The sequence below is a fragment of the Archocentrus centrarchus genome, unplaced genomic scaffold (assembly GCF_007364275.1).
Source record: "Archocentrus centrarchus isolate MPI-CPG fArcCen1 unplaced genomic scaffold, fArcCen1 scaffold_50_ctg1, whole genome shotgun sequence".
Classification (NCBI taxonomy): domain Eukaryota; kingdom Metazoa; phylum Chordata; class Actinopteri; order Cichliformes; family Cichlidae; genus Archocentrus; species Archocentrus centrarchus.
In genome coordinates this window covers 1,995,386-2,241,961 of record NW_022060273.1, presented here as the reverse complement: position 1 = coordinate 2,241,961, position 246,576 = coordinate 1,995,386, and the positions used below count along the sequence as shown (strand labels likewise).

Here is a 246,576-nt window from a genome sequence, read left to right as displayed (position 1 = left end):
TGTAGTGGAAGCAGAGTCTGGGGATGAGGGGGATGACTTGACCATCACTGGGGGTGAGGTCACTGAGGTAGTTAAACAACTCCTTGGTGGCAGAGCCCCTGGGGTGGACGAGCTTCGCCCTGAGTTCCTGAAGGCTCTGGATGTTGTAGGGCTGTCTTGGTTGACACGCATCTGCAACATCGCGTGGAGATCTGGGGCAGTGCCATTGGATTGGCAGACCGGGGTGGTGGTCCCCATCTTTAAGAAGGGAGACCGGAGGGTGTGCTCCAACTTTCGGGGGATCACACTCCTCAGCCTCCCCGGTAAGGTCTATGCCAGGGTGCTGGAAAGGAGGGTGCGTCCGTTAGTCGAACCTCGGATTCAGGAGGAACAATGCGGTTTTCGTCCTGGTCGTGGAACGCTGGACCAGCTCTTTATACTCTCAAGGATATTCGAGTGTGCGTGGGAGTTTGCCCAACCAGTCTACATGTGCTTTGTGGACTTGGAGAAGGCATTCGACCGTGTTCCTCGGGGTGTTCTTTGGGAGGTTCTGCGGGAGTATGGGGTGTCTGGCCCATTGTTGCGGGCCATTCAGTCCTTGTACAACCACAGTGAGAGCTTGGTCCATATAGCCGGTAATAAGTCGGATTTGTTTCCTGTGGGGGTTGGACTCCGTCAGGGCTGCCCTTTGTCACCGATTCTGTTCATAATTTTTATGGACAGAATTTCTAGGCGTAGCCAGGTGGCGGAAGGCTTCTTCCTTGGTGGCCTCAGAGTCACATCTCTGCTTTTTGCAGATGATGCGGTTCTGTTGGCTTCATCACGGGGGGGCCTCCAGCTCGCAGTGGAACGGTTCGCAGCCGAGTGTGAAGCGGCTGGCATGAGAATCAGCACCTCTAAGTCTGAGGCCATGGTCCTCAGCCGGAAAAGGGTGGAGTGCCATCTCCGGCTCAGGAACGAGTTCTTGCCTCAAGTGGAGGAGTTCAAGTATCTTGGGGTCTTGTTCACGAGTGATGGGAGAAGGGAACGGGAGATCGACAGGCGGATCGGGGCTGCTTCTGCAGTGATGCGGACGCTGCACCGGTCCGTCGTGGTGAAGAGGGAGCTTAGCGTAAAAGCGAGGCTCTCGATTTACCGGTCGATCTACGTTCCTACCCTCATCTATGGTCACGAGCTTGGGTAGTGACCGAACGAATAGATCGCGAATACAAGCGGCAGAATGAGTTTCCTTCGAAGGGTGGCTGGCCTCTCCCTTAGAGATAAGGTGAGGAGTGCGGCCATCCGGGAGGGGCTCGGAGTAGAGCCGCTGCTCCTCCACATCGAAAGGAGCCAGTTGAGGTGGCTCGGGCATCTGATTAGGATGCCTCCTGGCCGCCTCCGGGGTGAGGTGTTCCGGGCATGTCCCACCGGGAGGAGGCCCCGTGGTAGACCCAGGACACGCTGGAGAGATTGTGTATCTCGGCTGGCCTGGGAACGCCTTGGGGTCCCTCCGGATGGGCTGGAGGAGGTGGCTGGGGAGAGGGAAGCTTGGGCTTCTCTGCTTAGGCTTCTGCCCCCCGCGACCCGGCCCCGGATAAGCGGAAGAAAAATGGATGGATGGATGGATTGGATTGATGGATGGATGCGATACATATGTGTATGAAGTTGCATAAATGTACGTGAAACACAGCGGTGGGGCTTTAGGGGGCGCTACTGAGGCATTTTGGCGGTCCCTTGCCCGAGCCCATTAAAATACTTAAATTTTCACCAGGTGTGACGCATGTGCAATATTTGATGAGTTTTTGAATATGATAAAGCCCCCAAAAAGCCAATTCATTTGCCTGAATAAAAAAAAATAAAAAAATAAACAGAGCAAAAACAATAGGGCCTTCGCACAGTTCGTGCTCGGGCCCTAATAAAAGAACTGAGATTAAAGTGGTTTCAACAGGTAGAACAGGGGAAACATAAAATACAACAAAATTTGTGGCAGTTTCTTGCAAACATTTAATAATTCTATTAAACACTGTACATGGAGCAATGACTGTTGAAAAAATATATATATGTGTGTGTGTGTGTGAAGTACATACGCAATTTAAGTCCATTTTGCATTGGCAGAGAAAATGTATTTACGAAAGGCATATCAATTGCACTACAACATTAAACTAAATTCCTCAGGGTTTACAACTTAAGAAGACATCCATGTAGATGTCATGATAGAAATGATCAAGTCTGTCTCATTGAGAGGATATGCTCCGCATCCCCCTCATGTCCATGCAGCTTGTATATCCCTGCTTGTGGACGTGTGTCTTTCAGCTTCTCTCTGCTGGCAATGATGTGAGGATCTGGCAGAGGACCTGCAAAGTGAGATATGTCAATTTTAACATTATGTCATGAGACCTTGCAAACTAGGACAGTCACACTAATCACCTCTCTGTACATGTTTGTAACTCTTTTAATAGTTTAAGCTGCGGCAAATTTTAACAGTAAAATTTTATTATAAATTGGCAAAGATAATATACAGGGCATATATGAAAAGTTATGCATACTATTCACTCTTATGTTTGTATTATAAATGTATTACCATCTTTAAATAGCTGGGGCTATATACAGGGGTTGGACAATGAAACTGAAACACCTGGTTTTAGACCACAATAATTTATTAGTATGGTGTAATGTCTCCTTTTGCGGCCAATACAGCGCCAATTCATCTTTGGAATGACATATAAAAGTCCTGCACAGTGGGATTTTAAGCCATTCTTCTTGCAGGATAGTGGCCAGGTCATGATGTGATGCTGGTGGAGGAAAACGTTTCCTGAGTCGCTCCTCCAAAACACCCCAAAGTGGCTCAATAATATTTAGATCTGGTGACTGTGCAGGCCATGGGAGATGTTCAACTTCGCTTTCATGTTCATCAAACCAATCTTTCACCAGTCTTGCTGTGTGTATTGGTGCATTGTCATCCTGATACACGGCACCGCCTTCAGGATACAATGTTTGAACCATTGGATGCACATGGTCCTCCAGAATGGTTCGGTAGTCCTTGGCAGTGACGCGCCCATCTAGCACAAGTATTGGGCCAAGGGAATGCCATGATATGGCAGCCCAAAACATCACTGATCCACCCCCATGCTTCACTCTGGGCATGCAACAGTCTGGGTGGTACGCTTCTTTGGGGGTTCTCCACACCGTAACTCTCTCGGATGTGGGGAAAACAGTAAAGGGGGACTCAGAGAACAATACATGTTTCACATTGTCCACAGCCCAAGATTTGCGCTCCTTGCACCACTGAAACCGACGTTTGGCATTGGCACGAGTGACCAAAGGTTTGGCTATAGCAGCTCGGCCATGTATATTGACCCTGTGGAGCTCCCGACGGACAGTTTTGGTGGAAACAGAAGAGTTGAGGTGCACATTTAATTCTGCCGTGATTTGGGCAGCCGTGGTTTAATGTTTTTTGGATACAATCCGGGTTAGCACCCGAACATCCCTTTCAGACAGCTTCCTCTTGCATCCACAGTTAATCCTGTTGGATGTGGTTCATCCTTCTTGGTGGTATGCTGACATTAACCTGGATACCGTGGCTCTTGATTAAATCACAAACACTTGCTGTCTTGGTCACAGATGCACCAGCAAGACGTGCACCAACAATTTGTCCTCTTTTGAACCCATAATGTTGTGTGCATTGCAATATTTTGAGCAAAACTGTGCTCTTACCCTGCTAATTGGACCTTCACACTCTGCTCTTACTGGTGCAATGTGCAATTAATGAAGATTGGCCACCAGGCTGGTCCAATTTAGCTATGAAACCTCCCACACTAAAATGACAGGTGTTCCAGTTTCATCGTCCAACCCCTGTATATATCTATCTATCATAGATAGATAGATCTAATATATATATATATATAGATAGATAGATAGATCTAATATATAGATAGATAGATAGATAGATAGATAGATAGATAGATAGATAGATAGATAGATAGATAGATAGATAGATAGATAGATAGATAGATAGATAGATAGATAGATAGATAGATAGATAGATAGAGATAGATAGATAGAGATAGATAGATAGAGATAGATAGATAGATATAGATAGATAGATATAGATAGATAGATATAGATAGATAGATAGATATAGATAGATAGATAGATATAGATAGATAGATAGATAGATAGATATAGATAGTTTTTTAGAATATTCATTTATTTACTGTTAATGTATTAGCATAACTGGTGTCTGGAGGCAACTGAAACTGCAGGATGCTCAGGCAGTACCAGGAAACCACATTTAACTGCCAAATAACTAACGATTGCTTATTTATGGTGACAGGTTGCAACCCTGGATATAATATAAGGATGTGATCAAGATTAGAGCCTAAAGACATTCTATTTGCAAAGCAGAAAGGTCATGTAATGTTAGCTAGCTAACAAATTGACTAATGGTATCCTATTAATTAACAGCTAGAAAGACAAAAACACGTACCTCCATAATGTTCAATGAAGAATTTGTAGCCTTTGTCCAGTTTTGAAGGTGTTGTCAGTGAAAACTTGTCTGCATGTCATAGTATATCCTAAAACCGCATTTGTGGCAAATGTATTAGACTGCGTAAAGTCCATCCACCGGAAGTAAAGATCCCCAGCATCCAGGCCGAACGGAAGTTGTGTGACGTCATGTGAAAAGGGTCTATACCAAATGAACAACGCAGATGAAACGCAGTAAAGATAAGATTGTTTTTTGTTGTGTGGATGAACTTAAACAGATTGGCTCTCAGTCCTTAAACAATTTATTTTCTGAAAAAACTTACAATGTCTTGTATCTTGAAGAAATGTTTTTGACCTCAATACTATGTATATTTGTGTTAAGATACTAACTTGATTTTTTATTGTTGATTTTACAGACTCAGTTATGTTAGATTACTTCACCCAAGAATCATTTTTATCAGTGTAGAAGGTCTGGGTTCAATTCCGGCTTGGCCCAGGCCTCTCGCTGTTTGGAATAGTAGACATTTGGTGTTTTTGTTCACAACGCTCTCTCGTATAGTTTTTTACTGTTCCATGGACAAATGTTATTTGTAAATGTTAATGTACTGGCATTCAGCAGGGCTGAGTTTTATCATGTTTATTTACCAAATTTAAAAAGACACAGTTCAACACTGTAAAAAATATTTGTGTTACTGGGCAGCATGGTGGTGTGGTGGTTAGCACTGCTGCCTCACAGGTAGAATAGCTATCTGATAGTCTGGGTTCAATTCCACCTTAGCCCAGGACTCTTGTTGGGTGGAGTTTGTATGTTCTCCCCTGTGTCTGTATGGGTTTCTTCCCACAATCTGAAGACATTCAGTTACTGGGGTTAGGTTAATTGGTCTCTCTAAATTGCCCACAGGTGTGAATGGTTGTCTGTGTCAGCCCTGCAACAGGCTGGTGACATGTATGGGGTGTACCCTGCATCTTACTGCCTTGTCAGCTGGGATAGGCTCCAGCCCCCACACAACCATGAAAAGGATAGGGGAATTGATTGATCAAAAGACATTTTATTTTTTCATGAACTATAAAATACAAGTTTGGTCAATTAGAACATGCAATTTAGTTCCATTGGAAATGGAACTAAATTGCAGGCTGAGTTAAATAAACTGTTTCATTACTTAAAAAATTTAAGGCAACAAGTTACCTTGGTTTTTTTTTTTAAGTAGATTCAACTTATCCAGGTTTACAGTGCACCACAATCCCCTTAGCCTTAAGAAAGGATATTACTTGCTGTTCCACAGATTCATAATCTTGTTCATTTGGTTCTTCTCCAGCCATCATTGTTACTGCCCGGGCATATGTACGTGGTTTTGTCTTTAGACCTGTGACTATGATGATGTTCATCTGAGCGTATTGTTACAGCTCCGCAACCAGATTCTACAGTGACAAAATCCTCCTATCCTTATGTGTTTAGAAGGCTCAGGGCTTTAACTTCTTCCACCAAGCTCAATATTGTTTTCTGCTGTTCTCTGACAGCAGAAACCTCCACTATCAACATGTCGAGGGATCTTTTAATATCCTCAATCTCTTCTGGAGCTGGAGTAATCTTTTTCGGTGGCACTTTGATTCCTGTATGCACCGGCCAGAGACGTATCAATGCAGCTCCACTGCATCAGGTGCGGGCGCAGAGGCAGGTTCAGGCCGAGGACCAGCGGCTCCAGACACGGGCAGAGAGGCAGGTTCAGGCTGAAGTCCAGCATCTCCAGACGCTGGCGCAGAGATAAGTTCAGGCCGAGGTCTGGCGTCACGAGACGGGCAAAATGCAGCTCTCCAAATGCACGTGTTAGGACAAATTATATTATTTCCCAAAGCTTCAATCTGCAGAGGGGTACCAGGCAGGGCTGCCCATTCTCTCCCTCACTTTTTATCATTTTCATTGAGCCACTAGCAGCAGCAATCCGTCAACATGCAAATATTAAAGGGATTCAAACTGAAAATACAGATCATAAAATAAGCCTTTATGCTGATGATGTATCACTTTTCCTTGGGAGTTCACAATCCTCTCTTCTGAAGACAATCTCACTAATAGATAAGTTTTCATCTATATCAGATTACTCTATCAATTGGGCTAAATCAACAGTTTTGCCTTTGAATTGTAATTTTCAGAATACCTCCAGGACTCCACTAAAATCAGGTAATATTAGATATTTAGGCATCAATTTTTCCGCCAGGCTCTCAGACTTGGTACGATTAAATCATATCCCGATGTTAAAAACAATAGAGGATGACTTATCACATTGGAATAGTTTACCTATATCCCTCATGGGGAGAGTTGCTGCCATTAAAACGATGGTTTTACCAAAAATTAATTATCTATTCTCACTGATCCCTAATAAACCTTCTGTTGCTTGGTTTAAATCACTAGACTCAAACATCTCAAAATTCTTATGGAAAAACAAACCATTGCGAATTAGTTTGAAAACTTTACAAAAGCCAAAACACAGTGGCGATCTAGAACTACCAAAGTTTAATTTCTATTTCTTAGGCAGTAGATTGCAATACATTTCAAAGTGGATCAAATCGAATTGATTAGACAACCCATGGTTGGATTTAGAACAGGCACTTTGCGGAAAAGTAAAAATCTGAGATCTACCTTTCATTAGCCCCAGTATTAAGCATCATAACTGCTTTAAAAGTCTAAGTCTTAACTTATCCCCTGTAAATTAACGCCCATTTGGAACAATCCAGATATTTGCCAGAAAAAGAAAATGCTGAATTTTCCATTATGGCGTGATAAGGGTGTAAATAATTTAGAACATATTATCCAAGATGGAAACCTTATGACATTCCATAAACTTATATTAAAATATGGAATTGGCAACAGTAGATTTCTCTAACAACAACAACTGAAATCTATCCTGCAGGGAAGATTTAATCTCAATCAACTGAATTTAGAAATACCTACATGGGTATCTGAACTTCTAAACCTCTGTACCCCAAAATTGTTACCAAAATTATATACATTATTATTAAAAACTGATGATTCAGTCTCCCTCCCGATTACAAAATGGGAGTATGATCTTTCTATCAGCCCGGACCAAAACCTCTGGACAGAGATATGCTTAAATATCTTCAAAATGACTAAAAATCCCCAATTACAACTTATACAATATAAAATTCTCCATAGAACGCACTATACTGGACAAAGGATGTTCCAAATAGGCCTTACACACTCAAACATATGCATCCACTGCACAAGCAATTCAGAGGAGAACTATATGCATGCTCTGTGGTGTTGTATTCCTGTTCAGATGTTCTGGCAGAGGATATGTGAAGATCTATCCACATGGTTTAGCTGTCGTGTTCCAACTTCCCCCAGACTGTGCATTTTAGGTGACGTCAGTGAATTAGTGATGGAGTCATATATATCACACATAGCGATGCACAAGGCGGTAAGAACTAAGAAAACTATCCTCATGAATTGGAAATCAAAAAATAAACTGTGTATTACTCAATACAGAAATCTATTATTAGATCATGTTAGCTTAGAGAGAATGTCTGCTTCTTCTAAAACCCAATTGAATGAATTTGACTCTCTCTGGTTCTCATTGATCAGCTCCATTACTTAGCAGGGGTGGTTGGCTGAGGGCTCTGCTCCTGTGTGCTTTGTGGGCGGTCTTGGGCGGACTCCTGTGGAGTGGCTGGGGTGGACGGGGCACCGTTTTCCCAATTCAGGCCAGTTTGTCTGGTCTCTTGTTTGTGTCTCTCGTTGAGTGAATGAGTAGGTGGAGTGGAGCATGCTGCACTCTGTGGTGGGGGCTGTGGTGCCAATCTCGGGCGCTGCGGTGCTCCATGGTGCTGTCACCGGGGCCCCGGGTCTACCTGCGCCTGCCCTGTGCTGGGGTGTGGGGAATCGGGGTGCCTACTGCTAAAAGTACAATCTGGGAAAAAGAACAGTCCCAGTGGACCACTGCAGTGATAGGCAAGTTTTCACTGTGGTTGTACATGAACCAAATGGCCTTGGGCTAGACACAACATACTCACAAATCAAACCCTAAGGGTGCAGTCAAATGCCTTCTCCAAGTCCACAAAACACAGAGGCTATGTTTCCAGTGTCTGTGAAAAATCCAGAAGAGATAAATCCTTGATAAACTCCCACATACCCAGACAAACTCCCATGCACCATTGAATATCCATGAGAGGACAAAGAGTATTCCATAACGATGACAAAAATCTTATTGTTCTTCCTCAATCTGAGGATAAATGAATGGGCAGGCTCTCCTTTAAAATACCCTAGCATGGACCTTCTTGGGGAAGCTGAGGAGTGTGATCCCTTGAAAGCTGGAGCACTTCCCCTTTTTAAAAAGGGTAACCACCTTTTTACATTTGCCAGTCCAGTAGCTCTTTCACCAAGTTCCATGTGATGTTGCAGAAGCATGTCAACTGAAACAGCCCTACAGAGAGAATCTCATTCACCCCAGGGGCCCTGCAACCAAGGGGTTGTTTATATTGCTCATTGATCTTGCCCCCAGTCATGGGCAAGTTTTTCCCGTCATCTACTTCCTCTAAGGAAGCATGTCAGTGGGATTGAAGAGATCTTTTCACCATCTATGTCCTCAGTTGAAGTCAGAAGCACTCCATCCCAACAGTATGCAGTGTGAGCAGTAATCTTCTTCTCCCTCCCAAGTTGCCTGATGGTTTGCCAGAATCCCTTTCAGGCTGGTGTACCCAAACATATGACCCTGCTACACCCACTAAAGAATAGCTCAAGGAATGCAGCACAGATCTGTGGAAAGCATCACAATTATTTCCTTCCTCAGAGGCTCTCCCAGAGGCTCACTGACTTAAGATCTCTTGTCAACAACCCAGTTTCAGACACCACAGGACACACTCTAAGGTCCTGTAGTAATGCTCCAATAAGTCAGGGCTGAAATCACACAAGGCGGGACTTATGCAATATTAGGCAGGTAGTTTTGATCATATTGCTTATTTGTGTATTTGACCATATTAAATCTCATTTGGTTAAAGCAGATAGTCTACCAATCAAAAAGTCAATGTTCAATTCCCAGCTCCGCCAGTCCATGTGTCAAAGTATCCCTGAGTAAGATACTGAACCCCACTTGGAATCAGTGTGACTGTGCATATGTATTTTCGATAAAGTGTATAGACATTGATAAAAGCACTGTATGAATGAGTGTGCAATTGGGTGAATGAGACGTGTAACATAAAGTGAGTAGAATGGTTCTGTATCAGTTCTAGTCTATTTATATTTTTAAAAAACTGTGTGAGAAAATTGTGTTTGTTTTTCTGTTTAGGTACAACTGTATTGAAGGCAGTGTTGCCAAGGCCACCGAAGCGACTTTGGGCTTCTTTTTTTCTAAAGTCGCTTGCAAATCTCGTGAGTCGCGGGTTGCGGTTTTTTGGGCTTGTTTTTGAACATGGAGTTGCTTATTTGGGTTTGACTTTCTTTCCAAGTGAAAGTCCTTGAATATCTCTCGGCACCCCATAATAAAGCAAAAGACGAGTGGTAGGTAGTTTGTCCCTTCCAAGCCCCCGTTTCCGGTTTATCGCTCCTGCCCAAGTTGACCGGGCGCACACTGAAACAAACACTAATAACAGCCCAGAGTGAGGAGGCAGCGCAAGAATGAGCTCCAGTAAGTGGGGAAAATATAGAAAAAATATAAAGAGTGGGAGAAAGAGAGCGCACTTACAGAATGGATCCGAGCTCAGATGGGAGACAGTGGCACTAAAAGTGGGTGTGCACTATATGCATAGGGGTGCCGCACAAGAGGGGGGCGCCAAAACGATGCGACCAAATTATTTCTCTAGTCGCACTTTCTGTATTTAACAGCTGTGCATGTGATATGATCAGTAACAGAGGAACAGCGCTGATTAGGTACCCCTGTGCTCCTTCACCTCCCCCCCCCCCAAAAAACAAAAAAATGTGTCCCCATACACCTCTGAAAGTAGCTGCGGTCCTAATGGGAGACGTACCAAAGGCATTCCCCAGATTTTGCAAGTGTGAAATATGTACTCACCATGCTGATTTAGTTCAATGTGCTAATACAGAGAAGCACACACACACACGAAGAGAACAATGCGCCTTTCTCTTCTATGAGGCTAAGAAATATGGGTTTTACTGCTCCAAAACACAATGAGACAAAACAAAGAAGTGAGCTATACTATTACAGAGCTATACTGTTTAAAAGCGGCCTCAGTTTTACACAATGTTGTGGGTTGCCAGTTGGGCTTCTTTTGGGCTTGTTTTCATAGAGCTGGTTGCTTGTTTCTTTACAGTCAGCCACTGCCTTTGTTCTTTATAGATTGAAGTTAAATGGTATATCTGACTTACTGCTGGGCCAACTGGTCCTGTGGGTCCTGGTGGCCCTGGAGGACCATAGATCTAAAAAAAGAACAAAGTTTTCAACAACAGTTTTCAATTTAGAAAGTATTGTTTATAAGGCATGGAAGTACAGAAAATTTTAAAATCTAATAAACCCTTACCAATTCTGATGTTCCTAAATCCCCAGGTTCGCCTTTAGGGCCCTGTAACAATATGTGGCAAAAACACAGGGATAAAGTGTTGATTAGATATCACAAAACTATTGTTTGATATCTCGATTCTATTTGGAGTAAATATAGCAGCATCAAACTACGTCCAACCCACCTACCCACCCCCACTGTCTTTGCAATCTGTCAGGTCAAAAACTCCACTATCCAGAAAGATGCATTCTGGGAGGCAATGTTGCAAACCATCGTGTGTCATGTTAATTTTTAAGATTCTGCCCTTCTGTGTTAAGGTGACCTAGCTGAATGGAAGGATCCATTGTGTCATGTTGTGTCTTCATATAACCTTTTAATATGAGATATACTCAACTGTACTTTAGGCAAGGAAAACAAAAAAAAAAAAAGGCCACATAGTCCAAACAAAAGCACGAAACCAAATGCGGCAGCACTAGGCCGGAGAAACAGTCTAAACACAAAAACAGGCCACAAGGCAACACTGTTCAGCGGGGTCTACTGGGAAATCCATCATGGAACATAGACAGTTCAGGAGGCCAACCCTGCTCCCAGCGGCGGCAGCGATACTAGGGGCCGACTGCACTCCCAGCGGCAGCGACGACGAGGCGAGACTAGGGGCCAGCCGCGCTCCGAGCGGCGGGAGCTGAAGGGACTGGGACTGAGGGAGCAGGCGCTGAAGGGACTGGGACTGGAACTGAAACGGAGGGGACTGACACTGGAGGCTGAGCGGGAGCTGACACTGGCTGACTGTGACCAAGGGGGAACCACAGGAGCTGGCTGACACTGGAGCGCCTGAGGATGAGCTGAAGCTACAGCCGACGGAGACTGAGGCTTGGAGGTCGCTGCAGCAGCCGACGGAGACTGAGGCTTGGAGGTCGCTGCAGCAGCCGACGGAGACTGAGGCTTGGAGGTCGCTGCTGCAGCCGACGGAGACTGAGGCTTGGAGGTCGCTGCTGCAGCCGACGGAGACTGAGGCTTGGAGGTCGCTGCTGCAGCCGACGGAGACTGAGGCTTGGAGGTCGCTGCTGCAGCCGACGGAGACTGAGGCTTGGAGGTCGCTGCTGCAGCCGACGGAGACTGAGGCTTGGAGGTCGCTGCTGCAGCCGACGGAGACTGAGGCTTGGAGGTCGCTGCTGCAGCCGACGGAGACTGAGGCTTGGAGGTCACTGCTGCAGCCGGCTGGGGTAGCTGGCATGAAGACAGAGGTGGTGGCTTGAAATCCAAACACTCAGCGTCCGGAGGAACAGCTGTCTCAGAAGGGGGAGATGAGTGTGGATGCTGGGTGCGCCGCTTCCTCTGTGAGGTGGATGCCTTAGGTATGGCAGCAGCTGGTTCTTCCTCTTCCATCCACATCAGGGCCAAAAACGTGGCTGGGCCGTTCTGCTGCGGCGAGCATGTAAATGTGGCTGGACAGGTGAGTAGAAGAGATGATGGCGGGTCTTGAGAGCGAGGGGGTTACTGTGATGATGAGCTGCAGCTGAGTGGAGGAGTTGAAAGAGGAGAGATGACTGGCTGCAGGAGAGGTGAATTGGCAATGGCTTGTAGAAAAAAAGTTGAATCCCTCCCTGGACTGGGCGACCAATATTATACAGTTCATATTGCAAGTTTTTACGGAGCATGATGACGGAGTGAGCCAGAGGAGTTGTATCAGGTCAGGTGAGGAGCCATGAAGAGGAGGAAATCAATCCGCAACAAAATGCTAGTTGCATCATCCTGTAGTGGGGATCCGTGGCATGGATTATCTGCAGAGCAAAGTCCCTTAACTCTGAGATTTTCTCCTCTTGCTCCTTGTTGGGAAATTCAGAGTCGACGGGGTCCATGGTGTGGTCGCGTCGTTCTGTCATGTCTGCGGTGTGAGAGGTGGAGATGGACCAAAATGCAGGACTCCGGATAGAGTAGTAACTTAAAAGGCGCTTAATGAGAAGGGAACGAAACAAAGAAATACAAAATCCTTCAGGGAAGTCAGATAAAGAGTAGAAAACCAAAAAAATGAAATAAAAGAGACAAAACCACACAGGCACGGCAACATCAACAACGCGACAACAAGCAGAGAAAACACAGGACTTAAATACGTCATGGGATAACGAGGGAAAGTGGAAACAGCAGGTAACAGCTGAACACAATGACACTGACGAGACAAGGGGAAGCAAAACCAAATACACTACACAAGAAACAAGACATACCAAAATAAAACAGGAAGTGGGACAAGGGCACAGAGACGAAGACTTGACACCAAACATAACTAGAAATGAACCACAGACCAAAACAAAAGAACAAGAAAACACTGGGCCACCGTCCCAGGACCATGACAAGCCCCCCTTGTCTCCTATAGTCCACCACAGCCAAAATAAATGTGCAGACCCTCCAGCTGCTCAAATGCCTAGGTTGATGTAGCGGGTGTTAATGGACAGCTCTTCTAGTTTTTCAATCTTGGTCACAGATTGAGGAAGCCATTGCCACTACTAAAGGGACTCGGGCAAGAGATTTGCTTGAGAGTTGGTTCTTTTCTACAGAGAATTTAGTCCTACCATGGCAGAGCTGCAGTGCCTACTAGTACTAAAGCTAGGAACAGAAGACTGGGCAAAAATTTCTGGCAAATATCCTATACAAGCCATCCACAGACAACATCATGATTGGGGTGATGATACCAATCAGGTGCATAAGGACACAGTAACAACTCTATGCAAAGGGGTATGGACACTGCACATATCTATTGCATGCAAAGAAAATTATGATGAGCCTGTTCGGGAATATAATGCTTGTCTGAGTGAAGTGTTCACAGTGGTACTGACTCCCCTGCAGACCTGGGAAGGGGCAGTAGAAGCAGGAGTTAAATGAACCTGTGTTTTTCTGCAAAAGAGGCCAAATGAGAGGAGGTCAGGCATAATCTAATTTATTTTGATAATAAGCTCAAAGTCCAGCAGAAGAAGACAAAGGGCAAATTGCCGCCATAACCATCCTACTGGAGGAAGAGACGGTATGATATATGAATTGATTTACAAAGAGACAACCTCGTTGTAAATCAGTTCATATCAGATTTCCATGACATGTGCCAGGTAATCCAATAGGACCAAGGGACCTTGTAGCCCCCTTTTCACCAGTAGAGCCATCTAAACTCTACACACAGGGAAAGAGAGAGACATCATGATACTGCCAAATGGTTAAGATTCGGGGACTTGTGCTGATAAATAAAAGAATAAAAGTTTTATTTTCATCCACTCTGCATCTTCATACTTTACATCAATCACCATCAGTGGCAAGAGCATACAATAGTTTCATTAGTTTTTTTTTTTTTTTTTTTGGGGGGGGGGGGGGGTTAAAGTTACATGTAGATAGCATGCCCCCATTTTTAGCTGCACTGCGTAGTTTGTAAAATTAAAATGTGTTTTTCAAGGTCTTAAAAGATTATTTAGATACACTTAGTGTGCCTCCTTTGTTTTAGTTTTATTGTTAGACATCTGCTGCTTGCTTTTATGGTGATGATTTGGCTATTAATAAACATAGCCCACCTTATACAGGATTGGTGAGAATTTGACCAATTTTAAATGTAACCCTGGGGTAAACCCCCAGTGTTAAAAAGTTTTATGAAAATGAGGAAATTCTGGTTGGGATAATAACCCTTTAAGATTTGCATGTTTTCATTGTGTGTGTCAATATTTGAAAATATGCTGTAATATGCTTACAGTATCCAGTCATTTACTGTGTAATGGATTATGTGAAAGTTTGTAAAGTGTTTTTGTGTATTGCCTGAGATTGGTCCACATTGAGAGACTTTATGCTTTTTGGACTCTGATTGGTTGGTCTGCAGTGACTACCCAGAGAGGTGGAGAAGATTGGGAGTGAAGCGAGGGGCAGCTATTGCTCTCCAGCAGACAGTGAGTCTCATGCCGAACATATAGATTAGCTGCCACTTTTCGAGAGACTGTGTATCCAGTTGAGGACAGATCCCGCAGTAGCCTCTCCTTTCAGTAAGAGGCTAGTGCTCTTTTTCATTACCCTCTTTTCAATACAGAGCTGAACTGTATTTTTATTGCAAACACAGAGGAAGAGTCCCTCCCTTTTACTGATATAGAGTGGATTTTTGTTTTGTTCGGGGTTGGATTGAGTTTCTACCAGCACTGAATTGGACTGGATTTTGTGGAATTGTGTTTTTTCGCTACCACAATGCAACCACATGGTCTGTAGGACAGCTAGCACCAATAAGGGAGTATTTACTGCCGAGGGTGAATAACCCTGCTACACTGCTGTACACTAGCAAAGAGTGTGTTCTCATTAACTCTCATCTCATATGCTCAGGCCTGCAATGGGTTAGATTAGATCTTTTTCACTTCATGGTTAAGGAATATTTTCTGATATACTGAGTTATCACCATCAGGATGATTCAGCAGGTAGGTTTGTGTGTGTGTGTGTGTGTGTGTGTGTGTGTGTGTGTGTGTGTGTGTGTGTGTGTGTGTGTGTGTGTGTGTGTGTGTGTACACTGCTGATGTCCATCCATCATCCATCCGCTTATCCTTTTCAGGGTCGCGGGGGGGCTGGAGCCTATCCCGGCTGACATAGGGCGAGAGGCAGGGTACACCCTGTACAGGTGAACGCCCTGGGCCTGAACAGAGAATTTCATTTTATAGTTCACTCAGATAAAAAAAAAAAAAAAAAAAAAGTCTGAGAAATCAAGGTCTTAAAAGAAAGCTTTGTAAATGGACTAGTTCTTATACAGTGCTTTTCTACTCTGTCTGAGCACTCAGTGTTTATACAACATGTTTACCCCATTCACACCCATTCATACAAGCACTTCCATGATTATCTAAGCTAAGTGCTGTTTATTATTTAACATTCACACTACAACGGTTGCATCGGAGAGTAATTTAGGATTAAGTATCTTGCCCAAGGATACACTGGCATGCAGCTTGGAGTAGCCAGGAATCAAACCGCTGACCTTCCGATCAGTAGGTGACCTGCTCTACCTCCTGAGCTACAGCCACCCTAAACTTCGTCTAAAACTTTGTCTGGGTCTTTGATTAATTAGCTGGAATGAAAGATTGCTGCTATTCCTCCTCCTCGACCTTTGAGCATTCTGACAATTAAGTGTGATCTGGGGGTGTTGATTCATTTAAACTGACATTCATCTTCCTGTAACCAGGTTTCTGTAAGGCAGAATAAATCAATATGATGATCAATTATTAAATAGTTTCCTTCAGGGACTTGGAAGAGAGAGTTTTAATATTTAATAATCCACATATATCTGTTTTACTGTGGTGCAGTTTACGACACTATATTGTTTTTTCTTTTTGAATTTTAGGTTTGCTTTTTGGTGGTCTGGGAGCAGTTATCGTCTATGAGGATGGAGTTTGGGGGATGGCAGAAGGAGAGAAGCTGCAGAGAGGCATGTAAGACTGCAACTCTACTTCCTGGTCTCAACCCTGATAGTCCAATTTTAGGAGGGTTAGTATATTTGGACAGATTTCTAGAACTGAGAGCTGCTCAATCCAAAGTGGGATGGATGCTGTCTCCTCTAACAAGACCAGGTTTTCCCCAGAAACTTTCCCAGTTATCTATGAAGCCCACATTGTTTTTTTGGACACCACTCAGACAGCCAGCAATTCAAGGAGAATATGCAGCTAAACATGTTGTATTAGCGCTTTGAGTGCTCAGACAGAGTAGAAAAGCGTTATATAACTAGTCCATTTGCCATTTACGTTGCTCCTGGTCCGACTGTGAAGGGGCCCAGAGGAAACTACAGAGTCTCTGGCCACTGGAAGACATTCGACTATGGTTGCTGGTATCACTAGCTCCATGTTTCTCAATATCTCAATATTCTGAGTAGAGTTTGTTCCTCGGCGGGTGTGTTGCAGAGTGGGGGGAAATGGTTAGACATGAACGGGTTCTTGGTGTACAGGGGCTTCTGTTTAGGACTACACTGCAATAAACTGGGAAAAAAAATGGGTGGCTTTGGCTCAGGAGGTAGAGCAGGTCAACTACCAATCAGAAGGTTGGTGGTTCAATTCCTGGCTGCTCCACTATGCTTGGGATAGATAATGAACCCAGAGTCAGTCCTGATGTATTCATGAGAGTGTGAATGTGTGTGAACTATAGATAGAAGGCACTTAGATGTAGAAAAAAGTGCTTGTATGAATGTGTGTGTGAATGCAAACATATTCTATAAGCAATTTGAGTAAAGATGTTAAGAGAAGATGTGGTGATATGTTAATTCCTTGTGTTTTTTTAATTTTTTTATTTTATATACACAGTAAGGTGGATCAGTTGTTCTATGGGTCTTGTTTAATACGAATAGTTGTTTACCTGAAGACTCAATATTTAAGGTTTGTGTGGGGCTTCGGCTTCTCTTGGTAAGTTTGTTTTTAATGTCACTTCATAGTGGCTTGGGAGGTTGGGTGGGTGCAGTCTCTCATTTGGGGAGGGACCAGCAAAGGGCTGCGTTAACAGTGGGTAACTTTAAAGTTGACTTGGTTTTTTGTATTGCTGATAGTGTAGCTTTTGTATTTCTGTTTTTGTCTTATTCCCCCCCTTTCTTCTTCCTAGGGTTAGAGATGAGATTTTATATCAGTGCAAATCTACCTGGTCTGGATTCATCTCGTTGGTATCAGGCATAGGTTCCGCGGATGGGATGAATAAACCAATAACCAAATTTGCAAGCTGGAATGTGAGGGGACTTAACCATCCTGTAAAGCGAAGTAAGGTGTTCTCCCATCTGAATAAACTGAAAGCAGAGGTAATATTCTTACAGGAAACACACCTTCGAACCAAAGACATTCCCAAATTACAGAGATGTCGGGTATCACAAGTCTACCACTCTGAATTCAATTCTAAAAGTCGTGTTGTAGCCATCTTGATTGGTAAAAATGTACAATTCTCAAAAACTAGAGTCATACGCGATAAGGGTGGACGATTTGTAATTGTTCAGGGCCGACTTCATAATTGGCCAGTGGTCCTGGTTAGTATTTATGCACCCAACTGGGACAACCCAAACTTCTTTAAAGAATTATTTGGTTCTGTGCCAGAGCTGGGTACACACCACCTGATTCTTGGTGGAGATTTTAATACTGTTCTTGAGCCCTCTCTAGATCGATCCAAAGCATCTATAGCCACCCCCTCCAAATCTGCAACTGTTATAAATAACTTGTCAATCCAGTGGTTTATTGGACCCATGGAGATGTAAAAACCCCACTTCAAAGGAATTTTCCTTTTTCTCTGCTGTCCATCGGACATACTCAAGATTAGGATTTTTTTTGTTTGATCAAAAAATGCTTCAATTAGTTGAGTCTTGTAGTTATGACAGTATTGTTATTTCTGACCATTCCCCAGTCATAATGGAGCTCCGCCTCAAAGCCAAAAGGCCGACTCAGCATAATTGGCGGTTTAACACCTCCTTGTTGTCAGATGAATCATTTGTAAGCTTTATCTCAACACAGATTGATTTTTTTTCTCGAAACTAACCAGCTGCCAGATACTAATATTCTAACATTATGGGAAACTCTTAAAGTTTATATTAGGGGTCAAATAATAGAGTATACTGCCCGTCTCATCAGAAACAAATCCAAGCTTGTTAACGAATTGATCAAATTAATTAACGATGTCGATCAGCAACTTTGCACTGCCCCTTCAGCTAACCTCCACAAGAATCGAATAGCATTACAAACTGAAATTGATCTGCTTTTGTCTAAAGAAGCAGGAGAAAAATTTTTGAAATCTAGATTAAATTACTATGAGCATGGAGATCGGGCGGGTACGTTGCTGTCTCACCAGCTGCATCAGCACTCTGCTTCTAATTTTATTACAGAAATCCAAATGCAGGATGATGAAGTGAAGTCAGACCCAAAGGATATTAATGACCAATTTAGATTATTTTACATGTCATTATATTCTTCAGATTATTCTGGTAGTCATGATTTTCTTGAAAAAGTAACATTCCCAACTATAACTGATGAGGATAAGGCCAGCCTTGAGCAGCCGATCTCAGGAGCCGAAATTGGACGTGCAATCAAGTTAATTAGAAACGGAAAAGCACCTGGCCCAGACGGGTATCCAATTGAGTTTTATAAAGCCTTTGCCAATAAATTGACTCCGCTGTTGAGCTTAGTATATACACTGAATCGCTTAAGCGTGAAAAACTCCCTACATCTATGACACAGGCTACGATTTCAGTGCTCCCTAAAAAGGGGAAAGACCCTACTAAATGTGAGTCTTACCGTCCGATTAGCTTACTTACATGTGATTATAAAATACCCACCAAGATCCTATCATTAAGATTAGAATCCGTAGTCCCAACGATTGTACATCCTGATCAGACAGGCTTTGTAAAGGGCAGGCAGACGTTTAGTAACCTTCGACGCCTTTATAACGTATTATACTCCCAACATTCAACTCATTCACCAGAGATTGTGATCTCGTTAGATGCACATAAAGCTTTTGATCGAATTGAGTATGGACACCTTTTTAAAACTTTAAATAAATTTGGCTTTGGACCTGTCTTCGTCTCTTGGATCCGCACAATATATTCAGCTCCCCAAACTAGAGTGAGGACCAATAATTATAATTCTTCATATTTCACCCTTAAAAGAGGGACGCGACAAGGGTGTCCCCTTTCCCCCCTTCTCTTTGATTTGGCTATTGAGCCACTTGCCATAGTATTGCGATCCAACAATGATGTACAGGGAATTACAAGGGGTGGCCTAGTACATAAAGTGTCATTATATGCTGATGACTTACTGTTATATCTTTCGGATCCAGAGGATTCTGTTCCGAAATGTCTAGACATAATTTCGCAGTTTGGTAAATCTGCAGGTTACAAGATAAATCTCACCAAAAGTGTATTGTTTCCGGTAAATGTTGTAGCTCAAAACTGCTCCTTTGAGTCGTTCCCATTCAGGACTATGGCGGGCTCTATGACATATCTTAGAGTTAAAGTCACACGTAGTTACAGTGATCTATTTCAACAGAACTTTAAATCAACATTGGTAAAACTCAAGGAGGATCTTAATCGCTGGTCGACCCTGCCCCTGTCCTTGGCTGGGCGTATTAATTCGGTAAAAATGGTTATTTTACCTAAATTCTTATATCTTTTTCAAACAATCCCTATCTTCATTCCCAAATCATTCTTTAGGGAACTTGACAGGCACATCAGTACATTTATTTGGAACAAAACCATACCTTGAGTGCGGAAAACGGTTCTGGAGAAGGTTAAGAGAGATGGTGGGCTAGCCCTACCAAACTTTTTATATTACTATTGGGCTGCCAATGTTTTTAAATTAACAATATGGTACAGTACATCTGTGAGTGGGAATGGCCCGAATTGGTCTTTAATGGAGCAATATTCATGCCCCTCTACCTCTTTATCAATATTGTGTGCTCCACTCCCGGTAGCAGTGGGCACACATACCAGTAATCCTATCGTGAGGAGCAGTTTGCGTATATGGACCCAGCTTCGTAAACACTTTGGGCTTGTACAAGCTTTGGTGTCCATGCCCCTAACCTCAAACTTCCTCTTCAAACCGTCTCTTATAGATACAGCCTTTCTTATCTGGTCTAAAGTAGGCATAAAATATGTGGGGGACCTCTTTGTAGATGGGACATTCGCTCCTTTTGATCATTTGGCAATGAAATTTGGCTTATCAAACTCTAATTTTTTCAGGTACCTACAGGTCCGGGATTTTGTCCGTATTCAGTTTCCTACATTTCCTTTAAGGCCAGTGGCCTGCCCTCTCAATGAATGTTTGATACTCAAACCCGGGCGGTCGGGTGGTGTGTCCCAGTTATATACAGTCATTCAAGCCATAAAATGTCCATCCTTTTTGCCCTTAAAGGGAGGAGGACCTCAACATAGAACTGACAGATGAAATCTGGCAAAGAGCTATACATAAAATATACACATCATCTATCTGTGTTAGACACAGATTAATACAATTTAAGGTCTTTAATCGCCTGCACCTCTCTAGGACCAAACTAGCCAGAATGTATCCTACTGTTGATCCAATTTGTATTCGCTGTCACCAAGCGCCTGCCTCTTTGGCTCACATGTTTTGGTCATGTCAAAAATTAGGCACATTCTGGACAGAGATCTTCAATACGTTTAGATATATTTGTAAAGAGAAGATCGATCCAGACCCTATCATTGCCATATTTGGGGTAGTGCATACTAATAATAGGATCTCAAAAAGCCAATCCCAACTGATAGCGTTTTCTACATTAGTAGCACGTCGACTAATTCTTATTAAATGGAGAGCCCCCACACCCCTAAAACATTCACGTTGGGTGCGTGACATTATGTCATTTCTCCAGCTTGAAGCAATAAGAAGTACAGTCCAAAATCCAGCAGAAAAGTTTAATAAGATATGGCAACCGTTCTTGGTATACTACGACAAAATATTTGACGCAAACTCCTTGGAGTAGAATTTGCCCTCATCTCTGCCCTGTTTTTTTTTTGTTTGTTTTGTTTTTCTGTTTTTCTTTTCTGTTATCTGTCTGTCCTTTTAGTAATTCTTTAGGCACCACCTTGTGGTGGAAATGGGGAAGGTAAGACTTGGTTAGAAGAGGTTCAGTTAGAAGATAATGAAGCCCCTATATACGCTGTACTGCTGTTTTGTTGTTCTCCACAATTAAAACAATAAAAACATTTTGAAATAAAATATAAGCAATTTGAGTGTTTAACTAGAGTAGAAAAGTGCTTTATAAGAACTAGTCTGTTTATATTGTCCAATATGAAATCTGCATCTAGTAAGTAAGTAACATTTTATTTATATAGCACCTCTCAAGACATAAATCACAAAGTGATAAGATAGTGTTTATTTGTCACATGCACAGTTATACACAGTACAATGCACAGTGAAATGTATTTTGTACCTGCAACCTTATATACACACACATATAAATAAGAAGAATAAAAATAAAAAAAAAGTAATTCACACTATACACTATACTCTATATACTATACACTATACACACTTTTTAAATTATGATATTTACACTGTGCAATAATGGTCCAGTTAGGGCTCAGAGTTGAGCAGACGGATGGCTTGTGGGTAAAAACTCTTCTTCAACCTTTCAGTCTTAGCCCTCAGGCAGCGGTAACGCCGGCCTGATGGGAGCAGGGAGAAGAGAGAGTGTCCGGGGTGGCTGGGCTGTTTTAGGATCTTCATGGCCCTCAGCCTGCACTGCTTGGTGTAAATGTCCTGCAGGTTGGGGAGGGTGGTTCTGATGGTCCGTTCAGCTGAACGAACCACCCTTTTTAGGGCCATGAAGTCCTGCTTGGTGCAGTTTCCCATCCAGGTGGTGATGCTCCCACGCATGATGCTCTCAATGGTGCAGGTGTAAAAGTTCCTGAGCACCTTGAGTGGGAGCTTGAAGTCTCTCAGCCGCCTGAGGAGGTAGAGACGCTGTCTGGCCTTCTTCACAGTGATGTTTTTGTGATGAGTCCAGGACAGGTCCTGTGAGATGGTCACTCCCAGGTATTTGAAGGTGTCCACTCTTTCCACCTCAGCACCACTGATGACAAGTGGATGGTAGTCCCTCTGCTGCTTCCTGCTGAAGTCCACGATCAGTTCCTTTGTTTTGCTGACATTGAGCAGGAGGTGGTTCTCCTGGCACCAGTTCTCCAGGCGGGAGACCTCTCTCCTGTAGGCTGTCTCCTCATTGTGAGAGATTAGTCCCACAACAGCAGTGTCGTCAGCAAACTTGATGATGACGGACTCTGACGTGGCCTCGCAGTCATGGGTGTACAGTGAGTACAGCAGAGGGCTGAGCACACAGCCTTGGGGGGATCCAGTGTTGAGGGTGAGGGAGGATGAGGTGAGGTGACCCACTCGTACCACCTGTGGTCTGCTGGTCAGGAAGCTGTGAACCCACCTGCACAGGGATGGGCCCAGGCCCAGGTCCAGCAGCTTAGAGACCAGCCTGGAGGGAACTATGGTGTTGAATGCTGAGCTGTAATCTACAAACAGCACTCTCACATAGTTCCCCTTACCAGTGTCTATGTGTGAAAGGGTCTTGTGGAGGAGGAAGGATATGGCGTCATCTGTGGATCTGTCTGGCCGGTATGCAAACTGTAGTGGGTCGAGGGTGGTGGGCAGTGAGGAGGTGATGAATGTCTTGATGAGTCTCTCAAAACACTTCATCACCACAGAGGTGAGTGCTATGGGCCTGAAGTCATTGGGGCTGCTGGGGTGTGGTTTCTTTGGGACAGGGACTATGATGGACTTTTTAAAGCAGGTGGGAATCACACACAGTTTCAGTGAGAGGTTGAATATCACTGTAAACACAGGTGCCAGCTGGTCAGCGCAGGTCTTAAGGACACGTCCGCTAATACCGTCTGGTCCAGCCGCTTTCCTGGTGTTTACACGTCTAAACTCCCTCCTCACGTCGCGCTCCGTCACAGTGAGTGTCTCCGCCCCTCCGGCCGGGAGCGCAGCGGGCTGTCGGCTTCCCGACTCAAAGCGCGCAAAGAAGATGTTGAGTTCATCAGCCAGAGAAGCGTCGGCACTCACCGGGTGTGTGTGTGGTGCTTTGTAGTCCGTGATGGTGCGTAGTCCCTGCCACAGTCCCCTGGGGTCAGACTGTTGTAGTTGCTGTTCCAGTCTGCGGCCGTAGCGATGTTTTGCCTCTTTCACCGCTCTGCGGACGTTGTATGATGCAACCTTGTAGTCCTCCATGTTCCCAGAGGCGAGGCCGGAGTTGTAGGCAACGGTGCGGGACCTCAGGGCGTCGCGGACAGATTTATCCACCCACGGCTTCTGGTTGGGAAAAGTCCTGATGGTCCTCCTAAGTGAAGTGTCTTCAACAACTTTCCCAATAAATCCCACAACAGTTTCCGTAAACTCCTCGATGTCTCCGCCCGCGCTGCTGCGAAACATGTCCCAGTCGGTTGAATCCAACGCACCCTGCAGAGCAGCCTCTGTTTGATCAGACCACCGTGTCACTTCTCTCACAGCAGGGGGTTCCTGCCTGAGTCGTTGTTTGTATTTCGGCATGAGAAGTACAGAGGTGTGGTCAGACTTCCCAAAAGGCGGAAGAGGCTTTGCTTTGTAGCCATCTTTGAATGGAGAATAGCAGTGGTCTAGGGTCCTCTCTCCTCTGGTGGGGCAGTCGATGTGTTGAATCAACTCCGGTATCAGCTTTTTCAAGTTTGCACTGTTAAAGTCCCCGGCTACGATGAGAGCCGCATCACGCTGGTTAGCCTGATAGGTGGAAATAGCCTCATGTAGCTCGGATAGTGCAGTGTTTGTGTCCGCCTGAGGTGGAATATAGACGGCGCTGAAGATGACCGAAGTAAACTCGCGGGGCAGGTAGTGGGGACGGCATTTCAGGGTTAGGAGCTCCAGGTTAGGTGAACATGATTGTTTCAGAAGGACAACATTCCTACTGTCACACCAGTTGTTATTAATCATTAGGCACACACCTCCTCCTCTTGATTTTCCAGACTCACTCGTTCTGTCCGTGTGATGAACACTGAAGAACTCCGACGGCTGTACGGCGTGGTCCGGTATGAGGGGAGTCAGCCATGTCTCCGTGAGACAGATGATGTTGCAGTCCCTTATGTCCCTCTGAAACTGTATCCTGGCCCTGAGTTCGTCCAGCTTGTTATCCAGTGACTGGACATTAGCCAACAGGATGCTCGGCAGTGGCGTTTGGTGCGCTCTGCGCCTCAGCCTCTCTCTTACGCCGGCTCTTTTCCCTCGGGGCCTTGTCCGTGACCTGGTCCGTCCTTTGTTTGAGCTGGCCCACTGGAAACGCAGTATCCCCCGAGGCCAAGTCGGGTCGGGAGAAAAAGGTGTCAGAATACAGCCAGAGTGCTGTATTCTGATATTAAAAAGAGTCTGTCTGTCATACGTGATATGACACAGAGCAGGCGGAATTATAAAGTCAAAATTAGAGCTAAACCTAATATATACAAACAAAGCGTAGGAGCAGGTACGACGGCTGCTGACCTCACCGGCGCCATCTTGAAGAAATCAAGTGCTTCACAACAGTAAAACAAAGTACAACTGGAGTAAGAAAAATCAAATGCAAGCCTAAAAAGATGAGTTTTTAGCTGTTTTTTAAAAGACACTACAGAATCCGCAGTTCTTCTACAAAAGGGGGTAGAGTTCCAGAGTCGGGAAGCTACTGTAGCAAAAGCTCTATCTCCTTTAGTTTTCAGCCTTGTGTGATGTAAGGCCAGTAGGCCTTCATCACATGACCTCAGGGACCTGGGGGGAATGTACAGATGCAAGAGTTCACTGATATACAGTAAGTTGGTGCTTGACCATGAAGACTTCTATAAATCAGGACCAGAATCTTAAACTGGACTCTGAAATTAATGGGGAGCCAGTGTAGCTGGATCAGTAACGGTGTTGCGTGAGAATACCGTATTTTTCGGACCATAAGGCGCACTTAAAATCCTTAAATCTTCTCAAAAATCAGCAGTGCGCCTTATAATCCGGTGCGACTTATGTATGAATTCTTGTTACGCTTACTGACCTTGAAACAATTTTATGTGGTACACTGCGCTCAAAATGTATTAGTGTGACTTTGGTAAGGGACGCTTCACAAATAGATATTTTTCAGAGCGTACAAAGCGTACGACAGGGGGGACGGGGGTAACACCCAGCATACGTTTTTCAAATAGAAAATGTCGGTCAGTCTGTGTAATTTGAGCGCTGCTGTCTGACCGCCGATGGCCCGTCTGACCGCCGATGGCTGAGGCATCCACTCCACCGCACCATTGCGTGGTCTGCAGCGATAAGGCCTCTGGTTAGGCGATCAGATCAAAAGCCTCATTGAATTCTCTAAAATAGGCCATCATCGATTCACAAAATGACTCTACTGACGATATTACTGTAGGAACAAGATGTGAGTGCGGTGCAGCAGGTGTGGAAAGCAGCCAAAACCGCCGGAGATAAATTCAACAAGAAGTGGAAGCATTGTTCCAAAAATAGAAACCGTACACAGTAAACTGCAGAAAACGATGCAGGATTTTATTCAACGTGTTCCTCACCTATGTTCATCTATGCTGGCCCGGATATTCGTGTGTAATCTGGCGATCGGCGGCCGGCACTGGTGCCAACTTTTGTGCAATAAAACTCACTGTAGGCTGTCTCAAAAAATTGTTAAAAGTTGCTAAAGGACGATTCGAGGTCCGGGGATGTGTGTGCTGTCTCCCTCGGTGCCAAAGAGAGGTCCAGGTGACACCACAGCGTACGAGCAGTACGAGCGCTGTATGTGAGAAAAACACGGTGACAGCGGAGTTTTCAGGTTTCAGTCAAAAAGGGATTTCCTTTTTTAAATGTTTTTTCTTTGCTTATATCAGTAAATATACTGGTGCACAGGATTTATGAAGGGCTTGTATATAAAATGAAGAAATGACTTGTTCTTACCCTCATTAATAGAGAATATATTGTAGGGTCTGTTAAGATGTTGAAGATGGCGAGAGATTGCCAGCAAAAGTTGCCCCCTTATTAACAATTAAATGGTTGTTGTGTGCCGCAACCAAAAAAAAAAAAAAAAAAAAAAAGTAACAACGAGACTGACTCGGATAATGACGAGAGGGAACCCAGCATGCTTGATGCCGAAATCGCCCAACTGTTCAACTCAGACACTGAAGATGACGAATTTGATGGATTTGTGGAAGATGAATGATTTAAAATGTGAGGGTATTTTTCCGTATTTGTTACAACTGAACAATATTCTAAGTTATTGTGAATGAGTTGAATAAAGTTCGACTTACCTTTTGTTTCACTCTACATATGTTTCATCATGTACCTTATAACCCGGTGCCTTATGTATGAAAATAGACCAGTTAGTTTATATTGCGCCTTATAATGCAGTGCGCCTTATGGTCCGCAAAATATATCAATATAACTTATATAATATAACTTGGAGACATGTTCAGGCTTAAAGGAAATTACAGCTGAATGTCATTGGCATACCAGTCATAAGAAATCTAAATCTGAATCTGCCACTACCTCCTCATCCATTTTAGTCAATTTACTCTTCTCTAAAAAACCATCTTTGGAAGTCTGACTGACAAAAGCATCTGAGTTATAAAGCTTGTGATAAAATTCTTCACAGCATTAATTTACTGCATGGGGTCAGTGACCAAATTACTATTAGTGTTCCTGATCACCAGTATATATTGTAAGGCTTGTAACTTTCTTAATAATCTTGCCGGTAGTTTGTATTGTTTATCACCAAATTCAAATATGTTCTGTTTGCAGTTGATCAACTGAGAATACACTTGCCTCATAAGCAACAAATTATAAGTGGAATAACTATGTCTTTTAGGGATTCCATTTATATTTTGTGCTTTGCTGATGTGTAGGATATTATTTGGCCTCTCACCACTGCCTTCGAACTTAGACTCAATGGAGGATAGAATATGTTCTTCAGTCTGCTTATAAAAAGCCCTTTCTTTGAGTAACAAATTGCCAATTTTGTTGTCCTGTGTTATCTAAGACAGAAGGTTGCAAGTCTAGTGAGGCTGGGCTATGATCTGAGACCAGAATGGGGTGATGGTCTTTGTTACAGTAGAGATTAGTTTAGAATAAAGAAAGAATTAGTCAGTGTGTGAGTAATATCTGTGCACCGGAGAAAAGAATTATTTTTCAAAATATTTTTAAAAAGCTGCCTCAATTTAAACTGCTGCAAAGAGCTTTAGTGGGTCTTGTTTAGGCAGCTGTCCAGAACAGTTCATATCACCCCCTAACCACAGCATTTGTCTGATTCAAATTTGGGATTACATTAAAGAGTTTTGGAAATTATTCCAGGTGAACAAAATTAGGGTTTTTTGAATAAAATGAATACTTTTCCTGAATAATACTGCTACTCCTCTGGCCTCAGCTCTAGAGATGGTGTGATATATTTGACCAAGCCAGTTAGCATAAAGCATTGACTGAACAGTTTGTTTGCCACGTGTCTCCTGCAGAAAAAATACTTCAGGCTGTCACGACTTTGGGTGTGCAATACCCATTGCCCTTTTACATTACAGCTACCCAGTCTTAATGCACCATTGTTTCTGGCCTTAGATAATATGAATTAAACCATTTAAGATGTCACTGGTGACCAGGATTACAAAACCTGTAACATTATGTTAACTGCCAATGCAAATAATAATAATAATAATAACAAACACTGTCATCTCCCAAGATAAATGAGGAGCATATTCTTGAGACTGTAACCTCCCTAGAGCCACTACAACAAGAATAACATAATACAAAATACTCTCACAATTTAGAAAGAAAAGACTCTTTCTAAATTGTGAGAAGACTCAGATGTTTGCTGTGTCCCTATGTTGGGGACACAGCAAACGAACAAGGTACTTTGGTCAGATGAGACCAAAACTGAACGGAGAATTAACACTGCACATCACTCTGAACACACCATCCCTACTGTCAAATATGGTGGTGGCAGCATCACGCTCTGGGGCTACTTCTCTTCAGCAGGGACAGGGAAGTTGGTCAGAGTTGAAGGGAAGATGGATGGAGCCAAATGCAGTTCATCCAGAGTGATCACGGGCCTCTTGGCTGCATCTCTGATCAGTCTTCTCCTTGTTTGAGATGAAAGTTTAAAGGGACAGCCGGGTCTTGGTAGTGGTCTGATGCTCCTTCCATTTCAATATGATTGCTTGCACAGTGCTCCTTGAGATGTTTAAAGCTTGGGAAATCTTTTTGTATCCAAATCCGGCTTTTAACTTCTCCACAACAGTATCTCAGACCTGCCTGGTGTGTTCCTTGGTCTTCATGATGCTCTCTGCGCTTTGAACAGAATCCTGAGACTATCACAGAGCAGGTGCATTTATACAGAGACTTGATTACACACAGGTGGATTCTATTTATCATCATCAGTCATTTGGGACAACATTGGATCATTCAGAGATCCTCACTGAACTTCTGGAGTGAGTTTGCTGCACTGAAAGTAAAGGGGCCCAATAATATTGCACGCCCCACTTTTCAGTTTTTTATTTGTTAAAAAAGTTTGACACATCCAATAAATTTCATTCCACTTCACGACTGTGTCCCACTTGTTGTTGATTCTTCACAAAAAATTAAAATTTTATATCTTTATGTTTGAAGACTGAAATGTGGCAAAAGGTTGCCTTGCGAATACTTTCGCAAGGCACTGTATATATTACAATTTATAGGGTGCAATAAACTGATTTGAATTTTAATGTGAACGTGTACTGCACTGCATGTACGCAAAATGTACACGCCGCCACACTGTACACATTGGCAAAAATAAATAAATAAATAAATCAGTTGTTTTTCCTCAGGTAGCAGACAAAAAGTTTGTTTTTTTGACCAGTGTTATCATTACTCAGTGACGTGATGTGGTGTGGCGTGGTTTGAGGTTACAGTAACATAGTCACTTACAGGTGATCCAGATGGACCCATGTCTCCCTTGGCTCCTTTGGGTCCTGGGAAGCCGATGACACCATCCTCTCCCCTGGGACCTTCAGGACCAGCTGGGCCCTGAGGACCAGGTTCTCCAGGCTTCCCTCGAGGTCCCTGAAAACACAAGTTCAGTGTTGTTCCAGTTTACTGAATGCAAACAACAGAAATCTGTATTAAATACACATTTTTATATCAATAGCTAATTATCACCCTCACTCTAGGATTTCAGGAACCACATACATTTGTGTGTTATGCAGTTTCCTGACAAATTATCTGGATTTCTGATACCATAACATTACCTTCTCTCCGTCCAGTCCTGGTGGACCTGTTAGACCAACTTCACCCTAAGGACACACCAAGGTTGCATTACCAACTAGGCAAACCAGGCAACTGTTTTGGTTTACACTAATTTCATAATTTCATAATTGCACATTTTATAATTTCACACCCAGACCAATGTCAGTTTTGATTGAAAGAATAGTCCCTTTTAATACAACCTATTTTTATGCAGAACTGCTGCACCTTTATTACGAATCAACATTTCTATGCAATGCCACACAACACATCCTTACCCAGGGGTGGCATTATGCTGGCTTTGTCTGATGGGTAAAAGAGGCCGAAAGGCACACTGTGATATTTCACCCAAAGTTCACACTTTGCACCTTGATCTAATAAACTTGGGTAGAACATCATATTTTAGGTTGTGAGTTATGGCATGCAGTTTTGTTTTATCTGTATACGTTTGTTTTGTTTTGATTTATTTCATCCTACACTCCCACTGGTTGTTTAGAAGACTTAAGTCGTTAAATTTCTGATTCTGTCAAAAAAAAAAAAAAAAATTCAGGCTGCCTTTGACTGCAAGACCGTTTCAATTACAGGACTACTGTTTAGAAGCCATGACCAAATATATCACGAAGTTAGCAATCCTTCATTATTTCTATCATCAGCTTAATGCAAGGGGTTGCTGCTCCAGATACCAGTGAGTAGTGCTGGAAGTAAGGCATTGCAGTAATGCACTACTTGGAATGTTACTGTTGTCATACAGCAATACAGTAATGTCACACATTATCACACTGACACATCATCATTGGTGAATAGAAAAAAAATATGCCAAGTATACCGCACAAGTTTGTTTTTTTTTAATTATCTGCATGATGGGCAGGCAGAGAAAAATAATAAAATATGTCTTCATGGATCCTGACACAATTATCACCTAACCTCGGTTCATGTAGAATACAGAACAAAAAAACAGCAGTGTGCAAAGCATAGAGGGCTGTAAATACACACATTACTACATATTAATTGTGTAAGGATGCATGTGTAGTAATACAGTGAGAACATCATGCAGCATTGTATCATTCTAAAACATCTCCTACCTTGGCTCCAGGGACTCCGGGGGGCCCTGGAGGTCCAGGTAATCCAGGGGGACCCTATGACCAGAAGAGGTTCATTAAATAACATTAATAAATGTTAAATGTTTGCACTTTTTGTTATAAACCCTAGAAAATACCTACCATCAGGGGCACGTTGCGGATATCCTGTGAGGAAATATTAAATGTAATTAATACTTTATTTTATTCTTTATTTTCTTTGCACTCAAGAAAGTACAACTAATTAGACATGACTTACATTTTCACTCTGGATTTCAGCCTTTCCTGGCTCCCCAGTTGGACCAGGTGGACCCTAGAAGGTGCAAAGGATCATTTGTAAATTTCATGGACACATCTTACACACTTTTATTTACTCCATATTTCATGCAAGACTTACTCTTGGGCCAGCTGGGCCTTCAAGGCCTGATTCCCCCTGGTAGTTAATTTAATACATTTAAAATTACATTTGCATATTTTTCTTATTTATGAATAAATGTTTTGTTTCAAACTTAGTTCATAATGCTGTATTTTCTTACCTTTTCTCCCTGGTCACCTTTGTCACCCTGCAATAAGAATATTACAATATTATGCAGTTACTTCATAGAGTTAGTGTTACTTAACAATTCATGAGGCATTCCTGTCTCATAAACAAGCTATTTCCCTTACCTTGGGTCCCCTTAACCCTGGCAGTCCTGGTGAACCAGGCTCTCCTTTAATTCCCTGGGCTTCAGTGCTTGGCTCCCCTTTCTCCCCCTAGCAAACATACAGAAAAAGTCTTAACTAATGTCATACATATTAATCCTGTAACCCAGAAAATTAATAACTAATAAATCAAAGCATATTAGATGTTTGATAGCCAATATTAAAATACATTTTTCTTTTCTTAATTTGACTTGTGTTTTTAGCACAGGACCTCTCACAGAGTCTTTCCAAAACACAGTGTCTTCACTTCTGACTATTGTTGATTGATCCATGTGTAATTATTATTTAATAATATTATATTATTATTATAAGGCCATTTATCAAGGTCATTTAATGTGTAATTAAACCAGTAGCCCTTTATTCATTTTAATAGTGATCATTTTGGTGGATCACACTGATCAAAGCAAAATTGATGGAAGATTGTTCCTTTATGTGCAGTAACAAAAATCAACTTGATCTCTCTCTGACCATCTACTATTTCCTGCTAAATGATCATGACCTCTTCCTAGTGGAAGATGGATGCGCTATAGTGGTCATAAATTGATGACACTATCTTTTTTCTGTGTTCTTGGTGTCTCGCTAATGTAGTATTTTCCCACAGCTGTCACATGCAATATTAGTCCTCATCAAACAGTCCATGTTTGAGTTGCAATTGATATACAGTACAAATGATTTGCAGTATAGCTGATAAGAACTTCTGCTCTGTGAATACGGGTCTTTACTAATTTAATTGTATCTCTATGACAACTAAGAATACTTAATCTACTGAAGAATAATCTTAGCAGCTCCAAAGCAAAAAAAAAAAAAAATAGTAAACTAGTTTAATGTGAACCATTTCATTCTTAATGAATCAAATACTGTAAATAATATAGACGTCTGATATGGTTGACAGAATTTATTGGCACGTGATATGGGTTTGTAGTAGAGTTAGCCTGCCCAGTTCAAAGACAATCATTAAGGCTAATTATAATAAAAACCAAGACATTCTACCAAAGAAGAACCAAAGCACAACAGTATAGAAAGGAAAAAACAAATCATGCTACTAATTAATCAATTAATTTTGATAGTCGCAAATGCAAAGCCCTAATCTGCTGAATACAGAATCAGGTTTTACAGACATCCAGTTACTACAACAATAAAAATTACCAAGGCACAACCATTCCAGGCCTACCCTATAGCCCCGCTTGCCAGGAATGCCAGGGGTACCAGGGATGCCAGCCTGGCCCTTTGCAGTGAAAGAAAGACACATGTAACTGATTAATAACTGCCATGCACACTGCACAAAAAATGACTAAGTTTAACCCAACCTCAAATATAAAGGCAAAAGAAATTAAAACTAGAAAAAGAAAACACTTGCTGTGCATTTCTTTCTTCAGAATCCAGAAGCTAAAAACTGTGCAGTCATCTCAGAAAGCATATATTTGCTGACACACACTGAAATGGATGAGTAACTAAACAGCCGATACACAACATGACAAGAATAGAAAATGCAATCAAATGATGACAGAAAGATGTAAAACCACCACAAATAGACCAATGAGCACTAAAGGATGGAAAATTAATACTATATGCACAAGACCACAAAGGAACCAGAAGAGTAAAAAGTCATGGAAAACAGCTATTAACAGGAAGAAAACATAAAATTACCATAAAATTACAGAGAGCATTATCTTATCTTTACATACATTAGATTACCGTATTTTCCGGAGTATAAGTCGCACTTTTTTTCATAGTTTGGCTGGGGGTGCGACCTATACTCCGGAGCGACGTATATGTGACATTTATAACACATGAACCAAAATACTCCAGCCACTTGACATCTCCGTGAACTGCAGCTTTAAGGCAGTCTTGCGTAACCTGTGGGCGCAGTGGATGGAGAGCACAGCTTAACGGCAACTGGGAGAATGCGCCACCCAACTTTCCTGGAAGTCATTGGATGGATCAAGAAAACATGGGCTTCAGTGACAAACCATCCTGTTGGGATTCAGAAAGGCTGGAATAACTGGAACTGCAGCTGACGACGAGTCTGACTAACGCGACACAGAAGAGGAAGCGGCGCTTCGTCTACGGAGTGTACGGAATTGTTCAGAAGTGACACCGAGGATGAAGAATTCAATGGATTGATGGTTTGGTTAACTTGTTAGTATGTTCTTTATGCTATGGTTATCTGAATAACTTAATGTTACGTTAACATACTGTAGCGATTCTCTTAGTTAGAGAGCGTGTTGATGTTGTGGGATTTCGGACTGTTCGGGAGGTTCGTGAAGGCAGCATGGAGAGAGAGAAAAAGACCGAGAGCTTGCCTGTGTGTGTGTTGCTGTTCCGCTGTTGTAGTTGTGGTTGGCGTGGCTGTGGCCTACAGCAGCCGTTTTTTCTGTTAATAAAGACGACCTTTGTTGTGAATATCGCCGACTTTGGAAGTGTGTTTACAACGTAACAATACCGAACACGTGTTCGTTGTGCGTCATGTAGCTGAATGTGCTACGTTAGCATAACGTAGGTGTAACCGTGTTCGTCCTGTTCTTTAATCCATTATTATTTTAAATTGCCGTTCAAGATGGAATTTCTGCTCTGGGTCTTGGATTCTATCAACCCCACCCCCCCAAAAAAGTGCAACTTATAGTCCAGTGCGACCTATATATGTTTTTTCTTCTTTATTATGCATTTTTTGGCTGGTGCGACTTATACTCCGGAGCGACGTATAGTCCGAAAAATACGGTATCTTATTATCTTATCTTATGCATTTGAGAACAGTATTTTACAGGGAAAAACATCTTCCTGCTAAAGATTAACCATTTAAACGACTGGTTGTTAAATACAGCCAAAAAAACAAAATAAACCAAAAAAAAAAATTTGCATCTCTAGTCAAGAGCAGTATCATCAGGGATCCAAAAGGTAAGTTCTAAATTTAATCTTAAAAATAGAGAGGGTGTCTGTCTCCCAAATCCAAACTGTGTGCTAATTCCATAGAAGAGGGGCCTAAAAGCAAAAGGCTCTGCCTCCCAAATGCAAAGAAGCAGTCCTTCATATTTGTTTAATACGTACATTGAAGGACATATCCTGGATTTCTCACAGTGTTACTGGAGGCCAAGGTAATGCCATCCAGAGTGTCTGGTTAGACACTGTGTTTCTAAGATTTGTAAGACAAGGAGAATAACCTCAGTTTTATCTGAATTTAGAAGCAGGAAATTAGAAGTCATCCAGGTCTTTATGGCTTTGAGGCAGGGGTGTCCAAACTACGGTCCACGGGTTAAACATGGCCTGAGCTCAGACAAGGCCCACAAATCTTGTCCATACATGTGTTATTTTTTTGCCCACTGGTAAAAGCAATGGATTCAACTCAGCATGATATTCCTGTAGGAATTGTAGGATGCAGTGTAATGGCTTCAAAACTTCAAAAAGAAGAAGACTGAATGAATGAATGACAGCCCATGCTGTGTGATGCCCTGCACCTTGGATGGGTGTCATATGTGACACACAGTGTTGCCAACTTAGCGACTTTTCAGAACAATCAGTAATTTTTTTTCCCAAAAAGCGACTACAATGAAAATGTATGTAATATTTTCTAATAATACTGCCTAAGGGAAGCATGTGTAGTGTAAATAGAATTGGTCCTATCAAAGAACCCTGTGGAACTACATAATTAACCCGTGTGTGAAGAAGACTCCCATTTACATGAACAAATTGGAGTCTATTGGATCAATTTGATTCAAACCACTGTACCTTTAATATCTATGGCATGCTCTAAATCTCTGTAATAAAATATTATGGTCAACAGTATCAAATGCTGCACTCAGGAATACTGTATTTCAGCACAATGAGAGATGGTGGTCCTGAGGTGGTAGTTGTGTCTGTTCCCTTTATGGGTAGGCCTGTAACATGCAGATATTAAAGGTTATTGTGCATATCACAAAAAAGCTATTTCTTACTGACACAAGGAAGGAAACAACAACTCTCTGATGCCGCGTTTCGACTGACGAGGTGCCGGTGCCAGTGCCAGTGCCGGTGAACCACTTAAGAATGGGTGTGCATTTCCACTGCGCTTTACAAACTAATCCTTTAGGTATGAGTGTGGGTGGCTCCTTGTCTGGAAACGGAAGCTGAAGGGCACAAAAGTGGGAGAATATCCTCCCCTTTTGCAAACTCTATTTCTTGTACTGCAAACACATTTTACGGTCCAAACAAAACTACTGCAAAATCTGTGTGCAGCAAAAAGGAATACACAGACAGTGATTACGAGCAAGATGACAAGTACGCACTTTGTGTCCTTTATCTGTTATGATCTGAGTTCATTAGGGCCAAACCTAATTCACAGCCATGAAAATCATATCACTTTTCTCATGTAATACATACCTTGCAGTGAAATGGCAGTAGAAAACTTTATGTTGAGATGGCAGAGTCATGCCCTTCTGCTGCTTACGTCACGTGTTCCTGGTTCTAGACCAGCTAGCTTGCAGTGCTGGAGCTGAACCTGTTTTTTGTCCAAGCACCGAGTGAGTTTGCGGTGGAAAAAATTGCTGAATGGTTCAAACACTGGCACCAACACCCGGTCAATGGAGAAAGGGTCTGAGATTATATATACAGAACCATTTCCCCTAAGTTCATGGATGCCTTGTTATGCAACAGTTTCTTAACACTGAAGGATCGGCCTGAAAAATCACTCTCTTTTTAAAGAATAAAAAGCTTTTCAGATTGATGCTTCCTGTGGATATCATTGGCTACAAATGGCTGCATTTTCTGCTTTGACCTTCCTCTAGGTTTAGGGTGTGAAGCTGAGGGACTGTACATCTGAGACTGTGATCAGCAGTACTGGTGCACCACAGAGGACTCTCCTCTCTCCTTTCTTGTTCTTTCTTGTTCACACTGTACACATCTGTAAACCAACAGCTGAACACAGCCAAGACTAAGGAGACGGAAGTGGTCTGGACTTAGGTCTGGACCACCCCCACAGCCAGTCTCTATTGGGGGAATTGATGTGGAGATGGTGAAGACCTACAACTACCTTGGTCTGCAGCTGGATGACAAAATGGACTGGTCAGTGTGTACAGACACCCTGTACAGGAAGGGGAAGAGCTGGCTTTATTTCCTAAGGAGATTGGGGTTCTTCAACATCAGCAGAAATCTATTGCAGATGTTCTACCAGTCTATAGTTGCCAGCATCCTCTTCTGTGTGGTGGTGTGCTGGGGAGACAGCATCAGAAAGATATATGCACTGAGGCTGGATAACTTGGTCAGGCAGGCTGGGTCAATGGTTGGAGTGGACTCTCTGACTATAGTGATAGAGAGAAGGACATTGGGCAAACTGCTCTCTATCATAGACAAAGACAGTCACTCATCACACACCAGTATAATGAAACAGAGGAGTGTGTTCAGTGGACGGCTGCTCTCACAGAACTGCTCAACTGACAGATTCACAAAAATCATTTGTTCCAAGGGCCATCAGACTTTTAAAAGCTTCACTTGGGGGATGATAACATGCAGTCATCACTACATATGTTAATATTTGGCACTCTGTAAATCAGACACTTTATCGCTTTACTACTGTATATTACTGCATTTTACTGCACTGCATGTTAGCACATCTCCCTCTGCACATTTGTATACGTACATTGCACTACTGGACTCATTCATATCCCTGTGTTTTGTTTTGTTTCCTTGATTCAAAGCACTAAGCCCCTTAGTATAGTTTGTATAGTTAGTATAGTTTGTTAGTCTGTAGTGTTGTTTGTAAAATTTTTTTTACCCCCATTGGTTGGATTCTATTTACTGTGCGTATTAAGCTGCTGGATGCCCTAATTTCTTTCGGGATCAATAAAGTATCTAGCTAGCTAGCTATCTTTTATCCACTTGTCTGAGACACTTGATGGAGAAAATATACATAGCTGCAACTACTACTGCCATGTTGCTGTGGCCAGTGGAGAGTTATATTATGAGTCCAGGTCATCTGGAACTCCTGACAGAGGAAACAGAGATATTAGAAAAAATAAGCTCACAACTTAATGAAGAAAATGTTCTTGAGTTATTGTTGCTCAGTTATTGTCAGATTTTCTTAAAAAAAAATCTACCATGTAAAAAGACAAAGTGGAAGATGTTAGGGATTATTTTTTACTCAGCGAATAAATGACAAATTTTTAAAGGTAAACTCCAGTAAATTAATTTAATAAACAGTGGATCAACCAAATAATAAACATTAAATAATACATTAGACAGAGAGCTACAGATCAGAAAGTTCTAGACTAACTTCTCTTTTTCAGTGCATCTTATCTTGAGGACTGGCCACAGAATGTACAATTAGAACATCACCAATGTCACCATGTTCTGTCATTAATCTGGACAAGATTTCTCTGTATTGATTATTGACTATTGTGTTTTCAGTTTAAGAACACAATTAAGTTCGCATTAAAAAGCAAACATAAATGACTTTCCACAAGAAAACTGGAGTTTAAGTCTCATGTACAAGTTCTTTTAATGGTGTCATTATCATTAGGTCAAGCATCAAATTATCCGGAAAGGGTTTTGGTGTCATGGTCAGGGGTCCATTGGACCCTGTGTGTTAGGGTGGCCTTCGGTCACCCCAGTTCCCTCTGCCTCAGTTCCCTTTGCCTCAGTCCCCTCGGCCACCTCAGGCCACCCCTGCCAGGACTTGCCTTTACGCTACCCACACAGCAGCCCCAGTCATTGAAGCCGCCACTGGGAGCGAGGTCGGCCTCCTGCTCGCCTTCATCCTCGTCGCCGCCGCTGGGAGCGCGGTCAGCCTCCTGCTCGCCTTCGTCTTCGTCGCCGCCGCTGGGAGCGCGGTCGGCCTCCTGCTTGCCTTCGTCCTCTTCGCCTCCTTCTTTTGGCCTCCTGTGCTGCCTTTCTCGTCCTTTGTTTTCTTTTTTTTTCCTGAACTATTTTGTGCTATGGACTGTGTTGCCCTTTTTTGTTTTTGTCTCGTCGTCTTCTTGTTTTGTTCTTGTCTTCTAGTTCCTTGGGTTTCCCTGTGTTCAGTGTCAGGTCTGCGTCTGTTCCCTTGAGTCACTTCCTGTTTTATTTTGACAGTCTCGTGTTCCCTGTGCTTTGTGTTTAGTTTTGCTTCCCCTTTGTTATTAGGTTCATTTGTTTCACCTGTTGTTCCCTGTTGTGTCCACTCGCACTGATTTCCTTGTGTGTATTTAAGCCCTTAATTTTTCTCTGTTCTTTGTTGCATCGTCTTCATTGTTTCCCCCAGTGTTTCCCCTATCACTGTGTGTTTTTCTAGTTTAGAGTTTTGGTTTTTTGACTTTTCTCCCAGGCATCCAGTTTATTTTTGCCTTGGTTGAGATTTCGGGTTTTTGTGTTTTTGTATTATTCGAGTCTCTGAAATAAAGCTATTTTAGTCTGCGTAGTGTCCTGCATTTGGGTCCACCCCTCCCAGCTAGTGATGATATAATGAGGCCCCGTGAATGTGTCGAATCTTTTGGGCCAAATGATTCGCCAAAAGGCTGATCACACGAAGCCCCGTTTAGCAGCTCATTTAGGAGTGCTGACATCTGCTGGTCATTTGATGTACAGCAGTCTTGCTGTGCTGTTGTTAGGTGGATCTTTTAGCATAAGTATGCAATTCTGTCAAGATCCCCATTGGAGGTTTTGTAAAGCCAGATTAAATAAATCTATGCTGATCGTGGCATATTAATAAAATATAAAGCTTTAATGAACCCATGCCTTGGACATTTGCATATTAGAGCAGCTACACAGAAGAATGAAATGAATTAAATTGAATTAAAATATAAACACACACACACATATATATATATATATATATACACACACACACACATCAAAACTATACAGTATAGTATAGAGATGGTATGTGGTGTGTTTGTGGATAAACGGTTACAGGAAGTGCTTGGGTGGGGGTGCTTTATTAATTTTTATTCAGGAATAAAACAACTGACGATGTTGGTTTCAGGCAGTTCTTTTTGTCATAACTTCCACAGCCCTAGAAAAACACTCGCACAGAAGACTGAAGAAGCAGGGGCTGAAACTGAAATTCTAATTTGTACAGGGGCTTCTGATTCTGCTCTAACAGTGGATCAGACTCAGATCACCCAGAACGCTTCTTCTGTTTCCTACGTCTTTTTCAGCAACTCCAATCACACAATGAAGCAATCACGTGATTTCAGAAAACGGGACCTCGGTTAGCTTTTGTCACGTGATCTTCTCAAAAACGAAACGGGCTTCGACACAGGCTTCGTTTGGACACGCCCCTTTTGCTCGGGACAGGCCTCGGAGCTTCGGTACATGACGTAGCATCACTACTCCCAGCACACAGCCCCCACCGTGACATTTGGAAACACTAGTGCACAGTCTACACAGACTCATTAACACAACCACTAGAAGTTGTTTAATTTTAAAGCAAAGCTGTAACACATATCACTATCTCTTAATCACTACCAGTATATCAGAATTATTTAGCATCTCTGCTTTTCACTGATTGTGTATTGATAGTGTTTATTCTTTCTAAATTATTCCACAAATTTTAACGTTTGTTGGCACTTTTTATCACTGAGGAAAATAGCATTTGGAAATGTTACAAAAAAACAGTATTTCTATTTAATAATCTATAATGAAACATTTCTCTCCATAAGTTATGAACTGGCTTTATCTGAGTGCAAGTGGAGGGTATAGTCCAAGAAGCATAACATCAATCAATTAAGGGGCTCATTAGCATTGAGAATGATAAATAGGTAAGGACCATTTCTTATTTTTATATTTTGTTCAAAATAAATATAATATATTCAATATAAATATTGAATTGTTCCTTCCTAAAGCCTCTGAAAAATAATGTAATACTGATTATGTCGCAGAGGTTTTTGTAACCTTATACTGTGTATGTGTGAATGTATACAAAGTATGAGATGATTTTTTTCCTCACTCATCCCTATATGTTGTCACTATTGTTTCTGTCTTTTTGATGGCAGCGCCTCCAGAAGGGGGGCAGCATGGCCACAGTTCACCTATCTCCCCATGTTGTTTCTGTTTGTCTTCTGGATGGGTGTTCTGTTAACTGTAATTTTCCCATTGTGGGATCAATAAAGTATCATCATCATCATATTGGCAAAAAGAGTGTAATTTTATATGTTCATGCTGGACATAAATCAGTAAATTAACACCATTCAAAGATAGACAGCAGATACTCACAAAAGGCTTTATAAGCCTGTTTCAACTAAGTCATAAATTTAAAGCAAGTTTCAATCATCCAGACTCCAGAGGAGACATCTGTGATCTTGCCATGAATAAATAGTCCTTGACACACGCACAACTCCCTGCTTGAGTTTTAGTCTCTCTGTCCTGGGAACCCCCTCCTTCATCTCCCAACACAGTGGATGGAAACATCAGCTCAAAGAAGCAGCAGGAGAATAAAAGTAGACAGTCCCCTTCAACCATAGGAAATCAAACCAAACAACAAGCAAAAGCTCCAGTACCAGACAGGAATAGAGCTATCTCCTCCTCCTACTCAGTTGTGTTGGAGAAGAACAGCCGGTAGAAGGTAAGTAGAGGTCTCATTTAGACCATCTAAACTTTATTTTAATCATATTTTCAGTTAAAGAATTAATATATAAGTACATTGTCTATTAGGATAAATATTTAAAACAAAACAAAACAATAACAGGATAACTCCAAGAAACTGCAGCGGCAGTTAGTAGGCAAAACTGTATTATATCCATCCATAAAAATAAGACTATAATTGGATCTAAAAGTTCTAGGAAAGCCAATTTAAGTATCTAAGATCTATGATTCTAAGAAATTAGGATGACTCAAAAGAAAACTGAGAATTGATGAGAAGAGCTTTCTAGGATCCCAGGATAGACAATAAAGAATAGTCTTAGCTATGTTTGTGACATTAGCTTTGGTTTACTGATCTTTAGTTTGCACTTTAGAAAAATCAAAAATGAAAAAGTAACTCCCTGTGAAGCAGAGAACAATGCTGTAAACAGTAAACAACAGTAATTATGGTAGTCCACTAGATGGAGCACAAGATCTTTAGTATGTGTTCAGATTTTCAGCAAGTAATGTGTCAAAAAAATTGTGATCACAATCAATCACGATCTCTCTTTATAGTGACCTTCAACTCAGTAGTTTTATTGCTTATGGCAGAAAACTGTAGCTGGGAACAACAGTTTCACTGTTGCCCATATTTAAGTTTTAGTTCCGGTCTGGGTAAAAGCACATCTTATAGGCTTATAGTACTGTATGAGTTTGCTGTTGTAACCGCAACATTATTTATTATAATAAGAATCACCAGTGGTAATTCTGGAAAATTTCAGGGATGGAAGGGAGTTATCATCAACAATATACCGTAGATCTCTTTTAGCTTTGAAAGAAACAGAAAACACTATTAGAGAGTGGAATACCTTTGGACCTTCATGACCTGGCGGGCCAACATCACCTCGATCACCCTGTGGAGAGACAACAGAATGCTACTACTGATGATGATAATAATAATAATAATAATAATAATAATAATAATAATAATAATAATAATGATAAACAGTGAAAGCACAATAATAAGTAACAGTACAGTGTGTACTGGAATATGTATTTCAAAGGCAATATAACTACAGCCTTTATACTGCTAATAATAGTGCTTTTTTAAATGTGAAAAATACAAGGGCGCTCACCCTTTTGTCCTGGCACACCTGGTTCACCCTGGAGAAATAAAATAAGAAGTGGATATATGAAGTATGAGTGCAGCCAGTGAAAGAATTACTATAGCACAGGGGTGTCCAAACTATGGCCTGCGGGCCAAATATGGCCCCAAGCTTGGATTTTATATGGCCCACGAGTCTTCTCCATACATGTGTTTTTTTTAGCCCACCAGCATAAGCAATGGATAAAATTCAGCATACAATTCTTCTAGCGACTAATGAGAAATTTATCAACATTTTCAGTGACTTCAGCAAATTTTTGAGACTTTTTGATATAGCCCGAAAGGCTGAAATCTTCCACCGACGTACTGTTTTGTGTACATATAGTGCTCCAGTGTTCGGACTTCACTTCGGCAATGAGGCGATACCCCCCCACCTTCCGGACCTCACTGTAAACACAGCTGCAATTTTTTTCACAAATGGAGCCCTGCACCACTTGCTTCCCAGCTCTGCGGGAGGTCATGGTTGCCAGTACAAGTGTAAACAAAGTGGTATGCAGCAGTTAGCACATCTCTCGCTGGTGAGTTAACGACCATTTTGGGGATTTTGCTGTTATCGAAAACAGCATGTTGCCATTGACCCTGATGACGCTTCACCTCACCTGCAGCTACATCTGCAGCTGCAGCTAACTGAGCTTCAGTGTGGCAGCCAGCACCAGCATCTCTCTCTCTCTCTCGCCTTTTTACCAGTGTTATGCCCAAAAATGATTAGCTGCATTTAAACTGGTGTAAATGACTTTTTGGCCTATAATCTGCAAACATATCTCTCATGAATAATATCAATTCAGTTTGAAGTGAGAAAGAAACACTCCTGTCACAGCTGACAGGAGTGATAAAAGCTGCAATCACATTTTGGCAAAGTGACTTTTATATATTCTTTACTTATCAGGTAAAAACTAATTTTTCAGAGAGATCTGCCCAAGGGGGGAGCAGAAGTTGCAACACAATATAACATCACAGCTTTATAAAAGGTAGTTGATGTGGCCAAAAAGGATTGAATTGATTATAATGTAGATACAAAAACACAGTCATAGAGCTACTTGCAAAACATGTTTTTTCTTTATTTTATTTATAAGGCCTGTTGACTACAGTCTACTTGCCAACACAAGCCAAGACATTATTAATCAAAAACGCATAAAAATATCAGAAATCAGGTTTTCTTTTTTTTTTCTAAATTACTTTTTGACACAACACTGGTTAAGTTTCCAGAAATGCGAACATTTGCAGAGAAAATGTTCAGCTTGTTTGGCTCCACATGTTCATGTGCACAGTTTTTCTGTTCTGAATTTAAACAACAACTGCTTGAGATCAAGGCTAAGTGACTCCTACCTAGGTGACATTTTACGCACATCTACCACTGCTCTGGAGCCAGACCTACACTGTACGCCTGTGTGCCCTTCACATTAGTGTCAGTAGCTTACCTGTTGCCCTGTTATCAGAATACAAAGTAGTATTTTATGCTCTACACTTGGTTACTTCATGTTTGTTTGCTGCATGAAAATAAAAGTATTAAATAACAATATTTATGTGCATCTTTTATTCTTTTAAATAATGCCATCAGGGACTGTTGGCCTTGCACACTTTCACATTGTCCAGTCTGGCCCTCCGTGAAAAAAGTTTGGACACCCCCGCTGTAGCAGTTCACATTGACCAAATTAACAGATGGTTGCAACTTGATATAACAGCTCCAAAGTCACTTTCCCCCCCCTGTTGATACTCTGATGGTGCTGCAGACCAGCTAATCATGCTAAGGATTATTATAGCCAAAAAAAAACCCTCCTCTTGCAAGGTTCAATTTTTATTTTTTCCAAAGCACGAAGCATTTTATAAGATTCTGTACATCACTCTGACCTTACAATTAACATTCCTGCTTTTAAATAATCCATGTAAATTAATGCGTAGCTTTAATGTGTAGCTTTTCTATTATGTAGGTGCAGTAGGTCTGAACTTCAGAACAGCTGTGCATTAGGAAGAGTGAAACCATTGTGACTTGATTCCTTTTTCATGACTTGTTTGACTGTAACAACTCTAAAGCCATTATGATAGGCCATGGTGATGCAAATCAAGTTTTGTTGTTGTTTTTTGTTTGTTTAGTTTAGTTTTTGTTTTGCTCTTTGTACAATAAAATTAATTAGTTTTTACCTTCAGTCCTGGTAAAAGCTGCAGAAACAAGGTAGAAGGAAGAAGAAGGTTCATGTTACATGAATAAACTTTCACTAATGTGAAGGTTCTTGAAACAGTAAATATGGAAGAGTCAAAACAGTACCCTTGGGTCTTTTCCTGGTTTGCCTGGCTCCCCAGGCTTACCCTGTCCAGAATAAGCAAAAATATGTTCTATAAAGAATGTACAAGCCTATTTACAATACCACTTGCATGATTTTTTGAACAAGCAGATTTGATAAATGACATCACAGTAAATTCTAAATAATTTCCCTTAACAACGTGAACCTTTCCTCAGCTCAGGCTTTTATCTATACAGTTCTCAAAAATTATTTTTTATTTCTTAAAGAACTTCTACATTTTCACGAGATTTGTTTACTTAATTCTCCAGACTTTGACTCGAGCTTTAACTGTGTAGCACCCTCAGTGAAATAAATATGGTTAAACTGTATATATGTAAATATATACAGTTTGGCAGTGGTACTGGTGAGTCTCATTCTGTCTCTCTGGAACAGCCACTGTGAACATCTGACACCATGGCACCTGATACCACAGGATGTGTTAAGATGTATGTTTATGTATCCTGTAGTATCCTGTGGATTGAGACTTACCGGTGGGCCATTGGCTCCGTCCACTCCTGGTCTTCCTGGTAGTCCAGGTGGCCCTGGAGGTCCTGGGGGTCCCCGTGCTCCAGGCTCGCCCTGCTAAGAGAGTTTAAGTTAAAAGCTGTCATTCTAAAGTTAGCCTTGTCACACATGCCATGCATTCATAACCTCACACTCCACTGCAAGAAATCCAGCAGGGTGGTGGTTGATTAGTTGTGGTGGTATTGCAATGAGGAAGGTAAGCTAGGGAGCAGGACAAGCAGTTATGATGCTGGAGCACAATGACTTATTTTTGACTTAGCAATAAAATATTATTTATTCTCCAGGTTGCTTTATTAGCTTCTCGGTTCCTACATATTTAACTCCGTGACTGGGAACGGACCTTGCTCAGGTGACAGGAAATGCAAGCATATGGTCAATAAATAGTCCAAAAGTGACCAAAGAATCATCTAGCAATAAGAAGATCACAACACAAAGTTTAATTTTCCTGACTTCTGACTGGAAAATCTGACGCTTTTCTACTTATACTTGGCTAAATTACTTGCCAACACCATTCCACAGTTACCAGCATAGATCAATAAGGGGAATCAGTCTTCAAGAAGACAGTGACTGTGAATGGTGTCAGTGAACTTGATCTTAATACCTCCCTGTGAATGCATAGAAAAACACTCACAGGATCTGAAAACCCGTCACAAATTCAAGGCCAGTGTAATTATGAAAAATTTCAAAAACACCATTTACATCTGACTCAAGAGATCACCATCTCTGAACAGAGACAGGGTTCATGAATTAAACATTAGGCTATACCTGAGCAAGTCCAAAGAAATCTTAGAGACTTCCTTTTCTTGAAGAGCAAGAAAAGGTAGTTGGTGGTATTTAATTTTTGGTATTAAATTTTTGACAAGCTATATAATACAATATTTATAATTTCAACACAATATTTCACACATTTCCAATATTTTTTCCAGCTTTAGGCAAACCTAATGAAAGCAGTGAGGAAGGGAGCAAGGGGTGGAGGGAATACACAATTGTACCTTGAGGCGTTTTAATATTAGAGGGCTTATTGAGGGCATGTTGCGCACGGTGATGGGCAACATCTGTTGGGAGGGGAGGGGGGGAGTCACAAAGCACAGGTGGCCAGTGGTGCAAAAAGGTCACAGGGCAAAGGTCACCCGGATGTCAAAGAAAGGAAACGGGTAGAACAGAACAGAAGAAAGAGGGACAAAGGGGGGAGGGATATAGAGGAAAAAGAGAAATAGAACATGAGAATGAAAAGCAAGGAAATGGGAAGTCAAATTAGAAAAAAGGAAATAAAGCTGAAGAAATAAAAGACAAAAAAGACGCACCAGTATAGCAAACTATTGGCCTGAAATGGCAAAGGGGATGGTTGATGTACAATTATGCTATTATTTCAAACCTATTGTCAAATTGTTCATTATTCTTTTTTCATTTTTCTTAGATGCCAACAAAGACTGTTTATTACCAACTATCTAGGACATCCTATTCAGGATTTTTTGTGCATCAGCATCCCCATTAACAGTTACCCAGGCCCCTAGATTGCAATAGAGCAGAGGTAGAAGCCAGTCTTGCCACAAAGAGAGTACAGCGGTATAGTTACAGTGATTTTTCAGACTTACTGTGGCCAACTGTCCAACACAGGTCTGTACAATACGTCGCTTCTGTTGAGATGACCAGCACCATCAGATAAAAGTTTAGGAGAGGACAGTACAAGTAAACTTGCGCTAATAGATATGTTTTCCCACTTGACACCAAGTAGAACCAATTGCATGAACTGTGCCTACCTTTTACATAGTGTACATATTTCCACAAACTTTATGATGCAGCTAAATCTAAAGCAGAGATTACCTCTACCCAATACAATTAACTCAAATTAAGTCTTGACAGTCTTGTCTATCTTAGATCTAATATTTCATCAATTATGTAATGTTCTTATTTTATTGTGTAACTTAATTACACTGCTTTTTCAGAAGATCACTTGAAAGACAAAAAGAAAAGTTCTATGGAAATATATACAGCATGTTATAAGTAAATGTAAGTAGGGGAAATAAAAGTAGGCAAGTCTGCTGATTTGTCACTAACCATTTCCAATGATCCACCAAAACTGAAAGCAGGTTTAAATGTATACAACTCATGAACTGCCAATATTAAGAATAAATCATAATAATTAAATCAGAAAAAATTGTGCACTGTTTGTATTTATGTTGACAGGCATAGCAAATTAAAAATATTAGAAATGCAGCTGTCTTTTTAAAACTTGATTTCTTTTTTTGCCTGAAAATAAAGGACAAAAAAACAAAATTTTTAGCTACATATTTTTTACTTATTTAGTTACAAAGCTCTTAAAGGCATAGAATAAACCCCAAATTAATGTGTGAATGACTATGACTGAGATCCGTTAGAGTAAATACCCAGTAATGATAGGCTTCATCAAATCAGTAAACAGAAACAAAAGGTTGAGGAGTGCCTTTGTTTGGAGGCACTGGCTCTCTTTGCGGCATGACTTGGAGATAGCCCTGATGAGGGTTATCTAACAGGGTGTTTGGAGGCACCCGCAAACCTTTATGAATTGACTGCAATACAGCCAGGTTTTTCAGAGGGAGATCCTGCACAAAGTGGCCCTACACACCATGGGAGTGGTAATTTTAGTCAGTGCTGATATGAATGGCAACAAACCATTATCCATTCAAGCAAGCAAGCAAGAAGATTGTAATTCACAAATATAACTAAATTTCATACTGAACTGAGGTTAGGCCTGGTTTGCATGAAGACATGAAACAGAGGGAAACAGCTAGCCTGGCCAACATACTATAAAAAATGCTAATCCTCTATCTCATGATGCCGCGCATGTTAAGAGGACTAAGTGTGAAGAGTGGTCATAACTTGTTTTTATAATAGTGCACAGGGAAACATGATAGAAGGTCTAATGCCGATGAGTATGATGATGATCAACATGATGGTCACCCTGTGCAGAGCATGCCGCAAGAAAAACACTAAGAAAAAAGGCAACAACTTTGTAGTTCACTTCTTCCTAACAAATGCAATGCCAGTTAACTTTTAGCACAAAGTCCTCAAAATATTTAATGGTTTTTCTGCCTAACCTGCTAATACTTTTTAGAAAACTAAAAATATCCAGTTGCACCTACTCTAGTAAAAGGTTTTGTGCATTGTTCTGTTGCTGTTTGCAAAGATAACACTGAACTGTTCATTAAAATTCAAATCGTATAATAATTCTTCACTGTATTTATGTGAATTGTTGAGCCTCCTGGAGCTACCACAGTGTTTCCTTAGCACTATATTATGCAAATTTTGCATAAGATCATTGTTTAAAAACAGCATAGAGTTAGGCACATATGTACTTGGGCAAATACACAACTTTTTAAATTCTATATGCGCCATTTCAGTTCAATTCAATTTTATTTATATAATGCAAAAACACAACAAACAGCCACCTCAAAGAACTTTATATTGTAAGGTAAGGACCCTACAATAATTACAGAGAAAACCCAGCAGTCAAAACGACCCCCTATGAGCAAGCACTTGGTGACAGTGGGAAGGAAAACTCCTTTTAAAAAAGAAGAAACCTTGTCGGTTGGGGCTAAGAGGAGAGAGAGACAGGATAAAAGACAAACTGTGGAAGAGAGACAGAGATTTATAATTACCAGTGATTAAATGCAGAGTGGAGTATAAACAGAGTAAAAGGAGGTGAATGAAAAATAGGGGGGGGCCTAAAAGCTGAAGGCTCTGCCTCCCATTCTACTCTTAAGTATCCTAGGAACTACAAGTAAGACAGCTGTCTGAGAGCAAAGTGCTCTATTGGGGTGATATGGTACTATGAGGTCTTTAGATAAGATGGGCCTGATTATTCAAGACCTTGTATGTAAGAAGAAGAATTTTAAAGTATTTTGTGGAATTAAGAGGGAGCCAATGAAGAGAAGTGAATATACGAAAAAAAAAAAAAAAAAAAAAAAAAGCTCTCTCTTTCTAGTCCCTGTCAGTACTCTAGCTGCAGCATTTTGGATCAGCTAAAGGCTTTTCAGGGAGATTGAAGGACAGTCTGATAATAATGAATTACAATAATCCAGCCTAGAAGTAATAAATGCATTAATTAGTTTTTCAGCATCACTGATACATCATGTTTCTAAGATTTGGGGCCAAGCACAAGAACATCAGTTTTATCTGAATTTAGAAGCAGGAAATTAGAGGTAATCCAGGCTTTTGTTTTTAAGACATTCCTGCAGTCTAACTAATTGATGTGTGTCATCTGGCTTCATGGATACATAAAGTTGGGTACCATCTGCATAATAATGAAAATGTACGGAATGCTTTCTAATAATACTGCCTAAGGGAAGCATGTATAGTGTAAATAGAATTGGTCCTAGCACAGAATCCTTTGGAACTCCATAATGAACCTTAGGGTGTGAAAAAGACACCCTATTTCCACAAACAAATTGAAGTCTAATAGATAATAATGATTCAAACCACTGCAGTGCAGTACCTTTAATACCTATAGTATGCTCTAATCTCTGTAATAAAATGTTATGGTCAACAGTATCAAAAGCTGCACTGAGGTCCAACAGGACAAGAACAGAGATGAGTCCACTGTCAGAGGCTGTAAGAAGCTCATTTGTAACCTTCACTAATGATGTTTCTGTACTGTGATGAATTCTGAAACCTGACTGAAACTCTTCAAATAAACGTTCCTCTGCAGATGATCAGTTAGCTGTTTTACAACTACTCTTTCAAGAGTCTTTGAGAGAAAAGGAAGGTTGGAGATTGGCCTATAATTAGCTAAGACAGCTGGGTCAGTGATGGCTTTTTAAGTAGAGGTTTAATTACAGCCACCTTGAAGGTCTGTGGTACATAGCCAACTAATAAAGACTGATTGATCATTTTTAAGATTGAAGCATCAATAATTGGAAAGACTTCTTTGAACAGTCTAGTAAAAATGGGATCTAACAAACATGTTGATGGTTTGGAGGAAGTAACTGTTGAAGTTAACCCAGAAAGATCAACTGGAGCGAAAGAGTCTAAACAAATACCAGCAGTGCTGAAAGCAGCTGAACATGAGATAAGTCTTTGAGATGGTTTTGAATATTTTTTCTCTAATGTCTAAAATTTTATTTGTAAAGAAATTCATGAAGTCATCATTGTTAAAGGAATACTCAGCTCTACAGAGCTCTGACTGTCAGCCTGGCTACAGTGCTGAAAAGAAACCTGGGGTTTGATCTTATTTTCTTCAATTAATGATGAGTAGTAAGATGTCCTAGCTTTACGGAGGGCTTTTTTATAGAGCAACAAACTCTTTTTCCAGGCTAAATGATCATCTTCTAAGTGAGATGCCATCCCTCTCCAGCTTATGCATTATCTGCTTTAAGCTGCATGTTTGTGAATTATACCACGGAGTCAGGCACTTCTGATTTGAGGTTTTCCTTTTCAGAGGAGCCACGGTATCCAAAGTCATACGCAGTGAGGATGTAAAACTATTGATGAGATAATCTACTTCACGGGGAGCAGAGTTTAGTAGCTACTCTGCACTGTGTTTGCACATGGCACTGAAGAGCATAATAATGGGAGATTTATGTCTTTTAAACTTAAAGCACTTTGAGAAAGACTTCTATGTATATTGAAACTTCCCAATTAGCTATAAAGCCCACATTGTTTTTTTTTGGATGCACTCAGCACTCAAGGAGAACGTGTGGCTAAACATGACACTCCAGTCTGATTGAAGAGAGGTCCAGAGAAAACTACAGAGTCCAACATTGTTTTTTTGCAAAGTTACATACTTTTTCAAGACTTTATTTGCCATTGTACTCACACGCAAGGTTTGGTTCAAATTCTTGTGCAGAGCTTTCGAGTAGGAGTGAAAAATAATAAAATAAAATAAAATAAGTAAATATATACATAAATAACTGTTTTTATATTTTTGTATATATATATATATATATATATATATATATAGATATATATATATATATATATATATAGATATATATATATATATATATATATTAAATAAACACAAAAAATATAAAAACTGTACTTCAGTTAGAGATTTCTTATCGGTCGTCCAAATAAATACATTGGCTTGCAAAAGTATTCATACCCCTTGAACTTTTACATATTTTGTCACGTTACAACCACAAACATAAATATATGTCACTGGAATTTAGTGTAAAAGACCAACACAAAGTGGTATACAATTGTGAAGTGGAAAGAAAATTATACATGATCAAAACATTTTTACAAATAAAAAACTGAAAAGTGCGGTGTGCAAAAGTATTCAGCCCCCTTTTGTCTGAGTGCACCAACTGCATTCAGAAGTTGCCTGATGACTGCTAATGACTAAAAAGAGTCCGCCTGTGTGTAATCTAATCTCAGTACAAATACAGCTGCTCCGTGATGCCTCAGAGGTTGGTTAAGAGAATATTGGGGAGAGGTAAACAGCATCATGAAGTCCAAAGAACACAGCAGACAGGTCAGGAATAAGGTTGTGGAGAAGTTTAAAGCAGCCTTAGGATATAAAAAGATTTCCCAAGCTTTCAACATCTCACGGAGCACTGTTCAATCCATTATCTGGAAATGGAAGAGTATAGCACAACTGTAAACCTACCAAGACAAGGCCATCCACCTAAATTTACAGGCCGAACAAGGGAGAGCACTGATCAGAGATGCAGCCAAGAGGCCCCATGGTGACGCTGGACAAAATGCAGAGATCCACAGCTCAGGTGGGGGAATCGTCCACAGGACGACTATTAGTCGTGCACTGCACAAATGTGTCTTTATGGAGAGTGGCAAGAAGAAAGCCATTGTTAAAAGAAAACCATAAAAAGTCCCGTTTGCAGTTTGCCAGATTCCATGTTGGGGACCCAGCAAACATGTGGAATAAGATGCTTTGGTCAGATGAAACCAAAACTGAACGTTTTGGCCAAAATGCAAATGCTATGTGTGGAGGAGAATTAACACTGCACATCACTCTGAACACACCATCCCCACTGTCAAATATGGTGGTGGCAGCATCATGCTCTGGGGCTGCTTCTCTTCAGCAGGGACAGGGAAGTTGGTCAGAGTTGATGGGAAGATGGATGGAGCCAAATACAGGAAGAAAACCTGTTGGAGTCTGCAAAAGACTTGAGACAGGGGCAGAGGTTCACCTTCCAGCAGGACAATGACCCTAAACATAAAGCCAGGGCTACAATGGAATGGTTTCAAACCAAACATATTCATGGTTAGATTGGCCCAGTCAAAGTCCAGACCTAAACCCAATCGAGAATTTGTGGCAAGATCTGAAAACTGTTGTACACAAACGCTCTCCTTCTAATATGACTGAGCTTGAGCTGTTTTGCAAAGAAGAATGGGCAAAAAATTTCAGTCACTAGATGTGTAAAGATGGTGGAGCCATACCCTAAAAGACTTGCAGCTGTAACTGCAGCAAAAGGTGGTTCCACAAAGTATTGACTAGGGGGGGGGGGGGGGGGGGGGGGGGGGTTATGAAGGGGTATGAATACCTTTGCAAGCCACTGCATATATTACAGAGTGCCAGGTTAATGGAGGCTGAACAGCAGTTATTGCACACTTAGTGTTACAAACAAACCACGGTGAATATTGCACAGATAATGAAGTGTAAATTGCACGTGTAGATCGTGTGTGAGAAATATGCACAGTGTTTTTTTTTTTTTTCTGAACATTCTTTTACTCTGAGTTCTGGGATGCCATCAGTCTGATTGTGGCAGGGAAGAAGCTTTTACAGAATCTAGTCGTGTGGCGTGCTGTCCACTCTACTTTTTCCTCAGGCTGTATGTTGTGTGTTTGGGCCTGAGGAGAAAGTGGGCAGGTGTGCAGTTTTTACGACTCTCTGGAGAGCCTTCCTTCTCTTATCCTGAGTGAAGTTGCCATACCACACGGAGATGCCATTGGTGAGGATGCTCTGCACCAGCCTTTGTAGGCTTGTGTGAGGGGGCGGCCAGTCAGCCCAGCCTTCCTGAGCAGTGTGATGAAGTGCAGCCACTTCTGAGCCTTTTTCACAGTGGCTGCAGTGTTGCCAACCAGCTCAGGTCAGATAATACATGAAGGCAAGGAAATTGTGGCTGTCCACTCTCTGCACTTCAGTGCCCCTGATGGTGAGGGGGTGCAGTTAAGGAGCTTTTCTTCCTGAAGTCAGTGATGATTTCTGTTGTATTTTCTACATTGAGGATGAGGCTATTTTCCTCTCCATAAGAAAGTGTGCTGTCGACCACCGCCCTGTACCCAGTCTCGTCCCCACCCTTGATGAGGCCCAGGATGGTGGTGTCAAAAGTGTATTTGATGATGACTGTGGTGTCAATGTTGGATACGCAGTTGTGGGTGTTATAGGGTGAAGAGTTTGGGGCAGAGGCAGCAAACCCTGTGGTGAGCTGGTGCTGGATTGTGAGCTCAGTGGAGATCCTTCCTCCCATCCGTACAACCTGCGGTCTGTCTGTGAGGAAATCCAGAACCAAGATGCAGGTGGCGGTCGGGACCCCCAGGTTGGACAGTTTTCCAATCAGCTTTCCTGGTCGGATGGTATTGAAGGCAGAGATTTAGTTGAGGAAGAGTATCCTGACATATGTTCTGCTGTGGTCCAGGTGTTGGAGGGTTGTGGTGGAGGGCTATGGCTACCGCATCATCCACTGATCTGTTTGGATGATAGGCAAATTGAAGAGGGTCGATAGTTTTTGGCATCATGGAGTTGAGATATTTGACTCTGGGAGAGAGACCATCTGGACCTGCTGCTTTCCGGGGGTTCACCTGTTTCAAAGCCCTAAAATGAGCCTCAAAACCACTTTAATCATACCCTGGATCTTGTCCTGATATGTGGCATAGAAACTGAAGACTTAATAGTATTCCCGATAGCCCCCTCCTGTCTGATCATTTCTTAGTAACATTTACATTTACTTTAATGGATACACAGCAGTGGGGAATAAGTTTTATCAGAATAGAAGTTCTTTCTGAAAGTGCTGTAACTAAGTTTAAGGACATAATTCCTTCATTATTTGCTCTTTAGTGCCATGTGCCAACACAGTGCAGAGCAGCTACCTAAATTCTGCTCCCAGTGAGGTCGATTATCTCGTCAATAGTTTTACATCTGCACTGCGTACGACTTTGGATACTGTGGCTCCTCTGAAAAGGAAAGCTTCAAATCAGAAGTGCCTGACTCTGTGGTATAATTCACAACGCGCAGCTTAAAGCAGATAACCCGTAAGCTGGAGAAGGAATGGCGTCTCACTAAATTAGAAGATGATCATTTAGCCTGGAAAAGAGTTTGTTGCTCTATTAAAAAAAGCCCTCCGTAAAGCTAGGACATCTACTACTCATCATTAATTGAATAAAATAAGAACAACCCCAGGTTTGTTTTCAGCACTGTAGCCAGGCTGACAAAGAGTCAGAGCTCTGTAGAGCCGAGTATTCCTTTCACTTTAACTAGTAGTGACTTCATGGATTTCTTTACAAATAACATTTTAGACATTAGAGAAAAAATTATTCATAACCATCTCAAAGACTTATCTTCATGTTCAGCACTGCTGGTATTGTTTAGACTCTTTCGCTCCAGTTGATCTTTTGGAGTTAACTTCAATAGTTACTTCCTCCAACCAACAACATGTTTGTTAGATCCCATTCCTACTAGACTGTTCAAAGGAGTCTTTCCAAGCTTCAATCTTAAAAATGATCAATTTCTCTTTATTAGTTGGCTATGTACCACAGGCCTTCAAGGTTGCTGTAATGAAAGCATCACTGACCCAGCTGGTCTTAGCTAATTATAGGTCAATCTCCAACCTTCATTTCCTCTCTAAGATTCTTTGAAAGAGTAGTTGTAAAACAGCTAACTGATCATCTGCAGAGGAACAGTTTATTTGAAGAGTTTCAGTCAGGTTTCAGAATTCATCACAGTACAGAAACAGCATTAGTGAAGGTTACAAATGATCTTCGTACAGCCTCTGACAGTGGACTAATCTCTGTTCTTGTCCTGTGGGACCTCAGTGCAGCTTTTGATACTGTTGACCATAACATTTTATTACAGAGATTAGAGCATGCAGAGTATTACAGGTACTGCACTGCAGTGGTTTGAATCATATTTATGTAATAGACTCCATTTTGTTCATGTAAATGTCTTCTTCACACACTAAGGCTAATTATGGAGTTCTACAGGGTTCTGTGCTATGACCAATTCTATTTACATTATAAATGCTTCCCTTAGGCAGTATTATCAAGATGGCGCCGGTGAGGTCAGCAGCCGTCGTACCTGCTCCTACGCTTTGTTTGTATATATTAGGTTTAGCTCTAATTTTGGACTTTATAATTCCGCCTGCTCTGTGTCATATCACGTATGACAGACAGACTCTTTTTAATATCAGAATACAGCACTCTGGCTGTATTCTGACACCTTTTTCTCCCGACCCGACTTGGCCTCGGGAGATACTGCGTTTCCAGTGGGCCAGCTCAAACAAAGGACGGACAGGTCACGGACAAGGCCCCGAGGGGAAAAGAGCCGGCGTAAGAGAGAGGCTGAGGCGCAGAGCGCACCAAACGCCACTGCCGAGCATCCTGTTGGCTAATGTCCAGTCACTGGATAACAAGCTGGACGAACTCAGGGCCAGGATACAGTTTCAGAGGGACATAAGGGACTGCAACATCATCTGTCTCACGGAGACATGGCTGACTCCCCTCATACCGGACCCCGCCGTACAGCCGTCGGAGGTCGTCAGTGTTCATCGCACGGACAGAACGAGTGAGTCTGGAAAATCAAGAGGAGGAGGTGTGTGCCTAATGATCAATAACAACTGGTGTGACAGTAGGAATGTTGTCCTTCTGAAACAATCATGTTCACCTAACCTGGAGCTCCTAACCCTGAAATGCCGTCCCCACTACCTCCCCCGCGAGTTTACTTCGGTCATCTTCAGCGCCGTCTATATTCCACCTCAGGCGGACACAAACACTGCACTATCCGAGCTACATGAGGCGATTTCCACTATCAGGCTAACCAGCGTGATGCGGCTCTCATCGTAGCCGGGGACTTTAACAGTGCAAACTTGAAAAAGCTGATACGGAGTTGATTCAACCACATCGACTGCCCCACCAGGAGGAGAGAGGACCTAGACCACTGCTATTCTCCATTCAAAGATGGCTACAAAGCAAAGCCTCTTCCCACCTTTTGGGAAAGTCTGACCACACCTCTGTACTTCTCATGCCGAAATACAAACAACGGCTCAGGCAGGAACCCCTGCTGTGAGAGAAGTGACACGGTGGTCTGATCAAACAGAGGCCGCTCTGCAGGGTGCGTTGGATCAACCGACTGGGACATGTTTCGCAGCAGCGCGGGCGGAGACATCGAGGAGTTTGCGGAAACTGTTGTGGGATTTATTGGGAAAGTTGTTGAAGACACTTCACTTAGGAGGACCATCAGGACTTTTCCCAACCAGAAGCCGTGGGTGGATAAATCTGTCCGCGACGCCCTGAGGTCCCGCACCGTTGCCTACAACTCCGGCCTCGCCTCTGGGAACATGGAGGGACTACAAGGTTGCATCATACAACGTCCGCAGAGCGGTGAAAGAGGCAAAACATCGCTACGGCCCGCAGACTGGAACAGCAACTACAACAGTCTGACCCCAGGGGACTGTGGCAGGGACTACGCACCATCACGGACTACAAAGCACCACACACACACCCGGTGAGTTGCCGACGCTTCTCTGGCTGATGAACTCAACATCTTCTTTGCGCGCTTTGAGTCGGGAAGCCGACAGCCCGCTGCGCTCCCGGCCGGAGGGGCGGAGACACTCACTGTGACGGAGCGCGACATGAGGAGGGCGTTTAGACGTGTAACACCAGGAAAGCGGCTGGACCAGACGGTATTAGTGGACGTGTCCTTAAGACCTGCGCTGACCAGCTGGCACCTGTGTTTACACTGATATTCAACCTCTCACTGAAACTGTGTGTGATTCCCACCTGCTTTAAAAAAGTCCATTATAGTCCCTGTCCCAAAGAAACCACACCCCCAGCAGCCCCAATGACTTCAGGCCCATAGCACTCACCTCTGTGGTGATGAAGTGTTTTGAGAGACTCATCAAGACATTCATCACCTCCTCACTGCCCACCACCCTCGACCCACTACAGTTTGCATACCGGCCAGACAGATCCACAGATGATGCCATATCCTTCCTCCTCCACAAGACCCTTTCACACATAGACACTGGTAAGGGGAAACTATGTGAGAGTGCTGTTTGTAGATTACAGCTCAGCATTCAACACCATAGTTCCCTCCAGGCTGGTCTCTAAGCTGCTGGACCTGGGCCTGGGCCCATCCCTGTGCAGGTGGGTTCACAGCTTCCTGACCAGCAGACCACAGGTGGTACGAGTGGGTCACCTCACCTCATCCTCCCTCACCCTCAACACTGGATCCCCCCAAGGCTGTGTGCTCAGCCCTCTGCTGTACTCACTGTACACCCATGACTGCGAGGCCACGTCAGAGTCCAACGTCATCATCAAGTTTGCTGACGACACTGCTTTGTGTGGGACTAATCTCTCACAATGAGGGAGACAGCCTACAGGAGAGAGGTCTCCCGCCTGGAGAACTGGTGCCAGGAGAACCACCTCCTGCTCAACGTCAGCAAAACAAAGGAACTGATCGTGGACTTCAGCAGGAAGCAGCAGAGGGACTACCATCCACTTGTCATCAGTGGTGCTGAGGTGGAAAGAGTGGACACCTTCAAATACCTGGGAGTGACCATCTCACAGGACCTGTCCTGGACTCATCACATAAACATCACTGTGAAGAAGGCCAGACAGCGTCTCTACCTCCTCAGGCGGCTGAGAGACTTCAAGCTCCCACTCAAGGTGCTCAGGAACTTTTACACCTGCACCATCGAGAGCATTATGCGTGGGAGCATCACCACCTGGATGGGAAACTGCACCAAGCAGGACTTCATGGCCCTAAAAAGGGTGGTTCGTTCAGCTGAACGGACCATCAGAACCACCCTCCCCAACCTGCAGGACATTTACACCAAGCAGTGCAGGCTGAGGGCCATGAAGATCCTAAAACAGCCCAGCCACCCCGGACACTCTCTCTTCTCCCTGCTCCCATCAGGCCGGCGTTACCGCTGCCTGAGGGCTAAGACTGAAAGGTTTGAAGAAGAGTTTTTACCCACAAGCCATCCGTCTGCCTCAACTCTGAGCCCTAACTGGACCATTATTGCACAGTGTAAATATTATAATTTAAAAAGTGTGTATAGTGTATAGTATATAGAGTATAGTGTATAGTGTGAATTACTTTTTTTATTTTTATTCTTCTTATTTATATGTGTGTGTATATAAGGTTGCAGGTACAAAATACATTTCACTGTGCATTGTACTGTGTATAACTGTGCATGTGACAAATAAACACTATCTTATCTTATCTTATCTATTATTAGAACGCATTTCATCAATTCTCATTGTTATGCAGATGATACCCAGCTTTATGTATCAATGAAGCTAGATGACACACATAAATTAGTTAAACTGCAGGAATGTCTTAAAGACATAAATGCCTGGATGACCTCTAATTTCCTGCTTCTAAATTCAGATAAAATTAAAATTCTTGTACTTGGCCCCACAAATCTCAGATACATGGTGTCAAATCAGATATTTATACTGGATGGTATTACTTTGGCCTCCAGTAACACTGTGAGAAATCTTGGAGTCATTTTTGACCAGGATATGTCCTTCAATGCACATATTAAACAAATATGTAGGACCACTTTTTTGCATTTGCGCAATATTTCTAAAATTAGAAACATCCTTTCTCAGAGTGATGCTGAAAAGCTAATTCATGCATTTATTACTTCTAGGCTGGACTATTGTAATTCATTATTATCAGGCTATCCTAAAAGCTCCCTGAAAAGCCTTCAGCTGATCCGAAATGCTGCAGCTAGAGTACTGACAGGGACTAGAAAGAGAGCATATTTCTCCCATATTGGCTTCTCTTCATTGGCTCCCTGTTAAATCTAGAATAGAAGTTAAAATCCTTCTCCCATACAAGGTCTTATAATCAGGCCCCATCTTATCTTAAAGACCTCAGAGTACCATCTCACCCCAATAGAGCAGTTCACTCTATTGAGGTCGATGACTGCCCCTCCCTGAGCCTGGTTCTGCCTGAGGTTTCTTCCTGTTAAAAGGGAGTTTTTCCTTCCCACTGTCACCAAGTGCTGCTCATAGGGGGTCATTTTGATTGTTGGGTTTTCTCTGTATTATTGTAGGGTCTTTACCCAAAATACAACGTGCCTTGAGGCAACTGTTTGTTGTGATTTGGCGTTGTATAAATAAAATTGTATTGAATTGAAATTGAATTCTCTTGACTTGTACACCTCATGTCTATTCCTGATTTTACTACGGACATCTGTATTAAACCATGGTTTTTGATCTGGAGGAGACACAGATGGATGTGCACTAGCTCATGTAATCACTGTCTCTGTACAGTATACTCATGCATACTGGCAGTGGCTTCTTTGAATAATGTCATATCTGTTAGCTCTAGACAGCTCTCCAGATTTGCCAGTGCACTCTCAGACCATGTGCTGGTGGTTGTGATTATGACCGGTTCAGCTTTCAGCCGTTTGATATACAGTCCCTGACAGAAGTTATGTCGCTTATCCATGTTGTGGAAACAAAAGCTCATAACCTGACTTTAAATTCATCAATTGGTTTTAGAAATGACTCATATGAAAGCTGAAACCCTCCCAAATGAGGTTTAATTTACGAAAATAAATTTGCTTCTCTGCAGAAATATTGATCATTTAATGAACACAGAAAGGTCAGATTTTGGCAAGACAAAAGCTTTGTTGCCCACAGAAAGTAATGTGAAAATCAAACAAATAATTTACTGCAAATACAAAGATATGTTTCATAACATTGGTGAATGAAGTTGTGGTGCTATTAGAGCCATATTTAATATTTTGTGTGACTTCTATGAGCTTGAAGGACTGCATCCATGCGGTTCGACAATGATTCATACAATTTATTGATGAAGTCATCATCAATAGCAAAGAATGCAGTCTTACTTCCCTTCCAGAGTTCATCAAGATTCTTTGGTTTTGTCTTCCAAGTTTCCTCTTTCATCCTACCCCAAACATGCTCAATGATGTTCATGTCTGGAATTAATTGCCTTTAGTTTAGTGCTAGCTTCTGGGCACTAATTTGACCATGGAGGCCATTTTGAGACAGAATCCTACAAACTGTTCTAGTTGACACAGGTACTTGAGATGACCAAGCCTGGTGGAGCTATGCTGCAGTGGAAAAGGTGCTGGCTTTGGATTTTCTAACCAACAAATGTTCCTCCTGAGTAGTTGTCTTGCGGGGTCTGTCAGACCTGGGCTTGTCAAAAACATCTCCAGTCTCTTCAAATTTTTTTTTAAATTCTTTGTACTTGACGCTGAGACACATTAAAGGTGCCAGACACCTCTGCAGTGGATCTGGTCTTCAGCGTCTTGATAATCAAGGCTTTGGTCACAGGGTGGATTTTTGGCATGTTGTCAGAAGTCAAGTTGCAGTTCAAGTGAAGGTCTGGGGTGCTGGGGTTCTTTTTTTACACACCCACTAATTAACGGATCAATTAGTGAGCACAGCCTCACCTGTGCTCACTAATTGATCAGATTGGGTGCATTATATGACAAGGCGACAAAACTTTTGTCTTGCCAAAATCTGACCTTTCTGTGTTCATTAAATGATCAATATTTCTGCAGTGAAGCAAATTTATTTTCATGAATTAAACCTCATTTGGGAAGGTTTCAGCTTTCATATGAGTCATTTCTAAAACCAATGGATGAATTTAAAGTCAGGTTATAAGCTTTTGTTTCCACAACATGGATAAGTGACAGAACTTCTGTCAGGGACTGTATGTGGGTTTCAGAAGGATTGCCAGATAATTGGATTTGCCAAAGTGGGGTTTGGGCTCAGTTTTGTAAGCATTTCTGATGTTACAGTAGCAGTGGTCTAGTGTGTTTTTTGCCCTGGTCGGAAAATTCACAAACTGGTGCAGTTTTGGCATATATTTCCTGAGATTGCAGTGATTAAAGTCCCCAAGGATGATAAATGTACTGTTGGGATGAGTTTTTTCATGTCCATTTATCATGTTGTGCAGTTCAGTCAGTGCAGCCTCCTCTCTAACAGAGGGGGGGGGACATACACCACACACCCAATGATACAATGCAGTTCTCTGGGTAAATAAAATGGTCTGTACTTCAAAGTCAGATATTCCACATCTTCTGAACATAACTGTGAAATACCACTCTTGATCGCATCCTGGTCAGCCCTGAACATGGTGTAGCCTGCTGGTGTTATGGACTCTCATGTATCCTTCCCAGGCCGCGTTTCACAGAAGCCCAGGATGTAGCATTGTTCAGATAGGCGTGCGTGCAGATCGTCCAATTTATTATCCAGAGACTGAATGTTAGCAAACAATATGACCGGGAGAGTTAGCCTGCCTTTGCTGACTAGGTAGCAGAGCTTCCGGTCAACTCCTCCCCTTCTACCGCGTCGCCTCCTTGACCTGTTGTCCTCAGGTGAGACCCCTGCTGTGGCTTTACCTGGCATTGTGAGCAGTTCAGGGAAGGCGTCCAATACGCTAGTATCAAAAATTAGGCTCTGACTACTCACTTCCACCTGGAACATGGTCGTTTGGTCATATTTAATGTTTGCTCATGTTGTGCCCTTAACGAAGCATGAAAATAAGTGAAAATAATAAACAAAATATAGGAAAAGTTTACCTTCAAGAGCTCCCCGGTGTCGCACACCGGGGAGACCCTAAGAGGGTCATCTTAGGAGACCCTAAGATGACCCTAAGCGCCATCTTAGGGTCTTTCTTTATATCGCTTGCAATGTTTCTGTCATCAACTGCTGTTGTTTTCCTTGGTCTACCTGATTGATATTTGTTACATCATCAGAGATGACTTTCTTCTTTAGGACATTTCAAATGATTGTACTTGCTATCACCATTGTTTGTGAAATGGCTCTGATTAATTTTCCATCTTCTCCCAGCTTCACGATTGCTTTTTTTTCATGCATAGAGAGCTCTCTAGTTTTCATGTTGGTTACTCCTCTAACTATAAACACAAAGTCTCCACAGGCAAAACCCAAATGTTAAACTGAGAACAGATATTCAGTGCTATTTACTATTTGAATAAACAATGTAATAGGACACACCTGCACAATAAAACACACCTGTCAGTCACATGTTCCTATACTTTTGCTCAACAGAAAAATTGGTGGGTTCAGACAAAAGGTACTATCTTCTGAACTGTATATTAGATCAAGATGTAAATACTTGGAAATAAAAGGTGAAATCTTTTGTCTCATATTCATCTTTTAATATCAAAACCAAATATTTTCAGTTTATAGCCAAATTAAAGGGATTGGCGTCACTGTTCCAATACTTTTTGAGGGGAGTATAGGTCACATTGCATAAGAAGAGGCTTGTTTCGCCTGCTGCCTATCCATTTCTCCTGAGGAAAAGATAAGGACCTATCTAACCTTTCGCCATTTAAGGTCCAGATTTCCTGGCCTAAGCCGGGCGGTCAGCGTATGTTGTGGCAGGATGTTGTTTAATGGTTCAGTTGTAGAATGGAGAGATGGGGCAGGTTGGCTAAGGGTGGGTCCAGCCTGAGAGAGCGGCACATGGTGTGCAGCTACTAATCATGTTCTTTCCTTTATAGTGGGGGTCCTTGAGACCAGTGAAATGCAACAGAAAGTTGTCTGAAAAGGCAGTGGCGCTCCAGCCTGGCAAAGTAGCAGAGTTATCATCATCTGTAAATATTGTAAATAAAGTACTGTGTGGCAAGAAATTGTAGCCTGGATAAAAACATCAGTCCACAAAATGGGCTCCCGTTCCTCTAAATTTCCCCATTCTTAAACTGATGCTTTACATGTGCTTTTTAAAAATAGCAACTCAAATTTCTTTACCTTACAATATAAAGCACCTTGAGGCAACTGTTGTTGTGATTTGGCACTAATTCATTTGAATTGAATAAAACCATGTCCACACTAACTCACTGTTATTAACAGGGGCTTTAAAATGCAGCCAATGTTTTTTTGTTTAAAAAAAAAAAAAAAAAAAAAAAACAAGTTCAGAAGGAAAAGCTAAAATACTTAAAACCTAACCACATTTCCATTACATAGGAGACTCTTTCTTGGTACAGGCTCTTATCACGTATGACTGAATGGTCCAGCATGGTGCTGGTAACTGCCCTGTTTTCCCTCAACTAAACGAACTCCAGAGAGTGGGCCAAAGAACTGCAGAGCTCTGCATGTGGTATCTATCATTCATCTGTCCGGCCTCTGTAGTAGTTTCTCCTCTGCCATTCAGCTCTAACAACACTACAAGGTAGTCTTAAACATGATGCAAAACAATATAATACCATGTCAGCTAAAAAGCACAAGATGGTTTAAAAAAGATTCTTCATTTTAGTCTAAACTTTGACAATGCATTGATAGCTTCTTCTGAAACAGATACAAGTAATAATTAGTTCCACAAAAACATTCCTTACCCGGTGCGTGTAATCTCCACATATACCCTGGAGATAACAAAAAAAAATTAATAGTTTTTCACAGACTTTCGCACCAATTTCTTCTAATCACTTGCACATTAAAGGATTTTACACATACAATACACTACTTCTCATGGTGAGTGCAGTTCAGTCTATGAAAACAGTATTGTGTTCTGTAGCTCAAGAGGAGTTTTTCCAAATTTGGTAGAATACCCTAATGGCATCATAATGTTGCCATTAAGGTGTTCTCCCCAAGTCTCTGTCTTGTTGGGCTTGCAGCCTACACATCACATAAACTGTCTTACAAACTCGGGGCACTGAGTTTGAGAAACTTGAGTGTTTAAAACTAGAAAGGAAGGGTATACTGCAATAAATATGAAATGTAGGATGTAGCATATGGCATACTGTGCACTAGTCATAACTTTTCCTTGATCATGCATTAAATTCTGAGGCTGCAGTTCCTCTAACTGCCGCCAAAAGGAAGTCAATCCCCAAAGACTCTAATCTACTAGACTGTGCTAACTTGCCCAACCTTAGAGCATAAAATATGTTTACAGCCTGTGACAACACAGATCTGTGGCTGATAGTTTCTGGTGGACCTCACGTCCTCTAATTTGAATCACTTAAATGGAAAAGGCTCCAACAGAGAGGCTGTTGTAGCTTTTCGAAGAAAAAAAAATTATACTAACTACCATAACCTGCATAGTAAAGACCATCCAAGAAGTTTGTATTTCTGTATTTCAGTTTTAGGAAGTGAGATTCTTGCACTGTTAGCATTTATTAGCAGGTACATTTTATATATACTGTATATATATATATATATATATATATTTATTTATTTAAAGTGGGGTGGGACTTTAACGCGTGAATTTTGATTAATTAATTACAGGGAAATTAATGAATTAAAAATGTTAACGCGTTTTAATCGCACTTTGCACCGGAACGTTTCTCAGTGCACAAGTTCCAGGCATACAGATTATATCGATGCACAATGTCAAAAATTCAGCGGCCGCATCGTTCGAAGGACCCGGCCCACGTCCTTCGCAGCCCACAAAGACCGCAAAGGCCGGAAGTGAGCAGCTAGCCTTCATATCAGCTGCCCTCACCTCTGCGTAGCTCATGTCGCCTAGCAACCATGAGTGCGAAGCACAGCTGTGTAAAAGCAGCTGGTTAAACAGAGAAAGAATTTTTTCTCCTTTTTGTGGTTTAATTTTAAGTCTTTTATTCAAAATAAGCTGTTAAAACAAGCATAACACATTTCAACATCAAGGAATACAGCTGAGAGAATGATTAATTTCCAACTATATTAAGTGAGACATTAATGTTGAATAAAACTATCCAGTTATGATGCTTAACTTTAATTTCAGGTGTTTGCTTATTACAGGAGCACTTCCACCCTTCATTGGTCTGTGTAGTAGACTGGTGGGAAAATAAACAAAATTTTGAAGTTTAAGCTTAGGTATATTGATTCATTCATCAACCAAACTTAAGTTAATATTCATCATGTTAAATATTTAAATGTGATTAAAATGTGATTAATTTCGATTAATTAATTACAAAGCTCCTAATTAATTAGATACATTTTTTTAATCGAGCCCTACCCCTAATATATATATATATATATATATATATATATATATATATATATATATATATATATATATATATATAGGACTGCTTCCATACATCACATGCATATGAAATTGATTGATATGCCACACTAGGAGAGAGATGTGGGGTATGTGGCTAAGGGTGGTTGCAGACAGGGAGATCAGGTCACCTGGCCTGCAGCTATTAATCATGTTTTCTCCTTTACAGTAGGTGTGGTGCCAGAGGAGACTATGCTTAAGACCAGTGAAACAAAGCGGACCTGTCTGAAAAGTCAGCAGAGCTCTAGTCAGGCAAATTATTGTAGCTATCTTTGTTTGTGGCAAGAAATGGTTGACTGTCTATCTTGACTAAGGTGAACTTGCTGCACTGGTGTCTAATGTGCCTTGGTGATGCAGAAAATGACAGATTCACAGCCAGTGAAGCTAATGGCTGGTCATAGGTCATGCTGCATGAGATGGCAGAAGCAGATGACCCACAGTCATTCTTGGACTTATTCAGTAGTGACAAGATGTAAGTGGCTGGCAAGGGAATGGGTGTGTTTGCTTCCCATACTGACTGGGGAGGTCCACATGGCAGCACTCAGCCTGTCTGCAGCAGCTGAGGGAAGCATAATGGCCATCCAGAAAGCAGTCCTCAAGTGGATGGGCTGCTCCCCAGAAAACCATTGCTACTGTTTCCAGAATACCAAGCTGGAGCCTGCTTACCACCCATTGACTTTTCCTGAAGAAAAGGCTACCAGTCTCCACTCTAGTTCATCCCAAAGGTTTTCTGTCTGGTTGAGGTTAGTACTCTATGCAGGTCAGTCAAGTTCTACACCGGACCCATCCTTCAAATCCGGGGAAAACAAGGATGCATTTGTCGGATGCAATTGGAGGAGCCTTTGAATTAGGACAACCTTTGTTGCCTCACTGTAACATAATGGGCCTACAAATGTGTCCTTCGAAGGATGCAGCCCCTGAATCTGGACACAGCTCTAGTGCATGCTTGTTAACCAAGCTTGCTAGTGAAAGCTAATAAGCTCACTAACATCTTGCCCATAGATGGTCACATCTGACTCCAAAAAAAAAAAACATGGTGGAAGCCAAAAATATATTAATCTTTATATACAGTCTATGCTTCTTGTGCTTAAATAATGTGAATACTTTTGTCATCAACACTGGGCGGTACTCTCACTAGCCAGAAAATAAAGAATATGAAAATGAAAATCCTATCTCACCTTCTCCCCTTTAGGTCCAGGCTCCCCCTAGAAAAGTAGAAGAACACAAGTTAAAAGAAAAAAAATGGTTACATAGCCAATAAGACTAGCAGTATAGTATCAGAGAACTGACATCAGACTTCAATAACTTACTGGGTGTCCTTTAGGACCACGGTGCCCCTGAAAGACACCAGCAAAACAATTTTTCTTAAATGTAACTTAGGTACTGATTGACTGCATAGTGTAGAAGACTTAACGAGTGAAAACACAAGTGAAATGAGCAAACAATTAGAAGTACCAATCAAGCTGATAAATAGACTTTTACAAGAGTCTATTATAATTTCTTGTTAGAAACCAAGGCACTCTGTTTGACTTCCCATTAGGCCCTGTGTATGATCCGTGTAAGTAGCTGTCAGATCTTACAAACTGGTTTATTAATGTCAGTGTCAATGTCAGTTTTATTTCTATAGCACATTAAAAACGACAAAGTTGACCAAAGTGCTTTACAAGATTAACTACAAAATAAGTGAGATAGATCCATAGGTCAATAAAACAGAATAAAAAAATGAAAACAAACAAATACAATGAATACAATGGAATAAATATGACTAACAGCAGACTAAAACAAGAGACACCACAACATAAAATCTGATGGGACTCAAACTGAACTTGAATTAAAAGCCAAGGTAAAAAGGTGAGTTTTTAGAGAGGACTTACATGACTGTATAGACTCAGCAGTAAGAATATAAAGTGGCAAATTATTCCAAAATCTAGGGGCTGTGACTGCAAAAGCTAGATCCCCTCTATGCTTAAGACTTTGGCTGCACTAAGAGCATCTGGCTAGTTGATCTCAGTGCTCTTTTGGGGTTATATAGCTTGAGCAGCTTTGCTAGATATCTGGGTGCCATTCCATTTAAAACTTTAAAAGTAAGTAAAAGAATCTTAAAATCAATATGAAATTGAAAAGGGAGCCAATTTACACTGGCTCCTGCTAAAACTGGAGTGATGTGATCATATTAATGAAGGGAGCAGGACAAATCCTCTGTGGTGGTGACCGCACCGGCTCAGCAGCTTTAAAGCCACTTCATGAAAGGAAAGGGATAGCCAAATATTTACCATACAGCTGCTTAAAGCACTTTTAATTGCGCCATAAAATTCATCAGGAAGGAAACTAAGGAACATGATCTCATTACAGGCCCATTAATTAATATTAATACGACTGCTTGTTGCATTTTAGGGCTATATGAATAAAATTGAATTCAATTAAAGCAGAACACAGCAGAAACAACTTTCATAGCAATTAAAAAAATAAACCATTGCATGACGACTTCTCCTTGTTTGAGGAAGAGTAGTGGTCTTCTGAGATACTACTGAAAGTAGCAGTGAGTGAATAAAAAGCCAAAGCATCAACATCAGCTTGAGCAGCACTAAAATGACCTGCACCACAATATATATATATATATATATATATATATACAGTAAAGAAGAACAATGAGATATGCTGTCACATACAAATCCCATACCACAAAGATTTCCATCCATCCACCTGGTGGAGTCGTGGAGCCTATCCAAGCTTTATATATATATATATATATATATATATATATATATATATATATATATATATTAGGGGTGGGACTTTAACGCGTTAATTTCGATTAATTACGGGGAAAATAACGAATTAAAAATTTTAAGGCGTTTTAATCGCACTTTGCACTGTGGAACGTTTCTCAGTGCATGAGTTCCAGGCATACAGATTATATCGACGCACATTGTCCAAATTCAGGGGCCGCATCCTTCAAAGGACCCGGCCCACGTCCTTCACAGCCCACGAAGACCGCAAAGGCCGGAAGTGAGCAGCTAGCCTTCATATCAGCGTCACCTGCCCTCACCTCTGTGTAACTCATGTCGCCCAGCAACCGTAAGTGCGAAGCACAGCTGTGTAAAAGCAGCTGATTAAACGGAGAAAGAACTTTTTCTCCTTTTTGTGGTTTAATTTTAAATCTTTTATTCAAAATAAGCTGTTAAAACAAGTATGACACATTTCAGCATCAAGGAATACAGCTGAGCAAATGATTAATTTCCAACTATATTAAGTGGAGACATTAATGTTGAATAAAACTATCCAGTTATGATGCTTAACTTTAATTTCAGGAGTTTGCTTATCACAGGAGCACTTCCACCCTTCATTGGTCTGTGTAGTAGACTGGTGGGAAAACAAACAAAATTTTGAAGTTTAAGCTTATGTAAATTACCAACCAATAACCCAACCAAACTTAAATTAATATTTATCATGTTAAATATTTAAATGTGATTAAAATGCGATTAATTTCAATTAATTAATTACAAAGCTTGTAATTCATTCAATTAATTTTTTAATCGAGTCCCACCCCTAATATATATATATATATATATATATATATATATATATATATATATATATATATATATATATATAAAAATCCCAGCTCGCCCTGCAGGCAGTCCTCCAAGCTTGGGTCCTCGGGCCTCGGGAACTTGAAGGGTCCTGTGCAGTATCTTAGCTGTTCCCAGGACCCTCAAGCTCCCGAGGACACAGATCTGGGTGACTGCCTCGAGTGTTCCAGTTATCACTGGGACCAATGTTACCTTCACCTTCCACATCCTTTCTAGTTCTTTTCCGAATACTTGGTATTTATCGAGTGTCTCGTGTTCTTTGTTCTTGATGCTGCCATCACTTGGTATTGCAACATCTATCACTACAGCTTTCTTTCTCTGTTTGTCCACCACTACTATATCTGGTTGGTCTGATCACTGAGATCAGAGGTAAACCGTTTGTCTCTTTTCCTTGTGGGAAAAAAGAGTGGATTGGTGGGATAGATACAGAAGAAGATGCAGAGGGAGACTTGCACAAGTGAGCTGAAAGTGTATAACTGCATCAGACACCAGGAAACGCTGAGCAGCAGTCCTGAAGACAGACTTCATCATAAGCACCGAAACAAAGAGTGAACTTTATAAGTGGCAAAGGTTTAAATAACTGGCACTTCTGAATTTGATGACGTACCTTATCACACGGGTGATGAGCTACCTGAAATGTGAAATCTGAAATGTGTCAGTTCACACATTTCAGATTTCACAAGGAAAGGACTGAGGTGGGCTCCGGGATGAAAGGTGGCTGTGTGAGTCGGTCTCTCTGTGACATAATGAAGCACCTTAATGTGTTAAAACTGCAGCTTCAGGGACGGGAATGTGTGATTACACACATGAATGATGTAGTGAAAGCTTCTCAAGTCAAGTTGTACCTGCGAGATGCAAAAGGGAATTTATGCCACTTATTTCCATGTTACGAAAAAAAAAAAATCAGACTAGATCTCCACTGCTGTGTTTGCAGCTGTACTTTTTGCCGATAACTGGACATGCTGCACTATTTACACAGCGTTTTTCTGACTTTGACATGCAGTGATGGATCACATCACAGTTTTTAACTGAAAAATTTGCAGTTTTCCAGCTTGAAATATTTTAATTTTCCTGATGTTATTTTTTAGGAAAAATATAATTTTATATTTTAATTACTGTGTCGAGAAAAACATTGCTTTATTCTGGCCATTCAAATTCATATTTTGCTGATTAAAATAGTTTTAGTTTAAGATGTTCAATAAATGTTAGTCCTGTTCAGCCCTTGACAACATTTTTTCCATTTTGGCCCATCCGGTGATTGAGTTTGACACCCCTGCTCTAAGGCCTCTAAGGTACTACTTAGGCACCCCTTTCTTTATGAAACTTGCAACTCTGATAGCTTTATCTTAGCCTCTAGTCATCTCTTCCATGGAGGATACTGCTCCTTGTGGCTGTTGTTCATCTTATAGCTAAGCATCTCAAGGATCACTGTTGCTGTGGTATAGATCAACTGATTGGTTTCAGTGATGGTCAAAGTAGTTAGTTGTCAATAGTTGCATCTACTAGTAGTCATGTAGTCTTGTAGTTAGCCTTGGGGGGTGTCAGCCACATTCAAGTTATCAGTTGTTATTGGGGCTTGGTACACAATCTCAGAGTGTGGGGATGATGATCTGCCCCCCCACCTGACGTCCTGGCTCCTCCTTGCCGTAGCATTTGTGTTGTACCATGTTAATCTCTAGTTGCGCAAAATGGGATACACACTCAAGGGTGGTTGAGAACAACAGAGCTAAGAGCTAAGATCCTGTGGGACTTCCAGATACAGACAGACAAACTTTTGGTGGCTAACCAACCGGACATCATAGTGGCAGACAAACAAAGGAAGGAGGTCATGGTGATAGACGTTGCAATACCAAGAGAGAGCAACATCAAGAAGAAGGAACACAAGAAGCTCAACCAATACCATGGGCTCAGAGAGGAGCTGGAAAGGATGTGGAAAAAGAAGGCAACAGTGGTCCACGTGGTAATTGGAACACTCGGAGCAGTGACCCCCAAACTGCAAGAGTGGCTACAGCAGATTCCTGGAACATCTGAGATCTCTGTCCAGAAGACCGCAATCCTGTGAAAAGATAAGATACTGCGCAGGACCCTCAAGCTCCCAAGCCTCTGGCAGAGGACTCAAGTTGGAGGGCAAAAAGACCGCCCAAAGGGGCGAGCTGGGATTTTTTTTTTAATAGTATCAGTCAAAGCTTTGGACACACTTTTGACTGGTACTGTAGCTGTTGCCGTTTTTTTTTTTTTTTTTTTTGGACCAATGCATTTATTATTCTTACCATGTCTCCCTTCAGTCCATTCTGTCCCTGTGTGAACATTAAAACAATGAAAACAGCGAAGAAGTAGTAAATCAAGCTAAACACCATTAATAATAATAATAATAATAATGGATGGCACCGTTTTCATTACATTAATGACCAGTTAATTACAGTGCTGTGATATGGGCAGTGAAGGAATATGGTGATTCCAGTTTTTTAACAGGAACTTAAAGAAACTCACAGGTTTGCCATCCAACCCAATTGGACCCTAGGAGAGAAGGGGAGAAAATATTTATGTATCTGTGCTGATCAGTAATTACATCTCTAAGGTTTTTCAAGAACAGCTGTACCCAAAAATGATTCAAGGTTAAAATGAAAAGGTGACAGTGTTGGTGATAAATTAAAATTTAGATATTAAATTTTAAATTCATGATCCATTTCAGCATCATGAATTTCTATTGAATTCCTAACTTTTAAAAACTACAGTGGTGAATAAATGGTCTCTTTCAGTCTCAAAATTTAAATATAGCTCAGCCATTGAGTCTGAGTTTAGTGTCTGAGCAGCATTCAAGTCAATGAGCAAAAACCAAAGCATATGCCATCTCTCATTTTGCATGGTTTGCACTAACTGAATAAAAAAAGTTCTGTGTCAAGATGAATTGTGTTTTTTTTTTAACTGTACAAACTGTACTTTAATACTCCATATAAGAATCTGCATCACTTAACATAAAGTGAGAGTAAAGAATAAAGTAACATAAAGCAATGTGTCAATGTAATCATGAGATTTTGGATTTTTAATAAGTCAGTATGATGTGCCATTTTACTTAAAGGAAGGCAGATAGTGTTTTTCCATATTTTATATTAGCAAAACTCACAATTACCAGCTAGTTCATGAAGTATTACAGCATGAATGAGAAGCCTGGCAAACAGATAAGTATGATTATTGCTTACTGGAAATCCTGGAAATCCTCTTGTACCAGGTTGTCCCTATAGAGATACAAAAAAAGAGAAAATCATATTTACTATGCATCTGACAGTCTGACATAAAAATGCTGGAAGGTACAGGTGAAAGCAGAACAATTCCACTGTATTTGGTAAATGGTGAAATATTGATGCAGGGAGTTATACTGAAGACTCAGAAGAATATATTCAGTATACGAGTGCATAAGTGTTTTCCGTGCACACAAGGAAATAAGACACTGAAAATAAACACTGAAAAGAAAAGCTCTGCTCTTAAAGAAATGGATCTCTACAGAGAGGATGTGAATCATTTAGCAAAAAAACAGATGTGTGCATTGCATAAGCTAGTTAATCTTTTTTTAAAAACCTGTATTGCACTTCTATGAGACCACACTGCCTAATGTAAATTATAAAGCGGAAGAAACAGAAACAGTCAACTCATGTTGCCACCCAAGAATTTGGGTCAAAACAAGCAAAACCGTTATCATTTAGCAACTGGATGACTAGCGTTGATCACAGTTGGACTACAATGGACCTTCTAGCATTGCTTCCTGATAAAACAAGCATGAGCAATGATCTAATTTATGGCCAAATCTCAGTTCCAGTCCTTTTGAACAGTACAGTTGCTCTACATTGGATTTAATCTATTATTAGATTCAATTGGCTTCTGTGAAAACGAAAAGCAGCCCACTCACCACTTTAATCATACCCTGGATCTTGTCCTGACATATGGCATAGAAACTGAAGACTTAACAGTATTCCCTGAAAGCCCCCTCCTGCCTGATCATTTCTTAGTAACATTTACATTTGCTTTACTGGAATACACAGCAGTGAGGAATAAGTTTTATTACAGTAGAAGTCATTCTGAAAGTGCTGTAACTAAGTTTAAGTATATAATTCCTTCATTATTTTGCTCTTTAGTGCCATGTACCAACACAGTGCAGAGCAGCTACCTAAACTCTGCTCCCAGTGAGGTCGATTATCTCATCAATACTTTTACAATCTCACTGCGTATAACTTTGGATACTGTGGCTCCTCTGAAAAGGAAAGCTTCAAATCAGAAGTGCCTGACTCTGTGGTATAATTCACAAACGCGCAGCTTAAAGCAGATAACCCGTAAGCTGGAGAGGGAATGGCGTCTCACTAAATTAGAAGATGCTCATTTAGCCTGGAAAAAGAGTTTGTTGCTCTATGAAAAAAAGCCCTCCGTAAAGCTAGGACATCTTACTATTCATCATTAATTGAAGAAAATAAGAACAACCCCAGGTTTGTTTTCAGCACTGTAGCCAGGCTGACAAAGAGTCAGAGCTCTGTAGAGCCGAGTATTCCTTTCACTTTAACTAGTAGTGACTTCATGGATTTCTTTACAAATAACATTTTAGACATTAGAGAAAAAATTATTCATAACCATCTCAAAGACTTATCTTCATGTTCAGCACTGCTGGTATTTGTTTAGACTCTTTCGCTCCAGTTGATCTTTTGGAGTTAACTTCAATAGTTACTTCCTCCAACCAACAACATGTTTATTAGATCCCATTCCTACTAGACTGTTCAAAGGAGTCTTTCCAAGCTTCAATCTTAAAAATGATCAATTTCTCTTTATTAGTTGGCTATGTACCACAGGCCTTCAAGGTTGCTGTAATGAAAGCATCACTGACCCAGCTGTCTTAGTTAATTATAGGCCAATCTCCAACCTTCCTTTTCTCTCAAAGATTCTTGAAAGAGTAGTTGTAAAACAGCTAACTGATCATCTGCAGAGGAACGGTTTATTTGAAGAGTTTCAGTCAGGTTTCAGAATTCATCACAGTACAGAAACAGCATTAGTGAAGGTTACCAATGATCTTCTTATAGCCTCTGACAGTGGACTCATCTCTGTTCTTGTTCTATTGGACCTCAGTGCAGCTTTTGATACTGTTGACCATAACATTTTATTACAGAGATTAGATCATGCTATAGGTATTAAAGGTACTGCACTGCAGTGGTTTGAATCATATTTATCTAAGGTGCCGTTTACACGAGACCGTTTTCATTTTGAAACGGCGTTGTTTTGATGCGTTTCGGCCTTCTGTTTACATGACAACAGAGTGAAAACGATGCGTTTCGGAAACGGGGTCCAGAGTGGAGCGTTTCAGAAACGCACCGGCTTGCGTTCTCGTGTAAACACTTGAAACCGGGGTGCTTTGAAAACGCTCGACTCGCACATGCACACTATGATTGCGACGGGCACAGTTTTTCACGCACATGCAAATTGATAAACAGTACTCGTGGATTCACGAGTGCTTCTTATGCTTTTCTTGTGTTTTTACCGTTTTGTAATTCAGCGTTGTGTGCAGCAGCGATACAACCTCATCGTCAGTCCACACAAAACCTCTCACATTGGCCGTTTTGTAAGTAATGAACAATTTGCCCCACTACCTACTGTGTCACTCCACGCATGCGCGTCTTGCATAAACAAACTGCAAAGAGAAAACCAACGCCAACTTGTGGCCTGGGTACTACATTGTTTTCATCGTTTTCATCGTTTCCATCGTTTCACATGTCATCGTGTAAACGCGGATCGTTTCTGAAACGCCATCGTGTAAACAAAAGGCTGAAACGCATCAAAACGACACCGTTTCCAGTGAAAACGGCTTCGTGTAAACGGCACCTAATAGACTCCAATTTGTTCATGTAAATGGGGAGTCTTCTTCACACACTAAGGTTAATTACGGAGTTCCACAGGGTTCTGTGCTAGGACCAGTTTTATTTACATTATACATGCTTCCCTTGGACAGTATCATTAGAAATCATTGCATAAATTTTCATTGTTATGCAAATTATACTCAGCTTTATCTTCTCTTCCTGCTCTTGTCGGAGACGGTCGCACTATCTCTCTCTCCCTGCCCTCCCCATCTCTCCGCTTGCTGCTTGCTGTGAGAGCGTCTTTTTACACACTGTCCGAATAAGAACAAGATTGAACCATGGATCTGGCAAACTGGGCATTCTCCATCATTGATCGAATTTTTTCCACTATGAGATCCGGGACAGGGGAGCCTGGGTGTCCCAGTGGAACAGACCCGGTTGGATACGTCATCGACTCTTGGAGCTCGTGGAGACCTGTGTGCTTCTCGGCCCTTGGAGTGGAAGACGTGGAAGACGCCTACATATTCGGCTTTTTGGTAGCAGTATCTTCTCTGTTTGGGCTCGGTGGATACCTGCTTTACTGGCAAATTAAGAAAATCTGGACGGCGGTTCGACATCTGCAGAGGCTGCCGATCCAGGTGGAAGGGCTGAGCAGAGCCGCACAAACTCAGACTCAAAGCCTGGTGGACCTGAGCCGCAAGATTAGCGAGCTCGCAGGCGAGAGGGGTTAGATCAGGAGATATAGTTCGGTTCTGCACAGTGAGGACGGCAATCAACTAATTTGGAATATTGGATTTTTGAATGGTTTCCCAGTAAGACTGAAGGCTGTTGGAAAAACAAGCAGCCTGTTCCAAAACAACTTCTGTTATCAGGAATTCGGCTCCCCTGCCGGCCTTGGGTTGGCAACCATATCTCTCTCCAGGGCACTGTGTGCGGCTGCTCTCCCCCCCACTCCGCGTTGTGATTTGTGAAGCTGGGTCTGGTGTATCACGGCCGCTGATGAAATTCCACCACTATCAGCAAACTGTTTTGGCTGGAACCTGGCATCTGGCTCCACAATGCCCCCACCTCTCGTCTCCTTCTGCATCCCCTCCTGCCCTGACCTCACCTACCGCCGCTGTCCTTGCTTTACATGTGCAATTGCTTTGCTAAGGTGGTTTTTTTGGACCCTGGTATAGTGCTCTTTTTGAGCACTGTACCAGATGACTTTTTTTTTAACCTAACTTCCCCATGATGTGTTGTTTTCTCCTCCTGCCAAAGGTAGCGCTGCAAGTCGGCTGCATGACCCGAGGACACATATCCCCCTATGTGTGTTGTGTTTGTGTATTTGGATGGTGTTCTGTAACTGCAATTTCCAATGTGTGAACTTGTTCACCCACATGGCAATAAAACTTCATTCATTCATTCATTCATTCAATGAAGCCAGATGACACACATCAATTAGTTAAACTGCAGGAATGTCTTCAAGACATATCAGCCTGGATGACCTCTAATTTCCTGCTATAAAACTGTCCACAAAGCTGGTGTGTTAAGCAGAGTTCAAAGACAGTAGTAGATAATAAAGAAGTTTGCTGCACAGGCAAGAAGATGTGATTCAGGATAAAAGATTTTGTAGCTCTAGAGAAAGGTGAAGACACTCACGGGTGGTCCTCTTGGTCCAATTATAGACAGTCCAGGGTCACCTGGTGCTCCCTATGGACAGACACAAAGAGAGGAATTGGAAATCCTTGCTTTCACATCCACGTCTAGAAATATTATCAGAGTAATTTAACACAAAGGTCATTCAATATGGCAAGGACAAATCTATTCCACACATACAATGTCTAAATTTAAAAAAATGTAAAGCGGATGTGACACTGAGGCTTGGTGACATAATTAAAAATCAGGGTTAATGGGTGAACACCTGTGGAGGTGTTGTTTTGGAGGTTATATAACTGATTAAACTTAATGGAAGTACAGTATTAAAATCTGCAGTACAGTAATCCCTCACTTATCGCGGGTGTTACGTTCCAGGACCACCTGCGATAAGTGAAAATCCACGAAGTAGGGACTATATTTATTCTAATACTTATACATTATTTTAGTAGTTATACAATATTTTAAGTTTTTATAAACCCTCCCCACACACTTATACACTAAATATATACATTACTGTACAACACGTGCTACGCATGTGAAGAACGAGTACCGCAAAAACCCGTGAAAGAGCAAAAATACCGCAATAAATATTTTATACTAATATTGATTGAAAACCCGCGAAACAGCGAGTCCGTGAAAAGCGAACCGCGAAGTAGCGAGGGATTACTGTACTATATGGAGACTGGCAATACTGTGCAAAAGTCTCAAGGCACCCCTTGTTTCTTCATAATTTGCTAGAAATATGTGAACTCATTTATTTAACTAATCTCTTTTTGGCAAGTTTTGTTGTAATTTCTTTAAGTAGTCTTCAAGTATAGTTCTTCAGGTATAGTTCTTGAGGTGTCTTGGGGGACATTCCTAAACTTTTGGTTGAATGCCACTTTTTGCTCCTTTCTCCGTGATGATGATTACCACACTACTTCAATAATGTTGAAGTCTAGGTTCTGGGGAAGTCAGTCCATGACTGATAGTGTTCCATTGTGTTTTTTTTTTTCTTTTTTCTATCCACAGGCCACAGCTGGCCCGCCAGAGTTTTCTATCTGAGAGCATCTGGCCCTCACCCTGTCTGCAGAGAAAAATTCTGGACCTTGGACAAATGTAGTTGATGACCCCTGCTCTAGACTCACTGTTGTACCACTCTCCTGATCTCTTCCATGCATATTGTTGACATTGTAGAAAGTCACCTTACACTTGTCACTTGTTTTACACTTGTCAAATGATGTTATCTTCATCTTTTTTTTTTTTTTTTTTGGGCACCCCTGATAATTTTCATGATTTTCCTTTATAAATCATTGGTTGATCGGCTCAGCAATTTCAGTTAAAAATTCGTATACCAGATGAACACAGTGATATTTGAGAAGTGAAATGAAGTTTATAGGATTTACAGAAAGTGTGTGATAATTATTTAAAATTAGGAAGGTGCATAAGTTTGGGCACTCTTGTCATTTTATTGATTTTGAATACCTTTAGCACTAATTATTGGAACAGAAAACTTGTTTCGTAAGCTCATTTACCTACATACACAGGTGAATCCAATTATGAGAAAAAGCTAAGGTGGACAGTTGGAAGTGTTTCTCCTCTTTGCATCTTCTCTGAAGAGTGGCAACATGGGAGCCTCAAAACAACTCTGAAATGGCCTGAAAACAAAGATTGTTCAACATCACGGTTTAGAAGGATACAAAAAGCTGTCTCAGAGATTTTAGCTGTCAGTTTTCACTGTGAGGAACATAGTGAGGAAACGGAAGACCACAGGCACAGTTCTAGTTAAGGCCCAAAGTGGCAGGCCAAGAAAACTCTCAGATAGGCAGAGGTGAAGGATGGTGAGAACAGTTATAGTCAACCCACAGAGCAACTCCAAAGACCTACAACATCATCTTGCTGCAGATGGTGTCACTGTGCATCATTCAACTATTCAGTGCACTTTGTACAAGGAGAGGTTGTATGGGAGAGTAATGCAGAAGAAGCCTTTTCTGCGCAAACACCACAAACAGAGTTGCTTGAGGTATCCTAAAGCATATTTGGACAAGCCAGCTTCATTTTAAAATAAGGTGCTGTGGACTGATGAAACTAAAATTGAGCTATTTGGACATAACGAGGGGCGGTATGCATGGTGGAAAAAGAACACAGCAATCCAAGACAAACCCTTGCTACCTACAGTAAAATTTGGTGGTGGTTCCATCATGCTGTGGGGCTGTGTGGCCAGTGCAGGTATGGGGATTCTTGTTAAAGTTGAGGGTCGCATGGATTCCGGCCAATATCAGCAGATTCTTGAGAACAATGTTTAGGAATCAGTGACAAAGGTGAAGTTGTGCCAGGGCTGGATACTTCAGCAAGATAATGACACTAAACACTGCTCCAAATCTACTAAGGCATTCATGCAGAGGTACAAGTACAATGTTCTGGAATGGCCATCTCAGTCCCCAGACCTGAATATTATTGAAAACCCGTGGTGTGATTTAAAGCGGGCTGTCCATGCTTGGAAACCATCAAACCTGACTGAACTGGAGATGTTTTGTAAAAAGGAATGGTCCAAGATACCTTCAACCAGAATCCAGACTCTCATTGGAAGCTATAGGAAGTGTTTAGAGGTTGTTATTTCTGCAAAAGGAGGATCTACTAAATGTTTTTCTGTTGGGGTGCCCAAACTTATGCACCTGCCTAATTTTGTTTAAGGAATTATTGCACACTTTCTGTAAATCCTATAAACTTCATTTCACTTCTGAAATATCGCTGTGTTTGTCTGCTGTATGATATATTTAACTGAAATTGCTGATAGAAACAACCATTGATTTATAAAGGAAAATCATGGAAATTATCAGGGGTGCCCAAACGTTTCAGCATTTTTCTCTAATTAATTTCTCTTATTCCTTAATCCTAGCTTAATGACATATCTGGTAGACCCGGACATTTATCAAACCCAAAGGTGTTTCTTAACATTGTTGAATAAATGTCTATTTTAGGAGCCAATTTGGAAATAGAGGGTTCATATCTTCTGAGGCTGGTTCCTGTTACTTCCTTGGTTTTCTACAGCTTTAGTAACTCAGACAAGTTAAGTTTTACAGATACATTCATGCATAAAATGGATTACTTGGGAGGTTAGGATCTCACCTAAAACCAGGACCCACTTATCAATTAGTACCTACTCAGCGCAGGGCGATTCGACTCGGCACGACTCGCCACAGTCTTGTTTTGTTTCCATTGCAATTGAGTATCACCTCAATGTGGGTGGAGTCAATATAGCAACGCGAGCAGTAGTCTCTTGATGTAATTTGTATATGACTCAAAATACAACACAACAATGAATGAGATCGAGGCAAGCTAACATAACTAATGCCAGTTTACTATATGCATAAGTCCCCGTACAATGTTTTAATGGATGAAGGTTATGATTGTTAAGTATTAATCCTATACCGCCAAACATGTAATCAACTCAGTGCTTCAAAAGTGCCATCGTTTGCGTATTTCTGGCAACAATTACTGTAATAACCCTATGTTGGTTGTGAAATGCAGTTTCTCAGCTGTCAGAAACCATTCAGAAAGATTCATTCAGATAGGTCAAACGGTCGGGTAATTACGGTAATTCAAAGTTCTTTGATCAGCCGCCTCAGTGCCTCATCACTGCTGAAGCACCTGTTACCTTCCCCTACTAGCCATGAACAGCTGGTTAACCCTTTGACCCCGAATGTGTCCACTGTGACACGACATACTTCAAAAGTGCCGCCGTTCGCAGACTTCCGGCGACAAATACCGTATTACCCCTATATGGCTGTGATGTGCAATTTCTGGGCTTTCAGGAACCGTTTGCATTTTTCCGATAGGACAAACGATTGCGGAGTTACGGTAATACGCCAGCTGATCAACATTCCTTTGATCAGCCGACTCCGAGCCGATACGCCACATCTCAATCAACTGTTCGCCGCTATTGAGGGCAAGTAACGGGTGCTTCAGCAGCGATCGCCCGGCGTTAAAGGGTTAACACTGTTCATGGCTAGTAGGGGTGCTTCAGCAGTGACTGCTCGGCAGTATGGGGTTAAAATATGTATGTTGTGTGTGCGTTTCAGATGGCTGTCTTGTTGCAAAACTACCGCTGCAAACTGTCAGTCTGGGCATTCAACCGATGCTTTGCATGCCTCCATTTTCTTGCTGTTGGGTTTTAAAAATGGCATGGTTGATTCTGGTGAAGGAGTTGCTCTCATGCCTCAGATAGCTTGGAACCCCAGCTGAGTGGGTACTAAAAAAGTACCTGGTACCAGGTAGTAATTGAAATACCTACAAACTGTGCTGAGTAGGTACTAATGGAAATGCGACATTAGAGAAAACATAAAACCAATTGCTGTGGACTCACAAGCAGACAAAAGTATGTAATGTAATGAAAATTTCTCAAGTCCACAAAGACCGCTATTCATCTGCTGTGCTTTTTTAAGCATCCTTTTTTGGGGATTTTTTTAACAACCCAACCCATCATATGTCTGTTTTTCCCCTCAGCCTGGTTTAGTTTACTGGTTGCTTGCCCCCAAAACCCAATCAGAAAAATCACATAAGCCATTGTTTGATTAGTGCAGTGCTCTAGAAAAGCTTGTCTTTCCATTTTCTCTTTGTGCTGGCCTCACTCTTCATTTCCTGGGGACGATGCTTCCTTTTAAGAGTTATATGCAGTCACGTCTGTTTCTATAGACGCTTTTACTGTTTGTAAACAATGATGACGTACATAACGATGCACACGCACTTTGGAAACAGAAATATGGTGGAGTGCAAAAGTGTTTCAAACTGCAAGAAGGGATTGTCAATGAAAGATAGCGAAAACTACCTGCAAAAATTAACTTAGACCACTGGTAACTGACTTCCCGATCCCTGTGGTAGGTTAGCAAGTGGCCCAATATCCAGTGGCCAGATATATACGTGTGTGTGTGGTGGAGAAACCCAGTGTATACACCAGAGAGAAGTTACGCACATACAAGTCACTGAATGCTTACAATTATTTTATCTGTGGCCATGTACCGAACGTCAAATATCGTGACATAGTGCGATTAAATATTAATTTAAAAATCAGGACCCTCTGAGTCCAGCGATGCCTCACCTGTAAATAGCCAGTCACACTACAGTTTAAAAGCCAAAAAGCCTACCAGCTAATGTTGTTTACTTTAGATATTAGTATTTATCTAAACCTATCACAAATTTGATTTGTCCATGTCACCATGGACTTGTCTATTTTGCTGGTATTCACACACTTTTGGATCATTGTGTATGTACACAAGAACACACAAAATGTGCAACTCCCATGAGCAATCCAAAACTCCACAGCATTATGTTAAACTTATGTTAAACTTAATGCACACTTAAACCAGTGTTTGCTTATTTCACTGAAAAATGTAAATCTGTGTTCTGCAGCAGGATACACATATTTTTACATTAAGATTCCCCAAAGTAAGTGGAGAGACCTTTATACAGGTAACAGCAGATTATATGAAAAAATTCTGGGGTACTGGCTTAGCTTACTGGGTAGAGCAGGTGAATCGTGCCATAAGGATTAATACAGAGGCCCAGGTTTGAGTCTGCCCTACTGAGTACAAAATTTAAGTTTTATCAGCATCAGTTTAAATTACCTATATCGTACCAGCAATTGTACCAACGAACAAATGAACAAAAAAAAAACAAAAAACAAAAAAAAAAAGAAAGAAAGAAAGGGAAAGGGAGGCTATACAGAGCTCCTCTTGGCAAAGCATATGTGTTTGGCACAACAGAGCATGCAGACCTTAATTTTCCTTGCTTAGGTTGACAGGTTAAAAAAATAGACCTTTCAGATGCCTGTGTGATAAATGATTATTTTGTTTCACAGTGTAAGAGTTCAAGTAATCCAACCAGGGTGGGAAAGCATTTACAGAACATGATCCTCTTGCTGTTTAAAAAATATAGACCCAAGTGCTTAATATAAATCACATGCTACCTGTACACACAATATAGTGCACAGTTCTGCCCCTCTAACCACAACTACCACCACTCACTGAGTCACATCTCAACCATGTTTCAAATGATAGTCTGTTTATGTTTCACTGCAAACAGGCTGGGTCGATCACAGATGACCAAAGTCACAGAATTCAACAGTAAAGCCAGAAAAAAAATTCAGGATAAAGTTGCAATTTGTCTTTCACCGGTGCTAAATTTTAGCTAGTAGTACATGCTACTAAACTTACCTTCTCCCCTGTGTGTCCTTTTAAGCCCTGGGATCAGTCACAGCAGACACAGTCACATGCAAGTAGGTGTGAAGGGAGGAGAGAGAGACACAGGAGAGAGAGAGAGACAGAGAGAGAGGAACCAGTGTTAGAAACATGGAGAGGGCTCAGGGCATGCAGCATCCTCAGGAATAGTAATGGAGGTGGTGATGGTGAAAGAGCTAAAGGGAGCTACTGTATATATAAGTTGAGTAGAACAGAATGGTAAAGGCCTCAGTATGGAGCACACCACCTGCTTATCAGATTGTCTAACCATCTCAAACCGCATACTTACATACACTTGTTATTTTAAGTGCCTTTTTCCTGGCTCAAAATGGTCCATTGTGGGGTGACGATGCATATGACATGGTTAGTTAAACAAGGTAACAGCCTTTACTTAAAGTATAACAAAGTAGCTGGCCATTTGATTTAAAACAAAATTAAAAGTATTTCATGCTTGAGTAAATTAAACATCAGTTATTTAAAAAAAATGCCAATCTTGGTGATTCTCTCTCTACATATATACAGGTTGGGGCTTTTTAAATGATTTCTTTCAACTCTTCTTTTTCCAGGGTGGAATGACTTTATAGCATGTCTTTAATGACTTAAAAAAAAAAAAAAAACAAGAATTGGTACACAAGCTTAACAAGTTTATTTTGGAGTTTCTCTAATTCATCTAGGGTCAAAAATACATATGCAAACTCAAATATATGAATACATTAACATTTTTATAAGTGGGTATTGAGGGTGGTACAACATCTTTTAAGTTGACAAGGCCAAGGCCTATTAACTTTTCATTAGTGATCATGATTGACTCCAGCTAGTAGTTTCTCCTTGCCAGCATAAAAAGGATTTGTTTGACAGGATTCATTGTATTGACCAATACTCAGAAGAATGGGAAAGACCAAGGAACTCAGTGAAGATCGAAGGAGAATTGTAGATTTACACAAGTTGAGATAGTCCCTTACAACCATTTCTAAACAACTGCAGATTCCAAGATCATCAGCTCCAGGGCTGTTTTGCTGCCAGTGGTACTAGTACATCATACAAAGTGGATGGAATAATGAAGAAGGACTCCCTCCAAATTTAACTTCACCTCAAATCAACTTCACCTCAAATCAGCTGGATGGTTGAAACTTGGACACAATTGGATATTCCAACAAGACAATTATCCTAAACACATATCAAAACTGGATTTAGAATGGTCTTCCCAAAGCCCTGACCTCAACCCTATTGAAAATTCCAAGGAACCAATGAATTTGATTAAACTCTACCAAATCACAAATATTCAGCCAGAAATATGCCAAAAGCTTGTTGATAGCTAATAAAAGAATCTGGCTGAGATGCCAAGATGCATACATAGAAATTTGGGGTAATGGTGCTGGTAATGGAGACAGGCAGCTGTAGTTGAGCACGTGTGTGTCCTGTATTTTAGATGTATTTTAGGTATATTTCTTTCTCAATTAGGGTGAATGGTAGGAAAGCAACAATCATGATGATGACTTACGGTTGCTTAGTGCACTTTTTGGGTGGACTCTGCATGAACCGAGAGCAGTTGCAGTATAGCCAGGACTTCCTCCTCTTCCTGCGGGATTCAGGTGTGGGTCTCATGGAACCCTCTGCACTTTTTCCCGCGGAGATTCTTCGGATTGGCATTTCTACGGAAAATCAATGTTGGGACTACAAGTCGCCAGGGGTCACAAAGCAGGTGGTAGTGTGCACCAGAGGCTAAAGCAGCAGGGCCACTGTAGGATGACGCTCCCCACTATTATGCTGGCAAATGTCCAGTCATTCCGTGGGAAAACTGAGGAGCTTCAGGCAAATGTCAGGTATCTGGCAGAATACAAAAGTGCTTGTGTCTTGGCACTGACAGAAACATGGTTGAAGGACCATGACTTGCAGTCAGAGGTCGAGGGGTTCAGGGAACCCATTCGGTGGGACAGAGACTCCAGGGTGACAGGTAAATCTTTCGGTAGAAGCTTGTACCTTTATGTGAATAAAAAAATGGTGCAACACAACTGTCATCAGGAAGAGGCTTTGTACTCCAGACACTGAACTTCTTGCCATGTCATTCCACCCTTTTTAACATGCTCAGGGAATTTCCGCATTTATTGACGAAAGTGTCAATTAATTTCGTTATCGTTTTTATCATTTTAGGTAGTTTTTATTTAGTTACTGTCTCGTTATCGTCATGAAAAAAAGGGTCGTCGACGAAAACTATGACGAAAATATTTTGTCAACGAAATTAACACAGCAGTGCAGCGTCCGCATCACTGCAGACGCAGCCAAAATCTGTTGATCTCCCATTCCACTCTCCCATCATACGGGATACTTAAACTCTTAAACTCCTCCAACTGGGGCAGTAACTCAGCCCTGATTAAACAGCAATAGTGTTATGTTTGGAAGTGAGTAATATGAAGCAGTAACAGGAATAGGCAAGGACTCCTTTTAACAGCTTTACTCTTAACTTGCTCAGTAATACAGCAACTTGTACGGCAGCATCAGCTGTACATTTTCCTCCATTTTTCTTCTTCTTCTTCTCACCTCTATGCACAGCATTAACCTTACATGCCACCTAGTGGTGAACACAACAATCCCCCCTCACTTGAAAGGATTGCATGTACCCCATTTAATCATGACAGAACATCAACCTTCGTTAATTAGGGCCCGAGCACGAACTGTGCGAAGGCCCTATTGTATTTGCTCCGTTTATTATTTATTTATTTTTTTTTATTCAGGCAAAAGACATGCCTTTTTGGGGGCTTTATCATATTCAAAAACTCATGAAACTTTGCACATGCATCACACCTGGTGAAAATTCAAGTATTTTAATGGCCTCGGGCAAGGGCCAGCCAAAATGCCTCAGTGCATCACACCTGGTGAAAATTTAAGTATTTTAATGGCCTCGGGCAAGGGCCCGCCAAAATGCCTCAGTAGCGCCCCCTAAAGTCCAGCCCCACTGCTGTGTTTCACGTACATTTATGAAATTTGCTACACATATGTATCACATCCATACGCACAAAAAATCCTCTTGGAGCCATGCTCTAAACCCAACAGGAAGTCGGCCATTTTGACTCAAATATGCAAATTTGGCGATTTGCACCCTTCAGACTTTCTCTAATAACTCAAAGAGTTTAGAAGTTATCAACTTCAGTTTTGGTGTGTTTCATCTACACACCAAGGGGAATCGACATTTAAAAAATGGTGAGTTTTTGGCCAGGGGGCGTGGCCCTTATGCCCCCCTGAATTTTGACCATTCGCCATGAAATTTTGATTGGCTCTCATTCATACCTACATACTCCAATCTGGATCAAACTTTCTAGGTAGGATGGTTATCCCCCCCTGAACACATACATGTGGCAATATTTTACGACAATCGCAGCGCCACCTAGTGGTAACAGGAAATGTCATGTTTTACACTTTGAGGTCCAGCTCCACAGTGGTAGAGCAGAATCATCTCAAATTTGCCCTGGAAAGCCTTAAGGAGTTGGGCTTACACTGTTTTCAAAACCGTGAGCTTTTGCCAAAGGGCGTGACCCTGGCGGGAGGGCAAAATTTGATGTTTCACCATCAAGACATAAAGGGCTGTAACTCAAAGACACATTGCCCAATCTGCCTCAAACATCAGTGGTTTGATAATCCTCCTGCCCTGAACACATTGATATGCATAAAGTCCATAAACGTTACAGCGCCACCTAGTGGCAGGTTGAAATATCATAAAATAGCAGGTTTTTTAGCTAGCCCTGGAGCTACATTTTATCTACAGCTCTGAAATTTTGCAGACTCATGTAACATCCTAAGACGTACAAAAAAGTCTCTAGGACCCATACCCGAAACCCTACAGGAAGTCGGCCATCTTCAATTGAAGGTGTCAATTTTTGCCATTTCCATGCCTGGTATTTGAACGAACTCCTCCTAGGGCATTTTACACAGTGAGACCAAATTTGCTCCACATCATCTAGACAAGGAGCCCATCAAATATTGTGGAATTCTTGAAATTAAATTAAACTGTGTTTTCACACCAGGCCATAAAATTTGGCCTTCGTTTTTCTCCCTCACCACCAAAATTGTTTGTGCACTTGTTCGCACATGCTTTGTCTGATCAGCCCGAAAATTTAATCACTCCTTTACACACCCAGCCTAAATCCATAACTACAGATTCAAGACTGTAGGTGGATTAGCGCCACCTACAGAAGCAATTGAAAATTTGTATGACCGTCCACAGAATTAGGTTTGCTCTGAAATACATGAAAATATCTTTCACCATTCCTTACAAAATCCTGATCAGTTTAATAAGCCTCCTGCCCTGAACACATTGATATGCATAAAGTCCATAAACGTTACAGCGCCACCTAGTGGGAGCTTGAAATATCATAAAATAGCATGTTTTTTAGCTAGCCCCAGAGCTACATTTTATCTACAGCTCTGAAATTGTGCACACTCATGTAACATCCTAAGACGTACAAAAAAGTCTCTTGGACCCATACTCCCAACCCTACAGGAAGTCCGCCATCTTCAATTGAAGGTGTCAATTTTTGCCATTTTCAGGCCTGCTATTTGAATGAACTCCTCCTAGGGCATTTTACACAGTGAGACCACATTTGCTAGGCAGTTCGATGGGTTGGAGAGGAGCAGTTCGAGCAGATTTGTCATTCATTTGGCAGGTGGCACATGAAGAAATCACAGACTGAACCATTTTGTCCATCTGCGGCCACCAGTAAAGTTCACGACGGTAGCACGCAAAGCAACAGGAACAACATAGCGATGAGATACAGAAAGTTCATTTCTGATGGAGAAGTATGGTGTTAAGAGAGGGTCCACTTCCTTCTTGTACTTTGGCCAGCCATTCTCAATCTGTGCACGGAGGAGTGTGAGTTCATTGCACTGGGAGGAGGCAGAAGTGAACTCAGCCACAGACAGAGCTGACATGACGGATGCAACCACATCAGGTTTATCCACAGAAGTAGAATCCACCGGGAGTGGCAATCGTGACAAACAGTCTGCTGTCTGATTTTGTGAACCCGGTCTGTATTACAACTCATAGGTGAAGCTCAGTAAACGTGCAGACCAGCGTGCGACTCTCATGCCAGCACGGCCAATGCCTTTGGTGGCAAGCAGTGTGGTCAGTGCCTGATGATCAGTTCTCGGTGTGAAGCGTCGCCCCCAGACATAAGACCTCCATTTTTCAACAGCCCACACACAAGCAAGCGCCTCCTTTTCCACTGTAGAGTATTTTCTTTCTGTAGGGGTCAGAGTTCGAGATGCAAATGCCACAGTTTGTTCAGTATCATCTGGATGCATTTGAGTCAACACACCACCCAGTCCATATTCTGAAGCATCTGTGGTGACAATGGTTGGGAGAGAAGGGTCAAAAAGAGCAAGCACTGGGCTGTTCAGTAGAAGCTCTTTTAGTTCTTTAAAGCTTCGATTAGCCCCTTCAGTCCATATAAAAGCAGAGTCAGCATTTGCTCTCAGTACAGCCTGCATTGGTTCCACTACTGTAGCAAAATTGGGAAGGAATTTACTGTACCAAGAGATTAAACCCAGGAAGGAGTGTAGAGATGGCAGGTCATGTGGTGGTGGATCATCACGGTTAGCTGCACTGTGGTCAGGGTCAGGAAGGATGCCATCCTTGGAGATGACGTGGCCTAGGAATCTGAGGCTGGACTGTCTGAATGTACATTTTTGCATGTTGAGTGTCAGACCTGCATCTGTAAGACGCTGGAGAACAGCGCGCAGGCATCCATCATGTTCCTGTAGAGAGGATCCTGCAACAATAACATCATCCAAATAATTGTGTACACCAGGTAGACCTTTAAGCACAGATTCCATCATTTTTTGGAATGCAGATGGAGCAGAGGTCAAACCGTAAGGGACACGGCGGTAGCGGAAGAGTCGTTTGTGTGTAATGAAAGCTGTGAGATCTCGACTGTCCTCATATAGTGGGAGTTGGTGGTATGCAGATGCCAGATCTATAGTAGAAAACACCGACGCACCCCTGAGCTCACTTACAAGATCCTCCATGTGGGGCAAGGGGTGACTGTCGGCAACAATAGCTTTATTAGGTTCTCTCAAGTCAACACATAGTCTTGGTCTGCCTTCTTTTCTTGTCGTGACCACAATAGGAAAGATCCAGGGAGAAGCATCAATCTGTTCGATAATGCCCTCCCTCAGAAGCAGCTCCAGTTCCTCTGACACTGCTTCCCGAATTGCAAAAGGAAGACGTCAGAGTTTTTGCTGGACTGGGATTGCATCTTCACGTACCTTAACTTTGTGCACGAACCCAGCAACACAGCCAATAGGAGCAGAGTCTGTTGTATATGTATATATATACGTATATGTATATATATATATATATATATATATATATATATATATATATATATATATATATATATATATATATATATATATTTATATATATATATATATATATATATATATATATATATATATATATATATATGTATATATGTATGTATGTATGTATGTAAATATTTACTTATTTTATTCTATTTTTTAAATTTTATTTTACACTCCTACTCGAAAGCTCTGCAGAAGTATTCCTATGTACCCAAACCTTGCATGTGGGTACAAATGGTAAATAAAGTCTTGAATCCTTGAAACTCCCACGCACACTCAAACACCCTCGAGAGGATAAGGAGCTGGTCCAGCGTTCCACAACCAGGACAAAAACCACATTGTTTCTCTTAAATCTGGGGTTTGACCAACAGACAGACCCTCAGATCCCAGTGGGACCTAGTTTTAGACTGCATGTTTTTCAATTGTTAACAGGTCCTATGTTTTTATTTAATTATTTGTATGTGTACTTTGTGCCAACTGTGGTTGTTTTAAAGTGCTTTTCATAAATAAAGATGATATGGCGTGGTATATAACGTTACTCACCATATCAATTCAAAAGGAAATGGCTAAGTAACAACTAGCAATAAGAAATGCTAAAATCATAACAAATAGAAACTACTGAAAAAATTGTCACTTTCTGTAACTGGCATTACTGTGATAAGAACTAACTCATTTAATAAATGCATCAATTAAAAAAAAAAAAAAAAAAAAAAAAAAAAAAACTTAGGTGACATCTTTCTCGAGTTATTGCATTCACACGATTTTCAGAAAACCTGACCTCTGATCTTGACCAGTCAAGGTCTCTGAGATTTCAATATTAGTAGATGCATCTATGGCATGCATTTGAACATCCAAGGTGACATTGTTTTCACGTTATTACATTCACACAATTTTCAGTGTGAGATTTTCTATGATATCAATTTGTACATCCTAGGTGTCATCACTTTTGAGTTATCGCATTCATAAAGTTATTGCCTTCACTTTTACTGCAGAATGAGAACATTAGGCTGCAAATGCTTACAATCTTTTATGTTTTTTAATGATTTTGGTGAAGCATTTTAACACTCCTAATTAGATAATGGATTTGAATGCTTCTTTCATCTCGAGTGGCTCAAAATTTAACAGTCTAGCAAGCCAACTTTGGGAAAGCTATATTACTGTACTGATGAAGTACTGAGGTATGTGTTGGCAGAGCCCTGACTGAAACTGCATGTAGTTAGACATTATTTAAAACAGTCATATATATTTCTACATACTGTTCAAAATAACTGAAATCATAATCCTGTAATATTAGTCCTTTTTATATTTCTGTTCTAAGAGTTCTTGAACATAACTATAACTAAAATGCTACTGATGCATAAATCCACTTCACTCACCATTCTCCCAGGAATTCCCATAGTTCCTTTGTCACCCTAATGTCCAATGCAAATTAAGAAGGAACAGGGGTCAAGAAGATAGTTGAAGTCCTACAGTGATACCATGGCATTCAGACTTATTGTCTCCATTGCTCTCTCTTACCCAGGTAAATTGGGTTTAATTTGAAATTAATTTCACTGATGTATTATAAAAACAGTTAGTGCACATTAGTTACACTATTGTTAGCACTTTTATATCTTAATGTAAGAAAAACTAGGGAAATGGAATACAAAGTTTAGAAGAGTACATATAAATAGAGTTTAAAAGCTTTCTATCTGTTGCCATGTATATCAACATAGCATTTAAATATCCTAATGCCATGATATTCCTTTAAGGAAGAAAATCATTTTGTTATTCAGCTTAGTCAGATCAACATGACGTGCCCAAATGGTGAGACCAGAAAGAAGCTTTGCTTAATAAACAAAATAAAAAACAACATAAAACAGAACAAAGAATTACTTTGATGCAGTCATGCCCAATACACTGCAAGATTTAAGATATTTCATACATAGTTGCAATTATTTCATATGCCATTAGAAGCAAGTTGTTAGTGGCCCCTGTTACCCTGTTATTTTATGAACGGTAACACTTCATAATACGATCTGTCATAAGTAACTTGCAAGTAAATTTAAGTTCTGCATCATTTCCAGGATTAGGCCATAAATACCCTGTAAGTAAGAAAATGTAGAACACATATTTTACAGGGAACTTACAGCCTTAGTCCCAGAAATTACGCAGAACTAAAATTTACTTACAGGGTACATTGCTGTAAAATACTTGGAAGTTAGGTTACTACACAATATGACCTGTGTCCCAAAAAGTAGAGCGCACTAACAATGTAAGATCAAAGAAATGTTGTTTTTCCTGTTCAATTACCTGGAAATTATGCAGAACTTAAATTAACTTACAGGGTACATCCCTATAAAATATGTGTACTTACATGTAATGAAAGGGTACTTACTGGCTTTGTCATGGGCTGTACTATTAAGTGTTACCTAAAGTTGGATTGTTCCAATATGAGAATAGAACAGATAAAAGTGTGGTGAATTCACATTTACTGATTGTTCATCCTATGACACACAGATGCACTGTTTGTTGCCTTTTGCAGGTCTGTCTGCCTCTGTTGCTTTTTTGAGGTTTCTTCATCAAACTCTGTGTTTAAAGATAGCTGGTGCTGTATGGTCAGATTACACAGATTGTAAAGCCCTCATGTTTATTTTATTTTTTAAACACCTGCAGTAATAGACACGAATCTGAAATATAAGTGACTGTTTGACATTTGAAGTTGGGCTGAAAAGTTTATAGGCTGACTAACAAGGAGTTATCATACAGTAATTAAATTTGACGTGCATTAAATTCAACCTTTACTGATGCTAACTGCATACTTTTGTTCCAGATAAACCCACATTGAATACAGAATTGAGCACTTGGAAAGGTGGTACTAGAGACATTTTGTGAAAACGGATAAAATTTGGTACCATGGTGTTACCAATATCTGCAGAAAAAGCGGTTAGCCCTCAAGGACATTAATGCTGACATAGTTGCTACATTCAGGGATGATGCTGCAGCTATATCAACTGTGCAAAAGTGGGCAGCTGAATTCAAGAGGGGTAGGGAGAGCCTGAAGAAAAGAAGAAAGAAGAAAACATCAACTGTGGATGACAGACGTTTAACTGTTAATCAGATAGCTAATGCTGTAGGCATCTCCCGTGAATGAGATGAGAACATTCTGCATAACAATCTTGGCATGTCAAAGGTTTCCACTTGGTGGGCACCACAACTTTTGACAACTAATCAAAAGCACACCAGGCTGGTCATGTTGCAGGCAAACTTGGCACTTTTTGAAGGAAAGCCAGATGGTTTTCTTGAACCTTTCCTCACCCAAGATGAATGTTGCGTTCACCACTTTTAGCCAGAGAACAAATGGTAGTCCATGCAATGGAAATGCGTGCCTTGTCCCCCACCAAAGAAGACCAAGGCGGTGTCATCAGCAGGGAAGGTGATGGTCTCCGTCCTCTGGGATGCAAAGGGCGTTGTGTTCAGTGACTACCTTCAAAAAGGCCATATTATCAATGGAGAATACTATACCAACTTGCTGAGGTAGCTGTAAAAGGCAATCAAGTCAAAAGGGCCTGGAAAACTGACAAAGTGGGTCCTGTTCCACCAGAACAATGCTCCTGCACACGTCTCTGTTTGCAAAGCTGCTGTGTGCAACTGTGGCTTTGAGCTGGTTGATCACCCTCCATATTCTCCTGATTTGGCACCTTCTGACTGTTTTCTGTTCCCCAACATGAAAAAACACTTGACCTCAATAGCATATCTGCGATTGAGGACTTTTTAAGGGACAGGATGAGAGCTTCTATATCACGGGAATCCAAGCACTGTAATCCCAATGGAAGAAATGTGTGGATCACAGGGGAAACTGTCAAAAAAAAAAAAAAAATCTCAACACACATTTGGTCAAGTCTGACCATTGCATCGTGGTCAGCCCACGTTTCAGCCCGCCCTTGTATGAACCATAACTGCCATCTGTCATCATTCAAGCAGTGCTACAAAACTGCTCAGCTGGTCAGTGCATATCTTTTTTTTTTTTTTTGGTGGTGGTGGTGGGGGGGATGTTAAACTTTTGCACTGTTATTAGTGTTTACAATCTCAGTTTAATTAATTTGCCTCAAAAGGGAACAAATAATCAGAGGTGGCAAAAGTACAGACATTCTGTACTTAAGTAGAAGAAAACAGGCACTTGTGTTAAAAAAGTACTCTGGAAAATTTAAAGTACTGGTTCAACTCTTTTACTCAAGAAAAAGTAAAAAAAAAAAAAAGGCTCTGAAATGTACTCAAAGTAAGAAAGTAAAAGTAGGTCTTTGGAAGACATATCTATTTTTCTGTAAATCTAACTGTACCTCATTATATGGGTGGCTGTAGCTCAGGAGGTAGAGCAGGTCACCTACTGATGGGAAGGTCAGCGGTTCGATTCTTGGCTGCTCTGGGCTGCATGCCAAAGTATCCTTGGGCAAGATACTGAACACCAACTTGCTCTCCAACGCAAGCTTCTGAGTATGAATGTGTGCGAATGTTAGACAGTAAGCACTTAGCTTAGTTACTCATGGAATTGCTTGTTGTAAGAATGGCTAAATGTAAATGTGTTGTATAAGTGTTTTGAGTGCTCAGACGGAGTAGAAAAGCGCTGTATAAGAACTAGTCCATTTCTATATTATTGCAATAATATAAGATAATACATGAGAATACAAATTTTATTCACACAGCAGCTGTTCGTTTAGCTAGCAGACACACTGTGTGACAAACTGCAGAAACTTTTTTGTGTGTTTGCTGATATTTGATGAGCACTTAGAAATGTTGCATTTAAAACTGCCTGCAACACGTTACTCCCTTTATTTTTGCTCCTCTTAGCGGTAGCTAAGATGCTGGAAGTACTGGAATCACAATTTACGGACACTAGGACTCGGTCCAGCCCACTGTAACCTCTGATTATAGCACTATAAATGATATGTAATTACATGTTTTTGCCTCTTCAATCCCGGTGGTGGAAGATACGCCAGTAGGATTGTCTGTTACACGTTCTTGTTCCTCCATTTAGGCTCATATCAATTGATGCTCGAGGGCGCAGTGACCAGAAATGCAGACTTCTCTCAGATGTGTTAAACCTAAAGTAATGAGCCTGTTTTGAAAATGTAAAGAGTAGATGCGTAAAAATGTAGAGTGTAAAAGTAAAAAGTAGTCGAAAAAAAAATACTCAAGTACAGATACCAGAAAAATCTACTTAAGTACAGTAAAAAAAAAATATTAGTACTTCATTACTTCCCACCTCTGTAAATAATAAACAAAGTGATCGACTAATTTGACTGATAGCATTATTGCTATTGCTATTATTGCTATTTTTTAATACATACTGCACTTGTATTGGTTACTGGGAATTTTGTTGACCATAACAACCAAGAAATTAAAACATGATACCTTAGCTATAACTTTGTTAATAGTCTCTATGCTGCATTCTATCATTTGCTAAACCCGCCTTCGGATTCATGACATTAAATGTGACACATGAGGAAAAATAAATGAAAGGCAACCTCATTAACTGGCAGTGGGAAAAGAGTCGAGCTGCTTTTGAAAGCAACTTCACCTGTTTAAACCTTTAAAAAAATAAAAAAATAAATTATATATATATATATATATAAAATTTCTGTCTCATTTGTGAGCTGACAGCAGCTATTCCGTACATCTATTTACTTCTGCTTATCCAATTTAGGGCTGCAGTGAGGCTGGCGCTATCTCAGCTGTCTTAGAGTGAGAGCCAGGATCCACTCCAGATAGTCTGGGTGGAGTCTGTAAGCGTAATGACAGTGGAAGAAAACTGCACAGCCTTGGTGTCACTGCCTGAAAAGTATGATCCCTACGAGTTTTGAACCGAGTGCATGCGACCAACGGCAACCTTTGACCTGAGTCAGGGGTCTCAAACTTGCGGTCCGCATCCGGCCCCGCCCCCTACTTCCGGTCTGCGATTTGATGTCAAAAATAGCATACAATTTGGCCCTTTAAGTTACTTTTTTGACATTTCGTTAACTCCTCTTAATTGGAGGGGAAAGGGAAATGTCAAAAAAATTAACTTAAAGGCCAGATGCGGCCCGTGGACCGCAAGTTTGAGACCGCTGATCTAATTTCTCAGGATGAGAAATAAGGTTTCAGCAGGTCAGAGATATACTGGCAAGCTTGACCATATAAGCCCCTAAAAGTTCAAACTAATATTTTAAAATGAAATCTAAAATTTACTGGCAACCATTGAAGAGAAGTCAAAATTGAAGTGATCTTCTATTGGTGCCAGTTAAAAGTCTTGCTGCAGCATTCTCCATAATCTGAAGGCGATCCAAAGCTGATATGTTGAAACAAGTAAAAAGACCATTAGAATAATCCAAACGAGAAGGGATGAAATCATTAATAATTGAAATATTCCTTAAATGATAAAAAATATTTCTGAACCAGCTCTTTGGAGTGATGCTCATGGCACATCAAACTGTCAAAAATTACACGTAAATTTCTGATGCTTGATTGCACAGAAGAGTCTAAAAAGCTGATATGTCGCCTAATTTCTGAAATCATAAGGTCAGGAGCAATAAAAGCAATAATAATGGAGGAAATTGTCGTTTAACCATTGCTTGATTTCTGTCAAGCAATTACTTGATTTCTCTTCAGCTAATTACTTAAATTAGACAATTTATCACAGGCTCTGAAAGAACAATATAACTGAATGTCATCAGCATAGAGATGATAAGAAATATTACTGTAATGTCTTATAATTTGGCCAAGAGGGTCCTTGACAGATCCCTGAGGTACCCCACAAGGCAAGATTGTTGTTTCAGACTTGATTCATATAAATGGTAAAAGATCTCACAGATAGATATGACATGGACCACTTTAAAACAGGACCAGTAATCCCATACAACTCTTTAAGCCAGTTTTTCATGATACTGTGATCAACAGTATCAAAAGCAGAGGTGAAAACATTAATAATAAAACCAGAAATGTATACTGTCCAGAGTCTGCTGCCATCAAAATGTCACTAAATACTTTAAGTAAAGCAGTATCAGCGGAATGCAATTTGCCAAAACCAGACTGACAAATGTCCATTACATTGTTTTCCTCCAAGAAATAGCAGTTGTTCTGCTACTGTTTTTTCCAAGATCTTTGCCAAAAAAAAAGGCAATTTGTAACTGTTTGGAAGAGGCGGGTCTAAATGAGGTTTCTATAAAATTGGCTCAACAACAACTTGTTTAGAGAAGCTGGGAACTGAGCAAGTACGAAGGGAACTATTACCGTATTTTTCGGACCATAAGGTGCACCGCATTATAAGGCGCACTAACAATGAATGGGTCTATTTTCACACATAAGGCGCACAGGGTTATAAAGCACATGATAAAACATATGTAGCGTGAAACAAAAGTGTCAGGTAAGTCGAACTTTATTCAACTCATTCACAATAACTCAGAATATTGTTCAGTTGTAACAAATACAGAAAAATACACTCTCATCTTTCACAAATCCATCAAACTCCTCATCTTCAGTGTCTGAGTTGAACAGTTGGGCGATTTCAGCATCAAGCATGCCGGGTTCCCTCTCGTCATTATCCGAGTCAGTCTCGTTATTGTTTTGTTTTGGTTCCGTCACACGGCAACCATTTAATTGTTAATAAAAGGGCAACTTTTGCTGGCAATCTCTCGCCATCTTATTCAACGTCTGAACAGATGCTGCAATATATTCTTTATTAATGAGGGTAAGAACAAGTCATTTTTTCATTTTATATACTGTATAAGCCCTTCATAAATCCTGTGCACCTGTCTATTTACCAATATAAGCAAAGAAAAATATTTAAAAAAAAAAAAAAAAGGAAATCCCTTTTTGACTCAACACTGTAAACCTGAAAACTCCACTGTCACCGTGTTTTGTGTACATACAGCGCTCGTACTGCGTCCCGTCATACGCTGTGGTATCACCCGGACCTCTCTTTGGCACTGAGGAGAACAACACACACACCCCCGGACCTCGTACTTTAGCAACTTTTGATACAGCCAACAGCGAGTTTTGTTACACAAAAGTTGGCAACAGCGCCGGCCGCTGATCGCCAGATTACGCACAAATATACAGGCCACCATAGGTGGAAATAGGCCAGGAACATCTAGAATAAAATCCATCATCGTTATCTGCGGTTTACTGCGTACGGTTTCCATTCTTGGAACAATGCTTCCACTTCTTGTTGAATTCATCTCTGGTGGCTTTGGCTGCTTTCCACACCTGCTGCGTTGCACTCGCAGCTTGTTCCTGTCTAATATCGTCAGTAGAGTCATTTTGTGAATCTATGATGGACTATTTTAGAGAATTCAATGAGGCCTTTGAACTGATCTGCCAGACTGGAAGAAATATCGCTGCAGACCACAGAATGGTGCAGTGGTGTGGATTCTTCAGCCATCGGCGGTCAGACGGCAGCGCTCAACTATTTGAAAACCGTAGGCTGGGTGTTACCCCCCTCCACCGTTGTACGCTTATGCTCTGGAAAATGTCGATATTTATTAAACATCCCTTACCAAAGTCGCACTAAAACATTTCGACAGATTTTTGAGCACAGTGTACCACATAAAAGTGTTTAAAGGTCAGTAAGCACAACAAGAATTCACACATAAGGCGCACCGGATTATAAGGCGCACTGCCGATTTTTGAGGAAATTTAAGGATTTTAAGTGTGCCTTATAGCCCGAAAAATACGGTAATCATTTTAGGGGCCAGTGGAGTCAAACACACTAATAAACAAAGTAGTAGGAAGTCCATCAATGGGGTTTTAAGTTGGTTTCATATGACCAAGCAAAGCGATATTCTATAAGGTAACAGAAGCAAAGGAGGACCAGGTTTCAGAAGCAAGCGAATTGCAAGCATGATGTTGAGAAGATCATGGAGACATACTTGACCTGGTGGCAGTGACCTTAATTACCAAATAGTTCAAAAAACTCATTGCACTCAGACTTTGTATAGACTGGTGCATAAGGAATATCAGGAGAGACAATATTCTGAAAATAAAATACTTATTAAACTTGTTCTCCACTACATCTCTGATCATTTTCTGTCATGATGTTCAGGAAAAGGAAGGACCCAACTGCAGAGGCAGACGTAAAATGTTTCCAGTTTTTATTTTCACAAATCCAACAAAGTTTTGAGTGAGGAGGTCCGGGATTAAACAGGCTTGTCTCCAACACTCCGTCGGTCTGGCAGCACGTTTACTGACCCACAGAATTCTTGACTCACACCCCAACAGACCCCGGCTCAGCTCTGCACACAAACAGCAATTAATCCAGAAGGCAAAAAGAACGTTGGAACGACACCAAAATAAAGTGCTTAGTTTGGCTACCTGATAGAGGCAACGATCCGGCAAGGACTGAAGACTTCCTTTGGCTTAAATACCCAGCGAGTGAGCCTCAGGGAAAACAGGTGAGTAAACAGTGATTGAGATCAGGTGTGCCACACACGGCTGGAGGAGGCCGGCCAGAGGGTGGAGCAACTGTCGAGCCTGCCCAAAGAACAAAACACACCCATATAACACACTGCCGGCCCGGAGAGGGCGGGGACCATGACAGTACCCCCCCCTCAACGGGAGCCTCCCGGCAACCGCCCAGGCCTGTCTGGGCGCCCCCGACGGAACTCCCGGACCATGGAAGGGTCCAGGATCGCAGAACGAGGCACCCAAGTACGCTCTTCCGGACCATACCCCTCCCAATCCACCAGGTACTGAAGGCCACGACCCCGCCGGCGGACATCCAACAACCGACGGACGGTGTAAACAGGCTGGCCACCAACGACCCGGGTGGGCGGAGGGGGTTCGGCCGGAGGGCACAGGCGGCTAGATCTGACTGGCTTGATCTGCGAGACATGGAAAGAATTACAAATCCTCATGTGGCGAGGTAGGTTCAACCGGACGGAGACAGGATTAATGACAGAGCTGATCACAAAAGGGCCAATAAATGAAGGAGATAGTTTTTTTGATTCCGATCGGAGATTGATATGCTTAGTAGACAGCCAAACCTTCTGCCCGGGGGCATACGTGGGTGCAGGACGGCGGCGCTGGTCAGCCAGTCGTTTATTCCGGGCAGAAGTGCGAAGAAGGGCAGCTCGGGTAGATTTCCACGTCCGTCGACAACGACAAAGATGGTGCTGGACTGAGGGTACATTCAAGTCGATCTCCTGATTCGGGAACAAAGGGGGTTGATAACCCAAACTGGCTTCAAAGGGAGACAATCCGGTAGCCGAGGACGTCATGGTGTTATGGGCATATTCCACCCATGCCAGCTGAGTACTCCAAGTGGTCTGATTAGAGGAGGTCACACAACGGAGAGCCGCCTCCAGTTCCTGGTTCATACGTTCAGTCTGGCCGTTGGTTTGAGGATGGAAACCTGAAGATAGACTAACCCGAGCGCCAATGGCAGTACAGAACTCCCTCCAAACGTGAGACGTGAACTGGGGGCCGCGATCTGAAACGACATCCTAGTTTTGAACCTAACTATCCCAATGTATCTCTTTCTGTCTCTCTGCTAAAGGTAGCGCCGTTGAGAAACGGTTGCATGACCTCAGACATCTGTCCCCCCTTGTCTGTGTTATGTTTTTGTTTTGGATGGATGTTCTGTTAACTGCAATTTCCCCATTTGTGGGACTAATAAAGGCATTCTTGATTCTTGATTCTTGATTCTTGATCCTGAGGAATCCCATGAAGACGGAAAACATGGTCCGTGAGCAGGCGGGCTGTTTCCAGGGCTGTCGGAAGCTTAGGCAGAGCAACAAGGTGAGCTGCTTTTGAGAAACGATCAATTATAGTCATGATAACAGTGTTACCTGAGGATGGGGGCAAGCCTGTGACAAAATCGAGGGAGATGTGGCTCCAAGGACGTCCAGGTACGGGCAAAGGTCTTAATAAGCCAGTGGAGGGAGACGAGGAGACCTTATTCCGGGCACAGACGGTGCAGGCGCCAATGTAGTCGCGGACATCTCGGGTTAATGAGGGCCACCAGAATGAGCGCTGAAGAAACGTGATTGTTCGGAACACACCAGGATGGCAGGTAAAGCGGGCAGTGTGAGCCCAATGCAGCACCTTGGACCGGACTGAGGTGGGTACGTACATTCGGTTGGCAGGACCGGTCCCGGGATCCGGTTCGTCCCTTTGCGCAGCTCGGATCAAAGACTCCAGTTCCCAGGTCAAAGCCCCAATCACCCGGGACACTGGAAGGATAGGTTCTTCTGGCCGAGGGAGCTCAGGATCAGAAAACAGACGAGAAAGGGCGTCAGGTTTGCCGTTACGGGAGCCAGGGCGGTAAGAGATGGTGAAGTTAAACCTGGTGAAGAACAGTGACCACCTAGCTTGGCGTGCATTTAATCTCTTGGCCTTTTGAATGTATGAGAGATTTTTATGGTCCGTCCAGACAATAAAGGGTTGTTCAGCTCCCTCAAGCCAATGACGCCATTCCTCCAGTGCTAGCTTCACAGCCAGGAGCTCCCGGTCACCAATATCATAGTTCCGCTCTGCAGGAGAAAGACGGCGAGAGAAGAAAGCACATGGATGCAATTTATCATTCTTTCGCTGGGATATTACAGCTCCTACCCCAGCATCTGAGGCATCCACCTCCACAATGAACGGTTGTGACAAATCCGGTTGTATCAGAATAGGGGCGGTAGCAAAGAGATCCTTGAGGTGGTCAAACGTCTCCTGAGCATGAGTCGTCCAGAGAAAGGGCTGCTTAGGGGAAGTGAGAGCGGTTAATGGGGACACAATACGACTATAGTCTCTGATGAATCGACGATAGAAATTGGCAAACCCTAAAAAACTCTGCAACTGTTTCCGGGTGGAAGGCGTGGGCCAGTCCACCACAGTTTTTACCTTAGTTGGGTCTGGTTGAATGCTGTCAGGCGCAATGACAACTCCCAGGAAAGACACCGTTTGGACATGGAACTCACATTTCTCCCCTTTAATGAATAACCGATTTTCCAGCAGTCTCTGCAGGACTTGGCGAACGTGTTCCTGGTGCTCTTGCGGGGTTCTTGAAAAAATTAAAATGTCATCCAGATATACAAATACAAAACGGTTCAGAAAATCTCGAAGAACATCATTTACCAATGCCTGAAAGACAGCTGGGGCATTGGTCAGACCAAACGGCATCACCAAATATTCAAAATGGCCGAGATGGGTGTTAAACGCCGTTTTCCACTCATCCCCCTCACGGATGCGGACTAGGTGGTAGGCATTTCGGAGATCTAGTTTTGTAAATACAGAGGCCCCCTGCAACAGTTCAAAGGCTGAGGAGAGTAGCGGTAAAGGATATTTGTTCCGCACCGTGATCTGGTTAAGCCCCCGAAAATCAATGCAAGGCCTAAGAGTCTTGTCCTTTTTCTCCACAAAAAAAAAAACCCGCAGCTAATGGAGAGGAGGAAGGACGGATTATCCCAGCTTTTAGAGAGTCATGAATATATGTCTCCATCGCTTCTCTTTCAGGTTTAGACAAACTGTATAGTCGACTCGCTGGGAGTGGAGCTCCAGGAAACAACTCTATCGCACAGTCGTAAGGGCGATGGGGAGGCAAGGATAATGCTAAGTCTTTGCGGAAAACATCTGCCAGATCATGGTAACAAACAGGTATATTAGAGAGATTGGGAACCTCAGAACCAGGGGTTTCAGACGGGGCAGAGGATGGAGACTGGGCTGACAGAAGACACTGTTTGTGACAATCCTGGCTCCAGGTGGAAATTTTGTTGTGTGACCAATCGATCACGGGGTTGTGTTTTTGTAACCAGGGATGTCCCAGGACCAGAGGGCTCTGAGGAGAGTGGATGATGAAAAAGGAGAGGTACTCACGGTGATTGCCAGAAATGAGTAGTGAAATGGGTTCAGTTTGACACGTAACTTCCGCCAGCCAGTGACCATCAAGAGCTTTGACCTGCAGAGGATGTGGGAGGTGAATAAGAGGTAGTTTTAATTGTTGAGCAAGAGCTGAATCCAGAAAGTTTTGTTCAGCACCGGAGTCCACCAATGCCTGCAGGGTGAAATCATCATCATTAACAGACAGATTAACTGGCACCATTAGACGTGGTAGGGAGGAGGACTCACCCGCCAGCACCCCTACTTGGACTGACGGGCCCTGCCTTTTGGCCGCCGTGGGCAGGAGAAAAGAAAATGACCCATCTCACCACAGTAAAGGTACTCACCAGCTGCCAACCTGTGACTACGTTCTTCTGGGGTGAGGTGTGTGCGGCCCAGTTGCATGGCTCCCACTTCATTCCCAAAAGACGGGCCTGCGCCCATCAATTCATCAGAAGGAACAGGCTGAGCGTGAGGATTCTTGGGTCTGGGGCGAAATTGTTTGCGTCGCTCATGGACACGGTCATCTAATTTGGTGCACATTGCTACTAACTGATTCAGAGAAGATGGGAGCTCTTTAGTTGCCAGTTCATCATGGATGTAGTTCGCGAGACCGTTGAGGAAGGCCCCCCGTAAGGCTTTCACCCCCCATCCTGTCTCCTCAGCAAGAATCCAGAAGTCAATGGCATAATCCGACACACGCCGTTCGCCCTGTCGTAGGTTAAACATGCGCTGGGCTGCTTGGTCACAGCTATCCCTTTTTACAAACACGCACTTAAACTTGTTCAAAAACTCAGCATAAGAAAGATCATCATTAGCATTAATAACCGTCTGTGCCCAATGTAATGCCCTTCCTCTCATTAGTGTAGACATGTATGCAATCTTTGCACTGTCCGCAGCATATGTCCTCTGGAGCTGTTTAAACACAAGTGAACACTGCATCAGGAAGCCTGGAGCCTCTTCTAACTCACCGGAGAAGAGAGCAGGAGAGGGAAGAGCTCGTTCCGGGGGCTCCGGGGAACTTGAGGAAGCGGCAGCGCCCTCCGGGGAATGCACAGTGCCAGACTGCGAAGTGCTCTCTTCCAGAGGAGAAGCTGTAGGAGAGGCACGACTGGGTGAGCATAGCATTTGCAACACATTTCCAATTTCGTCCATCTTACGAGTCACCGCTGCTTGATCTGCTATCAGATGCCGGAGTACTTGATCGTGTTTCTGCAGCTGCTCTCCGAGAGATGAGAGCACTCCCTGCAGTGACGCTGCTTCTGCTGGGTCCACCTGGCCGGATCGTTCTGTCATGATGTTCAGGAAAAGGAAGGACCCAACTGCAGAGGCAGACGTAAAATGTTTCCAGTTTTTATTTTCACAAATCCAACAAAGTTTTGAGTGAGGAGGTCCGGGATTAAACAGGCTTGTCTCCAACACTCCGTCGGTCTGGCAGCACGTTTACTGACCCACAGAATTCTTGACTCACACCCCAACAGACCCCGGCTCAGCTCTGCACACAAACAGCAATTAATCCAGAAGGCAAAAAGAACATTGGAACGACACCAAAATAAAGTGCTTAGTTTGGCTACCTGATAGAGGCAACGATCCGGCAAGGACTGAAGACTTCCTTTGGCTTAAATACCCAGCGAGTGAGCCTCAGGGAAAACAGGTGAGTAAACAGTGATTGAGATCAGGTGTGCCACACACGGCTGGAGGAGGCCGGCCAGAGGGTGGAGCAACTGTCGAGCCTGCCCAAAGAACAAAACACACCCATACAACACACTGCCGGCCCGGAGAGGGCGGGGACCATGACATTTTCAATTTATATGGCTGTAGAAATTTGAAATGATGACATCCTGAAATCACAAGAATTTCCGATACACTGCTGTTCAAGCAGATATTCAAAAATACAGTGGGGAAAATACGTTTTTTATACACTGACGATTTTGTAAGTTTTCCAATCAACAAAGAATGGACAGGTCTATAATTTTTTTGATCATAGTTAGCTGGTTAAACGGAGAATGAACTTTCGCTCCTTTTTGTGGTTTAATTTTAATTATTTTATTCAAAATAAGCTTTTAAAACAAGCATAACACATTTCAACTTCAAGGAATACAGCTGAGCGAATGATTAATTTCCAACTATATTAAGTGAGACAATGTTGAATAAATCTATCCAGTTATGATGCTTAACTTTAATTTCAGGCGTTTGCTTATCACAGGAGCACTTCCACCCTTCGTTGGTCTGTGTAGTAGACTGGTGTGAAAATAAACAAAATTTTGAAATTTAAGATTATGTATATTGATTCATTCATCAACCAAACTTAAATTAATATTTCTCATGTTAAACATTTAAATTTGATTAAAATGCAATTAATTTTGATTAATTAATTACAAAGCTTCTAATTAATTTGATTAATTTTTTAAATCAAGTCCCACCCCTATTAATAAGTATTTGGTGGAGTTTGCAGAAAACAGCTTGATTTCCATTTATTATGAATTTTTGAATATCTGCTCATCAAGCAGTGATTGTGGTTGTATTTGTAATTCTAGGATCCAACAATTTCAAGTTTCTACAGCCATGTCACTTGAGAATAACTAGAGATGTACTTGAGGATAGGGTAAACAACAATATTAGGTTAACTGTTGATAACAGTTTAATTGGATCTGTTTTACGCAGTCATAACTATGTATAAACATGTTTATTTTAGGGGTGGGACTCGATTAAAAAAATTAATCGAATTAATTACAAGCTTTGTAATTAATTAATCAAAATTAATCGCATTTTAATCACATTTTATTATTTAACATGAGAAATATTAATTTAAGTTTGGTTGATGAATGAAACAATATACATAAGCTTAAACTTCAAAATTTTATTTTCCCACCAGTCTACTACACAGACCAACAAAGGGTGGAAGTGCTCCTGTGATGAGCAAACTCCTGAAATTAAAGTTAAGCATCATAACTGGATAGTTTTAGTCAACATTAATGTCTCACTTAATATAGTTGGAAATTAATCATTCACTCATCTGTATTCCTTGATGTTGTTATGCTTGTTTTAACAGCTTATTTTGAATAAAGATTTAAAATTAAACCACAAAAAGGAGCAAAAGTTCTTTCTCCGTTTAACCAGCTGCTTTTACACAGCTGTGCTTCGCACTCACAGTTGGTAGGCGACATGAGCTATGCAGAGGTGAGGGCAGGCGACGCTGATATGAAGGCTAGCCACTCACTTCCAATCTTTGCGGTCTTCCTGGGCTGGGAAGGACGTGGGCCGGGTCCTTCGAAGGAAGTGGCCCCTGGATTTGGACATTGTGCATTGATATAATCTGTATGCCTGGAACTCGTGCACTGAGAAACGTTCCACGGTGCAAAGTGCGATTAAAACGCGTTAAAATTTTTAATTCGCTAATTTCCCCATAATTAATTAATCAAAATTAACGCGTTAAAGTCCCACTCCTAGTTTATTTATATAAAAAGTGAATTAAAACTGGTAATACTGTAGGAGGTGGTTAGTTTGTGATATTGGTCATTACTTCGACAAAAAATTTGGATTTTCTGGTGGGCCACAGTGGTCTTGACTTTGGAAAGTTTTTTTTTTTTTTTTTTTTTTTTCCATTTTTGGCCACAGCGGCTTTTTGTGACAGTGGAGAGAGACAGGAAATGGGGGAAAGATACAGGGGAAGACACGCGGGCAAATCGGCGCCGGGCCGGGACGCGAACCCGGGCCGCCCGCACCACAACGCAGCGTGTGTATGTGGTCGCTGGCTTCACCACTAAGCCACCCAGGCGCCCTTGACTTTGGAAAGTTAACTCTTTTCCTGCCCACAAGACAGGTACATACAGTACATACAGTACAGACTCACAAACATGTCTCCTAATAAACATACACACATGCACCTCCAGCTTTCCCTTGTGTTCCTTTTAACCTAGAAAAAACTATTAATTCTAAAAATTACAAGAGAATTAACGTGACTTTAAGAGTGAAGGCTTTTTAGTGTTGATATGAAACTTTGGTTCCTTCATGCAAATAAACACAACAGACAAAAGGATTTGTGAAGGTTGTCAGCAGTGTAATATTTCCAGCCTTAATGAGCCTGAGATGGATCCTAGACCAGGACCAAACACACACAAACAAAAATCCACAGATGGCAGTCACACCACCCTCTACTCACCGCCACCAGTATGGGTGCTACTTGTATAAAAAACAGTCATTGGACCATATTTGCTGTAATATAGTTTCACAGTGGACCAGATGAATGCAGATTTCTCAGGTTAGCTGTTAGTAATTAAAGTGATTTTTTTGAAGTCTTGAGTTGCTTGTTGATAAGGTTAGTGGGAACTGTAGCAATCCTGCAAACTTTAACAGTGTGTTTATGATCCATGTATCATATCATTGGTTCTAGCTCCTTTTGTTTAAAAGACCTATAATGTCACATTGTGAAATAACCACATTCTATTGAAGAGCACCCCTGATTTTATTTCCAGCTGCTTGATGGATGCAATCAATCACAAGCTCTGGAAGGATTGTGTTTCTTTTTCTTTGACAATTTGAATGAGATTGAGGCAAAGAAGTAAAACACAGAGCTGCTGTCTACATGTGACTGTTTTATACACCTGTCTCAAGTGAACTGGTCAGACCCATAGGGGGTTTGTTGTTTTTAGGGTGTACTGTTAAGATACTACAGTACATGACCACCTGCCGTCATGGTAGAAACCATATGGGTGTGACACACTGAAACTGATGGATCAGTAAAAATAGGAACAGAGAGCCAGGAGAGAAAAGAGGGGTAGGGATAAATTAGGAGCAGCACTGCATTTAAGTTTAGCATTCAAGCTGTAGCAGAAATGGGGAATTGATGTTTTAGTCAAAAAGATTGAACAGCCATGGCACAATCCAGCTCATAGCGCATGGTGTTACAAATCGATACTGTTAGGGCATGATATAAGCAACTGTTCAACTGCTGTACTGACATCTCTGATACTTCTGATGATAGAAATGATAAGAGAAGCAAACTCATTCCAATAACATGTTGAAACATCGTCATATCTGTCTGGATGATAAAGTGCACAGACACAGTACAGTGCAACAGGACAACTGATTTGGATTAGTGATTTGTATTATAAGTCAGTGCACTAGTTGGTAGTCTAAACCTGGTGCAAACCCTTAACTCTCGGAAAACAGCTAAAAAAAATAATGGTGCATTAATATCTCATTTTTGCTGATGTAAAGGCCGTTTTCATTAAAGTCACTGTGAAGAGATCAACTTCAAATGTGGCAGCTGCTAAAACTTTCAGAACTAATAATTTCAGTTATTAGCTCAATTTACAAGGTGACTGAGGGCAAAAAATTTGCTTCATTAAGCCCTGTTCCTTCTGGCACTAGTTATACTTTGTGCTAGTTTTGATTTGATGTGATTATATTTAACATTCTGGCACAGTACCTTCTTTCAAGACCCACTTGAAGTAGGTCCACTTCAGGCCCTTTTCATATCTGCTATTGTACTGATTTTGTACTGATTGTCACTAGTTATTCTACTGACAACTTCCGACCATATAACTCATTCCAATTCCATGTTGAGACATGGACACATCTAAGTGCACAGACACTTTTTAAATGCTGCATATCACCATATAAATACCAAAAACCAGTTAGCTCACAATAGGCCCAAAGCTTTCACGGCCTGAGGCAAGTCACTTGGTTTGGAATCCAGCTCTAGAGATAATAAATCTATAGTTTTCATTGGACAGAAGCACTGTACTCTACAAAATGCTGGATACCCATCCTTTTGGGATCAGCAGTATATTTGCATGTCTCATTCTGAAAAAAATTGCAGCAGAGATGTTAATACTACAGTTATCACATGTAAATTCTGTTTATGGAGACACACAAGGACAAGTTAAAAACAAGAGTTACCGGAAAGCCTGCTCGTCCAGGAGGACCCTGAAAAAGGGGTGAGAGAAAATTGGTACAACAAGGAGACTAAATTTTACAGATACAGTTAACAAAATGGAAGACACCTACACTTAACCAGACCAAAATAGAGTCAGTAGAAATGACTGGAGATACTAGTTACTACTAGTTAATAATTTGTTTAGGCTTTTTCAGGTCACTGACAACACAAAGAAAGTACCCCACTATTTTGTAACATGCCTCTTCAAAACCAGACATCATTCAGTGAATCATTTCAACACAAGTTTAATTGTATGAATGTTGAATGTAAAAGAATGGTTTTCACCATACAGACTCATGCAAGGGTTGATTTTGAAAGAATACATGCTTACAGTACTTGTGTTTCTGCATCACAAAGCCCTCTGAGATTTCCTTAACTGTGCTTGCTCAGCTTTTGGCCAACATGCTGGCTTCCATCAAAAACTGATCACAAGGGGCTAGAATACAATGGCTTTTACTTATGGATAGGTACTAAAAACAAGAGGGAACACACTGTAAAAAAAAAAAGTCGAACGTGTTTTCCTTTCACAAAGGAAATGGAATTCAAAGACTTTTTGGGTGAATAGTTCTTTTGAGAAAATAATACAAAGCAAAATCAAAACAGGAAAATTTTTTAAAAAGCTGCTAAGGGACTCACACTTCACCAGCAAGAATGATAACTGTTTCCTCCTCGGGGACTCTAGTAAGAGTACCCCCCCCCCCCAAAAAAAGAGTGTGTGTGTGTGTGTGTGTGTGTGTGTGTGTGTGTGTGTGTGTGTGTGTCCCCACGAAGTATCTCTGGATGGAAGGACGACAAGCATTCATCTGAACTTACTCAATTTGATGACTGACATTTTTTGTCACCGCGTACAAAAATGTGTACCTCACTACAGTTATATATTGTACTGTAAAATTAATTTAACATTTTCTACCTAAAAGGATCATCTAGGTAGAAGATTTTTTTTTACCAAAATTCTTATATTGTGACTGAAGGGATTAAGCATCAGCTATTTTATTTTGCATTAGGAATTGTGAATGTCTTATTTATAGACAGTGAAAAATATCATCTATAATAAACAAATACCCCTCTATAGATCTTGCCTGGGTCCAGACCTTGATATTTCAACATGAAACATGTTTCTTTCTTAAAAAAACAATTAGTCCAGGAGTGTGTTGGGAGTAGTGTTAATTTTGACAGCAAATTTTGATTTAGTTTTAGTCATAGTCTTTTGACGAAAATGTAATTTAATTTTAGTCATCTGAATAGTTTTAGTTTTAGTCTAGTTTTAGTCGAATAAATTATCCTAAGAATACAGTGGCTTGCAAAAGTATTCATACCCCTTGAACTTTTACATATTTTGTCACGTTACAACCACAAACATAAATATATTTCACTGGAATTTAATGTGAAAGACCAACACAAAGTGGTATACAGTTGTGAAGTGGAAAGAAAATTATACATGATTCAAAACATTTTTTACAAATAAAAAGCTGAAAAGTGCGGTGTGCAATAGTATTCAGCCCCCTTTTCTCTGAGTGCAACCAATTGCATTCAGAAGTTGCCTGATGACTGCTAATGATTAAAAAGAGTCCACCTGTGTGTAATCTAATCTCAGTACAAATACAGCTGCTCCGTGACGGCCTCAGAGGTTGGTTAAGAGAATACTGGGGTGTAAACAGCATCATTAGGTCCAAAGAACACACCAGACAGGTCAGGAATAAGGTTGTGGAGAAGTTTAAAGCAGCCTTAGGATATAAAAAGATTCCCCAAGCTTTGAACATCTCACAGAGCACTGTTCAATCCATTATCCAGAAATGGAAAGAGTATGGCACAACTGTAAACCTACCAAGACAAGGCCGTCCACCTAAACTCACAGGCTGAACAAGGAGAGCACTGATCAGAGATGCAGCCAAGAGGCCCACGGTGACTCTGGACGAAATGCAGAGATCCACAGCTCAGGTGGAGGAATCTGTCCATAGGACAACTATTAGTCATGCACTGCACAAGTGTGGTCTTTATGGAAGAGTGGCAAGAAGAAAGCCATTGTTAAAAGAAAACCATAAAAAGTCCTGTTTGCAGTTTGCCAGAAGCCATGTTGCGGATACAGCAAACATGTGGAACAAGGTGCTTTGGTCAGATGAGACCAAAATTGAACTTTTTGGCCAAAATGCAAAACGCGACAGTATGTGTGGAGGAGAATTAACACTGCACTTCACTCTGAACACACCATCCCCACTGTCAAATATGGTGGTGGCAGCATCATGCTCTGGGGCTGCTTCTCTTCAGCAGGGACAGGGAAGTTGGTCAGAGTTGATAGGAAGATGGATGGAGCCAAATACAGGAAGAAAACCTGTTGGAGTCTGCAAAAGATTTGAGACTGGGGCGGAGGTTCACCTTCCAGCAGGACAACGACCCTAAACATAAAGCCAGGGCTACAATGGAACGGTTTAAAACCAAACATATTCATGTGTTAGATTGGCCCAGTCAAAGTCCAGACCTAAACCCAATCGAGAATTTGTGGCAAGATCTGAAAACTGTTGTTCACAAACGCTCTCCATCTAATCTGACTGAGCTTGAGCTCTTTTGCAAAGAAGAATGGGCAAAAATTTCAGTCACTAGATGTGCAAAGCTGGTGGAGACATACCCTAAAAGACTTGCAGCTGTAATTGCAGCAAAAGGTGGTTCCACAAGTATTGACTCAGGGGGGGGCTGAATACTTATGCACACCGCACTTTTCAGTTTTTTATATGTAAAAAATGTTTTGGATCATGTATAATTTTCGTTCTACTTCACAATTGTATACCACTTTGTGTTGGTCTTTCACATTAAATTCCAGCGAAATATATTTATGTTTGTGGTTTGTAATGTGACAAAATATGTTCAAGGGGTATGAATACTTTTGCAAGCCACTGTATAGTCTAAATCTACAGTCGATTTATCCATCCATCCATCCATCCATTTTCTTCCGCTTATCCGGGGCCGGGTCGCGGGGGCAGAAGCCTAAGCAGAGAAGCCCAAGCTTCCCTCTCCCCAGCCACCTCCTCCAGCTCATCCGGAGGGACCCCAAGGCGTTCCCAGGCCAGCCGAGATACATAATCTCTCCAGCGTGTCCTGGGTCTACCACGGGGCCTCTTCCCAGTCGATTTAGTCGACTAAAATATAAAGGATGTAAAATGTAAATGCTTTTTATTCACTTCCCTTGAATTAGTCATTTTACACACTTACACAAAATTAAACATTTATTAAAAGTTATGCAATATTATTAATAATATCAACATTAGCATTTTACCTGCTTCCCACACACCTGATAATTAACACCACCTTACTGAGATAATGAGCGTTTTACAACAGGACACGCTCTGAAAGGTACAGGGCAGTGTCCAGGACTAAGATTAGGAAAGGCTAATCCACCGTGGTGTGCAGATTTTCTCTAAACACAAATGCTAAACTGGGAAAAACACTTTACCCTGCATGACATTAAAATGCTTACCTTTGCATGGAGATCTGGGTGACTGGTTTACAGATGTCGTTTAAGATTAGTCGTGTTTTTACCCGAGATAGTCGCCCACATGGTTTACACCTCGTTTTGTTTGTCACAACGTCAAAGGATAAATGTGTCCATACATCGGCTCTTCTCTTTCTCTCTGCTGATAATGTTTACATAACTTAGTTCTATTGGAAGTAAAGACAAATCACAGGCTAGTATATATGTCTATGACTTTGTCCTTCCCGGGTTTAGAGCAAATTTGTGCAACTGTGCATTTGATTTGATGTTTTCCTAACTTATCCTGCCCTGTCACAAAATTAAACCAGTTCTGATTGGATGTTTTCCTAACTTTTCCCACCCTGTCACAAAATTAAATCAGTTCTGATTGGATGTTTTCCCAATATGTCCCGCCCTTTCATAAAATTAATTACGTTATGATTGGATTTCGTCCTCGCCAAGCATTTTCATCTCGTTTTCATTCGTTTACAAAAGTGTCAATTAATTTTGTTATCGTTTTTATCATTTTAGGTAGTTTTTATTTAGTTATTGTCTCGTTATCATCATGAAAAAAAGGGTTGTTGACGAAAACGATGCCGAAAATATTTTGTCAATGAAATTAACACTGCAACATCGCGGAGAGACCGAAGGGTGTGCTCCAACTTTCGGGGGATCACACTCCTCAGCCTCCACGGAAAGGTCTATGCCAGGGTGCTGGAAAGGAGGGTCCATCTGTTAGTCGAACCTCGGATTCAGGAGGAACAATGCGGTTTTCGTCCTGGTCGCGGAACGCTAGACCAGCTCTTTATCCTCTCAAGGATATTCAAGTGTGCGGGGGAGTTTGCCCAACCAGTCTACATGTGCTTTGTGGACTTGAAGAAGGCATTCGACCGTGTCCCTCGGGGTATCCTTTGGGAGGTCCTGCGGGAGTATGGGGTGTCTGGCCCGTTGTTGTGGGCCATTCAATCTCTGTACAACCGCAGTGAGAGCATGGTCCTTATAGCCGGTAATAAGTCGGATTCGTTTCCTGTGGGTGTTGGACTCCGTCAGGACTGCCCTTTGTCACCAATTCTGTTCATAATTTTTATGGATAGAATTTCTAGGCGTAGCCAGGTGGCGGAAGGCTTCTTCCTTGGTGGCCTCAGAGTCTCATCTCTGCTCTTTGCAGATCATGCGGTCCTGTTGGCTTCATCAGAGGGTGGCCTCTAGCTCGCAGTGGAACGGTTCGCAGCCAAGTGTGAAGCGGCCGGCATGAGAATCAGCACCTCTAAATCTGAGGCCATGGTCCTCAGCCGGAAAAGGGTGGAGTGCCCTCTCCGTCTCAGGAACGAGTTCTTGCCCCAAGTGGAGGAGTTCAAGTATCTCGGGGTCTTGTTCACAAGTGATGGGAGAAGGGAGTGGGAAATCGACAGATGGATTGGGGCTGCTTCTGCAGTGATGCAGACGCTGCACCGGTCTCGGTCTGTCGTGGTGAAGAGGGAGCTTAGTGTAAAAGCGAAGCTCTCGATTTACCAGTTGATGTACGTTCCTACCCTCACCTATGGTCACGAGCTTTGGGTAGTGACCGAAAGAATAAGATTGCGAATACAAGCAGCAGAAATGAGTTTCCTTTGAAGGGTGGCTGGCCTCTTCCTTAGAGATAAGGTGAGGAGTGCGGCCATCTGGGAGGGGCTCAGAGTAGAGCCGCTGCTCCTCCACATTGAAAGGAGCCAGTTAAGGTGGCTCGGGCATCTGATTAGGATGCCTTCTGGCCGCCTCTTGGGTGAGGTGTTCCGGGCATGTCCCACCGGGAGGAGGCCCCGTGGTAGACCCAGGACACGCTGGAGAGATTATATCTCTCGGCTGGCCTGGGAACGCCTTGGGGTCCCTCCGGATGAGCTGGAGGAGGTGGCTGGGTAGAGGGAAGCCTGGGCTTCTCTGCTTAGGCTCCTGCCCCCGTGACCTGGCCCTGGATAAGCCAAAGAGAACGGATGGATGGATGGATGGAAATTAACACTGCTTGGGAGAATTATTAGCCCATCACTACCATGAGTGTATTTAATGGTGTTGTCTAACTGTGTGCCGGAACTAAAATGCAGTATTAACATCTGTAGATTGTCCACAATTGATACTGTAGGAATGAATGTAGCTAAAAGGGAAAATTATGATTAACACTTGCTTCAGTACAAAAATACAAAAAACAATTTTTAGTATATGACCAAATTGAAATGATACAATACTAAGGCCCTTTCAATTTTCTTACAAGGACACTGATGCTGATGATTTTTCCATGAAATGCTACCATAATGTTAATGCATGACTGGTTGTTTAAGAATGTACAAAAGAATAGAGTACCTCTATGTCACTTGTTTTCAACAAATAACAGTTATTAGAAGCATAGTTAAATCAAAACAGAAAATTATATGTGAGTATAAGAAACAGCTGGTTGTAGTGGTAGATGATTGACTGCCAAATCCTGTAAATGGCATGTGGTGCTCTGACATTTGATACTTATTAAAAAAAAGTATTTTAATCCAGTAAAAAACATCTAAATTCTGCAAGTTCTTAAAAACCTACAATTGTAACTATATTATCTCATGTAAGACATGTTCTCTAGGGATTGAGAGAGAGAATTGAATCCCATCTGCCATGGAAAGTGGTTTGATTGGAGGCACCAATTGACAGTTCTGTCTGTTGTCATGCAACCATATATTTCTTGTGAGTGTAAAAACTGCTTAAGTGGTGGTAGTTTACTTTTGTGTTAGACAACAGCTGTAGTCAGATTATTAAGGGATGATTCACAATTTTCAACATTTTCCAAAGCATACTCTTTTTCAGACCCCCACCCCAAAAGTGTACCAAGAAAATGCTGATCTTTTTTCATGACATTTTACCTGGTTCTTTGGTATTGTAATGTAATAGGAAGTATTAAAAACCACAGAACCCCACAAGGGACATGGGAGGAAAAACAAAAAGAGATGTACTTTTGCGAAATCTTTTTAATTTTAGACCATGCACTTCAACGTTAGTCCTGATACGGCAGAATCCATCAGGATGTTAAAAGGATCGGCGAAAGATTTCCAGCAAAAGTCACCTTTAATTTATAATTCAGCCGTTCCTTTTTGGCCATAACCATGCCAAAACTGTACAGGGATGAAGGAATGAACCTGACTGCCACTCTCACGCCATCACTCCTGCACTTGATCGCCACAAACATACACAGCGATGCCCCGCCCCCCTTTCTCCTCTCAGCCATTCAGCTCATAAACAACCACAGTGATGGAGGATACATACCTATTCATTTATATCATATACATTCATAAAATAAAATCTTTAACTGAGTGTGTGTGTATGTGAGATCTTGCAAAAGTACATCTCTCGCTTTTTTTCTCATTTTTTTTCTTCCATCCCAAACATCCTGGTGTTGAAAAATTCTGTAGATATTAGTATCAAATATACTCTTTCCTATCTATTAAATCATTGTATTGTTGAACTAATAAAAATCCATCCATCCATTCATTCTTTTCGCTTATCTTTTTCAGGGTCGCAGAAGGCTGGAGCCTATCTCAGCTGTTATAGGCCAAGATGTAGAATACACCCTGTAATTAACAGATATACCTATATATTAGAATTTATTGGGTGCAATAAACTGATTTTAATTTTAATGTGAATGTGTACTGCACTGCATGCATGTATGCAAAATGTACATGCCGGCACACTGTACACAGTGGCAGTGGAGCGATTTGTCATCTGAATAGCCGGTCTTGTTCCAAAATGTGATTTCCAGTATTTGCCCAAAAAATTATTGCTGGTATTTGTAAACAATATAAATACCAGCAATATTTTTTTTTGTAAATAAGTTGTGGACCTATAATCTGTCAAGCATATCTCAAACATCATCTCTTATATATGATATCAATTCATTTTGAGTCATAAAGAACATTCCTGTCACATGGTAGAAGCAGCAATCACTTCCTGGCAAATTGACTTTCATATTATAGCGATTCGGTTAAAGTTAAATGGTTCTGTGCAGATGTTCTGTAATTTCCCACTCTTTTGTTGGTACAGTGGGTATGGAAAATATTCAGACCCCTTTAAATTTTTCACTCTTTGTTTCATTGCAGCCATTTGCTAAAATCAAAAAAGTTCATTTTATTTCTCATTAATGTACACTCAGCATCCCATCTTGACAGAAAAAAACAGAAATGTAGAGATTTTTGCAAATTTATTAAAAAATAAATACTGAAATATCACATGGTCATAAGTATTCAGACCCTTTGCTGTGACGCTCATATTTAACTCACATGCTGTCCATTTCTTCTGATCGAGATGGGAGAAAGTTCCACAAAGTCAACTATAACTCCAGCCCTCCACCAGTCGGGGCTTTATGGCAGAGTGGCCCGATGGAAGCCTCTCCTCAGTGCAAGACCTGTGAAAGCCCACTTAGAGTTTGCCAAAAAACACATGAAGGACTCCCAAACTACGAGTAATAAGATTCTCTGGTCTGATGAGACGAAGATTGAACTTTTTGGCGTTAATTCTAAGCGGTATGTGTGGAGAACGCCAGGCACTGCGCATAACCTGCCCAATACAATCCCAACAGTGAAATATGGTGGTGGCAGCATCATGCTATGGGGGTGCCTTTCAGCTGCAGGGACAGGACGACTGGTTGCAATTGAAGGAAAAATGAACACGGCCAAGTACAAAGATATCCTACAAGAAAACCTCTTCCAGAATGCTCAGGACCTCAGACTGGGCCAAAGGTTCACTTTCCCACAAGACAATGACCCTAAACACACAGCTAAAATTACAAAGGAGTGGCTTCGGAACAACTCTGTGACCATTCCTGACTGGCCCAGCCAGAGCCCTGACCTAAACCCAAGTGAATATCTCCGGAGAGACCTGAAAAAGGCAGTCCACCAACGTTCACGCTCCAACCTGTTGGAACTGGAGAAGATCCGCAAGGAAGAATGGCAGAGGATCCCCAAATCCAGGTGTATAAAACTTGTTGCATCATTCCCAAGAAGACTCATGGCTGTATTAGCTCAAAAGGGTGCTTCTACTCAATACTGACCAAAGGGTCTGAATACTTATGACCATGTGCACCACATATCACACATGTTTGAACAATAGTCCTCTTATTCTACCAAATACCTATTTTCTTGATAAATTAAGAATAATGTCCATTTTTGCTGCAGCCAGTATAGCAAGAGTCCTGTCTGACACTCTACTGTGTCTACTGTCCACCTTTTAAATCCACAGTTGTCTAGCCTGCCATATAAAGGGGACTACAAACGGCCTGTCACCAGGCCCTGGCCAGTTAAGGGGTTACAGGAAAACTTAAAATATAAGGAAAAAATACAGTAATAGGATGTGCAACTGGGTAGTAAAAGTTTTTTGGAAAAGAGCAAATTTATAGAATAAAATAATGTGAAAAAATGTACAGTCTGATGTAGTGACAACTGATAATTGCACAAGTTGAACCCGAGCTCACATTCCAACTAATAAAGCCGCCTGTTACAGCACAAAGTAACACAATTTTGTCATTAACTTAGCTCTGACTTTGGGTAACCAGAAGTATAAAACCCTACAGGAGAAGTAGCAGTCTGTCATGGCAGCCTACATACGCTCTTACAGAAACCTGTGGATAGATGCATAGCCAGGTGCTGAGTGTGAAAATACTCAATTCTTGCTGGGTTTTTTTAGCCAGAATCTGACTGGTAAGTGAACCTGGACCCACATATGCTCAAAAAACAAAAATGGCAAATAATTGTCAGTGTAAAAGGCTAGCTTATTTTCTTTAGTTAGATTGAATGCTAGTTTTAAATGGACTTGAAAAATTGAGCTTCTGTATATTAAGCTTTTGACTGACAGTTTGTGAGGGACCTGTGCTGGTTTCATCAAAGTCAGAGTAAGCTTCCTGTAATCTTTGATTATTTTTATAATGTGCTACATGCATAAGAACCAGGCAAGGGGTAATAAAGTCCTTGATTTATTATATTTTGCAAAGGATGACAACAACCCAATAGAAAAGTAAGCAGAAATGTTCTTTCAACATATAGTTGTTGTGATTTGGCGCTGTATAGATTGAATTGGATTGAGTTTTACAAATTAACACAACAGTCATCTCAAGGCGCTTTATATTGTAAGGTCTTTACCTTTACCCACAAAAGGTAATACAGAGAAAACCCCAACAATCAAACTCTGGTTATTGGCGACTCTGTTTTGAGAAATGTGAAGCTAGAGACACCAGCGACCATAGTCAAATGTCTTCCAGGGGCCAGAGCAGGCGACATTCATGGAAATTTGAAACTGCTGGCTAAGGCTAATTGTAGATTTGGTAAGATCGTTATTCACGTCGGCAGTAATAACACCTGGTTACGCCAATCGGAGGTCACTAAAATTAATATCGACTCGGTGTGTAACTTTGCAAAAACAATGTCGGACTCTGTAGTTTTCTCTGGGCCCCTCCCCAATCAGACCAGGAGCGACATGTTTAGCCGCATGTTCTCCTTGAATCGCTGGCTGTCTGAGTGGTGTCCAAAAAACGACGTGGGCTTCATAGATAACTGGCAAAGTTTCTGGGGAAAACCTGGTCTTGTTAGGAGAGACAGCATCCATCCCACTTTGGATGGAGCAGCTCTCATTTCTAGAAATATGGCCAAATTTATTAATCCTCCTAAAACCTGACTGCCCAGGGTTGAGACCAGGAAGCAGAGTTGCAGTCTTACACGCCACTCTGCAGCTTCTCTCCTCCTGCCATCCCCCCAAAGCCCCATCCCCATCGAATGGGTGCCTGCTCCCAGACCACCAAAAAACAAAGCTAAAATCAGCAAAAAACTATTTAAGCATAAAAATTCAAAAATGATAAATAATACAGCTTCATCAACTGCACCAAAAAATAAAACAATTAAATGTGGATTATTAAACATTAGGTCTCTCTCTTCCAAGTCCCTATTAGTAAATGATTTAATAATTGATCAACATATTGATTTATTCTGCCTTGCAGAAACCTGGTTACAGCAGCATATATATGTTAGTTTAATGAATCAACACCCCCTAGTCACAGTAACTGTCAGAATGCTCAAAGCACAGGTCGAGGAGGAGGATGGAATCTTCAATTCTAGCTTATTTATTAATCAAAGACCCAGACAAAGTACTCATCATTAATTGAAGAAAATAAGAACAACCCCAGGTTTGTTTTCAGCACTGTAGCCAGGCTGACAAAGAGTCAGAGCTCTGTAGAGCCGAGTATTCCTTTCACTTTAACTAGTAGTGACTTCATGGATTTCTTTACAAATAAAATTTTAGACATTAGAGAAAAAATTATTCATAAGCATCTCAAAGATTATTCTTCATGTTCGGCTGCTTTCAGCACTGCTGGTATTTGTTTAGACTCTTTTGCTCCAGTTGATCCTTCAGAGTTAACTTCAATAGTTACTTCCTCAAAACCAGCAACATGTTTATTAGATCCCATTCCTACTAGACTGTTCAAAGGAGTCTTTCCAATTATTGATGCTTCTATCTTAAAAATGATCAATCTGTCTTTATTAGTTGGCTATGTACCACAGACCTTCAAGGTGGCTGTAATTAAACCTCTACTTAAAAAGCCATCACTGACCCAGCTGTCTTAGCTAATTATAGGCCAATCTCCAACCTTCCTTTTCTCTCAAAGATTCTTGAAAGAGTAGTTATAAAACAGCTAACTGATCATCTGCAGAGGAACGGTTTATTTGAAGAGCTGCAGTCAGGTTTCAGAATTCATCACAGTACAGAAACAGCATTAGTGAAGGTTACAAATGATCTTCTTAGAGCCTCTGACAGTGGACTCATCTCTGTTCTTGTTCTGTTGGACCTCAGTGCAGCTTTTGATACAGTTGACCATAACATTTTATTATAGAGATTAGAGCATACCATAGGTATTAAAGGTACTGCACTGCAGTGGTTTGAATCATATTTATCTCATAGACTCCAATTTGTTCATGTAAATGGGGAGTCTTCTTCATACACTAAGGTTAATTATGGAGTTCCACAGGGTTCTGTGCTAGGACCAATTTTATTTGCATTATACATGCTTCCCTTAGGCAGCATTACTAGAAAGCACTGCATCAATTTTCATTGTTATGTAGATGATACTCAGCTTTACCTATCAATGAAGCCAGATGATACACATCAATTAGTTAAACTGCAGGAACGTCTTAAAGACATTAAGGCCTGGATGACCTCTAATTTCCTGCTTCTAAATTCAGATAAAACTGAAATTCTTGTACTCGGCCCCATAAATCTTAGAAACATGGTGTCTAACCAGATACTTAATCTGGATGGCATTACTTTGGCCTCCATTAACACTGTGAGAAATCTTGGAGTCATTTTTGACCAGGATATGCACATATTAAACAAACAGTATTATCCTAAGATGGCGCCGGTGAGGTCAGCAGCCGTCGTACCTGCTCCTACGCTTTGTTTGTATATATTAGGTTTAGCTCTAATTTTGGACTTTATAATTCCGCCTGCTCTGTGTCATATCACGTATGACAGACAGACTCTTTTTAATATCAGAATACAGCACTCTGGCTGTATTCTGACACCTTTTTCTCCCGACCCGACTTGGCCTCAGGAGATACTGCGTTTCCAGTGGGCCAGCTCAAACAAAGGACGGACCAGGTCACGGACAAGGCCCCGAGGGAAAAAAGCCGGCGTAAGAGAGAGGCTGAGGTGCAGAGTGCACCAAACGCCACTGCCGAGCATCCTGTTGGCTAATGTCCAGTCACTGGATAACAAGCTGGACGAACTCAGGGCCAGGATACAGTTTCAGAGGGACATAAGGGACTGCAACATCATCTGTCTCACGGAGACATGGCTGACTCCCCTCATACCGGACCACGCCTTACAGCCGTCGGAGTTCTTCAGTGTTCATCGCACGGACAGAACGAGTGAGTCTGGAAAATCAAGAGGAGGAGGTGTGTGCCTAATGATCAATAACAACTGGTGTGACAGTAGGAAAGTTGTCCTTCTGAAACAATCATGTTCACCTAACCTGGAGCTCCTAACCCTGAAATGCCGTCCCCACTACCTGCCCTGTGAGTTCACTTCGGTCATCTTCAGCGCCGTCTATATTCCACCTCAGGCGGACACAAACACTGCACTATCCGAGCTACATGAGGCGATTTCCACCTATCAGGCTAACCAGCGTGATGCGGCTCTCATCGTAGCCGGGGACTTTAACAGTGCAAACTTGAAAAAGCTGATACCGGAATTGATTCAACACATCGACTGCCCCACCAGAGGAGAGAGGACCCTAGACCACTGCTACTCTCCATTCAAAGATGGCTACAAAGCAAAGCCTCTTCCGCCTTTTGGGAAGTCTGACCACACCGCTGTCCTTCTCATGCCGAAATACAAACAACGGCTCAGGCAGGAACCCCCTGCTGTGAGAGAAGTGACACGGTGGTCTGATCAAACAGAAGCCGCTCTGCAGGGTGCGTTGGATTCAACCGACTGGGACATGTTTCGCAGCAGCGCGGGCGGAGACATCGAGGAGTTTACCGAAACTGTTGTGGGATTTATTGGGAAAGTTGTTGAAGACACTTCACTTAGGAGGACCATCAGGACTTTTCCCAACCAGAAGCCGTGGGTGGATAAATCTGTCCGCGATGCCCTGAGGTCCCGCACCGTTGCCTACAACTCCGGCCTCGCCTCTGGGAACATGGAGGACTACAAGGTTGCATCATACAACGTCCGCAGAGCGGTGAAAGAGGCTAAACATCGCTACGGCCGCAGACTGGAACAGCAACTACAACAGTCTGACTCCAGGGGACTGTGGCAGGGACTACGCACCATCACGGACTACAAAGCACCACACACACACCCGGTGAGTGCCGACGCTTCTCTGGCTGATGAACTCAACATCTTCTTTGCGCGCTTTGAGTCGGGAAGCTGACAGCCCGCTGCGCTCCCGGCCGGAGGGGCGGAGACACTCACTGTGACGGAGCGCGACGTGAGGAGGGCGTTTAGACGTGTAAACACCAGGAAAGCGGCTGGACCAGACGGTATTAGTGGACGTGTCCTTAAGACCTGCGCTGACCAGCTGGCACCTGTGTTTACACTGATATTCAACCTCTCACTGAAACTGTGTGTGATTCCCACCTGCTTTAAAAAGTCCATCATAGTCCCTGTCCCAAAGAAACCACACCCCAGCAGCCCCAATGACTTCAGGCCCATAGCACTCACCTCTGTGGTGATGAAGTGTTTTGAGAGACTCATCAAGACATTCATCACCTCCTCACTGCCCACCACCCTCGACCCACTACAGTTTGCATACCGGCCAGACAGATCCACAGATGACGCCATATCCTTCCTCCTCCACAAGACCCTTTCACACATAGACACTGGTAAGGGGAACTATGTGAGAGTGCTGTTTGTAGATTACAGCTCAGCATTCAACACCATAGTTCCCTCCAGGCTGGTCTCTAAGCTGCTGGACCTGGGCCTGGGCCCATCCCTGTGCAGGTGGGTTCACAGCTTCCTGACCAGCAGACCACAGGTGGTACGGGTGGGTCACCTCACCTCATCCTCCCTCACCCTCAACACTGGATCCCCCAAGGCTGTGTGCTCAGCCCTCTGCTGTACTCACTGTACACCCATGACTGCGAGGCCACGTCAGAGTCCAACGTCATCATCAAGTTTGCTGACGACACTGCTGTTGTGGGACTAATCTCTCACAATGAGGAGACAGCCTACAGGAGAGAGGTCTCCTGCCTGGAGAACTGGTGCCAGGAGAACCACCTCCTGCTCAACGTCAGCAAAACGAAGGAACTGATCGTGGACTTCAGCAGGAATCAGCAGAGGGACTACCATCCACTTGTCATCAGTGGTGCTGAGGTGGAAAGAGTGGACACTTTCAAATACCTGGGAGTGACCATCTCACAGGACCTGTCCTGGACTCATCACATAAACATCACTGTGAAGAAGGCCAGACAGCGTCTCTACCTCCTCAGGCGGCTGAGAGACTTCAAGCTCCCACTCAAGGTGCTCAGGAACTTTTACACCTGCACCATCGAGAGCATCATGCGTGGGAGCATCACCACCTGGATGGGAAACTGCACCAAGCAGGACTTCATGGCCCTAAAAAGGGTGGTTCGTTCAGCTGAACGGACCATCAGAACCACCCTCCCCAACCTGCAGGACATTTACACCAAGCAGTGCAGGCTGAGGGCCATGAAGATCCTAAAACAGCCCAGCCACCCCGGACACTCTCTCTTCTCCCTGCTCCCATCAGGCCGGCGTTCCCGCTGCCTGAGGGCTAAGACTGAAAGGTTGAAGAAGAGTTTTTACCCACAAGCCATCCGTCTGCTCAACTCTGAGCCCTAACTGGACCATTATTGCACAATGTAAATATTATAATTTATAAAAGTGTGTATAGTGTATAGTATATAGAGTATAGTGTATAGTGTGAATTACTTTTTTTTATTTTTATTCTTCTTATTTATATGTGTGTGTATATATGGTTGCAGGTACAAAATACATTTCACTGTGCATTGTACTGTGTATAACTGTGCATATGACAAATAAACACTATCTTATCTTATCTTATCTTAACATGTAGGACCACTTTTTTGCATTTGCGCAATATTTCTAAAATTAGAAACATCCTTTCTCAGAGTGATGTTGAAAAGCTAATTCATGCATTTATTACTTCTAGGGTGGAATATTGTAATTCATTATTATCAGGCTGTCCTAAAAGCTCCCTGAAAAACCTTCAGCTGATCCAAAATGCTGCAGCTAGAGTACTGACAGGGACTAGAAAGAGAGAGCAGATTTCTCCCATATTGGCTTCTCTTCATTGGCTCCCTGTTAAATCTAGAATATAATTTAAAATTCTTCTCCTCACCTACAAGGTCTTGAATAATCAGGCCCCATCTTATCTCAAAGACCTCATAGTCCCATATCACCCCAATAGAGCACTTCACTCTCAGACTGCTGGCTTACGTGTGGTTCCTAGGATACTTAAGAGTAGAATGGGAGGCAGAGCCTTCAGCTTTCAGGCCCCTCTTCTGTGGAACCAGCTTCCAGCTTGGATTCGACACCCGCTCTATTTTTAAGATTAGGCTTAAAACTTTCCTTTTTGATCAAGCCTATAGTTAGGGCTGGATAAGGTGACCCTGAACCAGCCCTTAGTTATGCTGCTATAGGCCTAGGCTGCTGCATTGTTTTGTATGTGGCTTCCCAGTGGAATTAAGATGATTTTTTTTTTTTTTTTTTTTTTAACAATCTTACCTGAGGATAAACTATAAAAGACCCTGTTTCCTCAAGGGGAGAAATTATTTCTCGCTTTAGTATTGCAAAGTTTCATTTGTATAACAATTCACCTTACTATGAATAAGATGTCTTTTGTTATAATTTGGTGCTTTACAGATAAAAACTGAATGGACCATGTGTCAGAGTTTTAAAATGCTCAGCTCCTGTTGTGAAGGACCTGTGGAAGTGAATAGAAAGTGGAAAAACCACCTTGCTGTCTCACCTCACGTACCTTGAAAATTCTTCCATAGCCCGAAAATTTTCCCAGGGAGGGATATTTGGCAGAGATGATCTAAAAATTGACATGATTTATGAAAGTCAAACTCATGACAGACAAATGTTCAGAGCAGCATTCTTAAACTATTTCCCATTGAGTCTCTGAAGTCAGCAGGTTTTCCTTTTAATCAAAACCTTAATTCCAACTATTTGACTGATTCATTTTTTCCTGCACAGACTTGCAGGGCTTTTACGTTTACCAGCCCTCAGTGGGCAAGAGTTGGAGTGTAGTTTAGACACCTACTGACAATTTAAATTCAATAATTTAGTGTAGGAGGAAAGCCACACAAATGAGACGAACATGCAAATTCCAGATTCAAATGCTGGACCTTAGTCCTTGAGGACTGCAAGGCAAAGCACTGCTACCATTAATACTGTTAGACCAGGGCTAGCCAACCCGCGGCTCCCGAGCCACATGCGGCTCTTTGCCCGGTTCCATGTGGCTCTTACGTTCATATCAAAGTTTCGCTTCACTTGAGTTCAATACGGTATTTTCGTTAAACGTGCATGTGCGTTGAATGAAGATTTCCCAGTAGGAGCAAGATCATTTGAGTAAATGTTTTCTGTCAAGTTCACTCTCAAAATGGCAGGGAAAAAATGCACAGCAAACTGAAAATATGAAGATGAATACAGGACGTTTTAACAGAGTGGGAGAGTTTATATTTTTTTGTTGAACGTAATGGCAAGCCATTCTGCCCTTATATGTCAGACATCATTAGTGCATTTCAAAGCTTCAAATCTTCAGCGCCACTTCAGTTCACTCCATCAACCAGGAATTTCCAAAAGCGACTGAACTTCACAAGCACAAGTTGATTACTTTGAAAAGTCAGGCAGAAAAGCAGGCAAAGTTTTTCCAAAAATTTACAAAGCACTCAGAGACTGTAATTCTTGCATTGTATCAACTGGCTTGGAACATTGCACGGGCCAAAAAGCCATAGAATGAAGGGGAGTTCATTAAAAAACTCATCGGTGACGTTGTTGAAATCTTGTCTTCTGAAAATGACAAACTAAAACGAATGGTATAAGACGTCCAACTGTCCCGCCGCACTGTTGAAGACAGAATATCGGACATTAACACGGCTATTCAATCACAGTTGTACTCTGATCTTCAAGCTTGTGAGTATTTTAGTGTCGCACTGGATGAGAGTTGTGACATACAAGACAAGGCTCAATTGGCAATATTTGTATGGTCTGTGTCAAATGATTGTTTGATCAAAGAAGAACTCCTTGATATTGTGCCATTAAAAGACAGAAACCGTGGCATAAATGTGAAAGATTCAATGATAGCTGCATTTGTGAAAGCAAATCTGCCCATAGCAAAACTAACTCGAATAGCCACAGATGGAGTGCCAGCCATGATCGGATCTGTGAATGGGCTTGTGGGGCTGCGCAAAGCTGACCAAACATTTCCAGTGTTTTGGAATTTCCACTGCATCATCCACAGGGAGCAACTCATGTCTAAATCATTAAATTAGAAAATGTCATGAAGCGTGTCAACTACATCTGCACACATGTGCTTCACCACCGGTGATTCAAGAATCTCATTGCTGAGCTGGACCAAGGGCTTCCAGGTGACCTGCCGCTGCACTTTACTGTGAGGTGGCTATCAAAACGCCAGGTACCCTCTCGCTTCTTCCAGCTTTTGGATGCCATGAAACTGTTCATGGAAGAGAAGAACAAGGACTATCGCGAGCTCTCAGACCTCGAGTGGATTATGGTTCTGGCCTTTTTGGTCGACATGCTGTGTCACTTGGACAGATTGAACCTGACGTTGCAGGGTAAGTTAAAAGTGCTGCCTGACCTGAACTGAAGCTGTTCAAGGCGCATATTCAAAAGGGAGATTTAACACATTTTCCCAATCTGCTAAAAGCCAGCGGACAAGTCACCAGCGCCACCCTGAAGAAGCAAAGAGCCAGATATGCAACACTGGTTGAAAACCTGCACGAAAGCTTTGTGGCCCGGTTCCGTGATCTACAACTGAAAAGGCCACAGATTATATTCCTTGTCGACCCATTTAATCCTGAGATGGACTGTTTGAAAGCCCTGCTAGTCACAGATGAGGCTGCGGCTGAGTTGGAGTTGATTGATCTTTGTGAGGAGGACCAACTGAAACCTGCTTTAAAAGGAAGGGACCATTGAGTTCTGGAAAAGTGTGTCAATGGAAAAATACCCCAATATCAAACGAGCTGCGCTTAGGATACTGTCAATGTTTAGGTCAACATACGTCTGCGACTCTGTGTTTTCTACCCTGAAATACGTGAAATCGAAGCATCGATCTGTTATGACCAACACCCATGTAAAAGAATTGCTTCGAGTGACAACAACGGAATACAAGCCAGATTTGAAGAGGATTTTTCAAGGCAAGGAATGCCATAAGTCCCACTTAGTAACATGCATAGTAAAAGGAAAAAGTTATTGTAAATTATTATATTTTTGTTTGTGGACTTTGTTAAACTGAGAGTTTGTCTGTGTGAGACAGTGCACGAAATGTTCATTGTTGAAAATGACTGCCTGTGGTCTTTGTAGTGTAGGAGTCAATTTCTGTCATTATCATGTCGGTGTGTGACATTTACAATAAATCTGGCTGAGCAAAGGTATGTGTGTGTGAGGAAGGGATGGGGTGATGTTCATGTGTGTCCGTGTGTATGATGTGGCTCTTTGCCGTAACACGGTAAAAAATGTGGCTCTGCCTGGTTGGCCACCCCTGTGTTAGACTGTGTGGACAATGTAGAGCAAAGAACCATAAATTGCATGTAAAACATTTGATTCACAAGCAAAAACAGAAGTTATAGAATGAGGTCAACTACAGATTACCACTGCATCCAGTCAAGGCAGTATACTTTCATCAGATGCATTCCAGGGGACTTTTCATTTCATCTACTCCTCACCAAAATGCAAAACTAATCAGTTTCAGTCACTTCACCACATGCAGGTCACACATGGCATCTGGTGTACTTACTGGAGGTCCTGCAAGACAGAAGGAGAAAAGAGAGTTTTATTTTATTTTATTTTTGGTTTGTTTTGTTTTTAATCCAACAATGATAACTTTTCAATTTAATCCAGCCAGGTGTGGACCTAAATATGTTTATTAAATATTCTATGCAGCCCAATATGTTTTTAAGAGGAAAGCAAAACTGTACATTAAGAAAGTTACTCTTTCACATTTAAATGATTTAATTATTTCCTCTAGAACTAATTCCTCTGGCATAGGTCACTCTCAAAGACATACAAGCGTGAACCACAGTATTAGTTTGTGGTCTCCTTGGACTATTATGGTGTTCCCAAAAATTTTGCAACATGTCTCTACCCTGGCAGTACTAGAAACAATTTGCCTATTAATCCATCTCAGAAATAAAGAAACAGCCATGAAGATGCTAGATGAGCATCTCCACAGCTGAGTTGGGTATAAACAGCAGAGAAGACATGCTCTTTTTCCAACCACACACTGCATAAATTAATATGTTTTTAATGAAACTGAGAGCTATTTAACAGTATTATGTTATTTTAAAACAACTTTTTTATAAATACAGATGCAAAATGAAGTGTATACATTTATCAGGTAAGCAAATACTAACTGTGCCATTACTTCTTATAACACCACAAGAAGACAATTAATGATTTTTTTTTCCTAGTTACAGCAGAGGCACTGTAACACTGTAGTCATTAGCCATGTTTACATGTACACAAGTAACTGCATTAAAACCCTAATAGGAATAAAAATGCTTTGTGTAAACATGTCAAACTTTGATGATCCCACAACACTACAGCAGCTCAAATATAGTGAGGGAGGAAAGAAAAGAAAAGAGAAAACACACACAGAGACAGAGAGAGAGAGAGAGAGAGACAGAGAGACAAGAGACACAGACAACACACAAGAGAGAGAGACACAACAGAGAGAGAGACACAGACACACACAGGACAGAGACACACAGAGAGAGAGCACAGACACACAGAGAGGACACACACAGAGAGATACACACACACAGGAGAGAGACACACACACAGAGAGAGACACACACACAGACAGAGACACAACACAGACAGAGACACAACACAGACAGACAACCACCACACAGACACAGAGAGACACACAACACAGACACAGAGAGAGAGACACAGACACAGACACAGAACAGAGAGACACACAGAGAGAGAGAGGAGAGACACACAACAGAGAGAGAGAGAGACACACACACAGAGACACAACACACACACAGACACACACACGAGACACAACACACACACACACACACACACACACACCACACACATACATACACACACAACACACACACACCACATAACACACACACACACACAGATACACACACACACACACACACATATACACACACACACACACACAATAAACACACACACACACACCACACATATACACACACACACACACATATACACACACACACACACACACACACACATACACACACACACACATATATACACACACATATATATATATATATCAAAACACTATATACAGATATCAAAAACACTATATACATTTGTAGCCAGTAATTTGCAATTTGTACACAGCATACACAGTATGCATTATGGGTGGGAGTGTAATAAATAAATGTATATGTACTATATGTAAAGGTACACTGTGTGCATAAGTGATGTCAGTGTCAAGTGACTCATGATGTGTTGTACACTTTAACTGCTGTTGGGATGTACAGTGGGTATGGAAAGTATTCGAACCCCTTAATTTTTCACTCTTTGTTTCATTGCAGCCATTGCTAAAATCTAAAAAGTTCATTTTATTTCTCATTAATGTACACTAAGCACCCCATCTTGACAGAAAAAAAACAGAAGTGTAAAAATTTTTGCAAACTTATTAAAAAAGAAAAACTGAAATATCACATGGTCATAAGTATTCAGACCGTTTGCTGTGACACTCATATTTAATTCACATGCTGTCCATTTCTTCTGATCCTCCTTGAGATGGTTCTACTCCTTCATTGGAGTCCAGCTGTGTTTAATCAAACTGATTGGACTTGATTAGGAAAGGCACACACCTGTAAGACCTCACAGCTCACAGTACATGTCAGAGCAAATGAGAATCATGAGGTCGAAGGAACTGCCCAAGGAGCTCAGAGGCAGAATTGTGACAAGGCACAGATCTGACCAAGGTTACAAAAGAATTTCTGCAGCACTCAAGGTTCTTAAGAGCACAGTGGCCTCCATAATCCTTCAATGGAAGAAGTTTGGCTGGACGACCAGAACGCTTGTCGTCCAGCCAAAGTGAGCAATCGTGGGAGAACAGCCTTGGTGTGAGAGGTAAACAACAACCCAAAGATCACTGTGGCTGAGCTCCAGAGTAGCGAGATGGGAGAAAGTTCCACAAAGTCAACTATCACTCCAGCCCTCCACCAGTTGGGGCTTTATGGCAGAGTGGCCCAATGGAAGCCTCTCCTCAGCGCAGACATATGAAAGCCCACTTAGAGTTTGCCAAAAAACACATAAGGACTCCCAGACTATGAGAAATAAGATTCTCTGGTCTGATGAGACAGAGATTGAACTTTTTGGCATTAATTCTAAGCGGTATGTGTGGAGAAATCCCAGCACTGTTCATCACCTGCCCAATACAATCCCAACAGTGAAACATGGTGGTGGCAGCATCATGCTATGGGGGTGTTTTTTCATCTGCAGGGACAGGACGACTGGTTGCAATTGAAGGAAAGATAAACGCGGCCAAGTATAAAGATATCCTGCAAGAAAACCTCTTCCAGAGTGCTCAGGACCTCAGACTGGGCCAAAGGTTCACCTTCCCACAAGACAATGACCCTAAACACACAGCTAAAATTACAAAGGAGTGTCAAGTCAAAGAACATGACCCTCACAGTGTTCCCTGCCTGCTCTAGGTGAGAGAGGGATCTGTGCAGCAGGTAGATGACAGCGTCGTCCACCCCAATGGCGGGCTGGTAAGTGAACTGCAGGGTGTCCAACACTAGGCTCACCAGCGGGTGAAGGTGGTGCAGGATGAGTGTCAAAACCACAGGTCTGTAGTGGTTGGGCTCCCTGGGATGTGCGATCGTTGGCACTGAAACTGCACAGGAAATCTTCAACAGTTCAGGAACCCTCTCCAGATACAAGCTCAGGTTGAAGATATGCAGGACCACCTGACAGAGCTGGTCTGCACAGTCCCTAAGCAGTCTGGAGCTGATTCCATCTGGACCTGCTGCCCTCCTGATCTTTGTCTTCCTGAGCTGACTTCTCACCTGATCAGCTTTGAGGTGGATGTGAGGCTGGGTTGGGGTGGAAGATGGGGCTGGCTCTGTTGTGGGTGGGGGTCATTGCCAGCATTGTTCTTAATACTCTTGCATGTCAATTGTTTAATGTTTTCATAGTTCTATCAGTAGAAATGCCAGTTCCAATGTCCATCAAAGTTGTATAGTACAATTGGGAAGCTGCTGTAATCATCACCTTTAATGTGGAGTTGATGTAAGTTCTTTACATCAATAGTGTAGTTTTGTTATTGAGTAACTATATTAGGTTTCTCCAAAATTGATACCAATGTATATAATATAAATTCTTCTATAGAATAATCAAATATTAAGTCAATTTATTGAGCTATTATTGTCCACAGAGAAGAAAATCTTATCAAAACTCTACAGTGTTTCAGATTTTGCCTGGCTAAAAACCTTAAAAACATCAGAAACATATGAGAGAAAAAAAAATAAACATATGAGGTAAGTCATACAGGGACCGGTCAGCTTATGACTCACACACAAAACTGCCTTTTCACCCAAACTGATATGCTTCTATTTGACCTTTTCATGAGCACACAGAGACAGCCAGGGCTCTTCCGACAAACTCAGCTACCACAAAACCAGACAAGAGTCACTGAAGAAGTCACAACAGGCACAGCAAGGTAGGGAATATCACTAATGACAAACTTCTTCTGTGAAATGTCAAATCAAATCACCAATATTATGTTCTGTGCAGGCTTTGTTCTGTGTGCTCCTCAGACTGGTCCACACCCAGGTGCCTGCTGTCAGTTAAATTTGTATTCATACAAATGAAATGCAGTAGAAATGGGAGCATGGAAAATAGTTCAGGTGGACAACTCAAACAGGTAACAGTGACAAAGAAGTTCAGAGTTGCTGATACAATGGGAAAAACAGTTTGAAGAAGGAAGAATCCTATGACTACTCTTTCAGCCCCAAGGACTGATTTGATTTGACCAGAACAACTAAGATTAACCCTCAAAAAACTCAGTGACAAATTTCCCCACTCTGGATGCAGGCATTATACTGACATTTCATGTTATTTTTGAAGGTGCAGTTCTTGTAGTAATTAAAAGTACTCACTGTGTACACAGATATGCAGGAAACACAACAAAATAAAAGTGCAATTTAGATGTATATTTACAGTGCACTGGTCAGCTTTTGCTCGAGATTTTAACTTGGTCAATTTGACTATAAATGGGTAGAATCCAAAATATCACTGTTTGATAGCAATGACCCCCCAACCCAGTTGCATGTGTCTATCCTCACTTTAAAAGGTAATACCTATACTTACTTAAATTACGTTTGTGTGCTTTACTTAAGTCTCAGTATACTGTTGATTTAACTCAAGCAATGTGAGTAATGTACATGTTTAGCCTGAGAGAGGTACAAGACTAAGTTCTAGTGTGTAAACTGATCTTCTCTAAAGAAGATCAGCTTCATTATTCAATGTATTGTTACAGGCTAGTTTTGCATGATGATGGATAAACGTATTTGCAGACTAATGCTAATGTTAATGTTAGCATGGGCTTATGGGGCCAATATGAGCTAAAACTGCCATGTATTTTACTAGAGAGACTTGAGAGCCTTTAATGTTTTGTCCATGATAAGAGCTCTTAACATTAATTACCTGTATTTCAAATGCAGCACGTTAGCATGTTTGTAAGCGTAAACCAGGCCTGGTAACATTCATGTAGCCTTAATTTCACTCGGTCATGCGGAGGGGAATGTGACGTTCAGGAACAAGCCTTGCGTGGAAAAACTGCTGAACGGTTCAAATACTGGCACCAGAACCCCGTCGGTGGAAAAGCAGCCAGTGGGAGCCGTTCTTTGTTTTTTTACGACTTTGCTTGCTTATAATGCTCTGGACATGTAGCATGGAAGAAAAAAATGCAATGCATTCCACTAAATAAGTGCTCTCAACGAGCTGAACGATTATTTTGTATCACTTATTGTGAAAAATGTGATTCATTTTCTTCAGAAGATGCTTTTGCTTACTTTTATTGTTTTTCCCTTCTTGTAGACCAGTGATGATGTTGCCATGAGGACTGCTGTCCTGCGATGTCTCTCGGGGATGATGAAAGACTTCTACATTGTGCCTTTTGTACGTATTGCAGTTTGGTTTATTAGAGGTTCTGCACTTGGAAATCAAGATTTTCACCCCATTCTTTTTTCTCAATAGCCACAGGATTCAGATGCCATGGCAGACTTCACCCAGGTTCCTGTGGGATTATTGCCTGTTATTCCTGAAGTCAGTCAGCAACCAGGTCCGAATGCTCTTCACCTTGAACCACCCAGCACGTTATCATTCTGGAAGGTACAATTGTCATGGTTGACACTGATCAAGCTGTTTGCCTCATATTTGGGCTGATCTATGCCCTTCATCCTGACTATCCAATATGCCTAAAAAACACCTTTGACTTAATTCAGAGGCTGATGCTCAGTCTAGTTTCTTTTTTCATGCCATTACTTGTATTTCTATGTTTTTTCATATTGTGTATTTATTTAATATGATTTTTTTAACTTACTGTCATATTTTAATTTAATTTTACTTTTTGCACTGTCGCACTGTATTATCAAATAAGTTGGTAAAATTCTTATTCTTTATTTGTTGGATGCAATGTTTGGCACATGGATTACTTCGTCAAGCTATTTATTTATTTCTATGTTTATTGCCAAGTGTGTCAGAATCTGTCTTCCATATATAACTACTTTAATCACTTTTCAGATAAATGTTACAGTGCTAGAGTGCCTATTTGTTACAGTTCAAAATAAACTGTTTCAGTTGCTGCTCATTCAGCCTGTAAGCTGACTTAAGCATCTTTCTGGTATTACTGTTATTGAGCCCTGTGGAAGGGTAAAAACCTGATTAGTTCTGTATGTGTTCATGTGTGGCCACATTGGCCTTTTGTTAAGAAGCTGAGGATAGTATTTTGTTAAAAATAAAACACTGAACCTTGTGAACTCATCATGTTTTGTTGTAGTTACTTCATTTAAGGCAATCGGTTTCCTAGATTCTGCTAAGTAAACTGTACTGTTCATGTAAGTTGGACTAACTTGATGTAGCTAAGTTAACAGGTTAATTTACTTGCTATTTCTGAGTTGAAACAACTTCACTAAACTAAGTTAGTTTAACTTAAGACCTTGTTGTGTCAATTTAATCATGTTAAGTACACTGAACAAGTATATGTTAAGTAAACAAACAAGACTTAATAGTTATACTCACATTTTTCAGGGCAATCGGTTTAGATTTTTTTAAGTAAGATCAACTTGTCAAATTTTAGAGTGCAGTTTTCTTGGATTCAATTATTTTTTTTATATCAACACAATGATATAAGATTAGTGGTTTGATCCCTCGCTCCTCAAGTTGACAGATTAAAGTGTTCTTATATGTAAAGCAAAATGTGTGTATGATAGGTAAAAAAGCATTGAACACCACAGCAAAAGTATAGAATACATCAGTTTGTGAATGGAAGAATTTGGCTTGTAACCAAAAACTGTTTGATTGCTCAGAGTAAGTGAAAAGGTTGTTAGTTTATAGTGTGACAACCACTAAAGAGGAAGGTGGGTTATTACTGCAAGAGGAAGCCAATCCCAGCATCATCAGGCGAAGGCGGGGTACACCATGGACAAGTCACCAGTCCATCGCATGGCCAACACACACTCACGCACACATTCACACCTACAGGCAATTTAGAGTGACTAATCAACCTAATCTAACCTAACACCTTTGGACTGTGAGAAGAAACCGGAGTACCCGAAAGCATGGGGATAACGTGCAAACTCCACAGAGAACAGCCTGGACAGAGAATCAAACCCGAATCGTCTTGCTGTGAATGAAGATGAAGATGTGAGGAAAATAGTCCTACTTATTGCTAGCAATATGGACCAAGCTATCACTGTTGTTGTACAGGGACTGAATGGCCCGCAACAACAGGCCAGACACCCTATACTCTTGCAGCATCCCTGACAGGATACCCCGAGGACACAGACAAATGCCTTCTCCAGGTCCATAAAACATTTGTAGACTGTATGGGCAGACTCCCATGCACACGCAAATATCCTTGAGAGTATGAAGAGCTGGGCCAGCATTCCGCGACCAGGTCTGCCAATGGCACCGCCGCAGATCTCCACGCGATGTTGCAGAGGTGTGTCATCCAAGACAGCCCAACAATATCCAGAGCCTTCAGGAACTCAGGGCAAATCTCTTCCATCCCAGGGGCCCTGCCACCAAGGAGTTGTTCAACCACCTCAGTTATCTCACCCCCAGTTATGGACGAGTTATCCCCCTCATCTCCAGACTCTGCTTCCAGTACAGAAGGCATGTCAGTGGGATTAAGGAGGTCCTGGAAGTATTCCTTCCACCGCCTCAGTTGAAGTCAGAAGAAGAAGAAGAAGAAGAAGAAAACAGCCTTTATTGTCCCACAGAGGGGAAATTTGGGTGCAGCGCCCCAGCAGCGCCCCAGCAGCGCCCCAGCAGCGCCCCACCCGCACTATAGACCTTGTGAGTCAAGCACTGCTTTCCCCTCCTGAGTCCCCTGATGGTTTACCTGGTGGTTTGCCAGAATCACTTTGAGGCTGCCCGATATAAACCAAAAGAGAAAGTCAAAAGTGAAATAAAAATCTTAAAGCAGGTCTAAAACTCTTTGTCATGACTTGCTGTGTGGCAGGCAGGATTGGACCCCAGGATGCAGACTCACAGACAGCTCTCACGGGCCAAATGGCTGATGATGGAGTCGCGTCATAGCTTTCTGGCTCCAGTCCTCTCCTCCTTTTCCCTCCTGCTCACTGACAGGGACGGTCGCATTCTATCTCTCTCCTGCCTTCCTGCCCTCCCCCAGACCCGGTCGGATACATCTTCAATTCTCAGAGCTCATGGAGACCTGTGTGCCTCTCAGCTCTGGCAGTTGAGGACGTAGAAGACATCTACATATTCAGCTATTTGGTAACGGGATCTCTTCTGTTTGGGCTTGGAGAATAGCTGATTTACTGGGAAATTAAGAAAATCTGGGCAGTAGTTTGACATTTGCCGAGACTGCACAACCAGATGGATGGACTGTGCAGAGCCGTACAGACTCAAAGCCTGTTGGACCTGAGCCACAAGCTGGATGCCTAGTCCAGCTGAGATCATGCTCGCAGGTGAAAGGGATTAGATCTGGAGATAAAGTTCAGTTCCTGCACAGCGACGATGATAACTAAATGAATTTGGATCATTGGATTACTGAATGGGTTCCCCAGTGAAACTGAAGGCTGATGGAAAATAACAAGCAGCCTGTTCCAAAACAACATCTGCATTATCAGGAATTTGGCTCCTTAGCCAGCCTTGGGGCTGGAAATCATATCTCTCTGGGACAATGTGTGACAGATGCTCTTCCCCACAGCCCTCTCTGTGATTTGTGAGCTGGATCTGGTGTACCACGGCCACTGCCGAACATCCATCACTATCAGCAAACTGTTTTGGCTAGGAGCTGGCATCTGGCTCCACAATGCCCTGACCCTCTCGTCTCCGTCTGCACACACCCATCTCCCCTGTGTTAGTCTTGTCTGTTCTCCTCTGGATGGTGGTTCTGAACGTAATTTCATTGTATGTCTTGACGTATAATGACAATAAATTCTTCTTGATTGCGGTGTGGAGCTGGCGTGTGAAGCAGCAGGAAGATGAGCTTTCGGAGACAGGGTGAAGCCACCCAGCCTTATGCCTAAAGGCTTGGGTGGAGGCAGGGCAGCAGTCACACAGCGCAGCAGCCATGGTGAGGCTGGCGAGCAAGGTTGAGGCTGCAGAGGTGGACAGAGTGGAGAGCGATGACTCCGAGGTGACTCTCTCCAGCCGGGACTTCTCGCCCCTGGAGGTCCCGGCTGGGGATGGCACCTGTATCACAAGAAGGTGTCTTGGAAACTGGGGCGAGCCACAGATTCCACCCCCACTTCTCTCTCGCGAAATGATGAGCTGCTCGCCGCTGCTTTTGCAGATTCGAGTCTGCGGGGTCCATGTAATGGTGTGTGTGGTGGTCATGGTCATGACTTGCTGTGTGGCAGGCAGGATTGGACCCTAGGATGCAGACTTGCAGACAGAACTAAACTTAAAGGTGGTTTATTTGGGAAGTTACAAGAAATAATCAACACAGCTATGTTGGAGCTGGTCGAGTGCCAGAACTAAATACAAACAAGGAGCAGGGAGACACAGCATGGATAAACACTGATGATAACATGACAAAGAACTGACACAGACTAAGGGCTTAAATACAGACACAGGATAACAAGAGGATTTGAAAGAGGTGGAGACACAGCTGGGAATAATTAAACAGGACAAGACCGGGAAGTAACCTAAATACAAGGCAGACGAGACTAAGACTGACAAAGTAAAAGAGGAAAAAGTAGGCACGGGACAGGACAGACTTGTCACAACACTAGGAATAAAATTAAATACAAAACCACACAAGGCAAGGGACATGACACAGAGGGAAAAAACAGACCCTAGAACACAGCAAAGCAGGGAAGACAAGAACGAATCCAATATAATAACCATAACTAATAAGAAAATAGAGAACACAAAATAAATAGGAATCTAAACAATAAGAAACTTAGAAATAGGGGTATGCGATATATATCATCTACGATAATATCTTAATTGTCGTGTCAACAATGCGCAAGCTGACATTGAGTATGCTACTGACTGAGGAAAAAAAAAAATGCTCCACGATTCCTACAATCTGATAAGATATCATTTGATTATTTGACTGTTTTCTTTAGTTTTCATTCAAATATTATTCAATTATTAAATATGCTTTAAAGAGGCTTTTCAGACCGGGTTCTGTTCAGCTGTGCTGTAAACAGATGTCAGAAGATGAGAATACTATATTTGTGGTCATTACATATGTTATCTCAGAACTACACATCTTTAAATGCATTTTTCATCACTGCCAACTTTAGGGACAAAAAGTGCTACCTGTTGCACACTGTAAGCACCCAGACTCTTTCCAGACTCAATTGTGTTCCACATTCTAAAGGGTAAGCTTAAAATGCTCTGTATGTAAGAGTGTGGAAAGCAAACATGAGGGCGAGATTCCTGTTGCATTCTGAGCCTGCCATCATATCCTGTCAGCTGAACCCACTCACCCAGGGGACATAGTGTAGAGCATCTTGATCCAAAGGCACTTTGGAAGGCCTGAGTGAAGCAAGTTCAAATATAGCACATGAAGTAGTGCCTGTCAAGGGGCCTCTAAAGCAACAGCTTTATGTGCAACAAGCAATGGGCACAACATGAAACAAAGTTTATAGTATTACACACGCACACACACACACGCACGCACGCACAGAATTTACTTGGCTGCATTGATATCCTGTTCCTAGCCTTGCTGTCTAACTATTGCTAACACCTGTTGTTTATGCTTATGTAAGGGCACTGGTTAGCTATGGCCGGAAATGAAGCTCTAACATTGCATATCAGCATCCAAATTCAAGGGTGTTCTCTTTCTCTGGTCTTATTAGACTCAGTCATTTATTGAAAATTCATTCTCTCAAGCAATTATGCAACCATAATATTAAATTATTGCTACAACAGAAATTAAACACATTAAAAAGATTGGGTACTAGCATGACAAAAAAAAAAAAATGACTTTTACATCTGCATAATTCAAAAGTTTAAAAATCAACCCTAGTAATGGCCCTTTTTTCTCAGCTTATTATTGTTCCATAAAACAGCCATCAAAGCTACTTTCAGCACCTCTTTCAGATGTCAAAGTTCAGATGCATATGTTGGGTCAGAGGGAGACCCTCAGTCACCCTAAAAATCTCCAAAGGTATCATCTCATAGGGATTATGACCTGATGCATCAAATAGTAGGCAGTAAAGGCCCCAAAACGTTGCAGGTGGGCTAGATCAAACAACATCTAACAACAAAAGAGCTGTCGGTGTCCATAACTGAATGTGGGGCTAAAATCCTTTTGTCAGAACCTCCATCTAACAACATCCAACTACTTCCCCTGTCTCTCAAAGAAGTGCACTTTTGCAGTTTAAAGCTGTTGAACAGCCTGCTGAAATACTACATTTAAATGTGGTTACATAAAACAAAATGATCTGTGATTTATTTTGCTCTTAAAACCATTCAATGAAATTCAGTTTTTAATCAGCTCTAAGATTAACTTAAGATATGAACAGCGCTAGTCAGTAATACCATTTTAAATTAATATTTGTAAAATTTCTCATTACAAATTAAACACCTTGGACCAACTAGGGCCTGATTAATTGTACACATTTTATGAGATGTTACTGAAATCTTGTTCTATGTTACTAAAACTAAAAAAACCCCAGAAAGTGAAAAGCCTGTGTGCATTATCAGCATAGCATGTTCAATCACCTTCAAAGCCAAGCATTAATCACTCAGTTCTGCAGTCAAATCCATTCAAATTTGCAGAATACAACTTTTTAAAGAATATCACTCTGTTAATTCACTTTCACACTTAAATTATTTTCTGCAGCAGTTGTCAAAACAGTGAAGGGCATTTACCAAGAGGTGTGCGTCTATCACAGGATAAAACTGAATTCACCTTTGAATTTCTCTTTGTCAGAGCAATGGAAAACCACTCAGCTTCTTATTGCAGCCTGGAAATATATCTTTTTACCATTTGTTACAAACCCCCACCTGCTCCCTTTCAGATTTGAGCCTCTAGTTTAAAACAAACTGTCATGGCTTGTGTGTGGCAGGAACAGGGAGACCCCAAAACGCTGGACTCGGAAGGGATGAACTTTTTATCATCGTTCCAATAAATCATACTAAAAACTAAACAGGGCTGGACTGAAGCCAGAACTAATCTACAGAATACAGGAGCCAGAGAACACACCCAAACGGAGGCAGCAACGATGACAAGACAAAGAACAGAAGAAAACTGGGACTTAAATACACATTAGGTAATCAGGGCAATAGGAAACACTAGGGCACAGCAGGTGAAGCAAATGAAACTAATAACGGAGGAAGCAAAACTAAACACAAAGCACGGGGAACACAAGACTATCAAAATAAAACAGGAAGTGACTAGACCAAGTACATGTAGACTTGACACAGGGAAACAAGGGACTAGAAATAAACAGGAATACAGAAGAGAACAAAACATAATCTGAGAATAAAACTGAAATAGCACCAAAAGAACATAAAACACTGGGCCACCAGCCCAGGACATGACACAAACAAACAACAACAAAAACAAAATGGGTGACAGCAGGGTTAATACAGGAATCCTAGAGTTCAATTTACTACCTATTTTACTACCTCTACAATATTTTTACTACAGTACAAAATCGAGCAGCAGCCTTTTTTGGGGTGGCGGTGGATTCACAGCACTAATCCAATGCAAGATGATCACCCATCTCTCACCAAAGACAAAACTTCATCCCACTTACTTGAAGGTGTAACTGTGACTTTGTCTTGACAAAGACCTCATATACATTAATATTTCAAACGTATTTCAAGAAAACTTGATTTTTTTTAGAACAGAATAGAATAGAATGCCTTTATTGTCATTATACAGGATGTACAATGAGATTGGAGGGCCACTCCTGTTCAGTGCCATGTAACAGAAATCAAACTCTCTAAAATGAAAATAGAAATATTATAAAAATATTATAATCTAGTATAATCAATGTGATCAAGAGATATACAGAAGATAAACAATGTGTAAAATCTACAAAAAATAGAATGTATAAAATATATACATACATACCTACATTTTTTAAGAATATAAACAAAATGCAATGAAATTCAAGTTTCACAAACCGATGATTTCTTTTCCAATAGAATATTGATAACATGGGAAATCCTAAAACTAAATAATCAGCAGGAACAACATCAAGCAACTAAAGTAAGTTATATAACATCACCAACTGCAACACAAACAGATGGCAGTGTGAACATGCCTCAAAATGAAAAATTCCATTGCAATTTTAGGACTAGTGGTAAAACTTTTATCTTTACAATTACATAATTCATCAGCTGATACAACTTAATATTACACTCAGATTGAGAAAGAGTGTGCTGTTGGGAGTGAGATGGCAGAGGAAAGGAGACAGCTAGAGAGACACAGACGAGAGAAAATATGGACAGAGAAACATACTCACTTGCACACAGACAGACACACACACACAGAGTGTGACAGAGATAGGAGACAGGCAAGAGACGAATCGTCAGGGAGGAGGAGACAGGTGGGGTGAAAGAGTGAGCTCTGGGAGAAGAAGATGGCAGAGTAAAGAAGAAAAATCAAGACATTAAGATAGAAAAAGGGGTAAGAGGGACACAGTTACAACAGTCTCAGTTGTGAGGCCTTCTCCTCAACCTTTTCCTTGAATTGGCAGAGCCCTTATTTTTTTCTTTTAGTCTTCTACGAAGTGTGTTGGACTTTGTGATGAGTTCAGCCATTTTGGCCTTTCCCTCAACCTGCTCATCCAACTGGTCGGTATCATTTTTAAGTGACTTACAGACACTGCTTAGTACCTGACTCTGGGTTCTAACAGCTCCTCCTCTGAGCATCTCTTCTCTTCAGAGCATGTGCTGCATTTTCCTTCTTTTTTCTTTCATTCTCCAGGTGTATTCTGTACTGAGATCTTGCAGATGCAGCAGAGGCAAGGAGCTCCTTTGTCAGAGGCACTTTTAAAACACCCCCAGAGAACCTCAGCTCTACTGTAAGTGCTGACGTTGGTGCCAGGAGGGTCTGCTGCCTGTCTGCGGCACTCGTCACATTACAGGTAATACTGGTTTGCTGCTGACGTGTGACGGCAATACTTGTGCTTGTAGCTGACCTTGAGGTTGCAGTGCTTTGTGTAGCACCAAAATGCTCGGTGTGATTTGATCACCATCACACCGTTCCAGGTCAAGTGTATATTTTTTCTGCACACTTTAGAAAATGCCTCTTGATCATTCCCCATGATCGGCTTAAGCCAGACTTTGAATGCCAGGTCATCGAGCCAAAGTTGTGAAAATTTACATTTTCCCATGACAAGGCGCAAAATGACTCGCTAATCTTAACATATTAGGCGATTGCAACACCACGCATGCGCACAGCAGCTCAGACAGTGGAACCAATCGAGTCTATCAACGTCAGCGCAGGTCCTGCTGAGTAGTTATATTTTTATACAGATTTTATAGTTAAACGAACCTAAAACAAAAAATCTGCATCAATGGAAAACTCAAAATATATTGAAGGGGTGATGAAAAATTTACTACCAAGTCAAATTCTCTGTTACTTTTACTATCTTTTAATAGCCTTAATTTGAGCTCATTTAATTTACTACCTTTTACTACCCCATGGAAACCCTGGACAGACAACCGTATGATGGAGATGAGTGAGGTTAGCCAATTGTTAAAAAAAAACAGAGAAACTGTTAATTGTTCCTTTGCTGTCGCTGCATACACAAGGGAACTAATAGCATCACTATTCGGTCTAAAGCACAAGAAAAACAACAAAAAAATCACTGAAATAAACTAAGAATATAAGTTAATCAAGCATATGGATTCATTTCCAGCTTGCCCACTTAATAGAGAGATATAAAAATTAAAGTCCTCAGCAGAGTTATAATAGTTTTGGATTTTACATTATAGTTTAGTTTTAGTTCGTTTTTACTTTTTTTTTTCTTTAATTCAGTTAGTTTTAATTAGTTTTCAGAGTGGTTTTTCTCATTTTTATTAGTTTTTATTTTTGGTTTCATGCTTAGCTTTAGTTAGTTTCAGTATTTGTTTAAGTATTTTCATACCTAATCAGGTGCAAGATTCAAGGCGCAAAAGTGACTATTGTGTAATGAAAACTTGACAAAAGATACCATTTAAAGAAATATATTCAATAACCAACTGTTCACAAGGCATGCTAAATTTGTGTAATATTAAGGACACATCAACAGGGAGAAACAAAGAAAAACATGAATTCCCAAACTCAATAAATTCTACAATAAACTCCACAATAAAGTTCAGCATCAGTGCAGTAGATTAACAACACCTACATGTGGTGTTTGACAAAAACAAACTCTTTGAAGGAGTCAACGCTCAAATCCAGCTGCATCCTGATGTTCTCACCACCTGATGCTGCTTCTGTTTTTGAGCTAGCTTGGTTAGATGCTCGCTAATTAAACTTGCAGGGTCTTTGCGGCCTCTGTACATAACCTACAGAAGTTGCCAACCTCATGTCCACATTTATGCTTGTGTAGCTGGATTGTGTGTGTTAATTACCTTGTGGTCGTGTGCAGGTGTTTTATATGCGGTACAGGCTGGGACTTCTTTTTTGGTCCTCGCTCTTTGTGCTCAGTTTTTTGGCTGCAAACATATTTGTCCCTGTTTTTTTTTTTTGTTTTTTATTTCACTTTCTTCATTCCTTCACGTCCATCCTGATAGTTTCAGCAGTCTCCTACCAGGAATTTGCTGACAGTTGTGAGTCCTTATATTGATGCTTTGATTATTATTCCTGATTGTTATTCTCTCACTGATAAAGTAGCCGGAAACGCACAAGGACAAAACAGTTTAGTCACAACGTTCTGGGCTGCATGGACCCGACAAGTAGTCACGTTTCTCCAGAGGCGCAGGCCAGGTTACCTGGTAGGATCAGAGCGGTTTCTGTAGCCGTTGTGCGCTTCTCAGGTGGACTTTGATGTTGCTGGTTTTTCCTGACTGAGAAGTGTTCCGCACGTCTCAAAATATGAGACCTGTAAACTCTCCCACAGACTGTGTTCCGTCTCGCCTTTTTAAAGAGGCTTTTGATTCAGTGGGACCAACTATCCTCGCTCTGATTAACAGTGCGCTTGCATCTGGTTGTGTTCCAGCTGCCTTTAAACATGCAGTTGTACAGCCTCTAATCAAGAAGAAGAACCTTGACCCTGATGTTCTTTCAAATTACAGACCAATTTCTAAATTACCATTTTTATCCAAGGTTCTTGAAAAAGTTGTTTTTAAGCAACTTCAGGCATTTTTAAGTGAACATGGAATGTGGGAAAAGTTTCAGTCAGGTTTTAGAATGCGTCACAGCACAGAGACGGCTCTTTTAAGAGTTTTTAACGATCTGCTTTTAACTGTGGACTCTGGTAGTCCTGCAGTTTTAGTACTTCTAGATCTGTCAGCTGCCTTTGACACTGTGGACCACGAGATCCTTCTATCCCGCCTAGAACATGAAATTGGCATTAAAGGCACGGTTCTGACTTGGTTCAGATCTTATCTTACTGATAGAAGTTTCTCTGTCCATCTAGGAAACTGTTTTTCTACCACAGCAAAGCTTTCTTGTGGAGTGCCTCAGGGGTCCATTCTGGGCCCAATTCTTTTCTCATTGTATATGTTGCCTCTAGGGTCGATTTTTAGGAAACATAATATTTGTTTCCACTGTTTTGCTGACGACATCCAGGTGTATATGCCCATCAAACTGAACAGCAGAGATCCATGGGAACCCCTGCTGAACTGTCTAAGTGACATCAAGTCCTGGATGAGAAACAATTTCCTAAATCTTAATGAAAGCAAAACCGAGGTCATATGCTTTGGTAAATTTGACCCCTCAAGCTACTCCTCTGGCACTCCGAGTCATTTGGCTCCTCACTGTCGTGATGCTGTGAAAAATCTGGGTGTCATTTTAGATAGTAGTTTTAAAATGGAGAAGCAAGTAAGTGCTGTTACCAAAATCAGTTTTTACCAACTCAGAGTTATTGCCAAGGTAAAACCTTATCTCCCACAGCAGGACCTGGAAAAAGTTATTCATGCTTTTATTACTTCCCGCCTGGACTACTGTAATTCTCTGTATTTTGGCATAGATCAATCATCTGTGCGCCGCCTGCAGGTAGTCCAGAATGCGGCAGCTCGTCTTTTAACCGGTTTAAAAAAGCATGAACACATTACCCCAGTCCTGTCATCCCTTCACTGGCTCCCTGTCCGTTTTAGAATCGATTTTAAGATTTTATTGCTTACTTTTAAAGCCTTAAACGGACTGGCACCTTTGTATCTGTCTGAGCTGCTTCACTGTCACACCCCTGTAAGAGCTCTGAGGTCATCGAACCAGCTGCTCTTACAGAGGCCTAAAACTAGACTAAAACAGAGAGGTGATCGAGCTTTTGCAGCAGCAGCACCAAAGCTATGGAACGATCTACCTCTCCATATCCGCACAGCTCAGACGATACACACACTTAAATCTCTATTAAAAACACATTTCTTTTCCTTGGCATTTGGCTGCAGTGCTACCTCCTTTTAGATGATTGTTTTATGGTATTTTTATGGTACTTGTTTTAAACGTTTTAATTTTTAATTTTCTTATGTTATTTATTGTTCTTAATGTTTTTATTTATTTATTTTTATTTTATTATTTTATTTATTTATTTATATATTTTTATTTTTATTTAGTATAGTCCTTGGGGTTACAGATCTTGTACAGCACTTTGGTCAACGTCGTTGTTTTAAATGTGCTTTATAAATAAACTTGACTTGACTTGACATTTTTCATCATCCACAACAAGACTTTCGATTCTATCTGTGCTCTTGTACTCAAAGAACCTCCATACGGGACTCTGCCGCTTTCTCGGCAGACCACAGCCATTACTTTGCGGACCAGCGTGGTGAGCGCACGCACATGCGCACGCACTCACACAGTTGTCCTATGGCGCTCCCAGCTTAAACTCGGAGAGCGGAAAAAATGATTTCATATCAATCCACAAGGTTTAAAAAAAAAAAAAAAACAAGTACATGAAAGTCAGTTTATCGATAATTTCAGTTAGTTTTAGTTAGTTTTGTAAACTCACAATTCAGTTTTAATTAGTTATCATTTTTTTCCTTTTAATTATAGTTTTTATTTATTTCAGTTAATGACAATGTTTTTTCAATTTCAGTTTTCGTTATTTCGTTCGTTTTCATTAACTATAATAACCCTGGTCCTCAGTGGCAGATGCTTCAAAAGAGAGAGTTAGGACAAAGGCTCCCATTCTTCATTTCCATTCCTTTCATATTAACTATATACAAGACAGCTCTGCAACTACCATGGTGCGCTTATAGATTTGTTGCCTTGTCAAACATGAAGTTGTAGTTTTAATGCTGCCTGTGATTTCTTTGGCTATATGCTGACCTGATACCGCGCCATAAGAAAATGTAAAATGTTCCCTTTATGACCAAACATTGTGTCACACAACCCTCTGCATGCCCACCTTCACTACATCCATGAATCTTTTCCTCTTTTCCTCCTACCTGGCATTTCCATATTCAATGTCCTTTGTCTAATTTATCCTCTAGTTGTCCTATGCATTTCCGAACCTTCTAAGCCAGAGGTATCAAACTGAATCACGGAAAGGGCCAAACTTGAAAACACAGTCTAAGTCATGGGCCAAACAGGATTAATATTTATTGAACAGTCTTAAACTTAAAAATATTTTTAATATGAATTTGAATAGCAAGAATGTAGCTACTATTTCCTCAACATATTAAATGAAATATAAAAATAGCGGTGAGAGGCGACGAGCTGGGGTGGGTATTCTTGCATCCTCTCGGCTTGTTGGTGTATGTTGGAGTTTTCACCAGTAGACAAGAGGGTTGCTTCCCTGCGCCTTTGGGCTGGGGAACAGGTCCAGACTGTCATTTGCGCTTATGCACCGAATAACAGTTCAGAGTACCCACCCTTCTTGGAGTCAGTGGGCAGGGTGCTCGAGGGTGCTCATCCAATGACTCCATCATCCTGCTGGGAGACTACAGCGCTCACGTGGGCAGTGACCATGAGACCTGGAGCAGCGTGATTGGGAGGAACAGCATTCCCTATCTGAAGCCAAATTGTGTGTGTGTGTGTGTATGTGTGTGTGTGTGTGTGTGTGTGTGTGTGTGCGTGCAGTTTTTTTTGTTGTTGTTTGTTTTACTGGACTTCTGTGTGAACCACAGTTTGTCCATAATGAACACCATGTTTGAACATGAGGATGTTCACAATTGCACGTGGAACCAGGACACCCTAGGTCGCGGGTTGATGATCGATTTTGTAATTGTATCATTAGATCTGCGGCTGTATGTTCTGGACACTTATCACCACCAGGTGGTGGATCAGGTGGCGGGGGAGGATGCTGGACAGACCTGGCGCACCTAATCGTATTATGAGGGTACACTGGGCACACCTGGCAGAGGCCCCAGTCTGTGAGATCTTCAACTTCCTCCAGCAGAACTCGAACAGCATTCTGAGGGAGGTTGTGGACACTGAGTTCGAATGGACCAAGTTCCACACCTCTATTGTTGAGGCTGCTGCTCAGAGCTGTGGCTGCAAGGTGGTTGGTGCCTGTTGTGGTGGTAATCCCCAAACCAGATGGCGGTCACCAGAGGTGAAGGGAGCCATCAAGCTGAAGAAAAAGTCATATTGGGCTTGTTACCCTGTGGGACTCGGGAGGCAGCTGACGGGTACCAACAGGCCAAGCAGAACGTGGTTCAGGCGGTGGCCCATGCAAAAAGCTCGGGTGTGGGAGGAGTTGGGTGAGATCATGGAAAAAGACTTTTGGACCGTTTCAAAGTGATTCTGGCAAACAGTCAGGCGACTCAGGAGGGGAATTAGAAGATCAGATGTTTACTTTATTGTCCCCATGGGGAAATTTGTCTTGGACATCGTACACTAAACAATCAGTTTCCACAATTAAATACACTACAACCAATAAAAACCATGTAGACATCACATATTGTTCAATAAGAAAACAAATACTGCACATACCCACATATATTCCAGCGAGTGAACAGACCATCAAATTGGACCAGAACATCAGAAACATTGACAAACCACTATATGCCTGCTTTATTTAACAATCTGATTCATGTAGAAACGAATGAATTTTTAAACCTGTTGAGTCTGCAAGCAGGGATTCTAAACCGTTTGCCAGATGGTAACAGCTCGTATTGTGAGTTGAGGATGTGACCAGGGACCGACAGCACCCTCCGAGCAAGTCTAAGAATGGACTCTTCATAGATGGACTGCAAGGAGGAGTAATCAGTCCTTCCTATCACCTTCATTGCAGTTTGTACCATGCGACTAAGTTTAGATTTTAATTGCACGGAGAGATTACCATACCACGCTGACATCCCAAACCTGATGATACTTGCCAATATGGCCTGATAGAATAGAAACATAAGCTTCTGGTTGACCCCAAAGACTCTTAGTCTACGTAAAAAAATACAATCTTTGCTGCAGGCTAGAGCATATTAACACGAGTTTCCCACTTGAACAGATTGTCTAGGTGAGCACCCAGATATCTGTAAGAACAGACCTGTTCTATTTTCTGGTCGTGGATAAAAAGTGGGAGATTATTACTTAAAGACTCTCCATCAGCATCTCTTTTGTTTTCCTCGCATTAATAATAAGGTGGTGGTCCTCACACCATTGAACAAGAGACTGAACCACATCAAAATATGATGAGGGGTCCTTATCCTTATCCAGCAAGCTGAGAATAGCAGTATCGTCTGAGAATTTGAAAACATAATTCCCAGTGCAGCTGCTGGTGTAGTCATTTGTATAGATGGTAAAGAGGACAGGAGAGGTAACACAGCCTTGGGGAACCCCAGTACTGATGGACCTTGGCTCTGACAGAGTACTATTAACTCTAACAGGCTGTGATCTGTTTGTTAAAAAAGAATAAAACCATTTAGTAAGAAGAGGATTAAGATTCATCTGCTGAAGTTTCTTAATAAGCAGATGGGGCTGTAGAGTGTTAAAAGCAGAGCTAAAATCTATAAACAAAAGACGGGCACAGGCCTTTGGATTTTCACGATGTTTAAGCATGTGATGCCACTGATGGCATCAACTATACCCCGTCTTTGTCTGTAGGTGGACTGGAAAGGATCAAGACCAGGATTTATCTCCAATTTCAAGAGGGACACAATGTATATCTCTAGACGCTTCATTACTATTGCTGTTAGTGCCACTGGCCTGTAGTCGTTGCTATTAGATGGGCTAGATTTCTTGGGAACTGGTATGATAATTGACTTTTTCCAAAGAGAAGGAACAGTATGTTGATCAAGTGATTGCTGAAAGATAGGGCACCAAATCGGAGTGAGCTCTTGAGCACAGGTTTTTAAAAGAAAATCAAAAATACCATCTGGGCCAGTGGATTTATTTTCTCGTCCTCGGCTTTTTCCACAGTTCATATTACAGTCCGCCCTGACAACCGAGAACCCATCCAGCTCGATAACAGAGTTCGGTATGTCAGGATTAAGCCAAGTCTCTGTGATCACCAGCATGCTGGACTCTCGGTACTCAAAACATACCTTGGCATTGATACGGAGCTCATCCATCTTACACCTCAAAGACCGTGCGTTACAGAGCAAGACGCTGGGCAGGAAGTTTTAAGGTAATGAGCACCAAAAGCAGTCTTTGTGCGAATAATGCCAAAATAGTCCACATACACGCATACACGATCACTCCAGAAAAAAAAAAAAAGGGGGTGCTAAAAGCAATACAAGACAATAAAACAACAGCAGCAGCAGAAGCATACAAGTCCGAGTCGCCAGCAGAGCAGTGGAATGCAATGCTCTACTCACATGGTCTATAGTGCAGGTGGAGTGCTGCTGACTTCAACTGAGGCTATAGTCAGGTGGTGAAAGGAATACTTCAAGGACCTCCTTAATCCCACTGACACGTCGTCTGTAGTGGAAGTAGGGGATGAGGAGGATGATTTGCCCATCACTGAGAGTGAGGTCAGTGAGAGCTGTCTTGATTGACAGGCCTCTGCAACATTGCTTGGAGATCTGGGGTGGTACCACTGGATTGGCAAACCAGGGTGGTGGTCCCCATCTTTACGAAGGGAAACCAGAGGGTGTGCTCCAACTTTCGGGGATCACACTCCTCAGCCACCCGCTAAGGTCTAAGCCAGGGTGCTGGAAAGTCGAACCTCGGATTCAAGAGGAATTATGTGTTTCTCGATCTGGTTCCGGAGCGATGGACCAGTTCTTCATCCTCTCAAGGATATTTGAGTGTGTGTGGGAGTTATACTGGATACTCTACATGTGTTTTGTGGACTTGGAGAAGGCATTTGACTGTGTATCTTGGGGTATCATGTGAAGGTGCTGCAGGAGTGTGGGTTGTCTGGCAAGAAGAACTTGGTCCGCATTGCCGGCAATAAGTCAGACTCATTTCCTGTGTGTGTTGGACTTTGCCAGGGAATGCCCTTTGTCACAGATTCTGTCCATAATTTTTATGGACAGAATTTCTAGGCATAGCCAAGTGGCAGATGACTTACACCTTGGTGGCCTCAGAATCTCATTTCTGCTCTTTGCGGATGATGCAGTCCTTCATCAGGCGGTAGCCTCCAGCTCACAGTGGAACAGTTCGCAGCCGAATGTGAAGCAGCTGGCATGAGAATTAGCACCTCCAAGTCTGAAGCCATGGAATAGGGTGGAGTGCCCACTCCAGCTCAGGGATGAGTTACGCCCCAAGGTGGAGGAATTTAAGTACCTCAGGGTCTTGTTCATGAGTGACGGGAAAAGGGAATGGGAAATTGACAGATAGATTGGGGCTCCATTTGCAGTGATGCAGATGCTGCACTGGTCTGTCAAGGTAAAGAGGGAAATGAGTGTGGAAGCAAAGCTGTCAATTTATCAGTCAGTCTATGTCCCTACCCTCACCTATGGTCACGAGCTTTGGGTAGTGACTGAAAGAATGAGATCACGAATACAAGCAGCAGAAATGAGCTTCCTCTGAAGGATGGCTGGCCTCTCCCTTAGAGATAGGGTGAGGAGTGCAGCCTCAAAGTAAAGCGGCTGAAGCCAGTTGAAGTGGTTCTGGCATCTGAGTAGGATGCCTCCTGGGCCCCTCTTGGGTGAGGTATCCTGGGCATGTCCTACCGGAAGGAGGCCCTGGGGCAGGCCCAAGATAAGCTGGAGAGATTATATTGCTCAGCTGGCCTGGGAACGCCTTTGGGTCCCCCCACAGATGAGCTGGTGGAGATGGCTGGGGAGAGGGAGGTCTGGGCTTCTCTCCTTAGGCTGCTGCCTAAGTAGTTAGCAGCAATCCAGTTCTTTACAGCCTCAATGCAATTCTGAAGAATAGATAGTTTTTTAACGTTCTGTGGAGAAAAGGAAATATACAGCTGAATATCATCAGCGTAACAATGAGACCTCTTTAAAAGTGCCCAAAATGTCTCTGAGAGGTAGTAGATACAAAGTGAACAAGATAGGTCCCAACACAGAGCCTTGGGGCACACCACAGGACAAAGCAGCAGATGTAAAACTATCAGCAGCCACTGAGAAGCTTCTGTCTGAGAGGTAAAAGTGAAACCAATCTAAAGCTGACCCAGAGATGCCCACCCATGTCCTTAACCTGTCAATTAAAATGTTATGATCTACTGTGTCAAATGCTGCCGATAAGTCTAGGAGAACAAGGACAGATTAATCACCTGCATCTCTTTTCATTAAAATATCATTAGAGACTCTCAGGAGAGCAGTTTCAGTAGAGTGCAGGTTATGAAATCCAGACTGAAACTTATCGAGTATGTTATATTTAGCTAACATAACATTTAGCTGTTTGGCCAGAACTTTTTCTAAGACTTTTGATATAAAAGAAAGCTTTGAAATTGGTCTACAATTTTGAGGAAGTGAAGGATCAGCATCAGGCTTTTTCAATAGGGGATGAATAACAGCCTGTTTAAAATATCAGGGGACAGAGCCAGTAACCAGTGACCTGTTAATTATTGTTAATACACATGGCCCAATGGTGCAAACAACTTTCTTAAATAGAAATGTGGGTAAAACATCAATCGAGCTAGAGGAGGGTTTTATGCTATCAACCACACTTAGGAGATCTTTAAATGATATTGGTGAAAAGTTCTCCAGGATTGAAGGCCGAGCTGGAAGTACGGCAGAAGAAGATACAGAGGGATTTATGTTAGCTCTGATATTGTTAACTTTCCCAATAAAAAAGGATAAAAAGTTTTCACAGTCTTCATTAGACTGAATGGCTGAAGTAGGAGAAGCAGGTGTAACAATCTTTTTGATTGTGTCAAATAGCATTTTTGGATTTCGTCTACTGTTAGAAATCAGCCGAGGGAAATAAGCAGCTCTTGCATCCTTCACCATGTTATTAAAAGAAAATATAAGTTACTTTAAGTGAATTAGGTGGACTTGGAGCTTTGTTGATTTCCATAGACGCTTTACTTTCCGACAGCTACATTTCAAAAAGCGAATACTGTCATTCATCCAAGGGGAGGATTTGCTAAAAGTAGCCTTTCTCATTTTAAAAAGGAGCTATTCTATCTAAAATAAAAAGACACTGATGGTTAAAAGAGTCTACTCAAATATTTACATCATTTGAAGTAGAAGCCTCCATGATTAAAAGCAGCAGTAAATTTATCTGCAGAAAGGTGATTAAAAAATCGTGAACAAAACACGAGGCACAAATAGACAATCAAAATTAAGAGACAAATTGAAAAGAACACAAACATGATCAGAAATAAAAATATCCTCAGAATAAAGAGAATCAATATTTAAACCAAGAGTAAAAACAATATCTAAAACATCCTTTGTTATGTGTAGGGCAAGACACATGTTGGGTCAGATTAAAAGATTCCATCAGATTGATAAATTTTTCAGCATGTTTATCTGAAGTATCATCAACGTGAAAGTTAAAATCTCCAGTAATAAGGAGTCTTGATAGTTTCAATCTAGAGGACAAAAAGTCACTAAATTCCTTCAAGAAGGGTGTGCATGGGCCAGGTGGACGGTAGATTAAAACACAATAAAATGAATTATCTCTTCCAACCTTTAAGATCTGCGACTCAAAAGATGAAAAAGTTTCTCAGCTCACCCAACGGCACATAAAGCTGCTCTTGAAAATTGCAGCCAGTCCTCCACCGCATTCTGAAAAGCGAGGGGAGCTGAAGAATCTGTATTTAGTAGGACACAGTTCTATAAGCGGAGTATGAGCCATCTCCCTCTGCCAGGTTTCAGTCAGAAACAGGAAATCCAAAACCTTGGACAGAATATAGTCATTCAAAATGAAAGACTTATTTGAAACAGAGCACACATTCACGAGCGCCATCCTGAGAGGAGTTAAAGCTGTGGACCCTACTGAAGACAGCCGGGGCAAGGAGCGCAGGACTCGTGAAGTTGATCCACTGTGCCTATAAAGTTTGCTCACCACCGGAGAGGCTACGACAGCCGCAGGAGAGTCAGGAAAAACTTAGCAAAGACAACACTTTCAAGTTCAGAGGTGGAAAAGAATCATAACTCCAGGCACCAGGATAAACGTCAGGCTAAACATAGAGAAGGGTCTATATTTTCCAGCAATTCCCCGCTTCCAGAACAACCGAACAAGTCTCACCTGGACTCCGGCTCTACATCTCCTCTTCCTCCGCCTACGTCTACCGAGGCTCCGGCAGTGCTGACCGGCACCAGCTGCTTTGGTTAGCGGGGTAAATAGAGGCGAATAACAGGCTGCACCACCAAGACACAAAAAAGGAGCATCATAGTTCCCCATATAAGTGCGGATGTTCAGCAGAGCCTGTCGATCATACACCCAACGGGCTGCAAGACCACAGGAGGGCCACAGGAGGGCCCAGCCACCAGGCGCTCTCCCTCAAGCTTCCTCCCCAGGTGTGGCCCAGGGTGGGCCTCCAGTAACCCTATCCCAGGCAGGGTGAAATGTCTATGTTGTTGACATACCAACTCAAGTTAAAACAAGGCTGGGCTGTATTTTTGTGTAATACCAACTTGTATCACAAAAATGGCCTAGAGAATCTATGCAGCACACAGTTTGATGTAAGTCCAACATGCATTGAAGAAGAAATATAAAGAAGCAGAGGAAGCACTGTCATTAATGTGTCACTTGTTTTAAAGATTAAAAAACAAGATCAAAACAGGAGTAATAGGTAACTTTGCATCACTGAAGACTAAGATATTATTGGAGAGTAAATGAATAAATGATGATGCTATAAAATAATGGACTATATTGTTGAATGATGAAATACATATTGTCATAGTCCTGGGCTGTTGGCCTAGCATTTCATGTTTTGTTTTTTTTTCTTTAGTATTCTGTTTAATGGATTACATTGTGTTTTTTTTTTATTAGGCTCTGGGTTTTGAATCATTGTTTATATTTTGGTTGTGCGTTATTGTGTGTTTACTGTTGACCCTCTATTCTTGTGTTAAGTTCTTGTGTGTTTGTCTTGGTCTGTGCTCCACTTCCTGTCTTATTTTGTTAGTGTCCTGTTTCTTGTGCAGTGTCTTCAGTTTTTAGGCTACATCATAGCATTTTAGATATTTAGGTTGAAGGTGTGTTGAAAGGCTGCACAGTAGTTTGAATTTGTAGCCTCTATGCTGTTGTTAAACATGTTTTAAAAAGCACTCAAACAGGTTAAATAACAGATTTTAAAACTGCTAAATGATAAATAAAAGCTTTGTAATTTAAGCATTAGTAAACTAAGTGTAAAAAAGTATTATTAGCAAAAGGTATGCCCACATTAAATAAGAGTAAGACCATGTCAAATGCTTTAAGACAGGGGTGTCCAAACTGTCCTTACCCTCCAATTAAGAGGGTTAAGCGAAATGTCAAAAAAGTAACTTAAAGGGCCAAATTGTATGTTATTTTTGACATCCATTCATGGACCGGAAGTGGGCGGGGCCAGAAGCGACCCGCGGGCCGCAAGTTTGGACACCCCTGCTTTAAGACATACAGTGGCTTGCAAAAGTATTCATACCCCTTGAACTTTTCCATATTTTGTCAAATTACAACCACAAACAAATATATTTCACTGGAATTTAATGTGAAAGACCAATACAAATTGTGAAGTGGAAAGAAAATTATACATGATTCAAAACATTTTTTACAAATAAAAAACTGAAAAGTGCAGTGTGCAAAAGTATTCAGCCCCCTTTTCTCTGAACACAACCAACTGCATTCAGAAGTTGCCTGATGAATGCTAATGACTACAAAGAGTCCACCTGTGTGTAATCTAATCTCAGTACAAATACAGCTGCTCCGTGACAGCCTCAGAGGTCGGTTAAGAGAATATTGGGGAGTATATGACTGTATATTGTCCTTGGTTATGCTCAACCTATGATCATGTGTTTTATTTTTCATATTTGAACTTCCCCACCATGGTTTGATTGCTCTTACTCTTTTTGGGGGGCCCTATCCCTCTACTCTGATTACTTTAAATCTAAAAGTCAGCATATAGCTGGTAGTGGCTTAAAATCTTCCTTCTTATTCTCATAGTTGCTCTTGCTCTATTTTCAGACACTCCTCCATTAGTCTCAAACCTTATTGCATGCTCTCTCTACCCATCTTCAGGCCCCAATAGTCATACCCTTATCAGAGGCTGTCTGCTTACTAGTAGCTTCTAACAGCCTGGGAGTCTCAATACATACTCTCTCTATTCACCTTCCTATTCTGTGTTATCTCTTTGCTTTTGCTCAGTTTCTCTGCTCTTACCTGGCTTCATGTGCATTTGTTTATTGCAGGCACTCACTTCTCTCCTGATCTGTCTTCTCTGCCTTTCACAGGCTCTCTACACTCTCCTAGCCTCCAACAACCTTGAGCTTTCTCAGGGGCCCTCTCGTCTCCTGACTTCACCTACTCTCATCCTATTGCAGGCCCTAGGCACTTTCTCCTGGCCTCTGTCAGGCCACCACGTGCCAACAAGGCTGCGATGTCAGCAAAGAGGTGGCGAAGTCATGTTTTGGCCCAGAATCATGGGGAGGGAGCTGGGAAGCGCCTTTAGGGTCCCTTGTCATTTCCCAACATTTACCAACTTCAGCCATGTGCAACTTCAGCCAATGCAAGCTCTATATACTCTCCTGGCCCTTGTTGGCCCTCAGAATTATTATAGGTTTTTCTCTTCTCGGTTATCTTGGCCAAACTCGTTGCAGGCTCTGAACACTCTCACAGACTCTGTTAGCCTTCAAGTTTATTATTGGTTTTCCCTCTTCTCTCTCTTGTCCTTTGCCGACCCCAGCTTTTGCAGGCTCTGCACACTCTCCTGGCCAAGTCATTCTTGAGCTTTAATGCAGGTTCTCTATTCTCCTTCCTGTGTCAACACTCTGCCCATCATAGACTTTTGCTCTCACTCCTGGTCTCCAACAGGCCAGTAGGGATAGCCCTCATCAACTCTCAGCCTTTTGAAGGTTCCTCTTTCAGTCCTATCTTTGCTCTCTCATTAGCAGGATCTCTCTCCCATCCTTTGTCAACTCTGTCTTATCATTGGCCCTCTGCTCTGTCTCCTGGCCTGCATCAGCCTTGAGCCTTATTGCAGGCTCAGTCTTTGCTCTGCTTTGCTCTTCCTCTTTGCTATCTGGACCCTTCCCTCATTTTCTCATTCACCTCAATGCATTTCTATTCATGTTATGCCTTATCCTGTGCCATTCATGTGTTTTATATTTATAGAACTAAAATTCCTGCCTTGGTAAGATTGCTTTTCTTTCTCTTTTCTTTTGGGCATCCTGCCCAAATTTCTATCATCGCTGGGTAAAACTGAATTCTGTATATCAATAAATAATCACAGAGGTATTCTTTGCAGCATGAAATGGTGTATTGTCATGCATGAAGATGATTTTGCTACGGAAGGCACGGTTCTTCTTTTTCTATCACGGAAGAAAGTGATCAGTCAGAAAGTCAATATACTTTGCCAAGGTCATTTTCACACCTTCTGGGACCCTAAAGGCGCTTCCCAGCTCCCTCCCCATGATTCTGGGCCAAAACATGACTTCGCCACCTCTTTGCTGACATCGCAGCCTTGTTGGCACGTGGTGGCCATCCACCACCCATCCACTACTCCATCCATCTGGACCATCCAGGGTTGCACGGCATTCATCAGTGAACAAGACTGTTTGGAAATTAGTCTTCATGCATATCTGGGCCCAATGCAACTGTTTCTGCTTGTGAGCACTGGTTAGGGGTGACCGAATAGTAGATTTATGCACTATTGCAAGCCTCTGGAGGATCCTACACCTTGAGGTTTGTGGGACTCCAGAGGCACCAGCAGCTTCAAATAACTGTTTGCTGCTTTGTAATGGCATTTTAGCAGTTGCTCTCTTAATCTAATAAATCTATCTTCATTATGCCTTTATCTGCATAAACCCATCTGTGCCCTGAATCAGCCACAAATCTCTGTGCGATGATCATGCTTCAGTGAAATATCTAATGTTTTCATACCTTGTCCAAGGCACTGCACTATTTGACGCTTTTCAGCAGCAGAGACATCCTTTCTCTTTCCCATATTGCTTGAAACCTGTAGCCTGCTTAATAATGTGGAACATCATTCTTAATTAGTTTTACTTTAATTGGGCTCACCTGACAAACAAATTATAACAGGTGTCCGAGATTAATTTCAGTGACCAAAAGAGCCCTGAGACACAATACCATCCATGAGGTTTATAGAAAAACAAAAAACTAATTCTTTATGACACTTAAATCCAATCTGCATAATAATTTGGAACACGGTGTAGAGTGGAGGACAGAGATTTCCAAAGAGTGGGAGCCATGATTATAAAGGCTCTTTCACCTTTAGTTTTTAGTCTAGATTTGGGGATGGACAGCAAACCCTGATCAGAAGACTTGAGAGTTCTTCTGGTGACATATGGCTGCAAAAGTTTGCTAATGTAGAACAACTAAAAACACTGGCTTGGTCCCCTATGTGTAATCTGTTCTGTCATTTTTCTGTTTTGAGTGTGCCAAATGCTTTGAGCACTGCTGTCACAGGACTACTGTCGAATATCACAACATTCAAAGGGTCTAGAACCTCAGCCCTTTAGTCAGCCCATGGCTGGATCTAGAACAAACACTGTGGAAAAGTGAAAATCTCTGACTTGCCTTTCATTAGCTGCAATATAAAGCATCATAACTGCTTTAAAAGCCTTAACATAAAAACCTCTCTGACAGCCTGGTGGGAATTTTTAAAGATAGCTAAGTCACTTATCCTATATAAACTAACACCCATTTGGAACAATCCAGATGTATGTCAGAAAAATAAAGTACTACATTTTTCAGCATGGCAAGAGAAAGGAATAAAGAATCTAGAACATGTTGTTCAAGATGGAACATTTATTTAATTTGAAGAACTTATTTCAAAATATGGAATTATGGGGAATGAGCGCTGTTACTCAGTGTTCATGTTAAATGTGTCCCTCCAATTTTAATAGCACTGTAGCTTTTACACAGTCATACACATTCTTCCCACCATGTACATCCACATACACCCAACACATTACCCCAAACATGTTGAGTGGGAGGAGGGGGTGGGCGGGTCTTCCCACACCCTGGTTTCATGCACCCTGCCTGGGGTAGGGACTGGCTAGTGGTTCGGGGGTGGGTTGGCTGCTTCCCCGGGGCGCTGCTGGCTCTGTACTGGTGCCCGCTCACCCACACTGTCATGGTCCTGGGGCCGGTGGCCCAGTGTTTTTTGTTATCTTGGTATTTGTCCTCAGTTTATTATTTCTAGTTCCTTGTGTTTCCATGTGTCAGGTCTGCATCCTTGTTTCCCCATTTGACTTCCTGTTTTATTTTGTTAGTCATTTGGTCTCTGTCTGTCATGTTCTGTTTTGCTTCCCTTGGTTTTGTCACTGTGATTAGTATTTCCTGCGTTGCCCAGCTGTTCCTACTCCCCTCGTTATCTTTGTATATTTAAGTCCTGTGTTTTCTCTGCCTGTTGTCGCGTCGTCGTCGTCTGCTCCCCTGCTGTGTCCCTTCCGTATTCTTCTTTAGTTCTTAGAGTTCACGTCTGGCTGTTGTTCAGTTTTGTTGCTTTCGTTTCTGTCTCTACCCTGCATTACGCCAAATAAAGACTGTTTTTCCACTTACCACGTCTGCCTTGGGGTCCCCTTCCTGCCTGCCACACAGCTGATACATGACACACACTTAGTTTTCATGTAAAGTCCATGTGTGTGTGCATGAATGTGTGACTGCCATATATGTATGTTTGTGTCTGTTTGTGTGTGTGTGTGTGTGTGTGTGTGTGTGTGTGTGTGTGTGTGGGTGAGTGTGTATGGGCAACTGGCCCTGGGTCTCTGGCTTGCTGAGCCTTGGCCCCTGTGGGACATGGCTGCAGAGGACAGGATTCACCCCTCTCTACCGCTCCCCACTGCTCCCCACTGGTTGTCGCTGCCACCCCTGGGGTGTGGGTGCCTGTGGGTTCCGGGGTGCATGGCTGGATGTCTTGGCATGGCTTTTGGCCCGCTCCTCTGGTGGTTGTGGCCTGGGGGTGGCTCAGGCCTCTTTGGCGGGGGGCTGTCTCAGCTCGTGCTGGGGGGCTGGCCTATGGTGGGGTGGGCTGCTCATTGCCACTGGCTCTCTAGGTTCTTGCACTTTGACTGTGGATGCTCCGTCTGAGGTCTCCCACCTTCCTCCTCTGGGGTGTGCACGCAGTTGCCATTGGGATGTGTAGCCTCGGGTCTTCTGGGCTCAAGGTGGGCCGTGGGTTGCCATGGTCCCCTGGGTCCTTCCCTGTTTGCCTAGGGATCCTGAGGGCCTTGGTTGCGGCTTCTTCCCCTCATTACTGAATACGTTCCATGACAGAGGCGCACACACACACATTACTACAAACCAAAGCTAGATTGTGTGTATGTGTATATGCATGTGTATAGACATGTGAATATGTGTATGTTTGTGTATTTACGTTTCTGTATCTATTTTTCTGTTTTCTCCCCCTTTTTTTATTTTTATTCCTTCTCTCTTTTTCTTTATTACTCTTCTTACCCCTTCCTTCCTTCCTTTCAGGCCTGGCATGAATAAATAAAATTAAAATTAAACAAGAGTACCCTATAGAATACTTATAGAGCTGCTCTTGTAAAAGCAAAAATGTTTGGTACAACAGTGTATTCAGATGATCATTCAAAAACTGCCAGCCATGACAGGCTTAAAAAAAAAAGAACCTCATAAGTTGGTCTTTTGCTAAGTTCAACAATGAGCTGGTGTGAGAATTTAAAGATGCAATTCATTCTTAAATTGAGTTACCAGGCAGGAGAAATGGTAGCTGACACACTGTACTATTCAAGCTATTAAAACAGAAGCTGTGTGTGTGTGAGAGAGAGAGAGAGAGAGAGAGAGAGAGAGAGAGAGAGAGAGAAATCAATGGCTTTACCATATGTGCTCTGGAAGTTGGCATTTGTCCAGCCTCACACTCTGCACTACTCCTAGAGTTAAAAAGAATGCCTGTGCTCTAATAGCCTTTGCCTGTTAGGCTCATAACAAAAGCAGAACCACCAATATAAACATCAAAAGTGTTATCTATTCAAAGAGACGAAAGGTTTCTGGTTCCAATCAGGCAGTATTAAAACAGAACCAAACTGCACATAAGGAAGTGGAAAAAACACAGGAGAAATTATTGCAAAACCCCCAAATACTTGACCAGATATTTTTAGATTTTTGTCATGATATGTGAATGGAAAAGAATTAAGCCTGATCTCATAAAATAATGTCAAATTCAAGGCCCAGCACAACTCAGTCTTCTCCATGCAGTTTATAAACGTTTGGCCACCACTACCCACCCAAGTCCTTTCAGTGTTTCTCTGAGATCAGAGCAAAGGTTGGATTTCATTAGATAATATTGGTCTGGGGAGCCAGTGCAGCCGGGTAAACAATGGTGTGATATAAGGGTACTTGGAAGACTTAGTCAGAAGCCTCGAAGAAGAGATGTTTCTGTAGAATAAGTTCTATGAAAGCCAGATTGATATTTGCTGTATTTGTTCACGATTGCAGTAAGCTGTGTAGCTACATTTTTTTTCTAAAATCTTAGCAATAAATGGCAATTTTAACATGGATCTGTAGCTGCTGAGAAGGGTCAAGCTTGTCCTTTTTCAAAAGTGGGTGAAAGACAGCATTCTTAAACTAAGCAGGGAATTCACCAGAGATCAGTGAGGTGATAATTATAGTGAGAGCACACAAGGACTGATATACTGAGACAATTTTGAACAGAGTTGCAGGTAAAATGTCAAGAGAACAAAAAGATGCTTTCATTGAATCAACTAATTTTGGTTGAAAGATCAGCACTATTAAATGGTAAATGGACTGGTTCTTATATAGCGCTTTTCTAATCTACTTGTTTGCACTTAAAGCCCTATTAAAAGAGGAATAAAAATAAATTACACCCATCAGATCATTTTTCAGATCTAGAAGAATTTAAACGTGATGGGTAAACCCAAAAGAATCCATGATACTGATACAACCTCTGGCAAAGAGATCAGTCATCATCAATTTGAACCTTAAAATCCCCAAATATAACCAGTCTGGACATCTTCATAGTGGAGGATAAGAAGTCACTGAACGCCTTTTAAAAACAAGCTATTTAGGCTAGGTAGATGTTACACTAGAGCACATGTTCAAATGAAGAAAAATGTCCAACCTTTTCTCAACGAAATGAGAACCAGCCCCAAAACACCACAGCAAGACCTCTTCCTCGATCAGATGTCAAAGAGATTTTAGTAGGAAATAAAAAATTTAATATTTGGAGAGCATAAAATTGTTCAACAAGAGCAATTTATTAGTAAGTGATTGGGTGTTCTATGTAATAATGCCAAGCTCAGCAGGTTAGAAGCCCATTTATTAGCAGAAGCTTGAGTTAGGAGTCATAAACACTCACGGTTTGAACCGTGATCCTCGTAAATTGTGCTCACCAAGGGAATAGAAGGCCAAAAAACTGGAGAGTCTGATTAAGCCTTCCTGAAGAAGTACAGTCTCACAGAGCCAGGGCCCATGTATTCAAGCAGGGATATGGAAGAAAAATTCCCCTCCATGGAAACTGTCTGAGCACAGGTAACCAGAAATGCTCGATGTCACTTATCAGCTAGACCCTGCTTCCAGAATAGTCTGAGCTTGACCTGAACATCTGCTCTTCTCCCTCTCTTTTTCCATTGTCTGCATGTACCCAAGAGGGCACCAGCTGAGGACGCCAGACAAAGACCCAGTCACTGGCAGCAGAGGATTGGCATTGCCGATACAAAAGGATGAAGTGTCTTACCCATTATTGAGGATAAGATAGACGACAGCATCGGGTGATCATAAACCAAGGAGACAATATACATCACTAATACAGAGTGAAAACAGCAGAGCAGAGAAAAACAGCACTACAGGAGAGTGGGACAAGCTGCAGCTGGCAATGGCAAAGCCAAACACAGCTGCAATCATTTTGAGTGCTTAACTGAATAGAAAGGTGCTTTACTTTTGTTTTTTTGAGGCAGGGGTACACTCTGAACAGGTTGTCAGTCCATCACTGTCCTGCAGATTCAAGAGTAGAAAAAACTGTCTTAAGCTGTAATCTTAAAACAGCAAACAGTTAAAATTTTGGCTAACACAAACACCATTGTAACAGTATATATGACAGGCAATAAGGAAAAGCATTATAGGTCACTTTAATAAGAATACAAATAAAAACGTCTAAAAAGTTTCACCAAACTGAAATGCACAATATTCATTAAAGTTTATGGTTATTACTGCCCAGAAAAGAGCAAGAACTTCCTTCTTGTTATGGAGCTCCCAAACATGCCTGAGATACAGCTTTTGTAAACTCAACCTATTTTCTGGCTTTGGCTGACATAATTAACTTCTAAATTAAATAAAAGCTAGAAAAGATAGATCAATCAATAATGCAAGAGTTGTGACCCTAAATAGCAGTACTCCGTGCTGACAGAGCTGTACTTGGTTAAATGTGCACTGTGATTCCTGTGGTAAACCTTCAGATCAGCACCCAGTGTTGTTTGTGCTCAATATTTCACAAACTCCTTCCCAACCTCCTTCCTATCAAGATAAACAGTAATGGCTGATGAGGGACAACATGACAACTGCAAATGGACTAGTTTTTAATATAGCACTTTTCTACTCCAGCTGAGCACTCAAAGCACATATGCATTTACCCAAGGACTTCCTATATAACATTTACACACATTCATTCATACTCCAACAGTTGCATCGAAGAGCGACTTGGGGTTCAGTATCTTGCCCAAGGATACTTTGGCACCAAAACTGGAGCAGCCAGGAATCAAACCACCAACCTTCCAATTAGTAGATGACCTGCTCTACCTCCTGAGCCACAGCCACCCGAAGAAAAACAAAATGAAAAGCTCAATAACACGATGGCTTTGGGTTTCATACAAAGCTGCCATAAATGAGTAAAACAGGCCTGGCCACAAAAAGTTTACCTCTAGCTCGGGAGAGTCATTACTGACAAGACCTTCTCACATTCCTTCATCTCATACTCAATGACTCCTTCTGAACTTCCTTGGTTCCTACCCTTCTGCAGTCCAGAAATGAACAAGCAAAATTGAGGTCAAGACTAAATATTTTTATGACAACTTCACATGTGAAGCCTGTGAAACTGAGTACTGCTATTTAGCCCACCATGTTCTGCAGTTTGGGACACCACAAACATTTGACAAACTCATATCATCAGTACATGAGCTATTAATTCTGGACACATGGAGAGTATGATTATAGAAACATTGTTATTTGTTGATCAACTGTGATCAGGGGAAATTATCAGAAATTTGGGGACCATTATTTCACAAAGCAGGGATGTGGAAGAAAAATTTCCCTTCATGGTAATTTGACAATGTGGCCCATGGCTACTAAGTGTTGTTGGTCTGGAACAAAAATTTTAGCAAGGCATTGTATCACAAAATGCACCTGATGGCAGGTGAACATAAAGGCTTTGCTGCCACTGATGTGACTGTATGAACAGTTGAATGAAAAACACATTCTAAAGCACTTTACTTTGATATTTAATTTTATTTATTTAATTTTTATTTAACCTGCTGGTGGTGCAGCAGCAAAAGTCACCAAAATTCATTGATATTTATCCTATGGAAACCCTCAATTTCTGTAAAAGGTTCCATCTTTCTAGTGACCCAGAAGCCTGTGCCAACCTATTTTCACTGTCATTCTTAAAGAGTTAGGTTTTCAAGGAAATATCACCTAAAAGCAAACTTTTAAAAAGACTGCACAAAGCACAACCTGTCACTTGCAGCCATCTTGTAGCTTTAGCATTGGCCTTCATAAAACAGTGTCTTCGACAGTACACAGAAACATTATTAAACTGTTTTCTGTGCTGTTCTTTAATCAAAACTTCACCTGTTCATAACTTAGGTCTAGCGTACACATGTTCTTGCTCTGTTCTGTTCTCCTTTAGTTTGCCTAAAAAACAAAAATGCACTACAATATCATTTTCATATGCAACTAAACAAGAAACAAGTGTTAGGTCCACCTGATCCCATTTCAGATAATGTAGACTTAAACAGTCTGTGCCAGAAATGAGCACCACTCCCCCAGAGCTGCAGCACTTTCTCTATAGCATGGGCATGTACAGTGCTATGAAAAAGTATTTGCCCCCTTCCTGATTTCTTAGGGTTTTTGGGTTTTTTGACATAGCCAAAGCCCTGCACTGCATCCCTAGAACCCTGAAGAATAAGATCTGTAACAATATACGTCCTCCCAAACCGTAGGACTGGGGTATCTTTATCCAGTAGGATGCCCATGTCCTGAAACAGCTCAGCCTGGTAGGCTGAGAGCAAGGTGACCACATCAAGACTGAGGTGCCGACTTTTCAACCTTTTGGTACATGGAGGCTGTGAAATGCTCCATTTTAACTGGGAGGGTCGATCCCACTGACTTGACTGTGGAATGTCGGTTTGGGTGGAGAGGAAATGCCACCGAGTGCTCCACCACCGGAGGCTCAGTGTGCCCCAAAGCCTCACTGTCAGCAATCTCCAGACCAGAAAAACCCTTGACGGATACTCTGTGTCCAAAGGGTTTATCCCAGTAACAGCTCATCACTTTCATACAGAGGAGGCATGAGCTGCTTGGTAGGGTGCCTGATAAGCAGGCAATATTTTCCCATCATACAGATCCCTCTCCTTCCCCTCGTCATCCTGCAAGCCAGCTAATGGACAGCCTGGCTGCCACACACCTACATATCTCATGTAGATCGACTTCATGGGTAGATAGAAAGGGATGAGTTTGTGGCATATTTTTTTTTCTATGTTTTCATACTCATTTTACACTCATTTTTGTGTGTTTTTTATACTGATATTTTGTGTATTTATATACTATTTTTGATGGTTTTTACATTATTTTGATGACTCACAAGCATGATGGTTTTTTACTAATAATGATTATAAGCATTCACTGGATTATTATGAAACATACTACTGATTTGAAATGACTACTGTTTTCAAATGATTATTGTGTACTGATTTGAATGACTATTGATTGTTTGTTTTGACTCTGATGCCTGACTTATTCTCATTGTACTGACTGGAAACTGTTGACTTACACTATGTGACTGACACATTTATAATAGTTTTGGATTTTCCATTATTGTTTAGTTTGGTTTTGCTCATTTTTATTAGTTTTTATTTTTGGTTTAATGCTTAGTTTTTGTTAGTTTTAGTATTAGTTTTAGTATTTTCATACTTTGTCAGGTGCAAGATTCAAGGCGGAAGAGTGACTATTGTGTAATAAAAACTTGACAAAAGATACCATTTAAAGAAATATGTTCAACAACCAACTGTTCACAAGACAGCAGCACTACGTGCTAAATGTGTGTAATATTAAGGACACACATGAACATCAACAGGGAGAAACAAAGAAAAATATGAACTCCAAAACTCAATAAATCCTACAATAAACTCCCAATAAAGTTCAGCATCAGTGCAGAAGATTAACAACACCTACATGTGATGTGTGACAAAAACAAACTCTTTGAAGGAGTCAAAGCTCAAATCCAGCTGTTCCTGATGTTGATGTTGAAGCTGCTTCTGTTTTGGAGTTCTGTTTTGGTTAGATGCTCACTAATTAGTCTTGCAGGGTCTTTGGCCTCTGTACACAACCTACAGTAGTGGCTGACCTCATGTCCGCATTTATGCTTGTGTAGCTGGACTATGTGTGTTAATTACCTTGCGGTGGCATGCTGGTGTTTTGTATGCGGTGCCGGCTGGAACTTCTTTTGGTCCTCGTTCTTTTTGCTCAGTTTTTTTGGCTGCAAACGTACAGGGGTTGGACAATGAAACTGAAACACCTGTCATTTTAGTGTGGGAGGTTTCATGGCTAAATTGGACCAGCCTGGTGGCCAATCTTCATTAATTGCACATTGCACCAGTAAGAGCAGAGTGTGAAGGTTCAATTAGCACGGTAAGAGCACAGTTTTGCTCAGAATATTGCAATGCACACAACATTATGGGTGACATACCAGAGTTCAAAAGAGGACAAATTGTTGGTGCACGTCTTGCTGGCGCATCTGTGACCAAGACAGCAAGTCTTTGTGATGTATGAAGAGCCACGGTATCCAGGGTATTGTCAGCATACCACCAAGAAGGACAAACCACATCCAGCAGGATTAACTGTGGATGCAAGAGGAAGCTGTCTGAAAGGGATGTTTGGGTGCTAACCCGGATTGTATCCAAAAAAAATAAAACCACAACTGCCCAAATCACGGCAGAATTAAATGTGCACCTCAACTCTCCTGTTTCCACCAAAACTGTCTGTCGGGAGCTCCACAGGGTCAATATACAGGGCCGAGCTACTATAGCCAAACCTTTGGTCACTCGTGCCAATGCCAAACGTCGGTTTCAATGGTGCAAGGAGCGCAAATCTTGGGCTGTGGACAATGTGAAACATGTATTATTCTCTGATGAGTCCACCTTTACTGTTTTCCCCACATCCGGGACAGTTACGCTGTGGAGAAGCCCCAAAGCAGCGTACCACCCAGACTGTTGCATGGCCAGAATGAAGCATGGGGGTGGATCAGTGATGGGTTGGGCTGCCATATCATGGCATTCCCTTGGCCCAATACTTGTGCTAGTCACTGCCAAGGACTACCGAACCATTCTGGAGGACCATGTGCATCCAATGGTTCAAACATTATATCCTGAAGGCGGTGCCGTGCATCAGGATGACAATGCACCAATACACACAGCAAGACTGGTGAAAGATTGGTTTGATGAACGTGAAAGTGAAGTTGAACATCTCCCATGGCCTGCACAGTCACCAGATCTAAATATTATTGAGCCACTTTGGGGTGTTTTGGAGGAGTGAGTCAGGAAACGTTTTCCTCCACCAGCATCACATCGTGACCTGGCCACTATCCTGCAAGAAGAATGGCTTAAAATCCCTCTGACCACTGTGCAGGACTTGTATATGTCATTCCCAAGACAAATTGACGCTGTATTGGCCGCAAAAGGAGGCCCTACACCATACTAATAAATTATTGTGGTCTAAAACCAGGTGTTTCAGTTTCATTGTCCAACCCCTGTATTTGTCCCTGTTTTTTCACTTTCTTCATTACCTCACATCCATTCTGATAGTTTCAGCAGTCCTTCTCCAGGAATTTGCTGACATGTGTGAGTCCTTTTATTGATGCTTTGATAATTATTCCTGATTGTTATTCTCTGACTGATAAAGTAGCTGGAAACACACAAGAACTGAACAGGTTAATCACAGTGTTGTAGGCTGAGTGGACCCGACGAGTAGTCACATTTCTCCAAGAGGTTCACGTCAGGTTACGTCCTAGGATCAGAGCGGTTTCCGTAGCCACCTTGTGCACACTTCTCAGGTGGACTTTGATGTTGGTGGTTTTTTTCCTGACTGAGAAGTGTTCTGCACATGTTTTCATCATCAACAACAAGACACTCGCTTCTATCTGTGCCATCGTCCTCAAAGAAACTCCATATGGGAGTCTGCCGGTTTCTCGGCAGACCGCTGCCATTACTTTTCAGACCAGCATGTGCGCACTCACACAGTTGCCGGATGGCGCTCCCAGCTTAAACTCAGCGACATGTTTGTGTAACTATTGACAATTAGCAATAGCTACACAAACACAAAACACATGCTATTTTACATACTAGTTTTATAACACATGAGTTTTCAACCACGTGACAACTGCTACTGTACATACAGTCACTCAAAATTGCCAGGTGTTCCATGACAGGGCCATGGTGGGTCCATGGTTGATCCTTTGCTGTTCGTCAGCTGACCCTGAACCATAATGAGAGGCCCCGCTTGTGACATGGGCAATGTGACCACGAGTGGTAAAGCCCCTAAACAGCATTTAGGAAAACAGGTTTTGTGTATCCACGAGAGGGAGCAGTGATAATGGAAGCACATTCATTTACAGCTTGCTACACTGTAGAATAGAATAGATAGAATGCCTTTATTGTCATTATACAGGATGTACAATGAGATTGGAGGGCCACTCCTGTTCAGTGCCATGTAACAGAAAATCAAACTCTCTAAAATGAAAATAAAAATATTATAAAAATATTATAATCTAGTATAATCAATATGATCAAGAGATATACAGAAAATAAACAATGTGTAAAATATACAAAAAATAGAATGTATAAAAATATATACATACATACCTACATTGGTGCATCTGTACATTGTAAGAAAGTAAATGCGTGTATACATATAATAATGAAGATGATGAATATTGCACTTGGTGAATGAATATTGCACTAGTGAATGAATACTGGATATTACACAATATAGGAATGTTAGATATTGTTCAGTATGAATAATATAATATTGCACAGAGATGTGGGTGTTGCACAGTTACAGTGGGTGAGTGTGTGAGTTCAGGGTGGTGATTGCTCTGGCGAAGAAACTGTTCCTGAGTCTGTTTGTTCTGGCATTGATGCACCTGTAGCGCCTGCCAGAGGGCAGCAGGTCAAACAGGTCAAAGCCAGGGTGTGAGCTGTCCTTGATAATGTTCCTGGCTCTGCTGATGCAGCGGGAGGTGTAGATGTCCATCAGGGAGGGGAGAGGGCAGCCAACGATTCTTTGTGCTGTCTTGACTACCCTCTGAAGCCTGACCCTGTCTGCCTCAGTGCAGCTGCTGTACCATACTGTGATACAGTACGTCAGCAGGCTCTCAATAGATGAGCGGTAGAAGGTCAGCAGTAGGTTTGAGTCCAAGTTGTTCTTCCTGAGGACCCTCAGGAAGTGAAGTCGCTGCTGAGCCTTCTTGATAACAGCTGTGATGTTATCTGACCAAGAGAGATCAGCAGAGATGAGGACACCGAGAAACCTGAAGGTGTGGACCCTCTCCACACGATCACCGTTGATGTAGAGGGGAGCTGGGTCAGTCCTGTGCTTCCTGAAGTCAATGATGATCTCTTTGGTTTTCATGGTGTTCAGTACCAGGTTGTTCTCTGAACACCAGGCTGTCAACTTCAGGACCTCCTCTCTGTAAGCTGCCTCATCTCCCTTTGAGATGAGTCCGACCACTGTGGTGTCGTCAGCAAATTTGACGATGAGGTTGTTATTGTGGGCCGGACTGCAGTCATGGGTGTAGAGGCAGTACAGGAGGGGGCTCAGCACACAGCCCTGTGGGGAGCCAGTGCTCAGTGTGCGGGTGGAGGAGAGATGGGGGCCAAGTCTCACAGTCTGGGGCCGGTTGGTTAAGAAGTCCTTGATCCAGGAACATGTGAGAGGGGGGAGGCCCAGGGTGTGCAGTTTGGTGGTGAGAATGTCCGGGATGATTGTGTTGAACGCTGAGCTGTAATCCACAAAGAGCATGCGAGCGTAGCTCTGCTGCTGCTCCAAGTGGCTCAACACAGAGTGGAGAGCTACAGCGATGGCGTCCTCTGTGGATCTGTTTGGACGATATGCAAACTGATGGGTGTCGAAAGTGGGGGGCAGATGGTCTTTGATGTGCTGGAGAACCAGCCTCTCAAAGCACTTCATGATTACCGGTGTGAGGGCCACAGGGCGGTAATCATTTAGGCTGGTGACAGATGACCTTTTGGGCATGGGGATGATTGTGGCTGTTTTTAGGCAGGGGGGGATGACTGCTTGGGCCAGGGAGAGGTTGAAAATCCTGGTGAGAATCAGGGTGAGCTGGTGGGCACATGCTCTGATCACCTTGCCAGGTACTCCGTCTGGTCCGGCAGCCTTCCTGGGGTTCACTGCCAGGAGCACGCATCGTACCTCATGCTCCTGGACAGTGAGTGGGGTGCAGCCTGGTGGGGGGGGCAGGACTGGAGCAGATGGGTGGTCCTGAGGCATCTCAAAGCGAGCAAAGAAACAGTTAAGTTCCTCTGCTAGTGACACACTCAGGTCTCCTGCAGTCACATCACAGCCTCTGAAGTTTGTGATGTTCTGAATGCCCTGCCACACCTCCCGTGTGTTATTGCTGGACAGATGGGACTCTATTTTCCTCCTGTAGTCCGTTTTGGCTTTTTTTAATTCCTCTTTTCAGGTCAGCTCGAGCAGCACTGTACAGAGCTCTGTCGCCTGACCTGAAGGCAGCATCATGGGTTTTGAGGAGTGAACGGACCTGGCTGTTCATCCAGGGTTTCTGGTTAGGGAAAACCCGAATGTTTTTGCTAACAGTCACATTTCCGATACAGAACTTAATGTAGTCCAGTACCATCCCTGTGAATGTTTCTAGGTCCTCGTGTTCGAATAAGTCCCAGTCTGTGTATGCAAAGCAGTCCTGTAGGTCGGAGAGTGCGTTTTCAGGCCAGGCTGTGATGGTTTTTACAGTAGGCCTGGCTCTCCGTCTGAGGGGGGTGTATGCTGGGGTGAGCAGCAGGGAAAGATGGTCGGACTGGCCGAGGTGGGGGAGGGGTTTGGCTCTGTAAGCGTGCTTAATGTTGGAGTAAACATGGTCAAGAGTGTTCTCCCCTCTTGTGGAACATTTGACATGTTGGTGGAATTTCGGGAGTACAGTCTTTAAGTTGGCCTTGTTAAAGTCTCCCGCGATAATAAGAACACCGTCGGGGTGGAGCCGCTGCTGTTCGTTATTGGCGTTCAGCAGGAGAGAGAGCGCCATGCTAATGTTAGCATCGGGAGCTATATACACCGCTGTGACGATCACTACTGTTAGCTCTCTGGGTAGAAAAAAAGGCCAACATTTTACAGACATGTACTCGAGGTCTGGGGAACAATGTTTGTCTATGATTGTTCCGTTGTTACACCAGTCCTCATGCACGTAAATACAGAGTCCCCCTCCCCTGCTCTTACCGGAGTCCTTGGTCCGATCTCCGCGTAGCAGAGTGCGGCCTGCTAGCTGCACGCTAGCATCGGGAATGTGGGGGTTTAGCCAGGTCTCGGTGATAATAATTACACAGCAGTCACGACCATAGCGATTTACAGCCAGCTCTAACTCTAGGTTGTCCGTTTTATTTACCATGGACCTGGCGTTGGAGAGATACAGGCTCGGCAGAGGAGGCCTGTGTGGTTGGCATTTCAGCTTCAGCATAAAGCCGGACCTGCAGCCCCGCTTCTGCTTCCTCTCCCTCCGCCGTCAGCGGCGCCTTCCAGACCCGATAACAATCCACGGAGCACCCGGCGGTCTCGCTATAGCGTCTGGGATGTTATGAGTGTAGTGAAAATCACTTGATACTGATATCTTGTGCCGGTAGCCAATGTCCACAAGATCCTGGCGTGTGTAGCAGTTGTTTGCAGAGACAAATGCACCAAAACTAACAAATATGAAATACAAAAAGTACAAAAAAGAGCACCGAAAGGAAGAGGCGTGAGCCGCTGCGTCTGTGCGCGCCGCCATCTTGAATATTCATATATTTAAAATTTGCTGAGGGTTCTATGATTACAACAGAATCATAATGGTGAACTGCTCTGTAAAACATCGATATACATATTTGCTTGCAGCAAATAAAGCGGTGGTTGTGCCCACTGAAGAAGCAAAACAGAATACACAAAAAGCATGGCTTGCACTCAGTGGTTACTGCTGACTAATGTATCTGAAGATGAAAGCATGAAATAAAATTTAATAGCACTGCTAATGTTTTTAAACAAAAGGTAAAATCAAAATTTAAACGTGAATTGATTATTCCTGGTTCTGTCAGTGAAACGTACATTTTAGATGTGATACAAAAGGGCCAGTCTGACAGAGAGCACTGAAATTGACAATAACTTTATGTGCATGTGTATTCTGCTCTAAAAAAATATACCAGGCATATGAGGTGCTCTGTTCTAAACATTTAGGATGACAACTCAGTGAAAAGTACAGGAGGGACCCAAAGATTTAGCCTGGTGCTTACAACTACGCAGAATAATCTTGTGCCACTGACACGCTGGCTTCCCAGATAAATTTCAGCAATAGCCATGCCACCAACTATTATAGTCATGCATGTTTAATTTCGGCATTATTCCATGCTGTCATGGTCCTGGGCGAGTGGCCCGGTGTTGAGTTTCTTTTGTGTAGCTTACTTTTGTTATAGTTTTCAGGTTGTGTTTCTTATAGTTTAGTTTCTCAGTTTGTTGTTTGAGTGTGCTGTTTTCCTTGTTTTGTGTTATGTTCCATTTGTCAAGTTTTCTGTGTTTAGTCTGCGTGTGTTATGTTGGTCACTTCCTGTTTTATTTTGTTGTCTTGTGCTCCTTGTGTTTTGTGTTCAGTTTACTTCCCCAGTGTTATTAGGTTCATTTGTTTCACCTGTTGTTCCCTGTTGTTTCCACTCTCCCAGATTTCCTCGTGTATTTAAGCCCTTAGTTTGCCTCTGTACTTTGTTCGGGTCCTCGTCTTGTCTATGTGGCAACGGCTGTGTGTTTTGTTTCATGTTTTCGAGTTTCAAGTTTCGAGTTTTTTTGTTTCTTTATGTTGGGGGCTCCCCATCCGCCTATTTTGTGTTTGAACCTTTTTCTAAATAAATGTGCACGCCAAATCAGCTCTCACTTGCCTCCTGTTTTGAGGTCCTTCCTGCCTCACCTGCACCAGCCGTGACACATGCATTAGGTTGTCTGTCACTAATCTTACTACAGGGTATCACCTTTGTGTGATTCATTTTAATACTCTACTCCAAAAATGTCATGCTGTGAAAGGGACACTCCAAATGTAACAACAGACCTATATTCCATCAGTGTCCAACTTAATACAGCAGTATTTATTTATTTATAGCGGCAAACAGCATATGCTGACAAGTAGTTGAGAATTAACACAGCATTAGCATTTAAACCCTGTTGTGTATTCCAAAATGCAGCATTCATGTGTACTGCATGGTAGTGCTGATCTTTCATTTTATCTTATCTGACAGTACGCATATGCTTTATAGGACAATCCTCTCATGCAAATCAGGTTTGATACCAGGCAGCAGAAGCAGGAGCCAGTGGGAGCTGATAGAACTTTTACAGTAGATTGGAATCTGTCCCCATTACATGCAGTCAGTAGGGTCCATATTAATGCTAATGACACATTTTAAGCTGTCATTAGTAGGAAGCTTTTAAATGAATTTTATAATTAATCAAAATCTGCAGCCCGAAGCTCCATTCATGGAACTTCAAAAAAGAGAATGAAACAGGAGACAGAAAGTGCTTGGATTGGCTACTCTTTCGTTTTCCTTTTTTTAAAAGACCTATTTATTAGATGCTCTTATTTTTTCCTTTTTTTTTTTTTTTTTTTTTTTAGTTACTATATATAAATCACTGGCTAGCTTTACCTATAATATTACAGCATCATATATTAAATTTGCATTTTAAAAACTGCAAATAATAAGTAACTAAAATTTGAAAATAAATTGAAAAAAAAATTGCAAGTATAAAAAACAATATTTGCATTCAAATTATAGCTGAGTAGACACACTACATTGTATGGTACTGGTGGTGGTAGAACTTGATAGACACAAGCTATCCCTGTATCAAATTATTTTCCTGAAACTGTTTAGTTATTATCTAACATCAGGATGTCACAGATTGTTGTATATCATCCTTTTAAATGGTGACATTTTGTCTTTTATTTAAAGAGAGTTTGATGGCAGGACTCTGAGAAGACTTCAGTCCGCTGACCGTTCAACTCTCTGATATGTTGCACAACACAAAATTATTCTTAGATGGGACTCTTTTATGGTGACTGCAGATGATGTGAAGTGTGTGATGAACTCAGGAAAAGGTCATAATCAATTCTGGAGTAAAGCTTAACCCAACTGTTGCCCTAGTTTCCTGTGAGGTTAATTATCTTCATATAGTTCATTTATATCACAAGAAATAAATGATTAAAAAAAAATCAACACAAAAAAATGTTACAGTCTTCCCTCATTCCACTGGTCCCATCTGCACTAGTCAGATTTCAACTAGTGCAGAGGAGAGCCTCTGGAAAAGCCATAGAACTCCTGCTACATTCTTCAACTCACATCAGAGACCTAACATGCTAATGTCTTTGCAAGACAATAAGAAGCAAAGAAGTAGCTTATATGTGGGTGTACACCACATTTTTGGAAAACAGAAGGGAATCTTAGGCACTCTGAGTCCATGTCCAGATTCAAACAACAAAGATTCCTTTGAAGGAAGAAGATTAGTTTGTTTCTATGCATTGGATAACATCGAAGATTTGGGAATGAATGAGTGTTCCACAGTTGAATTCATATAGAGACAGAAGTTAAGCTTATACCAATGCACTGATAGGAATCATAAACTCACAGAATAAGAGGTGTAATTTGAAAGGATTTTAACACTACAGTCTTCTGACTGGCATATTTTAATGCGACATTACACACCAAATAACTGAGTGTGAAGGCTGAGCACAGCAAGCAGAGACTGTTACAAATCAAATAAAATATGTAATTTTTGGTAATTATTAAAATTAAAATATGTAATTGTGGATTTATGTTGAGTGTTAACAGGACTTCCATTGTATTGGCTGTCTAGAAGCATCAAGAAAAATTGGATTAATCTGTGCAAGAAAATATATATACATTATACAGTTATGCAATTCCACTGAAAATCAAAGGATCATCGTAAAGTCACTAAGGTCCATGCATGTTTACTTTTCTGCCATGTTGTATAAAATGCTTTGAGTGCACAAATAGAAAGAACCAGTCCATTTATGATTTACCATTTAACATATAATCTGATTTGTCATTCTACCACAGCATCAGAGGCCAAATATTTCCTTATAAGTGAAATTTTATATGAAATGGTCTTATCAATACTTTGTATTATAATTTTATTAAAAAAAATGTTAATAATGTAGTTCATATCCAATTAGTACACATGAATTTGATTTTATTACATTAAATAAGGGGTACATGTACAAGATTTCTCACTGGTGGTAATGTCTTGTGTATTCACCAGGAGGAGCAGTTATAGTGGAAGCACATTCATTTTCAGCTTAATACACTGTATATTCAAGCATTTTACATTTGCTCAAGGGTTCTGTGATTCTAACAGAATCATAATGGTGAACCGTTCTTTAAAACACTGATATAGATATTTGCATGCAGCAAATAAAGAAGAGGTTGTGCAGACAAAACAAGCAAAACAGAAGACGGCAATACTTGCACTTCTATTTGGGACTGTTCTGCGCTCATAATTCCATTAATTTTGACAAGATCCCCAATACCACTGACTGAAATGCAGCCCCAAACCATGACAGAATCTCCATTATGTTTTACGGACACTGTTGTACCTCTCTCCTGACCTCCTTAATACATATTGATGACAATTTGAGCAAATATTTTCTATTTGTTTTCATCACTCCGTAAAACCCATTATGAGGTGCTGTATCATAGTTAATTGTTAAGTGGCTTTACAAAATATTCTTCTAGCAATAAAATGCCTATAGAACAAGACCTGATTATTTACAATCAGTGCTAATGCAGGAGTGGGCCTTTTGCAAGGTTTAAAGTTAGATAAGGGTCCAAAGGTTTCTACACACATTTATTCTAAAAGATAAGTCCACAGGAGAGAATGAAAGTCAAAACCACATAAAAACATATTGTTTATAATCTAAATAACAAAAACCAAAACAGGAGTAACAGCTCTACTCTGAGCCCCTCTTAAATGACTGTGCTCCTCACCCCATCTCTTTTTTTTTTTTTTTTTTTTTTTTTTTTTTTTAGCCTGTCATGTCTGGCATCTTTCACAATCGGAATGATGATCCGAATGCACTGATGTACCAAACATATTTGCTTTGACAAGAACAGCTCTATATGTTTCCTATAGGCTCTTCTTGTTAATGTTTGCAATTTTATTTTTATTTACACCCCATCTCTAAAGGAGAGGCCGACCGGCTATTCCATTGTTCTTTTTATCCAGCGTGCGGGCTTTGGATAACAAAATGGACCTGCTTTGACTCAGACTAGGTCAGAGGGCAATGCAGAACTGTAGTGTTTTTGTCCTGATGGAGACATGGCTTAACACCAATATGCCGGACTGTAGCTCCGAACTTGCTTTTCCGCTTGGCCAGAGACCAGCAGCTCACTGATAAAACCAGAGGAGGAGTCCTCTGCATATACATCAACAAAGGTTGGTGCATGAACTATTCAGTAGTGCGGAGACAGTGCTCTGACATGGTAGAACATTTAATAGTAAAATTCTGCCCTCACTACTGCAGGAACCCCCCCCACACACACACACACACACACACACGCTAACATGAATGTAGCCCTTAGGGAGATTCATGATAGCATCGGCTCACTTCAGAACAAACATCCAGAAGCGCTGTATGTGGTGGCAGGGGACTTTAACCATGCAAACCTGCAGGATACTCTCCCCATGTTCTACCAGCATGTGAACTTTGCCAAACAGGGTGAAAACACCTTAGACAAAGTGTTCACAAACATATGAGGAGCGTACAAAATGGCATCCTGCCCCCATCTTGGTGTCTCCGACCATATCTCCATCCTGCTAGCCCCTGCATACTGTCTAGTTTCAAGGAGCAGAAACACTGTAACAAAAACCATCTATGTGTTACCTGAGGGTGCAGTGTCTATGCTCCAGGACTGTTTTGAGACCAAAAACTGGCAGATATTCAGGTAGGCATCAACATCAGGGAGCAGTATGGACCTAGATGAGTACACAGCATCTGTCCTGGGCTACATCAGGATGTGCACGGAGGAGGTGACTACCTCTAAGACGATCACCATCAGGTGTAAACAGAAGCCCTGGCTTAATGCAGAGGTGCACTCCCTGCTGAGAACCCGTGACGCCGTGTTCAAGAACGACAATACAGCAACACTCAGAGCACCCAGGGAAAACCTGTCGGCAGGCATAAAGAGACCAAAGTCCACATATACTCTCAAGATCCAGGGCCATTTCAACATAAATGACCCATGCAGCATGTGGTAGGGCATCAGATGCATTACAGACTGGCCAAACCAACTTTATTTATATAGCACTTTAAAAACAGCAAGTGCTGAGCAAAGTGCTTAACATTAAAACACAATAAAATATGAAAGCATTAAAACATTAAACATAATTAGAATTGATAAATTAAAAAAAATGAGTAAAAGTCAATAAAAGTCAACTCTCAACAGTTGCCAATGAAAAAAGGTGGGTTTTAAGAAGTGACTTAAAAATGGACAGTGAAGAAGCCTGTCTAATATGCAGTGAGAGTGAATTCCACAGCCTAGGTGCTGCCACAGCAAAAGCTCTGTCCCCTCTGAGCTTTCGTTGTGTCCTCGGCACATCCAGGAGCAGCTGATCAGCGGACCTGAGCGACGGGAAGGGTGAGTGCACATGTCGGAGCTCAAAGAGGTAAGGGGGGTAAAGACCATTTAATGACTTAAAAGCAAATAAAATAATTTTAAAATGCACTCTAAAATGAACAGGGAGCCAGTGCCAGTGAGGCCAAAACAGGAGAAATATTGTTTTGGCCTCACTGCACTCTTTAAAAGATGAGCAGCTGCATTTTGCACCAGCTGAAGATGGGACAGGGATGACTGGGAAATCCCATAATAAAGAGAATTACAGTAATCCAGTTGTGATGTAATGAGCGCATGGATTACGATTTCAAAGTCCTGTTTTGAAAGGATCTGGTTGACTAATTGTCTGAGTTTAAAAAAGCTGGACTTCACCACTGCACTGATCTGCTTATCTAGGTTAAAAACACTGTCCATTCTGACACTCAGGTTAGAAACAGTAGGCTCTGTCTTCTTGTCATTAAAATGATGAAACTTTAGTGCCATCCAGGTTTTAACTTCATCAAGGCACTTAATCAAAGATTTTACAGAATAAGAGTCTTCTTGTTTTAAGGGGACTGTCATCAGCATAAAAATGGAAAGCACATTTGTGCTTTCTAAAAATGGACCCCCAGGGAAGAAGATAGAATAAAAATAGCAGTGGCCCAAGGATGGAACCCTGGGGTATCCCACACAGCAGAGGAGAACATGAAGACTTAAAACTATCAAGACTAACACAGAATGTTCTCTCAGCCAGGTAGGACCTCAACCAACTCAGGGCAGCACCATGAATGCCTGCACAATGCTCTAAACGAGAAAGTAAAATACTGTGATCCACTGTATCAAAGGCCACTGTTAAATCCAGTAAAACTAGGATAACATAATCCCCAGAGTCTGTAGCTAAAAGAATGTCATTAAAAACCTTTAATAGTACAAGAACAGGGACACACAATCTTCACTGTAACTGTGCAATACCCACATCTCTGTGCAATATTATATTATTCATACTGAACAATATCTATCACTCCTATATTGTGTAATATCCAGTATTCATTCACTAGTGCAATATTCATTCACCAAATGCAATATTCACCATCTTAATTATTATATGTATATGCTTATTTTTTTACAACATGTATATTTTTATACATGTATATCTCTTATTTTCTATATTTTTAATACATTTTATTTTCTGTATATATTTTAATACATTTTATTTTCTGTATATTTTATACATACTGTATTGTTTTCTGTATATTTTTAGATTATATTAGATTATTATATTTTTATTTATATATTTTTTTTATTTGCAAGTTTTTTTATTTGCAAGTTTTCCCACCTACAAAGAATGGAGAGGTCTTTAATTTTTATCATTGGTACACTTCAACTGTAAGAGACAGAATCTAAAATAAAAATCCAGAAAATCACATGGTATGATTTTTAAATAATTCATTTGCATTTTACTGCATGAAATAAGTATTTGATACAGTAGAGGAACAGAACTTAATATTTTGTACAGAAATCTTTGTTCAAATTACAATAGTTCTTGACCAAGTTTGTACACACTGCAGCAGGGATTTTGGCCCATTCCTCCATAAAGATCTTCTCCAGATCTTTCAGGTTTTGTGGCTGTCGCTGGGCAACATTGAGTTTCAGCTCCCTCCAAAGATTTTCTACTGGGTTCATGGCTGGAGACTCGCTAGGCCACTCTAGGACCTTGAAATGCTCCTTACGGAGCCATTCTTTGGTTGCCCTGGCTGTGTTTCGGGTCATTGTCGTGCTGGGAGACCCAGCCATAACACATCTTCAATGCTCTTACTGAGGGAAAAATCTTGTGATACATGACCCCATGCATCCTCCCTTCAATACAGTGCAGTCATCCTGTCCCCTTTGCAAAAAAAAGCACCCCCAAAGTTCTTCATCTTCCAAACACAGTGAGTGGAGTTGATACCAAAAAGTTCTATTTTGGTTTCATCTGACCACGTGACCTTCTCCCATGCCTCCTCGGGATCATCCAGATGGTCACTGGCAAATTTCAAATGAGCTTGGACATTTGCTGGCGTGAGCAGGGGTACCTTGCATTCCCTGCAGGATTTTAATCCATGAAGGAATAGTGTGTTACTAACGGTCATCTTTGTGGTCCCAGCTCTCTTCAGGTCATTGACCTAATTAGAGTGGTAGCTGGCTGCAGGGAGGGACTGCACCACCACAGCTGTAATAAAGAAAGCCCACCAACGCTTGTCCTTCCTGAGGAAGTTAACCCTTTAATGTCAAGTGATCATCGCTGAAGCGCTGGTTACCTGCCCTTACTAACCGCGAACAGCTGGTTAAGACGTAGTATATCGCCACCCAGTCGGCTGAACAAAGGAACTTTGATCAGCTGGCTTTTTAACCGTAACTCCATGACCGTTTGTCCTATCGGAAAAATGCAAATGTTTCCTGAAAGCTCAGAACTGGCACTTCACAACCATGTAGGGGTATTACAGAATTTGTTGCCAGAGGTCCGCAAACGGCGGCACTTTTGAACTACTGGAGTGGTGGCCTAGGGGAGAAGAAGAGGGTTCGACACTGAGAGGACCCTGGTTCAAATCCTCGGGCTGGCATCACTATGGGTCCCTGAGCAAGCCCACCCCCCCAGGTTGCTCCCCGGGCGCCCTTTGGCTGCCCCCTGCTCCATGCTGTGCTGTGTGTACTACATACTCCATGTGTGTGATGGGTTAAATGCAGAGAATGAATTTCACTGCATGTAAATGTATGTGACAAATAAAGCTCTTTCTTCTTTTCTTCTTCTTCTACATTGTGTGACAGCCGACACCTTCGCTATTATAGGGTTACATTGGGCAGACCTAAAGACAGACAGTGTAATCACTACCTGCCTTACTGTGTGGTATGCTGGATGAACGGTGGTGGGGAAGGAGAAGGAGGCACTGCAGAGAGTGGTTAAGTCTGCACAGAGAATCATCGGGTGCAGCTTACCACTGATCAAAGACACCTACACCACCAGATGCAGAGAATGAGCTACCTGCATTCTCCGTGACCACACCCACCCCGCACATGGACTTTTCACCCCTCTCCCATCTGGAAGCGCTTCATCCGGGTAAAAACATCTAGGCTGAAAAATAGCTTCTACCAAGATGTAGTCAGACTGCTGAACCATTCCACTCCCATAGACTGACTAGGCACCCCACACACTACACATATCAAACATCTCTGAAGATGATCCGAATGCACTGTTATACCAAACATATTTGCTTTTACAAGAACAGCTGTATAGGTTTTCTACAGGCTATTTTTGTTAATGTTTGTAGTTTTTATTTTATTTATTCACACCAGGTCTGACAGGCAGGAAAGAAAGGGTATAAGAAGAGAGATAGGGAGAGAAAGGAAAAAAAAGGGGGGGGAAAAGTGTAGAAAACAGAATAATAGGAGAGAGGTAGATAAACATACATACACAAATTCACATATACATGTACAGTGTATCACAAAAATGAGTACACGCCTCACATTTCTGCAGATAATTAAGGATATCTTTTCATGGGACAACACTGACAAAATGACACTTTGACACAATGAAAAGTAGTCTGTGTGCAGCTTATATAACAGTGTAAATTTATTCTTCCCTCAAAATAACTCAATATACAGATATTAATGTCTAAACCAGCGGCAACAAAAGTGAGTATACCCCTACAACTGTAAATGTCCAAATTGAGCACTGCTTGTCATTTCCCCTCCAAAATGTCATGTGACTCGTTAATGTTACTAGGTCTCAGGTGTGCACAGGGAGCAGGTGTGTTCAATTTTGTAGTACCTAAGATGTAAATAAAATTGAGGAGCAGGAAGCAGTGACTAGATAAGCAGGGCCACCTCAGCAGCTCCACCCACTAACCACTGTGTGACACACCTGTGATGTGAGCCATATGATGTAATTAAAAAGAAGGGGTGGGACATCATGCAGCAGAGCGAGCAGAGCCAAGGGAGGTGGCCATACTCACTGTGGCACAAGCCCCCCCACCCCCCCCAAAAAAAGACCCTACGTCTGTGTTGTTTGATTTAATGGGAGGAGGGGAAGGGGAAGGACATATATGACCAGGAGGTAGAAGACTACAGCTGGAGGGAGAGAGCCAGCTATTCTGAACATCTCTGCCAGGCATTCCCAGCATAGCTCACTATACATTTAAATGTGCCAGGTCTGTCCAGAATCCTCCCTCGCCACCTGATTCAACTCACCACCAGGTGGTGATCAGTTGACAGCTCAGCTCCTCTCTTCACCCAAATGTCCAGAACATACGGCTGCAGATCTAATGATATGATTACAAAATCAATCATCAACCTGTGACCTAGGGTGTCCTGGTGCCATGTGCACTTATGGACATCCTTATGTTCAAACATGGTGTTCGTTATGGAAAAACTGTGATTTGCACAGAAGTCCAATAACAGAACACCACTCGAGTTAAGATCAGACAGGCCATTCCTTCTAATCACACTCTTCCAGGTATCACTGTTGTTGCCCACGTGAGTGCTGAAGTCTCCCAGTGGGATGACAGTCACCAGATGGAGTATCCTCAAGCACCCCACCCAGCAACTCCAAGAAGGCTGGGTACTCTGTCATTCAGTGCATAAGCAAAAATAACAGTCAGAACCCATTCCCTGGCCTGAAGAAACAGGGAAGCAAATGACTCACCCACCGGTGAAAACTCCAATGTACAGGCAACTTCGGACATGAACAGAGTCCAGCCCCTCTCCAGGAGACTGGTTCCAGAGCCCAGGCAATGGGTATATCTAGCCAGTATGTCTCAACCTCACACACTAGCTCAGGCTTCTTCCCCACCAGAGAGGTGATGTTCCATGTTCTAACAGCCGGAAATCGGTCCACCAGGGTTGCCACCCTTGGCCAACGCCCAACACACGTTGCACCCTAACGCCAACATGAAAGTGCCAAATACTACTGTTCCTCTAATGGCCACTTGAGTCTTCCTCCAACATGCCCAAACACTTCCATATTAAAATACCCAAATTTTAGAGGACTCAAAAGCATGTTTATAACCTGACACAAAAAGAAATTTTTAGTGTAATCATCTGACAAATAATATAGCCTGTGACACAGAATGTGCACTTACAATCTATACAGTTTATGGATGCAGCTTATCAGTTTGCTAGTGTTATCTGGTTACTTATACACACACACACACACACACACACACACACACACACACACACACACACACACACCCCGAGGTGGCTTCCTAACAAAAACAAAAAAACAAAAAAAAGAGAATGCAGTGATTGAGCAGGATGGTGGCATAGTGGTTAGCACTGTTGCCTCACAATGAGAATGGCTGGGTTACAATCCACCTTGGCACTGCTGTAGCCAGCTGAAGTTCGAAAAAAGCTCTGGTTCTCAACTCCATTCCTAAAAATGATCAGAAGCATGATGCTGTTGGCAGGCTGCCCACATTTGTTAATATAAGAGCATGCTCCCTCTGGGTTTGCTAAATCACTCTGATACCTGCAGCATGCCTGGAATAAAGCAACCTTGGCTTCACAGACTGTATTATGCCAAGATGGGAGTGTGTGTCTGTGTATTTGTGTGATAGCTCACTCTCTTGACAACTTATATACAGCAATATATCAGTTTTGGCTTGGTGTTTCCTGTAAACAGCCATTATTAAAGAAATGTATCTTAATGACCTGCATTAGCTTTCCAGAGCTGATGTGGTGACACAGTAACACAGTGATTTCCTACATGGTGATAGGGTGTATAAAGAACTAGGTGTTGGTCCCAGCACAGTACGAGGTTCTATCTGATTCCACCAAGGAAATAACCCATTACCCTTTAAGCATGTAATTACTAGCACTGGACAAAAAAGGGGGGTTTCAGCTACAGGCTTACTTTGATTATTTAAAATGAGCTTAATAAAAAAAATTCTCAGTCCATATAATATTATATTGTGATATTCATCTGCTTGTATATTTTGAGTCAACAAATTACCTTAATATCAACTAGGAAATGTTCATTAGGGCTCATTTCTGATTGCTAATTTCTGCATAAAAATATCCAGAAGCTTTGAGACAATCGACTGTCTTACATTTAACATTAGTGTAGGCCAGGGATCCTCAACTCCAGGCCTCAAGGGCCAGTGTCCTGCAGCTTTTAGATGTGTACCTGATCCAACACACCTGAATCAAGTGGCTAAATTACCTTCTCAGTATGCAGTCATTCTCCAGAGCGCTGCTAATGACTTCTATATTTGACTCAGGTGTGTTGAAGCAGAGACACATCTAAAAGTTGCAGGACACTGGACCTCGAGGCCTGGAGTTGAGGATCCCTGGTGTAGGCCCTTGCCTGCTGCCATTTTTCTGTTTGCTTTGCTGTTACACTGTAAAATGCTGTGAAAGAATGACAAACTGATGTATATATTTCAACTAAGGAAAATAAGAACAAATATAAGCACTATTTAAAACAACATACATTTTTTAATTTTTAAGACAAATTGTGGAAAATTGGTACTTTTCTAGAAATTTCTAGTCTTACTGGCAGTTGTGGTTTCCCTGTTACTCACACATCAGTGGGCGGGATAATTTGGAATTCAGTGTCTTGCCCAAGAACACTCTAATGTGCAGACTTGAGAAGCTGGGGATTGAGCCACTAGTTTTTCCAAATGGTGGACAAATTGCTCTTCCTCCTAAGTCACAGCTAACCCAGAGTAGATAATACACTAGGTATGCTTTTTTAAGTAGTGGTTAAAAGGTTTAGTTGGTCTTATAGGTCGTGATGCAGCCCCTAATGTAAGCGGTTCTTGTTTTTAGATCAGTAAAGTTTCTGTGCTAATCTCAAACCAGTTTTCCTGGCCAGAGCTAGTTCTTTGGCTGTTGAAATAAGTAGAAATAGTTCAAAATTAGGAAATAACTGATGCTTGAACTGTCTTGATGGAAAGACTCAAGAACAGATTGTATTTAGAGGCTCAGGTCTTTTCCAAATATCTTGGTGCCAGATACCAGAGTGCATCTTCAGAGGTGCTTTAGGGTCCATGCCTTGGCAGACAATGAGTTAATGATAATGTATCATAAATAGAAATGAACTGGCATTTTTTTTGTTTAAAGTACTGTAAAATATCTTCCAAAAAGTTTCTTCAGAGATTCAGATGAAACAGATCATATTGTGGAGAATTTCTCAGACTAGATATGAAACCCCTGCTCATCAAGAGTGTTTGAAGCTCATCTGACTTTTTGAAGCAAAACATTAATTGCTATCATTACTCATGTTTCATTTATTATCTATTGTTATTACTTTTAATTTACTGTTAAACAAGGGCTTGTGCAAGCTGCTGCTGTTATGGTAGTAATTGTGTGAAATCACAAATGTCATACAGGAATTAACACAAAGCCACTTTATTCATGTTCACAAAAATGTGTGAACATGAATGAAGTGTGAAGTCACCAAGTGCAATTTGTTTGAAGCTGTGAACTTTCCACTCCTAGGTTTCAGATCTGTGCTAATTGCCAGTAAAAAAACACACACAAAAAACCCCCACATAATGTGAATGAGCATGCTGGATAAACACCAGAACAACCTACATTAATGTTAGTACTGAAATCTGTAAGCTCTAAGCGGTTTTGCTGTGGATTTCAGGACCATCTGGAAAACAACTTGGCTATTCATTGGAATAACATCTGACTATGAAAATGAAGCTGAGGTGCTTGTGTGTTTGGTGGTCTTCATTCAGTATAAACAAATGTTGTTTTGCACACATACTTGAGTATTTTATGGTCAGTTCCTTAGCTGCATGTTTATGAGGAAGTCTTTGGCTAAACCTTCCATTAATGTGCCAAAAATTTTGTTGACAGTAGAAAAAGATCTAACTGCTCCACAAATTGAGAATCAATCACCTCCATATTTCATGTGGCCTTCAGATTAGTTCAGGTACAGTGCATAGAGAGCTTCATGGAATGGGTTTCCATCATCGAGCAGCTGTATCCAACCCTTACGTCACAAAGCACAATGCAAAGTATCATATGCAGTAGTGTAAAGCACCACGCCACTGGAATGGTGAATCACAGTTCTCCATCTGGAAATCAGATGGGCTTATATGGGTTTGACGGTTGCCAGGAGAACGGTACTTGTCTGACTGCATTATGGCAAGTGTAAAGTTTGGTGGATTGAGGATTATGGTGTAGGGTTGTTTTTCAGGAGTTGGGCTCAGCCCCTTAGTTCCAGGAACTCTTAAGGTTTCAGCATACCAAGACATTTTACACAATTTTGTGCTCCCAACTTTGTGGGAACATTTTAGGAATAGGCCCTTCCTATTCCAACATGACTGTGCACCATTGCACAAAGCAAGGTCCGTGACGACATGGACAAGCCAGTTTTGTGTGGAAGAACTTGACGTGAATAAAATATGTGTTAAAGTGAAGTGCAAATCATTTACATTTTACACAGTGTCCCAACTTTTTTTGGAATTGGGTTTGTACATTGTTATAACACTCATAACATTGATACCTGTGACAACCTAACAACCTTTGATAAGTTTACCTTTGAGGTATTACAGCTACCATCTGCCTGGTGTTGGAACTAGAAGGCAGTACACATTCAAAGCACTAAAGACTGAATGGGTGAGTCCTGTTTAAGTACTTTGTTATGTGACATTTTACTAATTTCAATTCCTGATGCCACAGTGCCATATCTGGCTGTTAAATCACAAACCTTCAAGTTGATTTTCTGACCCAGAGATTTGCATTGCGGGTCCAACAGCATTTTTATAGAAGAGGGATGTATAAAATGCACTTATCAACAGAAGTAAGCTCATGGTACAGCAAGTATCTGTAAGTGTAGTTTAAGATTAACTAAATATTAACCTGCCAGCTGCGTGCCCAACCCCCAAAAAAGGAGGAGGGAGGTCCCAGCTGGGGTTTCCACAGCCAAAGGGCAAGAGCCCCAGAGAACCAGCAATGATGGGCAGCTGACCCTGCCAGAGGTCATTCATCCCTGCCCGACGCCAAGCAGACCACCTCCCTGGTGAGCAGCAACAACCAGTAGTGAGCAAACATGTCCCACAGGGGGTGAGGCACAGCAAGCCCCAGACCCAGGACCGGCCATACCTGCACACGCATGCACACACACACACACACACACACACACACACACACACACACACGCACACACACACACACACACACACACTGGGCTGGGTGCAGGAAACAGGGGTGTGGGAAGACCCGCCTGCTCCCCTGCCCACTCATCTGGATGGTGAAATGTTGGGTGCATGTGTTGGAATATGTGAGTGTATGAGGTGCAAAAAATGAGTATGTCTGTTTGAAAATTAGACAACTATTAAAATTGAGGGGACAGATGCATGATGAGCACCCGACTGCCGATCAGCAGTGCTCAGCCACACCTTCCCCCCCAAAACCCTCAATGTCTAAGGTGCAGATAAAATTGAGAGGCAGACAGCAGTGAAGTAGAGTGGGGCCACTTCAGTAGTCCCACTGCCCACCCTCTGGGGAACATGTCTGCCCCCCCGTTGCCCTACGTGTATAGTGACGTGTCATTAGCCGTTAGTTAAATTTTAACTATAAAGACTTGACATAAATGAAATATTAAGACTATATCATATTAATTTAACAAATAAAATTTGACCAACTGTAATATAGATAACTGAGGTTGACTATACATAACTGTTTGAAACCTGGACATAGACCTTTTAATGTTTATCCAACAGATTTTCTTAATGTTTGTCCAACAGATTTTTTTTTTTTCGTGCATATAACTGTCGACATCCTGTCTTAACCTCTGGTTGCCTCATTCCTGCAAGTATGGCTACACACTGGCAGCTGTGCTGTAAACTTATTAAAAGTGAAGGAAGGGGATCTGCCTTGCTCGCTTCCTGTCAGCACAGAGGTGACATTGGACTACTCCTTAAATAACAGTCTTGTGACCCCGAGAACCACCCCATCAGCTGCAGAGATCAGAAAATTGTTTTCAACGGCAACACAGTTTGTTTTTTTGTTTTTTTTAATCTGCAAATATAGCTACAGCAAAATCAAATTCATATAGGATTAAATTAAACAGCAAGATCCAGGGATTACCTGGATGACTGATATCATTTTACTTTATTCATGTAAAGTTAAACAGATCTTAAGCCTCTTACTACAAATCATAGGCTAGTGTCAGTTTATTCTAAACAAGATTCAAGACCAGTTAGAGTAGATATTGTTCCATTAAAGTTTCAGAATCCACCATTTCACAAAGCTCCAGTAGTTTCTATTTTGGAGAAAGAACTGCAAAGGTATTAACCAATTTATGACTAAAGGGCAGGCAGTTAAATAAAAAAAATAAAAAAAACAAGTTGGAGGGTTAGTTATACCACAAGGTTAGCAGTGGGCTTAATTTTGCATGATTAATCCCAAGAAGAACTGTTAGAATGTTTCCCTATTATTCCCATTGTTTTAACGTTGTGATAATTTTCATTCCATTGTGTCTATCTGGACATGGATACATTTTTGGTGGGGACAATGCATGATTGTCAGGACAGTGTTTATTTCTCTATAGCTCTTTTTCCACTGCATAAGCTTGGTGGAGGAGTCAGATGGTGAAACGTTTTTACAGGCAAACTAATCTGCTCTTTCAGACTTTTTGTTTCTATCCTCATGTAAGACCCACTTAAATCACAACATAAATCACAAGGTATGATACATTTCAATGAATGGACTAGTTCTTATATAGCACTTTTCTGCTCAGTCTGAGCACTCAAAGCACTTATACAGCATGTTATGAAGAGAAAGTAAGTTTTGTACTATTATTACCTCCACCAAGGAGGTTATGTTTTTGGTAGCATTTGCATACGTGTGTCATTCTGTCTGTAAACACAATAGTTCAAAAAGTTTTGAATTAATTCTGATTCAACTTTGTATGGTTGTAAGGTGGGGGGGTCATGCTCACAATCCATTAGAATATGCTTTACATCCACCTAGGGCTTCAAGGTCAGCTTAATGATTTATCAGTTGAAAACAAAAAAAAAACTTAAAACTTAAATGTAGTAACCATTATTATTACAAGTGTGCTATATATTGTCTAGGAATGGCACGATACCACTTTTTTATGTCCGATACCGATACCGATATTTTACATTTGGATATCGCCGATACCGATACAAATCTGATCTTTTTTGTATTATTATTTTAAAAAATTGTTTTTAAATGCCTGGATCAATTTTACACAAGTCAACAATCTCTCACACAACAAAATTGAAATCTTTTAGTTGTTTATCATACAAGACTAAGGACCAGGGGGCAGAGCTTTTCAGGCAGTGGCGCCAAAACTCTGGAACTGTTGACCACTCATCTCCATTTAGCTGACTCTGTGGCATCTTTTAAAAAACAGCTGAAACTTTTCTGTTTAACCAGACTTTATTTTTGTTATTTTTCTTTTAATATGGTAATGTTATATTTTAACATGGTGTTTTATCTTTTTTTTTTTTTTGATATTGTGTTTTCATTATTGTACAGCACTTTGTGACTTTTTGTCAGTGTAAAGCACTATATAAATAAACTTTACTTAACTTAAATACTTAAATAAACTTTATTTGGAGACATGCCTTATACACAGGTGCAATGAGCTACCCGAGGAATTCTGTCAACTACATGAAAAGTAAAGTAAAAGCTTCAGGGACGGGACTGCGTGATTACGCATGTGATTGCCAAAAAAAAAAAAAAAAAAAAATCAGACCAGGTCTCCACCACTGTGTTTCCAGCTGTGCTTTTAGCTGAGAAACTGGACACACTGCGCAGCATTTTTCTGTGAAGCGCAGACATTCCGTTTCTTTACCTGAAAAATTTGCAAATTTTCATCAGCTTCAAATATATTCATTTTTCCCGATGTTATTTTTGAAGAAAAATATAATTTTATATTTTATTTAATGTGTTGAGGAAAAACTTACTGTATTTTGGCCATTCAAATTCATATTGCTGATTAAAATTATTATTTTTAATCCAGTTCGGCCCACGACTCAGACTGTGTCTTCAGTTTTGGCCCGTCCTATGACTGAGTTTGACACCCCTGGATTAAAGTAATGGAGGTGACCAAATATAGATGGGATGCAGCAGCAGTACTGATAGGTTTTAGCTTTTGACTGACAGATTACAAGCACAATAGGCAGACGTCATGCATTTTGGATGACTGCTGGAACATCCATTAATCTTATCGTCTAGTTTCGTCTCATCAATGAAAACTCACTGACGCCTCGTCATCTTTTAGTCATCAAAGAGCAATGTTTATCTCGTCATTGTCTCGTTATCGTCATGAAAAAAAGGGTAGTCAACGAAATAATTTCGTCATCGTCATTGCTGTAGTACCATATTATATAATAAGCTCAAGTTATTCATGTCCAATTATTTACAAATCAATCCATTATCTGCTCCTATATAATGTGTGTGTAATCTTCTTGAAGTATGTTTAAAAAGAACAAAAAAACAAAATTAATATATACAAAATCCAGTACAATTCCCATAAATTCCCCTGAATTAGCTTCCATGGAAGAGGTTTGTGCTCTGTCTCAAACTGTCCTTGATACCACGCCCAAGGTTCTCCCAGTGCATTCACTGGAGTGTGAGAGTGTTTGTGTTATATATATATATATATATATATATATATATATATATATATATATATATATATATATTATATATATAAAATATATATATATATATTATACCCCAGTACTGAGTGCTCAGAGCAAAAAAAGTGCTATATAAATACCAATTCATTTACTTACTTACTTTATACACACACACACACACACACACACACACACACACACACACACACACACACACACACACACACACACACACACACACACACACACACAGAGCTTTCTTTGATCCCTGGCTGTGGACATCAGAGGTCTGTCAGCAGTCACACTGCTGGGAATATTCTGAGTGTTCTGAGATCCAATTGCCCTTGAGTTGCACCACCATTCTGGCAGCAGTTTTGGCACCAGAGGCCCTCAATCTGGAGTTTGTATCTTTGAGCAACAAAAAAGTCACATTGTTCCTTCATAGACTTGTCTTCATAGGTTGCCTTCCTGTCCTATCCAGTATGATATTTACATCTCGAGATCCCCCTAGAATTATCAGTAAATGTGTAAGAACTGAGACAATTTTGCTGGAAAAAGTTACATAGATATGCTTTAGTATGCAGTTTTTTTTTTTTTTGTTATTCCTCCACGAGTCCATATGTTACAAGTCAAGTTTCAGAAACTAGACTTTAATGTCATTTCAGTGAATATGGAAAAATTTTTATTTTTCAAACTGGCTACAGAGAGAAACAGAAAATGTGGGGAAAGAGAGTAAGGGAATGACTTGCAGCAAATGGCATGGCAAGTCCAAATCAGAGCTCAAGGTATTTGGGTCTACATGATATGTGACACACATGTAGCTTTTTGAAATGGGAAACTTGTTGCCTGCTGGGTGGATTTCTGTTGCACTTCATATAGCAATGCAGCAAAAATATCTTTGATGTAACAACTAACAACCAAAGCACTTCTACTACTCACTCAACTGAAGTGGGAAACATTTACTATCTAAACATAATAGTGGGTTTGAAGTTTTGGCATATACAGTTTACACTATAAATGTCCTGATATAATCAGTGTGTGTACACCGATTATGACCACTGACTGGTGGAATAGACAACACTGATTATCTCTTTAACATGGTTAGTGGGTGGGATATATTAGGGAGCAAGTGGACATTTTGTCCTGAGTGTTGATGTGTTAGAAGCAGGAAAAATGGGAAAACATAAGGCTTTGAGCAAATACACTGGTTCTTATATAGCTCTTTTCTGCTCTATGTTGAGCACTCAAAGCACTTACACAACATGCCTTAATCACACACATTCATACAAGCACTTCTTTCTAAGCTTAAGTGCTTAGAAGACTAATTTGATTTTAGTAGAAGGCAGAGGGGGCATGTGCAGAGACTTGAGCAATTTAAACAAGGGTCCAGTTTGGATTGTCAGCTGTCTCCAAAAACTGCAACATTTGTTAGGTGATCAGCAGTGGAGCAGAACTTTTTATTAAACCAGGAGGGAACACATTTGTGATTAAGAGTGTAATGAGCCAGCATAGACAGGCCTTTATTCAAAAGACAAGAATTTACATTCTGTGACACTCCCAACATTCCCAAACCTTGAGTAAGTGTTGTGATGCTCTTACATTAAATATACCTTATTAATACTTATATTTTTGGGAACACAGGCCTTGGTTAGATCGCTGACACAAAAGCGACAGGAAAGGTCCTTCAGTCCTTGATAAACTTTTACTCATGTATTTGCACAGCCACCTGTGTAACAGTGTATCCTTTATCCTGAACACACAACAATGACTTGATTTCATTCACAAATATAGAAACACAGGCAGTCACCGAGCTCTGTTTATGTGATAATGATGTAAACTTCCTTTGATCATTACTAAACAGACCTTTGCAAGCTTATTTCAAGCTGCAAAATGTATATTTACTTTTCCTGTAGAACAATATTAATGCATAACGATGTGGCATTTTTTCCTGAAAGAAATATAAATAAAAACAGCAATCTGTAATGACTCAATGGTCCCTGCTTTTTGAACTTTTGAACTCTTTATTCTGTTTCTTCAATTGAAGGACAGCTGTTTTTCTTCACAGTAAAACTTCACAGTAAAAACCTCTTTATGAGTAATTAAAATTTGCAAGGAAGGACTAGTGGTCGTATTGGTGTGTTCATGTTTCTTACCCAGTTAGATCTTATTTTTAAACATTGATCAAATGAATACCTTAAGGATAAGACTAACAGGAATTTGTCTCACTGGTTACTAATAGGGTCAACAAAAATCACTGATCAGCTACTGTCTAAATGTTTTTTGTTGTTGTTTTCATACCCTGAAAGAAATACCACAATGTTTATTTAAATAAATTATTAAATAATACCATATACACACACTGTGAGGAAAAAAAAAACTAACAGAGCAATAAGGCGCCTCCCTAATAAGTTCCTCATCCCATGGATGAACTAAACTGTCATGGACTGCAGCGATATTCCTTGAACTGCTTTGCAGCCTCAGTGAGCTACAGTATTTGGACACCAGCTCTGGACCTGCTTCATATTCTGGTTAGAGTGCCCCTCCAGCTCTCAGTGGATCTCCATAGCAGATCTTAGAACTATTGTCACCAGATGCAGTCCAAGAACATGGAGTAAGAGTTTCTCCTGCACTACAATGAGAGACTTGCTACACAAAAGGCCAAAAGATTTAAGGACTGGAGTAAGCTGGCTAGCAGTGCCTGAACTTTCAAACTAAGAGTGAGAGGACTTTCCTAAAGTCAAACAATCACATTGATGTCTTGGATAGATGAGAAAATTAATTGCATGATACATTTGGTGGCCAAGTAAATGGTAAATGGACTAGTATTTTATATAGTGTCTTTCTATTCAATTGAACATTCAAAGTGCTTTCTAGGTGTCAGAGTTCTGGCTCCCATTCACCCATTCATACAGTGCTTTTGTCTATGCCTAAGCATTTTCTAATTCACACACACTCACACTCCGATGGAACATCGAGGACAACTTGGGGTTCAGTATCTTGCCCAAGGATACTTTGGTATCTGGACCAGAGGAATTAGAGATCAACCCACGACCTTCTGTTTGGTAGATGACTCGTGATTTTACTGTGATTTATTTATTTATTTATGTTTTTTTATCTTTTTTTGGGGGGGTGGGGGGTGGGGGGGTCACTTGTACCCTTTGAGTGAAGGTTCACTACAAATCAATATAAAGTTGTTGTTAGTGATCATCTTTATGCTGTGATGAAACATTTCTGCCTAAAGAGAGTAGTCTCTATCCTGACATGAGAGACCCGACACTCTTTGAGATCATTAAGCCTATTTTATGGTCACCATGTTGTTTGTGTCATGTACCAACTATGAGATCACCATAGCCCTAGTCACCATCTATATAGGTGCTGGAGGTGTGCCAGTTACAGAAATGGGGAGGCGTTCAACCAGCTGAAACAATACCAAAGTGTCTCACCTCTCACCGCCAGTGGTTATTTTGTCCATCATTGTTTGAAGTCACTGAATATCATTGATTTTCTGTGGTCTCTGGTGACCAAATCACTGCAACTTGCTTTCTGTCTGGATGCCCCCTTAGACACCACCATTATTAAACCCCATGAGGAAATACAGCATGTTTTGGAAGTACTTTTAATGTTATAATAATGAGTATATTAAAAGTGAGTAAAACATATTAGTATGTCAGTGTCAGACTACTCCATGTGTATGCCTGAAACAACTCATTAGCTTTACTGAAAAATAACTGTCCCACAAAACCAAACCCTCATAAGACCATGTGGTGATTATGTATAATTAAAAATACACAGATTATGAGGCCCTTTTAGCCATTAGCAATGTGTCTAATGATTCATCTCCATCCACTTAAAACAGCATGCATGCTGCACACATTTTTAGACTGATATTATTGATCTATTTCATTGTCATGTTAAACATGTTTGAAAGACAGCAGACTCTGTGGCAGCTTTTAGGCCTGAAATGGCTCACATTCAGCTGCTCTACTTTTAGCAACCTTCAAAGTTCAGTTTAACAGCCTGCTCACAAACATGTCAGCTCAGAATATAACTGAATGCCCTTCAAGTGAAATGCACAAACCCATGACACATGCACACACATATAGTTTTAAGAACTATGTTGTCTACACAGTCATCTATACACACATATTTTCATCTTAACTTTTATCAAAAAAAGGAACCATCTTAATCATTTTACCTTGGAAAAAGGATATCAATTCATCAAATTCAAAAGTTTTAATTTTATGTATAGCATGGATTTGCTCAGGAAATTTAATTTTATTTATAAATTATATATGTTATTCATAATGTTGTCAGTCCTTATGCCCCACCATTAGAATATATCAAAACATTTTTGGTGTTAATAATTACATTCAAATTTCCTGAGTGTTAATCATCAAACCATTTTCCTTATCTTTATTAATTCAATGTCTGTATCTTGGATTAAACAACAAGAGCTGTGTCTGCAGTGTTTTCATCTAGGTGTAAGAGTTCTGCCTCTCAGGGACCCTGCCCTGAAAATAATCAAAACCATGGCAGCCATTTGGATATAGCGGATATGCAGTTGATCCTGACTGGCAGGCACCAGGTGGACACCGGGAGGGTGCTCTGTAGCCATGTGTACATGAATATATCACAAAATTCAGTGCAGCACAAAAGCCAGGGCAATTCCTCCTGATCTGGTCACAGCTACAAATGGTTTAAAAGCTGACTACAGTTAGGTCAACAGGTTTTTGGACAATGATATTTTGTTTACATTTAGTGATATAAATGGAATTATTAAAAACACCTTTCAGTGTAGTTTTAACAAAAGAGGAACTTCAGAACCATTGCAGAGCTTTTGTAATCAACCGGTTTACCACACATCCACTTATTTTAAACCATCATATCACCAAACTGCCAACTATCCCTGAGTTGTCTGGGTATGTGAAAGCACACAATTATAGGAATCTTTCCCAACTTGACATATGTTCCCTATGACATAAAGTAAAGAGTCAACATATGTACATGCAGACACACCCCTTGTTTAACATATGAATAAATGACTACTTTAGGGTGCTGCAGCAGGGAAACAGCTCTCATTAGACACTGAAGGGGATACTCAGACAATCTCAGGTATGTAACGGCCTCTGTTCAGCTTCCTGTTAGCAAACATCTAATAGATTTTAGGTCACTAACCAAGTATGACAAAGGCAAAGAAGAAAAAAAAAATTAGACCCTTGGTATTTTTTACTAAAGTCCTTTCTATTTCTATCCAAAAGTGCTTTAATGATGCGGCATCATTAAAGCATCATGACATAATGTAACACAGAGCTACCAACCAAGCTCCGAATATACCTCACCTCGAATTTAAGAAACCCACATTCTTTTGCATTTTTTGCCTGTTGTTGCTTTAAGTGCTAGGTGCTTCCTGTGTGGATGCCACATAGGATGCTTTACCTGATGTGTAAAGCAGAAGAGCAGAGTTCCAGGTGGACAACAAGTCATTGTACCACAGTAGAACACACCAGATTTGACTGTTCACTTAAAACCAAGGCCTGAAAATCCACATTTTCAGAAAATAAAGTATCTCTAGTCATACAAGGGCTAATCACTCTCCAAAGTACTAACCTTGTAACTTTGACAGCAGGCAATTTTTAAAACCCTTTAAAAAATAAGTGCCCCTTTTTATATAATTTATTTTAAGTGCCCCACAAATAAAAGTGCATAAAAGGTAGAATAGAATGCCAGTCTGTCCGAGTTGTATCTCAGTTGGGATATGTGGCAATATCAAAACAACTGATAGTGATGATATGTATGAAGCTGCAGTACAATTGCAGCTGTTTCTTGTGTTGAATAATTGTGACTTGGCAGAAAGGGAGAAACCTGATGGATTTGACTTAATTCTTTGTGAATTAAGTCAAATCCATCATAATGGGAGAAGCCAATAAATGGTTGAATTAGTGGATAGTGACGGACATACCTGGGGGACACAGGCAGCTATGGGAAACTTCCCTCACGTCCCTTGTTTTCGGTAGTCGCGCCGCAAGCTTCTGCATGAGACAAAACAGAAGAACATTAAAATGAACCTACATTTTTACATCACGGTGTATATGTATATACAGTTTTACATAATGTTGCACATACATTTTTACATCCTAATAGACTTGCTACTTATAAATGTCATAAAAAAAAATATATAGGACAATGAATTTTATATAGGACATGAGTTTTTTTTTTGTAGTCATTTTCTTTATTGAAATTTTTCCAGTATTACAAAAGAGGAAAGACAAAGAGAAAAAGGAGAAAAAAAAAACAAAAACAAGGAACAATGAAAAGATATGTGGAACCAGACATATTGTAAATAATCATCAAGGCCTTTGATGTGTCCACAGGTAAGTATTCAGAAAAAACAGGCATATAAGGCACTACCAACCCCTCTCCCACCCCCGTAGCATGAGAGGGATTCTTAAACTTATGGAACATGTATAAAATTTGTTAACCTGAGAGAAATAACGCAGGGACATACATATACTACTAATACTCGATTGTTAAAATAATCAATAGTTGCAGCCCTAATGAAATTTGCAACATACCATAAGCCAATAAATCACCTTCTCACATAGAAGCAACAGGATTCAGGTGATAGAGCGACTGTTGTAAGTAAAGTGCTTTACACTGACAAAAAGCCACAAAGTGCTGTACAATAATTAAAACAATATCAAAAACAGATAAAACACCATGTTAAAACATAGCATTACCATATTAAAAGAAAAAGAATAAAAATAACATCAACAGAAAGTCTGGTTAAACAGAAAAGTTTTCAGCTGCTTTTTAAAAGATGCCACAGAGTCAGCTAAATGGAGATGGAGTGATCAACAGTTCCAGAGCTTTGGTGCCACTGCCTGAAAATCTCTGCCCCCCCTGGTCCTTAGTCTTGTATGTGGGACAACTAAAAGATTTCAATTTTGTTGTGTGAGAAACTGTTGACTTGCATAAAGGCATTTAAAAACAATTTTTAAAAATAATAATACAAAAAAGATCAGATTTGTATCGATATCGGCAATAGCCAAATGTAAAATCTCGGTACTGGTATCGGACATAAAAAAGTGGTATCGTGCCATCCATACTTATAACCCAACACCTTGCCAAATTGTTGAAAAATTTCCAGTATCGAGGGGAGTGAAAGGATGGGGTTGAAAATATATAAGAGAAGATCATCTGCATACAGGGAAAGTTTATGAACAGAGTTGGATTGTGTGATCCCCTCAACTACACCTGGCCAGTGGTTCTATTGCCAGATTAGACAATAAGTGTGAAAGAGAGCACCTGTGATGAGTTACGCACCGGAGAGGGAAAGGGGTTGAAAGAGTTCCATTGGTTAGAACTGATGCCATTGAAGTTAAATACAAAAGATTGATCCAGGAAATGGACCTGGGGCAGAAACCAAATTTCTGAAGGATATAAAACAAATATTTCCATTCAACTCTATGGAAGGCCTTCTCTTTGTCGAGAGACAACATAACCTCGGGAGAGTCAGATGGATAACAGTAAAGAACATTGATCAACCGTCTTGTGTTGAAGAAGGAGTGCCTCCCCTCCATAAAGCCAGTCTGGTCCTGGGCTATTAAGTCAGGCAGAGCACACTGGAGGCAAGAACCTTAGCCAGAATCTTAAAATCCACATTGAGCAATGATATCAGCCTATAACTCTCACAAATGGTGGGATCTTTATCTTTTTTAAGCAAGTGTGAAATGGTGGCGTTGGACATAGATGGGGGCAGTGAGCCCACAATAAGAAATTCATTATACACCCTGACCAGCACTGGGGAGAGAAGAGAATTCTTCTTAAAATTCTGTTTTACGAAATAGGAAAAAGGTGAGCCCATCTCCCCAAAAAAGGCAGGTAAGACCTGCAGAAATGTCAAATATGTCAAAGATAGTTAGATCTGACTGGTTTAAAATGGATGATTCGGAAGCATATAGGTTTGTAAAGTGTTCACTAAAAGTCTGGTTAATCAGAATGGGATCTGTGCCCCCTTGGGTGCGCCACTGTATGGGGTGGGTTGGCCCACGTCGGGATGTCTTGCTGGCATTGCTGGCCCCTCCCTGTGGGGGTGCGGGGCGCTCAGGTGAGGGAGCAGCAGTTTCCCACATGGGGCCGGTTGGTTCTGGACTAAGGACCACTGTGTGTATGTGTTTGTGTGTGCGTGTATGTGTGTGTGTGTGTGTGGATGAGAGTGAGAGTGTGATGTTTATTGTAATTGTGTGTGTGGGTGTGATATTTGTTGTCTTTTGTATGCCTGTGGGGTGTGTGTTTGCAGTGTGGGTGGTGGGTGCCGGCCTGGAGTACGACGGTGTCCTGGGGGTGTGGCCACTCAGGCCCTGGACCTGCCTTCCCTGGACTGCGGTTGGGTGTAGGGAACTGGGGTGTCTAGTGAGCTAGTAGTCCTCTACCTCCCGGTCATATTTATCCTGACCCTTCCCCTCCTCCCACTCAGTTAAACATCATATTACACACACATAGGTTTTTGGGGGAGGGGGGCTCGTGCTCCAGTGAGTATGGCCACCTCCTCGGCTCTGCTCGCTGTGTTGCTTGATGTCCCACTCCTGCTTTTTAATTGAATCAGTCAGTTCACAACACATCATAGTACATATAGGGCCTTGGGGGGGTAGGTGTGTCACACAATGGTTAATGGGTGGCGCTGCTGAGGTGGCGCCACTTGGCTGCTCACTGCTGCCTGCTCCTCAATTTTATTTACATTTTAGACACTGAGGGCCATGGGGGGCCAGTGTGGATGGGCGCTGTTATTCAGTGCTCATATTACATCTGTCCCTCCAATTTTAATAGCACCATAGCTTTCACACAGTCATTCTTCTCATTACATACACTCACATCACCCCCCCCCCCCCCCCCCCACACACACACACACACACACACACATTGGGTGGGAGGAGAGGGTGGGCGGGACTTCTCAAACCCCAGTTTCTTGCACCCTGCCTGGGGTGGGGACTGGCTAGTTTTTCGGGGCTGGGTTGGCTGCTTCCCTGGGTTGCCGCTGGCTCTGTGCTGGCACCCGCTCTCACACACTAGGGGTCCATGTATGGAATCCGTGTGTGTGTGTGCATGCATGTGTGCATGTATGTGTGCCTGCATGTGTGCGTGTGGGTGTGCGCGCATGTGTGCGTGCATGTGTGCGTGTGTGGACAGCTGGGCCTTGGTCTGTGGCTTGCTGAGCCTTGGCACCTGTGGGACACAGTTGTGGTGGGGCGGGAGTTACCCCTCCCTACCGCTCCACGCTGCTCCCCACTGATTGTCACTGCCACCCCTGGGGTGTGGGTGCCCGTGTGTCCCGGGGTATGTGGCCGGATGTCTTGGCGTGGTTTCTCACCTGCTCCCTTGGCGGCTGTGGCCTGGGGGTGGCTTGGGCCTCCTTGCGTTGGGGGGGTGCTCTGCTGGGTGTTGGGCGGTTCTTGGGCGCTTGGGGCCTCGGGGCCTGCATGCTCGGCTCGTGCTGGGGGTACCGGCCTGCAGGGGGGTGGGCTGCTCATTGCCTCTGGTTCTCTGGACTCTTGCCCTTTGGCTGTGGGGGCTCCGTCTAGGGTCTCCCTCCTTCCTCTGCTGGGGTGTGCACTCGGTTGCCATCAGGATGTGTGGCCTCAGGTCTTCTGAGCTCCTAGAGGGCTGTGGATGGCCTGGGTCCCCTGGGTCCTTTCCTATTTGCCTCTGGATCGCAGGGGGCATGGTTGCAGTTCTTACCCTCATTGAGTACATTCCATGACAGAGGCGCATACACACATTACTGCAAACAGCAAAATTGTGTGTATGTGTGTATATGTATATGCATTTGTGTAGACGTGAATGTGTGTATGTGTGTATATCTTTGAGTATTTTTCTTTCCTTTCTCCCCATTGTCCCCCCCCCCCCATTTTTTCCCCCCTCTTATCTATCCCTTTCCTTATTGCCTGTCAGGCCTGGCATAAATAACTAAATAAAAAATAAAAATACAAATATTAACAAGAATAGCCTATAGAAAACTTATAGAGCTGTTCTTGTAAAAGCAAATATGTTTGGTACATCATTGCATTCGGATCATCGTTTCGATTGCGAAAACAGCCAGACATGACAGGCTTTAAAAAAAAATAAAATAAAATAAAATAATGGGATCAGCAACTATGTAACCAGAAGGGACTTTGATTTTTGGAATTAGCCTTGAGGCACAGTCACATCTGGCCTGGTGAGCCAAAAGTTTCCCAGCTTTGTCACCCTGCTCATAGGAACGCAGCCTGGACTGTCTCAGTTGTAATTCGATTTTACGTGTCATAAGAAGCTTGTATTCTGAGTGAAGCTGAAGATGTTTATTATATAGTGTGGAGAAGGCATTGGCAGCAAAGGCTGCATCCACACTGCGTAATTCTTCTGTAATCTCAGATAGTCTCAGCCTCTCTGTCCTCCTGGAATAAGAGATGAATGAGATTATATTACTCTGGATAAAAGCTTTTAAAGCCTCCCATACAGAATGGATCCCCACCTCTGGGGAATCATTAAGGGAAAAATAAAGCTCAATTTGGGATTACGTAAGTTTTTTGAAGTCGTCATCTGACAACATGTAAGAGCAAAACTTCTATTGTCTCAAAAATGTTGCACTTTTACTCGTGCAACATTCTTGGGCTCAGATTAAAATTTGTGGTCCTTAAATCTTGTGTTTAGAAATGACTTAATTTATTGTTTGCCACATGGCCTGTGTGAATACTTTTTCATATCTCTCAAGGTATCAAAGTGTGATAGTTCACCCATTCAGTCAACAAAAGCCTGACTGTCTTTTGACCCTGACCAAAATCAAAACCATCCAAGTACATTCTCTACATCACAGTGTTACGTCTGTAAGGGTATTGTGTGTGGGTGTGTCTGTTATATGCTAATTTGTCTGTGCAGGTGCTCGGGTTCGATTGGTGCGGTGTGCTCCCGCCTGCTGACGGTTGGCTGCGATAGAGGGACACGCCCTACTTAGGAGGCTGGAGGGACCACGCGGACCCGAGAGCATCATTTGTGTCCCCAAGCGTTCAACCAGCCACCATACTAAACATATGTTCTGTTCCAGAGTGGGTAGGGGTGAGCCGCCAGTTTGTTTCTTCAGTTTTCTCCTGTGTTGTTATAGGTAGGGAGGTAAGCAAGTGTCATTTGTTTTGTTTCTTTTTGGTTTAGGTTAGACGCCGGATCACGGTAGTTTTTAGTTCCCGTTTTGTTTATTGTTTTGGCCTGGGCTCACCCTGATGTGAATCGCTCTGTGTATCTGTCTGTGAACCAATAAAGCTTTGTGTATATATATTTGCATAGACGGTTGTTGTGTGGCTGCTTGGGTCTTGGGGGGCGAATGGTGTTCTCAGTCATGTTGCGCTCCGGGCCCCTAGACGGGTTCAGTCTCACTGGTGTTGCTTACTAAGCAGAGGAATTCTATGTAGTGCATTTGGTGCATCCACTTTACAGTAGTCATCCACCCTTTATCTTGTGAATAGTCAAATGTATTGCATGAACATAACTAAAGCTGCTATATAAAGGTTAAAGCTTTCTTGACCTTGCATGTAAAGATAAGTTTAAATCCTGCTTATTTGAAACTCTTGATTTCTAGCCAATCACTGGTCAAACAGGGCAGGATGTTAGTTAGATTGGCTGTTCTGAAAAATAGCTGAAATTGTTGGACAAAATGATTGGGGAGAAGTCAAATGTCAATAAAACTGTAACAACAACTAAAAAAAAAGTGTGTCCTGCAGGCATTCTATGAGTGTTTTATTCCTTAAGTACAGAGTTAGCCATGAAACACAAAAAAGTCTAAGACTGCCCTGAAAAAAAAAAAGGATTCCAAACTTAAGCACTCTCATCCTTCAAAACTCTCATGTGGAAGCAATTGTAAGACTGCACTCTCAGGCACAAAATTCTCTTAGTCCACTTTATATTATTCATGAATACTTCCAGGAATTTATTTGGTTGATATTGGCAGACCCCACTTGCAACTGGAGAAATCTTTAGCAGGTTTAAGAGAGCAATGCAGCCACTCGGCTCTGAACATTTTGGTAGGGCTGAAGCAACAAAATGGAAAACACAGTTTCTAAGCTAGAAAATGAAGATAATGCAGAGTGGAGAATCAGTTCATCTATAGCAGTCAGCTCTGACCATATCAAAGGTCATAAAAGCAGGAGAGTCAGAGGAAGACAAATATAAGCACCACATTTCAAGGACTGCTACTCCCTTTAAATGTACTCCTCTCATAAATATTCTCCTACAGTCTACTGGATCTTAATTACAGTCTGGTTGATAAATATTTGGACAAATTTTCTGTAATCTTGCCTCTGTACACCACAATAGCAGATTTTAAGATAATAGAGTTGTCACTGAAGTGTAGAATTTCAGCTTTAGTCCAACAGGCTTAACAAAACTGTTGCATTAATGGCTTAGTAATTGTAGCCATTTTACAGAGAATTAGTTTTCACTCCCTTTACATGGATTTTGGATATCAACTTCATGTGTCTTTATGCTTATTTTTATATTTTTATTCTTTGACTCTACCAGAGGAGCTTTGCACAATTTACAGTACAAACTAATGTTTATTTGTTCTATGCTGAGCTTTTCTGCAACCCCCATTCACTGTTTGAAACATGCTGTTTTAGCTCCCTTTTTGCTCCCTTAAAGCCAATTTTCTTCTGATTGGCTGCCACTCAGATACAAAAGATTTGAACAGCATGCACCCCAAATTTGACTGGAATAACAATAAGGGCCATGTCTCCTGGAACAGGCCACATTTTCCATTACAGGGGAAACTGGTCATCACTGAAGGAGGCAGGGTGGCTGATTCTGGACAGTGTTGGGTGAAAGTACCACAGATGTCTTTCTCTTGTTCTCTCTCTCTCTCTCTCTCTCTCCCTCTCGCTCTCTCTCTCTCGCTCTCTCTCTCGCTCTCTCTCGCTCTCTCTCGCTCTCTCTCGCTCTCTCTCTCTTTACAGAAGGCCACATCTGTGCTTATGTCCCATTAATAATGACTATTTATACACACAGTGGTAAACAAAGAGACAACCTGCATCACCCCAGGCCCGTCTGGAAAGAGCTTCTCCTCACTGGGCCCCCCTGGAGGTACAGGCACTGAAACAGAATCTTTGAATGTTTTGTTGTTGTTGTTTTGTTTTTTGTTTTAAATCATATGTGAGGAAGGACAACTCCTATACTGAACTGTCATTGCATAGTTAAGTTAATTACTGTCCTTTCATTGAGATTCAACCTTATTTGACAGCTCATCACTGACATGACCTTGAGTTATGAGTCATCAAAAGAGATATGTGTATCATCAAAAGATATTAAGGAGCTGAGGTTGGGATATGGTTAGCCTAAGGGCTGCAACCAGGGGGGACATCCACCCCACCCCCACACCCCCCAAAAAAGAAAAAAGGTTTAGGGTAAGTTCATTTCTGATAGTTTCTCATCCTAATGTTGTTAAGCAAGTAACACTGTTTGCAGCTTCCTGGAATCCTGTTCAGATCTGCTACTATTGTGCTGTACGGAGACCAAAACCAAAGCATGCGCTTACAACCAAATCTGGCAACCAGTGACAAGGATAAAGCACAGAGGTTTTAAGCATATGGAGGCACTATTTGTCATGAAATCCCTTCAAGCAAAATGTTCCTATACAATAGATAATAGGTTAAAAAAAAAGATGATAAAGTGCTTTGAATCCTCAACAGAGTAGCCAGGTACTACATAAATACCAGTCTATTTACCATAAAAACCCAACCCTTGCCTATTGTCTGAGATACAGTATATTATTGTTAAAGTATTTGCTCATCTGCCTTCAAATGAACTTGAGTGACATCTAATTCTTAACCCATAGTTTAATATGATGTCAGCCCACCCTTTGCAGCTACAACAGCTTCAATTCTTCTGGGAAAGCTTTCCACAAGGTACAAAATGTTATGATGTGCTGAAGCACTAAGAGTTCCTTTTACTGGAACTAGGGGACTGAGCCCAACTCCTGACAAACAACCCCACACCATAATCTCCCCTCCACCAAACTTTAAGCTTGGTACAGTGCAGTCTCACAAGTGCCATTCTCCTGAAAACTGCTAAACTCAGACTGGTCCATCGGATTGCCAGATGGAGAAGTGTGATTTGTCACTCCAGTGAATACATCTCCACTGCTCTGGAGTCCAGTGGAGGCGCGCTTCACACCACCTCATCCCGCACTTCGCAATGCACTTGGTGATGTAAGGCTTGGTTATAGCTACTTGGCCATGAAGACCCATCCCATGAAGCTCTCTACACACCGTTCTTGAGCTAAGTTTGAAGGCCTGTAGTGAAAGTTGGTGACCTCTGCACACTATGTGCCTCAGCATCCACTGACCCCCGCACTGTGATTTTACGTGGCCTACCATTTCATGGCTTAGTTGCTGTCATTCCCAATCACTTCCACTATGTTATAATACCACTCACTGTGGAATATTTAGTAGCGAGGAAATGTCACGACTGGACTCGTTGCACAGGCAGCATCCTATCATGGTACCACATGGCACATGGATGATCATTAGACACCACAAGAGGTCCATACAAATAAGTTCCCCATGTGACACAATGAGAAAGGAGTTAAAACATCTGTCTTATGAATGGTAATTCATATTATATATCACAATATATAGACTTTGGTTGTGAATTTTTCATATGTAAAGATGGTTGTGTCAAGAATTAAACTACTTTTATATCATTTAATAAAAGTAGAATTTGGAAAACATTTCTCTCAAAGTAGACAAAAACCTAAGTGAAATCACTTGCTTTGTATGTAATTCTGTTATACCAAGATTTCTTTTTAATAATACTATGGCTCCAGAATTTGACACCCTTCTTGGGCTATATTTGGAATAAAACTGATATCCATCTTTAGCAAGATAAGGACATGGGGTCTACTTCAAATTGTAAATGTACTGGCTCTTCTATATTGCTTTAATACTCTACTTAATCACTCAAAATGCTTTGTACAGCATGCCTAATCCACACCAACAATTTCTTGCTACACCTTAGTCCTTTCTAGGGCTGCAACGATTCCTCAAGTAACTCGAATAATTTGATTATAAGAAATCCTCGAAGCAAATTTGTTGCTTCGTGCTTCATTTAAACTCTGCAGTGCTCAGGTGTCTCGTTTCACTCACATTGGCAGCATTAAAGTTCTCTGTCGTCATTGTCGTCTTCTTCTTGTGGGTTTAATGGCGGTGGGCAAACCAGCTTAGAGCTGCATTACCCCCACATACTGGACCAAAGTGTGGATCAGGAGTTCGAAAAAAAATTCACATTCTAAAAAGTTCTCCATCACTGCGACGGATTCCCTTTAACACTGAGTGGATTATCACTGACGTGTTTTTCAATGCCTCTACCACTCTCTGCTGTGTTGTGTTCGCTGTGCTGAGAATTTCAGCTGTTATTTTTTTTGCAGTACGGAAGTTAAAATATGCAGGTGAACTGTTAATATAAACTATTTCTTATCTGGTTGAATAATTGATAGTTGCAGCCCTAGTCCTTTCTATCTAACATTTACATTCTAATGAACACACTGGAGCGCAACTTGGAGTTCAGTATCTTGCCTAAGGATACTTTGGCACGCAGACTGGCACAGCAAAGGATTGAACCACCAGCCTTCTGATTAGTGGATGGCCTGCGCTACCTCCTGAGCTACAGCCACCCCGGCTATTGCTGTGTTAAATAATGCTCATGATGGACAGACTAAAGACTAGATTAAATACAAAATATTTTCTGTTGGGTTGATGGTGGTCTGTGGGACAGTTGTGTATGTAGCCTGCTTCGTTTGGTTGGGGCTGAAGGGTTTAGGTGACTTGGGTTTGTGTCCTCAGTACTTCTAAAATCCTGGCTACAGCCCTGAACACATCCTGACTTCAGGACTGAGAGCACTGTCATTGGCTTATCATAGAGAAACTATTGCAAGAAATCACAAGTAAGCTCTGATAAAAAAAAATGAACTAAGTCTGGACAATGTAACATTACCACCAGCCGCAGCAGTAGGCACCATGTGCTCTGTTTTTCCTCCTGTTAAATGCATTATATTGGCCCTAGTGTGAGGGGCCTGAGTGGGGGTGGGGGGAGATGATAAAAGTTTGGCTAAAGCAAATGGAGGAAGGGAAAGTTGGCTCCCTGTGGAACTTCAATCACCATGGAAGTTGTTAGGCAGTTGTTGGTGTAGCTGTGGTCAATTGAAGGGCAACACAGAGGGCAACTTAAGGAGCAACAGATGTGAAAAGTCACGGACAGCTCTTCACACTGTTATCTCAGTGAAGATAAACACATGATATGTTTAACACCTGTTGAATTTTAATTAAGGGATGTGCAGGTCTTTGTTTAAAAACAATGTAGTACACATTATTTCTTTGAGAACAGCTTAACGAGGAATTCGGTGAGTCTTTATCATGACAGTTTCTACTATTACCTCTGCGTTTTCTTCATCCGAAAAAACAAAGAAACAAAAACATGTAAGTCCAAACAAAGTTGTCCGATTAAACTGTAAACATTTCCCTAGTGAATCAGGAGATTGCTATGAAGACTTGGGATACACACACAGTCTGCTCACAACAATAAAAACCTTCTAAAGAATATCACCCCTTCTAAGAATATCGCAATTCACCTAAACAGTGTTCTAAACATACTGAAAACTTGAAAAATAAATAATAATTTAAAATACAATTATTTTCAGATGAAAAAAAAAATTCCACATCAAGATTAGTCACTGAGGAGTTATGAGGGATTCTACTTTTTTCCTTCCCACAACAAATTTGGGTATCTTGTGACAACTTTTGGTGCGTTTACCGGTAAATGAGGATTAATTAACAGGTAAATTAACCTGAGTTTGAGAGGTGCATGCCTTTTCAGAGTAGACCAGGCAATATCATAGTGGACTAAATCTGCACTGAGAATTAACAGTGAAAATGCAACCAAAACCACACGCTATGACTTAAAAAAAAAGTTTATATTTAATTTTTGCGTAACTCTTACTTCTTCCAGGATCTGGTCCAGTCGACCCAAGATGACAGGCTCCACCTGCTCCACAGAACGCATCCACGAGGAAAGCTGTGCGACTCGCTGCTGCTGTTCCAGACTTACTATCCTGGACTGCAGCTCCGAGGTCCGCACAAAAACCACGATCCAAACTCCAAGAGACAGCACAGATACCACAATGCAAATCGTCATGCAAGACAAATCTCTCCAGTTTCTCCACAACGGCTGTTTTAAACGCTGTTGCTGCTCCAAGCCAGTCCGCCTCTTCTCACCTGGTTTACCAGCGACTGCCCATTTTTGCTCCTGTTCCATTTTAAACATCTAATTTTGGTTCGATCCACAAGAAAATCCCTATATTCATCAGATGAAGAGTTGCGCAGCAGAAATCCCAACGACCTATAACGTTGAAGTTTATAAGAGGCTGTTTATACTGGGGGCACTTTTGCAGTTTTTTTTAAGATATCTTCAAACTATCTTACTGCGTCCACATGAGTAACTACATCAACCTTAAAAAACGAGACATTCTGTATCTTGCCATCAGTCAGTGGTGTTCCTGATTCTTATGGACAGTCTTATTCCTCTGCGTTCCGCTCCGTTTGTCCCATTCGCTACTTCTCCTCTGAGCGATCCCACTATGTGCTACAGGCGAGTCGCCAGCTCTCGTCCCTGTAACCTGAGCCAGTTTCCCTCTCCTCTGTACAGCTCTGGAAGCCGCGGGCCCTTTGCTCACAATGCATGCTCCTCCTCTGAGAGACTTTAGGTTAAATGGCGGGGCGGGATTCGCTAGTGTTGTTACCCCCTTTGATCGGTGTACTTGGGCAGGGATATTTTTAGGTGCGCAAAGCCAGGACGCAAAGTCACATAGCCGGTATACTGACGACTTGCTGACTGCTGCTCAAAACAACGCACCACATTTGCTCTCTATGTTATGTCCACTGTGCAGAAAGGATTGAATACACCGCACCAGGACATGTTTTATGCCAACAATTTTCTTGATTGTAGATTGTGACCTGGGATAAGTTTCCTGTGCACACAGAAGTAACTACCACGAGTTTTTGTTTGTTTGTTTTGTTTCTTGATGTGCTTATTGTTGTGATTGGGATTACATAAAAACAACTAGTGACTCGATCTAACGGGGTCCTATTCATTTCTAACTTCACACTTTTATTATTGGACACTATAAGAGTACTTTGGTATGATTCACAGTTCAAAATAATATTTATGTTGCTCCAACAGTCAATCCTCTGATTAAAGAAGCCTTTTAACTTTAAAAATGATACTGTTCTTTGGGGGAAATAAATTAATAAGAGTTCTTATTGGTTTGTGGGGCTTGAACTACTTTAATCTTCTAATGTGGGCCATGCTAGAAGAAAAACGTTTGAGAATCACTGGCTTAAGCTGAGTGTGTGTGTCAGTTTTTAATTAGTTTCAGTTAACATTTCCCCTCTGAAATGATATGCTTTGTGGAAGAAATGACCATATTAAGCACATTCCCTCTCACTGATATCAAAGAGAACCAAGATTAAAAATAAAATGGAAAAGAGATCATTTAGAGCAGTGTGACCACTGCCAGTTGTCACAGTGGCTCTCAACTGTCCCCAATACAGTTATAAGGGCCCACAGCAGGTACAGCCGGTGCAGCCGATGAAGGCTTTGGCCCAAATGTTGTTGGAGCTGGTGGTTATGCATCGGAATCAAGTGGTGACACAGCAGCAGTTGGAGTTGTAGCAGGCTTAGGCCTCCGTGGGATTTTCTCCTTTTGAGCTGTTGTTTGGCAGAAAGCCCAACGGGGTGTTGGTCATACTTAGCCTCTTAACTGGTCACGTCAGTCTGCAGGACATATGTAATGCCAATCATGATAACCTGTTAACTGACCTCACCAAAATCACCTGACAAAACTACATGATGCCCTCATTATTGGTCATTAACAGGTTATCATGATTGGCCGAATAAGGTGTCAATCAAAATGGGAGGGTCTAGCCTGCCATATAAAATACACTACATACGTCCTGCGGGTGAGACGTGGCCAGTTAATGGGCTACGAAATGGGTCTTCCAGAGCCAAGGGTGTCACGTAGTTTTTCAGGTCATTTTGGTGCTTCCAGTTAACAGGTTAAAGAAAACTGGGAGGAAGGGCCAAGCTCAAGTAGTGAAAATCTCTTCCAGGCCCAGGAACATCACTAACGCCTGTGTGACAGAGATGCTAGGTTCAGACAACTGGGAGACAAAGTGGTTGTATTACTCCCTTCATCCAGGTCAAAACTACTCGCCAAGTGGCAAGGGCCATTTGTGGTTAAATGATGAGTGGAGGACATTGACTATGAGGTAGTGCAGTTAGACAGGGGCAGGGCCAGTTTACTACCTCAACCTTCTAGATCAAAATGAGTTGGGGCATGAGGTGCCAAATTCAATCACTCCCGCCTCACTCTATTTTGAGAACCATCTCACATCGGGCCAGAGAGCTGATGTGGCGTCATTGTAACAACGTTTTGCAGATGTATTTTCCCCCTGCCTGGTCACACCACTGGTCACACCACCCTCTTAATTTGAGACTTGCCCTGGGTTCACCTCCTTATTGGTTAGTTGAACTCAAGAGACAAATTGTTCAGAAGGAATTAGTGGTAATGCTGGAGATGGACATACAGTAATAGAAGAGTCATGCAGTGCATGGAGTAGTTCCATAGTTCTGGCGTTGAAGAAAGATGGGTCTATCTGGTTCTGTGTTGACTCCTCAAGGTCAACACAGGCCATGGGTGAGCTGAGCAGCTCCTTCAGTCAGAGACTGAAACATCCTTGCTGCAGAAAGGAGTGCTTTCGCAGGTCATTCATCCCAACAGCAGTCAGACTGTATAACGCATCATAATGTCTTGAGTCACTTGGACACTTTACCTCCACTGCCATCACTTTATCCTTACAGTCCATAAATATTTTATTTATTTATTACACTCACCCATATAATGCATACCGTGTATGCTGTGTACCTTACCGGCTACAAATGTATATAATGTTTTGATATCTGTATATAGTGTTTGGATGTGTGTGTACATGTGTGTATATGTATATGTGTATTGACATTGATATATATTTTATGTATATAGTGCTTATGTATATGTGTATAGTTTTTCTATTCTATTTTAGTTCATTTGTTTTTACTCATCCTTTTCATTTTGCTCTGTACTGAGCTGCTGTAATGCGCAAATTTCCCCGTTGTAGGATCATTAAAGTTTTATCTATCTATCTATCTATCTATCTATCTATCTATCTATCTATCTATCTATCTATCTATCTATCTATCTATCTATCTATCTATCTATCTATCTATCTATCTATCTATCTATCTATCTATGAGGTGTTACAGTTTGATGCATATCCCATGGCACAGGTTGATGAGCTCCTGGACCAGTTAGGCACTGCTCTTTTTTTCACTACACCGGATTTGACCAAAGGCTATTGATTCCTTTGTCACCAGAGTTGAAGAAAAAGTTGTCTTTCTCCACTCCATTTGGATTGTACCAATTTGTGACGTTTCCCTTCGGCTTGTTCAGGCCCCCAGTCATGGCCCCCATGGACCAGGTATTGTGTCCGCACGCTGCTTATTCTGCCGCCTATTTGGATGATGTTATCAACGGCAGTGACACGTGGGCGGAGCAAGTGCAGGAAGTGGCCACAGTACTGGAGTCCCTGAGGCAGGCAGGGCTCAGGGCCAACCTGAAGAAGTGCATGGTTGGACAGAGGGAGGTACAGTATCTGGGGTACCACTTGGGAGGCAGACGGGTGCGTCCCCAGACAGAGAAGACAGCAGCCACCGCATCCTGCCCACCTCCCAAGACCAAAAAGGAGATGAGGCGGTTTTTGTGGCTGGGCTGCTATTACACGTTTGTCTCGTTAAATGACCTCACCCAAAAGGGTGCCGGAGATCTGGTCCAGTGGACGAAGCAGTGCCAGGTAACGTTTGATCGCCTGAAACAAGCCCTCTGTGGGGAACCCGTACTCTACATGCCCAACTTTTCCCTCCTATTTTGACTGCAGACTGATGCCTCAAACAGAGGGTTGGGGTAATTTTGTCCCAGCAAGTAAGGGGGGTCGACCATCCGGCCATATACATCAACTGTAAGCTGTCAGAACGGAAAACCCACTATACAGCACCATAGAGAAGAAATATCTGGCAATCTGGTTGGCGGTCAACTTTCTTCCTTATTATCTCCTGAGCCGCCCCTTCAACCTCTGTTCTGACCATGCCCTGCTGTAGTGGCTCCACCGCATGAAGGATGCCAACGCACAGATTACCCATTGGTAACCTACCATTCAGGTTTAAGGTGGGCTATAGGCTGTGGGTGGAGATGACCATGGCTGATTCCCTCTCTCACTCACGGGGGGAGTAGGCTAGGTTAGACGGCTCCCCTGCCTAAATCAGAAGGTGGGGGTATGTGATGGTGGGGCGTGGTTTACAGCTTGGTTGCAGGGGAGGGGTGGGGCAGCGGGTTCAGGGTGCGGCATCGGGTGATCTTGGTGACAGCTGGGTGGCCTGAGTGTAATAATGAATTTTCTTTTTACACAGTAGCAGGCTAGTGAGGAGAGAAGGACGTGGAGTATGAGCTATCAGAAATATCCGGTTGTTCCATGGAAAGAGCTCAAGGTTGAACATTGTATATTGTGTTTGTGGAGTGTGTGGGGACCAAATACAGACATTTTGTCACACCCCTATTTTCAGAGGCTCAAAAGTAATTGTATAATTGACTGAAAAGCAATGTCATAGTCACGTGGGGGTAGTCCCCTCATTATTTCATGGCAATTTATACAGGTAAAAGAAAAATTGTATTGCAAGTGTTTAATTATATTTGATTTTTCAGTAGGAATCACTTGATGCAAGTGAATCTACTGGCCGGCTCAGCAATGCCAAAAGAGCTGGAAGACCACAGAAAACAGCTAAAGTGGATCATGACAATTCATTGCTTCATTAACAAAACCTAACACCTAACTTGTGGATTCAAACTGAAGCTTTTTCAGGTCTGTCTCTTCCAGTGTTTACCTCCCTTATGGTCAGTGTCCACCTATTTAATTTGACCACATTGTTTTGATAATAAAATCTGTCAGCTTAAAAAAAATCAGCTCCCACCTAATTAGCACTTTATGTTTTAAAATAATTGTTTGATACTTTGCAAATGTTGTAAAGTATCAAATAAGACCAGAAAGCAGAGTTGCAGTCTTATACGTCTCTCTGCAGCATCCCTCTTCCTGCCATCCTCCCAAAACCCCACACAGTGGCAAGTGGGTAGGTGCTCCCCCTGCAGCCGGAAGGTTGCAGGTTCGAGCCCCTGTCCCTGCGCTGCGTTGTGTCCTTGGGCAAGATACTTGCCTAACGGTAGCACCGGTCTCTGGCTGCATGACCGCAGATACTTGTCTCTGGATGAGTGATCTGGAACCATCATTTCATTGTGTGCCTTGTGCTCACAATGACAACGAGTTGAATCTAACATCTAATATAGCATCCTCAAGTGCACCAAAAAATAAAACGATTGAATGTGGATTATTAAACATTAGGTCTCTCTCTTCCAAGTCCCTGCTAGTAAATAATTTAATAATTGATCAACATATTGGTTTATTCTGCCTTACAGAAACCTGGTTATGGCAGAATGAATATGTTAGTTTAAATGAATCAACACCCCCGATTCACACTAACTGTCAGAATGCTCGAAGCACAGGTCGAGGAGGAGGAGTAGCCACAATCTTCCATTCCAGCTTATTAATTAATCAAAGACCCAGACAAAGTTATAATTCTTTTGAAATCCTGAATCGTAGTCTTGGCCACCCTAATTGGGAAATTTAAAAAATTTGTTTTATTTGTTATTGTCTATCGTCTACCTGGTGCTTACTCAGAGTTTCTGTCTGATTTCTCAGATTTTTTTAAATCTGATTTAGTGCTCATTTCAGAAAAATAATTACAGTGGGTGATTTTAACATCCATGTAGATGCTGAGAATGACAGCCTCAACACTGCATTTAATCTATTGTTAGATTCAATTGGCTTCTCTCAAAATGTAAAGGAGCACACCTACCACTTTAACCATAATCTGGACCTTGTCCTGACATATGGCATAGAAACTGAAGAATTAACAGTATTCCCTGAAAGCCCCCTGCTGTCTGATCATTTCTTAGTAACATTTACATTTACTTTAATGGCCTGGGCCTGAATCCCAGAATCCCGGAATGCCAGCCAAACACCCCGACGTTGGCCAACCCACCCCACATGGCGGCGCGGCCAAGGGGCTGCACAGACCCCTCCAGCACAGGGAGGAGCTCAACCGGGAAACAGGCAACCCCGGGCACCAGGGCCCCAGACCCCAAGACCACAAGAGCATCCGTCCAAGCCCCCACCACCAACAACCAGGGCCCGGAAACAGAAACCACAAAATGGCAGCCACCGTCTCCAGTCCAAGAGCCATCAGACACCCGAATCCCTCGGCCCACCAACAGCCTCCCCCGGCCCACCCCCAGCCAGGCCCAGGAAAGGCAGGCCCTGGACCTGCTCTCTTCCTCTGGGGGGTAGTTCTCTCCCTCCATCCATCCATCCATTCTCTTCCGCTTATCTGGGGCCAGGTCACTTTCCTCTCCCCAGCCACCTCCTCCAGCTCATTCGGAGGGACCCCAAGGCGATGGTCAGTGATGTGCTACAACCTGTTGTAGCTGAGGGGAGAGAGACAGCACAAAAGACATGCTGTGGAAGAGAGACAGAGATTAATAATAACTAATGACTGAATGCAGAGTGTTGTAAAGAGGTGAATGAAAAAGAAATAGTGGATCATGGGAAACCTCCAGCTGCCTAGGGATGTGTAGTGTAACTAAGGGATTCAGCCCTAATTATAAGGTTGATCAAAAAGGTAAGTTTTAAGATCAATTTTAGAAATAGAAAAGTTGGCTGTTTCCCGGATTAAAACTGGGAGCTGGCTGTGGCTCAGGAGGTAGAGAAGGTAATCTAATAGGAATGTGATCATTCCTACAAGACATGTTGATGGTTTGGAGGAAGTAACTATTGAAGTTAACTTAGAAAAATTGCAGAGAAAGAGTTAAAATAAATATAAATAGTACTGAAAGTAGCTGAACATAAAGATATGTCTTTGAGATGGGCACAAATAATTTTTTCTCTAATGGTTAAAATTTTATTTATGAAGAAATTCATGAAGTCATTACTATTAAGGTTAGAGGAATACTCGGCTCTACAGAGCTCTCACTCTTTGTCAGCCTGTCTACAGTGCTCAAAAGAAATCTGGGATTGTTCTTATTTTCTTCAGTCAGTGATGACTAGTAAGATTTTTAGCTTCACGAAGGACTTTTTTTCATAGAGCAACAAACTCTTTCTCCAGGCTAAATGAGCATCTTCTAAATTAGTGAGATGCCATTTCCTGTCCAGCTTACAGGTTATCTACGTTAACCTGCATGTTTGTGTGTTATACCAGGGAGCCATGCACTTGAGGCTTTCATTTTCAGAGGAGACACAGGATCCTGAGTTGTATGAAGTGAGGCTGTATTGATGAGACGAGATAATCTACCTCTGTGGCAGCAGAGTTTAGGTAGCTGCACTGTACTGTATTACAACATGGCATTGAAGAGCATAATAATTAAGTAAATCAGTAAATTTTATTTATATAGCACCTTTCACAGATAAAATCTCAAAGTGCTTTACAGAGTGCAAGTAAAATAGATACAAATAGCTGATAAAAACAATAAGTAGAACAATTAACTAAAAGCTTGTCTGAATGAAAAAGTCTTAAGCTGCTTTTTAAAGGAATCAACAGAGGCGGCCAAACAGAGAGACAAGGGCAGGGTATTCCACAGCCTGGGGTCTACTACCTGAAAGGACGGGTCACCCCGAGTTTTAAACCAAGTCTTAGGTTCTAGGCCTAAGACTGAAGAGTGTAGCCTGAAGAAAAAGGGATCAACATTTTGGTGATGTATTTCGGGGATACCTGTCCATTAGAGCTCAAAATGTCAAGACTAAAATTTTAAAATCAATTTGACAGGTAGCTAGCATAGAGAGGATGTGTGCCCTTCTGTTAGTTCCTGTCAAAAGCTTTGCTGCAGCATTTTAGACGAACTGGAGAAGAGTGAGAGCAGATTCATTAAAACAAGTAAAAAGAGAGTTGCAATAATCTAAATGAGATGAAATAAAAGCATGAATAATCATCTCCAGGTCAGATTTGGATAACACTGCACTCAATTTTGAAATATTCCTCAAATGATAAAAGCAACTTTTTACTATTAGTCTTAAATGTCTGTTGTTATGGCCACTGACCTTTGGCCTCTTTGTGAAAGAGAGCAGCTCTCCTTCTTTCTCTCTCTCTCTTCTCCAGGTGCTCCCAGCCTGATTGCAGTCATTTGGGAGGCTGCATATAAGGCTCCAGCTGCCAGTGCTCTTTGCCATTAGGCCACTGGGCTTTGATGTGTGTGGTTGCTGGACCTTGGTCTGCTTGTTCTGAAAGCGTTTATGATCACTAGTAGGAAAAACCTTGGCATTTGGTTTTGGCTCTGCTGTGGTTTCTTTTATTTTCTTAGTGCTCCAGTTTTTGCAGAAGCTTGGTAGGGGTAGTGATGGGCAAAATGAGGCTTTGTGAAACACCGAAGCGTTTGAAGCATTTGTGCCGGAATTGTACCGGAAACAATCTGAAACCCATCTGCACAGTGACACCTGCTGGCCAATATCGCTCTATATCTCAGTTTAATTACTTGGTTCATCGCTTCTGCAGCGATCATGGTGACCAACATGACTGAGGAGGACACTAAGCGGAGGGTGGATGCAGGTCAGACTTGGGGAAGTTCCTCTAATGTTTGAATAATAGAGGTCATTCAGTGTGCAGAAACAACTGGAGGATTGAGGATTTTCAGTGCTCACAGTCAGCTGTTCCAGCGTGAGTTCGTCGATCCACTTTTAGACCAAAATAAATAGAGGCATTGGTAAAAAATAATAATAATTCAGCAATTACAAAGCCCAGCTCAAAAAAAAAATGACAGGTTCATTAAATTTAAAAAAAAGAGAGAGAAGAAAAAAACAAATGAATCCACCTAGAAACAGCAGGAGTGAAACGCACCAAAGCCTCGCTTAGCCACGGTCACGTGATGTAGGCATTTTGAACCAGGTTTCGGAGCAGTGTTTCGAAACACCTGCGCTTCGGGAGCTCGACACAGTGTCGAAACTTCAGTGTCGAGCTTCCCATCCCTAGGTAGGGGTTCTCTGCCATTTTTGTTTGTTACATTTTTATCCTGTTTCATGGCTAGCCAGGGAGTTTAGGTGTTGTCTTTTGGTTTTCACCCCAAAGATTCGTATTATTTTTGGTCCTAGAAAGTGAGGGGGGTTGTTTGTCATTTTGGCCTTGAAGACCCTAAAGTCTGATTAGGCTTCCTGCCTGGCTCTTAAACATAAGCAGCAGTCCCAAAAAAATAAACAAGTTAAAAGTGTAAATCTCATCAGGAGGGTGAGTCTTTCTGAGTCTCTGCCTGAGCCAGACGAACCTGATGAGTGTTTTAAGCCCTTCATCCTTGATGGGTCAGTATTGTTGACAGGCCTTGCAAAGGACCAGAAGCCCGTAAAAATATTAAGAGACACTGGTTGTTCAGTCATTCCTCCTCTCTGACCTTCTGCCCCTCAGTCCAGAGACATCTTGCAATGCAAGCATCATTGTGAGAGGTATAGGGATGGCTTATGTGCCTGCTCCCCTCCATTGTGTTCATGTCGCCTCTGAGCTGATTTCTTTTTTTTTTTTTTTAAAGCCTGTCATGTCTGGCAGATCTTGAAAGCAGAATTGTGATCTGAATGTGTTGTTGTGCCAAACATATTTGCTATTTCAAGATGAGCTCTACAGGTTCTCAATAGGCTCTTCTTGTTGATGTTTGACCCTTTATTTTATTTGAGTTATTTTTAACATACAATGTAACAAACTCTGTGCCAGAGCTGACAGGCTGAAGAAAAGGAAAAGAAAGAAAAGAAAAAGGAAGAGAGAGAGCAAAAAAAGGAGAGAGAAAAAATGTAAAAAAAGGGGAAAGAGCACAAGTAAATAAACCAAATCGTTCATCACTTTTTTAACATAAAAAATACTAACAATACTTGCAAAAATAACTTTGTATGGGAAAAACAAAACTAACGAAGCATGTTACGCAAACCAACAATTTGTTGTGTTGTGATTGCTTGGGTGTTTGTGTCTGTGTCATGGAACGTACTTACCAATGAGGGCAGAACGCTGCCAGCCAGACCAGCCAACTGACCAAGGCCCGGCCCCCACCCCCCAAGCACCCCAGCCCACACCCCAGGACCATAAGGCAGCACCATCCAAGCCCCCACCGTCATCAACCAGGACAGGCACACAGACATCACCAGAAGGTCGCCCCAGGACTCCAGTCTCAGGAGGCTACCAACTATATAGGCATCCGGAGTCCTCACCCAACCGCCTACAAAGCACATCAGGAGCAGAGTCCACAGCCAACTACCCCCACTAAGTAATAGAGCTGATCAGTGGGAAACAAAGAGAGTCAAATTCCTCGAATTGGTTTTTAGAAGAAGCAGACATTCTCTCTAAACTAACATGATCTACTAATAAATTTCTGTATTGAGTAATACACAGTTTATTTTTTGACTTCCAATTCATGAAGATAGTTTTCTTAGTGATGCACAAGGCGGTAAGAACTATGTGTGATATATTTGACTCCATAACTAATTCACTGACGTCACCTAAGATGCATAGTCTGGGGGAAGTTGGGACACGACAGCTAAACCATGTGGATAGGTCTTTGCATATCCTCTGCCAGAACCTCTGAACAGGTACACAAGACCACAGAGCGTGTAGATAATTGTCCTCTGAATTGCTTGTACAGTGAGTGCATATGTTTGAGTGCGTAAGGCCCATTTGGAACATCCTTTGTCCAGTATAGTGTGTTCTATGGAGAATTTTATACTGTACAAGTTGTACTTGGGGTCTTTTAGTCATTTTGAAGATATTTAAACATATTTATGTCCATAAATTTTGATCCAGGTTGACAGAAATATCACGTTCCCATTTTGCAATTGGGAGGGAAACTGAATCATCAGTTTTTAGTAATAATTTATATAATTTTGACAACAATTTTGGGGTACAGAGGTTAAGAAATTCTGTTACCCATGTAGGCATTTCTAGATTCAACTGATTAAGGTTAAATCTTCCCTGTAAGATGGACTTAAGTTGTTGATATTCCAGAAATCTACCGTTGCCAATTCTATATTTTGATATAAGTTCTTGGAATGTAATAAGGTTTCCATCTTGGATAATATGTTCTAAATTATTTACACCGTTATCACGCCATAATGGAAAATTCAGCATTTTCTTTTTCTGACAAATATCTGGATTGTTCCAAATGGTGTTAGTTTACAGGGGATAAGTGAAGACTTAGTTATTTTTAAAAATTCCCACCAGGCTGTCAGAGAGGTGTTTATACTAAGGCTTTTATAGCAGTTATGATGTTTAATACTGGGACTAATGAAAGGTAGATCCGAGATGTTTATTTTTCCACAAAGTGCCTGTTCTAGATCCAGCCATGGGTTGTCTAATGGAATGGATTTGATCCACCTTGAAATATACTGCAATCTACTGCCTAATAAATAGTAACTAGAAAAAGCATTTCCTGAAGAAAATGCACTGTGAATGCACGCTGCTGAATGATTGGAGATGAAATGCCAGGAAATGCTTCAGAGCTTAATTCTGATTGGCTGAAAGAGTTCAAGCAGCTGAAAAATGCTGAAAATGAATTTGAAATTCAAAACAGCTGAAATTGTCAAGAAAGTAGCTAAATTAAACTCAATTTGTTTAAAGGGCAGAAAAACAGCCTGAAGAAATTTTAACTGTCGTTGAAGAAAAACCATAAAAGATATTGAAATGGGTGAAATGGGCCACCATGAGTGAGATGGCTATGGCAGCTGATGACCTTGGGCCATTTTTCCTGTTCAAGCTTGTGTAACTTAAGTGCAGTTCCTATGTTCAACCAGTAGGTGACCCCATAGATGATAAAGAGTTAGAAGATTTCTTTCTTTTTCAACTCAACTTTGTTAAAGTATTAATCAGTATAAGCAGTTGTGAAAGATAAAAAAAATATCCAAAGAAATTTAAACTGCAGCTGAAGAAAAGCCAGAAAACATACTGAAAGGGCCCACCATGACTCAAGTGGCTATGCCAGTAGATGACCTTGGGCCATTTTTCATGGACAAAGTGTTCTGACATTGTGTTAATAAAGCAGCAACTCCTGTGGCTAACCAGTAGGTGAGCACAGGAATTCTCAGAAGCTACAAGGTCTTGAATTGTAGCTTGGCAAAATGTCAAAGAACGCCACAAAATTTAAAGTTCTAAATGGCAAAAATCCGCCTGGAGAAATTTAAACTGCAGTTGCAGAAAAACCTTAAAATACTTTGAAAAGTTCAATTCAGGTTTAATAGTTTAATGTTTTGCAGCTGAAGGCTTTTGGCTGAATAGCTGTCATTGCTGAAATATTTGGGAATCTTGTTGAAAATGTTCAAATACACTGAATGATTCTCCTAAACATGAAGGAGAATGAAAGTGCAGAAAACTGTGGACAGAATGAATGTAATATGGTAGCAGCCAATGGGAGGAGCCACCAGAGCAAGGACTCATGGGAATGTTTATGCTGGTGTATGGGTGTTTTACTTATCAGAGTTTATCACTTATTCACTGATGGTTTGTGATGTCAATGTGCTGTTATTGAGGGTGGGTGACAACGGGTCACCATGACTGAAGTGGCTATGGCAGCTGATGACCTCTGGCCATTTTTCCTGTTCACGGTGTTTTGCTGTTCTGGAATTAAAGCTGCTGCTTCTCTGCTTAACCACTAGGGTGAGCTTAATAACAGCAAATAAAGCAAGGAGATATATTTTTTTTCAGCTGAAGTTTGCTAAACTGTCAATATAAAAAGTTTTAAAGTGTCAAAAATGGTTTGAAGACATAAACACACACTGAAACTTTGTCCTATACATGAAGAAAAATTAAGGTACAGAAAACTGTGAAAAGAATGAGTATAATATCATTGAATATGAAAAGATTTAAAGTTCAAAACTCAATGGAAAATCTTTTAAAGTTTGGAGTAAAGCGGAACTTGAACCTGCTGTGTTTGCTTCTTCTGCATTCATTGTCCCCTTGTCTACCACTGAGCCAACAGGAGTGTCACACAAAGAGTGAGGTTTGCATGCATACATATTGGAGAGCTCTGCGAAGCTGAATGCTTGTAAATGCGGCAATTGAAAACACCTGCCAGGTGCACTGCCTACCTGCTGAGATGCATGCACTCTGTCAAATTTGACTCGGCGCACCTGTCAAATAACTGCTTCTAAATCAAAAACCGTATCTCCTATCAAAATAATTTTTGAACTGTGAGCATCACAAGGACCTGCTCTAAACAGTGGTGTAAATTTTATTTTCCTGTGCTCAAAAGTGTGGCCGTGGGAGCAGTTTAAAAAAGGTGCTCATTTCTGCTTTGGAGAAAATAAGCTCTCTGAAATTACTATGGAGGTTAATGAAGGAGTTGGAAGGTACTCTCTCTGTTTGAACCCTTACAGTTTAAAAAGTGTACATTTGACAGGGTTTAAAGTAGAGAAGCAGCTCTACATTTTGATCATAAAATCATGGCTGTAGAGTGAAGAGTGTTTCCACATAAAAGTTTTGAAGTCTCCCACTCTACTAATTAGGCTCCCACTCTAGCAAATGCAATACACAACCATTATAAACTCTGAAATTGCTAAAAAATGTCCTTAAACTTAAATGCTCACTATGCTTAAACCGTAAAAGATTTTAAAACACCAAGTAATAGCTGAATAGCTGAAATTCCTGGCTTCATTTTAAAGTTTAAATGGTTTCTCTAGCTTAAGGTATGCTAAAGTTAGCCTGAAAGGATTTGAAAAGGATTTGAAACTTTCCCCATTTATTTCAATGGGGCAAAAAATTCAGAAAAATATTAATATAAAATTAATGCTAAAAGATTTGAACCAGAAAAGTAATAGCATAAATGTCCTGAAGAAGCTGAACATTTTGATACCTGAGTGGTTTCTGTAGCTTAAAGGGTTTTTGAGTTTTTAGCGACCGAAAAACATATGGAAGAACATATAAATAAGAAAGAATACAGTAATAAAAGTTTGGTAAGTCTAGACCGCCACTGTGTTTTGGCTTTTGTAAAGTTGTAAGCTTATTCTTGACAGTTCGTTTTTCCATAAAAATTTTGAGATATTTGAATCTAGTGACTTAACCAAGGAAGAGAAGGTTTATTAGGGATCAGTGAAAATAGATAATTTTTGGTAAAACCATCATTTTAATGACAGCAACTCTCCCCATGAGTGATATAGGTAAACTATTCCAACGTGATAGATCATCCTCTATTGTTTTTAATAAAGGAGTATGATTTAATTGTACCAAGTCTGAGAGCCTGGTGGAAAAATTTATGCTTAAATATCTAATATTTCCTGACTTTAGTGGGGTCCTAGAGGTTCTATGGAAATTACAATTCAGAGGCAAAACTGTTGATTTACTCCAATTGATAGAGTAATCAGATATAGATGGTAAATAGACTAGCTCTTATATAGTGCTTTTCTACTCAATCAGAGCACTCAAAGCGCTTACACAACACGTTTTACATTTACCCATGCACTCACATTCATACAAGCACTTCCATGTTTCTACTAAGCTAAGTGCTTTTAATTAACTAACATTCACACACATTCATACTCCGACAGGAGTATGATGTTGTGGTGTATTCGTCCCTCTGTTCTGATCATATTGCAGCTCTAACCACTGTGTTCACCCGTTCAGCTCAAGCTTCTCTGACTCTAAACCTGGCCAAGTGTGAGTTTGGAAAGGCTGTCGTGACATATCTGGGTAAGCAAGTTGGCTGTGGGCTAGTGCGCCCTGTTACTGCGAAAGTGGAGGCAGTGTTGTCCTAACCTACACCCACCACAAGACGTGAGCTTCGGCAGTTCCTTGGGTTGGCCGGGTATTACAGGTGTTTCTGCCAAAATTTTTCAGTAGTGGTAGCCCCACTCACCACTTGAGCCTTTGGCATGGAATGCTGAATGTCAACATGCTTTTGACTGTGCCAAGTCTCTTCTTTGCAGCGCCCCTGTGCTAGCCTGACTTCACCAGACCAATTTGGAAGTAGATGCCAGTGCAACAGGAGCTATAGCAGTACTACTGCAAGATGGAGCAGATGGTATCAGTCACCCTGTGTCTTACTTCTCAGTTAAGTTCAAACAACACCAGGTTAACTATTCCACCATTGAGAAAGAAACACTGGCCATGCTCCTTGCCCTACAACATTTTGAAGTCTATGTTGGCTCCAGTGCAGGCCCTGTTATAGTGTACACTGATCACAACCCGATGACGTTCCTGGGCCGCATGTACAACCACAACCAGAGACTGAGAACCAGAGACGAAGAATACAACCTGGATATCAGACACAAGAAAGGCACAGATAACATACTGGCTGATGCGCTATCTAGAGTGTAATGTGCAAAGTACTGATTTTGGTGTTTGTTTGTTTTTTTGTTTTTTTCCCGTCTGGGGTTTTTTTCTCTTATAAGAACAGTGTTACAGCCACTGACCTTGGGGGAGTCGGTGGGGGGTATTTTGGCCTTGGAGACCCTGAAGTCTGATAGACTAACTTAGTTTGTTCTCTTTTCTTATTTTGGTTTGTAAATGGTTATTTGTAAATAAACATTTTAAGTGTGTGCAAGATCCCGTTTGTGGTTTGCCTTTGTTTTGTGTTACGCTCCCTGCAACCCCTAGACCCTGCAGGCAAGAGGGCTGTAACACTGTCCAGAGACATTGACTGGTTAAACAGAACACCAAGGTTTCTGAGGCTGGGCTGGGAAGAGGAGCTTAAAGAACCAAGGTGCCGTTTCATCCAAGGAACTTTTTGTTCAGGAGCAATGATTGGGGTTTCAGTCTTACTAGAATATAACTGAAGACAGTTGTTAGCTAGGCAGTCCTTGATACAAGAGACACAATTTAGTAAGACAGCAAGCTTGTGTAATTCTGAGTCATTGAAGGAGCAGTACACTTGATTGTCATCAGCATACAAATGGTAAGACACCTTATTAAAGCTACTGATGATCTTACCAAGGGGGCTGATGTATAAAAGGAACAAAATGGAGCCTAGGACTGAACCCCGAGGAACACCATGCAACAAGGCAGTGACTCTGGACATTGTTATTTGCAAACATGGAAAAGGTTCTGTAGTTCAGATAGGAGGAAGAACAGTTCCAAAAAATCCTATCTCATTCTTCATTCGATGTAACAGAATGTTGTTGTCAACTGTGTCAAAAGCTGATGACAAATCCAATAAAACCAATACACTGCACTAACCAGAGTCTGCAGCCATCAATATGTCATTAGAGACTTTTAACAAGGCAGTCTCAGTAGAGTGCTTCTAGCAGAAACCAGACAAACTTATCTTGGATATTGTTACTTTCCAAAGAAGGTAGTCAGCTAGTGATTACCAATAATGAAATAATGAAATCTTCAATAAAAAAGTAAGCTTGTTGCAGCCCATCAGTGTGATGTTTACTGAACAATGACTTCAAAAAGGAAATGGTCATAAACTGTGGCAAAAAACTTTGTTCAGCTAAAGCATTTTAACTATAAGAACAGTTCAACACATTCAGACATCAGTTTTAGGCAATTAAGCTCAAAATCATTATTTACAACTCAGATGAACCAAACTAAGGAAACCAGTCAGACTGTGTTAAATTCATGTTTTGACATCTGTAATCACACAAGCAGCAGCACTTCACTTAACTTCCATTGAACACATATTTTCTAGTTAGTGTCAACAGCGGCCTTTAAGCATGAAGTCTGTCTGATATAGGGCTGCAACTATCAATTATTTTATTATTTTAGTTACTCGAGGAATTGTTGCAGCCCTAGTCTAATATATAAGAATAGGTAAAAATGCCTAAAACCTTCCACCCATGCATAAATATAATAATACTTACCGTATTTTCCGGAGTATAAGTCGCACTTTTTTTCATAGTTTGGCTGGGGGTGCGACCTATACTCCGGAGCGACGTATATGTGACATTTATAACACATGAACCAAAATACTCCAGCCACTTGACATCTCCGTGAACTGCAGCTTTAAGGCAGTCTTGCGTAACCTGTGGGCGCAGTGGATGATGGATGGAGAGCACAGCTTAACGGCAACTGGGAGGATGCGCCACCCAACTTTCCTGGAAGTCATTGGATGGATCAAGAAAACATGGGCTTCAGTGACAACCAAACCATCCTGTTGGGATTCAGAAAGGCTGGAATAATTGGAACTGCAGCTGACGACGAGTCTGACTAACGCGACACAGAAGAGGAAGCGGCGCTTCGTCTACGGAGTGAACGGAATTGTTTAGAAGTGACACCGAGGATGAAGAATTCAATGGATTGATGGTTTGGTTAACTTGTTAGTATGTTCTTTATGCTATGGTTATCTGAATAACTTAATGTTACGTTAACATACCGAACACGTGTTCGTTGTGCGTCATGTAGCTGAATGTGCTACGTTAGCATAACGTAGGCGTAACCGTGTTCGTCCTGTTTTTAATCCATTATTATTTTAAATTGCCGTTCAAGATGGAATTTCTGCTCTGAGTCTCGGATTCTATCAAACCCCCCCCCCCCCAAAAAAAGTGCGACTTATAGTCCAGTGCGACCTATATATGTTTTTTTCTTCTTTATTATGCATTTTTTGGCTGGTGCGACCTATACTCCGGAGCGACGTATAGTCCGAAAAATACGGTAATTTGCTACAAAGAGATGAGTGTTTGAGGTCTTATTAGATGTCAGTAAAATGTGTAACCACTGAACTTGATAATACTGCACTGCTGTGAAAACTCTGCAAAGCTGTTGCAGCTAAAAGTTTATTTTTTCCTCCATAATAACGTGTAATTTAAAAATGAAGTCACAGAGTCACCATAAACTGCCATGAACCACTGTGTGGAAGGCAGGAATTGGACTTCAATGCAGACTTGTGAGACAAGACTGAACTTGGAAACATGCAGCTTTATATGCTGCTAAACTCAGGGAAGGCAACCATCCATTCCTTGCTGAATAACACCTATAAACTTAAAGAATAAAAAAGATGACCAGATGTTATGCAGACCCTGTTCACAAAACATTTGAACAAAGAGTCACTGAAGCAAAGTTTAAATTGTATTTACCTTAATTAGGCAGCATGCAGAGATGACACAGCCTGAATAAGATCAACAACAATGAGCTGCAGGCTGCAACACAACATAGAGGTATAATATTATAAAGATGATTCATCTGAAAGAAACTGATGACATTTCTGTGTCGTAGAGTCCATTCAGACCAACATCCAGATTCTCCTGTATTATTTGCCTGTTCGTTAATTCTGGAAAATGACAGGATATATGTACACAGACAGGAGCATTCAGCAACAAGGAAGCAAAAACTGGATCATGGATGAGCTCAAGGTCAGGAAATATGATAAGCTGCTGAATTTAAGTAAAATAAATACATTTCATTTATGATCTTTTACAAATTATAACTCAGTCTCACCCTTCACAGATCAAACATGTCTCAGTGTGATAAAGCATTCAGAGGATGGCTTTTATGGCCCCTCTCTCTATATATCTATACAGAGAGAGGGGCCATAAAAAAAATAAAGGGAACACTTAAACAACACAATATAACTCCAAGTAAATCAAACTTCTGTGAAATCAAACTGTCCACTTAGGAAGCAACACTGATTGACAATCAATTTCACATGCAACAGGTGGAAATTATTGGCAATTAGCAAGACACACTCAATAAAGGAGTGGTTCTGCAGGTGGGGACCACAGACCACTTCTCAGTACCTATGCTTTCTGGCTGATGTTTTGGTCACTTTTGAATGTTGGTGGTGCTTTCACACTCGTGGTAGCATGAGACAGACTCTACAACCCACACTAGTGACTCAGGTAGTGCAGCTCATCCAGGATGGCACATCAATGTGAGCTGTGGCAAGAAGGTTTGCTGTGTCTGTCACCGTAGTTTCCAGAGGCTGGCGCGCTACCAGGAGAAAGGCCAGTACACCAGGAGACGTGGAGGAGGCTGTAGGAGGGCAACAACCCAGCAGCAGGACCGCTACGTCCGCCTTTGTGCAAGGAGGAACAGGAAGAGCACTGCTAGAGCCCTGCAAAATGACCTCCAGCAGGCCACAAATGTGCATGTGTCTGCACAAACGGTTAGAAACCAACTCCATGAAAATGGTATGAGGGCCCGACGTCCACAGATGGGGGTTGTGCTCACAGCCCAACACCGTGCAGGACGCTTGGCATTTGCCAGAGAACACCAGGATTGGCAAATTCACCACTGGCGCCCTGTGCACTTCACAGATGAAAGCAGTTTCACATTGAGCACATGTGACAGACGTGACAGAGTCTGGAGACACCGTGGAGAGCGATCTGTTGCCTGCAACATCTTTCAGCATGACCGGTTTGGCAGTGTATAACAGTAACAGACGTTACAAGTGCATCAGTAATGGTGTGGGGTGGCATTTCTTTGGAGGGCCACACAGCCCTCCATGTGCTCGCCAGAGGTAGCATGACTGCCATTAGGTACCGAGATGAGATCCTCAGACCCCTTGTGAGACCATATGCTGGTGTGGTTGGCCCTGGGTTCCTCCTAGTGCAGGACAATGCTAGACCTCATGTGGCTGGAGTGTGTCAGTAGTTCCTGCAAGATGAAGGCATTGAAGCTATGGACTGGCCCGCCCGTTCCCCAGACCTGAATCCGACTGAGCACATCTGGGACATCATGTCTCGCTCCATCCACCAACGTCACGCTGCACCACAGACTGTCCAGGAGTTGGCTGATGCTTTAGTCCAGGTCTGGGAGGAGATCCCTCAGGAGATCATCTGCCACCTCATCAGGAGCATGCCCAGGCGTTGTAGGGAGGTCATACAGGCACATGGAGGCCACCCACAATACTAAGCCTCATTTTGACTTGTTTTACGGACATTACATCAAAGTGTCTTTAATTTTGTATGTGACTCCAAATCCAGGCCTCTATTGGTTAATAAATTTGATTTCCATTGATGATTTTTGTGTGATTTTGTTGTCAGCACATTCAACTTTGTACAAAACAAAGTATTCAATGAGAATATTTTATTCATTCATATATATATATATATATATATATGTGTGTGTGTGTGTGTGTGTGTGTGTGTGTGTGTGTGTGTGTGTGTGTGTGTGTGTGTGATAGATTCTCCAAAATTTGAATTTGGAGAACAGAAACGGGCTTTGCTAGCTTAACTTTACCTGCAGTCAGTCCTGGAGAGGGTCAATAAAATCATTCATGTGCTCAGTCCAGTATAACATAAACTACTGAGAGGTAACCAAACCACCTAAACTGCCCCAGCGAAATAAATCCCTGAGGGGCTTTTTTAACTTTTAAACTAAGGGCTTCCATCTATGTTAGCTAATATGATGGTAGCTAATGTGCTATAAGCTAACTCCACCGCCACAATTTCACATTTCTGAATAAAAACAACAAATAAAGCACTTACTTTCATGATCTCCTACCAGGACAATTTTACTGAACAGGTAACACCATGAATGAAGCACATTTTACAGAATAGTTCTTACCATAGAGAAGTGCTGTCCAGTCCCTGCTTTCTGTGTGAGAGCAGCCAGTAACTTTGAAAATGAAATTTTTTTTGTAATTTATACGTTATCACCATAACACCTGGGGGAAACATATCACTGTAATAAGTGGACTAGTTCTTATATAGCACTTTTCTACTCAGTCTGAGCACTCAAAGCGCTTATACAACATGTTTTACATTTACCCATGCACACCCATTCATACAAGCACTTCCATGATTAACTAAACTAAGTGCTTTAATTATCTAACATTCACACTCCAACGGTTGCGTCAGAGAGCAATTTCGGGTTAAGTATCCTGCCCAAGGATAAATCGAACTGCTGACCTTCCAATCAGTAGGTGACTTGCTCTACCTCCTGAGCTACAGCCACCCCAGTTTAGATGGCAATGATTAAGATTGCATGTAGTGTTTCCGTTCCACCTGATGAAGATATGTAATGCATGTCAAGAGTGGAAGTTTTGTGACAGCCAGTGATGCATATGATGTTCAGGTCATATATGGATAGGGGAGTATTTGGGTGAACTGAATAACCTATGAAGTATTTATGATATGGCTAGCTTTATGCACTTGAAAGTGAGTTTTGGTACATAAACCTTAGAGAACAGCAAGAACCCAAAGAGAAAGACTCTTTCTAGCTCTGTCTTCTGGGTGAAAGTCCTGTATTTGAATTATCATTCTTCATCTCTAAATGTTGACTCTGTCACTGTTTATATATTGCTATTTTTCCATAGGGAAATTGACAATGCAGTTTAACTGTATCAGAATGTCATTCTTAGGACACAGTATTGCTTAAAATCACAAAATAACTGAACAGTTGCCCACACTGTGGTCAAGAGAATTGGGTTATAACCAGATACCTACAAATCTAATAGCAGTCCCATCAGTTTTACTTAATAGAAAATATTTAATAGATGGCAATCTCTTGTTTGTGTAGCAAGCCTAGAGTTAGGAGGTTTTTAGAGTGATAGCATGGCCAAAAATTGTCGCAGATGGTTGCAGAAGGGCTATTAAAAGGGCTGCACCCAATGTATTTTCACTATTTTTCTGAAGCCAGTATTATCTGCCTTTTTTAGCCTGTCTACAGAGGACTGCAGACTGAAAGCAGACTGTTAGCAGACTCGACACATGCTTTACAGAACCATTACATGCATTGCAGACTGATCGCAAACACAACACATGCTCATCATGTGTGCTCGTATCTGCAGCTGTCACCGTGACTGTTGCTAAAAATAAGGCAGCACCTCATTTTTGAAAACTTGTTCTGTGGACACTGGTGGACACCTGTGCACATAGTGAACGACTGCAGATCATTGCGGACAATTTCTCTGTTCTCTCTGCATGTCCATAGTCCTCTGCAGGATATTTTGCATCAGTTTCACAGTGGGGTTAGAGATCAAGTGTGGAGCATGGTCACTGGGGAGGGGTTCAGAGTAGAATTGAAAAGAGCTAGTGGATGTGGTTTGGGCATATTACTGCAATGCCTCCTGGGTGCCTCCTAGGTGAGGTGTCCTGTGCATGTCATATTTGGAGGCTCCAGGGTAGACCCAGGACATGCTGTAAGATATTATGCCTCTCAACTGGCTTGGTACTGCCTCGACACCCCCCCCCCCCCCCCTCCCCCCGGAAAAGCTGGAGGACGTGGCTGTGGAGAGTGAGGTCTTTGGGCGTCTCTCCTTAGACTGCTGCCCCTGCAAAGCAGATCCAGATGAGCAGCAGAAAATGTATGTATGGATCCTCAAGCCTCTGCTGGATGGTAAATGGACTGGTTCTTATATTGTGCTTTTTTACTCTATATGAGCACTCAAAGAACTTTATACAGCATGTCTCATTCCCCATTCACACACACACACATTCATAAAAGCACTTTCTATCACATTCACATACACACAATCACACTCCAATTAATGCATCAAGAGCAATTCAGGGTTCAGTATCTTGCCCAAGGATACTTTGACATGCAGACAGGAGCAGCCAAGGATCAGACCACCAACCTTCTAATTAGTAAATGACCTCTATCTCCTGACCCACAGTCACCCCATGGATTGATTTGTTCGTTTGGTTTAAAACAAACAACCAAAAAACAGAAACACTATTAATGATCTCCAGCAATATAACAAAAACATACTAGGTTTAAGCAGTCTGAGTCCTCACCTCAACTCTCCGGTTTTCTTACTCTTCTACAATTAGTTGATGGCTCCACCTTTATTTATTTATTTTTTTCACATGTTAAAATATTGCTGACATTCTCATCAAGTAAATTACAGGCTCTCAAAAGCAGGTCTGGTCAGGTCATTCAGCTTCTATATGAGCTAGACACTTGACCTTTTCAGTTCCACATTCTGCAGAGTGAAGCACCTGACAGAGCAGAGTAGTACTCACATAATTCAAATCTGTGGTACAGTAGAAGTCTGCAATAACAAAATTAAAAGGCATAATTTTACTGCATACAGTAGCTATTAATCTGCCCGTTTGTTTGAAACCCAATATTGGTACCATAAAAGTTTATGGTCATGTGTGTTTCTCACACATGATCATATGCTTATTGCTTGAGAGTTGTCCACCATATAGGATGTGCTACAACCAACAGTTGGCAGGAAAGAACGTGTATGTCCGGATTGATTGGCAGTGGTTTCTGGAAGTTGCAGACTGTCCTTGTAATTGTTTTGGTTGCTATCAGATTGCCACGGTTTCCTGGAGCTTTTCATGATTGTCTGCAAATACTCACAAACAGCTAAGTGGCAGTACAACTTAAAAAAAATGTGAAGATTTGTGGTCTGCTGTGTTTTAGTTTCTGCTGTTTGCCATTAGGTGTTAATAAAGTGTCTATACTTTAACGGTTTCTTTAACAGCTGACTTGTACAACAAGCTACAGGAACTAAGTTTAGCAATTTTATGAGATGACTCAGCAAACATGTGGTTGTCTCACTAAGTACTGCCACATGAATAGCAAGCTAAGTGCTTATTATGCTTTTGATGTCATCTGCCTCCCAGTGCTACCCCTCCACCCTCCTCTTCACCCCATTCCCTGTCATCTTACGAGAACACTTTGAGGATTTTAAAAATAATAATGTGTAAGGGATGACAAATTAGAACCAGCTAACTTGAGGTTTTGCTGTAGAAAGTAGGGAGCTGTTAAAGGAAAATGTTGTGCAAACATCTCTAATGGAGAAAGAAAAACCTGATGCAGACAGAGGGAGAGGCATTTGGACACTGGCTGGAGCTTGATTTGCAAAGAAAAGCTGAAGCTGTGCATCATCCATCTGCTGTGAAAGTGTGTTGTTGAATTACATAGCTTATTTGTCTGGTAGCAAATGAGTTACCGCTTAAGTAACCCACGGAGAGAAGTGGTCCGTGGGTTCTGTTTCAGGTTGATAGCTGTTTGGCCATCATTATGAAGGACATTTACCTCTACAGAATTTCTGCAAAACTACTGTATGTGCAGAGATGACCTGTGGAATTCTGTTATGAAATTAATCACTTTCTCAGTCATTTCATTGTCATTAATCCAAGCAAAACCCTCCAGTCCAGACGAGTGACAAACACTTCTAATTTACAGCACATATGGTGGACTAGTTCTTATATAGCTGTAAATTACTGGGCTTGCAGTAGCTTGTAAAGGTTGGTCTGTGAAAGTCACGGGGGTGGACTGATTGTAGTTTGTCCACCTTCATGCAGGAGACCAGACTTATAATATTGTGTAAAAGTCTTGAGCTACCCCTCATTTCTTTTTATTTTGCTTCCAATGAGGAAAACGAATTTTAACTTTTGTAATTTTAAAACATTTTTTTAAGTGGTCTTGAGCAGTAGTTCTTTAGACATACTTAGTCTTTCAAAGTTTTTCTTTTGACACTGGCTGCATTTTCATTATGAGTGCAATCCTTATATGTGACCATTTTCAGAGAAATATTTTTTTATTTGTTAAGCCACTTAAAACTGACCTGTGACTCATTCAAGCACGAAAAAGACACCTATTTCGAGAGATGAGCCATAACAGAAAACTTATCAAAGAACCAATATTGAGTTGTATCTTTAGACATGTTTGTACTCACAGTCTGTTGCACAAACATAATTTCTTCCTATTTCTTTAGCTTATTCAATCAAAAATGCCAAAGATAGTTTGATAGCTATAAAATAGCATTTTTGCACCAAAATGCATTTAGGCAAAAACCTGGCATATGTCAGTATGGTGTGAGGGTGTCCTTAAAGTTTTTGAGGAAACTGGATATGTGGAAAACAAAAGAAGCAGTGTAGGTCTAAAAAACTATCTGTAGTAGATGAAAAGAATCTGAAGGCCATGTCTATAACAAAAGGGAAAAAAAAGCAAAAACTTAACACAGAACCTGAGAGATGCATCTGGTCCTTTAGCTGATCAGTTTACCAAAGCCAGAAATGTTGGCTGTAAAGAAGGCATTCTTAAGGAAGAAACATAGGAAGAAAAGGGTGTGGTATGCCAAATTATGCAAGAACTGGACCAAAAAGTCAGTTGCAACAGATTTATGGGAAAGGAATATTGCAACAATATCTTGACAGAGGATGGAACAAAAGGCAGCCAGCATCCAAAAAAGAGTTTGGGATTGTCCTTTAAGAAGCCTGGAGAACAATTCCTGAAGAGAATAGAAATTATAAAAGAAATTATTAAGAAATTATAAAAAAGCTTCCCAAAGAGAGTTCAGGAGCATGCATTGAAGAGTAAAAGTGGTTATACTGATGTTCAAGCTTGTTAGACTTGCCTTATACAGTATAGTGTCTTTCCCTTTTCTGTTTGGACATGCTTCAGTAAATCACTGCACCTACCTCCCATTTCCCATGGGTGGGCGTTCTGTGGGCCGGGTTGTCCTGTGCTGCTGGGGCTGTGCCTGGGCGCCTGGGTTGTCCTGGCTGGGTCTAGGCCTTGGGTCTGTGGTGCTTTGGGTTCCTGTTTTGGGTGCCCGTGCCGCCTGGGTGGGATCGGGTTGTGCTCTTGGCCTCTGCTGGCCTTGTAGAGGGCCTCAGACACTGATGTAGACCTTCCTGCATGTTTCTGCCTTGGTACGGGGGTTTTCACTGCTTCTTGGCCTTTGATGCAGGTTGCTGACACTTGGGTTTTTGTTGTCATCCTATATTGTGATGTTTGGACTCACCACACTGACTGATTTGGTTTCTGATCTCTCTTTGTCTATGTTGAGGGGTCTGGATGCTGGTCGTCACTGGGGTGCTTTTATTTGTGCTTTTATTTTTGTTTATTTTTTTTATTTTTTTTTTGTAAAGGGGAAAAAAATCTTGTGATGAGTTGGGCTCACTACATTAAATTTGGAAGGGATCACATGGGATCACATTTACAAGTGCATAAACATGGGCACGTATGCGCACAGGGACATGCACGCATGAGCGCACACACGCACACACACACACACACACACACACACCAAAAAAAAGGGGGGGGGGGGGCAATGATGTATTAAAGCACTACCAACCAACAGATACCCTAGCCTGTAGCAGATGGCATAAATTATTTATTTATTTATTTTTTTTTTTCAGTTACCTGCCTGATTATGCTGCATGGCTTGGATACCTGTCAGACCTTTTTCTCTGAGGCCCTTAAAAAGATGAAAAAAAAAAAAGATAGATAGATAGATAGAATTTGTGAAACAAATCCACAAAGAAAAATGAAATGAAAACACTCTCACCCACCTGTCATTTACCATAATGAGAAGTTACTGCAGATGATATTTCTAGAACACCCGCAAAGGAATAAATAATCCACAGTTGTATAGTTTAATAAGGCAAACCCCCATGACTGAGCTCAATGAATTGGGATTTATTTTTGGAGACGTGATGAAAAGTGCTGCTTGCATCAGGTCCCACTCACTAAGTTTGCAACCACTTTTGTTTGGTCATGCCCACTGGCTACTGGCTACAGTCTGTTGATAGATTTAGAAGCTGGGGTTTGGCCTGCTCTCAACCTAGGCCTGAACCAGCTAAGATGATTCAGTTCTAACCACACGCACTTGGGCTGGATAGTCAGATGTCAAAACTTGAAACAGATAGAGGTCAGCTACATGGGTTTTAACTGCATGATTTTCCCCCCAGTGAGTGTGATGTTATTTTGGGAAGGTATTTTGTTGTTAGAACTGAGCAGGTTTAGTTTTAAACCAGAAAAAACCTTCATGATCCTGGACTGTTTGCCCAGCATTTTGTGTTTTTTTTCTTTGATTTTCTGTTAAATGTATTATGTTGTGTTTCATAGTTTGGTGCTTAGTTCAGATTCCTGGTTTATTGTTTGGTTGGGGATTATTTTGTATGTCAGGTTGAGCAGGCGTTTTATATTACTATGTTTAATGTTTACCACTGTCCTTGTGTCAAGTTCATGTGTCTTACTCCTGGTCTTCGTGTTTAGTTACTTCCTGTTTTATTTTGGTGCACCTTGGTCCTTGTGCACTGTGTCTAATTTTGCTTCCTGTCTTTCCCCTCTAGGTGTTTCCTATTGTCTCATTCCATGTGTGTATATATTTCCTCACTCTCCCGTTTCTCCTTGTTGAGTCGTTTCCATCATGGTGGTGTGTCTGTTCTCGCCTTGAAGGTTCCATGCCTTGGATTATGTGCCTTCTCTTGCTCCTGAAAAGATTTTTTGTGCTTTGTTTTTTTGACTCTACAATAAAATCTTTTAATTTAATGCCTGTCTAAGGAGTCCTGCTTTAGGGCTCCATTTATACATCTTGCACTTACTTCTCTATTATGTTGACGGTTGTTATGGAGACACTGCAACTGTGTGCAGTTGTGCTCATTATAGATATAATGAGGACGGGAAACAATAAAATGTTACATGAGAGCACCAAGTTTATCTTTGCACAATCTGCTTTTCAGAAGGTGTTTTTGTTGTTGATTTATTTTAAAATGAATATAGAAACACGAAGAGTTCGGATGCAAAACCTTCTAAATCTACCTGGACTTTTTTCTTTTAAAAGAGCATTTTTAAATCTGGATCTTATGGTAAATTTTAGTAATTTAATTTCACAGGCAATGGTGAGGTGACTTTTTCAAAAATGTAAATATAGTAATTTATCTACTTATAATAAAAAATATTTAGTTTGGAGGCAAAACCAGCAAAATCTTCAGTCCGTCCTCTGCCCAGTGTGAATGAAGGCAAAAGGCAAAATATCAGACAATGATAAAGATTTCGACATATATTCACACACTCTCCACCACATCTGTCAAGTCTACAATCAATCACAGTCAGCTTTCCAGTTCAGTTTATCCAGGTAATCAGTTATCTTTGTAGACTATATTAGTCTTATATTACTTTACATACAAAAGATACAGAGGTCACAAAAAACCTGAACTCTTAACACCTACAGTGAGTGGATTTGACAACTGTTGGGAGCATTTTACTACCATGATTTATAAACGTAGTAAGTTAATTTTGCTTACATCTTTAAGTAAGAGTGGCTTTGTGAGTGCTCTAGCAAAGTCCACTGCTCTTATGTCAGCTTGAAGCAAATGGCTTTTGAGGCATCCTGGGAATGTGAGTGCAGCTGAACACTTGAGATGAAGCCAGAGAGTGTTAAGAAGAGGGGCAGCCACACCCTATGGCACTGACCACTTTACCAGCTGCTAGGGGGTTGGGATAGCAAATACTTGACTCTGGGCAATAAATGAAGCCAGGCGAAATGCCTAATCTCCTCTGACTTGCTAAATATGCTGCTGAGTAGTCCAGCAGAGATAACAAAGATACCTAACTGCAGTGTTATCTTTTCTGCTATCCCTCTCTGTTATTTGGACACAGGCTCAGCCTGTGATATGATATGAATCAAATCCCGGGAAAAGACGAGCCATTTCCCGGGAATCCCGGGAAAAAGCTTTTTTTTAAAAAATTTTTAATTAGGCCTTCTGTAGCCTGTGTTGGGCTTAGTCTAATTTGATATTGTAGAGGTAGCTTTCGAGCTATGTCCTGTTATGCCCAGTAGGGGGCAACGTTGGCTTGATTAATGCAATAAAACCTACATCTTGGCATTCGAATGCTCGAGCTATGCGGTGTTGTATCGTTCCTCAACACTCCCTTAACAAATATAATTTGAATATTCCTGCATTGTACATGGAATTATACCAAGCTATTTTACAATTGCTGGTGCAAAACAATACGGCTCATCTCCACACAGCATTGATAAAGGCTCAGTCACTTGCGCTGTCCACAATGCACACCGTTCCACCAGTAGAACGATGTAATAGTCATTGAAAAGTTAACTACCGTACTACACTATAATATGACATAACACAGGGCCTTGAGTAATGCACTACGACTTGGTCATTGCCATTCTGGCAACAGCAAATTTATAACGCCGTGTCTAAGGGTTAAAGTAGGTTCGCTGTGAATTGTCTTTTGAAAAACTGGCCAATCCTTATAGCCTAAAAAATATTCATTTTACTCAACTCCATTTTAAAAGCGAAATATGTTAAAGTAATCTATTTCATGATACTTTCTTCACACATTAGGCCCACATCCTAATTCATGATTGTTAGTAAGCGGCTGCAAACGAGGAAAAGAAACACTCGAAGTTAAACAGATATTTCTTTATTGTTCAGGGCAGGTATATTTTATAGGCTATATAATGCAATATAACAATATATAATAATATAAAATTATTAGGGGTGGGACTCGATTAAAAAAATTAATCGAATTAATTACAAGCTTTGTAATTAATTAATCGAAATTAATCGCATTTTAATCGCATTTCAATATTTGACATGAGAAATATTAATTTAAGTTTAGTTGATGAATGAATCAGTATACATAAGCTTAAACTTCAAAATTTTGTTTATTTTCCCACCAGTCTACTACACAGACCAATGAAGGGTGGAAGTGCTCCTCTGATAAGCAAACTCCTGAAATTAAAGTTAAGCATCATAACTGGATAGTTTTATTCAACATTAATGTCTCACTTGTTATAGTTGGAAATTAATCATTCGCTCAGCTGCATTCCTTGATGTTGAAATGTGTTATGCTTGTTTTAACAGCTTATTTTGAATTAAAGACTTAAAATTAATCCACAAAAAGGAGAAAAAGTTCGTTCTCCGTTTAACAGCTGCTTTTACACAGCTGTGCTTCGCACTCACGGTTGCTAGGTGACATGAGCTACGCAGAGGTGACGGCAGCTGATATGAAGGCTAGCTGCTCACTTCCGGCCTTTGTGGTGTTCGTGGGCTGCGAAAGACGTGGGCCGGGTCCTTCGCAGGATGCGGCCCCTAATTTGGACATTGTGCGTCGATATAATCTGTATGCCGGGAACTCGCGCACTGAGAAACGTTCCACGGTGCAAAGTGCGATTAAAATGCGTTAAAAATTTTAACGCGTTAATTTCCCCATAATTAATTAATCGAAATTAACGCGTTAAAGTCCCACCCCTAAAAATTATATAATACAAAATACCTTAAGCTAAACACATTGCCTACGATTTCAACAAATTAAAGAGGAAAAAAGTACAACTGTGTAATACCTCTATTAAAATGCTTGAGATGAAGGCTGAAGCCTTAAATGGAGGCTGAATGTGCCTGAAATGAAGAGTAATGCTTTTCGCATTAAACAAACCCTTCTCTCAATATTTCCTTAAATTTAACATTCAGAAGCTTTCTTTTCTTTTCTTTTCTTTCGCGCGACTTTTTTCCCGGTTTCCCGTCTTAACGTTTCCCGGGAAACGGGAAATGGTTCTGATCGCCTTTCCCGGGAATCCCGGCTCCCGGGATTAAACCCTACTAGGAACCATATATTCAGTAATTTTCATATTCACACAGAAAATGCAGAAAATAACAAACTTCACTTATCAATTCTATTTTATTTTATTTATATAGTGCCAAATCACAACAGTCACCTCAAGGCGCTTTATATTGTAAGGCAGTGTTTTCCAACCTTTTTAAGTCATGCCACATATTTCACATTAGAAATATCACAAGGCACACCAACAAACAAAAATGCTGCAAAAAGTATATTTATTGAAATATAATGGAAATCTAGTCTCAATTTACTTTTTTTTTTTTTTTTTTTAAAGCCTGTCATGTCTGGTAGATCTTGCAAGCAGAACTGTGATCTAAATGCGTTGTTGTGCCAAACATATTTGCTATTTCAAGATGAGCTCTATAGGTTCTCAATAGGCTCTTCTTGTTGATGTTTTAACCCTTTATTTTATTTATCTGAGTTATTTTTTCACATACAATGTAACAGCCAGAGCTGACAGGCTGAAGAAGAGGAAAATAAAGAAAAGAAAAAGGGGAGAGAGAAAGGGAGCAAAAAAAGGAGAGAAGAAAAAAAAAAAAAAAAAGGGGAGAGAGCACAAGTCTATTAATCAGATAGTTCATCACTTTAACATAAAAAAATACTATCAATACTTGCAAAAATAAATTTGTGTGTGAGAAACAAAACTAACAAAGCATGTTACGCACACCAACAATTTTGTTGAGTTGTGATTGAGTGGGCGTTTGTGTCTGTGTCATGTTTGTGTCTGTGTCATGGAACGTACTTACCAATGAGGGCAAAACGCTGCAGCTCCACCCATCAGAAGCTAGAGGCAGGTATGGAAAGCCCCCGGAAACCCAGGCCACCAGCAGCCCACCAAGAGCCAGGAAGACCCCCGGCCACTCAGTCCAAAGACAACCGCACACCCACCCCAGCAGACGGGAGAGGGTGGTCTCAGACGGAGCCCCCCCAGTCGAGGAGCAAGGGCTCCAGGGAACCCAAGGCGATGAGAAGCCAGTTCTCCCCCAGCGGCCAGCCCCCTACACTGGCCGGCGGCAGGGCCCCCGGGCCCACGGCACCCAAGGACCGCCCGACCCTCCACAGAGCCCCCCCCCCCACGCCGAAGAAGCCAACGCAGCCCCGCACCGCACCCCCAAGGGGGGCAGGCCAGCACCCACGCCAGAACATCCAGCCCCACCCAGGAACCCTGAGGCACCCCCATCCCAGGGGGGTAGGGGGGAGGAGGCAACCAGCAAGGAGCGGCCAGGAGGCAAGGCACAAGGCCCAGACCCAGGTCCAGCCATACATACAAACACACCCACACACCCGTGTACACATTTAAGCACAGATACTCATACATGCCCATACATACTTACCCACACACAGATATGCCATACATACACATTCACTCACCCACCCATACTCACGGAGACGGTGACAAATACACAAAGACACACATTCATCCATAGCTACCCACCCTCTGAAGATGGGGCAAGTGGAAACCACCCCAGGGCCAACAGCGACCCCAGGACGCCACCAGCCCGGTCCCCAAGGAACCACCCGACCCCTACCCTGGGCGAGACGCAAGAAATCGGGGTGTAAGATGACCCATCCACCCCTCCTCCTCCCCAACTTGTAGGTCTATGTGTTAATGTTTGTGAGTGAATGAGGTGTATAGGGTGCAGTTAAAATTGAGGGGACAGTTATGCCACAAGCACCAACTGTTGGTCGTCAGTGCTTGCCCACACTGCCCCCCCAAAACCCTCCATGTCTAAAGTGCAAATAAAATTTGGGGACAGACAGTGACGAGGATCCGAGTGGGGCCACCTCAGCGGCCCCACCTCATCAACCTCTGAGTAACATGCCTGCCCCAAAGGTCCTATGTGTATCAGGTTGTAAGTGTGTATGTGTTGTGAGTTATAATGACTAAAGTGCAATTAAAACGGAGAGGCAAGTGGTGGTGCAGCTCTCCACGTGGCCTCTCCATCCTACATCTGTGAGTGATGCGTATTCTGTGTGTGTGTGTGTGTGTTTGTGTATGGGGAGGGGGAGGGGGGGGGGGGGGGGCATATGACCAGGAAGAATCCTGGAAGAAGAGAGCCAGCTGTCCGCTGGCTCAATAGGCACCCCGACCTCCCACACCCCAGCACAGGGCAGGGGGAGGTGAGCCCGGGGCCGCGGTGACAGCATCCCGGAGCACTGCAGCACCCGAGGTTGGCGCCCTCGCCCCCACTGCAGAGGGCGGCCCGCTCCCCCTAGATGCCCATTCACTCAACAATAGACACAAACAGGCGACAGGACATACTGGCCTGGGCATGGAAATACAGTGCCCAGTCCCCCCCAACCACCCCACCGTGGCCCCATCCCCCACCCCACCCCCCCGCAATGCAGGCACCCCAGGGCCCCAAAAGCGTAGACCGGACATCCCGACGCCAGGCCAACCCACCCCACCCGGTGGCGCGGCCGGGACAGCAGAGGCCCCCCCCGCGCCAGGGGGGACCCACCGGGAGCCGGCGCGGCCCCAGCCCCCAAGCCATACAGGGAAGACCAGCCAACCGACCGAGGGCCGGCACCACCCCCCCAAGCACCCCGCCCACACCCCAGGACCGAAGGCAGCATCATCCAAGCCCCCACCACCATCAACCAGGACAGGCACACAGACATCACCAGAAGGTCGCCCCAGGACTCCAGTCTCAGGAGGCTACCAGCTACCTAGGCATCCGGAGTCCTCACCCACCCCCCTACAAAGCACATCAGGAGCAGAGCCCGCAGCCCACCACCCCCACTAAGTAATGGAGCTGAGCAGTGGGAACCAAAGAGAGTCAAATTCCTCCAATTTGTTTTTAGAAGAAGCAGACATTCTCTCTAAACTAACATGATCTACTAATAAATTTCTGTACTGAGTAATACATAGTTTATTTTTTGTCTTCCAGTTCATGAGGATCATCTTCTTAGCGATGCACAAGGCAGTAAGAACTATGTGTGATATATTTAACTCCATAATTAATTCACTGACATCACCTAAGATGCATAGTCTGGGGGAAGTTGGGATACGACAGCTAAACCATGTGGATAGATCTTCACAAATCCTCTGCCAAAATCTCTGAACTGGTACACAAGACCACAGAGCGTGTAGATGATTATCCTCTGAATTACTTGTACAGTGGGTGCATATGTTTGAGTGTGTAAGGCCCATTTGGAACATCCTTTGTCCAGTGTAGTATGTTCTATGGAGAATCTTATATTGTACAAGTTGTACTTGGGGTCTTTTAGTCATTTTGAAGATATTTAAACATATTTCTGTCCATAAATTTTGATCCAGGTTGACAGAAAGATCACGCTCCCATTTTGCAATTGGGAGGGAAACTGAATCATCAGTTTTTATTAATAATTTATATAATTTTGATAACAATTTTGGGGTACAGAGGTTAAGAAATTCTGTTACCCAAGTAGGCATTTCTAGATTCAATTGATTAAGGTTAAATCTTCCCGGTAGGACGGACTTAACTTGTTGATATTCCAGAAATCTACCGTTGCCAATTCTATATTTTGATATAAGTTCTTGGAACGTGATAAAATTTCCATCTTGGATAATATGTTCTAAGTTATTTATACCCTTATCACGCCATAACGGAAAATTCAGCATTTTCTTTTTCTGACAAATATCTGGATTGTTCCAAATCGGTGTTAGTTTACAGGGGATAAGTAAAGACTTAGTTATTTTTAAAAATTCCCACCAGGCTGTCAGAGAGGTATTTATACTAAGGACTTTATAGCAGTTATGATGTTTAATACTGGAACTAATGAAAGGTAGATCTGAGATTTTTATTTTTCCACAAAACGCCTGTTCTAGATCCAGCCATGGGTTGTCTAATGAATTGGATTTGATCCACTTTGAAATATACTGCAATCTACTGCTTAAGAAATAGTAATAAAAGTTTGGTAATTCTAGACCTCCACTGTGTTTTGGCTTTTGTAAAGTTTTTAAGCTTATTCTTGACGGTTTGTTTTTCCATAAAAATTTTGAGATGTTTGAATCTAGTGACTTAAACCAAGGAAGAGTAGGTTTATTAGGGATCAATGAAAATAGATAATTAATTTTTGGTAAAACCATCATTTTAATGGCAGCAACTCTCCCCATGAGTGATATAGGTAAACTGTTCCAACGTGTGAGATCATCCTCTATTGTTTTTAATAAGGGGATATGATTTAATCGTACCAAGTCTGAGAGCCTGGCGGAAAAATTTATGCCTAAATATCTAATATTTCCTGACTTTAGTGGGGTCCTAGAGGTTCTCTGGAAATTACAATTCAGAGGCAAAACTGTTGATTTACTCCAATTGATAGAGTAATCAGATATAGATGAGAACTTATCTATCAGTGTGATAGTCTTCAAAAGAGAGCCTTGTGAATTCCCAAGGAAAAGTAATACATCATCAGCATAAAGGCTAAGTTTATGGTCCATATTTTCAGTTTGAATCCCTTTAATATTTACATTTTGACAGATTGCTGCTGCTAGCGGCTCAATGAAAATTACAAAAAGAGAGGGAGAGAGTGGGCAGCCCTGCCTAGTGCCCCTCTGCAGACTGAAACTTTGTGAAATGAGATCATTTGTCCTAACACGCGCATTCGGAGAGCTGTGTAGTGTTCTGATCCAGTTTATAAAGGATGAACCGAATCCAAATTTTTGTAGAACTGCTAGTAAGAATTTCCAATTTACCCGATCAAATGCCTTTTCTGCATCTAAAGACACGATTGTCGTCTCTAATTTGTTAATAGAACAATAGTCTATTATATTTATCAGTCAACGTGTATTATTGGCTGAGTGCCGACCCTTGATAAAGCCTGTTTGATCTGGATGTACAATAAATGGAGTAATACTTTCTAATCTTTTGGCAAGGGCTTTGCAAATTATTTTAAGATCTACATTAATGAGAGAGATTGGCCTGTAGCTGGATGGGAATGTGGGGTCTTTGCCTGGTTTAAGAAGCAGGCTAATGTTAGCAGAGTTTAAGGTTGGAGATAAGATGTGATCATTCTGAATCTGAGTTACCATTCTGAAAAAAATGGGAGCTTGCTCAGACCAAAATTCTTTATAAAACTCGGCTGGAAAACCATCTGGGCCTGGGGCTTTATTATTTGGGAGATGCTGTAGGGCTTCACTAAGTTCAGACAATGAAAGAGTTAAATCCACAGCTGCAGCCTGGCTGTCATTTAGTTTTGGTAGATTTATATTATTAAGAAATTCTTCAATTTCAGTATCAGATGGGTTAATCTGTGGTGAATATAAGGCTTCATAGAAGTCTTTGAAAGAGTTATTTATTTGTTGTGGGTCATGAGTAATAATACCAGTCGAGTCTTTAATAGAAAAAATAGCTGTTTTTTCTTTATTCAGTTTTAATTGCTTGGCCAGGAATTTTCCAGATTTATTTCCATGCTCAAAGTTTTCCAAACGCAGCCTCTGCAACATAAATTGTGTCCTTTTATCAATTATTTCATTTAGCTCCAGTTTCAGTTTCCTCAGGCTGATAATTGTATGTTCTTGTGGTGAAGTGGCATAAGCAGTTTCTAAAGATTTAATTTTTTGTTCTAATTCTAACACAAGTGCTTTTTCTTTATTTTTCCTATGCGAGCAGTAAGATATTATTTTGCCCCGCATTACTGCCTTTCCTGCTTCCCAAAGAACACATGGTGATATTCCTGGAATATCATTATATTCTAAGTATGTTGACCACTCCTTTTTGAAATAATTAATAAAATCTTCTTCTTTAAGTAATGATGTATTAAATCTCCAGTTTCTGATTGGTGGTGTGACTCTTTTCTGTGTCAGAGACATAGACACCGGTGCATGATCGCTAATAGTGATAGGGTGAATCTGAGTGTCTGTGATATCCATCATCATGGAGCTGCTAACTTAAAAGTAATCGAAGCGGGAATGAGATTTGTGTACTGGTGAGAAAAAACTATAATCTCTCAGAGTGGGGTGATGTGAACGCCAAGCATCGCAAAGACCAAAATCCTTCATGTACTGTTTAAGAATGTCTGCAGACTGCCAGTTCCTCTGACTCACTGCTGTACTGAGCCTGTCAATATCTGCATTAAGTACCAGGTTGAAGTCTCCTCCTATTACAAGTGTGGTGTCAGAGTGATCTGAGAGTGAAGTGAACAAAGCATGAAAGAAGGAGGGGTCATCAACATTTGGCCCATATATACTAGCAATACATAAATCTGTATTCTGTATAGATAAATTAAGTATTATAAATCTACCTTCAGGGTCTATTGTACTGTTACTAATGTTAAAGTTTATCTTCTTGTTAATCAATATAGCTACACCTCTTTGTTTGGAGTTATAGCAGGCTGAGTACGTGTGAGGGAACTGTGGAGAGGAAAGAGTGAGCACAGATGTTTTGGACACATGTGTCTCCTGTAGAAAAACAACATCTGCTTTTAAGTCTTTTAACCGATTAAAAATTTTTAGTCTCTTTTCCCTCGAACCAGCTCCGTGCACATTCCATGAGACAAATCTGAGTGTGCTCATATTTAAACTAACTGATGGACTGTTGTGTGCTCACTAAAGATGTGTGTGTGTGTGTACATATGTTCTGTATGTTGGCGTGTGCCCTTTATATTGATGTGTGCGTGTGTATGTGCGCTGTATGTTGGTGTGTGTGCATCTGCGCTGTATGTTAGTGTAGTAAACTGTAGCATTGTAAGTGACGTAAACATATTGCTGAGTGCAGAAAGAAAAAAGACGTGTAAAAAGTGACCTAAGTGACATAAGAATGAAATTAGATGAGGGGAAAACAAAACAGAACAAACAAACAAACAAACGATCACGGTACTATGCTGACTCGTCGGCGTTAATGGTACTACTTAGACAGATTTAGACTATTTAATGGTACTGTTTAGATAGTTGAAAAGAAAAACTCAGAAAAGAACGTTAATATGGACACAGATCACCTGATCGATCAGCAGAGCCATGGCGTGGTGTTTTTGTCTCGGTAAAGCTGTCCGTTCACATACAGTTTGTCCACGGCGATGACAGCCCGGGAGCCTCCCTGCATGAATTTCTTCCGGATGGGGAACAGGCCCTTGCGTCGCTCCAGGATCTCCTTTGGAAACTGGTCGTTGACGCTGAAGTCCGTCCCTCTCAGCTCCCGGCCACGGCTCTTCACCAGCTCTTTTTCTTTGAAGTGTTCGAATTTGGCCACGATCGGTCTGGGTCTGCGTGCTCCGGGTCGCTTCCCTCCCAGGCGGTGGACTCTATGGAAGGCGATGGTCTTCACGGCGTCCTCCGGGAGCTTCAGGTGAGTTTGGATGAATTCCTTCACTGTAGCCTCCGGGTCCTCCTCTGCCTTCTCCGGGATACCTGAAAACACAAGATTTTCTCTCATGCTGCGGGCCTGAAGCTCGATAATCGATTCTTTAATTTTCTTATTTTCTTCTGAGAGCCGGGTCGTTTCCTCGGTGAGGGAATTCACCGACTCTCTGAGGACAGCGTTTTCAGCAGCCAGTGTTTCCACCTGATGCTGGCTGAACTCGACTGACTCCCGCAGGGCCTGAAACTCCTTGTGGAGGATTTCAACCAGGGCCAAGCGGGCGTCAAAGCTGGACAATTTGTTATTAATGGACTCCAGAATGCCCACAATATTGGTGGTGGGTGGCGAAGTTGCCTCTGGGGAATCTTCGGGGCGGTTTCTTTTTGTGGACGGCGTTCCTTTGCTGGTGGAGGGAGTCTGCAGCTTGTCTGTTTTCCCCATGACGACTCGCTCAAAACACCCATCGATGTACCGCAGCAAACTATCCAGGTCCTCTTCACCGTCCTCCAGATTGTTGAAAATAATTTAAGTTAGGCTAAGAAACTACCTATATTTTTTAGTTTTAAGCCTGTCTAGTTATAAATTGGCGAAAAAAAAAGGCTAATCACGCAAATGTTTGCTGATAGAGTCACGCCGCCATTAACAATACTGCCGAGATTCACAAAGTCTCGCGTGACTACAGCATAGTCTCCGTGACTACCTGGTAGTCTCAATTTACTTTACCTGTTTATTTGAACACAAATGTGATATTTTTGCAGAAATGGAAAAAAGACACAAACAAAGATCTGCCTCAACAGCTCTGAGTTTTTTTTCTTTATAGCAGTCATGCTTGAAAAGCCCACCTCACATAGATGGGTTGTGGAGAAAGGGAGCACAACTGAAATAGCTTTGTTTGCCAGAATGGGGAACTCCTTGGCAGCAGTCAGCCAAAAACTGTCCAAAGGTATATCAGGAAAGCTCAGTTTTAGACCACAATTTTGTCTCAGTTCAATTATTTGTTCCTGCTCTTGCAAAGTCATGTCCTTTCCAACTGCACTTGAGCTGTATGGGTTCCTAAGCCGGTCAAGGCAATCAGTGGAAAGTTTAGGAAAATAAAATGACAACTTTTGCTCAAGACTTTGCAGATGTTTACCTATTGTCTCACAGTGCAGCACTGTTGACACCCTGCCATTTCTGGTGTTAAGGTTGGCACTTTTGACATGTTGTTTCCAGAGTTTAACCTTGGATCAAAATCCCTTCATTTTATCTGTACTTGTGAGCAGGTTTTCTTTTTGCTCTTGCATTTGTGTGTTCAGGTCATTCAGATATTGAAATATATCTGCTAGATATGCCAGTCTTGCACACCACTCATCACATGGGAGCAGTGTTAATTTTGACAGCAAATTTTGATTTAGTTTTAGTCAGTCTTTTGATGAAAATTTAATTTAGTTTTAGTTATAATTTAGTCATCTGAATAGTTTTAGATTTAGTCTAGTTTTAGTCGACGAAATTATCATAAGAATATAGCCGACTAAATCTACAGTCAATTTAGTCAACTAAAATATAAAGGGTGTAAAATGTAAATGCTTTTTCTTCAGTTCCCTTGAATTAGTCATTATACACACTTACACAAAATTAAACATTTATTAAAAGGTATGGAATATTATTAATAATATTAACATTAGTGTTTCACCTGCTTCCCACACACCTGATCAGTAACATCACCTTACTGAGATAATACGAGCATTTAACAGCAGGACACACGCTGAAAGGTACAGGGCAGTGCAGTTTTAATTTCTTCAACAAAATTAAAAACTGCATGGGAGCAACTTGGCCTCATCATTCTTCTGATTAGTCAAAACACTTTAAGTTCCTCCTACAGCTCCCCATGGATATATATATATATATATATATATATATATATATATATACAGTATATACACACACCCAGATTCCTCTCAGTCATGAGCACATCTTCTTCCTAATGTCCTAATTTTATGTTCTAATTTATTCAATACAGTGAAATCTTGGTGACGTTTTAATTGTATGTTCAGTGGCTGATCCTCAAGATAAGATGCACTGGAACAAAGAAGTTAGTCTAGTACTTTCTGATCTGTTGCTCTCTGTCTAATGTATTATTTAATTGTTTATTATTTGGTTGATCTACTGTTTATTAATTAATTTACTGGAGTTTACCTTTAAACATTTGTCCTTTATTCACAAAAAATAATCCCTAACATGATCATTCACAATTTGAGTCATCATTCTGAAAAAGGTGGGAGCTATTATATGCCAAAATTCTTTATAAATCGGACTTACAAAAAATTACAACTCCAGCAAGTTACTCACAAAACGTGATTTACAAATTACAAAAAATTACAAATTCAGCATCACGGACACAGAGATATTTTGAGTCAATTTTCTCTCCATAAGATTCATACTTTGAATTTTAGACACCATAGCTTTCAAAATGTTGACATTTAAGTCACTTTAAATACATTTAGTTCCATTTTCAAGTCTTAAAATCATTTTAGACTCATCCTCATGCAAACATTCACATTATCTCCAAGATTCAGAGATTTTTCTATTAGTGTGACCGTTTACAACACGACAAATGATTTATCATTGATGAGTGTGTCTATCAAACCGATCATTGATCGGTTTGATTTAAACAGTGATGCTACAGTAACGTACAGTAAATGTTTCAGAGGAGCTGACTGTTTGACAGCTGTGCTGATTATAAATCCGTGACATAATCACTGTCTGTCCTTACAGCCTGTTGATGAGTGAAAGACTATAAAAGTGCTCTTGTTACCATCCATCCATCCAACTGGGATTTCAATTTTAAAAACAAATGTCTGCAAATGAATTCGCTTCTCTGATTGCTTTGACAGCAACTTTATGAATGAAGAAATGAAGTGGAGTGTCAGACAAGTGGTTCAGGTGCTCCAGGAGGGGAGGAGTCAGAGAGACACTCAGCATTTGTTGGATAAAACCTGTCAGTGAGCAGGTTAGGTTAAACCTGCTTCCTGGAATAGGGCCCTGGTCTGTTCTGTATTTGTTTATTTAGTATGTTCCTAAAATAAAGCTGTGCCTTTTGAATTTAATTCACATAGCTATTATGACATTAAGTTATTTGTATGTGTGTGAAGTTGACATTGTCAGGGTGATCCAGATAAAACCAGCAATAATTATGTAATTAAACTTGAAATGAAAGGTTTTCTTATGAGTTGTACACACCACTGTACAAAAATGTTAATTTTCTAGCTGTTTCATGCTTTCATCCATCTAAAAAATTAAATGCAACAACTTCCAAAACAATCTGTTA

At 41.5% G+C, this 246,576-nt stretch overlaps 1 protein-coding gene across 1 annotated transcript; it reads right to left on the bottom strand.

Moving 5' to 3' along the window:
* Window positions 1-6,005: 6,005 nt before the first annotated feature.
* On the bottom strand, window positions 6,006-206,303 carry col13a1 (collagen, type XIII, alpha 1). The gene is made up of 30 exons (XM_030725212.1): window positions 205,579-206,303; window positions 194,528-194,597; window positions 126,384-126,391; window positions 107,373-107,399; window positions 82,275-82,301; window positions 76,087-76,137; window positions 71,815-71,850; window positions 71,105-71,131; window positions 70,885-70,911; window positions 66,332-66,358; window positions 66,200-66,226; window positions 63,373-63,399; window positions 46,465-46,506; window positions 44,834-44,923; window positions 44,329-44,370; window positions 44,205-44,222; window positions 42,037-42,064; window positions 41,770-41,813; window positions 32,565-32,618; window positions 31,358-31,444; window positions 31,228-31,254; window positions 31,089-31,124; window positions 30,951-31,004; window positions 30,836-30,859; window positions 30,698-30,751; window positions 29,621-29,665; window positions 29,301-29,435; window positions 10,930-10,971; window positions 10,778-10,828; window positions 6,006-6,194 (listed from the first exon to the last, which is right to left on the bottom strand). Exons 1-30 carry the CDS (start codon window positions 205,900-205,902, stop codon window positions 6,006-6,008), a joined length of 1,740 nt encoding a protein of 579 aa, XP_030581072.1. The 5' UTR covers window positions 205,903-206,303.
* Between the last annotated feature and the right edge of the window lie 40,273 nt (window positions 206,304-246,576).

Excerpts from the sequence above, each read along its gene's own strand:
- col13a1 (XM_030725212.1), bottom strand. The coding sequence starts at position 205,902 with ATGTTTAAAATGGAACAGGAGCAAAAATGGGCAGTCGCTGGTAAACCA. Across the intron at positions 32,619-41,769 it reads CAGGTCATGAAGGTCCAAAG|GGCCAGGCTGGCATCCCTGG; the intron begins GTATTCCACTCT and ends TTCACTGCAAAG. Across the intron at positions 31,005-31,088 it reads AAGGCCCAGCTGGCCCAAGA|GGTCCACCTGGTCCAACTGG; the intron begins GTAAGTCTTGCA and ends TGCACCTTCTAG.